Source organism: Microtus pennsylvanicus, chromosome 4 (genome assembly GCF_037038515.1).
Source record: "Microtus pennsylvanicus isolate mMicPen1 chromosome 4, mMicPen1.hap1, whole genome shotgun sequence".
Classification (NCBI taxonomy): domain Eukaryota; kingdom Metazoa; phylum Chordata; class Mammalia; order Rodentia; family Cricetidae; genus Microtus; species Microtus pennsylvanicus.
Genome location: NC_134582.1, coordinates 109,023,758 through 109,261,561, shown reverse-complemented (window position 1 = coordinate 109,261,561; position 237,804 = coordinate 109,023,758). Strand labels below are relative to the sequence as shown.

The window sequence follows — 237,804 nt, the reverse complement described above, 5'->3', positions numbered from 1 at the left end:
ATGTTGCGGAAATAAAATGTTTCCCAGTTCCAAATAGAATTCTTAATAACCTTAAGGAATGCTGGATAGGCACATATGTACAGGGAAGATGTTTTTATATGTCAAACACTGAGCCAGTTTACTGTGGTCTGCTATTAAGGCCTGGCCTGTTAACACTACATTTCATATGGTACTGAGTTTCACTTCCCATGCTTAGATTCTGCTAACGGCTGGTTTCTACAGTAAGAGAAAGGGTATTTTCCTTGTGTGGCACAGGGCTGAGTGTGATTAGGAACAAGAATGTGATACTAGGAAAAACAAGAGAGAGTGGACATCAGTCGGTATCATTTCTACTAGAATCAGCCACGTTTTCTATGCACCCAGCCCAGGGGTTCTGAGAGCAAACATCATGCCATTGTCTGTCCAGCCCTTGGGAATTCTTCTGCTCTGTGTAAATAATTGTAGGCTTTGGCTTGATCTTCATACCCATTGCAGGTAACTGTCACAACTTCTGTGTGGTGCCTCCATGAGTTTCCTCCTGTGACCTTGCCCTTGCACAGTTGCTGTCCTCTCCCACACAGTCTGCTCAGACAGTCCTCATTCGCACTGATGCTAGCACTGGCTAGAGTCATCTCCCTATGTCTGCCTCTGTCAGCTTCATCGTGGTCCATGGAGCACATGTAGTCTTGGCTCACAAAAGACTAAAGTATTTTCTTGTGGATAAATTCTGTTTAGAGTGATGTTCAGTATCTTGTGATGATAAATTTGAATAAATGAGGATTTTGATAGAGTCAGCAACTCACCTCCTAGGTTGCCTCTGTTTCTAGGTTTGTGATAGGGATGGTCTCATTGTTCCGGTTATCCACTAGAGGAAGCAGACAGTTCTGGGTAGCTCCTGTCTGTTGGCATTAACAAAGCACCATCATTCCCACCAGCCTTTCAGCACAGGCATTTGCTGCCAACAGCTTTCAGAAGTCTCCAGTCCCAACTGACTAGAGCCGTCATTCCTTGTGCTAACCCTAGTGCAATGGGAAATACAGACTGGGTAACCTGGTTGACTTTATCCATCACTATCTAAGAACCTGTGGAGATGGCTATTTGGACTAAAGGCTGCTGCTTCACAGAGGAAGCAGAAAGTGTGATGGCTTCTATTAGCTCCTCATCTGCCTGGTGTATCGATAACCTTCCTCCAAAGACAAGTAGGATCCAAGAACAAGAGGGTCAGGGCATCATCCACCCTTAATCCTGCAGCCTAGATTCTCCCACACTGCCCCAGTCCATTTGAGTTCTTGGATTGTTTGGGAAAGTGAAACTCGCTCTTATATTATTAGTTTTGTTTTGTTTTGTTTCCTTTTTTGCATCCATTCTTTATTCTATAATTTTCAGGGCTGTTGGTGCAACACAGTACTTATAGAATGAGACAGCAATGTGGGTAAATTTGAAACTTAATTCTACCTTCTCAGAAACTATGTCATACTTGAAAAAGCAACCCTGCTTCCCATTGCTGGTGTAGATCACAGGGCTAGAAGCTGAAGGAGGAAGGAAACTCAGGGAAACCTTCTGAGGTTGAGAGTGGTATTGTGGCTCCAGTACCCAGGAGGCTGAAACAGGAAGACTGTGACTTCCAGACAACAATGGCCAGAGGCTGCCTCTACAGCAGGTGCTGTCTCAAAACTAGCACCCTTTCAGATTCCTTCACTACTAAGCAGAGGAAATTGCGCCTTTGGGTAAGTGACCATTGCCCAGAGCTCTGTATAGGATGAAGAGTCCAGTGCTCTCCTCTGAAAGGTAAGAATGGAGAGATGAAGGTTTTTAGGGAAAGAACCAACCAATGTGGGTAATAAAAACATGTCTTTAAGAAAATATAAATATTCAGTTTTTGTACTTCCTTCTCTCCCAAATATTAAGTTAAGTTTATATAAAACAACAATGGTCTCTAAGTAAGTCTCTACATCCTGGGCCCTGAGAAATAAAAGGAAGGGACTAGCAGCAGAAGTCAGGATCTGGAATTGAGTGTGAACAGGTGCTCAGGCCCACAGTTACAACAAAAGATGCTAAAGTTGTTACATGGGGGGGGGGGTTGTTTGTCCCGGCCACCTGGCTACCTTACACCTGAAATAACCACACAGAAACTGTATTAATTAAAACACTGCTTAGCCATTAGCTCTAACTTCTTATTGACTAACTCTTACATATTAGTTTAGTCCATCTCCATTAATCTGTATATCGCCACATGACTGTGGCTTACCAGAGATTCTAACTGGCGTCCATCTCTGGCAGAGGATCCATGGCTTTTCTCTGATTCTGTTCTTCTTCCTCCCAGTATTCAGTTCTGTTTTCTCCACCTACCTAAGTTCTGCCCTATCAACTAAGCCAAAGCAGTTTCTTTATTCATTAACCAATGAAAGCAACACACAAACAGAAAAAACTCCTACACCATAAAGGTGCAGAGGTTTCAGCAATTCTGAGGTGGTGTCTGCAAAGAGCAACAGATTAAATACTTGAATCAGTTCTTTATAAGCATGGAAGATTTGGATGGCCATAGCTATGTCCAATTGCACTTTCATATCTGCATGGGCAGAGAACAAACTGAGTTTTCAGTTTTTAAACCAATCTTGTTTTAAAAACTACATAAATTTTGTCACAAAAATTTTTATTCTAATCTTAGTGTGTATTTTGTTTTAGACACATCTGTAAGTTTTGGGTTCTTAATTATTGGTGTAGACTATGTCTTGTCAACAAATAGATTTGCTGATGACATTAGGAATGGAAGGAGGTCACACACAATGAAGCAGAGTAACAGACACCTTATCATAATAACAATGTAACAGAAGTAAAGTGAAAAGTTCTGTAATTATGCTCAAAAAGTGGTTTGCAAAAGTAGATTGGGAAGGATGATTTGTCCAGATGTGGAAAGGGTAATAAAGCAGAAACATTTTCTTCTAGAGTCAAATTTTTCTCGGCTGGACACAGATCAGTGATTTCAGTAAGTTACTTAACATTTCTAAGCATCATTTGTCTTAAATGTACTTTACAGTATCAACTTGGGGAGACTTCAGCATCATTCAGTAAGATGATGGATAGAAATGGCTGGCTAGTACTATCAGCACAGACAGTGTTCAATTTCTGCATCTGAGGGCTGTGGATGTGGCTCAATGGCAGTGTTTTCTTAGCATGTGTGGCACTTAGGGTTTGATTCCCAATACTAAAATAAATAAAAATAAATTAATACCTCCACATCTGAAATGATGAAATGATCCCTGCCTCTACTAGAGCAAATCTATATGTTGACAAGACAGTCTACACTATTTCTACATATTTCTAGTGAAATATGGCAAAAGTGTATCTATATAACTCATAAAATTGGGTAATGAAGGAAACAAGATCATACAGAAAGAGGTTTAATTAATGTCTCCTGCCTTCAGCTTTGTGTGTGAGCTTAAAAGCCATTGTTTAGTTCCCATCAAATCTTTAGGCTCTAGAGTCCCAACTAACAGGCTAACTTACACATGACAATGAGAAACCAACCCAAATTACTCCTGGATCAGAAACCATGATAAGCGTTTAAGTTACTAAGTTTTGGAATCATGTGTTATACAATAGTAGGTTGCTGTCACCCGACCACAAATATGGACCATCTCTCTGCTAAGAAAGAGAGAGAGAGAGAGAGAGAGAGAGAGAGAGAGAGAGAGAGAGAGAAACTGTGATAATATTAATAGATTATTTGTCCTATTTACAGAGAGAAGCATTCCTGATTTAGCAGGTGAGAATACTTACTAGGTGTTTTTCAAAACAGATCTGACAGAATAGAAGTAGCCAGGAGGGGGCTAGAATGTGGAAAATCATGCCATTTAAGAAACAAGTAAAGAAACTGGGAAATAAAATATTTTAAATGATAAAATCTGAGAAGAACGCTAAATTTCAAAATTTAGAAATTTGTTATATAAAAGGGGGAAAAAGATGCTTCCGGGTGACTTCAGATCAACTACTGAGATAAACCAGTCAGAGTTACAGCGAAAGAGATTCTGGCTGACCTTAAGATGGCTTTTGCTGGCAGTGCCTATCTAAATATGAGGGTGCTTTGGGGCCTGGCGCCCCTGAAGAAGAAGAAGGGGTGGACCAAGCTATGCTTGGTAACCATCTGTCAGGCTGTTGAAACTGACACTGAGCTGCTCCCCAAAGTAGTTGGTCTCCCAGTCCCCATTTCATTTTAAGCAGTTCTAAATCCCTGGAGAAACAGCAAATTCAATCAGAAATGGCAAAATTAATCAGCTACTCTTATTCTTGTCCTCAGATCCTTGCCCATCTGGTGTGTGTCTGGATACTCACATCTTTGGCCAACTTATCCATTCACTATCTCTCCAGGCCCCTTCCTTTAATCCTTCTGATAGGGAGTTTCCATGTGCCCCTCCCATCTGACTTCCTTTTTTGTTTTTTTTCCATTGGTTTTAGTTGTATTAATGTACTTTTTTTAAACCCAGAATAATGCTAGTTCTTAGAAAGTGGTTGATAATTTGTATATATCTTCTGTTTCTGTAAAGAAAAACAAATGTGAATGTTTGCATGTGATACAGGTAGCATTGTGTCCCTTCATTGCTGCCAGGAGCTCTACTGCAGGGGTGAACAGTTTGTCAGTATTTGTGCTCTGAAAGGACTCACAAAGTGCTCCTTAACTATAAATGGTCTGAGCTGAGGAGCAGGGCTCTACCTCACTTCCTGATATGAGGGGAGGAGGGTGGTGAGAAGTGAAATAGGAGTGTTCTTTTGCCCTCCTGCACACGCTCCAGCATCTTTCCACATGTGCCCAGCTACCCTGTTAAGGATTTTCATTGCAACTTGGACTTTGATGATTTTAGAGCATTGGAATCATTTACTTAGTTTTAATTCCTATTGTAGGGGTTATTTTTAACCCTGTCTATTCCCAGTGCCTACAGAATATATATATATAAAGATACTCAGACTAGGATATGAATGTGGCTCTAACTGCTAAAGCCCCATTCTAGGGAGGCCCAAGTCTAGCAGCTAATAGCAGGTGGGAGAAGTCCTCAGGAGGCCTGACCTGACCCTAGGCCAGTCTGCATACCTTTTCCCTTCCTCTCTCTTCACTTGTCCAGATATATTTCTGCCATCCTTGTAGGATGTCCAAAGGAGATGCAGTGGTCAGAGTTGGGGATTGGCACAACTGAGAAAGTGCTTGCTGTAGCAGCATGAGGACCCAAGTGTAAAGCTGAGCACAGGAGCCTATATCTGCAACCCAAGCACAGGAGATGGCCAGCATCTCCCAGGCCAGACAATCTGATCAAAATGCTGAGCTCCAGGTTCAGTGAGAGACTATTGTAACCAACATAGCTGACACTTCTGTGTTCCGTTACCACGCATGTGTGGACAAGCCCTGAGGCAGAAGTGTCTAAAGGCCCCGGGAATCTTAAAGGACTCCGCATGACCCACATGCAGCATGGTTGCCACCATCACACCCCACCTATAGAGGGGAGATGTCCCCCTATAAGCCTTGTGTCGCCGTTTTTCATGGTTTCCGCTATGGGTAGCAAAGCATCCAAGACCATCAATCCAGCCTCCCCCTGAGATGCCTCTTAGAGGCCCTAAAATCCCAGGCCTTAATGCCTTACTTTACAGATTCCCACACTTCTCCATCTTTGTTCAAAAAATGGCCTCCTTACAATTTAGGTAACAATTTAAAGTGGCTGCCTAATGGCACCTTTGATCTCGATAGTCCATGGGAGCTTTCTAACTACTGTCAGCACACAGGCAAATGGAAGAAATTTCCTTATATCCAATCCTTTTACTATGTAAGCTCTAAGTCCCGGTCTTTTAATCTCACCTTTCATGATATCTGTATGATCCTATCTAATAACCTACTTCCTGAAGAGCACAGGTGAGTTTGGGATCAGGCCAGACTACGTGCAGATGAGGTTCACCAAACACATGCAACACCCCCACCAGGGACAGAAGCGGTCCCTGAGTGGGAACCACACTACCCCAGGAGGAATTTTAGCTTGGGACTGGTTTTTTACTTGCCTCCTGGCAGGTCCATAAAGCTGCCCTCAAGCCAGTAAACTATAATAAGCTCTCAGAGGTCATCAAGATATGATTGAAAATTCTTCAGCATTTTTGGAATACCTCACTAAAGCCCTGTTACAATATACTAACTTAGATCCAAAAATCACAGAAGGCAGACAATTACTCATGACTTATTTTTTTTTCTCTGTGCTACCCTGACATTGAGGCTAAACTTAGATGTCTGGAGAAAGGTCCCTTGACTCCACATGCAGAAGTCTTAGAGTTGGCTATTAAGGTGTACCATGTGAGGAATGGCAGAGCCCGCAATCATCACTGTCACTGCCCTCTGGCCGAGGTGACAGACCTGTTCAACCTGTGCTGTCCATGCTGCTCCCTTACCCCCCAGGGCTCAAGAGCTGCCAGGCCCATGGTTCTAATGTGGTAGAGCTGTCACTGGGCCTGAGCATGCCCTAATCCTCACCTTGGTCCCATGAGACCTTGTCCAAGATGCCATAGGAAAGGGCATTAGGCAGCCGATTGTCCTCATGCACATTGTGTCATGGAGATATCAAACCCAAAATATTCCCAGGTTGACCTTCTAGATCTGGTTATGGACGAGTGAGGCTGCCCAGGCTCCTTTGATATGACCACAGGCATCATCTGTAACAGGGAGCCACAGGTAAACATCACGGTATCAGAAAGGCCCATCTTCTTTCTCTTGGACATTGGAACCACATACTCAGTACTGAGGGAATTCTGGGGGCCTACCTCTCCTAGTTCCCCTATTGTCGGGGTAGGGGGACAGCCTTATCTACCTCAGCAGACCCAACCACTCAACTGTGATTTTAAAATGGTATTTATCTCACTCATTTATTTTTAGTCATGCTGACCTGCCCAGTACCTCTTATGTGACGAGATTCTTTTAGCAAAAGTAGGAGCTTCCATTTCGTTTGCTCCTTCCATTCACCTTACCTCAGACTTGTCAACAGCTCCTCTCCTTCTCCTTCTAGCCTCCCAACCTCCCAGCTCCAATGTGTCTTTTCCTCTACCCACCTCTCAGGTGGACCCCCAAGTCTGGAACATCCAAAAACCCTCTGTTGCTAAACACCATTCCCCCATCATTATCCAATTACAAGATCCCAAGACCAAATATCATAGCTTCCCTTTCCCACTCACCAGGCCAGGGGCTCCCTTCTAGGAACTGACTAGCAGCTTGATTTTACTCATATGTCCACAGCCAAAAGAGTTAAATATTTCCTGGTTTTGGTGGACACCATATTTGGGTGGATTGAAGCATTTCCCACCACTAACAAGAAGGCCCAGACAGTTTCCCATGTTCTTCTCTGAGAAATTATCCCCTGGTTTGGAATCCCAACCTTCAGTAGTATAATGGCCCAGAGTTTACTTTTCAGATCTTGCAAACTTTATCTAAGGCTCTTAACATTCCCTAGAATTTTCATTTCTCATACCATCTTCAGTCTTCAGGGAAGGTAGAACAAACTAACCGTTCCTTAAAAAATATTCTTGTTAAGATATCACAGAAGCTTCATCTTGACTAGGTAAAACTTTTACCTCTGACACTTCCTAGGTTTAGGACTCTCCTCCAAAGCCCCTTTTCATCTCACCTTTGAACTTATGTATGGGCAGCCAGTTTTTACCCCCAGCCTTTCACCCAAAACCTCTTCCCTTCCTGATCACCTGCTTACTCCACTGATATCCCATCTTCACTCCCTATTATGGGATTTTTACCAACTACTTATTACTTCAACCATGTGCCAATTCATGCCCACCACTGATTAAAATAGGAGATAAGGTACTATATTCTCCCCTAGACCAATGCCCCTCACCCCTTTCACCTAAATGGCAGGGTCCCTTTAAAGTAATTCTTGTAACTCCCACATCTGCCAAGCTTGAGAGACTCTCTTATTGGGTCCACCTGTCTCACCTTAAACCTTTTACTCTTCCAGCTCAAGATACCCCCTCGTATATGGTAACTCAAACAGGGAGGGCCCTGTTCTTTTAAGTTCCAGAGGACACAAAGATCAGTCACTTTTCCTCCAGTTTCAGAAAAAAAAGTTTCATCACCATATTGAACCCTCCTGTGCCAAAAATTCCACATACTCTCCCTCTTCCTGTCTCCTATCTGCTTTGCCAACTTCTCTATATCTCAAATGACATACTTAAATTTCCAGCTAACCACTCAGCTGTTATTACAGGGACCATCATTAAACATAGAGCCAGAGGTACAAGGACTGTCAAAAGCCCAGGTGGTAAGAAAAAATAATGAGCTTGGGAACATTCACAGCCCCAGACTCCTAAAACTCACAAAACAGACTTTAACATAACAGGTTTATCACTGACTGTAGCAGTCTCTCCTGGATGTTAAGGTAATACCATGATGCTAAAAAGAACAAGTACCTTAATAATTGCTTTAGGTAAAACATTGAGGGGTCTAATAATTCCCCTTCCTAATAATCCCCCCTTCTTTTCCTCCTTCCTCCTCACCATCTTCCATTCCAACACTATATCATCATAATCATAAGCTTTTAATATGTCTAAAATTTATTTATTTTCAAACTTTTTTTTTCATAAGCTCCAAGGAGCCAATTGGATCTATCTAAATGGACTAGACTTGCCCAGAATTAGTATCATTTAATTCTTCCCTTATTAGTCCTGGTCTCAGGAATCACTGAGAAGTTCCCTCCTCCACCTCCCCCTCAAAAAAAACCTCTATCTACCATCTTGGGACTCTCCTTTAATCATCAGAATCTAAATTTTTTTTCAGACATAATTTTTGCCTTTCCAGCATCTTTCGATGTCCAAGCTGCCAGCCAGCCAGTTCCACAGAGCTCCCCCCCCCCAAAAAAAAACACAAAAGTAATCAGCCACCCCAGGAGGTGGCCAAGCATCTTAACTCTCTGACAAAAAGCAATCTCGGGAGACCTGATGACTCCCACAAATCAGCAGGAAGAAGTCACGAGAGACCTTACGACGCCCCATTTCCACCCATTTAAAACCCCCAAATCACCAAATTTTTGCCCCGTTCCCACCCATTAAAGAACCCAAACTCCCCATTTTTTTTATTGAAAAAAAAGTTTCAGCCTCCTCCTAGCCTCCCATTTCCCTCCCCTCCTCCCACTCCTCTCCCCCTCCCTCTCCAGTCCGAAGAGCAGTCAGGGTTCCCTGCCCTGTGGAAAGTCCAAGGTCTTCCCCCCTCCATCCAGGTCTAGGAAGGTGAGCATCCAAACTGGCTAGGCTCCCACAAAGCCAGAACATGAAGTAGGATCAAAACCCAGTGCCATTGTCCTTGGCTTCTCATCAGCCCTCGTTGTGTGCCACGTTCAGAGAGTCCGGTTTGATCACATGTTCCATCAGTCCCAGTCCAGCTGGCCTTGATCTTCACCAACCCCGCAACAGACAAAGGTCTGATCTCCAAAATATATAAAGAACTCAAGAAACTAGACTGTAAAATGCTAATTAACCCAATTAAAAAATGGGGCACTTAACTGAAGAGAGAATTCTCAACAGAAGAAGTTCAAATGGCCAAAAGACACTTAAGGTCATGCTCAACCTCCTTAGCGATCAGGGAAATGCAAATCAAAACAACTTTGAGATATCATCTTACACCTATCAGAATGGCTAAAATCAAAACCACCAATGATAGCCTTTGCTGGAGAGGTTGTGGAGTAAGGGGTACACTCATCCATTGATGGTGGGATTGCAAACTTGTGCAACCACTTTGGAAATCAGTGTGGCAATTTCTCAGGAAATTCGGGATCAACCTACCCCAGGACCCAGCAATATCACTTTTAGGAATATACCCAAGAGATGCCCTATCATATGACAAAAGCATTTGTTCAACTATGTTCATAGCAGCATTATTTATAATAGCCAGAACCTGGAAACAACCTAGATGTCCTTCAATGGAAGAATGGATGAAAAAAGTGTGGAATATATATATACATATTAGAGTACTACTCAGTGGTAAAAAACAATGACATCTTGAATTTTGCATGCAAATGGACGGAAATAGAAAACACTATCCTGAGTGAGGTAAGCCAATTTTTATAATAAACAAAAGGGTGGGATATAATGATTCAGCCACACAACATGGCTGGCTGACTCTTCTGGGTTCCAGGGCCATACATGTGTGAACAAACCATCAGGCAGAAGTGCCTACTGGCCCTGGGAATCTTAAAGGACCCCACCTGACCAAGTGCAGCATGGTTGCATCATCCACATATGAAGAAGCTTCATGACCCCTTGGGCACATATGTGAGCTTTGTCATCTGCATACGATGTAACCACGCCACCCCCCTGTGTGTATGTGCTAGGCAGCCCTTAAAAGCTGGAGGTGCTATCTTCAGCTCTCTCTCTGCACACTGACTTCCCCAGGCCTGTACACGCCCCCTGAATAAACTCCTAAGCCGGTTCATTGCATGTTCCGTGCTTCCTTCTCACTCGCACCAGGTAATTTCAACAATGTTCTGGTGTTGATTTATGACTTTCTCGTGTGCCAAGTGTGGGTACACACTGAGAGAATGGTGGCAGGACATGGAGGGAAGGAAAAAAAATACTGATCTTTCAACCAGGAAGTAAGGAACTTTGTTTATAGATCCAAAGAACAATGCTTTTTGCACTATGAGCCTGGTAATGGAGAACTTAAGTCGAGGAACTCACCACACTTAAAATTTCCATTTTCAAGAACTCTGGGTTCTGGGTTTATAATGCATGGATTTTCCCCAACCTTTTCTGAGCCCTTCATTTCCTTTAGAAGAACTTTCACATTTCTATGGCACAGCATATCCTAGTTTACAAAGTATCTGCACATGCGGGCTGTGTGCGTGTCCATCTTTCTGTCCCTCAGGTTGTAAGTAAAGGGTTTGCCATGTTTTTTTTTTTAATATTTATGAGACACTACGATGACAAGAAACATGAAGGATAGACAAGAGATATTGTGAAGACAGTGGTAACTGTCAGATGGCTTTTGATTGACCACGTTCAAGGCTCATGTTCACAAAGCTGGGGTGCTCCGTTAGAGATATTTCCATCTTCTGTGCTGTCTCCTGTGACAGTTATCATGACCTTCAAAGATTAGTTCTAGTACTGTCATTTAGCAAAGACATAAGCTTCAAAGAAGTAAAATGGCTTGTCAGCAGTCAGGAGTCCTAAGCACTCACATTGTGGAGGCCCAAAAATGTGAGTCTGTTTCCACGTTGACCAAAAGTCAGAGAGTTGAAACTTTCTTCTAGTTTCTTCAAGGTTATTGTGCTTCTTCCTCACACAAAGGTCCCACCTACCTGCAGCTCAGAGAAAGCTCTGCTCTCTCACGGTTATTGTCAACAGGTGTGGCTAATAGCCAGCCCTTGTACTCTAGGAATAGAGAAGTAGGGTGTCCCTACCTCAAACAAAAGTCTAATGATCCAACTAAGTTCCAGTTCCCTTAAGGAGATAATGTTGGATTCCACCCAGGGAGTGGTTTGCCTACAAAATGTGAGCGTGATTTGTTGTCTTCTAGCAGCAGAATGTTTATAACTGTGTGTGAAGCCTGTGACCTTCAATTGGTCTGTTCATTTCCTTGTATCCTGTTATTGCAGTCTTTTGTCTTACTCCTACCTTTTGGGGTCAGGAGTATTTTAAGCAGTTGGAAATTAAATGGGGGCAAATTTTCAGTGCTCACTGGAACTCCCTCCTGATATTATCCTATATGTTTCTGCATTTTATTATTTTCATTCATGTTTTCATGGTCTTTACTATATTTCTAAATCCCCATGCCTCTACCCTGGTGAGAGGCATTTTTGGTGAGGCTGGTCCCTGACAAATGGCAGCCCAATGTGGTGTGGTCAGCTGACATCACATCAGTGTGGCTTTTACTCCTTCATGTCCTATATGTGCAGACTGCATTTTACTTCTGCTGCATTGAAATTCTGTCCCATCACAGGATGAAAATGATGAATAAAAGCTGAGGGTGGTTAGGGCAGCAGCCTCTGACCAAGTTCTTTGCACAGAGTGGGCTCCTGATATTTATTTATTTAAGGCACTGACCTAATTTTTCCAATGACTGGCCCTTTTCTAGCTCTCCAACTTTGCTAACCAAAATGAAAATGGAGCCAGAAAATAGAAGACTCAGTGCCGTATCCGTCCATAAAGTGCGCACAGCAGTGGCCATCTTTCAAAGGTTGTCATTTTGTTTGATGTACAGAATAGAATATCCACAAAGGTACTAAAGAATTGCTTGATTTTTTGGCTTCATTTCTTTCTTACCCCTCAGTAGTGCTTTGGTCCTATCTGAAATATCTTCGATTCTCTGCTATATAGCCTTTAGATGACCCTATATTCAAGGTTGCACCCTCAATACATAGTTAGGGTACTCCTTCAAGACCACTGAGGGCATATTAGATTTGTAGTTTTCATCCTGAAGTACCTACAATTTCTTATATTCATTTAATATAAAAAAATGACTTTAATAACCCCAGCAGCCTACTCACTGGCAGTATCCATGGCCAGGATTTTATGAATATAATTTGTCTTTGTGGTCACAAAAATAATGGAAACCTTTTCAGTAACAAATATTGGAGCTCTTGAATGAAAAGAAATATTGGTCCCAAGACACTTAAGCAAACACTTTTCCTAGAAACTCATTTACAGCCCATCTGAGGCAGAGTTCAGAGGGACAGAAGCCCCTTTCCTATAATGTCAGAAAATTTCTCACATCAACCATTGAGTGGCCCAGGTTGCTTCATATGTATATATGTAGAGTCTGTGGTTGAGAACTAGTCCCTTCCAAACCACAGAGACAGAGAGCGAGGGGGCTGGACTAGGGGAGGGAGTTAAGGTGAATGTATTTTTAGTGCTTTTAAATCCATTTAGACCTATTTGCTAAAACAAAACACCAAAAGCTTCCCAGGAAGTTTGTTCCATAACTCCTCATCCTCACATCTCCATCACTGCTGTGTTTCATGTACTACACTGTGCAGTCAGATTAAGAGAAGAAAAAAGGTTGTTAAGATCTCAAGGAAATGAAATATTTTCTCTCAGATGGGAACTGCCCCATGACATACTTCAAACAGAGGAAGCACTATACAGAAGTCACGTTAAAAGTTCTCTTGGGGCTAAAGGAGCAAAGGAAAGGTGAAGGAGATATCTCTGGTCCTTGTACCTTCCTTGTGTTATCAAAACAGAGATGCAAGGAGTGTGAGACCCAAGTGTGAGAAACAGCCAGTGCAGCTATGGTAGGGCCCTTGAGTTAGATAAAATACTGTAAGGTGCCAGAAGTCCTGATAGGCTGGTGCCCCTGGTTCTGCTACTTCAGCCTGATCTCCTGTAACCTCATAGGAAGCCTCCTCCCCCTTGCAAAGAACAGCAGCTGTCTACAATTTCCACAATGTTTAGAGAGGAACATTAAAAGATTTTTCTCCTCTGGATGTCTTCTGATCTCCCAAGAATATTTTCATTGGCAAGATGTAATAAGAACATGGCTGCCAAGGGATTCTGGAAAAAATATAGTTTGCAGACCCCTGGCTCCAATAGAATGAAGCCCAGGACAGCAGATGGGGAGCTGAGTTGTGATGTGTAAAAAATGAGCACCATGATGCAAACAGATCATTGTAAAACAGCATAATGGGAGAGGATCATAGAAGCAGCTCATCTGACCCAGATGTGACTGAGGAAAGAGTTCCTAAGTCATTTCAGAAGAGACACATGCCAATCAGTTATTCATTCCTTACTTGTGTTTAGCAAGTATTCCATCAGACAAAGGGAGACGGCTAGGTGAAAAGAAGGACAAGAGGCAACTTGAGTGAGAGATGGCGTTAATCACGTCATGGAAGTGCAAGATAAGATGTGGGGCAGGTAAGAAAGGTTAAGTCATGTGTAGCCAGGCACGGTGGCTCACAACCATAATCTTCAAGCTCAAGAGGCTGAAACAAGTGCAAAGAGCCACTTGTGCCGCCATGGGGAATGTATTTTAGAGTGACCAGCCCAAGCAGATCCTATCCATGAAGAGACTACTAACCGCATAGGTGTGATACAGACCTTTAAGACTTTGATTTTCCTGTATGAAGATACTGTTAGTTGGGGGATGACCATCATACCCATGAGTTGAACTTTACTTGGAGGGAGCTATTGATGTTGGGATTCCCTTCTGTGTGCTGTGAATATTATTGATGAATAAAGAACTGCCTTGGCCTGTTGATAGGGCAGAACTTAGGTAGGCAGGGAAAACTACACTGAATGCTAGGAGAAAGGAGGCAGAGTCAGAGAGAAGCCATGTAGCCCCACCAGAGACAGATGCTAGACGGAACTTTACCAGGTAAGCCACAGCCATGTGGTGATACACAGATTAATGGAGAGGGGTTAAATTAATATGTAAGAGCTAGCCAATAATAAGCTAGAGCTAATAGGCCAAGCAGTGATTTAATTAATACAGTTTCTGTGTGGTTATTTTGGGTCTGAGCTGCCAAGCAGCTGGAACAACCAAACGGTCTCCTTACAACAAGCTGTGGCTCTTAAAAATTAAGGATGGACATCTCTGAGGAAGAAGAAAAAGGCAAACAATATAGTACAGGGGGAAAGTGACTGCAACATGGAAAAGGCTAATGCAACAGATAGTGTATTACAGCAGTCTCCAAGTAACCAGGCAGTAAGAAAAAAGACCTTCAAAAATGCCTGGGTCCAACACTGCCAGATGAAACAATAGGTACTGTGCATCTACTTCATTATAATGACATCCCTACAGATTAACCATGCAGAATTGAACATCCCTACATGCTTTGATGCCATGACACATCAAAACCCCATGGAATGAACAGAAAGAGGGCAAATTCCCCACCTTAGCTCTATATCACTCTGAGAATGCTTGCACGTATTCACTCACCACTTGATGGGGTATTTTGCTTTGTACTAAAAGCTCTATCTATCTTTGGGGGTGGGGTGTCCATAATGGTGGGGACAGCATCTAAGAGTTGAGAGCTCACATCTTGAAGTACAAGCATGAAATGAAAAGAGCAAGCTGGGAATAGTGTGTGGCTTTAAAACCTCGAAACCTGTTTCCAGTGACTTGCTTACTCTGGCAAAGCCACACCACTTAAACCTTTCCAAACAGTACTAGCAACTGTGAAACCAAGTACTCAAATACCTGAACCTATGGGGGTGTATTTTCACCATATCCACCAGAAGTACCTTATAGAGAGATCTCCATCATCCCACGCCACCCACTTTTCCTATATTAGCTTTTGAAGGTAGAGCTTTATAGTGTTATATCCTTACTACACCTTCTCAGCTAAAATGATATGTCCATTTTAAGAGTTTTAAAATATGTTGCCAAATCTTACCCTAGAGAACCTCCCAACCTGTAACCTAAATGAACTTCTTCACAAAGTACACAGCACTAAAGAGAGAAGGGAATCTTTCAGAACTGTTTTTGAATGTACACATCCAGAAATGAAGAAAGGTATTAGTAAAGATAATGGACAGAGAATTTCTTCAGTGCAGCTGGAGTCTGGGGAGCAGTGGATTGTTCTCTGGAGTAGAATCTGGTCCTTGCTTCGATTCAGACACCAATGGTCTATTGAGTAAAGAGGCATTAACAGTAAAACAGGAACCATTGCAAGCACCAGTGTAGGACTATTGGACACCTCTGCTGCTGTAGGCTGTTGGAACACAACTATTTGGCCACTGATAATGAGAGCATTTATCCAAGAGCTTTCTTGATGGCATGCTCATCCCTGAACATAGTTTTAATATCAGGGAGGTTCTCCCTATTCTGATGAGAATTTCTAACTTAAAAAAAATAAATGTACCAGTTTCCTAATACCACAGTTTACAACTCTCCTTTCTTAGCTCTGTATTTTCACTTATTGCCCCTTCTTGGCAGAACATCAATTTTTCACCTCATCATGATGTTATGTCTACTCTATGTGTCTGTGTGTCAGTTTGCCATCTCACTTGTAGCTGAGACTTAACCAAATGTGGCCTTTAATTTTTGGAAATGTCACAGAAATGTTAACAGCGTATAGTCCAAAAGGACATGAACAAAGGTTAAGACATGGTACCTGCTTCCCGTAAGTCCAGACATTTCTCTAAATAAATAGAACATATAGACAACTAAGGTCGGTCTTAGAAAAAAGAAAAGGGGGTGGGGAAGTTTGACTTCCCAGATGACAAATGATGGAAAATAGAAAAAGGTAATACATATGGAAACAGAAACAAACAACAAACAGGGGGGAAAAGCCCTATCTCAATAATACTTAGGGAAAAGTGATAGATTTACAAAAGCTGTTGGCAGGAGACGGCAAAGTAGATCTATGTCTTTACTGCAGGTTGGAGGTATAAGTTAGCCCAATTTTGGGAAGATAATTTAGCAATATTCATTAAATTTTAAATGTATACATGACCGCATCCCAGTAGTCCTCCTTGTAGATGTCTAGAGATTGTCTTACACTATCTTGTGCATAAAGGTCTAACCAGAGGTGTTCATGATAGACACTAACTAACAAAATCCTTAAAAGTCAGAGTTCATGCCACATAATTCTAAACAACTCAAGTGCTGAAATTACACATTATACATTGTAAATAAAACAAGTTATAAACCAGTGCACAGAATTAACATACAATAAAACAAAGCAACACGTTCCTGAAACATACAAAAAGAGGAAAACTCACAGGTGTCTATGCAATTCTTGCAAACAAGATCCTTCATGGGAAGAGTCAACAGAAGGAGAACTGTACCCTGTCAAGATAATATTACTTTATAAGATCATATCCATAGGAGGACGATTTTAGAAAATACTATGACATTTTGAAAAACAGTATCAGCTGTAGAAACATTTCTTAAAATTATCAGTATTTTTCTTGAGATTTTGTATCTTCTAACAAATACTTATCTAATTCTTTCCTTAACTAAAAAATAAATCTGTCCGAAACTTCTTGCAACCACTCAGTTCCAAGTTCATCCTGTTCTGGACACTATGTTCAATGTCATTGGTCGGTGCTTTTCATAAAGACATCAAAGGCTCACATTCACACCAGCTCCGATGTTGATGTGTTTAGAGGCAACTTGACATTGTAGTCTTAAGACAGTCAAGAACACCTTCAGAATGAAACCTCTAGAAATTCCCTCAGAGGATGTCATGAGGACACATTTTCTAGAACCCTGGGCTTGTGTTTGATGCACTGCTTTGTTATTTTTTGTTTGTCATTGTTTTGATTTTGTTTGTTTCTTAAGAAAGCAGCAAAGCCTGGATTGCTTTCTTTTGAAAGGAGTGGTTGGATTTTCTTGTGCTTGCTTTGGCAGTACATATACTAAAGTTGGAAAGAGAGAGAGGACTAGCATGGCCCCAACACAAGGATGGCACACAAATTTTGGTCTTAGCATGTGGGAGGACTGGCGCAACTTGTGATTGCTCTCTACCTTCCAACACTTCATGGAAAGAACTTAAGGATGAGAGAGGAGGAATTCTCAGTCAGTTGCCATCATAACATGTCACATGCTTTTCTTACAGTAAAACTGCTTCAAAGCTGAAAGCACGAGGTGATTACCATGTTCTCCAGTCGTGTTCTAGCTCATTTTTAGAACCCACATACCGTGCTCTACTGAACGCCAGGCATGCTTCTGCAGAAGCTGAGTTGTCCAGACAACATCTTAAGTTCTAACAGCCAGCTGACATCAACTATCAAATACGTGAGTGACCTGGGGATGGGCATGTCTGGGGTTCAAATTCAGGAGTTGAGGTTGATGTTCTCCCCCTGGAAGGAAAAAAATGAGCTCTGGGTGGAGCTGAGATGCCTGGAAAGGAGCAGTGAAGCTGGGGTGGAAATGCTGATCACCTGGCCCAAACAAGGCAGACCTGGACATGATCATGGTTACTCCAGGACTTGAATTTCTCCCTACTGCTCCAAGGGAATGCTATGAGGGGGATAGAAGCAACATCACTAAACTTCTGTATATGACAGAGGCAAACACATGTCTTGATACAGGACTACTTTAATCATTTTTAGGTCTGACTGTCTCATGTTCAGTATATTTACACTGTTGTGCAACTGCCACCATCATCTAATTCCATATCCTGTGCTCACACCAAACTCTGTCAATCAGCACTCCGTGCTCCTCCTCAGCCACTGCTCCACCTCTGCTTTCTGTCTCTGTGAGTTTGACTCCTTAAGATACGTGTGGAAATGGAATCATACATGCTTTGTCCTTCAGTCTGTTGGACCTTCCTTATTTTAGCATATACATAATGGAAAGTTCCACCATGTTGTGTCATGTTTCACAATTTTCTTCTTTTTAAAGCAAACTAATACACATGCATGTGTTGTGCACACATACGCAATATATTTTGTTTAACCATTTATACCTTGATGGATATTAGTTCGCTTTTGTGTTTGGGCTATGATGAACAATACTGCTGAGAACACCAGTGCACAAATATTTACTCAAGACTCTGCTTTAATCTGTTTGGAGTGCATACCCAGAAGTGGAATAGTTAGATCAGGAATAATCCTATTTTTTTTTATCAAATGCCATATTAATAACATTATTTTATAGTTCCATGCCAATAAGTAAGCATTCCATTTTTTCACATCTTTATCAATACTTATTATTTTTGAGAGGTTTTACCTGTATATTTTGTTTTATAATAGATTTCTAATGGTTATAATGTATTATCTCTCTATGGCTTTGATTTTGATTTTAATAAGAAAGCATTCTAGGTTGGGATGATTAGTGGCACAGCAATAGATAACCTGAATACCAATTAATCATACTTCTCATGATTGCAGTCTGGAGTAGATAGCTATATCTGAATAGGCATGATTGTTTCTCATAACCTGAATACCAATTAATCATACTTCTCATGATTGCAGTCTGGAATAGATAGCTATATCTGAATAGGCATGATTGTTTCTCTGTGGCTATTCTGAAAGTCTATCTCTCTTAACTTTTCACATCACTAGAAGTTACTAGGTGCTCTTGACTCTGCTTCCAAAGGAATGCTCAAGTACATTTTCTGTCTAAACTGTCTTATTTCCATTTCATCATGGATTTTAAATTCTTATTTATGTATTATTCCCATGTAGTAATACTTTAAAGATTTGATTGCAAAATTATGCTTATGAACCATCCCCATAAAAATATCAAAAAATGGGGGGAAGTACCACTATATTGTGATGCTGGGTGGATATTTTAAAAAATATAGAGACATTACTTTATTGAGGAAATCCCTTGGCATAAAGAGCAGGAGACCCTGCTACTAGACTCACCAAATCTGATCTAGTTAACAAAGTCAATTGGGTTTTCACTCTTTTCTTTTAAAACTATCTATTTTATTTTACATACCAATTACAGTTCCTTCTCCCTCCCTTCCTCCCAGTCCCCCCACCTTCCCCCCACCCCACTCCTTGTCTATTCCAAAGAGATGAGGAGGCCACACATGGGAAGTCAACGGTTTCTGTTACATCATTTAAAGCAGTATCAAGGCCGAGCACAGTATTTCTCCATAGGGTAAGGACTCCAAAAAGCCAGTTTATATACTAGGGATAAATACTGGTTCCACAGTCAGTGGTCCCACAGACTGCCCAAGCCACACAGCTGTCACCCACTATGCAGGTTCCCCATCTGTCAGTCCAGAGTCAGTGAGTTCCCACTAGCTCAGGTCAGCTGTTTCTGTGGGTTTCCCCATCATGATCTCGACCCCTTTGCTCATATAATAGCTCCTCACTATCTGCACCTAGAATCCAAGAGCTCGGCCCAGTGTTTAGCTGTGGATCTCTGCATCTGCTTCCATCACTTATGGGATGAAGGTTCTATGGTGACAATTAAGGTAGTCATCAGTCTCCTACAAGGGAAGGACAGTTAAAGCACCCTCTCCACTATTGCTTAGATTCTTAGCAGGAGTCATCCTTGTGGATTCCTGGGAATTTCCCTAGTGGCAGGTTTCTCACTAATCCCATAATGGCTCCCTCTATCAAGGTATCTCTTTCTTGCCCTCCCTCTCCTTTCTTCCCCTAACTTGACCTTCACAATCCCTCCTCTTCTCCTGACTCCTTCCCTTCTCCCCTTCCTACTCTCCTTCCACCCTCCACCCTGGCCTCCACATTCTCACTGCACTCAGGAGATCTTGTCTTTTTCCCCTTCCCAGGGGGATCCATGTATGTCTCTCTTAGGATCCTCCTTGTTTCCAGGCTTCTCTGGAGTTGTGGACTCTAAGCTGGTTGTCCTTATGTCTGACATCCAATTATCAGTGAGTGCATACTGTATTTGTCTTTCTGGGTCTGGATTACCTCACTCAGGATTTTTTTTTAATTTCATTCATTTGCCTACAAATTTCAAGATGTCATTGCTTTTACCACTCAATAGAACTCCATTATGTAAACATATTACTTTTTCTTTATCCATTCTTCCATTGAGGGGCATCTAGTCTGTTTCCAGGTTCTGGTTATTATAAATAATGCTGCTATGAACATAGTGAAGCAAATGTCCTTGAGGTATGATTGTGCATCCTTTGGGTATATGCCTAGCCCTACTCTGCCCTATCACCAGCCAAGGCAGATTCTTTATTCATTGAACAATAAAAGCAACACATATACAAAAGGACTTCTCACATCAAAAAAGAATAAATAAAAAGAAGAGTCTATCATTTGAGAATTTCTTAAAACTTCCAGGGAATTGTACTATAGAAAATTCCCAATGATATTCTGCTGAAAACTTGAGAAACCCCTTGCCTTACAGAACCATTCCTGAAGGCAAAGCCTCCCCTCCATTGCATAGTCACTGCTGCATGGTAGGGCCCAGCCTTCATTGCAGAGTTCCCTTCTATTACAGGGCTCCTCCTGCAGTGCAGGGCCCCTTCTGCATTGCAGAATCTCCTGAAGACCTGCCTTCATTTTTTCTTTTTTGCCACATTTTTCCTTGATCCACTTTATGTTCGGAAAGATCAACCTGCAAAATAAATTTGGGCATTTTATTTTCTATGTTAAAACACATCAGTGGCTTTCTACAACATTTTAATTGCTATTTACATACAAATTTTATAATCTACCCATATATGTATTTTTATTTTACCTTGAATAAATGTACTATGAGAAAGAAACAATGTCTTATTCTTAAGGCTACAAATGTAAACATATTAAAGAATGAATTCTTAAAATATAGAAATTCTCCTTTCTTTGGTAAACAAGGCAATCACTCTGAGGTGGAATCCCATGGGAAGTCCTTAGGTATTTAGGCCATGCCCTCAAAGGAGATTATTGTGGTGGAGTATCCCCAAGCCTACAAACATTGTGACAATGCGAAGAGGGAGGGATGAGGCACCTCAGTCCCAGGCAATATTTTCACGGTGATCATCTTTTGTTTCTCAGTTTTTCTACGGTCCATTTCTTAGCTCTCTGCCTTAATCCCAGAAAGCTCTCCAGAATCACATTCAAATACCAACTAAATGCACCCGCTTTGACCTTCCCTGGTCTCTTCAAACTCACAGCACTGAAAACATTTAAAAAATAGGACAAGGACAGACCTTGGTAATAACTGCAAGAGGTGTGGACTCAGAGGTCTGCTTTAGATGGGAGAAGCTGGAGCAGCTTTGATGCCTGCTGAGAAGGGCCAGGGTAGGGTGGGTACACACACCAGTAGAGAAGGGGAGGAACTGGTGAGAGTGAGGGCAGAGCAGAGACTGGGCAGAGCTGTTACTGAGGAGCCCTTAACACTCTGGTCGCCATGGGGGAGAGAGATCATTGAAGATGCAGGAAGGTGAATGTGTTCTGCCTGGTGGCTGCTAGGAAGAATGAGCTGTTTGCTAAAATAAAAAAAAGGAAGGGACTGAATAAGCATGGGATGAAACCAGATTTTCTGAACATGGCGGACAACGAAGGCTGATGAGAAGCCAAGGACAATGGCACTAGGTTTCGATCCTAATACATGAATGGCTTTGTGGCAGCCTAGCCTGTTTGGATGCTCACCCTCCTGGTCCTGGATAGAAGTGGGAGGACCTTGGACTTCCCGCAGGTCAGGGAATCTGGACTGCTCTTCATTCTCGAGAGGGAGGGGGAATGGAGTGGGGGAGAGGGGAGAGGGGGGGCGATGTGTGCGAAGCGGGGAGGGAAATGGGAAATGTTTTTTTGCAACAACTAAAAAAAATAAAATAAAATAAAAAAAGGAAGGGAAACAAGAGATAATGATGCTTTTCAAGTTGGGAGGATTTCAAACGACTGCCTCTTTCATTCATATGTGAGGCAGGCGTGTGTCAGTCTCTACAGAGCTCATTGGCTGAAGCCTGGGAACCTTGCAGTGGAGAGGTGAGCTGTTATTAGATCCAGTGTTAAGTAAGTGGCTGTGACTGCAGCTCTGCTGACCAGCGAAAAGACCAAACATGTAGACACAATGGAGCCAGAGAAAAGGGGCAACGTGAAGGGGAGCACTCGAATGATGGGCTCTTTTCTAAGGTGCAAATTCCAGATAACCATGGCGTTTATAATGTAATTTTGGCTATGAACAGCTGAAGGGAGGGGTTTTAACAGGGCCATGTGAGAAACTGGGAATGTGTATGGCTTTGGCCATTTGTCCGGGCTTCAGAAGGGCATGGAGGAAGCCGGTGGTAGGACCAGGGTTTCACCACTATGGCTTGAAACATGGTGTTAAAAACTAGACATAGTAAAGTAGATTTGCACAGATTAGACAATGGATGGATTACCAGAAATTCATATGATAACATTCATTACATGTATTGTTGACGTGTAAAGTAAAAGCAGGCAAGGAAGGATTGTTCCAGCTCACATCCATCATAGGGGAGACCTCCCAGGAAGGAGCTGCAGGCAGCTAGCTGTTCATCCTGCTTCCACAGTCGGAGGCTGAGGAAGATGACGGCTGGTGCTCAGTTTGAGTTCTCCTTTTTAATTGGAGCACATAGGATGGTCCTGTCCACATTTAGGGTTGTCTTCTCATCCCAGCGAACCTCGTCTAGATAATTCACAGACAGGCCCAGAAGCAGCTCTTTTCTAGATCTTGTCAGATCTACTAAAGCAAAACAAAACAACAAAAACAAAACCTATCTTAGTGATAAAGCACTGTTTGTAATCAGCATGAGAATTTGATGCACAGCAAACCATTTTGAAAAATTAGTGTATTTCCTATCTCAGTCCTTAAACCCAACGAAAACTCAAAATAAAGTAAAAAGTTGAATTTTAGAAAATGAAATACATGAATTGTTCATAAACATTAGAGTGCACATTATGCATTATATATGTGTATGTGTTTACATGTACATTATTTTATCTTATCATGATTTTTTATTCTGTGCTGTCTTGTAGGTTTTTTTAAAAATTATTCATTTATGTATTTTATGAATGATTGTTCTATCTACATGAACACCTGCAGGCCAGAAGTTGGTATCAGATCTCATTATAGGTGGTTGTGAGCCACCCATATGGTTGCTGGGAATTGAACCTAGAACCTCTAAAAGAGCAGCCAGTGCTCTTAGCCACTGTACCATCTCTCTAGTGCTCTTGCGTTTTTTGTTTTGTTTTGTTTTTTACATTTAGATTTCTATCAAGGACTTAGTTTACTCCAGCTTTATTATAATTTATTACTATTATTATAGTTTTATAATACTGGGGGAAAGTTCACACACATTTTAAACACTGTTTTAATCTTACAGTTTATTCATTATTTTCTCTCACAAGTTTATTCTTACATATTAATTTTTCTTGCAAACTTTTTCTTTTATTGAAAACATTCTTAATTAATTTTTAGATTCACTTTAATTCATTTTCATCAGTAGTTCTTTGTGATTTCAAATGGAATTATAATATGTAGATCATGTATGAAGGATGTGTACCATTAATTCACCAGAAACCAGCAATGCTTTTCTGTTTCATCAATTATTCATGTATTTTTGTAAGCTTGGTTTTTTCATTCACATTTACCGTTTTTTAACTTTTTTTTTATTTCCAGATTTTATTTTATTTTTTTCTACTATAAATTCTTTTTTTATGGTTTCTTATCACTTTTTTTTAGTTGTTGAAAAAAAAAATTTCCGCCTCCTCCCCATTTCCCATTTCCCTCCCCCTCCTCCCACACATTGTCCCCTCCCCCCACTCCCCTCCCCCTCTTCATTTCTCCCCCACTCCATTCCCCCTCCCTCTCGAGAATGAAGAGCAGTCCAGATTCCCTGCCCTGCGGGAAGTCCAAGGTCCAGGAGGGGGAGCATCCAAACAGGCTAGGCTCCCACAAAGCCAGTTCATGTATTAGGATCGAAACCTAGTGCTATTGTCCTTGGCTTCTCATCAGCCTTCATTGTCCGCCACGTTCAGAAAGTTTGGTCTCATCCCATGCTTATTCAGTCCCAGTCCCGCTGGCCTTGGTGAGCTCCCAATAGATCAGTTCCACTGTCACAGTGGGTGGGTGCACCCCTCGTGGTCCTGACTTCCTTGCTCATGTTCTCCCTCCTTCTGCTCCTCATTTGGATCTTAAGAGCTCAGTCCGGTGCTCCTATTTGGGTCTCTGTCTCTATCTTGATCCACCGCCAGATGAAGGTTCTAAGGTGACATGCAAGATATTCATCAGCATGGTTATAGGATAGGGTCATTTCAGGTTCCCTCTCCTCAGTTGCCCAAGGTACTATCTGGGGACATCTCCCTGGACACCTGTGAGCCCCTTTTGAGTCAAGTCTCTTGCCAACCCTAAGGTGGCTCCCTTAATTAGGATATATATTTCTCTGCTCCCGTGTCCACCCTTCCTTTATCTCAACCATCCCATTCCCCCAAGCTCCCCCAATCCTCCCCTTCTCATGTTTCCCACCCCAATTCCCCTTAGCCCCATGCTACCTCACCCCCAAGTTCCCAGTTTTTGCCTGGCACTCTTGTCTACTTCCCATATCCAGGCGGATGACTATATGTTTTTCTTTGGGTTCACCTTCTTATTTAGCTTCTCTAGGATCACAAATTATAGGCTCAATGTCCTTTATTTATGGCTAGAAACCAATTATGAGTGAGTACATCCCATGTTCATCTTTTTGGGTCTGGGGTACCTCACTCAGGATAGTGTTTTCTATTTCCATCCATTTGCATGCAAAATTCGCGAAGTCTTTTTTTTTTTTGTGGCTAGGTAGTACTCTATTAGTCTTATAATTTAGATGTCTGAGTACTTCCTGTCTTCCTTGGAGCTTGGTTGTGGAGGTTCGTGTTAACCATGTCCCTCAACTATGTGGAGGTCTTTCTTCTTTCCTTTCTCTTCTTCAGGATCTTTTAAACAAAATCTCCATCTTCTTCTATAGCCTGTAATAGTCCAGTGAAACTGGTCCCTCGCCAGTCCTGACAGACTCTATAGTCTACACCAGCCCTAACTCCTTGCGCTGCTCTCTACTACCTCCAAACAGTTTTGTTGGTTGGTAGTGAGGTGTAGGGTGTTGTTGTTTTCCAGATTTAGTGATGAGTTAATCAGGTGTCAGTGCATTTGTCACAGCAAGCATCATATTTTGGATGGTTGTTATTTCATTCAACTATTTGTGTTTTTTGGGATATGAATAGATGATATAATAAAGACTATGAAAACACAAAAGTTGAATTAAATAATCACAATCATTCAAAATATGGAAATACATCTAAATAAAGAGATAGAATCTCTGAAGAAGAGAAAAATGAAATAAAACTTAAAATTAAAAAGTTGCAGAATTCAAACAAAAAATTTCAGAGGAAAGCCTTGCCAATAGATTAAATGAAGGAGAAGAGAGAATATAAGGTCTTGAAGATGAGGTGGAGGAATTGGATCACTCAGTCAAAGAAAATATAAAATCTAAAAAGCCCCCTGAATGGAATGTGCAGAAACTCTGGGACTCTATAAAGGCCAAAACCAATGAATATAGGTATACAAGAAGAGATCCAGATCAAAGGCACATAAAATATTTTCAACAACATTATAGAAAAAGAAAACTTCTCTACTCTTAGGAAAGGAGAGTCCTATCAAGGTCCAAGAAGAATATAGAACACCAAATAGACATGGCTAGAAAATTAACTCCCATGTCATATAATAGTAAAATATAACAGTAAATATATAGCACAAAGAAAGGATAAAATGAAAAAATGGTCAAGTCAGAGACAAAGGGACAGCCATCAGAATGCCATCATTATTCATTGGAGACCATGAACATATGAATAGATTCAACCAGTGTTCTATAAGCTGTGAAAAATCTCAACACAGACTACCATAGCCAGTAAAACTGCCAATCATAATGAAGGGGAAAAGAAAACTTTCCATGATTAAAACAAACTAATTAGTACCAAGTCCATTTTATAGAAGATACTGGAAGGAATGCTTAGATCTGAAGAGACAACTCAACATGCCCAAGAAATTATAGAGATGAATGAGGAATTCCAGAGCACTGAGTCAGAGGAGGCACTATTAGGATGCCACAACGTAACAATGGACAGGACCTGGCAATAAGAACTCTTAATAGTTTTTGTCTCAACTCCCTAATAAACAAAAATTAACAGATTAGATTGGAAAATAGGATCCATCTTGCTGCCTCCAAAAAACGAACCTATGACAGATGATGAACACCACGTTGGTGAAAGGATGAACAAATGAGACAAAGAATCAGGAGAGAGGACCTGACAAATCCACTTCAAACCAAACAGATCACACACATTAAAGGAAAGCACAACAGCAGGGTATTACAATCCAGGACACATGTGAACCAAACACAATTTTAGAAAAGAAAGGGAAAGAATACTATTTACAACCTCCTCAAAAAAAAAAATATCTTGGCTAAATCTAACCGAGAGAGTGAAGCTCATACAATGAAACCTTTAGGACAGTGAAAAAAGAAATGAAAGAAGAAGCTAGAAAATGGAATGACCTCTGAATTCCTGGATTGGTAAGACTAATATTGTAAAAATGTCTAGTCCACCTAAAGTAATCTATAGAGTTAATGCAATTACCATCAAAATTCTAATGCTATGCTAAGCAGATTTTTTTAAAAAAAACTTTAATTTAATATGGAATTACAGAAGACTCCTGATAGAATAAATAATCCTAAAGAACAAGAATCCTGCTGAAGTGTCATGTGCCCAGATCTCGTTTTATACTGCAACATAAAAGTATTATAATGTTGGGAACTCCAGCTAGGGCCCCATTCCAAACCCTGCCCAGATGTTCTTCTGGGAACTTGGTCCCATTTCTCCCACTCCAAACCCCTCCCTCAGAAAACCTGCTAGTCGTGACTCCCACAACTGCTCAAGAGTACTTAAGCTCTGGTCCTTAGTGCTGCCTTGTGATTTCTTCCCCTCCAGTTTCCTGAGATCATCCGGGAATACTTTACTCATTAAACCTGGACTTTTAATTTGGCCTGATCTGACTTATTGCATTGGCAGAGAAATTCACTACTGGGGATTCCAAAATACTTATCATATAGTATTTATACTATAGTAATAAAGCCAGCATGGTACTGGCATAAAAAGGGACTCACTGGTCAATGGAATAGAATTCAGGACCCAAATGTGAGCTGACACTCCAGCAGCCACCTGATCAACAAAGAAGCCAATTATGCACATGAAAGGAAATACAGCATCTTCCTCAAATTGTGCTAGTCAAATTGGATAGCTACCTGCTTTATTTACTAAAAGGCTAATGACAAAACTCTTTTTTTATTTTATTTTATTTTTTTTTATTGAGAAAAGGAAAAAAAAGTTTCCCCCTCCTCCCAGCCTCCCATTTCCCTCCCCCTCCTCCCACCCTTCTCCCCTCCCCCCACTCCTCTTCCCCACCCTCTCCAGTCCAAAGAGCAGTCAGGGTTCCCTGCCCTGTGGTAAGTCCAAGGTCCTCCCCCCTCCGTCCATGTCTAGGAAGGTGAACATCCAAACTGGCTAGGCTCCCACAAATCCAGAACATGAAGTAGGATCAAAACCCCGTGCCATTGTCCTTGGCTTCTCATCATCCCTCATTGTTCGTCATGTTCAGAGAGTCCGGTTTTATCCCATGCTTTTTCAGTCACAGTCCAGCTGGCCTTGGTGAGCTCCCAATAGATCAGCCCCACTGTCTCAGTGGGTGGGTGCACCCCTCGTGGTCCTGACTTCCTTGCTCATCTTCTCCCTCCTTCCGTTCCTCATTGGGACCTTTGGAGCTAAGTCCAGTGCTCCAGTGTGGGCCTCTGTCTCTATCTCCATCCATCACCAGATGAAGGTTCTATGGTGATATGCAAGATATTCGTCAGTATTGCTATAGGATAGGGTCATTTCAGGGAACCTGAAACCTGAAATGACAAAACTCTTGCTTTCTAATTCAGTTTCTGCGTTACTAAGAGCAGATCAATATTTATAAACCTGCATATTGACAGAAAATCAGGCATTGATTTTATTTTAGGGTATTGGATTTTGACCTTAGTAATTTTAATAATAACTAATTATAGTTAAACTTAGTTTAGATATCATGTGTTATCTTTCTTCACAATTTATTTGCCCAGAACCTTATTACAATACTTGAACCTTCTAGTTTTGTTTGACTTTTTCCATTTTGCAAGAATCATTTACTCTGGACCAATTCTTCATACAACACCATTCGTATTTCAAAGTATTTCTTTCTTAGCCAATTTTATTCAAAAAGCATTTTATATCTGCAACCTTTATTTCTCTGTTTTCCACTTTAATGCTGTCTCTTTGTTTTCTTATAAAAATTTGAACACTCTCTTTTTCAAGCAGCTATATTTTAAATGAAAACACATGAAAATGTATCAGAAATAGACACACACACTACATATCTTGAAGAGCTGACAATCATAAACTTCTGAAAATATACTCAATGATTTGATGTAAGCATGCCCCCCAAATGTATCATCTTTCCTTCTTGAACTTTATGCTATGTAGTGTACATTTTAAACTGAGCATGCTCACAAATATGCCCATCCCGAATGTGCAAATGAATTTGCATGGATTCTCTGAATCAAATAATATCCATGTATCCTTTATTTGAGGACACTGTTTATGGAATAACCCAGTGGGTATTTGATATTTACCTGTTGCAAGTAATAAATCCTTTTCCATTATATTACTTGCTTGCTGTTCTTACTGGCTTTGTACTGACCATGAAAAGAGAACACATTGTATTTTGTTATAACTGTTTTTCACTTTATTGCATGTTTCCCTTAAAGGTTCATTGTAGGGAGCGGGTAAAGCATGGAGCAAGGGAAGTTCAGAGTACATGTGTATTGTTTGACATGAGCCATTCATGTTGAAGAATTAGACACATAGAATATTGGCAATGTTTCCTCCTGAGTCAGACTCAGACAGATGGAAAACTCTTCCCCAGGGACATAGTGAGAATGTTGGCAGTGTATGCAAAAACTAGCAACTGCAGCTCCTTTCTCCCAGATTTTACAGTCTTAGACAGCTCGACTACAGAAACTTGCCAAGACTGGCTAGTGCTGTACATGCTAAACATGCAGAGAGGTTCCTGACTGTTGCATCAGTGATGCTGCTCTAGCAGAGTGCATACAACCCATTGGACCTTTGCTTTTCTTCATGTGTGTCTGTCCTTTTCTCTCCCTGCCCCGTAAACTTTCTAGGCCAAGCCATATGAGACATGGTAGCTCCTGGACCTTTATCTGCTGCTGTTAGGAGAGGCGCAAACAAAAGATGAACTTCAGAACTGAACTTCCTGTACTTCTAGAAATGAATCCTGAGCTGGAAGTTGTTGCTCTTTCTCAGGCCCCGACTCATCGCCTTACATGGTCTTGTGTTAACAGGGATTCACGGTGCTCATTTCAAGCCTTTGGTTTTAGCATTTCTTCAGACTGGTCAGTGATGCTGGTCCCTAGTGCTGGCTGAGAAAGTTCTGGTAACAGTGGAGAAGGACTAGGTGAGTTAGGACAGCATACAAGAGTCAGCCATAGGCTGGGCACTGGATCTCCATCCCCAAGGTCTTGGGATTTAAGAGATACCCTCTGTCCAGGCTGATATCAGAGTTCTAGGAGATGAAAGAGTCTACCTGGATGTAAAAAGTAATTCTCAAGTATTGAAAGAAATTGCTATCAAGTTACCCTGTGGAATGGTTCTTTCAGCTACTTCTTCCTAATGTTGGGCACTTCTGAGGTTGAGAACTAGACTTTAATCTATACGTAGGCCATAGAACCTCTGCCAAAGCTACTGCATAATAGCAAATGATGTGGGAGTCCCCTCCGTGTGCTGTGATTGCCATTAATGAATAAAGAAACTGCCCTGGCCTGTTGTAGGACAGAACTTAGGTAGGTGGGGAGGACTGGACTGAATGCTGGGAGAAAGAAGGGTGGAGTCGAAGAGACACCATAAAGCTGCCAGAGATAGCCACTGGGAACTTTAGCTGGTAAGCCACTGCCATGTGGTGATACACAGATTAATGGAGATGGGTTATATTAAGATGTAAGAGTTAGCAAATAAGAAGCTAGAGCTAATGGGCCAAGCAGTGATTCAATTAATATAGTTTCTGTGTAATTATTTCAGTTCTGGGTGGCCGGGATGAACAAGCGGTTCCTTGCAACAAGCCAACATCTCCAAATGAAGATCTGACAGAACATGCCATGCTCTCCACTTGCTGATTTTCTTCTTCCGATTTTTTTTTGCCCTAACTGTATGGGAAAATTAGTTCACATACAGGTTTTCAATGGCAAGAGTCTAGGAAATACAGGGTGATTTTGTTGTTGCTTTATTTGTTTGTTTGTCTTTTAGGTCTCACGTTTCCATAGAACAAAAAGGAAATAGAAACTGCTAGAATCTGTGTTGTGTGGGCCAATCTGCAGTGCTTGCTATAATCTACCAGCCTAAATAACACCTGTTGACAGGGTTCTAAACAGTAATTAAACACATGTACAAAAAAAAACCCTTAAAAATCCATATGGTATAAAAGATGTAAAAAATTAAAGCCTGCTAGACAACCCTCTTTCACTATCTCTTCTTGTATTAGTTACCTATTGCTGTGTAACAAATACCCCCACCCCCAAACAGGGATTTAACACGATAAGCATTTATGCTGTCACAGTTTCTGTGGAGCAGAAGTTCGGGCAACTGCTTGAGCTGATTGTCTCCGACTCTCTGTCTCCTTCAGACAAGCTGTTCTCTAACTTCAATCTCCTCTGAACACCCATCTGTGGGAGGATGTTCTCTCTTGTTAACACGATTTAGCTTCTCACAGACTCCCTGGATTCCTGGCCACATGGGCCTCTACAAAAGGCAACATACAATAAAGCAAATAACTTCCTTCTGTGTGAGCAGATGGAAGAGAAGGCGAGAGAAAACATCCAAGTAGGAAGCAATAGTCCTCCAGAACTGAGTCTTGGAGGGGGTACCCTTCACTTGTAGTGAGGCAGTCAGTGAGTCCAGCTGATGTAGCATGGGATTACATAAGGTGAGGATACCAGGATGTATGGTCACATCTTAGAGGCTGCAGGTCCCACCTCGTTGCCCTCCATACCCCTATCAATAGAAGCTACCATTGTTGTTACTTATTATTCTTTTCAAAGAGTAAAAAGAAAGAATTATATTTAAATCAATTTCCTAAGATGTGGAGGCATTCCAACAGTTACTGTCAAAATTTAAATGTCAACTATTCCTAAGTGGCAAAAATGTCCTCTTCTTAGCCAACTAGACCAGATGAGCATTGAAGCTCACAGCTTGTGTTCAAGTTAAAGAAAAAAAAAAGGTAAACTGTAGAGCAATGGTAACACAGTGGCAGACCCAAATGTGTGTTTACATTTCCACAAGTGAAAAAAAAATTATACCATAGAACACATGGGCAGTTTCTCAGAAGGAGTTTCTGAACAAAATTGCTCAGAAAGACAAGAGCTGAGAGAGAATTGTGGTTGCTGTTGCTTGATAGCAGTGTGATGTCAGCCTGATGTGTAGTTGAAGCAGGCTCTCATTGTCCTGGGATGCATTGATTAGGCAAGGCTGATTTGGCAGAATGCTCTGAATATGTTCATCTCCACTATTTCTTTCCAGGCCCAGAATTAGATTGTACAGCACCATTTCCATCTTTTTACATAGGTTCTGGGGATAAAATTTATGTCCTTATGATTCTCTGATAAGCATTTTACTGACTAAATAATCATCCAAGTCCCCTGTCTTTATCAGTAAAATGAGTTTCCTATAAGTAAAATATATGTGAACATGTTTTGTCTATCCAGTTAATTGTGTCATTTTTCCTTAATTCATTTGTTTGCTTTTTGACTAATAAATAAAAAGGCCAAGAAATAATTCGAAGTCTTACTTTTTAAAATGATTTACATTTTATATAGAAAACACAAACCATCAGAAGCACAAACTAAGACAATGAATTCAAGACATCAACATGACAGTCTCCTCAATGAACAAAACAGTAAAGTGGAAATGAAAGTCTAAAGTAGGAAATAGCAGGATAACTTATACATTGAAAAATAACCAAACAGAAATACCAGAAATGATCAATCAAATAAAACCTACATCAGAAAACTCCAGAAGAAAAGCAGAATATGCCTAAGACAATGCAGGAGAATAAATTTCAGGTATGGGTGGGATGAGACAAGTACATACTCAGGCATATATAATGAAAAAATAATGAACATGCGTAGTATTTCCAAGTTGTCCTTGTTGGCTTCTGTTATCAACTTGATAGAGCCCAGAGTTATCTGAAGGAGTCTCAAATGTGAGATGGGTCTAAGCCGTATAGAAAGCTATCTAAGCAGGGAGGTAGTGAGAACGCTAGTAAGCAATGTTCCTCCATGGGTTTTTGCTCATTGAGTTTCTGCTTCAATTTCCTTCAGATATGGTCTTTTACTCAGGAGTATAAGCCAATTAAACACTTTACTCCTCATGATGTTTGGGACATGGTATTTATTAGAGCAACAGAGAAGAAAAGTAGAACACAAGAAATCTAGGGTGTATTCAAGAGGTCAAACCTTAGAATTCATGCATTAGAATAAGCTAGGATAAAGTTGAAAGGAATGGACAGATAATGTATTTAAATAATACTAGAAAACTTCTAATACCTAGAGAAAGAAGCATGCATACAAGCACAAGAAGGACTTAGAATTTCAAACAGGCATGGCTGGAGAAGAACCTTTCAATGACACTTCATAGACTAGATATCAAACATATAAAGCAAAGAAACACACACAAAAAAACACAGACACACACGCTAAAAGTGTTATGAGAAAAAGGCCAACTCACAAAGGCATGAATAGACGAATAACCTCACAGCATTCACAAACAAGACTGAAAGCCAGCAAAGCATGGCAGGACATGTCAAGCTCTGAAAGTACGCAACCGTCAACCAAGAATACTATAGCCAGCAGTGTTACCTTTCAAATTTGATTGAGATATAAGGATATTGCAAGAGGGACACAAAGCAATTCATGGCAACCAAGTCGAAACTGCAGAAAAAATTAACGCAATATTGTGTCACAAATCTTGTCGACAAATGCAGAAAAGGCATTTGACAAAGTTCCACATGCCTTCATGTAACTGCTCGAGATGTGGTGGGACATGGGCGAATGGAGCCGATAAATGAAGTGGACTCAAGTCTCACACAATAGCCAACTTTATTCAGAGCCTCAGACAAGTTGTACTCTGAGGGTTAAGAAAAGTTACACGAGTCAAGATCTCATGAGTTCAAGCTGTATACAATCACAAGGACAAGCGGCACATGGAAAAATCATGTTTTTTGGAGACGCGTACAAAGGGTAGTTTAAACTTTTAATTTAATAACAGTGGCAAGCAATAATGAGTTACCTGAAGTAAAATCATTCCTATCTGCCACACTTGGGAAGAACGCAAAACATTCCAAGTACAACTCCGCGTTTTGACAAACCTGAGGTCACAAGACTAGTCTTTTCTTAGAGTGTTCTCATGAGCACTCAGAACTCTGTTCCTGGACTATGTTCTGATACCTATGCTTTCTCCAGGATGAAAGTCCTTGAGATATTTGTAGTATATGGAACATGTTTCAAAATAATAAAGACCACATACAACAAACCTATAGTAAATGCTAAGCTAAAGGAGGGACAGATAATCTTCCCAAAATTAGGAATAAGGTTAAGGTGCCCCCTCCCACCTTATGTTCAATGTAGTACTCAAAGTCTTAGAGCAAAAAGACAATGGAAAGACATAAAAGGTATAAAAATGTGAGTCACACTTCCTAGTTGTAGATGACATAATTTTATAGTTAAAAAATCATGTAGACTCCACCGGAATACTCTAATAAGCACTTAAAATACTGTTACATAATATGAAAGCAATATACAAAATAAGTAGCTTTCAAATATGAAAACAATAAACTCACAGAGGAAGAAGTTAAGAACAATATCCTATCCATAATGCATCCCAAATAATGATATCTATAGGAATAAACCTAAGAAGAAAGTGAGAGACCTCCACAATAAAAACTTCAAGGACATGAAAAGGGAAATCAAAGAAAAAAAATGGACTATAGGAAGATATTCTACTAGCAGAATTAATATGAAAAGTGCTCCATTATCAAAAGTAGTTTACAGATTCAATGCAGCTGCCATAAAAGTTAAAATGTTACTCTTTATAGAACTAAAAAAAACCCTCAAAAATTCATATGGAAGCATAAAAGACCATAAATAGCCAACGAAATCCTAAGGAGAAATAACACAGCTGGAGGTACCACAGTGTCTGACCTCAAAAGCCACTTGTCACTAGTACAGTGACAAAGACAGCCTGATACTATCATAAAAACAGACAGGGACACCAATGGAACAAAACAAAAGATCCAAAAGAAAGCCATAGCCATAGCTACCTGATTTTCAACAGAGGTGTCAGAAGCATGAAATGAAAGAAAACCTATTCAACTAATTGTACTGGCTAAACTATATATCAACTTGAAGAAGACTGAAACTAAACCGTATCTTTCACTCTTTTTCTTTTTTAAAGATTTATTTATTTATTATGTATACAGTGTTCTGTCTTCAAGTATCCCTAAGGGTCAGAAGAGGGCACCAGACCTCACTACTGGTGGTTGTGAGCCACCATGTGGTTGCTGGCAATTGAACCCAGGACCTCTGGAAGAGCAGCCCGTGCTTCTAATTATATCCTTCACTCTTACAAAAACAATGCAAAGTGGATTAATGATCTTAATTTAAAACCTGAAATAGGGGATTGAGAGATGTGTCAGCGGTTAATAGTGCTTGTTGGTTTTGGGGAGTTCCGCTGCCCAAATTCATGTTAGGCAGCACACAATCACTTAGAACTCCAGCTCTGGGGGTAGACACCCTCTTCTTTTGGCTTCCTCTAATAAACACCTGAATACATGTGGCACAGAAACACACAAATGTGCATAACTAAACTACCAGTTACCAAATGGGAGAATGGAATTAATAGACTTTCTCAAAATAAGAAGTCCAAATAGTTAATACATGTTTTAACAAGTTTTTAATATCCCTGTTCATTGGGAAAATGTAAATTAAAACTACTTTGGGATACCACCTCATCCCAGTCAAAATGGCTATCACTAAGAAATCTAAAAATAAATGCTGATAAAGATGTGTGAATTGATGTCAACTATTACAACTATTGTGGAAATCAGTATGGAGGTCTCTAATTAAAAATAAGTGTTACCACATGACCCAGCTCTGCAACTCCTGGGCATTTACCCCAAAACTCTATTTCCTTCCATAGAGATAGCTGTACATCCATCCTCATTGCTGCTCTGTTACGATTTCAAGGATTTGGAAATAGCTTATATAACCATTAATAGATAGATAGATAACGAAAATGTACATAGTCATAATTAAATTTTATTAAGTCATAAATAAAAAAATAAAATTAGCAGGAAAATGGATACATCTGGATGAGAAAATATCAAGTAAGGTATCCCAAACTCAAAAAAACAAAAACCATGTTTTCTTATGTTTCCCCTCATAAGTGTATCTTAGTTTGTAATGTATGCACATATTTGTATAATGCAATATAATGGAACCAATGACTAAGCACCTATAAGAGAGGCCAAGAGAGAACAAAAAGGGAGAAGTTGAGGCAGCGGAGACACCTTTGATATGAAAACAAAAAGAAGTGGAAACAATGACTGGGGAGGAATCAGCTAAAACAAACCTTGCTCAGTAATGCATGGTAATTATTCTCTTGTAGGATGACAGAAGCAAAAGTAAAAGGGCAAAGCAGCAAGAAAAAAGATGTCCGAGGAAAAGAAAACAACTTCATTCCCAAAAATTATAAAAATAAAGCATCTAGGAATAAATTTAAGGAAGCAATTGGGTGGATTTTACAATTGGTGCTATGAAAAATTGCTAAAGAAAGAGAGGGAGTCTGGAATGATAGCTACCCTGTGCTTATGAACTGAAAGAATTACTATTGATAATATGATCATGCTACTCAAAGAGACATATAGACTCAATATCAGTTCCCATCACAGTCACTGGCAAACAACTGTTTTCAAAGAAACAGAAAAATTCCCCAAATCCCTATGTATCAATATTTTCCAATCTGTCTTTCACCTATTTCTGGCTGGCTGGCTGGCTTGGCTTGGCACTCAGTAGTCACTCCTCTGAACCACACTGGATCATGTGCACAATCATCTCCCTGTTCTTACATATGCTTTATTTTACCACTCAAATCACCAGTGATATTGAACTCAGTGTGCGCTTCCAACTCCCTTCCCCTACTATGGTTGATGAATATATCTTAGACCTATTGTATTCAGTAGAGTTCACTTGAACAAAGCAATATCAAAACAAATTAACAAGTAAAGCTATCCCCCAAACTCCAGGCAGCACTATATTTAAGCAGTATTCATACATACGTATAAGTGAGACATAGACAACAATTTAATTGACTACTACTTAGTCAGCTGCTGCTTAGTTAACTGACTACATCTTAGTCACTTGTAACCTGTTAATTGGCTATATGTCCAGTCATTGGAATAGAACCGTATATAGGTTTCATCCACTGGGCTCACTGCAGGAGTCTAATCCAAATAAGCAGTCTCTCACAACTGTCTTAATGTTTGCACCTTCTGATCAGAGTGTCACCTGCATGTGTCTAGTAAACACTTGAGGGATCAGCACCACCTGTAGTTGCTATAATCCTCAGGTTTTGGTCCTAGCCTGCTAGCCATGAGGTAGAGTTCTCATGTTCTTGAACTTGGAGAACTATTTAACCTTCAGCAGATGGCTGCACACTGTAGACACTGCCTTATGACTACCGGAAGGATGACACCAAGTGTTTGGAGCAAACTCCTCAGCCAGGCTCCCCATAATCAAACCAATTAGGAGTGAAGAATGAGGATGGGCCAGATGAGAGTCTGTCAACTTCGGTCAAATAGCTTGTTTATTAAGTCTTTGCAGCTGAGTCTACAATAACCTATGTACTTGTCCTTATGCAAAAGAGAAGTGTGAGTGATCCTGTAGCCATCTTTTCCATCCCCTCACAAGCAATCTAGCATTCTGACGGAAGCAAATGAAATTAGGAGTGAGGACAAGTGGCTAAAAGATTTCAGGACTTCAACAGTTTGAACACACTGTTGTGCTAAGACTGCTACTTAGCACGCTGTGGACCGGTGATGCTTCCAGTTATATAGCAAGCTCAGCAGGAAGGACCTAACACCTCCAAATGTCACCTTTTAAAGTTTAAAACTTAATTTAAAATTTCTTTTTCTTTTTGAGATTATTCTATAATTACACAGGTACTCTTCCTAGTTCTATTTAAAATTCATGGCTTTTTTTCATTAATTGTTGTTACATGTGTGTGTATGTGTGTGTGGGAGGGGTTAAACAGATAAACTCAATGTGCTGTGCCTGTATAATCTTACTTACATGCATATATTCCAAGGGCAGACCGATAAGCATTGGATAACCAATAGATGTGCTTTTCTCTGGGGAAGAAGGCAGTTGAACCTGTGTTTTTGAGACTATCACTGCTTGCTTTCTTGCTGCTTCAGGTCCTGGTGACTATTTCACAACAGTTAAAAGAAAAATTCCTTATGCTAAATACAGTCAGCATATTTATTAGAACAAAGAAAGCTGATTTGAGAATAAGGCATTCCCAGGACCAAAGCAGGCTCTACAGACTGCTCAGAAAGCCATACAGAAGAAAGGCATGGAAAAGCCACTGAACTGGCCACAGCCCAGTGAACCAACAGTCAATGGGTTACAGCTTGGTTCACTAACTGGCTTCAGATCCTCCCTCCTGTTGAAACCAAAGCTCAGATACTGTGACTGAATTCCACATTTGATTGCTCACTGGTCCAAGTGCGGGAACCGAGTCGAAATTGTGGACTCTTCCAATTCTCAGCGCACACCATGCATTTGGCAATCCTTCTACCTCTCTGCTGCCCTTTCATAATTACTTTATGGATTTGGCTCTCACTAAGCTATTACACTCAGCTTGTCAAAGCCTGGATCTTTTTAGGCAACTGCATCCAAGATGGTTATTTTTAACTGCTAGCTAGAAGCTATATATGGCTACAGTTATAGCGTTGACTCAGACATTTCCTTTGACCCCCAGATGCAAATATCCACATACCACTTTGTCCCAGAGGCATGCCAGATAACTCATGCCCCAGACCAAGGCTCAACATCTTCTACAAAACCCTGCCTTCTGTGCCTAGATGCTTCATCCATCTTACTGACCTTTTCCTCCTCCACCATGGGGTTTTTCATGTTCTGACTTAGCTTCAGGGGGTGTTCTTTCATTACTTTCCTCAGATAAACTCCAGACATTTTTACACATTAAGTGTTGTTCTCAGAGAAAGCACCCATGGCCTACAAACCTAGGTCAGTGTTCTATGTTACATTACTTTACGTTGAAGCAGCCACCTAAGTATGAATGTTGCACTTATTAACTAGTGTAATTATTTAACAAACCTTGGGGGCTTTTATTGTCCAGTCTGTCTCAGGTGATGTTTTCCCCACACAAAAAAAAAAACCTCATCTGTTGCTGCTCTCATGGTTCTCCTGTGCTCAGATAGAACAGGCTATCACTTATACTTGTTAACTCATGAAACAGTCATAAACTAATTTAAGATTAGCATGTACTGCTAATCTTACTGCTTACTCTCTCTGCAAAATTTAAGTATTTCTAGGCCTTTTAGAACTATTTTGGATTTTGGATGCCAAAATCCATTGGTACTGACATCCCTTATATAAACTGATGCAGTATTTTACAGACTACCTGTGCATCCTACCCCTCTCTCATCTGTGATTTACTTTCTTATTTAGTTATTTATTTGTTTATTTATGTCAACTTGGCATAGGTTGAGGTCATTTGAGAAGAAATAACCTCAAATTAGAGAATTCCTCTATCAGGTATGTTTGTAAGCAAGTCTATGGGAGCATTTTCTTATTATTTAATGGGAGAACCCATTCAATGGAGGGGCAAGGCGACCACTGGGCACGTGGTCCTGAGTTATTTAATGAAGGCTGGATGAGCAAGTCATGGGGATCAAGTCAGGAAGCAATGTTCTTCTGTGAACTTTGCATCTAGGTCCCTGCCTTGGTTTCCTGGACTGAATTCTTCTGATGATGGACTGAAACGTGTAAGCTAAACAAACCCTTTCTTCTCCAAATTGCTTTTATGACAGCGACAGAAAGTGAAGTAGAACATTCCTTTATACTTCAAGCCATCTCTACATTATTTATAACACAGCAATCAATGTTAAGAGTTGTTAGAGAGTATTCTTTAGAGCATAAAATATGCATATGTTTAGTACAGGTCCATTCTGTGAGTATTTTCAATATTTTCTTGTTTGAATCTGTAGATTCTTTAGCTAGAGAGGGCAGATTGTAGGGCTAACTGTATTTTAGACATCTTTCTAATTGGAAGTGCAAATTGGTTTATCTTGATGTATGCAATGTGAGTCTTCAATTTCAGTGGCTTATAATACAGACAGCCCCACCTGGGATCATCATAGCAGTTGAAAACAGGCACTGAACGACAAATACTAGTAGATCACATTGAGAAGATTAAACAAATCCTTAACAGGAGCTCTAGAGACCACCGTTGCCTTCCATCCTTGTCGATGTCCAGAGAGCAGAAAGCTGAGACTGAATAATTCCAGAATATGAAGGCAGGGAGGTTATTTGTAAAGATGCCAGTCTGTGTGAACTTGAGACTGCAGTGTTCCTGCCAGATAACCTTCCCACACTGCAGTGCTGGCTTTTCTAACGAAGAAGGCCTCCTGGGGTCCAGTAGAATGTTCTGAGTTTCAAAAATTAAACTGATTTTTTTTTCCCAAAAAATTCCTAGAGAATTCAGAAAGACTACAAAACAAGGACCCTTGCAATGGAAACCAGGGTTAAGAGACTGACAAAGTGAAAATTCCACCCTGAAAAGAAAGAATAGCCAACCCGAATGACAAACAGGCCTGCAGTAAGTATTTCTGCAGTGCAGCACTAAGACCCAAGTTCTAACCTAAGCGAACGTCTACAAAGTCTTTTTGTTTTTAAAGATGAGGAAAGGAACAAAAAGGAGCTAAATAACAGCTCTGAGATCATCAGACATGTTGTGTACCTTGGACAGTTCCAACAGAGAAGTCAAATATGGAAAAAAGCATGCATTTCACAAGACAAATAAGTGATAGATTGTCAGAGGGTACCTGACAATAATGACAAAATTAAGGACGGGTCGTTGACTTAAAACTGGTGGATCCCCAGCTCAATGCTTACAAATCTGCCTTCTCTTAAGGTTTGCTTGCATCTTGTGTGCTTATTTTCCCCATTTATCCATCCATCCATCCACCCATCCATCCACTCATCCATCCACTCATCCATCCACTCATCATCCATCCATTCATCCATCCATTCATTATGTCTTACCATTGTGCAGAATCTTTCTAATAGATATCTGCCTGTTAAATGCATAAAGAAAATATTCAAAAATTAGATTGATTAGAAGGATTGTTGTGGAACTGAAAAATTTTAGTAACAACACTATTATTATTAGTGTGAGTAAGCTCACACTAATCTATTACCCCCTCTAATGTCCCCTATTTTCCTCTGTATGAGTTATTTTGTTGTTGAGCTGTAAGAATTTTCTTTGTATTATTATTTTATTAGATATACAATAAGCAAATACATCTCAGATTCACTACCTTTTAACTACACTGATCAAATTCTTTGCTGCACCAAGAATTTCAAATTTAATAAAACTAATTACTTTTCTTTGCTAAACCCAGCACCATGAAGCTCTCCACTTATATTTTCTTCCAAGTGCTTAACAGTTTTAGGTCTTATATCTTAAAATCTCTCATTCATTTTCATTTAACTTTTGTATGTCTTATAGAGTAAGAGTCCAACCTACTTTACTTCCATAGGAGTAGCTAGTTTTGCCAGCACTATTTTTCCTTTTCATGTTGAATGGCCCTTGGCTTTTTTTTTTTTTTGGTTAAAGATTAGTTGATCACACTGTCGAGTGTTTATTTTGGGGCTCTTATTCTGTTCCATTGCTTTATACATATGTCTTTATTCAAGAACTCTAAGTAAGGTTTGAAAGTAATCCTTTGATTTCAGAATAAAATAAAAGTGCAGCCAAATCAAGAGCTCTTCTTGGTAGTCTTTTGGGTTGTAGTCATATAAATATTCTGAAACTATTTTGTGGTTATTGTGGAACTGAGAAAATAAGCAAAGTTAGTGAGATTATTTCACTCATGGATAATAGCTGACAGGATATTTAAATATTGAATAGGAAGGGCAGCAAGAAAATTATGTGGATTAGACCTAGAAATCTCAGTACAAATTTATTATTGAACACACTGACGCATATATTTCATCGATTTGGCAACCTCTAGGCAATAGCATTCAATAACAATAAACAGACTTAGAGCCCAGGTCTTAGATAAAAACATTATTCTACATCAGAAGAAATCAGGAACCTGTGAAGAATTCCGGGGTATGGGTAGGGGAAATGTAAGATGAGACTGGAGTATCTTGTTTTTCTAGAAAAAAAGGAAAAACTAAAAAAAAAAAAGTGAGGATATGCATTTTTAAAATTTAAAAGTTATTTTCACTGTCAGATTTGGAATAATTTGAGCATCAAAGTAAACAAAAGTAATAGATTAAAAAATAAAAATCCCAAACTAAATGTGGATAATAAAGAAATACTATGTTAAATAAATGAGAAGGGGAAGCATTTTGTGGAGTAGGGCACTGCCTATCGATCTCACAGCATTAAAGAGCTTAGAAAATCACCCTAATGGTAAAAAGCGGGTATTGTGGGTACATTTTTCTTGCTTGAGTTGAGTAGGGAATTATAAGACAAGAAACAGGGTATTTTTATACTCTCAAAGAATATTTCTAAAGATTTCCTATAAGTGGGTAATCCTACATAGTAGAAAAGCTTTGGGGGTTTATTCTCTAATAACTCACATAGGGCAGGGACAAATAAACGGTCCATGTTCAAATGTGAAACACCTGTGCTTTCTGAGTCCACCCAAGTCAGGTGCCTTCGGACACACCTCCATGTGGGTAGAAAGCATCAGAACATGGCATGGGAAAGAGACCGCAGATAGTATTTAGGAGAGAACTGTAAAGCACAGGCCTCTTAGTTGCTATGAGCACTACATCTTAGCTACACAGAGAAGGGGGAGTCCATGACTGCACTAGCCAGCAGCAGCTGCCACTAGTCAGCACCTTCAGCGGGGTCTGCAGCATATAGTTACCTGAGGTGGACCTCAGAGCAACCATTACTACGTGACAAAGCTCCAGCATTTCGACTTTGTGGATCACAATTCTCTAGAACGTTTTTACTTGCATTTTTTAAAAATGATTCTCACTATTCTGCCTTTCCCTTTGGGAAATTTTGTGAGGGCTTTGAAGGATGAAAATGTATAAAATGACAGCCTCGTAACACAAAATAATTCTTTGGAAAAAATCCCCACCACCATGGAACCAAATAGCATGATAACTCTGCCTACTCCCACACAAGTTAACATCAAGCTGCTAGAGAATTTAGATAAGTAACATATGCTTGATAAATAAGGCCTATTTGATAATCTAAAGTCTACTTAGGTTCCCGGTAGTATTTGTCTAGCTTCGTCTTTGCTCATTTTTAAGATTTAGCTATTTGGATAAACTAAGCCATACAAGAAACCGCAATATTCTATAATGGAATGTCTGCTCCCCCACAAAATGTCCTTTTCCCAAAACCAGGCGTTTAGACGAAAGTCTCCATTCCCTCAGGAGCTTGAAGAAAGTTCCTGCTTGCTAAAAAGGGAGTCATTGTGGCCCTTTCATTAACACAGGTCTGGTGTCTAATAACTTGCTTCTGGATCCCATTGTTCCATTGTGGGCAGGGCTAGGGAAGGCTCCCTTTGGCACACCGCCCTATCCCTTCCCCTGCCTCTGCTCAGCACTCTCCTCCCCTCTCACTGGCTCACTGCTCTCTCATGGACCTATTCTGAAATTCTATCTCAGACTCTTCTCCGGAGAACCTACCTGGCAACCGTCTCTCTCCAGAGCTGCTGGGTTTTTCCATTTAATTAAGAAGGACACTAAGGTCAAATGACACACTTCAAAAAATATACTGTTTCAAAAGAAAGCAACAGAGGAACACGGATTCTCCCCACTACTGAAAACTTTACTCTAGAAATCTCATACCAGTTTTTTGAATTGTGGGTAAATTTTCAGATCTGCTGTTTTGAGGAAAATACTTGGATGCTGTATATGGTTTTTTGAGGCTGCCATATGAAAAGGCCGCATACTGGGTGGGTTTGAAAAGAAAAGTTGGTTTTCTTACAGTTCTGTAGGGCAGGCCCACAACACTGACTTGCCAACAAGGATGGTGACATGCAGCCTCTGTGGTGACTGACAAGCCATAGAGTTCTTCAGGGAGCAGCCCCACACAAGTGCTGACTTCTGTCATTATGCCTCCTTCTTCCCTTTGCCTATGTCCTCAGTGTGTGTCTGTCTACATGGCTTTTCTTATAGGAACATCAATCACACTGGTTGGAAGGCTATTTTCCTCTACTATGAACTCATTTAAATTTATATCTTATGTGTGAAAGGATGCTACTTGCAAATGATTTTGCCCTCCTAAGTAGTATGAGTAAAGACTTAATCATTCCTATTTAGGAAACATGAGTCTATCTAAGATAGTCCTCTAAAGGCATTGGAAGTCTGAACTTAAAGGCTGAACATCAACAAAAGTGAGGAGCATCAACAGGATGGATTCCTCCCTTGCCCACCCAATTCCACTGACTGCCTCGGTGCTAACACTAAGCGACAACAGGTCCTGGGTCTTCGAGAGAAGGGAGTGAAATAAGTGAACAATTGGGAGAAGCTGGTATGTAATATGGCCTGTGGAGCAGGAAGGGGTCTTCTAGAAGAAAAGAAAGCTTGTCTGTCTGATAGTAGTGATTAGATCTGGATCAGTAGAGACAAGGCCTCTTGATCTTTGCCTGAAGTGAGAGCTCAGAATGAGGGTCATTGTGTTGAGGGATCCCATGATGGAAGACAAGGCCTCTGCTATGCTACTGGCCACAGCTTCAAGAGCATCATGGGTGTCTTTGGAAGGGTCCTAGTGTTTGAAAAAAGGCATGGTTTGCCAAAGTCAGCAGGTTAGGGGGCAGCCATGAAGTCAAAGGTGGGTACATATCTGACTATATTTTTCCAAAAATACAGATATGGGTAAATTTAATCAAAAATAGTTTCCCAAATCAAAATCTTTGGCAACATGGATAGAGCTTGATTTACAAAGTTTTCACTTAATGAGTGAGTTTTGACTTAAAAATGGTGTGAAATATGCATTCGGTTCGGATTTAGAATTTGAATCTTTTCCCAGACTAATGATACATGGTATGCGTCTCTCTGGAGATATGGGTATTGGCAGTGTGCTGGTTCCCCTTCAGCCTTTCTGAGGGGAAAGGACCAACCTTCTACCGTTACTGTGGTACTAAGCTGTGGTGTTTGGTAGGTTAGCTGTAGGAAATGCATTCTGACTAATGATGTACTTAAGATGGGTTTAGTAGGGTCTAACTCCAGCCTAAGTGGAGGAGCATCAGTGTATGGAAAAGTAAGTATTTTAAAGATGTTTAAATGGATCACTGTTAAAAAGCCAAGACTTGCTCAAGCTGGAAAATGATTCCCTATAAAATAGTCAGCTATTAAAACAAGTAAGAAGGGGCTCTCTGTAGCACAAAAAAAGCTGATTCCCACATTGTACATGGGATTTTGATAGCTTTTTTGTGGATAGAAAGTAGCAGAAAGTACTCCTAAGAGCTCATCTTCCCTCAGAAAGAGTTGCGGGTAATTAGCATTTTGACTTCATTTTACTCCCTGACCTCTCATTTGGCTTATAAAATATTAAGTGATGTTCAAGCAATTTGTCTGAGGTAGAGGAGTTTTTTTTGCATCTGCTTTGCATAAATACATCAAACACAGTATTGAGGTACATTAAAGTTATTAGGCAGTTTAATAGAGTGTTTCCTTTTGTGGCTAATGTCTATCTGTAAAATGCAAAGCTTGGCTCTTGTTTCGAACTTGTTCATAAGTGGTGAATTATCAATGTAGTTAAGAAGTGATTTTTGAGAGTTAGTAAAATTAGAAAAGGAAAAGTGTAGTGATGCAGGCAAAATTTAGTTTGAGTACTAAGTGGGACTAAATTATAGGCAGTTGGCCTAATTTGAAGACTAATATGACTCTTTGCTTGATCATTTATACCTGGAATGTGCAGAATAATCAACAAAAATATTTCTTGAGGACAACTTAAATTTATGTCATTATCATTCAATATTTGTAACAGAGATTCAATTTTATTTAATCTTTAAAACAAGGAGATAGTACAAGAGATCAGCATAACTTGAATGAGATCAGAACTCCTGTTATGGTTGTCTGGAGGACTAGATAGAAAACCATTTTAACTACTTATGAAAGGACACCAGGAACTCAGTAAACAGAAGTCACTAATCAAGTCACAGTTATATACAGCATTATACACCCATGTGTATTGACAAACAGCCAGATATATGTAAAGCACATCTAGGTTTTCCCTTCCCTAAGGGCCTTGGTTATTGATGAAACACAAAAACAGGAGCAGAAAAATGTCCATGCTATTAAAACATACGTGAAATGAGTTGTGGTAACTGTAATTCTGGGCCTATTTCAGAGTTATCAAAACCTATTGTAATCTACATTTTGAGTCATCAACCAATTTAGAAGGGGGATACATAAATCAAAAATAAAGATTGGTTATGAAATTTGTCTTCTATGGAGTTGAAGTTCTTATGTCTTTTGAAAACTTTGTATAAACATTAAAATCAACTGTGTAAGAAAATATATCCTGGTGAACATCAGAGATAGAGTCACACATGTCACTCTGGGGTAGAGTGTGTCCTGGGCTGGGGGTGGTGGAGGGAGCTCAGGCCTTGTTGCCTCTCGAACCTAGCAGGAGAGATGGACTCATACATGCTGCCCAGAGTAGTTTGCCATGGGCAGGTAGGAAGAAGCCACAAGATAAGAAGAGTCAGGTGCCATTTTGCTGAACAAATTATGGAGGGAGTGTGAAAGAGAGGGAGGCAGGGAGGTTGGTATCCTGTGGAGAGAGGAGGATCTGAAGAGGCAAAGGTGGTGAGGAACAGGCTGGTATGTGAGGCTTGCTCGCTCTCTGGGGCCATAGTGACATTCAGTTCCGGGCTGCTGCCAAGGGCCATTATTGGGTCTGTGGCCCTGCTGCAGCCTTGATCTGTGTTGATTTATATCCATGGTTCCAGTTACCACTGAAGGCAGTGAGGATGCCTGGGATTTGGGCCACCATATGTGGCCACATTGGTGCTTAAGGGTTATGCCAGTGCAGGACAATCCCAATGTGAGTGTCTTGGGCTGTTACCCAGGGCTATGGTGATGTCTGGGCTTGAGCTGCAGCCAAAGCCATGTCTGGGTCTATGGCCCTACCTCATCCTGGGTCTTTATTGACATCCAAGGCACTTGTTGCCCTTGAGGATTGGGTGGGTACCCAGGGTCTAGGTCCCCACCTAGGACTGTGTTGCTGTCTGAGGGCCATCCTGTAGCCAGGGTGATGCCTAGCTGAGTGGCATGTGCTCCACCTGGGTCCATGGTGGCATCCAGACCCAGGTTGCTGCTGAGTGCCATGCCTAGGTCAGTGGTCCTACTGCAGCCAGGGTCTGTGTTGAGGCACATGGTCCATTGATGGGGAATCTTTGCCAACCAATTATCTTTAAGAGGCGGGACAAAGTTAGGGTGGATTTCTGGGACCCGGAGAAAATGGTGCATGGCCCAGGTGCTCTCTCTCTGTGTGTGTGTGTGGGGGTCCCTCATAGCACAGCTGAGCTTGGACTTCTCATTCCTATTTTGCGAGTTTTCCCCTTATAATAAATAATAATATAATTGTTTTATCTTTTAGCTAGCCTGGTTATTTCCTGAATTGAGCTAACTTCTACAGTTGGAGCCTGGAATCGTGGGGCTCCCGTCTCCAGCTGCTCTAGCCAGCCATCATCAGACACTGTTCATTTGGGTATAGAATTCCTGTGCAGTGGCCCTGAGTAGCTGCTAGCTGGGTTCTTCATATTTTCTCATTAAATGCCTCAGAGCCACTCCACGTCCTCAGGCACCTTGGCCACTTGTGACTTCATGGCTGGCTTCTGGGTCCAGTTTTTCCAGCGCTCACATATAAAGTTGGAGCAGGGTTCTGCTCTTGTCTTTACAGGAAAATACATATCTTCAAAAATTCAAGAGACCCTGGATGTTTGGATGCTGACAGAAGGAAAAGTAACTATCCAATAAGGATCAACAAGAGAAAGGAATGTGACTTATGAGGACAGGTGATTAAAACATATACATATATATGTACACACACATAACACACACATATAGATAGATACGTACATACATACATACATACAAAGATAGATACATAGATAGATACATAGATAGATGATAGATAGATAGACCACTGAGGAGCAAGTAATCTATCAAAGCTCTGGTCCCACCGACAGGTACCTCCTGAAACAAGGGATGTCCAGAACATTCCCGAATTGTCCTGCCACAGACAGGGACATTAAGTCATCAGGGAGTGACAGAGGGGCAGGATCAGAGGCAAAGGTTTTTAGAGAGAATCTGGGAACAATTCAGGAATCTCAGGCTCAGGCTTCTTAAAGAGTGTCTCTGATCCCTGCCACCATGCCTGGCATAATAGATACTTGTGATCCAGTCTAGTGGGATTTCCAACACACCTGTGAAGTGCTAGCTAACATGCTTGATGAACATTCCAGAGTGCCTAGCATGAGCCCTGTGGCAACTTGCAAATAGGAACCCATTTACCTCTTCACTGGTAAACTGTGATAACTTTGCCCCTAACAACTATTTAACACGCCCAGTTGGAATTTCAGATGGAATTACCGAGGAAAGGCATTGCTCCTGTTACAGAACTAAAATTGGACACCTGAATAATAAGAAATGATAATCACTTGCAATTTTGTTTCAGGAGATGTATGCTGACTTCCAATAATAGGGTAGGACATAACTGCAAGAGAGACAAGGTGATTCTGTTGCACATTGATAGCTTGAGGAAGAGTAATGATGTGGGAGTGATTTCTTATTAATAAAGAAACTGCCTAGACCCATTTGATAGGCCAACCCTTAGGTAGGCGGAGTAAACAGAACGGAATGCTGGGAGAAAGAAGTGAGTGAAGGAGTCGCCATGGTTCTCCCACTCCAGACAGACGCAGGTTAAGATCATTCCTGGTAAGCCAGCTTGTGGGCTACACAGATTAATAGAAATGGGTTAGATCAATATGTAAAAGCTAGCCAATAAGAAACTGAAACTAATGGGTCAGGCATTGTTTAAAAGAATACAGTTTCCGTGTAATTATTTCGTGTAAAGCTAGCCATTCAGGTGGCCGGGTGCGGGGACTCAGCCCGCCGCTCCTACTACTACAGAGTAAGTCTCCCAGTTAGAATGCTTCTTCCATGTTTATATGGAGAGAACGTTGGTCATCTACATGAGGGAGTTGAAATTTACTTATTGCCAGAGCAGAAGGGGCCAGCCAGGCACCCTAAGAGTGACCAGGAGGTGATAAACTTCAGTACATTCTGTTCTCCTCTGGCCTTTTTAAACTTGCATTCCTACAGTCAAAAGTTCAGGGCAGAGCTGAAGTTCTGAATCCCTCTCCCTCCACCAGAGAGAACTGACTGAAATTTCTAACTTCTGAGTTTTCTTCTTCACTGAGAGTTGACTACTGAGGGCCATGACTCAGCTTTCTTCTCATTCCTGTAAGGTAAACTTCAGTGCATATGGGATGCTTGGAACAGGTTGGCCAACTCATCTTGCTTTCCCCAACACCTCTCAGACTTAGCAATGAGAGTCTTGTGTCCTGGGAATTGATTTTTTTTTAACCAGGAAAAGTGGACAGACAATCCAAGGGAAGATCTGTGGGAACAGATTAGTGATCCAAAGTGCCTACTGTTTATGAAACAATGGTGTTTATTTACCATTCTGTATCCCGGACTAGGATCCACTGGGCAGATCTTCTGTAGAATTTGATAATGTGTCTGTGTGACCATATTCAGCCAAGAAGTTGATTGGATAATTGGGATATTTGTGGTTTCCTTTTCCAGTGCACTCAACCCCCTAGCCCTTCCCATGTGGTCCCTCCATAGTCATTGTTTGTTTTCATTTCATTTTAATAACGGGTTAGTTGAGTTCCCTCTTTGGCTGTAGTGAGTCCTGCAGTGTAGACCCTCTCTAGCTTTTCAAAACCGAGTCCTTCAACTGGCACACTGTCCTTATGCCACATCTTATGCATTAAAGTGACAAAAGCATTGTTTCAAAATCAAGGCACTGGAACTCTAGCTCCCAGAAGAGTAACATTAGGGATTGGTTTGGGGGAGGGGACACCCATAGCTCCAGAGGAGGAGCAGGATACTCACGTGTTTGGTGCCTGCTCAGTCTCTGACTTGCAATTGTTTGATGCCATCTGTCTTTCTCTACTCAAACTCTAAATGAAGCCTGAAAATGAACAGTTTGTCCTTTGTCAGAGTCCTCTGGAACTCCCTTTCTGCCCAGCTGTTGCTAAGCTCAATGAGGATCATATCTTCCTGTTAAGACTGTCAAAAACGATCATCTTATATCCCGCCACTCAGGAGAGAGAGGCAGGCAGATCTCTGTGAGTTCGAATCCAGACTGGTCTATATAGCAAGTTCCAGGACAGTCAGTGTAATAAGTATAGTAAAAAAAAATACCTTTTAGGCATGTAAAAACAACTTAGACAGGAACCCCACTACACCCAAGGCACCTGCTAGCCAGAACCTAGTGACATCACTCACTCAGACACAGGCTTAGAAACCCATAATGTCCACAACCCCATGATGCCCACTGAACAATGTGGACAAAGACCAAGAGTATTGCTCTGCTTCTCATGTCTGGAGAGACACTGCCTTAATTGCACTGCAGATTCTCCTCCAGGATCCTGACCCTCATATCAGAGACTTCTGTTATGACTGGACCTGACCTCCAGCAAAGATACCAAAGTCTATAGGTGAGCAGCCTTGGGGAGATAGGCTTAGGACCGCAGTTAGAAATTTGTAGAAGTGTGAACCTTGTGTGATGGCCATCAGCATAATAAAATATAACTTTTGTTATACCAACTACGCATATCTACATTCTTGATCGTGCACACAGTTGGCATAGTAGGTACGATCACTGAGAGACCTTGTCTCAATAACAACACAACTGTCAGAAGGTTTTGAAGGAGGCCTCGATTGACCAGGAGATCCGGGAGATCCAATAGTCCTGTCTGCTCTCCTCACGGCACTATTTCTCGCGGAAACTGCTGTGCCAGTGTGTCTGCAGTGCAGGAATTTGAGAACTGGCAAGGCGCAGCACCTGTGTGTAGGTGCTTCTCCCCTGGGCTTCCCCACTCCCATATTCAAATTTAAGGAAATGTCACAGTGATCCCTCTATCCCTTCTGTCTTGCAAACTGTTCTGCAGTGACCTTCCAGTTAGTACCTTTGCAGATCACCCTTCCTACTTCCTCCTGTTCTTTAATTGGGAGACAGAATCAAGGTCTTTTGACTATCCTTGATGCACACCTTTTATTAGTCGCCCCCCCCCCCCCCAGCTATCCCCAGGCCCTGGGCCTACGGGAAGTCTTTCATTTTTCATCGCCTGTAGACCTCCTCCTCCATCACGGTGTTCGCTTGGCATTTTGGCTTCTTCCCTCTCTTTAAATGCACTTCACTCCTGGCTGTACCACCCCTAGTGGCCGCGCCTTCTCTCTCTTTAAGCCCGTCCGCGCCGCCGCGCCCCTCCCTCACCCGTAGCCTCCGCTCTACACGCCTCTGCTGCTCCTCCTCCTGCTCCTCCTCCTTTTCCTGGGCTCCTCCGCGCCGCTGCCGGCCCGCTGCCGCTCTGCTCATCCAGCTTTGCGGACCGCAGCAGCCATGGCCGACATCAAGACCGGCATCTTCGCCAAGAACGTGCAGAAGCGACTCAACCGCGCGCAGGAAAAGGTCAGCAGAGGGTGGCGGGCGGTGGGGCAGGTGGCGCGAGGCGGTGCTGGCGCCGATGGCGGTGCTGGCTTCTGGCAGGCTGCGCGCTGCAGGGCCGCTGGTCCAGGTGCGGCGAGCTGCGGAGCCCGGGAGGGAGTAGATGGAGGAGTCCCCTGTCTCTGCGCCCAGTGATTGCAGCCAGGCAGGATCCATTCAGGCTGCGTGGGCACGACACGGCGGAGAGTACGCCAGGGACCCGCAGACTCCCGGTCTCCCGGTAACGGAGTGCGCCGGACCACCGGAGCTCACTTAGGGTGGCCGCTCTCCTAGTCACGCCTCCGGGGACCAGAGGTGGCAGGTGCAGCTGCTCTCTGGCTGCACCCTGAACTGCGTTCCCTGGCTCCTCATCTCTAGGCGCCTGGCGGCCGCACCTCCACAGCTCGGGCTCTCCCGCACGCAGCTCAGGCGTCCGTGGCCGCAGATCCAGGAGGGAGATTGTCGCATCCAGTTTTCCTGGGTGGGGGTGTTGTGCCTGTTTGAGTGGGGTCGAAACGAATGACTTAAGCAGAGAAGACACCCAGACGTGTATAGACCAATGGGACGGATAATAAACAATCAACACCTTCGTTCAGTGCTTAACTGGAGTTCGAGAGAATGCACACTTTCTCCCTCTGAATCCGTGTCCTTTTTGAATCCAGTGCCCTCTGGAAGGTCAAAAATAAATAACCCCAATCTCAGAGTTATTTTTTGCACATCTCTGCACAAAATGTTGGTTTCTCTGTTTAAGAAGAAGCAAAACAAACCCCACTCCTATCAGAGGGGCTAGGGTCGCAGTTGTTTCTCAAGCTCCGGAGTAAATTAGCCATTGTAAATTATGTCTCTTCCTTAGGGATGTGCACAAACTCAACCCAGATCCATAGTAAGTCCATCTCTGGGCGCGCGAGGGGGGTATTTTACAAGGCACTGGGCTCCCCAGCTTTCTGTCCCCTCTAATTAGAGGTCTTCATTTGTCCTGAGCGAAGGGCGTTTTATATGGGAGCTTGAACATTGTATTTGAGCATGAACCTGGGCTAGTGATCCTGGGGTAAACCGAACTGCACTTATTTCATATGAGATTAATTTCTGTCCCTGGAATGAGGGTCTCTGGTGTTTTCCTGTCTTTCTGGAAATCAGACTTTCCTTGATTCTCACTTGGTCAGCACTAACCCAAGTTCAAGCTGCCCCCACTTCGGGTAGATCCTAGAGCTGAGCCTGGGAGCATTGACTGATCTCTGTCCTTCCCAGGGCCAAGGCTCAGTGGCTGCTTGTAGCCCCTCCCTCCCTGCACACATCCTGCACACATGCATCCTCCCAGTGCTGTAAGAGGATTGCATTGCTTTTAATATCTACCCAAGCTCATCCTGAACTCCACGATCCTCTTGCCACTCCCCCAGAAGCTGAATTAGGCAGACTACTTTTCCCTTCCATCCCCTGGGTGCTTGGCCAGGAAATAGCCAGATACCAGATGTTTGCCCACCTTGAGACTCGGGCAGGACTTTGTCGTCATTTTTCCACATTTTATTTCGCCCACTTGTAGCTACCCCTCCCACTAAAATAATCACGTGAATCTTTCGTCTGAGGCTTTTCACTGAGTCGGCTTTCCATCTGTGAAGTAATTTTGTGATATGGTCTGCTTTTTTACATATTAATCTAGGTCACCAGCTGTTAATATGTTCCACATAAATGAAGGAGCCTGCAATCTTTTATGGCAGAGCATCCTAACCTGTATGAACTGTTGACAACTCTTTTCTTCATCTGCTTAAGGTTAAATGTCTGTTATTTTGGCAGTTGGTGGTGGTGCCCACTCTTTTATAACAGGGAGTTCAAGGGTCCTCCTACTTCACAGGGTTTCAGTTCTCTTGCTTTCTTCCCTGGGACTGTTGCTTATGTATTGTACTTGTGCTAGTGTAGGGAATTCGGACATCCGGAGGCTGAGAGAAGGGGTTCTGTCCTGACTTTGAAACTGGGCAGGATTGGAGTATGGTTGGTGCAAGGGACTACAGCTGCTCAGCAAAGCCCAACTGGCAGCTGTGCTCGCTGGAATTTCCCCATTGGTCCCCTCTTTCTGCTTCTTTGGTCTCTTCCTCCCCAGTGTCGACTCTCTATTTCACCAAACGAATGCCACACATGTCCGTCAGACCCTTTGCTCCTTGGTTGGTTAAAGAAGATTTTATTAATGAAGGTTGAATTTCTTTTCAGCTCCTCTTCTAGTGGCTTGAGCACAGTTTGACTGCAAATGTTCTACTGAAATGACCCTTAGAGATGACTTACAACTTTCTAAACTTTAAAAAAAATATGTTTCTTCCCTGAATGTCAGTTAAAGTCATTGAAAAAAAAAATTAAATATACGTGTAAGTAGGAACTAAACCCAACAGAATCTTATAGTTCTGCCTCCTAGAGATTTTACTGTCTTCACTTCTCAGCCTTTTGGCTAAGATGGTGTACAGAGATTGTACTATCACCTGATGTATAATCTACTAGACTTTCCACATACATCTACATACACTTATACAACTCAACAGGCCTTCACTGAACAATTGAGGAACCTATTTATCTCATTTAATAATGGTGAAATACCTCCTATTCATGTACATATTTTATATCAGCACATAAAATGACTAAATATAATATTGGGGCATACAGACTAATGAATTCTGCTTTTGGTTATTCATTTCTCAGTGTTTCTTTATATAAATACAAGCCAGTAATACTAGGAAGAATATTTACCCACAATCTTAATTATGACCTTAGGCCAATTTCTAAAAATAATTATGCATATTTTTATTATGGCTGAATTGCTTCCTGAGTATTTATATATACTTATTTTTCTTTCCAGCAGTCCATCAGACACTAGCCAACTCTGAGTAATAACATTTAGCTGTATCATGGGGAAAAGTAGTTTATTATTAATGTCATTTGTTCATTCTTTGAAAACAGAACTGTTACATTCTCATTTATTTTCAATTTGTGAAACTTCCTGTTTTAGCTACAGAGTCTCCATCTTGTTATATTTAAGGGCAACAATGCCACTAATTTTAAGGCTTTTTTATTTACTTTAAAAATACTGTTTTTATGGTAATGACAGTGTTTATGTTTATGAGAAGATGCATAAATCTATCAGTTGGGCGGGTAAGCTAGGATTCTGCTAACTATCAGAAAACTCAAACCAACTTAAAGAAAAGAGAAATTTAATAATGCATAATAAAACTAGATAATAACTTACCTTGCACATAGTGAAATGACTTTTACTATATTACATATATGTATTAAGTTACACACCTATGCATAATTGAATTGATATAAATGAATGCATATATATATATGTGTTTTATACATACTAAATCACTTAATCAATTCAGGGGCCTTTACTAGTCCAATTTTGTAGATGAGGAACAAGATGCTGACACAATTAATTCATAGAAAATCAGATTTGCACCTGAGCAGTCCAGTGCTTGCCCATTGTGCTCCATGGTATTGCCTGTTTAAATTAGGACAAGACACACTTGAGGCCTACATGGAATCAGAGCTCAGCTGTCTTTCTACTTACTTCTCTTGGGGGCTCCAGGAAAGCACATGCTTTTTCTATATAATTCCCATATATATATTTTATGGGAATTATATACATAAATATATAAATTTATTTAAATAAAAATTTATATATAAATGTATATATACATTTATGGGGATTATATACACAAATATTTATATATACATATATATTTATATACATATATTTATGTATATATTTTTTTTTATTGAGAAAAGGAAAAAAAACAAGTTTCCACCTCCTCCCAGCCTCCCATTTCCCTCCCCCTCCTCCCACCCTTCTCCCCCTCCCCCTACTCCTCTCTCCCTCCCTCTCCAGTCCAAAGAGCAGTCAGGGTTCCCTGCCCTGTGGTTATGTATATAATTTTATACATAAATAAATAACATATATATTTAGGGGCTGTAGTACTCACTGGCTTCAGTGGATCTTGTATCCATTTCTAAAAGTGAAAACTTCCTATTAACTTAAGGATCAAAATCATAGTTGTATTGGGCCTGAATCATAAACCATCGCTAAAATAACTGGGGATTGAGAGGACCCTTGAACAAGGTGGATTCACAGTGAAAGGAGAAGGAAGTTCAGAGCAGAAGAAAGTAGATACTGGTCTAGAAGAATAAAAGTTGGCACCAAGGGATCCCTAAGGGGCATTTTCCTTCCCAGGGTTATGTAAATAACCACAAATTTAATTATTCACCATTTAATATTTAAACATTCTTTTCTAATTAATGATTCTATTGCTTTAAAAAACAAATATTGCTGGGTTGTGGTTCATGCCTGTAATCCCAGCCCTGGGGAGGCATAAGCAGGCGGATTTCTGTGAGTTCGAGGCCTGCTTGGTCTACAGAGTGAGTTCCAGGAGAGGCTCTAAAGCTACAGAGAAATCCTGTCTTGAAAAACATAACGAAACAAAATGAAACAAACCAACAACAAAACCTCAAAAATATTAGTAAGAAGTACTTACCAGTGTCTGTCCTGTCTTCCTCAATCTCTAGCTTTGCTTCTTAGAGACAATTCATACTAACCACAAGATTTCTTAAAATTGTGTTTCCACAGCTCGGAAGGGGCTTAACCATCCATGCTTAGTGACAGATAAGGACTCAGGTCATTTGCACTCATCTCTTTATTTCCCCTTCCCCATCACATGCTATAACAAAAACGGTGACAAATTCAGCTAGTGAGTGTCTGTGTATGGATATCTGCATGGTGCCTCTAGATCAAGTGACTGGGTTGTTTATGTCATTCTAACACTGATCTGTCCTCTTCTTTTTCTAGTCCTTTGTCTTTTTGTGTTCAAGCTTTTTAATTCCCCCGGTGTTGATTCTGTTAAGAGAGTTTATTCCTCAGTTGCCAATTACTTATTGGGTAATTTTGTTTATTTCCTTTAGGGACTTGTTTCTTGAAGTCTATTGCATGTCTTTCCTTTGCATGGTTTGTATTTTTCTTATTTTATGGAAAATATTTGTATGTTGTCGTATTTTGTGATTATTTTTCCCCCATATATGCCACCATGCTAAGCAGTAAATACATCACTCTAAAGGAGACTCAGATATTAAGCTTGTTCTAATTTTTGTGAAATTATACTAAGGATTTTCCTGGTTGTTTTCTTTTCTCCCCGTGAAGCTATCATATAATCTATAATTTTTTGTGTCTCTTCCATGATTTAAATTTTATAATTACTAGGTTGAACTGTGTGGACTTTCCATGTTTATAAATTGATCAGATATTGCCAGACTTGTGTGGCTCTTCCCAATGCCAATTGAATGAAATGAGAAGAAAAGGAATGTTGTCTCCTAGCATATGCCTAGACATGGGGCATGGGAGTTTCCTGGGAATTCTTCCTTTGCTGGTTGTGACATTTAGGCTCATTATTAGACATAAGGATGGCTTTTACATGCATGTGTGCACATGCATGTGTGTATATGTTTGCCTAGAATATTCTTTCTGTGAGTCTTGCCTACAGAAGAACAGCTGGTATGGCTGGGACATATCATGGTTTCCCTTTAAAAATTTCCCCGAGGCTTTGTTGTTGCTTATTCCATGTGTTACAATTTTTTTGTACCTCCTTCTGAGAAGTGACTGCCCACCAAAAAGTATATATTGGAACTTAATCCTCAGATAACAGAATTGTAAAGAGGATCCTGGGGAGGGGCTTAGGTCATGAGAGAGACATGAGCCTTCGGGATGGATGAATGCTGACTCACTAGGGCTTGTGGCTGCTGTGTGATCGCTTGTTCTTTCTTGTACATCAGTCTCCTGCCATGGGATTATAGGGGATGAAGGCTCTGGTCATACGCTGGTTCCTCTGCCTTAGATATCCTAACATCTGGAACTGTGACAGATAAATCTCTGTTCATTATACATCATATATTTTCGGGTATTCTGTTATCAGACCAGGACATCTTCTCTTCAGACAACTTTCCCCACTCTGTTAGAATTAGGAATTGTGAAAATGAGAAATAATCGTTCATAGGATATTCTTGTTCGAGTGAGGTTTTCTTTGATTTTTTTTCCCCCACAAAGCCATATGCCCATGCATCTTCCTTTCTCCAGTATAAGAAGAGCTGAGAATTAGGATGACAGGAAGTTAGGTTTAAACAATAAGGAATGTGACTATTATGCTTGTAACATGACCTATTTGGGGAGCTGTGTATGTTTATATGCAAACAAGCATATATATGATTTTATATATCAATATATACATGCCATTACGTTTTACATAAAATAATATTTTAAGGTACCTTGAAAAGGAGGAATTAGGTATGGGAACATATATTTTTAAAATTTATGTATTTTTCTCACTTCTTAAAGTGGAAATTTCTATGCAATTATTCAGAAGCAATTTAAAAATTTCTAGGCACTTATAACAGGAATCATTTGAGTAGAACTCTGAAGAAAGTAAGTGGGCTGAAAGGTTTCTGTGCAGGGAATGAAGATATAAAACTTCCTATATCATAAGTACAGTTTTCTCAACATTCTTAATAATGTTTAACATCACAGGATGAAAATGCAGACATCACAGGGCTCAAGAAATCTACTTGTAAAAGATTATAATGGCTGTACATATAAAATATACCTATATGTGGTACCACGCAGAATTAGAGTGCTAATAATCACAACTTCTGGGAACACATTGGTGGGCTGCTTTTCAACAAGAAAATGCTTAACCTGCACTCTTATTGATTCACAGTCTAAATTTAAGTCTTCTCCTTAGCTGGAATTGTACTTCTTGAACACATTTGAGAAAAAGCTCTGATTTGGAAAGCCGTATGAAGCCATAGATAAGGTCTTAGTTTTGTGATAATTAAAATGTTACTCCATAAGCATCTACCAGTCTTGGTTATCTCCACGGTACTTAGAATAGATGTGCAAATATCAGAAACCCACAATTTCAGTTGTTTTCATCTTATTCTGGTACAGTTATTTAGTCGAAAGCCTTTTTAATCAGTGAAGAAGCTTGAATATAAGAAAATGAGACATGTTAATAAACATATATGTGTTTTTCCTATCTTAAAGTGTCTTTAATTTAATGAAATGCTCATAGCTTGTCTAAATGCACGTTGTGATGGCATCTAACCCCTGTCCTTACAGGATGCTAAGTTTATGCAATCAATAGTTATTCTATTGTCAAGTCAATCAGGCAAAATTCTTTACTCAAGTCGAAGACATTTCTTAACAATCTAATATGTGAAAGGCCCTTGCTGGAAGGAGACATATCTTATAATAATAACAATAATAATATTTATTAGTATTACATTAAATATTTGTGGTAACTAACAACTTCAAATTATTTTGTTGCCTTTTAATCAATAAATTTTGTTATGTATAGATATTAATTTTTATACATAATCATATACTGTGTGAACATAATTTTTGTATGCAGTAAGAAATGAAAATTTCATTATCACTTGCCTTATTGTGACAATCATTTTGTTGTATAGTCTGCATCTGGACCTGAACTTTCTCTGAGTTATGTCTGTATTTGAAACAAAGCAGTCAACCAAATTGTCCTCCTCATCCATACAGAAGAGCAGGAGTTGGAAGAAAGCTAAATCTTTGCACATATAAGAAACTCCATAATTATTTTTAAAAATCTTACTAAAATTTCTGCATGGAAAAATAGGCTTTTATTGCAGGGAAATAACTCCAGGAAAAGTGTTGCGAATCCTTGTATGAAGAAGGTTGATATTAAGCTAAGATCTTCTGAATGGTCTGAAGGCTTTGGTCATGTAGAGTGTGGGTAGGAATGAGCTAAACATAGGATTCAGGCAATACTCCATGCCTGTCTTAGGGTTTCTTTGCTATGAAGAGATACCATGACCATTGCAACTCCTATAAAGGAAAAATGTTTAGTTGAGCTGATGGCTTTCAGATGAGGGTTAGTCCATTACCATCATGCTGGGGAACATGACGGCATGCAGGCAGAAATGGTGTTGGAGAAGGAGCTGAGGGTCCTACATCTTACCTGGCAGGCAGCAGGGAGTGGGCTGAGACACTGGATTGTAGCTTGAGTATATATGAGACCTCAAAGTCTACCTCCACAGCAACACACTTCTCCCAACAAGGCCACACCTGTGACAACAGAGCCACACCTGTTAATAGTGCCATTTCCTTTGGGGATCATTTTCCAAACCACCACAATGCTTCTTGCTCTTTGCATATATTCATTGAGCATAAATAAAAATCATAATATAGAACATAGAATCAACTGTAAATATTGGCCTTGTAATGACATCTCCCACCATTTAGATATTTAACTATGCAGAGGAGTTCCCAATTAACATGTTCCAATCTTAGTGACAGTTCCTCTTTAGTGAAACCAGATTTCAGCTCATATATTGAAGGGCTCTTCAGGAGTATACTTGGCCTTTTGGCACAAGTCAAGATACTGGATCAGAGCTGACTCATCCTCTGAATTAGTAGCCGTATAAAACTCCTTTGTACCAAGCAGTACATTCCAACTCAGCTAGCTTTCATGGATGTTTTTAGACTATGGGTTCTTATCTTAAACTATCAGAAGTACAAAATAAAAGTGAATCATAAATTTTCAAATGTCACACATATAAAGGATTATTTTGTCTCTAAAAGGTTTAACCACATTTGAAATCCTCACATTTAATTAGTTGCTTAGGTATGTATATATATGCATTTTTTGGCACATTAATGTAAAAGAGAAAAAAAGAAGGAGGAGGGAGAGAGAAACATATCAAGGCTGGTGCCATCTTGTTTCTGGTGGGCATTTCCTTGCTTGTTTTGTAGGCAGTGGTCCTGGATCTATGAATAATGAGTATGAGATGATTTACTGGAGTGGGTTTTCTTGGACTGCCAGCCCCAGATAATGACATGGAGACTTATTAGTTTTGAATGCTTGGCCTTAGTTTAGGCTTGTTCCACTAGCTCTTATAATTTAATTTAACCTGTTTCTCTTCATCTACATTTTGCTGTGGGGATTTTTTTAAACCTTTCTTTCATTCTGTTAGCCTTCTTTCCTGCCTCTGTCTGGTGACTGCCTGGCTGGCTGGTCCCAGGACTCTCCCTCTCTTTTTCCCTTACCTTCTTCTCAGCTTAGATTCCTTCTCCTACTTATTCTTTCTGCCCACTAGGCACACCTATCCCTCTGCTGCCTAGCTGTTGGCCATTCAGTTTTTTTATTAGACCAGTCGGGTTCCTTAGGCAGGCAAAATGAAACAGAAGCACATCTTTACATGGTTAAACAAATGCAGTGTAAACAAACGCCATACATCTTTACACAGTTAAACTATTATTCTGCAAAACAAACAAACGCAACACAGCTTTACATAGTTAAGCAAAACTTCTATTTCACAACAATTTACAGCTAGAGAGGACAATCTCTAGATTCAGGTAGTCTTCTTTACTGAATCAAGGTTGCAAACTCTTAAGTACCACAGATAAACCAAGCCTTAAATGCTCTCCAAACTCATGGTAGCATGGCCTAGAAGGCTGCAGAGTATGGTTATGCCTTTACTCTAAAGCTCCTCAATATCTTAGTCATTTCTATAGACTGTGTTGGTTCTCTAACCTACAGATTTTATAGTACATGTTCTACTTCCTTCCTATTGTCTCTGTTCAATGAGCCCTTTTCTAAGTATCTCTAGGGAAAACTTTCTAGATTTACCCTTCATCCTTTACAAAATGTTTGTGTCCATTGAAATAGTGTTCTTGAACTGAGAGACGAAACCTATGACCTACATCTCAGGGCCTCTTGGGGATCCACATGGCCCATCATTACTCCTTAAAAATAAAAAAGAACCTGGAAATCAACTACTTCCAGGTGGTGTGGCCAGGTGTACTCACTGGGGAGTGTTAAAATGCAGCTTCCTAGACCCAGATACCAGTTTCCCGAATCAGAATCTCTTAAATAAGACTTGAGCATCTATATTTAAATAAGTTCCTTTGGTAGTTTTAGGGCATGATGAATATTGTAAAGTATAGTGCTTTTGGGTGGAGTTTTTTGTTTTGCTTTTGAGATAGGGTTTCTCTATAGCTTTGGAGCCTGTCCTGAAACTAGCTCTTGTAGACCAGGCTGGCCTTGAACTCACAGAGGTCTGTCTGCCTGCCTCTGCCTCCAAATTGCTGGGCTTAAAGGTGTGCACTACCACTACCTGGATGAGTTTTTGTTTTTGACTTCCTGTTTGTGAGCATGTAGTGTTCTAATAGGGATAGTAAAAAAGCTTGCCTCCAATGTAGTACAGAGAAGTGGGGTAAACAGTGCCCTATAGGATGCTTTAGAACAACCTTATCTTCAAAAAGCCTACCTAAATGTCAAAGACATCATTCAGTTTTTTGGAAGCCAAATTGGAAGTGTGTCAAAGACCAAATGACTTTCTTGTTGAGAATGGAGTACATGGCATGGCCGCTTGTATAGCATTATGTATTCTGTGTAATCTGATTCTACAAAGAACAGTCTTTATTTATAGCAGTGCTGGCTGATGCAGCAATCTCAGAAGACACAGGAAGAGGAAATATAAGCTAACAAACTGTTGCTTGTTTTTTTTTTTTTTGTAGGTAACAGATAATGAGTGGATTTGAGGAATATTTAGACTTACTCTGCCCATGTCTGTTTTATTATGGTCTCAGAAGTAACTAAATTGCTTAAAGTGATAGTAGGGAATGATCAAAACTCAGAGGAAGATTTGGGTCTACTAAAAAAGAGCTCCATTTTCCAGGAAACCTTTTTATTATTTTCTCGAAGGCATATGTTACACTACTCATAACAGATACTGCTTTGTAGTTTCTTATGATGTCTTTGTTTGACTTTGGATCTAGGTAGTAAAGGCTGGAGAGAGTAGGGATGCATTCTCTCATCTTTCACATTTTTACAAGTGTTCAAAGGATTCGTGTTGATTTTATTTTACATATATTGGAAGAATTCACTAGTGATGCAATGTAGACCTGATATTTTTATTTGTAGGAAACTTTGATTACTATTAAAATTGTTTTACATGGATAAAGTCTATTCAGAATGTGTGTGACCTTTACTTTTTGTCTTTGTGAATTTTGTTTATTCTAGTTATTTTAATATATGGAATCATACAGTACTATTTTTCTGACTAATAACTGACATCTCTCAGTGTAAGAATAATGCATAAGCCAGGCCTGGCAGTGTCTGCTGGTGATGCTAGAAGAGAAAGAAAGAGGCAAAAGGCCAAGAACTCAGACTCATTTTCATCTACAGAGCTTGTTAGATACTGGGCTCCTAGTATCAAAAAATATTTATAAATTTTTTCATACAATTCCTTTAAAAGGTACTTGACTTACAAATACTGTCTTTCCATTTTCTTAGTGTCATTTGAAGCACCAATTTTTATATGTTAATATAGTGATTTTCTTTCATTTGTAGCTTGTGCCATTAGTGTCTTGTCTGAAAAGTCTTTGCCTAGTCCAAATGTCACAAAGCTATTCTTCATTATGACTTCAGTTTTAGTCTTCATATTAGGTGTATGATAGACTATGGATTAAGTTTGGATCCTAGTATGAAGGGTCTGATTATTTTTTTTTGTGTGTTGTTTGTTGGTTAGATTTTGAGGCACATGTTTCCAATTTCCCAAGCATCATTTGTTTTAGAAATAATCAGTTCTCCCACATATTATATAAGCACCTTTATCAAAATTCAATGTATATATGTATATAGTCAGTTGAATTTTGCTAAAAGTGCTTGTACAGATACATACATACATATATATATAAAATATTCATATGGTATGACATATATCTAGTAGTATAAATGACTAAACATTAGTCCAGTTCTGGTGTACATCCTTTTCTTAAAGCAGTATCATGCTACCTAATGATGTAACAGTGAACTTTGAAACTACATAATTAGCTCCTTCAACCCTGTTGTTTTTCAACTGTATTGACTTTCTTAGGTGCTTTGCCTAGCTGACAGTGTTGGGAAAAAGTTGACAATTGCTTCAAAATATCAGATGAGATTTTAAAATAAAGACTACTTTGAATGAATATAAGAAACGACGATGAATTACTGCATTAACAGTATTTGGGCCTTCAATCTGTGAACAAACTCTTTCTTCATTTATTTACTTCTTTTATATTTCTCATGCCACTGCCATGACAACTGGAGCCATCTTCATATGTGTCAAGTTTCCCAGCCTGACTTCCAAGTGTTTCTGTCTTCCCCACATGTGTCTCATGAACAGCTTAGGGAAAATAAACTTCAGGTCTTCTTCGTCTGGTTACCTTAGGCAGCCACTGTTACATAGTTGTATCCTAGGTTGTTATTGGGACAATCCAAAAAGTTATCTTTCTGTAGGATTCAGTAGGACATAAGGGTGTAACTCCCATCTATTCCTAGTGTTGTCCTCACGTCAAAGGGAGGAGAGGGAATAATTAGGACTTTCCCTCTTCTCTGTTTTTGTTTTTTTGTGCTTGGAGAGAAAGGCTCTCTTCTTCACTCCCCTATACTCTCCTCTAGCAGAGCTTGTCAGACTGTCATGGATGGGAGGAAAACTGCAGAACACCCAAAGTGAAATAACTTTCTAGAAGGTAGGAGTTTAAGGTTTTATTTTTCTTTATGGTCTTTGGTATACTCAAAAGGATGTGAAGAATTACAGAAATTGGCCTGTGAAGTATCTAAAATTGTGTTCCCTGGTTTGTTTACAAAAAAATTGGATGTTACTATCTTTTAGGCAGTACAATGAGTGATTTACATAATTCTCATAGACACCCTCTTATAGATGAAGTGTTGGGCACACAGATAGGAAAAAGTTAGGCAATTAGCTTGAGATTGTTTCACTAGTTAACTATGTAGTTGGAATTTGATCTTGAGGTCTTATTTCAGAGAAGTCAGGTTTTCTGAAATACTGTAGATTGAAATACAGGGTTGGCCTCATCATTTCTCATGATATTTTACTGAAGCAATTAAAGGCATTATGCCTTGGATTCTTATGGTCTCAAATGATAATTTAGAGGCAACAAAGGAATGTCTGAGGTAATTTCTTTGAGTGTCTTAGTTAGGGTTTCTAGTGTGATAAAACACCACAAACAAAAGCAGCTTGTGGAGGAAAGGGTTTACTTTACCTTTCAACTCTCCAGTAGCAAGCACCCTCTCACTGAGGAAAGTCAGGACAGGAACTCAGCACAGTGACCCGGAAGCAGGAACTGAAGCAGAAGCCATGGAAGAAGAAAGGGCGCTTAGTGAACTGCTTTCCATGTCTTGCTCAGCCTGCTTTCTGACATAACTCAGGACCACCAAAACAAGAATGGTACCAACACCTGTGTGTTGATCTGTCCCCCAATAATCATTAATTAAAAGAATATACTTCAGACTTTCCTACAGAGCAATAGAAGCATTTTCTCAATATGGGTTCCTCTTCCCAGATAAATCTAACTTGTGTCAAGTTGAAAAACAAAATAATGAAAAACCAAACCAAACCAAACCAAGCCAAACACTGAAAAATTCCAAGTGCTGAAAATGTTTCAGTTATTTCAGAATATCCCTTGTGGTGATATATTTTTTTCTCGAATGCTGCGATTGCACGCAGGACCTTCTCCATACTAGACTGATGATAAACTACACTTCTAACCTTCTGGGATGGGAATTTTGTCACAAGATTGTTGTTATTTAGTTCTGGGGTGGGGCATGGCTAAAATCCTCTTGCGTCTACTCTGCATTTTGACAAAGTCACCCTCAGCTCAGCTTCTTTATATGGCAATCGTGGGTCTATGTGTACTCCCATATATAAAGTCACTCTCAGCTCAATTCCTTTATATGGTGATCACTGGTCAATGTGTACTCACAAATATAAAGTCACCCTCAGCTCAGCTTCTTTATATGGCGGTCGCTGGTCAATGTGTACTCACATATATAAATGCTTGGGGCCTCACAGCCACATTTCTTTCACTTCAAAGAAGTCTTTTTTTCCAATCCCCTGGATTTTTGTAAAGCAAGACAAACTGTTAGGACAATTTTGTTTGGTTTTGGTTGGATGAAAGGAGGTAGAGATGCTGTTCTACGCTGCATGATGGACACATACCATCTCATGCATTAATTATAACAAGACAGTGACATCACAGGAGTCTTGGACTCCTGGCAACCTGGGCTGCTCAGCTGGCATAGTGATGTGAGAGAGAAAGAGACCTCTCTATAGAAGCTACTGGGCTCTTTTTAGTTTTTCTTTCTGAAGCTAAACATTTATCCCAAAGATTTAGTTTAAAGTATTCAAAATTGATAGATTTTAGTGTCCACAACATTTAAAACATCATCAATTTCATATAGCTCAAAATAAGTATTCATATTTGTAATATTTGTATGCATAAATATTCTTATTTATTTATTTTTCATTGACTTTTACAACCTCCTATCCAGTACTGTACTGTGGAAGTGGAGCGAGTGTTTCAAGAATGGAGCAAAAATGAATCAGGCACAGTGGAGAAATCCGTATTTCTGAAGAGGAGACAGAGGGAGACGATTAACCACTTAGAGTGGCTCCGTTGCTACAGAAAGAGCAGCCTTGGGAACAGATAAGCTGAAGCTGTGGTGATGGCCTGAGAGAAAACTGCTACTGTCTGTAAGCAGTTTAGAGCCTTAGGAGAAGCTTCAGAACGCGAATCCCAACTTTCGCACTTTTCCTAGGGTGGTGATGGTCAAGGTTTTCTAAACTTACATGTCTCCTATAAAATACAAAACATGATGATAATGCTAATGGTTTGATCCTGCAATTGGAACTAGAGCTAATCTTCCAAAAATTGACACCATTAGTAGTACCTCTACAGGATTAAATGCTAGCTATTTTAATTTGTTTGGATGTCAGTGTCTTTATCAAGGTGATAACTTTATGCTATATTTATATACTTTCATCCTTTCTTTAGAAGAGATGGCAAGAGGAAGCTCTAAGTATATTCTGTACACATCTATTTGGGCCAAATGGGGAGGCACCTTGTTTGAACTGAGAATGCCTGGCACACAAGACATATTTTACTTCAGTCACACTCCGGTGTGCTAAGAGCTGCCCCAGACCTCCTGTGAAGGCAGCCACTTGACAGCATTTACAGCAGTGCTCTGCACCTTTGTAGACAGGCATGTGGGCCTCTGTCTCTGCCATTGGGAAGAAAGCCTCTAAAAACTATGTATTTTTTGTCCTGGAACAATCCAGCCATAGGGAAGGCTAAAGTAGAAAGCCACCACCCTGTCCCCTTTCCCTGGAAGTTCTGTATATACGAGCACTTATGAGAAAAAAACGTTGAGACTGCATGGAAGAACTTGGGCCTGTGGATACACTTATAACATGTCAGCCCTCCCTTGTATTCAAGCTCTGAAGCCTCCCAGCAACTCTAGTGGCCTATCTCACAGTGATGGTGTTAAATAAAACAAGAAGCAATCTTACTCGAGGATCATTGAGCTGCAGATATTTGTATTCTGCAACTCTATTGATTGGAAAGTCACTTAGATTCCTGGAATGAGTGCTCACTTATAAATTTTAGAAAACACAACTTCAGAGAATGTTGGAAATGTTAGCATACAATGTAAGTCAAATGTCTAGTACATGCCAATAAGTTATAATAAGTACTCAGTATATTGAATCACATAATTCTAGCATATTATAATTTTCATAGAATAGTATTTCAACTGAATTGTCCTGGTGTCTGTGTCTTTCTATGCCCTTGTCCTTCTGTGAGTCTCCGGATTTCTTTTCTATGATGTTCATTATTCTTTTCACTACAGTTGAATAGAGTAAGTTTTAGGAAATGCTTGTGGAATGGATGAATTGATGATTGTTGAGCTATTTTTGATGTGAACTAAAACTAAATTGTTATTTTTAGAAATGGATTTTTAAGAATATGAATGTAACCCACAATCATGATAAAAAGCGTCTGTGTTCTAACCCTGAAATGTGTGTGTATCCTAATTTTCTTAAAATAGATTTTTACATTTTTTTTTAAAGTTGAGATTAGCTTTAGACTCACAGCTTTTTTGGTTCCATGTGCCAAGAGAACATAGGTTTGAGGGATGTTTGAGGGTGGATCATTGTTGGAAGCAGATCCTTCATGCACTGTTCTCATAGAATTCTTGGGTTGCGTCAGGTACCTCAGAGTGCTGCATGGACAACTGTTCAGTTTCCTAAGCTAGTGGCCACTGTGGCTGTTAGACCGACGGCTTTCTAGGTCAAGTAGAACGTCAAAGGAGGCCCAACACATGGCCCTATTCCAAGGAGCCTCAAGGGGCTTTTCCGGAAGTCTAGTAACACAGAAATAAAGAATAGCACCATGGATGACAGAGGCCTTTTCCATGCCACATCAGCTGTGTGTGAATCCCTGTGTGTGCTTGTGTGCTGTATACATGTGTCTGCCTTTGATACTATTGCCTAGTATTCAGAACCTTGAGATCAGAGAGTTGAGCTGATTTTAGCAATCTGCCCTTCTCTCAGCTTAGCAATGTAATGATGTCTTCTCACCAACATCTTTCCTAGCCAACAGGAGAGGGTCCACGAGCTCATTTGTCTTAAGCCTTAAGTCCTTCCTTTGTCTTTAAGTAACATACTTTGCTGCTATTGCCCAAGTAAAGCAGTTAATATAGTAACGAAACAAAACAAAAAAGCCCATCGTTCATTGAAATTGCTGGTTTGATGTCCTTTGTCACCTCTGTAGGAATATATCATTTTAAGTGTCGATTTCACAGGGGGAGATGGACAAGTTGAAAGTTCCTCTTGTGGTGGTGGCCTGTATCCAATTGCTGATGCAGCCTGGTCATGTGGTTTAAAGGGATGAGCTGCCCAGTCATTTGTACTGTGTATGGGATGTTCCGTGTTACACGCAGGCAGTGACCAGACCCTTTTCCTCCTCACTCTTTTTTAATGGAGCCCTCACTTCTGTTTCTTCTGTGGGCTGTCAGGATTTCTAAGTGGTCTCAGTAGAGTGATATCAGTCTACTGGAGGATGGGAAGCACAGATGATGTCGTGGTTTGAATGAGAATGGTCCCTAAGGGCTCATATGGTTGAATACTTGATCAACAGCTGGTAGAATTGTTTGGGAATGATTGGGAGGCGTGGCCTTGTTGGAGGAGATGTGTCACTGGGGACAGGCTTTGAGATTTCAAAACACTTGTGTCATTTCCCATGTGCTCTAATCTCCCTACTTATGGATCAATATGTAATTTCTCAGCTCCTGCTCTGGTTTCCTGCTTCCGTGCCCTCACCCTCTACTATCAAAGATGCTAACCTAACCCTGGGACTGCAATGCCAATTAAACTCTTTCTTTTCTAAGTTTCCTTGGTTATGGTGTTCAACAATCACATCAGTAGAAAACTAATACATGCAGACAACCAAAATAATCATCCTGCCTTCTTTCAAAGTCTGGGAGATGAACAAGACAAGGGGGGAGACTTTGCCAGGCAGTTGATTATTTTCTCTTTATAACAGACAGGTGACATTGTTCTTGCTGCTGCTTATTTTAGAGGACAACAGGCACAGGTAAAAAGAATGATGGGTAGTGAGAACAGCTGGGGTGATGGTGAGGCCGTTGCTGGGACAGCTGTCCATGGAGTAGAACACCTAGACTCATACCATACGCGTGGGCACCCTCAGTAGCTCCCACAAAGCACTTCAGAAGAGCTGCAAAACAGTCCCATACAAACTTAGGTCACCTAAGTGGTCCCTGAGATCCACCAAGGAAGGAGAGAAAAATGTTCTATCTTATAACTACTTTTTTAAAAAAGCTTGATACATGGGAATTTGCAAATAGGTTTATAATACCAAAATTCACCTGGCAAAGCCTGGGTGTTAGAAATCTTAGAATCTATTTTTATTGCCTTCAGTGATTTATGCAATTCTAAGAAAATCAATTCCTAGGAAGGTTGTACAAAGTTCCTGGTGTTCATCTCAGCACTGTCTAGACTCTCTTTACTTTCATTTTATCATGTGCTCAGACAACAGAGTAGCTAGCAGATAGTAGGCTGCTCTCCAATAACAGAAACACTCTCTCTGGTTTCTCTCCATCACCCACACCATTCACTTTTTTGTGGCTCCCCCGTGTTTCTGGAGGACTGCTCATTCTCCTCTAGCCATGGTAGCCTCTGTCATGGGAGCTAGACACCTCACATTTAAAAATTTTGTGCTCAAAATTTAGAATGTATCATTAGCATTTGCATATTCTGTTTTGGAAATTTAGTTAACAGTGAAGAAATTGAGATACCCTTACCTGCTGGTGAAATGACTTAATATTGGGTACAGTATAAGTTTGGAGGATGGTATTGGCTACATTTCTGTTGCTGTGATAAAAAATACCTGACAAAAAGCTATGTAAAGAAAATAGGGCTTATTTGGCTTATGGTTTCAGAGGGCATAAAAGCCTTCATGATGTGGAAAGCTTGGCACAGGCAGGGAAGGTGTGGCAGCAGGAACAGAAAGCTGGCTGGTCACATTTTTATCTATACACAGAAAACAAGGAGAGAGAACAAAAATTAAAGCTAAGCTTCAAAGCGCAAGTTCAAATCCCTCCCTATCCCAACCCAGTGACAAAGCAAAGCTCCACATCCTAAAGGTTCCATAATCTTCCCTAACAGTGCCACCAACTAGAGACCAAATGATTAAATACATGAGCCTGTGGGGACATTTCTTATTTAAACAACCATAGGGATTGTCAGAAATTGATTATGAAGTTGAATAAGCATCATTTCTATAATTTTGACCACATCCCAATTACTATCTCCATAAACATATGCTTTCTGGGCCTTTTTGGAATCCGGGAAATTTGATGGTTGTCACGGAAATCAGTTCCTTTGAAGAATTGGGAGTGCTTTGATTACTAGTGTGAGTAATTTTGAAGAAATTGAAAATAGGTATGTAACAAAAATTGTGCCCTTTCTACAGGTTCCACATCTGTAGGTCCAGCTAAGACTTCCACAGGCATGTCATTGCTTTCTAGGCAGAAGCTTGCATATCAGTTACATTGCACAATTATAACTAATATAGACATGGCTTGAAGTACACAGGAGGGACATGTGTGTAGCTAGTATGTAGACACTGTGTTATTTTACAGAGGAGACTGTATTTCTACAGATTTTGATACTGATATTTTGGGATCCTGTTAGTATGCTCCATGTGTGTCAGGTTATAACTTTATTATAATGTTCACAAGAGTGTTGCTTATAATCCTTAAAAGTGGAAGTAGCCCAATGTCTAGACATTGGGAAAAGGGTAATTAGTGTGGTTATCATAAAATGAAATATGATAATTTGACCTTAAAAATAAATGATACTGTGACAGTAACATGGATACACTGAGAATATTAGTGCTTAATGAAACCAGGAAGATCACGGTAAGGAAAGGCTCCAACATCAAGGCCATGCACTGTGTCATTCTACTTCTGGGAAATACTATAAATGGAAACGTCACAGAGAGAGATGGCAGATTAAGGGTTATTAAGGACTTGTGGGAGGCAAGGATGGAGATTTGCTTTCTGATGAATACAAGGCTCTTCTTAGGTAAGAAATGCCCTGCGTAGAAAGTGATAACGGTCACACAAGGGGAATGCACTGAGTGTCATTAGGTTGTGCCTCAGAAGGGTAAATTTTATACTGAATTTCATTGCCATTCTAAGAAAAAGCAAAGTGAGACAATAAAACTAGAACCAAAACTTCTCCGAAGGCTGAGGCTGTAGCTTAGCTGATAAAGTGCTTGCCTTACATTTCTGAGGCCCTAGATTTCATAGAACTGCATAAGCTAGACCTGGTGGTGTGCCCCTGTAATGCCAGTAGTTGGAAATCAGAAACAGAAGAATCAGAAGTTCACAGTATACTTGGCCTTATAGAGAGTTCAAGGCTAGCTTAGACTACATAAAACCCTGCCTAAGAAACAAAAACAGAAAGAAAAACCTCACCCATAAAGAAACCAAAACAATTTCTTTCAGACTCAAGATACAGAGGATATACAAAAAGAATTGTTGTCACTTAAGGAATGCTGAGAAGGAAGAATAATCTTCCCCAGGGAAGAGAGAGAGCATGAAAGGGTATGGGAGGACCTAATGGGAGTAAAGAAAATGGGAAAATGGTGCAATTCTATTATAATCTCAAAAATAAAGGAAATAATTTAAAAAAAATAGAGGCTAGAGGAGAGTGACCCAGACTATAGTCTGCTTTCTCGTTTATTTGCTGTGCAAGCCTGCACAAGTTACTTGATCTCCCTGAATTTTTCTTTTGTTGTTGTTGTTTTGTGAGTGTGTGTATGAGGTTTGACACACTACCAACTTGTGAGGATTGAGATTGTGCCGTTACGGAATGGTGCTAGACTTGTTTGATGAGATTGGTTTTCTCTCAGTTTAGGCTGCAGGTACTTGGAATATTCTGAGCTTCTAAATGATCATCAGGGTAAGATTCCAAAAGGAGAAGAAATATTAAGCAGACTCTCTTTAAGTTCTCCTGGAGAGCCAAATATGATCCACTATCGTAAACTTACAAAGCGGAGATAAATGAGATCAAAGGGGAAGTACTTTTGGATGATACAAAGAAGAATGTGCTATAGATGCTGTTCTTTTTCTCATTCTTTATCCATTAGGCAGCTGGACCCCTCAGAAACCTTTCCTACCCAGACTTTACTCTGTGTTCCTCTTTGGTTTCTTCCACCAGCTTTTCTGCACTGAGCAGATCCCTGCTTTGCCCTGCACATCAGCTGGACCTTGGTTTAGAGTTCTATCTGAAGTAGTGCCCATTAGCCAGAGAGGTGTCCTCACCCCACCACACACCGGGAAGGACAAGCTATCAGCTTTTCTCTGCCCCAGCAAATTTGTGTGTATGTAGTAAATATCCTTTAACAGCTTCAGGTGAAGCTTGCTGCTCCTTTGTCAGTTTTCAGAAAGATGGGAGATGCATAGCCAAGCTGGTTTGACTAATGATCTTTCCGCTTCACAAAGAAAGAGAAAGAGAAGACAGAGGCAGTGCTATTCCTATGGGCAGTGTGAGAAGAAGATGGAGAGGGAAAACTTTGAAGGGATCTCAGTGTCTTGAGTTAATGGAGTCTTTCTCCAAGACGTGCTGAGGGCAGGGTGAGGAGCGGTATTCAAGGGTCACTCACCACGGGCAGGATTCCCAGGGTTGAAAAGTCACATTCTATAGGTAGGATTCTCAAGAGCAACCCTTAGAAGGGATGTCCTGAGGGAATTGGCTCTCCAGGAGGTGAGATTATTTGCTCAAGTTCCAATGAGCCAGATTTGGCTGAGCTGGGATTCTAGGAACGTCCACTGGCTCGGAGCACGTGCTCAGTAGCTCTGCTCCAGGCAAGGGAAAGGATAATCACTGTCTCTTCTGTCTCCTCCATACCTCCTTTCCCCACAAAGGAGATCACAAGCCCAACTCAGCCCACTGTCTCACTGAGGGTGTAGAATTTACACGAGGTTCATGGCTGTAGGACCAGAACTCACACTACCCTTTCCTTTATTCTTATTTTTGTCATAATATCTTTGTAAAAGATTGTACTTCTGTGTGTGAAGGAATGCTTGCTTACATATATATGTATGTATCACATGCGTGCCTGGTGCCTGTGGGGGACAGAAGAGGTAGCTGGAGACTCTGCAACTCAAATTACAGATGGTTGTGACCCTGCATGTGGATGCTACAACTGGAAGAGTATTCTACGAAAGAGTAGCAAGTGCTTTTACTCAACAAACCATATCTCAAACCATGTTATAATTTCTGACTCATCATCACTTGATAGCTAAAATTTGGCCACCTCCAAATCTGAGACTGTTCTTAGTTTTGTATATTTTCTTGTTATATACATTTTTTATTTACTTACTTAGTTTATTTTAGGAGTGTTTGGGGGGGCATGTAAAATATCTTCTGTTTTATTCATCAGGATTTTGTGCACAAGAGATGATTCCCAATTATCCTCCCTAGTAGTGCTCCCTGCATGTGGCCATGTTGGTCCATCTCTGAATGACAGTCACACTTATTTGACCACTTTTTGAAGCTTTCTGGTGACCTGAACCAGCAAGTCATTCTTCAGTGACAGGATCCTGAGAGAGAAGACCAGGAGATAAGAAAATAAAGAGGATAGAAGATAAGAAAATTTGAGGCTGGAAGGTCTTTCACAAGCTATATCTTATGCCAAGCAAGCTTATTAAAAAACACAACACTTTATACATAATTTCCATGGAAGAAATGGGACAAAGTCTGTAGAAACTATCATGCAATGGGATTAAGTTAGCAGAAACCTAATCAAACAATGTTGTACAAGGGGGAACATAGGGTATCTTAAAAGCATTACAGACCAAGTACACAGCAGCTTTGGGACTGATAACCACAACTTCTTGGGATGGGAATAGTTGGGTTTTCAGGATCTGAAGCCACAGCTGCCAAGGTCCTGGCCCCAGGCCATTACCAGCTGTGCCACGCATATTCCTGTTTTATTTTATTTTATTTTATTTTATTTTATTTTATTTTATTTTATTTATTTTTAACCAAGAATTCATGTTTCTCTTCCATACATCAGGTACTCAGGAAGAGCCCCAGTTGATCGTCCAGCCCTCATGATTTTAGAAATTCCTTCAACATCTTTGTCAATACAGAAATAATTCTCCCACTTTTTCCTGTCCCACTGAAGAAAGATGTTACTAGTTACACATGCCCGAATTTTGTTAGGTTGTCAAAACCTGTATTTCTCCAGGTGTCATGTAAGTGTAGGAGCATGGCTAGGGAGAGATGGTGCTATGTAATGCCTAGCATCAATGGTGGTTTGACAAACCTTGTGGCATTCTGACTTCAGAACCTTGGTGGAAGTCTTGGCTTTCTGGTGATTACAGGCCACCCATGAGCACTGTATAGGACAGTATTAAAGTGTGTATTGCCCTTATAAAGCTGTAGTTCATGTCTAGTTGACTATGTGTTCAGGCAGCAAGAATAAGCTATTCCAAATAAGGTTAGAAAAATAGAAAAGAATCTCAAAACTGCTTACAAGTACCTTTATTCTTTGCTTCAGAATTCTGTCTTTTAGTGTGATTTTTATGATGTATTTTCTGCTTTATGTTGTATGTACTTTTTGTTTTGTACTAATTTGGGGATTATTTAAAAAGTCAAAAACTTTACATGATGTCATTATTTGTCTGTACAGTCAATTTAGGAACCACTATATCCTGTTAGCTTCTTTTTTTAATCAGGCAACTTCAGCCTTTTGGCTTAGGGTAGCAACATTCTTGAAAGCCAGTGATTTTACTTAGCATCCCTCAGTTTGGCACACCTGTTTCCTCATGGTTCCATGGTTTAGAAGATGACTTGCTTTTCGGGCTGAGGAGCGGGGGAGACTTAACTGGGGAGAAGGGGAGGGAAATGGGAGGCGGTGGCGGGGAAGTGACAGAAATCTTTAATAAATAAATAAATTAGTCGGGCGGTGGTGGCGCACGCCTTTAATCCCAGCACTCAGGAGGCAGAGGCAGGCGGATCTCTGTGAGTTCGAGACCAGCCTGGTCTACAAGAGCTAGTTCCAGGACAGGCTCCAAAACCACAGAGAAACCCTGTCTTGAAAAACCAAAATAAATAAATAAATAAATAAAATAAAAAATAAATAAATTAATTAAAAAAAAAAAGAAGATGACTTGGGCAGGACCATGCCCTCAATGCATCCTGTCAAGGACTTGGAGACTGTGGGAAGCAGAAACTGTCTCCCCAGCACTGACATTATGGGTGCACACCATTGAGTTTAGCTTTATATGGGAACTGTGAATTGAACTAGGGTTCTCAGCTTCTGAGGCAGCCATTTTACTGGATGAGTTGTCTTCTCAGCAATCACAAAGTTACAGATTTTTATATCGCTAATATTAAGAAGATGATGAAAATATGGCACCTATAATAATAATAATGAACTATAGACTTTAGTCAATTATGGTTATCATAAAATATTACATACGAGGGAACCATCACTTTAAGCAAGCAATACAATAAGAATATTGAGAGATGTAGAGAGATGTACTGTCCTCTCAGAGAAAACTGCCTGAATATTTTAAAGCACTTCCTAGCTCAATCTCAATTTTAAAAACCCTAGCAGAAGACTGATAATAATAAAAGGACATGCATTTCAGATACTTTGTGCTATCGGATAGCTTTTGTCCTTTTGTTGAATGAAGTAGAGGCACATAATTAAAACAATGGTGGTCTAGGAATCCACTGTCAGTTTACATTTGAATATTAAATATGAGAAAAGAATAGATTCATTGCAAATTTATTTCTATGACAAAGGGAAACGTATAAAAAATTCTATCAACTGTCAGTCACAAGAAAAGCCTTTAGTTGGGAGAAATAAGGAATTGTTTTAAATTTATTTCATAAACAAGAATACCTTCCACATAGATTGAGCATTGAAGTGATATCAGGGGGACTTGAGGTCACAGTATTGGCTCCTCAGATAACCCATAGATAGCCCTGGATTCAGTCCCTAGTACTACATAGATGCACAAAGTCATTAGGTAAAACCCCCAAATGAAAAAAATCTATTATTATGTTTATAACAGTGACTTCAATTGGCATAAAGACAACAAAATAACAATCTAGTCTGTATCACCTAAAGCATTATATCAAGTTTGTAGAGAGCTATTAAAAAATTAGCACTGTACATGTTTTGCCAGTATAGATGGCCAATTTCCCCATTACATTAAAAGGTCCTTACCTGACAAAAAAGTCAATGAAGTCTTGGTGTTTTGGCAGGGAAGTGGATCAATGATAGTTCCTAAATGGCTTATATGTCTCTTAATAGAATACAAATTATTTATAAGGCATGAAAATATTCGGATTGATTTGTATTGGAAGAAGTCAATCTAAATTGGGAGATGTTTTTTGTTCATTAAAATATTGAAAAAAGGAGCACAAAGTAGCTTGTTACGTCTTGGGGAAGATATTGCCCTTCAAAATACTTGTAACTTTTAGCTCAATAATTTCATCCTTAATGAGATAATACAAGGAAATAAGGTCATTTTTAGATCACAAGGCTTTGGTTTCTCCATGGCCAGATGAAATTTGCATCAAGGCTCTTAGAATGCCAGACAAGCGCTCCACAACTGCACTCGGGGTTCAGCCTCCTGTTGCTTTTACTTTGAGACAGGATCTCACCAAGTCTGCAAGTCTGACCTTGAATCTGTAGGATAGGCATCCTCCAGAGTAGCTGGTTCAACTTCATGATGTTTTTTATTTTCATGAAAGAAATTTATATTAATAGAATGTTGGAATAAACACTGGTAAAATTAGGAATTCTTAATTTATTTATGTCAAATCTATTAATGATGCTACTATTAAGTATTAGTTACAAATTTAAAAGTTAAACCAATATTTAAAATATTTCAAATTCTTTTGATGCTAATACTAAATATTATACAAGTACTTACTCTATAATTTTACACACATAAACATGTTAATCATCAGATATAATACATAGATATATTCATATATTAACTAGATGATATGACTGGTTTATTTTGATATAAATTATAAGCCATGAGTGGATTTATTTTATTCTATAAACTCAGAATATGTGCCTTTCCCAGTGTTTCAAGAATATTCACATGGATAATACCACATTAAGCTACAGTATTATATCACTACATCTGTAAAAGCAGAAAGCACACAGGTTGTATTCTCTCTACAGTTCACAGAATTAGAAACAACTTACAAAGTGTACTACAACTCAACTCCTTAAAAACTTAGAAGGAATGCTATTAACGACTTTATTTAAAAAAAAATAAATTCCAAGTGCATGTAGCCATGGCATGGGAATGAACTCCAGCCACATCAAACAATGAACACTATGGAATCTGAATATACTATGTACAGAGGGGCAGCTGTCACTGTAAATGATTTTGTGCTTCTGGTGGATGGGCGAGGAAGCTAGGAAAGTATAACAGAATGACAAAGGAGAAAGGAATAATCAAGTTTAAAAGCACAAATCAAGGGATAAGACCAAATAGTACAATGAAGTTGAAGGAGTTCTTTGGAAAGACTCATTGAATAAATGTCATTGTGGGATGACAAGCAGAGATCCATCCCTGGACCCCTCACCAAGGAAATAAGCAATGCGATGAGGATGATCAAAATATAAATTAAAACACAGGCTTAATTTAACTGGATCATTTTGGTTAAAGAAAGTAAAGGCTGCCTTACCGTATGTCAAAACACTCCCAGCACCAAATCACAGCACACAAAATCTCAGGATAGGGTTGGTGCTCTCATCTTGTCAGGTGTCAAAACATTACACACTTAGAGACTCAGATCAGTGGAAAATTGTGGAAGAGGGAAGCGTAAAGTCAAAAGTGTGTTTGTTTAACAACCTATCATTTTGGAAAAATGGCAGCTTTGTGTTATGTACCATCGGCATCTAGAATGAAGTTTAACATGTGGACAGCTGTGGGAACTGAGGGTCTGGGGATCTTTTGGAGCTACCTGCTAACGATGGAGCTCAAAAGATGGACAGTCGTCACTCCATAAATCCTAAAGGAGAATACATTTGCTGTAGACAAGGCTAAGGACAAGGATGCTTCCACATTGTGAGATGACTCAATCTCTGGCAGCCCTGGGTTCTATAGGGACTTGCTGGAGCAGCAGTCTGCCTCTGCCACCGAGGCAGTGAAGTTATCACCTGTCTGTCACCAGGTGCCGTTCCCACATCAGCTATGGGACGTATGTACCCCTTGAAAGTGCCTGCTAGGCACAGCTTGCTCTTTTGCTTCCCTTGTCTCTGTCTCTCTTGTTTCTTGCCTTTCTTGTCTCTGTTCTTTTCTGTCTCTCTGTTCTCTCTGTCTGTCTGCCTGCTTCTCTCAAGTCCCCACTCGACACAGCCTTTCACTCCTTCACTCTCCCCACCTCCCCTTCCCCAATAAACCTCTTGCATTAACTTTTGTGCACCCTTGTTTGTTCAGTAGCATACCTTGGCAGGGCCTGCCAAATGTATCCACTTCGCCTTTTTTTGTTTTTGTTTTTAATCCCTTCAGGGTGGGCATTTTGTTTTGTTTTGTTTTGGTTTTGGTCTTTTTGAGACAGGGTTTTGCTGTAGCTATCAAGTCTGTCCTGGACCTAGCTCTTGTAGATCAGGCTGGCCTCGAACTCAAAGCGTGTGTCACCACTACCCGGCTAGGGTGGGCTTTTTAAGGCTGCTTCATCTCATTGGAAATAATGTTCCTTTCTGTGCATATTCTTAGTATTTGGTAGGAGCAGTTTCTACCTCTTCTCATGGTATGATAGAAATTGACTTTCATTGTGGAAAACAATTAAGAGAATTCACCTAAACATGACAAATATATCTAGTTCTCTTTAAGAAATCACAGCTAATGGGTTACAACAAAACATCTTTGGAATCAAAATATTCGTAGCTGCTTGCATAAAAGCACTTGTGCTTTACCTTGCTTGTCTCATGTTGAGCTGAGTCAGAGCCTCCTGGAGTGCACAACCTCCTGAAGCTAGGGATTTGGAAGAGCTTCGTTCCTTTTGTCTTCTGGGAGAAATATTTGATAGATGTTAATTATTTATGCTGAAACACTATTAAACGGAAATGTGATGACATAGCTACATGGATTTCTGTGGTGTGTGTGTGTGTGTGTGTTTGTGTCTCTGTGTGTGTGTGCCATGATTATTTGTAATTCCACAAGGAAGCACTAAGATGACAGAAATGGAGGTTCTTTATTTTGGTGGTGGTGGTGGTGTGATGTGTGTGAGTGTGTGTGTGTTCACCTATGTGTGGGGGCTAGAGGTCACCCTTGGGGTGTTTTCTCAGGAGCTTTCCACTTTGTTTTTTGAGACAGGGTCACTCACTATGACCTGAGGCTCACTGCTTAGTCTATATACTGCCTGGCAAGGGCAGCCCCATTGTCTGTCTCTCAGAACTGGGATTAAAACTACATATTACCTCCTAGGTTTTTAAAAAATAAGCGCTAAGGATCAGATTCAAGTCTTCATGTTAATGTGTAGATATTTTACTGACTAAGCTATTTGCCTGGTCCGCATATTGTACTAAACTGGAGAGTAACGTCTTTCCCTTTGGAGCACCTTATTCCTATTGGCTACCATTCCACCTGGTGTTGCTGATATTATAAGGACAAGCCAAAGTCTCAGCGTCTGCCAAGATGTCCCTGATACCAAGCTCCATGTCTTTGACTAGGAAGAGAAGGCAAGTTGATGGCCTGTCAGACAAACATGAGGGATTCCCTTCTTAAACCCCAGCTTCTACCTGTATTCATGCTAGCAACTATATGGTAAAGACTTGTGGTAGAAATGGCTTTCATAGTCAAGTGAAGTCCAGGTCATGCTAATCCACAAGCTGTTGTCCTGTGCTAGCTTCAGAAAAGGTACTGCCAGGTACTTTCGGGAATCCCCAGGGCACAGTAACTAGAGTTCACATGACCAAGTCATCATGCCCATCCACACCAAGCTGCATAATAAGGAATGTAAGACTGAAGACCTATAAAGAGCCAAGTTTATGTTGCCTGACTGTTAGCAGAGTCACATCTCAAAGAAATGAAGCATCAAGTTTAGTGTTCATGAATCTGCAGAGATGGTTTCTGTGAAGGAGTGGTAAGCGTCCCTGATGGCTGTGGAGTCAAATATACCCTTAATCATGGCCCCACGGATAAGTGCTTCCTATGCTGAGTTCTACACCCCTCCAAACCATGCTGAGAAATCATCCTTATATCCAGTCTGCTTAAAATAACAGCAGATGGCAAGGTGAACTGAATGCATCTTTGCCCTCTTTTTCCATGGTTGGCAAGCATTCTGCTTGGGCTCAGCTCAGACTTGATACTTTAAAAATCAAAGTAGAGTAAAATGAATAGAAATGAGCTAAATGATCTCTTGCGATTTTTGTTGTTGTTGTTGTTGCTGTTGTGGGCTGGGAAGCACAGGGCTTTGGCCTGCAGTCAATGGAAACTGCTGAAGCCACACATTTGTGAGAAGCCCTGGGTGTCTGGGAACTGCTTTGCCTCTGGCCTAGGGAGTAAACTGGAGGCAGGAGCGGGACTCAGTCAGAGACGAATGTGAATGTGTGCCTGGGTTGATTGGAGGGAGGTGGTATAGGGAGGAGGTGAGAATGCTGCTGGGGGTAATGTTGAGTTTCAGGTTTGAAAACCGAATAAAAGAGGAGGCTGGGATCCAGGCTGCTTTTGGCCTCAGCAAGCAGTTTCAGGTGTCTTTGTTCGTGCTCGATTGCATCACACGAATATGGCGTTTGAAGGCTGTAGTAGGAATATACAATTCCAAGCCAGTGTGTGATGTTGGGTTCAAATGTAAGATGTGACGCTTCTTATGGTTTGGATATAAAGGTCTCCTAAGAAGCCTCAGGTATTGAAGGATTGGTCCTTGCTTAGAGTCGCTGCTGAGAGGTGACTGGATCATGAGGGGCTACTTTCAACAGTGGATAAACCCCACTGATGAGTCTGTAGTTGAATAGGCTGTTAGCAAGTGGGGAATAGTATCTGGAAATGCCACTGGGGAGGTCAACTTGCTAGTTTGTGACCATCCTGGGATACATAGTAGGGTTTCATCTCAAAACCAGACCAATAGAGAAAGGGTGTTAAGGAGCTGGACCTACGGGGAAGCAGTGCCTCTGAAGACACACCTTAGGGTGTGTCTCTGAAGGATATACTCAGCGCCAGATGCTTCTGGGTCAGTCCTTCCCTGCTTCCGGGTCACCAAGTGCTTAGGATTTGCCAACACCATGATGTTTCTGTGTTGTCCATAATCTAAAAGGAATGGAGCTCCCAGCATATAAATCTGTTAACAAGTTTCCTTCCCCTCTTTAAATGATTTCTCAGTTATTTTGTAACATCAATAAAAGGCACTGCACTCTCCCGGGCAATACCCTTTTCCCTCCTGTCGTGCCCTACCATCTCCAGGTAAGAGGGAGAATTCTTACCTCCTCCTGCCAGGCATTTCAACTGTGGCCCCTTTTCCTAAATGGTTTCGAGGCTTCTCTGAGTTCTTCAGTCCTAGTTAAAGGCTAGGTACCACGTGACCCACTTGGACTTGGAACCTACCTATGGGAAGGCTGAAGGGTTCCCCCGGACGCCTCCTGGAACCTGATTGTGACCAAGTTCTGTCCGTCTGTGGACTCATCTTTTCTTTCCCAATAGGCGGTAAATCCCTCCTCCTCTCTAGCTGTTTTCAAGTCTTACACTGATTGATGTAGCTGCACTCACTCATGTACAAGCTAAAGTTGGTTTTCCTGGACACCCTGGTTATATCTGACCTAAATTCCTATATGGGAATTCTTGTTCTTATTTATTTTCTTAAGGTTTCCATTTTGTGTTTGAACTTCACTGGTCCTCTTAAATTCCCTTCTGACCACAGGGAACTTTGTGTCTACAAGGACCAGGCTTGCCCGGGACTGTTGTATTGGCTGGAGTATCCTCCAGTGCAGGGAGACAAACAAGTGGTCTCTCTACTACCATCACCTAAGGTGATCATTTGAAAAAAAATTGCTCATAATAAAAAACGATTAGAAAGAATCAAGAGTATCTGCCTTGCTACGATGGACTGCCCTTAAGGAACGTGTGAATGCAGTTGTGTTTGTTTGGCTCATACTCTATTTGCTTTTTCCCCCCTAATTATATGTTTAAATACTAGGAAGTTCATAGTCAGGATTTCTGATTTCTCTAGATCAATGTGTTGTGTGACTATAGTGGCCTGGCTTTCTCTCGGTGTATTATCAACCTCTACTGAGTCCCAAGCCACTTCTCTATAAAAAAACAGGATAATATTCAGTATTCCAAACGCTTCTAATGTGAGTGATGAGCCTTCAAAGTATCAAATACACTGATATGAGATGGACAGACAGTAATGGCCGGATGCTGTGCCCAAATGGCTGGTGTATAGAAAGAGAAGAGCTGGTGTGCTTGGGGAAAGTGATTTGGGGCTCTCAGATGGTGTTTGTCAGAACATTGGGATACACTGGGATCATGTACATTTTATTTCATCCTGGCAGAAACCTAGATATCTTAGATCCATCTTTTTCTTACCCTGTATTTAGTCATCAATAAACCATCGAAGTTCTGCCTTCCACAGGCTGTCTGGAATTTACCGATCCTCACATGGCTATGTCAACACCATTACTACCTCTCTCTCTTGCTTATAGAAATAGTCCCCCAGTGTGCCCTCCTGCTTCTGCCTTTGACCTCCTCCACACAACTACCACCATGAAAGATCCCAGCATGCGAGGCGTCCTCTCAGATCACTCCAGTGGCTCTTCATATTTCTGGTGTAAGGCCACTGTTCTCACTATGTCTCATGCCCTTATCATCTTGACCCTCCTGCCCTCTCTGGCCTCATTTCTCACTACGATCTCATGTTCTTGGTGCTCTACTTGTGCTATCTCAGGTTCTCCTGTTCTACTTCTATCCTGTCTGGCTTCCCTGTGATGTTTCCAGGTTTACTACCAAACATTACACATTTACTTACTTGTCTTATTATTATATTCCTCCATAGCTGAATAATGCTCTTGGAAAGGATTCTTTTTATAACATAGTACTTTTAATTCTTTGAAAATTTAACACATAAATGTAATGTATTTTGGTTATGTTCACCTTCATTTAGCTACTCCCAGTTCTAAGCCCTCCCATCCTCTTCCAACTTCGTGTCCTTTTTTTTTTCATAACCCGCTGAGTCAATTTGTACTGCTTAAATAAACACGAGAATGAGACTAGCCACTGGTAGCATGATTGACCTTGTATGGAGCACATCTCTAAAGGAAGCCGAATAGCTGTTCTAGCAACACGTCAGTAGCACCCGAGGTTGGGGATGGGATTTGGTTCTCTCCTTTATCTATGTTAAAAGGTTACTTGGTTTAGACTCATGCGAGTTGTATGGAAGCTGCTTTGAGTTCCTCAGAGACTTTGTCCTGTCATATGCAGAGGACACTACTTTGTCCCAGTCCTCCTTGACATCTGGCTTTCACTGTCTTTCTGTCTCCTCCTCTGGGATGTTCCCTGAGCCTTTAGGGAAGAGGTGTAGTATAGATGACTCGCATGTGGGTGAGCATCCCACAGACACGTTTTCTCTGCATTTGACCAGTTCTGAGTATTCACAGTAGCCACCACCCATAACACAGAGAAATTTCTTTGAGAAGGACTAAGAACTGCACTCATGTAGTAACGTAGAGACATCAGAGGTCAGTTTGAGGCTGTGTCCATTGAGTAAAATAGAGTAGTATGTTCACCCCAGGACCCAGGAGCTTCCCAACCATGAGTTCTTTGTCAGATTTACAATACGAGGCATGCATTTCCTCTGTGGAGCAAGGCTTAAATCTAATTGAAAGAAATTGGTTAGCCTAAAACATTCATACTATAATTGCACCCATGGGTGTATCTTGCCAGGCTGATCATTCTTATTAGAGGGTTTACAGCCAGATGAGACTATTGGTGACCTTTCTTCCCCAGCAGCCTGCATAGTAGTACCTCTCAGCACTACAAAACAGTCAGGACTAGCTTGGATTTTCCATGTCCTGTGACAAAATGTGTCTGTCTGTCAGTCTGTCTGTCTCTGTATGTGTCTGCGTGTCAGCATTATCCTCAAAGGACTTCTCCTCCCAGAAGCCATAAGCTACCAAATAAATTCAGTGCCAGGTGTCAAATACCTAGCTCAGAATGTGGGTCAAGGGTGTCCTGAAGACCCTGAAGAAAATACAGGAATTGCCATGGTTCAGAAGCAGAGAACAAGATCCTGTTGCTTCCATCACTGGACAAGGACTTTTGACTCTGTGTTCCATACTGCATCCTCAGAGCTCAGAGCAGCTTGCAGTTCTTCTGTGGGTGACCAGCCAGTGTTTGTAGATGCAGGAGTGGAAGCTAATTAAAGCATGCCACCAAGCAGGACTTCAGGTAGCCTTTTCGCCAAGTCAGAGCTGCGGAGTAAGGCAGCAAATTAACAGTTGCTATTTTTATAAGAGGCAGTTAGCTCCCGTGCTGGAACTGAGAGCAGTCATGGGGAGTTACAGACTCTTTCATATTTTTATTTGATTAAATGTAAGAGCCATTCAGGACATGGCTTGTTATCCCTTGTTTCTCCAGGTGAAACTGTTCATTTAAATAGTGTTTATTTCCTTAAAACACATATTTGTTAGGGTGCACTGGGAGATCCTCCATATTTTGCTTCTCCTCCCTACCTCCTCTTTCCTTTGCTCCTTCTTTCTTTCTTTGGAAGAATGTAAAAACAAGAAGTGGAAATGTTCTTTTATTGAAATAATAATTTCCATTTTCTAGAATGAAGAAGATTTGCTCGTATGTTTGCTTGTTTTGCTTTTGGAGAGTAGATCCCCAATGCAATCTTGCTGGTCTCAACTTTCATCCAGTTCCCTCAAATTCCCTCACTGTGGGATTATAGGGTACCACCACACCTGGTTAGACTTTTTTTTTTTGAATAGGCACACGATTATTAATATTTTTTTTTGCAGAGAATTGACGATTTCATGGCTTGAGATGCTCTTCATTCGTGTCATTTACCCAATATATTTGTTCTGTCCCCACTATCTGACAAATAATTTTAAAGACCCACATTGAAGCACTAAAATGAATTCCATGATTGGTCAAGCTCATAAGACCTGCAAGAGAAGATTTTTTTCAGCACAATTATAAACAAATTAACAACAACAACTAAACAAAGCACAAGCCTCAACTGCCACTAGTGTCTTAGGATGTGCCCGACGCTGTCCCCAGCTTGTTAGAGCTCTTGCCGTCACTTAGTGAGCTGTGAGTGAGGGAACACTGTCACTTCTTTATTGACCAGGGAATTGAAGTGTGGAGTCTTGGGTCAAGATCACGTAGGTGGGATGATACAGCCAAAATTAGATTTTTAATTGCAGTTATTGGGCTCCCAAGGTCATTATGTTCCAGATCATTTGATTCTACAGTCATTTCAAAGTCATTTCTCTTGCTACTCCAATGTGGGCACAGAAGTGCCGTGGTAGCCACACGGAGGGCAAGATTCTACCTGTAGTGAGAGACTTCAGAGAAGGTCAATGGAAGTACAGGCTTGTCACTAGTTTGTGAATTTGGCTTTGCTATTAGGGCATGGTGAGATTTTGGGGGAACATTCCAAGATCTCCCCACTTTGAGGTAGTTTTTCAACTTAGGTGAGCCAGCATTATAGAGTGGTGGTGGCGTGGATTGCTGAGCGTGTTTATAGAAAGGACACACTGGCTCCTGAGCAGGTTTGCAAAAGAAGGCGCCAGATTTGTCAACTTTGGGAATTACTCTCTCTTAGTTCAGATAATTTTTACTTGAAAAATGCCTTAACTTTAGGAACTGACAAGCTTGGGGTGGGAATCAGAAGAAGTATAATGACATAGCCCAAGGCTAAGAAGTCCTGGGCTTAGACCTCTATGAAATATGAATTACTATTGAAAGTGTCTTGGCATTTTTAAAGTGTTGAAATAGCTGGATGTAAACTTGCAATTTTAATGTATTAATTTATTAACATATATGTTAAATTTTCTCTATAGATCATATAGTACTTATCCTTCTACTTTATGAAACTAATAAAAAAAACCTTTTCGCATTGATCTTTGATCTTGATGTCATTCATTTTAGTAGAGTTCCCTTTGAAGTTATCTAGCCTGTTTCCCAGGGCATGTTAATGCTCTCACCATTCCCAAAGTCCCTTCAGGCCTTGGATTCAGATCCCCAGCAACAAGAAGCTTCTAGTACAATTTGCAATTTCCTCTCTTGTTGATTGTGTGGGTTTATGATTTCCCCAGCAGAGCGGTTTGATGTGTTCTCCAAAATCTCTGCTGAGGAAATGTCCCACCTTTGTGATCATGTGTTCTAGTGCCTCTCTCAACACCAACACTGACTTTAGCTAAGATTATGTGTGGTTTTGTGTCTACCAGAAAGTGACTTCTCCATTTTTAATTAATAATTGTCATATACTATATAGTATGAAGTATTATGAAAACAATCAAGTGCAGATCTGTGGTCTCCCACCCCACTTTTTTTTTTTTAACTGAGACAGGGTTTCTGTGTTAGCCCCAGTTGTCCTGAAGCTCACTCTGTAGACCAGGCTGGTCTTGACCTCAGAGATCCACCTGCGTCTGCCTCCTGAGTGCTGGCATTATAAAGGTGTGCGTCACCACTGCCCGGCCAGATCTGTAGTCTTAAAGGAATGTTTTTATTTAAGCAAAATTTATCTTCAAGATGGTTCCAAGTAAGATCTTCAGTGATGAGGAGAATACATGACATTTGTCAGGGCCATGCTGATTTGGAGAGAGCAGTGATTATGGTGTAAGATGTCGACTTAGGCGTAATCTGAAGACAAGCCACTGACATTCTGTTATTGAAAAATTTACTAAGTCCTGTGCGTAGCTGTGCAGCAGTCATTTCCAGTCACGATATTTTAGGAACTTGGATGGACCTCGGTGTCTAGATAGGTAGCAGGTGTGGTCCTGTGTTTATGGCTCACATGTAAAATAAGTACAGGCTCCGGGCGGTGGTGGCGCTCACCTTTAATCCCAGCACTTGAGACAGCAGTGATTACACGTGAATCTTGTATGACTTGAATCTCATTTACCTTTAATGTTTTGTGGGAAAACTGTGCTGCTAATTAATATATTTATTCATTGAAATTAGAATTTTAATAATAGCAAATATTAAAATGCTTTCTATTCTAAAAAATGAGTATACTTATGGTCATTCTTATAATTGGTTATTAGGTTATTTCTTATTAATCTTATTTAATTGACTATTAAGCAGTAGGAGGGGTTGCAGAAAGGGATGTTTGAACTCCCAGTGCTCAAAACGAACAATTTGATTTTAACTATTTACTGCCACAGTCTTTGCAAAGTATCTGTTAGTGTTAGTGTGCTAAAACACTTAATGAAAACACCACTTGCCTTCAAAGACCATGAACTTTTCCAGGTACTGCTACGAAACTGACAATATGCCTTGAGATAATGTAAGACTGTGTACTCTACCTGCTGCCCTACTGTGCACTTAATTTAAGGTTAGTTTGCCTTTAAGAGAACAATGTAACCAACCTTACTGGCCCTGGATTTTTTCATGTACTCAGCATTTACAATCTAAACTAATGTGTGACTGTAATCCAAAATTAGGTACTCTTCTATGTCCCCTGAGACAGAGTTATGTTCGTATATATGTATGTATATTGTAAGAATCATATGTTGAACCTCCCAACAGACTGACAGCAACCTGAAGTAAGACAGATATCTGTCATCAGCGTTGGGAGCAACATGTGGATATAGACTGGTAACATCTGTTTGAAGTTCTGAGTGCTACTTGGGGTCAATAAAGTAACTTCATCCCTGTAAAATTCCACTAAAGATCTTGACAAAGGATTCTCCATTTCTTTACCATCCTGTTTTCTGTATTGTTCAATAAATACAGAGCAAAGCCCTTTTTAGGGACTCGCACAGATACAGGGTGGACACGGGCAAGAAGGACAGATAGATCAGAAGCACACAATAGACAGACAACCAATAGGCCAGTAGTCATAGACTACTGGTGGATGGAAGACATAGGGAGAGAAGTGGAAAATTCAAGGCTGACCTTGTTCTTGCTTAAACTAATCCAAGAGGAAGTTTCTGTCCTCATTGCTTAATGAAGTATTGACACATCTTGTTGCCCCATCGAGGTTTATCCCTAATGTGTTAACTGGTGTATGTTAGTATCACTGGAATCTTACAGTTATGGTGGGAAGCAGGTTTTCTGAAGATCTCTTTTTTCCCATAATTATTTGGGGGCTCTCCTTGAAGCTATGTGAAAAAAAAAATTACTCAGTCATCCTCCCTGTACACGAGGTCTGGGACACAGAACACAATCAAGGATCTGAGTGGGACACACTGTAAGGACAAAGTTTGCATCTTGACAAGTTGGCTTTGATGCATTGCTGCTAACATGTCTCTCAGAGTTGGCACTAAGAAAAATCATGGTCCCTTTTATTGACTTAGATCAGTTCATTCAGAGAGAAAACACTGAGAAATGAAAATGGGGTACATACATCTAGACCTCTTCAACTTTTTTATATATTAAATACATGTTTAAAAGATTCAAAATGATGAGCAAGCTCATAATTAAAGTTAGGGGTAGGAGAGGACTGTTTATTTTGTGGTTCATAGATTTAAATATGAGACTCTTAGATCATTATCTACCTATGGAGACCTAATTATTAAATGAGAGTTGTCGGACTGGGAGGAGGAGCCCCGGTGGCTGTCACAGTGACTGCAAAGGTTTTCCTTAAAAAGCTGTTCACACACATGGCAGATGCTTGGTTCACCAAAGCTGGATCATCCGTAGAAGACTGTTTTGCACTATTTGAAGGTCTGTTTCATCATTTCAGGCATCTGCTAATTAAATATTTTCTTCTAAGAATCAAGTTCAGAGGACCTCGTTTTGCACTTCTCAGCCTACAGCAGATATTTAAGGTTATAATGTAGGGCTTTCTCAGCTGCACGCTTTCATTAGTTAACTGTCAAAATCTCTCCAAATCCCCTGTCAGCTGATTTTAGCACAGTGTTATTTAAATATTAGAAGGTCTTTTCTTACCCAGACTTAAACACCACTGAAAATTCAGGAAATTTAGGCTGACAGTCTCTGAAGTACTTCTAGTTAGATGTCAAAAATTGTCGTTCTTGGTACTAGATGTGTCAGTGACTGAAGCTTCTGTCTCACCTGCCTTGGGAAACAGTGGAGTTCAAGGTTGGCTGGACCTGAAGTACAGGGTGTGGAGCTGGACAAACAGACTGGCATGACTTTAGCTATTTGCTCTGCCTGGAAAACCAGGGTTTAGCCAGATAGCACACATCCATTTCATTACGTAAGAGAGTCAGTAGATTGTGTGTGTGTGTGTGTGTGTGTGTGTGTGTGTGTGTGTGTGTATGTATGTATGTGTGTGTGCTCTTTAGTTTGCATTACTTGGGGACCAAAGCTTGTCAAGGCGAGAATTTGGATTTTTCAGGCTGAGGACTTGGCTTCTCCCGTAGGTTCTTAGAAAGCCGCTTAATCTTTCCAAGTCCCCCTTCTTCAGTTGACCTGAGAAGAACAAAAGGATTTGTCTTATTGACAATTAAAGAGAAGATGTACAAATGCTAAGCACAGAATCTGACAGTGGGTCAGTGGAAAATAGGAAAAAAATCCCAAACCAGGGCCCGTTACCTCTAGTCTTTGGTGTAGAAGGATTGGACTGTGTGCATCTATTTCTGTTCCTGGCTGGAGCCTCCTGCTTCCCTTTTGTTCACTGCCTTAGCTTCAGATGCACTTTGTATTATCACAAAAACGTGGTTTCCGTAAGAGCGATGATTAGCGCTTGGTGCTTAGAGCCGCTTCCCTAGCAATTAGCATGTCCACATCCCAGTTTGTGGCGAGCACAAGCACTGTCTAGAGTAGCTTTGAAATGAAGCAGATGCTCGTGACTTGAGATTCTCTATGATGCAAGCATCCGAAAAATCATTGCCATTTCATATTCTGCTCTTAAAATACGAAATTTCAGACACCACTGAAATTCTAATGTGACTCAGCTCAGAAAACGTCCTTCAAAGAGGCCAAGTCTGTGCTCTATTCCTGGCCTCCTGGAAGATGAGATATGTAATTTGCATGTTCAGGGTCAGCCTAGCCTACTTTGTCTAAAGAAATGAATATAAGTAGAAAAGTAATGATGTGATGAGAATAAAATGAATGTGTGGCAGGAACGGTGAAAGGTTGGGAATCTGGGAGTCAGGAGTGAGTGTGTGTGGATGCACCACTGCTGTTTCTATTTATGTGAGCGCTGGAAAATTCCACATTTAAACAATTTGAACACGCTAGCCACCTTTTAAAATATTTAGAAATACCGAGCATGTTTTAGCTCCAGCATAATTTCATGCAGCTATTGTTTGTGTGCCATTTAATACATCATGTCATTATAGGTGATGTAATATTTTATGTAATCTATAATTTATATTATATATTATATGAAATAGTAAAAGAGATGAAACATGCATTCATGAGTCATGCAAGGAAACCGTCTCGTTGCAAGGACAAGATATGTGGGGAAAAATTCTCAGTAGAGCTGTAACTCACTGTCCTCTGGTTTAAGGATTATGTAAGTTGAATCATCTTGTCACCAAAGCTATGTGTACATTTATATTTAATGTTCCCACCAGGAGAAGTAATCAGGGCTGAAACATTACTGAGGGTTAGAAACCCCACAATATACCACACTTGAATGATGAAAGATGTTTCAAAAATAGACCTTGCTGCATTTAAATAGCCTATTAGGCAAGAAGATTCCACGGGCACAGCAGACTGTGGGGCTATCTAATAAACCCGTGCATTAAAAGCTTAGGCTAACTTTGGATCTGTGATGCGTAAAATAATTGCAGAACCCAGCATTAAAGAACTTTTGCTGCATTGTTTCCCCAAAGATCCATGTGTATGATATACTGAAGCTAGGAGCATGTCACCAGTGTCCTCTATACAGGTGACCTTGACATCACTGCACCTGAATCCTCCCACTTTGCAATTGTCCGTCCATAGGAGGGTCTGGCTAGAGTTAACAAAACTGATGCATAAGCCCTCCTACCGACACTGAGAGCTAGTGGCCAGGTTAGATGCCCTTCCCTGTCTTATTCCACCTGCACAAAGGATTTGTGCTTGATGTTTCCTTGAAGTGAATGTTTTCTACCTGGGAGTCAGGTGGGCCTATGCATGGATTGTCTATTAATGTGATATGGAGCGCAGCTTCACGAACTCTCAGAATCCTCAGCATAAGAATAAGATTGTTGTCTTCCCATAGAGTAGCTGTAAGAGAGAGGAAGCATGATTATCCATTGAACTGACACAGATAGATTAATAATTACTGTGGATTTTTATTCTTGTGGTTGCATATCATTGACCTTGAAGCCTGGGAAGTTGGATGCTATCCCTTCAAGTTGGAAACTACTGTTTTTCTTGGTTGTTGTGGAGAATTCAGAAAAGGGCATTTTGTAATTCTCACTTTCAAGGGACCAGAAAACTCAGTCTAAAACCTGAAGGGCTTCGAGAAAACATATCCGGTGGCTATTTGGCCACAACGTACAGATGCCCTTGCACGTTGGAATCACACCCGCATCTTTACATAATGGCCGCTTTATTTAGGTAGAAGTCGTGAGAAAGCAGCTCCATCTGCTCAGGCTTCTACTGAAGCAGTGATGGAATTGGGACGTATGCCCAAGAGAGTAGCACACAGGGAGAGTGTCCAGAAAGACTGAGTGTTGATTTCTCAGTTCCCTCCCCAGAAACCAGCCTTCCAGACTAAAAGAGAACCTTTTCCTTTGTGGCCACATTCCCTGACTCAGGGTTACCTGCAAGAATTATCCGCCAGAGAAGGAGCAGTAGATCAGGATGGGAGCTGAAGCTTCCCTGAGTAACTGACTCTGGAGACATTCTCATAGGGACGGTGTTGTTAAATGGAAGATTCCAGGAAATATGCTAAGTAGAAACGAATCACTAAGGGGTGGACAGAGAAACCCCATGACTATGGCCACATATAGAATGACTCCAGTCTATTAGAGACTCCAGAAGCAGTGATAACTGTACAGCAGTTCATTCCCTTCGAAAAGGAACCATTTCCTGCTAAAAATGTTTTAATATCTGAACTCCTCAGAGAAATAGCTTACCTCATGTGTAGGAGGAAAAGTGTAAGATAAGATTGACTGTCATGTTTTCCTTAAACAGGAAAGCTATCAAGACTACCTGGGGTCATCTAAAAAAGACACAGTTGTCAACTTAAAGGGACTACAGTCCTCTGAGATGCCACAATCCTAGCATCAGGAAGACAGTGACTTCAATGGATTCAAACCTACCAAATATGTAAAAACTAATGCTCTCTCAGTGACCTTATATTTTTAAAATGCAATACACTTATGAATAAACTTGTTGCAGTGTAGTGTTTTCCATGAGTTGAGGCAGATGGGGATGAAATTCTACATACCCCAACACATCATCTGTCTCCCCTCTTCTTGTTGTTACAGAGCAGGACTCAGCCTGAGAACACAAGAGCAAGGATGGTGGGCTGGAGGTCTTTAAGGGCAGCTCTCCTAGGTTGTTTCTCAGAAGACAACCAGACTTAATGAATGTTCCCATCTCTTCTACCTCCATGATGCCCAGGAAGGACCCTTTAATTTCTCTGCACTGCAGCTTGATTTAGGGTGCTTGGCACTGCAGGGCAGAAGGGGACTCTCTTTTGTTCTTTCAGTATTCCTCTTGTCTGCTAATGCACCCAGCACATTGTAGCAATCAATAAAGGAGAACTGGATACGTGTCCAACCGTGTAGGAAAGGTTCCTGCGAAGTGAAAGCATGAAGTCAATATGTGCATAGGGCCCCATAATTCCTTCATTGTGTCTCCTGCTTAATACGGTGACTTTGTTGTTGTCTTTAGTCAGTTTGTTTTATAAGTCGGGCAACCCTAGTCCAAACTGACATTGAACTTGTAGCAATCCTCCAGCTCTAGTCTGATGTCCAGATGTCAGAACCACAGGTTTTTTTTGGGGGGGGGGTAACTCTGTACAACTATGAATGTCTTAATATCAGAGTTTATAACCCTAACTTTTTAAATTTGTAAAATACTGATAAAGTTAAAGTCTACCCTTTATGTAATATCTACCATTTTTCCTAAGCTTTATGTTTGTTTTTTGGAGGGTATAACTTATTTTATTTCACGTGCATATCTTTGAAATCCTCATTTAAGAAACTAGAAAATTAATTCTCTAAAGTTTATTCAGCTAGAAAATGGTCAGGCCTAGGTCTTGCAAATTCCAAGGCTGTTGTTCTCTTCACTTTATTGGGATATAGAAATGCAATCTGGGGTTTACTAAATGTTTTGGGTAGAAGAACATTTGATGGATTATCATTCTTGACAATGAATAAATAAGACAATGTGATTCTTTTAGTTGGGACTTTTTTTTAATTATAAAAATTCTCTATTCCCACCAGCAATAAACCATGTAATTTTCAATCCATTGTTTGCCTCTGTGTTTAGAGAATCCTTCTAGGCTAAATTTCCCTTTAGACAAAATTCTAGTGAAAAATAATAAGAATTTGAATCTGTCGATCTAATCGTGCTTGAGCATTGGGTATTAAGGTACATCTTAAAACCCAGCCCTGTGTCCATGGGAGCACAGCCTTTCAAACTCACAAGGTCCCTGCAGGGAGCCTGATTTTGCCTCAGCCCTTGTGTAATATCTATATATCCCTTCAAGAACATGCTAACTCTTGGGTATACTGTGTCGTCTAAGTTCATAGTTGATATTGCTGTGATAAAACACCATGGCCAAAAGCAACTTGGAGAGGAAAGAGTTTATTTGACCTACAAAATATAGTCCATCATCAGGAAATTAGGGCAAAAATACATTGCAGGAACCGATGCAGAGACCATGAAGGAAGTCTGCTTATTGGCTTTCTTGTATGGCTTGCTTAGCATGCTTTCTTACATGACCCAGGACCACCTGCTCAGAGCTGACACTGCCCATTGTGAGCTGCACACTCCCAACATAAATAATTAACCGAGAGAGAGAAAAATATGAATTAGGAAGGTGGGATGATCTGGGAGGAGTTGGAGTAGGGGCAAGCATGCTTTAAAAAACCATTGTATGCAAAGTTTAAACAAAAGAAATTAAGAAACAAATCAAGGAAAGAGGAAGAAAATGCTCCCATAGACTTGCTGACAGGCAATCTGACAGAGATGTCTTCTCACTAGAAGGTCCTCCTTTCAAATAGATGACCCTAACATATGTCAATTAGACAAAAACTAAATAGCACAAGGTTTTTAAATATTTATCATTTGGTATACCATTATATTTTTAAAAACAATGAATGTCTTAAAGAATTTTGGTCAATATTCATTATCTTCCAAGTTAGCTATCAAAACAGAAACATTTCACATATAAGAACCTGCAGACAAATGGTATTTATCTAAAAAGACCAGGCGAACAATCTAAACAGACCAGTCAGTCGCGAAGAATTAGAAGCTGTTATCAAAAACCTCCCTACCAAAAAAAGCCCAGGGCCAGATGGTTTCAATGTGGAATTCTACCAGAACTTCCAAGAAGACCTAATACCTATACTCCTCAATGTATTCCACAATATAGAAACAGAAGGGTCATTACCAAATTCCTTTTATGAAGCTACAGTTACTCTGATACCAAAACCACACAAAGACTCAACCAAGAAAGAGAATTACAGGCCAATCTCACTCATGAATATTGACGCAAAATCCTCAACAAAATACTGGCAAACCGAATCCAAGAACACATCTGAAAAATTATCCATTATGATCAAGTAGGCTTCATTCCTGAGATGCAGGGCTGGTTCAACATATGAAAATCTATCAATGTAATCCAACATATAAATAAACTGAAAGAAAAAACCATATGATCATTTCATTAGATGCTGAAAAAGCATTTGACAAAATTCAACATCCATTTATGTTAAAAGTCTTGGAGAGATTAGGGATACAAGGGTCATACGTAAATATAATAAAAGCTATATACAGCAAGCCGACAGCTAACATCAAATTAAACGGAGAGAAACTCAAAGCCATCCCGCTTAACTCAGGAACACGACAAGGCTGTCCACTTTCGCCATACCTCTTCAATATAATGCTTGAAGTTCTAGCAATAGCAATAAGACAACATAACGGGATCAAGGGGATTCGAATTGGAAAGGAAGAAGTTAAACTTTCGTTATTTGCAGATGATATGATAGTGTACATAAGCGACCCCCAAAACTCCACCAAAGAACTTTTACAGCTGATAAACAGCTTTAGTAATGTGGCAGGATACAAGATCAACTCCAAAAAATCAGTCGCCCTCTTATACACAAAGGATATGGAAGCAGAGAGGGAAATCAGAGAAGCTTCTCCATTCACGATAGCCACAAACAGCATAAAATATCTTGGGGTAAATCTAACCAAGGAAGTGAAAGATCTATTTGACAAGAACTTTAAGGCATTGAAGAAAGAAATTGAAGAGGATACCAAAAAATGGATGGACATCCCTTGCTCTTGGATTGGGAGGATCAACATAGTAAAAATGGCAATTCTATCAAAGGCAATTTATAGATTCAATGCAATCCCCATCAAGATCCCATCAAAATTCTTCACAGATCTGGAGAAGACAATAATCAACTTTATATGGAAAAACAAAAAACCCAGGATAGCCAAAACAATCCTATACAATAAAGGATCTTCTGGAGGCATTACCATCCCTGACTTCAAACTCTATTACAGAGCTACAGTAATGAAAACAGGGTGGTACTGGCATAAAAACAGAGAAGTCGACCAATGGAATCGTATAGAAGACCCAGATTTTATCCCACAAACCTATGAACACCTCATTTTCGATAAAGGAGCAAAAAGTATACAATGGAAGAAAGAAAGCATCTTCAACAAATGGTGCTGGCACAACTGGATGTCAACCTGTAGAAGAATGAAAATAGACCCATATCTATCACCGTGCACAAAACTTAAGTCCAAATGGATTAAAGACCTCAATATCAGTCCGAACACACTGAACCTGATAGAAGAGAAAGTGGGAAATACCCTACAACAGATGGGCACAGGTGATCACTTCTTAGGTATAACCCCAGAAGCACAGACATTAAGGGCAACATTGAATAAATGGGACCTACTTAAACTGAGAAGCTTCTGTAAAGCAAAGGACACTGTCACTAAGACACAGAGGCAACCTACTGACTGGGAGAAGATCTTCACCAACCCCGCAAAAGACAAAGGTCTGATCTCCAAAATATATAGAGAACTCAAGAAACTAGACTTTAAAATGCTAATTAACCCAATTAAAAAATGGGGCACTGAACTGAACAGAGAATTCTCAACAGAAGAAGTTCAAATGGCCAAAAGACACTTAAGGTCATGCTCAATTTCCTTAGCAATCAGGGAAATACAAATCAAAACAACTTTAAGATATCATCTTACACCTGTCAGAATGGCTAAAATCAAAAACACCAAGGATAGCCTTTGCTGGAGAGGCTGTGGAGGAAGGGGTACCCTCATCCATTGCTGGTGGGAATGCAATCTTGTGCAACCACTTTGGAAGTCAGTGTTTCGGTTTCTCAGGAAATTCGGGATCAACCTACCCCTGGACCCAGCAATACCACTCTTGGGAATATACCCAAGAGATGCTCTATCATATGACAAAAGCATTTGTTCAACTATGTTCATAGCAGTATTATTTGTAATAGCCAGAACCTGGAAACAACCTAGATGCCCTTCAATGAAAGAATGGATGAAGAAAGTATGGAATATATACACACTAGAGTACTACGTTGCGGTAAAAAACAATGACTTCTCGAATTTTGCATGCAAATGGATGGGAATAGAAAACACTATCCTGAGTGAGGTATCCCAGACCCAAAAAGATGAACATGGGATGTACTCACTTATAATTGGTTTCTAGCCATAAATAGGGGTCACGGAGTCTACAATAGGTGAACCTAAAGAAGCTAAGTAAGAAGGTTAATCCAAGGAAAATCATATAGTTATCCTCTTGGCTAAGGGAAGTCGACAAAATTTCCGGGGAGAAAATTGGGATTTTGGGGGTGGGGTGGGATGGGGGTAGGGGGGAGATGGGGAGAGAAAAGGTAGAAGGGAAGGAGGGGGGGACTTGGGGAAACAGGAGGATCAGAATAAAGGAAGGTTGGATAGGGGAGCACGGAACCACAATTCTTAGTTAAGGGAGCCACTTTAGGGTGGGCAAGAGACTTGACCCTAGAGGGGCTCCCAGGTGCCCAAGCTGAGGTCCCCAGTTAGTTCCATGGGCAGCTGAGGATAGGGAACCTGAAATGACCCTATCCTAGAGCAATACTGACGAATATCTTGCATATCATCATGGAACCTTCATCTGGTGATGGATGGAGATAGAGACAGAGACCCACACTGGAACACTGGATAGAGCTCCCAAGGTCCCAAGGAGGAGCAGAAGGAAGGAGAACATGAGCAAAGAAGTCGGGACCACGAGGGGTGCACCCACCCACTGAGACAGTGGAGCTGATCTACTGGGAGCTCACCAAGGCCAGCTGGACTGTTACCGAAAAAGCATGGGATAAAACTGGACTCTCTGAACATGGCGAACAATGAGGGCTGATGAGACGCCAAGGACAATGGCACTGGGTTTTGATCCTACGCAATGTGCTGGCTTTGTGGGAGCCTAGCCAGTTTGGATGTTCACCTTCCTAGATATGGACGGAGGGGGGAGGACCTAGGACTTACCACAGGGCAGGGAACCCTGACTGCTCTTTGGACTGGAGAGGGAGGGGGAGAGGAGTGGGGGGAAGGAGAGAGGGGTGGGAGGAGGGGGAGAAGAGTCGGAGGAGTTGGAGAAGAGTGGGAGTGGGAGGAGCGGGAGGGAAATGGGAGGCTGGGAGGAGGTGGAAATTTGTTTTTTTTTTAATCTCCTTTTATCAATAAAAGAAAAAAAAGACCCTGCAGACACATGTGCCTGTGGATGTAAGTACGGGTACCATCACATACCGTGGAATCCTTGGAAAAGTGTACTGTACGCACCCCCAAGAAGAGGGTCGATAGCTTTGAAACTCTGAAATTATGCAAAGATGTTGTCTGTTCTCCAAGGGAACCTGAACCACACTTTGATAATTACACATGCTTATCTGTTCACACACATATGCATGTGCATACAAATACACACATTTTTAGTTTCCCTTATTGTCTATTGATTTTGCCCTCTTAGTTTTCTACCTGGCCATGTAGAATTACGTGAATGGCAGAATTTCACAGTATTAGTAGATGTCAGGGAAACATAAATGAAGTTAAAGAGAAAAATTACTCAGGAAGTTACCCAGTTTCTTCTTTCCCATGGTCTTTTGGTCTTTTGTTGTTCTTGTACGTTGGAATCTTCTAAGAAGGAGAGACAGAATATAGGATTTTATAGATTTACAGAAATACAGAAGATTTTAGTCTTGTAGTATCTCACTATGGTAATTTGAGAATAGGAACCTTTACTATTTATATGTGCCAAATGTAATCTTTTTTCCTGGCCTTCTACTCTAGAAAGGAGAGAGAGAGCGAGAGAGAGAGAGAGAGAGAGAGAGAGAGAGAGAGAGAAAAGGAGAGAGAGAGAGAAAAGGAGAGAGAGAGAGAGAAAAGGAGAGAGAGAGAGAGAGAGAGAGAGAGAGAGAGAGAGAGAGAGAGAGAGAGAGAGAGGAGAGGAGTAGTAAAGTAGAACACCTTATATTACTAATCACTTTTTCTAAACATGGAAGAATGGGTCTTTCTGTGCTTGGAGTTGGAGCAATGCTGCCACGAGGCTCTAAAGGCACCAGAGCAACAGGAGTCAACCTGGCACTGTGGAGATTTTTACATAATTGTTTCTTCATAAGTGAGGGACTGATCTCACATTGCATCTGTTCTCTCCAAAAAAAGATTTGATGAGAGAGGAGCTCAGCTAGCAGGTCTAGAGCATGAGCCACTGCTTTGTTGGCCTCAGGTGAAAAGACTTCTTGTCCATTTTGATTATCCCTTTTTCACCTGGAGAACTGTGATGACTTACAATTAGTATTGTTTTTGTTAGCACCGTTCTTAACCACGCACTTCTCTTTAAGACATTTATACTTTAGTCTCTTACATCTCAAGACAATCATCCTTTAAAAATTACTAATACCAACAAATTATTACCCGGAAGCCAGCATCGTACAGCCTGGTAATTTCAGTAGGAGACAATCTGCACGTCACGGAGCTCAAATTAGGATGCAACATAGGAACTGTGGAGTTAGTTGTATTTAAATTGAGAGACAAGCCATGTTTGTTGGGTCAGTCTCCACCTCCTTTTTTTTTTGTTTAAAGGTTTTTCAAGACATAGTTTCTCTGTGTAGCTTTGGGCCTAAATCGCACTCTGTAGGCCAGGCTAGCCTTGAACTCAGAGATCTGCCTGCCACTGCCTCCCTAGTGCTAGGATTAAATCTGTGTATCACCCAGGATCCATCTTCTAAGAGAAAGATATCGTGATGCAGACCTGAGCTGTATCTAAGTGTGGGTGCGTCTGTATTCCCACTGCTGTGTGTATTGCACCCTGTGATACATCACTACGATGGGTGATGCTGGATTGAAATGGTGGAAACTGATAATAGGAATATATCTTTCCCATTGGTTAGGATGGGTGATGCTGGATTGAAATGGTGGAAACTGATAATAAGAATATATCTTTCCCATTGGTTAGGAGTTTTCTGATCATTTTCCTTGTCCGTAGATGTAGACTTACTGTTCTCCAATATGCTCCAGGAACTCATATTCTCCTTCACAGGCTTTGAGAGGGCAGTAAATGACAGTGGAATGTTAGTGAGCCCAAGACCCTTTCATAGGCTTTGAGAAGGCAACATACTGACGGTAGGATGGTAATCACTTTATCACACTCATCCTCCTTCTACAAGTGTACAGTGTGACTTTCCGTGGTCTACACACAGATGTCTCAGCAGCCTGAACACAGAAAGTAGACATCGCATCTGTCTTCTAAGAATCTAGGCAGCAAGGAGATTTTAAATGTAAAAGCTCAAAGCCACAAGCTATCATAAATTTGTATTATTTGTGTTGACATGTAGATGTTTTAATTTTAAAATTCTTTAATAAATATTTAAATGCATTCTCACCTAGAATCTAATAAATCTAGTAAATATTGAACTTACATGAACTAAAATTCTTTGGGAGTTTTTTTCACATAAGTGCCCTACATATTGCATGAATTAATACTTGGGAAGCCTGACGGTCCTATCTGCTTATCCTCACATATACTTGATGCCTCTTTTAGGGAGAGGGTGGAGACATAAGCTCTCCTTGCTTTTTTGGCAGCCAGCTCAGCGTGCTTTAATGACTAAGGGCAGCTTGGGTTATTCCTGCTCTTCTTCTGTCTTTGTGCCTGTTCTGTATGTTTCTCTTCTTGAAGGACTTAAGAACTACTTGAAATGCATCACCCGAGAGGGTGCAGGGCCTCTATACTTCAATGCAGCAGTGTCTGCAACTGGTCTTCATCCATCTATGCCATTAATTACCAAACACAGTGTAGTTGTGTCTGCTGTTACTCATAGCATAGTTGTGTTTCTCTTAAACGTTATGAACTTGGCGTTTGTCAAGCAAAGATTAGAGGGCTGGTTCTCAAGAGGGTGCACTGTCATTATCTTTCATCCACCCACCCACCCATCCATCCATTCACCCATCCATCCATCCATCCATCCATCCATCCATCCATCCATCCATCCTCCCTTCCCTCAGTTTCCCTTCCTTTCTTCTCTTGCTTTCCTTTCATTACCCCACCTTTTCCATCCTCTTGCCCCCTTCCCTCATTTGTCCCACAATATTCATTGTGCTGCATAATATGTGAGCAATTGTGTTAAGCACGGGCTCTCAAATTTAGAAAGTGATGTTCTTGCCACAGGGAGCTTAATATCCCAGAATTCTTTGTGGTTGAGTTATTCTAATTAAGTTTACAGTAGAATGAAGCATAAAATTGGGAGGTAAATGTGTTACTTTGCACATAGGGAATTATTATTTCCTGTGTATTCAATTTCTCAGTATCTCACATGGAGAAGAGTAGAGTGGTATGAAATCCTGGACCTGGCAAAACAAAACCTGGCCAGGAGAGGGAAGCCTCAGAAAGAGATGATGTACTTACTATGTATATAGTTTGCAAGCCTATAGACCAAGAGTTATGACATGCATGGCTTATTCTCTTTAGTTCTTTTGAGTTTGCAAAATTAGTTTTGGATGTTAATTCATTACCAACATTTTATAAAATTTAATGTTGAAAGTAGAAACTTCCACCTATTTATTATACTACATTTGTTATAAGTTTTCTTCCATTCTGTAGAATTGATCTGGGGTATACAGAAGAAGAGCTGTTCTGAGTTATATGAAATAAGGATGATGTAGGTGAACATGCTAAAGTAGTCCCACACTAGCTCAGAATTGCGTATAATATAGGGTTCTTCATTTAGAGGTAGATTCACAGATCAACAGTCCTCTACATGAACAGAGAACAGAAACCAGATCCAGCATCTGAGAGAGAGAGAGCAAGTGACTGTACAGCTTTATGTCTACATTTGTAGTACAAGAGACCATGTCAAAATGGGCTGGTATCTTAAAGGCTATTGGCTAAAGTAGGTCTCATAGCAGGATGAGATGTAAGACTGGATTCCACATAAGTGCTCTTTTTTATTTTTAATTTTGGGGTATGTTCAGGAATTTCCTGGGAAAGGTTAGAAGCAACATTCCTGGGAGAAGGCATAAATTATTCATAAGAAATTTTCCATCAAACAAATATCCCTAAATTGTACAAATATTAAAAGTCACCGAAATATGCAACAGGTAGTGATGAAAAGTAAAGGTGGTATGGTGGCTATCATGTGACTCAGCTTCACTGGATCTTTGTCAAGAAGCTGTACTGGCTTTATGACTTTTGCTGTTCTCATCAGATATGGATGTGGCACAAAGGCATACAACAATTTCAGGGCAGAATCTAGATTTGTAACCCTATGTTGAGAACATATTCTTGTGTTAGATAAGGTAAAGAATAATGGGCCTGAGGGTCCTCTTTTCTTAGGCTTTGTTTTAAAGAATTACAATAGAAAAGAACAATTCACAACCCTCCACATTCTCTTCTTTTGTCTTTATTACCCTGATTTCATCAACTTGATAAATTTGACAGATACAGTGGCTGTCTGTCTGGGCATCTGATTTGCACTTCAGATGATTTCCTGGAAGGCCTCAGATGGTTTGTTCTAGCTATTCTCACGTGGATAAGTATGAAAACCGGAAAAAGTTACAAAGGCAGAAGAACAAAACATTATAAGGAAAATTGCCATAATTCAATATCTGAGGATATTAAATCGAACATTTGAAGGGCTGTCATGTGAAGAAGGAATTAGTTCTTCTCTGGGGAGATGAATTAAAGGATCCAATAAAGAGAAATTACAGATATGAGTTACAGAGCTCAATATTAGGGAGTTTTATTGTTTGATGGTTTCTTGTTAATGATTTTAGTTAGGTTTTTCCTTCAGAATATTGGGTTTCTCTGGCACCAGATGGCCAATTGAAAGACTTGTTGTGAAGGTAGGTTTATAACTCTTAATTTGGTTCCCTAACATTGCCATTCTTATACAACACCACCACTCTACAGTCCAGAAACTTGGGTAACAGTCTAGCTTAGACACTACATTACACGTTAAAAGGGAAAGTTAATTAGGAGGGGTAACCAAAGCCACAGCATTGGGTTGGAAGGGACCAAGGGATGTTGTTGACATGTAATTTGTGGAAACTGGCAGATCAACAACCTCCTCTGGTTATATTTCATGCAATGTGATTGCCTTTTGAGAACAGGAGAAGTGGTGCAGATAGAGAACAGGCAAGATGAGCAGCGCTTGGTTGGCCTTAGGAAGACTGCCCTTCAAATCCTAACATTGGCATTGTATGTCCAGTCTCCATTTTGAACAATTGTATTCGTATTAAAACTCAATGTTTGGGCTACACAATTACCCAAGGCTATTTCTTTTCCATTTAAATAAAAAGTCAGACTTTACAGCTGAGACTAAACACCTCTCACTCCTTCAGTCTCAGTGGCCAATGGAGATTCTACCAGGAATGGAACTGAATGTGTTCACAGATAAAGGATGTGAGCAGGAAACTGGAATTTAAGATTTTAATCATGATTCTTACTTGTGTAACAACAAGTATCACATTTAGAAAGCACAGAAAAAGTAGAATAAAGAAGTTCACCCTGAGTCCTACAACATGAAAGCAGTCTTGGCACCCACTTGTATTAATTTCTTTTATCCTATGCATGCTTCTCAGTGGGGTTAGGTCATTGCTGTCGGTCTAGCTGATTTCGAATCCTAAGTGGCAAAGAATAAGTGAGCATCAGCTGCCATTGTGAATCACAGTTCATCTTCCTCAAGCTTGTAATGTGAGAAATCTTAATGAGAGCAGTTACATCGTGCTCTTGTGAGTGTTCCTTTGTGTTTGAGGGTCCTGTGCTTTAGCGGGGCCCAGGAGAGCCTAATTCTTGGGCTTCCATTCAGATGGCTCAGGCCCAAAGCCTCCTGATTCTGATTCACCATCTTGAGTTTTGTGGTTGCTGTATCTGCAGTGTGTGATGGAGATATCACAACTTTGCTTCATCTCTGTCATCTCACACCCATGAGACACCAGCGAAAATAAGATGTGTAAGCAATAAAGGCCAAATCATTGACTCTAAGAAATAAAGCTGGTTCAGTAAGGTTGCTAAAATGTTTGTTCACGATTCATGAAAGAACACTGGCCTTTTGCGTTAATTTACCATCAAAATTCAATCAAGTAAGGTTTGGGGCTGTTTGAACACAAAGAATCTAAACACCAGATCAAAATGTCTGTTCTTGCACTTGCTGGTCCTGGGGTTTTGGTTGAGTTTATCAATCTTTGTCAGCTTTATTTTCTTTTGTATAAAATGGAGATGACTTTAGTGGCTGCTACCTTAGGATCCTTGTGACAGGTGAATGAGTTATTGTATTAGTCAACAGTAATTTAAGAGAGTACTGGTACAAAGCCAGTTCCTTATGGCTATTTGCTGTTAGTATTGTTCTTCCCTGAAGTATTTATTATTTTAATTTATCAAAGCTATAACATATTATGAATAAATATAAATTATTATTTATTTGATCTTCACAGTGGCAAACTTACCCTGTGTATATAATCAGTGCAAGAATTCATAAAGGACTTACCAATTTGATTACGTAAACATTCAAAGTCTATTTCATGTAAGTTCAAAAAGCAAAGTATAAATATAATATTACAAACTAAATTAAAAACAATAAATAGCTGCACCCTATCTGACACGTGTAGAGTTATTAGCCATTGAAGTAACTTTATATGATAGTAAAGCTCATGCATTGGATTTATGTTATTTTAGAGATGTTATTAGCTTCTGCTCCAAACGACACGTGTACACTACTACTTGTAGTGAATAAGTGTGTGTATCTATGTGTGAATTTCTTCTCTACATATTCCATCAACTAGTTAAGTCAGTTTGTGGTGGTGCCAAGTACATACCAGCAAATATGAAAAGCAAAACAAAAGGAGGACATAGCTGAGATGTAGTCCAGCTGCGTCTGAGCATGGAATGTGGCAAGCCAGAGTGACTGCAGAATCCACTGACCAAAGCACCAATATTCCTCTATAGAAGGGATGGCAAGTAGTTTCAGTGCTTGGAACAGAAGAAACTTTCTCTTCCAAGTCTCCAAAGAAACATATAATCTGGTAAACCTAATAGTATATTCTGTAAATCTAGCTGATCGGGAGACCAAAGCAGGAGGGTTGTAAAATCAAGACTAGCTGGAGCTACAGAGCAAGTTCACGGCCGGCTAAGGTGATGCAGTGAGACCTTGTCTGAAAATAAAAAGTGAAAAGGAGGAGATCTGAAAATATGCGGCTTCATGGTAGAGCAGTTTCCTAGTATGTTCAAGACCCTGGGTTCAGTGCCCACCACCATTCCCCACCAATGAGAGAGGAGTCCTTCTAATGAGGGACGTTTTGATGCCACTTTGTATATGAAGCTAAGCATGATGCATTGCATTCTCTTGGTCTGGGTTGTTAGCATCCCACCAAAGCAGGTTACCAGGCAGTGAGTGAGTCCTAGAATAATGACAGGTGTTTGGTATTCACCCAGTGCCTACTTATCCCTAGCCACTGTCTTTTTCCTTCTCTGTGCTATATGTTGGATTGGGACCTAGGCTTTGCAGCTTCATATATATCCCAGACTATTTCATTTGTCTTCAGCTGAGATTGGCTAACACGAGTGGACCAATGGGAGCCTGAGGGTTGGGTGGAAGGGAGAAGAAACCAAGGTGCTTCTCCTTGGGTGGTTGCTTGCAGAGCTGTTTCCGATGTATCTCTTTCTTTTGGGTACCAACTTTTGTCAAGTGACCAGGGATCCTGACTTCCACTCCATTTAGTTATAGAGCAGCTTCCCCCTGCCCCATTTGTGAATCTTTGATACACCTCACTATTTTTTGTAGCTTCTATATCTCTCCAATACCGATGCCATGCACATTCAAAATGGTTCTGTTCCCCTCCCCTGATCCATCTGGATTTTGGTTGGCAATGTATCATCTTATAACTTAACAAAATGAGATGAAGCTGCCACTTGAAGGCTGGCATGCCTTCAGATAGTAATGCAGGAGCCAGTACTTCAAAGTTGCAGTTTCTGTTGTATTCTTCACCAGAATATTGCTTTGCAACTAAAAATGCGCCTGGCTAAGGGCTTGGAGTCTCTGGCCTCCTATTTCTAGCATTCGCGATGAAAATTTCCAGGCTGTTTGCTTGAATGTCCCCTTGGGTTGAGCAGCAGATATAAATCTGTGCTGTCATGGAGAATTACCATTTAGATTGAAGAAACCTAATTCATTTGTTTCAGTAATTTATTTCCAAGAAACTTAGGACCTGACAAATTTGACATAATTGGAACATTTTGGGTTTCTTGTTCATGAAAATTGCTTCCCTCTCTGAATTAATAAACAGACAACATATAAATAATACGTTAAGAGGTCTAGCCATGCCGCTTCCCTGTTCGCACCGATGCCTGATCAGCCTCCCTCAGAGTACTGCCCATAATCTCTCACCATGATTCCTCTGTCCTTCCCTATGTGACTGAGCCTTGAACTCAGGCTTTTGTTTTGTTTTGTTTATTGTTTGTATGTTTTTTTGTCTTTTCTTCTGATTTTAAACCTTTCACAAATACAGATTCTCAAGTTTTCCATGTTTTTATAAGCTGCACCGCTTTGTTGACAAATGGAAGCAGCCACATTTGTCTGTATGCTACTGATTATTTTTTCCCGGACTGATGGCGAGAGATCTAGTATTAAGTGGTTTCATGCTTTATATAATGTGAAATGGCTTTTGATTTTCTTTAGTTATAAATGTATGATTGCATGGATATAGTGTGTATGGTACAGATAGATACAAGTACATAGCACTTTCAGGAACATTAGCCACCACTGCTAGTTCCTGAAGAGTATGCAACTTAAATAGCTACATTATCTGTGTATGAATGAGGAGATATTCTTTATGCTTTAATTACCAGTTCATCCACTGTTACTTTGTTTTTTAGATTATTATCTTAGGTAGTATAATTATTTTCTAACGTTAATATTATGCAGGTTAAGTTGAAGGCAAAATAGATAAACCTTCAGTTTTTAAGTGATGTTGAATGTTAAAAGTTGTATCTCTAAGTAGACTGGAGAGATGGCCCAGTGGTGAGGAGCACTTGCTGCTCTTACAGAGTAAGTTCTGTTCCCAGCATCCACATGATGGTCCACAAATATCTGTTACAGGGACTCTGATGCCATCTTCTGGCCTCTTTCGCATAAGTGGTTCACACAAATTTGTGCAAGCTCGTATATACAATACAATTAACTAATTTATCAAAAAGAATGCTTAAACTTTGTATATCTGAACTTGAGGTTCATTATCTCTCTGCAGTGTAACCTTGGGACCTCCTAAGTAGGCATTTTGCATCACTCCGTGAGAGCATCTTCAGCACCTACTGTCTAGAGCTGCGTTTTCAGAATGGCAGCCACTAGCGCAATGTGTCTGTTGAACACATGGAGTCTGGTTAGTTGAATCACGATGTGCTGTAAATGCTAATAGACACTGGGCTTGGAAAACCGAGCATCTGAAAGTACGTTAATGTTTGATCAATCATAATTGTTCCTGTATTGAATATACATTAAATGATAGTATTTTAGAAATACAGCATTACTAATTTTAACTCAATGTAATATACCTACCAGAACACTTAAAAATACATATTTTAATCACATTCTTATTTAACAGTTAGTTTAGACAGTAAGATGAGATAACACCGTGAAGCACAGAGTGCACTGCCAAGCAAACACAAAAGCTTCATTTCCCCTACGGTTTGCAGCATGAATATTGACAGAAGGTAAGAAGGGTAGTGGTGGCAGGAACCTCAGAAGTCTGATAAAGAAGGGAAGTAGGGGAGAAAGAACAGACTCCAGAGAGAAGAAGGGTGAATTAAAGACTTGCTTACAGAAGAAAGTAGATCCCAGCCTTGGTGCCCTGAAATCTGGGCTGAAGGGACAGTGTGAACTCAAGACTGTATTTCTTTCTTTATAAAGCACTCCAATTATTGCTAATTTGAGATATCAGTATAGTACAATGCACACAGTATGTACAGATTTCCGGCAGTTGGCGTCTCTGTTAAGGTCACTTGTCTGAGAACCACTGTTTCTGTGGGAGAAGGTGCCCTTGGTGAACTTGAAGGCTTATGAATAACAATGCATTGCTATGATAATGCTATTTTTATATATTTTTAAAAAGTAATGAGCTTCAAGAAGGTTTGAGCCCCTTTCTAGCTGGAAAGCGTTTTTGTTTGTCTGTGCTTTTCACAACAGCATCAGAGTTTTTGTTTTGTTTGGATTAAATTTTTAAATGTAGTAAATGTAAAATTTTATTTTAGAACAAGAACATTCTACAAAAATCAGCAAGATCCAGGAGTCCTCAGAGCCTAGTCAAGTAGTGACAACAGCAATATTCACAACGCAAACAAGCTGACAGAAATGGGGAAAGTGGGAAGAGAGCTTAGAGAAATACGTTTTCTATGAAAGGAGAGGGATCTCTGCTTATACTGATGTGCTCATTCGAAGCCTGGTACTCAAATGCCTCCATATAAGACTTTAAAATAGAAAGTGGTAGTTTCATGAATGTTGCTTTGACCTTTAGTTTCAGTGTTTTGGGCCTATTAGCATTTTGTTTTGTAAATAAAACCTTTAAAAAAAAACCCGGTAGAGATAGGTAAAGGAACACAGATAGTGGATTATTAGAAAGAAGAGATGTATTGTAGGAAAGAAGGACCCCAAACTCTCGACTCTCAGCTTCCTTATTTACACTACAGGCTAAATTGTGTCTCTAAAATTCATATACTGAATCCCTAGTCCCCAGTGCCTCAGAATGTAGCAGGATTTGTTACAAAAGTGGGGGAGTTAAAATACGGCTACTAGGATGAGTGTGGGTATAGATGCTGAAACTGGAAAGGAGGCTGTTTTAGGGGAAAATATGTGAAGAGGACAAAGAGAGAGGAAGTTATAGGAAGAAAGTGGGAGGGGACAGAGTGGGTAGGGATCTGGGGAATAAGGGAGAAGGTGAGGAAGATCATCAACACAACCACATTTTATCTGAAAACAGTGCAGTTTGAAGGGGGTGACTTGGCATGCAGGCAACATGTAGTATTGGAAAGGAGACAATTTCCATGGAGAGGGAGGCTCAGGGTCAGCTTCTGTTAGGAAACCCAGTGAGTGGAGTATCCAAATTCCCATTCTCACAGGGTCTATAAGGAGCTGCCAGCTTCGTGCTGTTCTCACTTCTTAGTGCGGGCACTGAGGTATGGCCAACCCCTCATCATTTTCAGCTCGGAAGCTCTGCAGTCGGTTTACCTACCCTTCTCACCTGGGGTCTCTTCCCATCAGCCCTCTGAGTTCATGTGACTTTACTTTTAGACACTCCAGGGCTTTATAGTTGCTGTTCTGTTGTAGCTTTGCCTTTCCTATTCTACAGATTGGAGCTCCCATACTCCAAAACTCTTAAATATTAAATATTACATTCAAACATTTTTGAACTAATATGATACCAGAAGTGGAAAATTCTACAATATGTTTTGTTTTATGCACAGAATTATTAAAAATATTATACAAATCACCTTTGTAGTGTGTACATCTATTACACATATAACATAAGTAAGTTTTATTGTCAGATTTGGGTATTGGCCTTAAGACACCAGATTATGCATATGCAAATACTTCATAATGGAAAAAGCAATTGAAATCAATTGCTGCCAAGAGTACTGGATGGGTAGATACAGCAGCTCTTCTCCCAAGTGTTAGTCCACAGTCTGCATGGTTCCCCCAGGGATTATAGTGGTTCTATATCTTAATCCCCAGTGACCTCCCAGTGATGTAGATGGTAGAGTAGGCCAAAGTCATGGTCTAGAAAACTTTTGAGCTCTGCTCAATGCTCCTGATTTCACACTTAATACTTGGGGAGATATTTTGCCTTCATTGTACACTGACTTTTAAATGCTGGGAATTTATTACAATACACAAAAGCTACAACAAATTGCTATAAGGAATATTCCTGGAGCATTCTTTTATCATTGTTAAAGTATTGGCAGCCACACCTAAGAGTTTGTCAGCAGGGGAGTAGTAACATCACCTAGTTCTGGTGGGCAAGCAAGAACAATGGTAATAGTCTGTGTTGTTTTGGGATCTCTGGGGGCATCTGAGACAATATATAGAGGTATTAAATATTTTTCAAATAGTGAGCCAATTTAAAATATGTATGTCATTCAAATACTACATGAGAAAAAATGATTGAAATAAATGAATGAAAGTATTGATTTAGAAAGATAATATCCCTAAGCAGAGATTGGTTGGTTCATTTAGAGTATTGATGTGTGTTCCTGGTGAACCATGTCATTGTTTCATCATCCATCTATCCATCCATCCATCCATCCATCCATCCATCCATCCATTCATACATTCATCATTTTATTTTCAATGAGCACTTGTATATTGCTAGGTGTGCAAAACACCTTTTTAAAATTTCCTTCCTCAGAAAACATATTTAAATTTAGATGAGTAAACACAATGAATTTAACAGTTGTGTTCCCCATGGGTGTAAATGTAGTTTAATGTACACCTACTAAAATCAGGCTCATAGTTGTGCTTAGTTAAGGAAGTTCTGTTAAGGTGGAACTGAGACTAACGCGCCTAAATTCTGTTTCAGTCTAAGCTGTCTTTTTTAGAAGTTACGCAGACATGCTCCATTGCATTGATGGCTTCTTAGTTTATCCTTTAGCTGTAGCATCCTTGTAATTGGGCTTCATTACCACTGTCTGGGGGACCAGCCTCCTGCAGCACATGGCTTTGACAGGAAGCTGTGAGTCAGTGAAGCTAGACTTTTCTATCTGAGGGGGGTTAGGAAAAAAGGCACTCACAAACTCTCTTGATGGTTTTCTTCTTTATTTTTATCCTTCTTTTTCCTCTCTTTATTCTTTGTCCTCTATCTCATGTTGTTTTACAGCTTTTATACCCCAACAGAATCTTTCAGGCAGTACAAGAGTCGAAAGAGTTGCATTCCATTTTTCAAGTGAATGATTACAGGTAAAACATGTTTCTCATTTCCCTCACATGATCAAACATTTTATGCATCACAGGTGAAAAATAAATTATCCCAAGCACCCACATACATTCAAACCTAAGCAACTTGTTATAGATTTACCATGTGGCAAGCAAGCAAGCAAGGAGTTCTTGTCAAGTCTTTTACTGGCAGGCTTCATTTTGCAGTTACAAAGAAAGGGTCTATTTCTTTATTACTTATCTTGAAAGGTAATTTTATAAGGAATCTTAAAGAAATCACAAACATGAACTTTTATATATGCAAAAGAATCACTCAACTCTACTTTAAATCTTTAGGATACATATACATTCATTAATAAATTTTTATATCAGGAGATTGAGAACATAAATGGGTATAAAGAATTAATCATCACCTTTGGTCATCAACCAAATCTAGCAAGGAGAGTCCATCGGCCAGTAATAATTGGGCTGCTTTGTTCTTGTTGCCTGACCACAAAGAGTTCCACATTCAACTATGTCCCTTTCTAAAACTTTAGATTGTCTTCTTGGATTTTTCACCTCAGTTATTTAACAAAAACATCTTAGTCTAACTTGGTCTTTTTTATTTTCAAAGCTTTGTTTCAGCTGTGATGCACTCTGACACCTGTATACATCTCCTAACATTAAGGTTAAAAGAATTTAAACTAGCTTGGCTATTGGGACACAATTGTTAGTCATTGACTTGAGCTACAATCCATGTAGCTCCTTATATGAGACTCACAGACCCTGGCTGTGAAACATATCCTTGTATTTATTTTTATTCATCAAAACTCTGTATAAGCTATCATTATTATTATCAAATTAGACAGTACAGCTTAGGAATAATTCACAGGTAAAAATGCCCAGTAGAATGGGATGTTTTCAAGAGATAAACACATATTACAGGCAGTGAAGCTCCCACCACATCCACTCATACCAGAGAAAGAGAGCCGCAGCAAACACGTAAAAGCACAGTAGAAGCAAAAAACATTCTGAGGTCTGTAGTTCCGTGGCCTCGCCTAAATGAGATTGACCCATTAGAGATTTCCCTTCTGGTGGGTTGACACTGGGAACTTCAATTGCAACTCGCTGCTCCTCTGGCATGGTCTATGGCACATTGTAGATGAGAGATGCTACTCCCTTTTCCCCCATCCACTTTCCTCTTCTTCTTCCTCTCTTCTAGTTACTCCAACATTGTCTCTGCAGTTCAGACTGAGTCTTAATCTCACCTCACTGTTTAGGAGTGCTTGCCTGTTGCCTTGCATCTGCTAGTTTCATGGTGTTCGAGAAGAGTAAGTCCTTCTCCCTGTCTATGCCAGTAGATGATAAAGTTTATGGATGAACTCAGGGTTCCATCTTGCTGCTATTATATTATTATAAATGATGTCACCCCACTTTAAGGTCTGCTTTAAAATTAATTGCTTTAATTAGGAAGAGAAAGGAAACCACAGAGCAATTAGCACAACCTCACTCATCAAGCAGTTGACTACATAGCCTGACAATCCGTAATGACTTTCTCTTTGAACACCAGGGCTTCTTGGAAAGGATTGAAAATATCCCCCACATTCTCCTGTTTAAGAGGATTAAACAGGAGAACTGTTCTCTCTTTCTCAGAGAGATTGCTCCATACTTGTCTTTATGATTTCTTTCACTTTCCTTCTCTACATCCACCTTTCTAGCCATGAGATGACCCTCCCTCCTTTCTTTTCCCACCCCAGCATCCACCTACCTCACTCACCTCTCTTATTTTCTACTGGCTTCTCAGCACAAGGCCTACCTCTTTGGGGAAACCTTCTGTCTTAGCTTGAACAGCTAGAAGGTGTGGATTGGACAGCAAGTATATATATCTCATGTATACAGGATAAGGCCAGAGTCTAGATCTGGTGTGGAGGTTTTTCCGGGTTTGCATTCAGCTGCCTCCTTGCTCCATCCTTACATGGCATAGGGTAAAAGCTCTACTGTTCTCCTATAGGGAGACAATTCTGTGGTAGAGTCTCCACCAGCAGGACTTCATCTAAACCTAGCTTCCTCTCCCTATCTCCTAACGCCATGGAACTGAGGATTTGGGTTCACCTTGGAATTTTGTTTTTTGTTTTTTTTTTTGTTTGTTTTTTTTTGGGGGCCGGGTTTCTCTGTGGTTTTGGAGCCTGTCCTGGAACTAGCTCTTGTAGACCAGGCTGGCCTCGAACTCACAGAGATCCGCCTGCCTCTGCCTCCCAAGTGCTGGGATTAAAGGCGTGCGCCACCACCGCCCGGCTTCACCTTGGAATTTTGGAGGGACATAAACACCCAACGCTTAGTGCCTCCCTTCATCTGAGTCAGAAGGAAACATAGACTTCCTTTTTGTGACCCACATGGCAGTCACACAACTCTGTGGATTTGTCTTTCTCTTTCTCTAAGCATGATGGAGTTTAAAAATCATAATCTCTCTCTTTCTAACTGCCCTGCCGCCGCCACCCATTTCTGATACTGGGGATTGACCATACAGCATGATGTGTGCTATGCAGGTGTTCAACCTCTGAGATACATCTCTATTTCTCTTTGCTTTTTATAGAAAGCAGGAGCTCACTAAGTTGTCCAGGTTAGCCTTGAACTCACTGTGTAGCCCATGAATGCCTTGAATCTGCGATCCTCTTTTCCTAGGCACAAGAAGAGCTGTAATTTTGGGCTTCTGCCTCCAGGCATGGCAGAGTCTCATAAAGAGGACATACTAAGGAGGTGTGTGACTTGGGTTGAGGTGGACACATAGTCACGTCACACTAATGATAGCATTCAAGGGTGTCAGATAATACACTCCTAAGTTCTGTGCCTAAATTAACATGTGGCAGTGGAGTGACATTGCTTCAAATGTCACATCACCCAGCAGACCCAGTGCAGGGGGTGGGGTTGGATTCTCAAGTTAAAAAAACAACAACATATTTTTAAGTAAGGGCTTCTCAAATCTCTTTTTTCATGTCACTTCTTACGTGTTTCAAATGCAGCAAACCACAGGGTAAAAATTCAAACAAAAAGGATGTGGAAATAGTCTTCACTTCTTCTAGGGAGGAACTGCACAGGCTCATGGTCATAGAGAAAAGCAGTGTGTAGAATACTTAACTCAGGATATAGTTACTGGATGTTTCAAGTAGTGAAGAAGTAATTGCTCTGTTTTTTTTTTTGTATCATGATAAAGTAGTCTTTTGTCTTTTCTTTTTTTGGATTTGGGTATATAAAGCTTATGGAAAATAAACATGGGTGAATTCAGTATTTACTGGGTTGCCCTCCTAAGAGAAAGAAAGAATGAAAGAAAGAAGAAAGAAAGGAAGAGAAGAAAGAAAGAAACAAAGAAAGAGAACGGTGTGTATACCCGACAAGAAAGATTTTTGTAGTCGTTTTTATTTTGTATTCACAAGATTCTAGCTAATGGAATTCTAGATGAATCAAAGCTGTCTTTGGTTGCACCCTTTGTCTTATTGTCCTTGTGTATCAAACAGACTCACAGTCACTTAGGCAGGACTATTACCTTCCTCTAGCCAACATTCTGTGTTGCAGGTGCCTTGGGTGTACCAGTAGTGACCTGGGTAATCTCAGCACCACAAAGAAGGAAGCTGCCAAGAGCATGGACATGGGTTTCTAGATATAGCTCTAATTTCTATTTACCAGCACCCATAAGCCTTTGCCTTCCTCATCTGTGAACTGGGTGTGGTGGTACCCGGCTTCCTAGTTGTCCACGTGACTTAAACAAATAATATTTTAAATTTCAAACTGGAGACCTTCCTTTGTTAGCAAAACATAGTGGGCTCCATGAGTTTTTATATGACACAATCCAGAACCTAGCTGGGCGTGTGAGCCTTTTGTCAGTGAGAGCCGACTGAGATCATTGCCTAGATCCCAGGCTCAACATTCTATTGGGGCAGAGTGTATCTGAAAGCCAAAGGCTGACTTTCTTTCAGAACATTCTGTAGAAGCCAGTATCTTGTTCTCTAACCTTAACATTAGATTTATTAGACTTACATCCTGGTTCTTTATCAATATTCACCTCATGTAAGTGGGTGGCAAGCCAGGCAGGAGCTGTTGTGTGCTCATCCCAATCAAGACATGAGCTGGAGAACTGTGATGGTATACCTCACTGTGATTTCATTAGGATGGATGTTTACTGAATCTGCCCACGGGGTGAATGGCAAAATGCTGACAGCTGGCCAAGTTCAACTATTGTGCCTGCAGAAATTCAAGAAGGAAAACACATGCATTTAAAAACTTGGACCCAGAAAGGACATGCCCTCTGTGACTTTAGTTCTTCACTAGATAGCTTTTCTTAAATTTAGAATTCTTCTGTCTCTGCTCCTTCTCAGGATAGAGGAAGGGAAAACAGGGCAGCAAGTGAGTGCAGGGCTGAGTCCAGAAACAGTGAGCACTGGCTTGCTTTCTTCATTCCAGCTGGCCCTTGGCTAGTGGTGACCTCCCTCAATCACCAAGATCTCTTGACCTGTGGAATGTCACAAGACTGACTTTAGAAAACACTGTTTCATGATGTGAAAATCGTTACATATCTGATGATTGTATGACTCCCAGCCTACAGAGCCTCACTTAAGAAAATCTCCATGTGTTCCTCAGTCAGGCGCCTGGTAATCACTCTCCTTTCCCCCCCTGCTCTTCTCTGTCGGTTGCTCAGTAGATTGAAAGCAGCATTAACCTGAGAACTTTCACTGGTCCTTCATAGTCAGCATGAGGAGAGTTTGGCTTTAGAGGAAACCCATTTGGTACAGAGAAGTTCCAGTCTGCTGCACAAGCCAAGTCACAAACATAAAACCAGGCCCCTCGATGCAGAACTAAGTTGTTAAAGGCCAGCCTCTCTCCTCAGAGTACCAGTCAACCCTTCCTGCCAGGTGTACCCCACCAGCATCTCTCATGTCTGGATCAGGCACAAGCAGGCATCGTATGGCATCCCCACACCCTCACCTGTCATCACTCCCTGCCTGAGCTGTGCACTATGGAAGCCTCTCCAGGCCAGCACCATCTGTTGTGGGCCCTTGCTACATATGATTTTTCTGTGCATGCCACAGATGCACTCTTTTTCCCATCAGTGAGGTTAACTGTGAGGGTGCTGGAAATTACCAAGGAACTCTGTGGTCTCCTGCAGTTTCCCCTCCTAAACAGTATGTACATGTTTCTATTTTCTCCTCTTATTTATTCATCTTCCTAGCGCTTAACAGTACTTGAAATTACTTTCACTGTATCTCACAACACACCACTTCCACAAGGAAAAAGCCTTGGGAATATTCACAGATATGTTCCAGGATCTTAAAGCAGAGCTGAGTATACAAGTACAGCTACAGTAATGCCTACTACAGCTGTATTTCTTTGCAGTATTGCAGGTGAGTTAAGCAGCTGTGGCATAAATGGATGCGCCTGTTTGTGCGTCTCCATTCAGCCCATCTTTCTCTCCCTCGCCTGCTGTGACCACAGCTATCTCAGCTTCCCCATCCTTCCTGTATCTCACTCCTCGTAGGCTGCTTTTCTATGCTGTCCCCTCTCCTCAAGCGGTGTTCATTGTTTGAGTATTCTATTCTTAATCTATATCTTCTTGCCATCTCATCTGGTGACCTGCGGTGACGTGCACTCTGAAAATAGAAGTCTTCTGAGCTAATGCTTTTATCTCTTGTCTCTTTGTCTTTCATCCCTTTACACAGTGAATATGTGAGCACTGATGGTTCCATAAGACAAGCTTGTCTAGTTCACTAAACTTCTAACGGAGTGAAGACAGTACTGGAGGAAACCACTGCTTCCATAGTATTGTATCGACACAGAAGGGAATAGAGAATGAATATGGAGGTGGGGACAAGGTGCTTCTCCTTTACATAAAGCACTCATTTTCATCCCCTCTTCCTCTGAGTCACTCCTGTGCTGCCACCTAAAGTCTCTGACTCCTTCCTCAACTCCTAGCCAAAGCTGGGTGAGGTACTGCCCTATGCCTGGTGTGAGTCCATCAGTCAGAGGTGGGCTTTACACTCGCTGTGTTTGAAGATCCTTGTCCAAGCTGTGCATTCCTGAGACCAGGACTGGTTTGTATTCATCTGTAATTCTACCTTGGGGATTCTGGTGTCCAGCAGGTGTCTAACAACACTAGAAGTAAAAGCTATGCAAAGCTCACATCTGTGCTTCTGTTAGTGTTTACTTTAGGGGAGCCAAACCATGCCAGGAATTACAGAATTACAGCAAATGTTTCCTTATAGTTCAGTATATTTTTTAAAGGTTAAGTTTTGTCTAATAACTTTTTTGCATAATTTCTAAAACATACGCACATTTTAGAGCATTTGGAAAACACTAAAATTATGAGAACAATGGGAAATCCTGTAATTCAATCCTGCTGCATAAAGTTTCTAGTAATATATTTCCTTTACAGCCTTCAGATCCAAAGATCAATTTATCAATCTGTCCGTCTATCTATCTATCTATCTATCTATCTATCTATCTATCTATCTATCTATCTATCTATCTATCTATCCATCTATCCTATCTATCTCATCATCTATATATACCTATCATCTATCCCAACCTTTTCTATAACTTTCTTACAATCATAACTTTTTCCTACGGTGAAATACAAATGAATGTCTCCCCGTTTTAGATTACTGATATGTGTTTGCTAAGTCCAGGACCTGAGGCACCATCACTCAGCATTGCGTAAAATGAAGTGCTTGGCTTGAGTCCTGCCTGTTAACCACACAGATGGTAGGACTGTGCAATCACTTTACACACAGGGAAGTCAGGCTGTGTTTTCTACTTCTAGGAATGGGTTTCATTCTGTTTCCCCAGGAGCAAGGTCAAAAGAGACAATTATTTTTGTGCATGTCTCCTACAAACAGGTACTTCTTAATTCATCACGACTCTGCAAATGTAATCTTCTAGAGTGCCAGCCTTAGGTTAAGGTGGAGAAAAGAGGGTACAGGTGTACTGGAATGATCCCCAGCCTGGGTTAGCCTTATCTATGGTCAGCTCTTTCTTTTTTTTTTTTAAATCTTTTTTTTATTGAGAAAATGAGAAAAAAAAAGTTTCCACCTCCTCCCAGCCTCCCATTTCCCTCCCCCTCCTCCCACCCTTCTCCCCCTCCTCCCACCCTTCTCCCCCTCCCCCCACTCCTTTCCCCCTCCCTCTCCAGTCCAAAGAGCAGTCAGGGTTCCCTGCCCTGTGGTAAGTCCTAGGTCCTCCCCCTCCGTCCATATCTAGGAAGGTGAACATCCAAACTGGGTAGGCTCCCACAAAGCCAGCACATTACGTAGGATCTAAACCCCGTGCCATTGTCCTTGGCGTCTCATCAGCTCTCATTGTTCGCCATGTTCAGAGAGTCCAGTTTTTAGGGAACCTGAAATGACCCTATCCCATAGCAATACTGACGAATATCTTGCATATCATCATAGAACCTTTATCTGGTGATGGATGGAGATAGAGACAGAAACCCACACTGGAGCACTGGACTGAGCTCCCAAGGTCCCAATGAGGAGCAGAAGGAGGGAGAACAAGAGCAAAGAAGTCGGGACCACGAGGGGTGCACCCACCCACTGAGACAGTGGAGCTGATCTATTGGGAGCTCACCAAGGCCAGCTGGAGTGTGACTGGTCAGCTCTTTCAAAACAGATTTCCAAACAGAGAAAGCTGTTCTCTGCTTAGAGATTCCCATACCATTCTCCTTGGCCTGTAACTCACAACTTTCTTGCCAGCTCACTATAGATTGAAAGTAATGCTAAGTATATTTCTTTGAAGATGTTGGGTAGAGGTGGTTTCTGATTTCTCCCTTACCATAAGTTAAATAGAAATATTAGCAATCCTTATTTGAGAATATTTAGTCTCTAGGGTTTTGTTACCATAGATAAATTTTGAAAAGCATTCTTGTAAAGATGTCTTTGTTTAATTTCTGAGTGTGTTCAAAGGAATAAAACTGATGGGACAAAGAATGTAGACATTTTAAAGCATTTTGAGAGCTGTTTCCAAATGTTAACCCCGACAGAATGACTCAAATTATGCACTCACATTAATGTCCACTTAATTTTTAATTTTCTATACACAGTGACTGTGAATTCTCCTGACCCTTGTACACAGAGACACAGGAAAGCCTAGGATGCCCTTGGAGCTACTGGAGTCTCAGGTTTATTCTGATATTTACGAACATTGGAGGACAACAGAAGCCATTGTTGACACAAGTCCGAGGCTAAATGTGGTGGGTGAAAATGCTTGGCATGTAGTTTGTGCATCTCCTTTTCTTAGGAAGCCATTCCTATCCAGGTGTGTGAATTAAAGAGATAGATAACAGATTGTGAGGCATCAAACAAAGGGCTGAGGTTATATCTGAAGATTACTGAAGCCTCCAGCATGTTATAGAAACAGTTCTTTTGGAGGCCGAGGTCAGTGGTGCTTGATGAACAAAAGTGATCTGATTATAATCTTGTTGTAAGGCTCAATACTCTGAACAACTATGGTGCAGCTTCTAGATGCTGTTCAGTGTGTGGTGCTGGAAGAAAAGTCTCCTGAGCATGTAGCTCACATTCCTCCCAGAGTGTCTTTCTGTAAACAGTCTCATATTTAAATCAGCTCAGGTTTGGGAATCCTATAGAAATCAAAGCCTGGAAGCACCAAAGACCTTCTGTAAGACCAAGAGGACAGTTTGAGGAGCTTTAGTCTGAGTTGATATTTGTTGCCTTCCTGTGGCAAGCTTGCATTTCAACTGGAACTTCAGAATTTGAAGTTATTAAAATATACACTCATAATGCACATTATTCAGTTTGTGTTTGAGTGGCACGCTAGAACCCCTTTAACCTTCTCTGAAAAACCATATTCTTCAAATATATACAGATGTATTTTTTATACATTTTGAAATTGATAACGTGTGTTCTACACTATAGTGTAGAACACATATTTGGGCTCACGATGGGGCACAGAAATGGGGACTGGGATAGTACAGTACTTTATCAGAGTAAAGGAGGATTCTCTAGACCGTTGTGAAGGGTTGAAGATGGCTGGATCATTCAGTTTTCTCCTGGCTCCACTGGCTTACCAGAAGCTAAAGCTAGGTCTCAGAAGGAAACACTGTATTGAATTGGACTCCAAGACACCCTGACAGGACAGAGGGGATTGGAGTCTGATAGAAGGGTAGGTTTTTAACTTCCAAGCTCTCAGTGCACCCATTCTACTTATTGAATTGTTTGGTTATCACCTTCATGGTAAAAAGATCAATGGAAGAGGTGAGGCAGAACTGGGCTCTGAAGCTTCTCTAAAGTTCTCACCCCCTTATCTGAATCTGGTTTAGCTGAATTATTCACATACAGAAGTTAGCGATGTGGATGTATACATACTAGTTGTTTGACCTTCACCTGGAAGGGATTATAATTTAGGGAATAAAACATAGGGCTTGGGAGCAGCTGAATATCAAGACCCTGTGTGAGCTATGGATTGGTAAACAGATAAGGATAGCTTACTCACTGGACCTTCATGACTTACCCTGAGAGAGAAATATAGTACCTGACCAAAGCAAGACATTCAGTTATTAGCTCACCTTTCTGGATATTGTTCAAACTTTTCATTTTAATTGAGACAGTGACTACTCAGGAATATATTCATGCCCATGTCCAACAAATGGGAACAATCTTTGGCTTCATTGAGATGATCTGTAAGTATCTACGTACATCAAGGCTGCCTGCTGATTTTGGTAGGAGCCTGTCTGAAAGTTAGGCTTCAGAATTAAAAGATTCTCTGGGCCCAGGACTGAGTCTGTGGTACAGCAAGCCCTTCAAATGCATTTACTAGTCATCAGTCTTCCAAGATGCTCTACAATAAGCCAAAACAACACATTCTGCATCTCATTGTTGAAGCTTCAAACCATGTTTACATATTAGGACTGTGTGAAGTCACCCAGTGACATAATTTAGATTCATGCTGAACTTTGTATTTTGTCTTTCCAACTAGTGATGTAGTTCTGTAGTTTGGTTCATAATACTAAGAAGAAGCTCATCCAGTCAATATTCACATACAAAACATATTTGCAGGCATGCACACACACAGCTACATACATAGTATGAAGCCATTTTACTCTTTTTCTTTCACATATTTGTTTCTCTGGTGGCTGATCTTGATTTCCAAACTGACACGATTTAGGATCACCATGGGAACAAACCTCTGGGCATTCCTGTGTTGGATCTCTAGATGATGTTTACTGAGGTAGGAGGACACAGTCTGGATGGGGATAGCATCCATGACGTGGGGATCCCCCACTACAGAAAAAGGAGAAAAGTAGCTGAGCAGCAGCATCCATCTCTCTTTGCTGCCTTACTGCAAATGCAATACAATCAGCTACTTTCCTACCATGATGCAATGTACCCTTGAACCATGAGCCAAAGTCAACCATTTCTTTTCTATGTTGACTTCATCAGGCATTTTCTCTTCATAATGAAAAGACTAATAGATACGTAACATTCTATTAGGTGCCTATTTCTCATATGCAGTCCTTTCTCTCTTTCATTTCATACCCACCAACTTCCCTAACCCCCATTCCCTCAGGACCATTTGGAGTTTTGTTTTTATGGGCAGAATGTAGAGATATTCCAGATTCTAGGCATTTCTAGAGGATGCTTCTGCCCTTTGTTTCTCCAAAGAGAGATTTCTATGAAATGAAACTGTTCCCTGCTCATTCTGGATATCTCTTAGTGCATAATACAACATCATTATTGTCTGTTTTAATGAAACTACATCTTATATGAAAATCCTAATAAAAAGTAAAGAAGGGAGGGAAAAAGAAGTCAGATGTGATGAAAATGCTACATTTCTTACAATTGTAGGTCAGAAGGAGCAATGATCACTCAATTTCAGTCTCTCTGAACAGAGCAAACACAGCACCTTCTTCACGACTAAGATTTGTGTAGGTATTTGGCTGTTGACTGTTCCTTGATTTTCCAGTGTAGAAGAAAGGGTTGGTATCATGCTATTGGAAGAAAGCCCTAAGTTTTATTTTTGTGTAAAAATGCCTTCATTTAACATGCAGATTCTCCCTAATTTACAGCCGTGATTACCCAGTGCTGCAGTTGTCTTGTTTGTGCTCTGAGTTGCTTGAAACATTTGTTCTGACATCTAAGGCCAGGTGCAGCTCATCTGGTTTCCGTTGTTATTTCCACATGAAGGAGCCGAGTCCGTCAGCAAGGGATTTGAGCAAGCCAGAGATTATTTATCATTTTGGCTCCTGGCTAGGAACAACTTCATGGATGTTGCTGTTTCATTTATATGAATGCCACTAAACCTGAAATTTGAGGTTAGTTCATATATTCTGGATCAAAATGTAACTAACAGAATGATTCTCTTCCTTTTGAGAGGTTTGCAGAAACAGCTTTCTCTAGAAAGCTAAATTTAATGGTTTCATTAAAATGCAAATTAAACTACAAAAAAAAAACAAAAGTAGAGCTGAGTCAACCATGCAGAACACTTAGCCATTTGGGAGCTGTCGGCCTTCTGCTTTAAGGGAACGAGGGAACAGAGAGCATGTGCTAATTTACGTATCCAACGCTCAGGGTACATTCTATGCCACTACAGCTTTGAGACCATCAGCTCATGATCCAGTTTTGCTTCTGCACTAAATGTCCAGAGTAATGACTTCAATTCTTTGATTTATTTAACGCTCCATATCACATTGAGTTTGTAATCAAGAGCAGACATCCCTAACTTCTGTGCCCATGCAATTTGCCTATGGATTTTCAGTTAAACTAAAATCCACTTGGGATGTAGGGTACTAGATTATTTATTTACAGTAAGCTGTCAAGAGAGGTAGATGCTGTGTGTTTGTGTGAGTGACTTTAGAGGAGTAAAGATAAAAAAGGATGAAGGGATTTGTCAAATAAAGAATGCAGTAACACATTCAGAAAGAAGACTAATTCATTCATGGAGAAACTGTATGTTGACAGAGGTTTCTGTCCCACCAGGTTCCACAGCTGTTTAGTCCCAAATAAACACACATGTATGTGATTTTCTTTGGGGCTTGCTGGCTGTGGGGACCTGGGCAGGACATAAACCCCAACAAGCTGGCCCTCATGTTACACAGAAGTCTACATTAATTATAAATTGGTTGGCCTATTAGCTCAGGCTTCTTATTAATTAATTTTTACATCTTAGCCCATAATTCTTGTCTGTGTTAGCCACATAGCTTGGTACCTTTCATTAGCGAGGTATTCTCATCTGCGTCCTCTGCATCGGGGTGATGACTGCAGACTGAGCTTTTCTCTTCCCACAATTCTCTTGTTCTCATCGCCCTGCTTCTACTTCCTGTATGTCTACTGGCCAATCAGCATTTTATTTAAAATAATACAAGTGACAGGATAAAAGACCATTGCCCCACAGCAACTGTGTGTTAGTTTCTTTTCCTACCTCATGATAAAATGCATGCCAAAAGCAAGCTAAGGGGGAAAAGTTTGTGCTGGTTCACAGTTCAAGGGTACTCTCAGTCAAAGTGGAGAAGTCAAGGTTGCAGGAACTTGAAGCATTTGAGCACATATGCCATGCACAATCAGAAGCAGAATGAATGCATGCCACACTGCTGTTTACCCCCTTCCCTCACTCAGTCTGGGATCCAGGCCAGACAAAGGTTCCACTTCAGTTAAGATGGATCTTCCCACGTCAATGAACTTAATTGAGAGCTTCCCCCACAGGCAAATCCAGAGCTATTTCCAAAGTGATTATGGATTTTGTCAGATTGACAGTAAAGCATCCTGTTAGGTGATAAATAAGATTTGAAAAGTTTGCTTCTTTGACTTTTCCTGGATGTTACATGAATTTCTGAAACTTCATTATTCTCAGTTTTCTGACTAATCATATGTTAGTTATTGTAAATTATGTTTTTTAACAGAAATACATGAATTGGGAGTAAAAGAACCAATACTTTATTTAACTAACAAGTTTACCTAAAGAAGTATTACTTTGCTATTTCATACCATGAGGTGCAGAGTCAGTGTATTTGGTAACTCTGAGTCACCATCTCTAGAGAATACAGTCTGGAGAGGGGCTTTGTTCCAGAAATATGATCAAACCCTTAAGTTTTCTCTTTTGATTTCTATCATCTATCCTCTGTTCATAGCAATGATTCATATGTGCACTTTGATTTCCCCATGGGCATAGAATAAGAGCAACAGAAATTTGTTCTTTGTTGTGATTTACTGTGCTTGGAACTTACAATGTGTTAAAAGTCAAAGGTTCTGAATAATGTCACTTTTCTGATAGGAGTAAGTCATCAGTCACCTTTTATGATTTTTATTCTGTAAGCTTGACTTCAAGTGGCTTGAAAATAGGATGTAGCCAAAAAAAAATAGCTTTGGGTAGTCTGTATTTTTTAACCTTTCAACATCTATTTTTGAGTGTACTAACTTATTAGTTTTTTTACAAGAATGAGGTAGGATTATTGTTTTGATTGCCCTGAATTCTCAAGGAAGGGAAATGAACATCTGAACAATGTTGAGACTGTTGTGTAAACTGTGATGTAAGTTTTGAAAGCATCACAAGGGGGAAGCATCATCTGCCCTGAATTGGAGACCGAGAACATCACATCAAATTCTCTTTAATGAGAAGCATCTATTATCAACTTCAGAGTTTATAGTTCTGAAAAGTGTCTCAGCTGGCAGGGCTCACCGTGGGATTAGACTGCTCAGACTTGCTTACTATGCACAATGTTTTCTGGCTTGATGGATTGTGCTGCCCTATTTTTAGATCTCATTTCTATGCTGTGACATAACAATGGTGTTTTTATTCTTAACTGAAGTATAATGTTTCTATATATTAGTGGAGTAATTCCATATGTGCTTATATTATATAATGATTAAATTTAGGGTCATTAATGTTTCCATCTCCTTAAGCCTTTTTCATGTATATGTGTTGGGAATGTTCGGACATTTCTAATTATTTAGAAATATGTAATTACTTGTTCATATATTCACAGTGCTGCAGAACACTATAACTACTTCTTCCTAGCTAATGTATTTGGGGCACCTTATCCGGCCGCTCCTTGACCCCTCTGCTCCTTTCTAGCCAGTGTGATTACTGTCCTAGTCTCTAACATTTAGAAGTGTACTGAGCTCTTTGACTCCTTTTCCTCAGAGTTGTCAGGTATAGTGTATACTCCTAGCTAGGACCATGAAGCTCAATTTCTATTCCAGAGTTTGCTGTGGATTCAGTGATTAAGGAAAATTAGTGAAGCATGCTGAAATGATCAACAATGCTGTATTCTTGGTCATGTATGTGGGGCAGAAATGTTCACAAAATAGGGAGGAAAAGAGATAGTTGGGGATGCTTGAAAGAAAAAAACCTTGAGTCTTCAGGTGTAGTGTGAATTCTACTTGGTCTTAATAATAATAATAAAAAAAACCCCAAGTTCGATATAGCAGTAAATGCTGAAAGATCAGAGAAGCAGAGCAGCCAGCCACTAGTGCTCTTACCTCTACCAAATCCTCAGACCAAAAGGGCAATCCTGACTCTGCAAATCCTGGGTTTCAGGGCTGGATATGTTCTCACTACCAGCAGCTTTGTCACAGAGAACATTGCTACAAGTTCAGCGGACATGAGCCATCTCTGGGAATCAGCTAATGGTCCGTGGGAGAATTCTTCCCTTAACTCCATAGCATGAAGACTAATTTAGGACCGCTGTGCTATGCTGTATAGGCTTGGCACATGGCAGTGCTGTGACTTTCAAGAGGCCTGCTAATCACGGAAGATGTGTCTCAGCCTCAGGAGGTGATTAGCAAACTTTCTCTGTAGACTGGTATACATTCCACACTGCCATTGATACCTGGACGTATCAATAGTTTCATAGACAAATGGTTCTAAAGAAAAAAAAATTAAGCTGCAGTAGTTGGAATGGGATATGCCTCCATGGGCTTAGGTGTCTGAATTCCTGGTCCTGTCCATGGTTATTTTGGGGGGGTTAGGGGGTGAAAGGCTCTGGTGTCACTCTCGAAGCTCAAAGACTCATTCCACTTCTAGTTTGTTTTCTGTGCTTCAAGCTTGTGGTTGAGGGTGTGACCTCTCAGCTTCCTGCTCCAGCCCCTGCTCCTGCCTGTGCCAAGCCTCCCCACCAGGATGAACTCTTATCTGCCTGGCCCTGGAAGCTAAAACAAGTTCTTCCTTCTGAGTCAGTTTTGGTCATGGTGTTTTATTACAGCGACAGAAAAGGAGCTGAGACACAGGGAGAGGATAGGCTTAAAATTTTCAAGATCGATATCAAGCTATCCTTTTCCACTAACGTATTTTCCTTTCCTCTGTTATGTCAGGGGACTAAGTGTTCCAACTGTAAAGGACTCAAGATAAAAGAGAGCAGAATTCTGAACTTGATACCTGTTTAGAAAGTCACAGTTAAGCCACACTGGCCGGTGCTTCCTCTGGCTGTATCTGATGTCTATGACTCCCAGTCATTTTCCTCTGTTTCCCTTTTAGGCCTCTGAGTTTCTCTCTTTTATATCTTCAATTTTCTTTTCCTTTGCCCTGTGAGTATTAGCCTACTCACATTAGACTTGTAGGTTCTATTACATTTTTTTTTCTCAGACATCCAAATCTGAGAGCTGCTAAAGTGAGACAGGAGGCTGAGAACATTCGTTGTCTTAACTGTCCCCAAAAGTGTCTCCTAGAATTCTCAGGAAGGGTCATACCAGGTGGAGGAGTTTTGATGATGTGATGGCTAACACAGCATTGAACTCCACCAGAGAAAAGAAGGGATGCTGTAACTGTACAAAAATATTTTAGGACATATGGGGACATTCAAGGGCACATGAACCTACTAAAGATGTGTTTTAATGATCTTTTTTTTTAAAATCTTCTCTGGGTAAAGATCACAAGCATTGATTAAAATAATTGAAAGAAGTTGGAGGAATCATTGTTCTAAGGCTCCTGTCTAGATCCTAAAACACATCTAGACAGTGGTAAAAGGAACAGCACCCTCAACTTGGAAAACCATCACAGTATGTGCCTAGTAGAAAGAGGTGGGAGAAGCAGTGAGGGTGCGCTTACCTTATTGACACTGTAGTATCTGAGTGAACACTTCCATGTTTTATAAGAGAGAGCAGAGTAATTCGTGAATCGTCTTCCTGTAGGGCAATGCAGGAAGACCAGTACTCCATGGCCTGTACTGAACAGTCTTTGGTCTTCTCATTAGTAGATAATGTTCACATAATACTGTGCTTTTTCTTTTGGCTAAGTTATAAAGTGCAAAGAGAAGGTACCTCATTACTCACAGAAGACTAATTTAACTGTGCAGGTCTCCCATTGCCATGCAGAGTCTGATGAAAAGGAAGCGTGAGTCACCATGTCTAGTCTTCATCTTCATCCACTGTGCCCATTTCTCTAAGATGCTCCAGGGGTCAATTCTTCCAGGTTCTTTGTAAGAACACATAGTTCTGGTCATCACATTAAGCCAGGCACAAACACATGTACTTGACATCCCCACGTGGCCTTCCTTTTGAACTTCTTTGCAATCCGCATCATTTGCCCTTATCAGCTTCTCTACTTGTGACTCACAAGACTGGTGTTGCTGCTTGGGGGTCAGACATCAGCATAGCTGAACCTTGCTTTGATCTTTTCCCTTAATTAACAGAAGCCATTTCCGTGGTATAAGGATTTTTTTTCTCTCTGGCTTCAAATGTCAAGTTTTTTTTCCCTCTGAATGCTGCCAACTTACTGCCCTATTTCTAATTTAAAATATTAAACAGAGCTGCTATTCCCCAACCACAGCTGCAGTCAGTAGTGAATTTGTATTCCTCTTTGGGAACATAAAACTTGATTAGAATTTTGCTTTCACACCATGGAGAAAGTAATCTAACCAGAGCTCCAAATCCTTGGGTAATGTGCTTGGCCACTTTAGTCAGAAATAATTTTTCTAGGAAAGAATACAGGAACCCTGCCATTGGACTAGAGCTTGCAACTCAGTCCCTGGAGATCACTGCCAGAGAGCTCATGGAATGCAAGTTCACCACAAAAGACTCTAACTTGTCCTGTTCTTGCTCTCTCTCTCCATTTGACTTTTTATTTAGTCTTTTAAAATTGGAACTTCTGGGTTCAGGGAACATGGGAGAATGAGTGCAGATCTGGGAGAATGATGCAGAATCTCACTGAAAGAAAGTACATGCTGAACTTTGCATCTACAATTTGCCAAATTAAAAAAAAGCAAATTTAACAATTAAAACTCTATGTTCTCAAATAGTAAAGTGTCAATCTGGATGAAATTAAAGTCTAAATCCAAATGTTCTTATATAACAGGGACCAGCAGCTCAAGGAAGTATCAACCACAATGTGCTGGGCCCTTCTACATAAATCACTCATTAAGAAAATCCCTATAACAGACTTACTATAGACCAATGTTATGGGTACGTTTTCTCAATTAAAATTCTCTCTTCCCAAATATGTCTGGGTTTGTGTGAAGTTGACAAAAAAACAATCAGAACAGACATAGGACTAACTGTAACTCAAACAGTATAATGAAAATTGTTTATTAATCCCTGTATTTTTTTTGATTGTCTTAGTGACTCACTATCACTGAGTTGGTTGTGGAGAAGGTGGGCTATTAAGAAGGCCTGATCTTTGGAAGATAAGCCAGGCACACTATGAGAGTAAAATCCAATGGACAGACACATGCAGAGCAAGGGTCAATAGGATGGGAGTTCTCTCTTAAATAAGAACGTACTCCTGCAATGACTGACTTTGTGTTTTCCCATTCATTAGTTCTCCTCACCTATAAATGTGGCAACACATGCTATAAAGTCATTATGAATAAATGAATTAACCTATTTAAATCTTTGGAAAGGAACCTGAAACACAGTAAAACTCAAGCAAATAACTAGTTATTATGGAAATAACCAAAAGCCCATAAGTGCACTTTTGTTCCTATAGTAAATGGGAAGAAGTTAATGGTGGTAATCCCACTTGAACTGTGGAAGCTTCATGGAGGATTTAGGAAGCTTCATGATTATAAGGTAGAAGAGAGAATTTTATAGGTTTAAGGAGGCAGAAAGTGTCAATGTGGGAATGGAGTGTTGATTAAAGAAACTTTGGAGATATAAAATTACAGCTAGATCTTAAATTATAGATGGCACATGTTCTATCCCTAACCCAGACATTATCTTCAGTTGATAACTTACCTGCAGATGAAACTTTTGTTTCCTCCAATGGAGTCTCATGGAGGACAAAAACACATACTTGTAAGGGTGGATGGTGTGCCCAGCAGTAGATGGCCAACAGAAGATGAACTTAACATCTTTGAAGGCTCCTTGTCTCACAATGTTGTACCAGGTCTTTTAAATATATATTTACATGCAATTTGTTTAGATATTAGGGCTTCCAGCTTTGTGTTTTCATGAGATTCCTGAGTGTGCAAATGAGTGGGGTCTCTGCACCTGTATCTGTTTCTTGTGCCTTTTCTGGGACTCTTACATTTCTGTATGTTTGTACTTTCCTATTCTGATGTATTAGTTATTTTATTTTATTAATTAGAAGACTGTTTTTTATTGACAGACAGAAAGGGGTTAGATCTGGATGGGAGGAGTAGACCCAGAAGAAACCTTCCTCTAGATATTTGAGAAAAAAATCATTTTCAGTAAATGGAAAAAATATAGATGGCCAATGTGTTTCGTTCATGCCTAAATAATAAATTTACTAACTGTTCTAAGGTTACAGGTAGATTGATCAGGTTTCAATGTTGTTAAAAGTCAGGATTTCTGAGGCACTACCATATGGCAGCTTGTAGAACAAACATTTCTTCTTCTGTACATAATGTCAGGGGCATTGCAACTTTGTCACCAATCACAAGAAACTCAGACTTGGTTCATGATGAATTAGGGAACCCATAGTGGGGTTCTACTGAGGGACTTTGAAAGAAAGGCAAACTATTTAAGACCTGTCATGGAGACCACTTCTTTGGAGCACGTTAAGTCTGAAATCTAAACAAGTTTGGCACTGATATTCCAGGATTGGTATTCTAAGTCTCCATTTTACAGTGTCAGTGCCTTGGGGTGATACTATCTTTATGGTAAAGGCGTCTTAGGGAATGGGATATGGTACTTACAAAGGAAGTGATTTTGCACAGGTGTTCTTTTCTGTAAGTCTCAGCTTATTCATCAGCTCAAGGATGCGTAGGCTGTTTTCAGGGTCAGTTGAAATAGAGCGCACAGGGTCCCAGTGTGGCCACTAGAGTGAAAATGTTCCTGGAAAAGGTTAGTTTCCCTGTCCCTCCTCCCTTTTTGGCTCTCTTCTGTGGATACAGCTACCTCATGTGGCCAGAACCAAGATCCGGAACCACTGCAACTGAGAGTTCTGTGTGTGTTGTCATTTGCAATGACGCTGTTAAGCTGAAAATGCTTTTTACATGGAGGAGCTGTTTCATGGTTGTTTTCTAGTCTTGTCTCATTTATATCACATTATTCTTAAAACATGAGATATGAGGAACCACGATTTGAAATATCAGTGAAGAGCTTCAAGCAGGAGTCTGTCCATGATCTTCCCACTATTACAGTCAGGTAGCTGGTAAGACACATGCTTCTCTACTCTTCCCTCTGGAGAACAAAAATTATCAACAAAATACTTTATTTTTTTATTTTATTACTTTAAAAATATAAATCGAAATTATCACTTCCTCCCCTCCTCTCACTCCCTCCACACACCCTCTCCCCCCTCCAATCTTAAGAGAGGGCAAGGCACCCTGCCCTGTGGAAAGTCCAAGGCCCTCCTCACTATATCCAGGTTGAGCAAGGTATACATCCAAAGAGAATAGGATCCCCAAAAGCCAGTACATGCAGTAGAGACAAATCCCAGTGCCATTGTCATTGGCCCCTCAGTCTGCCCCAACTGTCAAACACATTCAGAGGGACTGGTTTAATCCCATGCTCATTTATTCCCAGTCCAGTTGGAGTTGTTGAGCTCCCATTAGCTCAGGCACATTGTCTCAGTGGGTGAACTGCTCATGGTTTTGACTTCTAAGACCTTAAGCAATAGAGAGGGTGACTGAACTGGTTTTGCCCTGTAGTCAGAGTGATTTTTCTTAAATATTATAGAACCTTCATCCAACAACAGATGGAAACAGAGACAGAGACCCACCTTGGAGCTCCCAAGGTCCAGTTGAAGAGTGGAAGGAGGGAGAGTATGAGCAAGACACGTGCTTCTTAAAGCCCAGTGGCCTTAATATATTTCATCCACAAACGTAGGAATATTAGATTTGATATGTAGGTCTTACCTGCTTTCCTTGAGAAGGAAAAGACCATACTGATGATGACAGAGACATTGCCCTGTAGAAAGGTGAGTTTCCTGAAAGTTTCCAAGAGGTAACTCACTTATCTATGTGGTCCTAATCTTTCAGATGTCAAATGGGTAAAATAGGTGCCACACAAAATTGTCTTGAGGATGAGCGTAATGGTCAATTACCTCCGCAATTTCAGGTTCGTAGAGGGTGTGCAATACATATTTAAGTGAGTGCCTGTTCACTGCTCTAGCAGGTTGTAGAGCTGATCATTTGGCAGCTCCTCTTGCTCAGAAGAGACCGGTAGCATCCCTTGCCTGCATGCTGCTGTCAACAGATGAGGGGTTGACTTAACCTAGCCAGTCCTGTGATACAGAGTGTCTGAAGAGGGTTGGGTTTGTGGACTTTGAGAACTAGGGGAACACTAGGTGGTACCTGCCAGCTGCCTTCCCTCATCACCTTTATGCTCGTGTGTGCCTGTACACATGTCTATGTGTGTGTGTCTATATTTGAGTAGCCATAGGTAATTTGGTAGATTTCTTTCTAAAACATTTTTTTTTAAATGACGAGACAAAAGTTCAAACAACTGTAAAGTCAAAAATCATCTTAAAACCTTGAGGTTTAGAAAACACAGAAGATGAGAACCCGAGACTCCCTTGGTTGTTCAAGTTTGCTTCTGTTGCAAGTGTGACTTCCATTGCTTTTCTTGATCTCTGAATCAATAATAATAACAAAAATATAAGACTCTAAATTCAAGCTAAGCTCCCTCCAGTCACCAATCCCACGTGTTTTGATGAATGTGGATCTTTGTATAGAGGTTTTAGTGAAGTTTGATGATACCATAGGATGTCATGAGGTAAATTTCTAGAAGACAGTGCTTATAGAGTTTCCATATTCTTGAAGAAGTCAGTGTTTAAAAGTGAGATATAAGGACAATGATGACAAATAGTGAAGGCTACTGTGGCACTCATGCTCTCTGCTTCATCCTCATGCGACTTCCTGTGTCTTCAAGAAATCTTACCCTTGGCATCTTGTCCTTGTGTTCTAGACACAATCATTCTTCCTGTGAATTTGCTTAGACCCCCTTCATTGCCTGGCATGAATTCTGCCACATTCCTGTCAGTTGGAATTCCTCACAACAGATTAAAAACAGTCTTCACAGAGTATTTTCTGAAGCCTTTGGCTCTACAGATATTGTTACAACACTCTATAACATCCTTGTATTGCTTATAGTACATTAACTCTGCTTTGATTTTGTGAACATACCTTATATTCTACTAGACTGTCAGATGTTCCTGGGATAAATGCTGCAACCTGATTTATTTGTTTTATATTTTTGTGTATCCAATGATTAGCGTGGGGTTATAAAATAATTGTATACCCATGGCCACTTTGACGTTCATTGAATTAAGACTATATCAGAACAGGGGCAGGAAAATTGAATGCCATCACTAGAAGGCACACTTCAGTATATAGCTTTGCTTCACTAACACATAGCTGGGCACCCATTGTACATCATGCATTTTGCTAGCTTCTGGAAACAAAATGACACATCAAGCTTAGCTTCAGTCTTAAAGTTATGCATAGACTCCTAGAGGAATTCATATGTAAGCAAACAACTGCAATGCCACCTTGGTGCTTGCTTAAAATCACACAGTTCAAGTCTATTCAGCTCCAAAGCCACCAAGTACAACACCTCCACAGAAGAACAACTAGAGTGTTGAGGGTGGCTTCTGCTCAGACCCCTTAGAGAACAGCAGAAGTCTCTACTAAACAAGCTGCTTTAGAAACACTGTTAAGTCAAATTATTTTGTTTGGGTCCCAAACTAGGTCCTCCAGAAGCTGGGAAAAGCGGATGAAACGAAAGACGAACAGTTCGAAGAATATGTTCAGAACTTCAAACGGCAAGAGGTGAGTCCAGCTCCTAAGTTTCTGCAGGAGGAAGAATCGTTTGTGTTTTCATGTTTGGTGTTGCTTTGGATCACTCCCAAAGCTCCTGTGTTGGAAGTTAATCCCCACTGTGAAGTCTTAAGGTCTCAATTTAATCTACTATGGTGTTTAGAGGCAAGGCCTTTCAGAAGTGGTTAGGATTAGGAAAAGTCATTCCGGTGGATTTATAAGAAGATGGATAGAGACCAGAGATACATGCTTTCTGACTCTTGTCATGTGACTCTGAGCTGCCTCAGGTCTCTGCCAGTAAGCTTGTCATTACCCCATGTACCCAAGAAGTACAAGCTAAAGTAAATCTCAGGTCTTTATACTGTACTTAGTCTGTGATCCTGTGTTGCTGGCAATAGAAAGTGGACTAACATACCGTGAAGGTGTACTCGATAGTTCTGTATTCTGTGGAAGACAAGAGGGGAGGCAGCAGTTATCGACAGCAAGTTTGGAGTATAGTTTCAGGATATTATATTTCGCTACTCTCAACCTTTTCAATAAGATGGCTAAGATAATGGAAAGATCGTGTTTTGGGCACTCCATTTTCCTCAGAATCCTAGAAAGGCATTACACAGTCTATCAAACGATTTCAGTTAGTGTGTTCTTAAGACTATGCATTTTGGGGTTGGGGAAATGACTCCATCAGCAAAGTGCTTACCTAACAAGCAAGAGGAGGTGAGTCTAACTTTTATCACACATATGAAAATGCAGGACATGATGGTGCACACATATAATCCCAGGGTGAGGGAGACAGAGACATGGGAATCCCTGGGGTTTTTTTGTCTGCCAAGTCTACCCTAACAGGTGAGATTCAGGCCAAAGAGAGACCTGTCTCAGAGAGAGGACTTGATAGTATTTCTGAGGATGGTACCTTAGGTTGTCCTTCTGCCTACACAATACACATATGCAACCCCCCATGTGTATGTACATGTAGATATGGTAGATATGGGCCCATGGCATAAATTGTACCTATTGTCCCCCAGGACAGTAGATTCTATGTGTCAACATCTGTTTTTCCTCTGCACCATTCTCCCACATTTCCTGACCTTGAATAGCACTCCACAAGGAAACTTGTAGATCACTGTCCTCTTCCTTTTCTAGACAACTCTCAATGTCTGCTTTTGGAAACTAGATTTAAATTGAGGAAGTGACTCAGTCTTAGAGCTGTTTTCCCTTCTTGAGGATTTATGATCTAGTCTTCAAAACTCAATCTACTTGTCTAGTCAATCATTGTGGTTCCAATTAGCTTTTTCATTGGATTTTCAGCCTATCACTTTTCTGGCATTTTTAAGTTTCCTAGAATTTTAGCTGAAAAACTGTCCTGGTCTATAATGTATTTATTTCTAGGTGGCATTGTGCATTTTCCAACTATAATTATAATTGTCCATTTCATGGACTTTTTAAAAAAAATTCTAAACCAAGTCAGAATTTTTTTTTGTTTAAGATACTAGAGAAAAGTATAGTCTATTATATCATCAATTACATTAGATAAATGGTTTGTGCCTCTTGGAGAAAAATCTGGGGTAGCTTCACTTTGCTGTTCCACCTCCATTTTTTTCAAGGCAGGGTTTCTCTGTGTAGCCCTGGCTGCCCTGGAACTCACACTGTAAGCCAGGCTAGCCTTGAACTCAGAGATCTGCCTGCCGCTGCCTCCTGAGTGCTGGATTGAAGTCGTGTATCACCACCGCCCTGTTCCCCCTCAATTCTTGTTACTGCATAGACTTCTCAAATGTGATGAGGCAATGGGCTGATAATCATTCTTGAAAGCTTGTACATTGGCTCACTTGAGAATAATAACTGATTGAAGATCTGGGTAAAACTCAGAAAGTTGGTAAAATGTAAAGAACAATTTTACTTTATAATAATGATATAGACTGGACAGGGGGCACAGAGTTACTTGAGTCTTTGAGAATCACATTGGTTTCGTTTTGAAAATATTTTTATGTTAAAGCGTCACATTTCTACGTGTTTTTCTTGATGTTTCCTATTGGATTCAGAAAGAGTTGGTTTACAGTCTTTTCATGGAGTGGAGACAGATGATGCCTTGTTCTTCTCTGTGTATTAGAGGCAGAGAAGGAAGGAGAAGGAGAAGAGAGGGGAGTAAGGAGAGGGATTATTTTTTTTTAATTTATTTTTATTTTATGTGCATCGGTGTTTTGCCTGCATGCTTGTCTGTCTGAGGGTGTCAGATCTTGGAGTTACATACAGTTGTGAGCTGACATGTGGGTGCTGGAATTGAACCCAGGTCCTTTGGAAGAGCAGCCAGTGCTCTCAACTGCTGAGCCATCTCTTCAGCCCGATAGTTATTTTCAATGGAAAAAAAAAAAACCCTCCACTTTGAGAACCATAGTTAGGCCCAAGGAATTTTTAATTTAATGAGAACAAGATTTTACAGAGAACATGATCTTTTTTACTTTTAAAATATGTTGGTAATTGCAATGGTCATTCTTACTTGTCTACTTGATTGGATTGTTAAACACCCTGGTTAGTAGAACAAACCTCTGTTTATGAAGCTATTTCTTAAGAGGAAGGAAGCCTTCTGAATGGAGTGAGATCAGCAAATAGGAGGCCTTTATTTAATGTTTAGGCATTCTTCACTTTCTGGTTTCCATGAAGTGAGCAACTTTGTTTCTCTGCCTGCTTCTGCATTACCGTTCTGCCTCACCATAACCTAGAAACATTAGAACCAGCTACCATGTTCTGAAACAGTTGGAACAATTAGCCTAAATCCTTACTTAATTTCTTTTCCCTCTCAAGTATTTGATCAGGGTGATTAAAGCCTGGTCTACAAGAGCTAGTTCCAGGACAGGAACCAAAAGCTACGGAGAAACCCTGTCTCGAAAAATACAAAAAAAAAAAAAAAAAAAAAGAAAGAAAGAAAAAAAAGAAAAAAGAAAAGAAAATCTGGCCAGGCCAAGGTGGGGCACGTTTTTCATTCCCCAAGGCACAAGGGAAGCAGAGACAGGCAAATCTCAGTGAGTTCAAGGCCAGCCTGATCTACGAGAGATAATGTCAGGACAGGCACCAAAGCTGCACAGGGAAATCTAGTCTTAAACATACAAACAGAAGGAAAATATGACTAACAGAATTTCTAATTCACATCTGTTGTGTGTGCTGGAAAAGGGTTGTTTGGTGTTCAGGAGCGAATGACCTACCAAGACTGCAGTCATCTCTACAAAGCCTAGTATTCTTAATGTTGTATCCTGGTGACTTAGTACCCAAAGACAGACTCCCAGAGGCATTGTCTAACCTAGACAGCCTAGAGTTCACGTTCTTCCAACAAATATGTAGTTTTCAATCACCAATGGTGGATTGACAGTAGATTATGAATTGAATTTTTATTTATACACTTTGGTCATGTGACAATAAATGTTTTAAAATTCTCTTTTGTAACATAGACATCCTCACAATTGCTGGTATGTCTCTACTAGTCTGTGTTGGAATAAACATAGTTGCTGGTGTGTCTCTATTGGTCTGTGTTGAAATAAAGGTTGCATGAGTTCTGTCCTGGGTCTCTGGTTTGGAGCTTAGATTTAATTTATTTCAGACCCACATTTTTTTTTAAATCTTGTCTCTTTTTCTAAAATATGGTTTGTTTGAGATGGACTGTATTGTATGAAAGGTGTGGTCCTACTGATCTGTTGGACTCCACTTGCAGTTTTTGTGGCCCAGATTTCAAACTGCTTAATTAGGATTAAGAGGAAGGAGAAAGGAGGGTAGAACAGCAAACATAATCAGTGAACTTTCCTATGAAGTTTGGAATTTTCCATGATGAGAGCTAATCCAACAGGAAGCAACACAATCTGATGTTAATCCTCCCTCTCCAGAGGTCATTTTCTTTTTCCTGACATTTCCCTTTTTTTCAGAGTTTCTAACAAGTAAAATTAATTGGTGTGGGCACCAATTATTTTCAGTGCACCTGGCTGCCTGCTGATAGACCCTTTACTAAGTGGAGGAGGGACCGTGACATTTCTTTTTTCCTGCCTAATAAACTCACCCTTCCTGCTAATAAGCTCACCTCTGGCTAATCTGCTAGGATAACAAAAGAGCCAGTGGGTTGGTGGGACCCACGTTGGCAGCTGTCAGATCACATCATCTAGGTGATAGCGGTGTGAGCACAGTCATCCAGGTCAGATTCCACAGCAGGGTTCCAATGCTGGAAGAGAGAACCGGGTTTCATGTGTCTCCATTTTCTCTGTGAAGGGCCACGGTGGCGCAGGTGGTTCCTGCTTCCTTCGCAGCCACGCTCCAGGGTGTCTGCTTTTGGTGCAATGCTTAGGACCAGGTGTGTTTCAGATCTTGGGGACTCAAAAATTCAAAAATATTTGTATAGATTTTACTTTACATCATTTATCTGAAAATCCAAAATCTTTTAAATATTTTTGAATTCATAACTTTAAAAAAGTTTCCACTTCATAGTCTTTCAGATTTTAGATGTTCTGAGTAAAGATGCTCAACCTGTACAATAAGAAGAATAAAAAATCCTGGGACCTTGACATCATTTCAGCTGCAATTGCAGACTCTAGCTACTAGGCTCCCCTGGTAACTGCTGGCTTCCCTGAGTCACAGATCATGTTTTACCTTTTTAACTTCCACAGGGCTCTGAAGTTGAACACATTTGCTGACTCTTGACTATATTCCTTAGAGCTTATTTCCAGTTCTGAGATGAAAAAGATGTTTATTATGTGTATCTATGAAGATACACTTATGACATATTCAAAGAAAAAATGTCATCATATATAGTCAGGCAGTGGAGGTGAACATCTTTAATTGCAGCACTTGGGAGGCAGAGGCAGCCAGATCTCTATGAGTTTGAGGCCAGCCTTGTCTACAGTTTTGGAACAGCCTGAGCTGTTTCACAGAGAAACCCTGTGTCAACCCCCTCCCCCTCCCCAAAAATAATTAGAAAATACATTTTTTAAAATTTATTTATTTATTAAAGATTTCTGTCTCTTCCCCGCCACCGCCTCCCATTTCCCTCCTCCTCCCCCAAACAAGTCCCCCTCCCTCGTCAGCCCAAAGAGCAATCAGGGTTCCCTGCCCTGTGGGAAATCCAAGGACCACACACCTTTATCCAGGTCTAGTAAGGTGAGCATCCAAACTGCCTAGGCTCCCCCAAAGCCAGTACGTGCAGTAGGATCAAAAACCCGTTGCCATTGTTCTTGAGTTCTCAGTAGTCTTCATTGTCCGCTATGTTCAGCGAGTCCGGTTTTATCCCAGGCTTTTTCAGACCCAGGCCAGCTGGCCTTGGTGAGTTCCCAATAGAACATCCCCATTGTCTCAGTGTGTGGGTGTACCCCTTGCGGTCCTGAGTTCCTTGCTCGTGCTCTCTCTCCTTCTGCTCCTGATTTGGACCTTGAGATTTCTGTCCGGTGCTCCAATGTGGGTCTCTGCCTCTGTCTCCTTTCACCACCTGATGAAGGTTAATATTCAGGAGGATGCCTATATGTTTTTCTTTGGGTTCTCCTTCTTATTTAGCTTCTCTAGGATCACGAATTATAGGCTTGATGTCCTTTATTTATGGCTAGAACCAAATATGAGTGAGTACATCCCATGTTCCTCTTTTTTGGTTTGGCTTACCTCACTCAGGATAGTGTTTTCTATTTCCATCCATTTGCATGCAAAATTCAAGAAGTCCTTGTTTTTTACTGCTGAGTAGTACTCTAATCTGTATATATTCCATACTTTCTTCATCCATTCTTCCATTGAAGGGCATCTAGGTTGTTTCCAGGTTCTGGCTATTACAAACAATGCTGCTATGAACATAGTAGAGCATATACTTTTGTTGTATGATAGGGCCTCTCTTGGGTATATTCCCAAGAGTGGTATTGCTGGGGTCCAGGGGTAGGTTGATCCCGAATTTCCTGAGAAACCACCACACTGCTTTCCAAAGTAGTTGCACAAGTTTGCATTCCCACCAGCAATGGATGAGTGTACCCCTTTCTCCACAACCTCTCCAGCAAAGGCTATCATTGGTGTTTTTTATTTTAGCCATTCTGACAGGTGTAAGATGGTATCTTAAAGTTGTCTTGATTTGCATTTCCCTGATCGCTAAGGAAGTTGAGCATGACCTTAAGTGTCTTTTGGCCATTTGGACTTCTTCTGTTGAGAGTTCTCTGTTCAGCTCAGTGCCCCATTTTATAATTGGGTTGATTAGCCTTTTACGGTCTAGTTTCTTGAGTTCTTTATATATTTTGGAGATCAGACCTTTGTCAGTTGTGGGGTTGGTGAAGATCTTCTCCCAGTCAGTGGGTTGCTTTTCTGTCTTAGTGACAGTGTCCTTTGCTTTACAGAAGCTTCTCAGTCTCAGGAGGTACCATTTATTCAATGAGGCCCTTAATGTCTGTGCTGCTGGGGTTATACATAGGAAGCAATCTCCTGTGCCCATCTGTTGTAGGGTACTTCCCACTTTCTCTTCTATCAGTTTCAGTGTGTTGAAAATACGTTTTTTAAAGGCACATAAATAGAAAGTATATTTCCCTGTGTGCTGACATACAAATTAAAACTTACCATTTTATTATGGTAAATTACATTTCTGTTCTGAAATGCTGGCAGTTTGGTTAAATAGCTAGGCCTAGCGTATGTATTTGGAGCATTTTTTCTAACAATAAGCCTTAATGTATACATGTTTCTGCATTCATTCACCTTTCATTAAATATGAACAATGACTTTTTTTCCTGAGCTAGTCTCTCCCATGATTAAACATGAGCCCATCTGGTCTATATGGCATAACGACCTGGTTCTAAATCACAGCCTAGTGAATCTCATCAGACAACAAATCTTCCTTTCTGGTCATGAAACCTTCTAGAGTTGGATTAAGAACCTCATTTGTTGAGTTGAGAGCAATGTTGGTCAGAACTTGGCTCTTTCAGAATCCCCCGAAAGTCCTTAGCACAGCATAGTTCCCTGGGCTGAATCCCAGAGTCTGGATTTTCATAGGTCTGGGGACAGCCTTAAGAATGCATTTCTGACACACCTCTAAGTAATGTCAATGATCCTGGTCCAGGACGGTACATGGAGGCCCTGTACATTGGCACAATCAATACATCGCTCATACAGAGTTTTCTGCTGCTTTCTCTGGTTAGTTCTCCGGCCTTCTAATACTATTGGCAGTCACTAGTTTTAGCACCTTGACATATGGAATAGTTTTGTTGGTCATACTGTGGCTTATCTGGCACATACATGGGATCTAGCCAGTGGAAAGGACTTGTCTGTGATGCACATGGCACCAAGTGCTGAAATAGAGTGCCCAAGGCCTTCAGGTTGCCATGACAACAGAAGCTGCACATCCTGCTAAAGTAGGTTGCACATGTGCTTGCATTTTAGGAAGAATAAATTGAATGAAGGTCTTTCTAGGTCCTATGGTTTACACAGGAAATTTTTAGTCAGCATTAGCACTCCAGAGTGAGGCTGTTGGAGTAGAATGAAGACGGTTTGTTCGGGAAATCTGATCCACTATAAGCCTTAAAGATGAAAGCATTTTCTCTGCAAGGAGACTTAGAAGATTAAATGCCTACTTTGGGAGCAAGAAACAATCTCAAATCATTAATCTCGTTCTTACCTCCAGAAATTAGAAGTACAAAATAAACCTGAACAAGCAAGACTAAGAACATAAATCGATGATCCTGAAAATAAGAAAGCGGTGAAAGATATATGAAACAAAAAGCTGGATCTTTGGAACAATCAATAGAATCGATAAATCTTTAGGCAAGAGGAACAACAACAACGAAAACAAATCACCAATCTGAGAAACGAAAGATTCTCATTTTAGACTCTGTAGTCAGTTAAAATATAGTAAGAGGATACTGCAGTCAACTCTGTATTTCAACATTTAACAACCAAAACGGGCCCATTCCTCCATAGCCACAAACCACTAAGATGGGATAAGCAATCGATAAAAAGCATTAGAAAAAGTAAATTTGCGATTTAAAGTTTGATTTAAAAAAATGTTCTAAGCCCATGTTGTCTGCTGGAGACCCAAGATCCTTAAAGTAGAATTAATATCAATTTCATAAACTCCTGTAGAAAACATGAGGAAGCGCTGCAATTCAATCTGCAACTGTTAAACAAGCCAATACCTCTTGATAAATTTGAATCTTCTTCCCTCCCGTATTTGTACCTCCTTTGAGAGTGAGACACTTGTTACTCAGTAATCTCTATTCAAATATTTATTTATACAACTTTCTTTTTATATCAGATCGTCTAACACGAGTTGCATCCCTCTTTCCCCTGTGTGCCACTGGTGGAGAGTGGTACACCATGACCTAACTGTAGCTGAATTATACCACTGTCCCCTCTCCTTCCTTCCACTCTGGAGGATTGCTGATTATGAACCCCTACCTACTCAGCTCACCAGGTGAGAGTCCCTCTTGCCCGGTACGGTGTCTTCAGAGAGCTGGTTCTTTTCACTTCTGCTAATGTTGTCTTTTCAACAGGAAAATACCTTGGTTATTAATATCAACTAATTACATTTTATAATGAAGATTGTTTAAAAGTGCCTATGGTACAGAGTTGACACATGGCTGCACTATATTAAACTTAAAAGCCCCTATATATACATATATACACTGAATTGTAATTATTATTAATGTCTTAGAAAGTTAGTTAATCTAGTATGAACTGAGCATGAAGTCACTTCTTCACACATGTGTGGTATACTCTTAGGTGAACATCATGGATTTGGTAACATGACCTTTAACCACTGTGATTGGAGTAGTCTGCTTTTGTATTTTAAGAGTTAGACAATTAGCGAAAATGCATGGCTTGTTCGTATTGATCCTGCAGTAGTTCTCACTCTTTCTAATGCTGTGACCCTTTAATATAGTTCCTCATGTTGTGGTGAGCCCCAACCATAACACTATTTTCATTGCTACTTCATAACTGTAGTTTTGCTATTATTATGAATTGTATTATAATCATTTTCTGGAGATAGTGGTTTTGCCAGAGAGGATCATGACCCACATGTTGAGAAGCACTGTCTAGCAAGATGAAATTTCTTAGTTTTTTAGGAGTGAGATCCCTGCTTAAGATATTTTTTGTGCAACTTCATACTCTGACTCTAAAGATCCCAGACCATTTTATTTGTAATGAGTCATATTCTTTTATTTTGCATTGTTTTAGAAAATTCTCAAGAGAAGTGAAGCAGTAAATCCTACCGCATGCTGGAGTTGACTCTAATTACCCTGTTCCATCTTGGCCAGTAGGAGAAGTCAGGGTAGCATCCTCAGTGCTGGGATGAGGGCCCACTCAAGTCAGGCAAGCTCTGGCACAAATTACAGGTTTTTTTATTTATAGAACATGCTTTTTTTTTCCTGTTGTCTACTTGGAGTACATTACCTCAGTAAGTATTATTCCAGGTCATGTTGAGAAAAAGGAATCGTTTGCTTACGGCCATGGAATGTAGAAAATAAATTAGCCAAGTTGTATCATCACTGTATAGCAGAACTTTGTCCAGTCAGAGCAGTCAACGTATTTGAAAGGTCATGCCAACAAATCCATGGTGTTTACTTAGCAGGAGGCTACGGGCATATGACAAAGGGACTGATGTCCAGGTTTCAACCTGTAAATAAACAACCTTTAGGTTTACACTGGATTGGGCTGTGCCTATGATGCACCCTGGAAGGCTGTTTTAAGCAGAGGGAAAGGATGGCTGATTGCAAGATGAAGATCTACCGTGGTTTCCAACGGTACCACTCACTGTGGTGACATTTCAGCAAGAAGCTTTTTCAGAAACGTATGGCCATGGGGCATCTCCCACAGAGAACAAGTGGTCCATGATTCCAGAAAACAACGTGAAACTGTGTGGGGTGCGTGGCATTTCCTCTCACCTCAGGGCTAGTAGTAAAGGGTGACATGGAGTGTGGAGGGATGCGTTCTACTCTGCACTTTTCCAGAAACCTCTCCACCATAAATTTCTCTGTGTTCGGAAGTGTACCTCACTACATGTATGTATTTTTAAAATAGAAAATATAGACCTTCTTGCATGTGCTGCTCCCCTGAGTTCTCCCCTGGCTGTCTAGCTATGTAACTTAGAAGTTTTGAGGGAAAAGTGTTGAAGGTCATGGGGGAAGTTAGAAAGAAGGAATAAATGGCAGGTAGATATAATCATATTTCATTATATATTCATATATATATAAAATCCTCAAGATAAAATTATTAATGAAAGTATACTTGGTGTTTCAGAGAAAGTTCATTTGTTTCTGAAAGAAAAACACATTCTTACAAAGCATTTGTATGCTATTAATTCTTCTGAGAAAACTGTGAGAATCCTGTTGCCTGAATTTATACTTGATATCTATTAATATAAAAACTCAATTGTCGTGAGTTATTCCATAGCAGATCAGCATTTCTGAAAGGTTCCTGCAGGATACTTCACTCTAGTTTTATCAGGAGCACTATAATATTGAGCATCACCTTAGTCCACAAAAGGTTACAACATGCAAGCTGTTGCCAACTGCCAAGGTCATTTGTCGGGTTTTGATGGGTGGTATTATGTGGAAGCATATTTAGAACAGAAATGAGCAAACACTGAAGCCTTTCTATGCCAGGAGCTTAGCTAGGCCATTAGGAAACTTCAAGAAAAGAACAGATAAAGTCACTGCTATTAAAGATCCTTACATTCCACACCAAATCAGAATGCAATCCATAGGTAAATTATACTGTCTTCTCAAAAAATTCAAGAGTGATGGAAATGCAGGTAACTGAGGAGCAAATCCATCAGTGTGTATGTACACGAGGACACTTGAAGAGCTTAGTTCTCAAGTTCTGCTCCTTAGCAGAGCTATAATCTGTAAGATAAGACTACAGTAGAGAAAGAAAGTAGAGCAAAGGAAACATTGTTTAAGACAACAAACATAGATGATAATGGGATCCTTTTATTTCCAAAGGAAAATGTGTTGATCTATCATAAGGCTCATCATCAGGTCTACATCCAGATAGGAGAAAGAGGGCTGGCATACCCAAGTTGAACGATTAACTTGAGGAGGAGCTGGACAGCTCGTCTCAGGTAGTAGGTAGAGATTAAGTTCCCTATACGTAAATGCCCATCAAAGGAATTCATATCTGAGAGCACATAAGCATTAAATCTTTAGGGACTGGAGAAAAGGGGATGGGCCATCTGATATTACTCTTGTTTTGGGTAAGCTTTACTTTAGTTTACAGAAGTATTTCTTTTGACAGTTCAATCAATAATCAGAAGAAACAGTCTTTAAACAATGCTACTGCTTTCCAGCCTCATGATACAATTTTCTCTTATAATTTCTTCAGTTTGGTGTATGAGTATACACTAACCACAATTAATATATTTAGAAAAGTAAGTGATTTCTGTGCCTCCTCTTGACAGCAGTAATTTCCAACTGGTCTCTCCAAGCTCAGTGAGAATATAGGAGATATTACTGAAAAGGACAAATAATATACTAAGTGCCATGAAATGCGCTGTAATTTTCTCTGAGTCTTTAATTGCTTGAGATATATTCATTTCACAATAGTCATAGCAAAATAAGTTGCTCACTAAGTTCTGAGTGAAGACTGTTCTCTGCAGGAGTGGATGGGTTTATTGGCTTGAGTTGGGCTCCTGGTCTGGAGGATATGTGTTGGAAAGAGCCTGGAGAGGCAGGTGGGGTGTGAGATTCCTAGGTAGGTCACAGTGGTTTGTTTTATAATGTGTATGTATGTATGTGTGTGTTATGTAATCTTGACAGAGTTCTTAAAAGTTATAACCCATTAAGGTTGTCAACAACATTGGCTCCTATGAGAGGGAGCATAGAATGAATGTGTATGGGTATGGGTGTGTCCTTGCTGTCTATGGTGCCAGATCCAAAGAAGCTTGTCATATTTGTTAGATAACCTGACCATCTTACCTCCTTACTCATATGTGTCTCTGACCTGCCCCCACCATTTTATCCTTTATAAATCAAAAGCTTGAAAATGAACTGAAATTTCAGTCAGTGAGACTAAAGACATTTCTAGCACCATTGCTGGTGCTGTTTCCTGTGGTGCCTGTTCCCAGGTGAAGAGACTGTCCCTGGAGGAGGACCTTCATGTTATTCTCTAAAGACTTCTTGTGATATATCATTGTCTGTTAGTTGTCTTTGATTATCTGTTACCCAATCATGACAACTGAAGAGGGTTTGGTTTTTCGTTCTTCAAAATCTACTGAGAGACTGACTATAAATATCTCCACTTCCACCTGTTGTGGAAAGTTATTTTAAAATGTGTTACTTTTGTTTATGCTGCATTTGTTTAACTTTGTGAATCTGTGATTGCTTGCCTGTCTAAAACACCTGACGGTCTAATAAAGAGCTGATTGGCCAATAGTGAGGTAGGAGAAAGGATAGATTGGGCTGGAAGGCAGAGAGAACAAATAGAAGAAATCTGGAAAGAAGAAGGAGCAAGCAAAGGAGGAGAGGAGGACAATAGGGGCCCAGTCACCCAGCCACCCACCCAGCCAGAAGTAAGAGTGAAAGTAAGAAGAGGGAAAGGTCCAGAAGCAAAGCAGGTGGGATAATTTAAGATAAGAAAAACTGGCTAGAAACAAGCCAAGTTAAGGTCTGGCATAAGTAAGTAAGACTAAGCCTTCATATGTAACTTATTTGGGAGCTGAGTGGTGGGTTCCTAAAGAGCAAAAGAGTTTAGAGTACAATAAACAAACACCACCACCCACCTGTGAGAAAAGTTAGGCAGCTTCTCTCTAAATGCCCCCGAGCATAGGACTGTGTCATGTTGGTACCACAGGCTGAGAATTAGGCTTCTGCGGGATGACCATCAGAGATGGTTGTATATCTGAGGAAATAAGCTGCCTATTCTATTGTTTCATCTGGATGGGAGTCACCCTGCAATCCCATTGTTGACCCTACCATTGGAGTGACAATCTAAACAAAAGATGCCTTATCAGAAATCTCTATGGCAATTGTCTGAAACCTGGAGCCAGGATGCTAGTCAATGGATGTTCCCATAGCATAATGGATGCAATGGAGAGAGGACAAAGTTTCTGACAAGCATCGGGTGGGGATCTTTTAAAACTGCTGATCCCCTGCATTCTACTTTGGCTTCTGAACTGAGTCACACATTTGACTTGTGCCCCTGAAGAGTCATCCTGTGATGGAATCCTGGTCTGATTTTCCACAGAGACAGGAGATATGATAACTCCTTAATTGACTATGAATTTGACCATGAACACATAGCTGATTACAAGTCTTTTAAGGCAGCTTGTGATTTTTAAGTTTCCAAGCCCTACTGGACTACCACAGACAAAAGATGAAGGTGTTTGTTTTTGAAATGGTCTTCAAGAAGAGCTTTGCCAATTATAGACAGTAAGTACAGTATCAACTTGATTTACATAGTGACCTATAATTATCATTTTGCTGTATATATGAGAAAATGAAAGATATGCTATGAAACTTTCATTTTGGGAATTAGGATAATTACTTTTCTGATGTTAATATTCATACTTTCTAGTTCCCTCAGCCAGTAAATTTTCAGATCAGTTTAATGTCTCCCTTATCTATTGTTATATGTTTCCTGTACACCTGCATCAATTGCCCCTATGTGCCCCTGGACTCTTTATTACTGCAATATTTAAAACCATAAAAAACTTTCTGAATAGCTTGTCTGTGCATTTGGTACTTAGAAGTACAAATGAAAAACAAGGATGCATTATAAATGCCAACGGAGGTCATTTGGGAACTTTGGTATGTTCCTTATGAAAAGATTCTGCATTATGGCATGGACCAGAATTTAGTTCATTTACTTATTAATTACGAAAGAGAGGTCCATGACTATAACATGGGTATGGCAGTCAGAGGACAACTTTTAAAATTTGGTTCTTGCCTTCCCCTTGTTGAGGCTGGGTCTCTTGCTAAGCTTTGAACGCAAGTTGCTCAGTTTTGGCCAGCAAGCTTCCAGGTGATTCTCTCGTCCCTCCCTCCATCTCAGCATAAGAGTGCTGGGATTATAGATGTGTGCCACTCTGTTTTCTTAGATTCCAGGGGTCAAACTTAGCTTGGCAGGCTTGCTGGATTGGTACTTCTACCCACTGAGCCATCTTAATTCCATTAAGCATTGAGGAGACATTCGCTCTTGGCGTAGTTGAACCTTTGAGAGGTGCTGAGTAGGGTAGTGATAGTGACATAGAGCACATACTGAACTCATGAAACATGCCAGGCACACTCTGCTAGGACTTCCATGAACCTCACTGCTTAGCCTTTGTTATTGCTCAAGGAAGTCCTGCGATCACCTTCATTTTGCAGAACAGAATGAAACAGGTTAAGTGAAATGCTCAAGGTTGTATGGCTAGAAGAAATTATATTTTATTTATTCATTTTACTTTAAAATGTTTGAGATTATAATATAATTACAGTATTTCTCCCTTCCCTTTCCTCCCTCGAAGCCCTCCAGTATACCCCTTTAATCTTTTTCAAGTTTGTGACCTTTTTTCAATTGTTATTGCATACATATATGTATATACACATGTATACCTAGATATAGCCTGCTCAGTCTATATAATGTTACTTGTATGTTTGCTTTCAGGCCTGACCATTTGCTATTGGATAACCTATGGGAGTTCTCTTCCCTGGAGAAGATTATTTCTCCCACTGTCAGTGTTCCTTGGTTGCTATAATTCTTTGTGTAAAGTCGAGGCTTCATGAGCCTTTTCCCATCGACTTTGCATTTCCATTGTTATTGTGCTTGTTCAGCTCACATTTGGGCAGTCATATTGGTGAGACTATATGAAGCTTCTGACATTACTAGAAGGCACAATCTTACAGCAAACTGCCCCAATCTTTTGGCTCTTATAATCTCACCTATCCCCCCACCTCCACACACAAATTATGTTCCCTTAGGTGTGCGATTGTTTTGTAGATATATCTATTGGGACAGAGCTCCACAATTTTGTGTTTTGATTAGTTGTGCCTTACTGTAGTTGTCTCCGTCTGTTGAGAAGTCTTGTTTTTGAGGGGTGTGGCCAGAGGAACAAATGTATAGATTGTTGTTGATCAGGATGCTGAGTTACCACTGAACTGAAACTGACCTCAATGTCTCCTCTATGAGGACTAGCATTCCCAAAGACCCCATACAAACTTCCAAAGTAGGAGGCAGCCAACAGTCCCACCCAGCTAAGAAGCTATGAACCAGAGCTCACATGTCAAAGCCATGCAATGTGATCAAAGCACCTTGCCATGATGCTATACAAATTACATCATTTAAACTCCATGGAATCGTAAGCTTCTGAGCAAAGCAAATAATCAAGTGATAAACAAGTAAGTTGGCATCTTCAGTTATAATTGAGGGCTGTATGAGAACACAAGGACTGCTGCCCTCAGCTCTGTTTTCCCCTTCATCAACAACTGACTCTGCAGACATCCTTCATTGCCCTCTCCCCTTTCTTCATAGCCTGTAGCACAGAACTGAAGCAGAGCTTCACATGGGCACACATAGGGCTTAAATAGCCCAGACCCCCTAAAGTCAAACAATAAATTTCTGTCTACTAGATAGATGTTATTTGGGACAAGTGTTCTGCTTCTATGCCCAGTTTCTCCTTTCTAAAAGGGAAAAACTGCACTTCTAAGACTCTAAAATGCCATGGAGTTGTTGAGAAATAGCAGAGCCATGCCATTGGGTGAAGTTCCTGTCATAAAGGAATGATCCAGTAGTGTCAGACTTTGTAATTATATTCCCATATTAACGGCCTCTATTGAGGACACTGTTCAATCATGAACTTTGTTTTTGCCAAATCTATATGTGGGGTGCTAATCTTCAGGACCTAGGAATGTGCCTGTGTTTTGGGATAATATCGTTATAGTTGTAGATTAGATTAAATGATGTCATGTGGGTGAGTCCTAACCCAATATGGCCAATGCAATTATGAGAGGAGGCCAGGAATGAAGGAATACATGTACACTGTGAGGATGCACTGAGCATGGCTCCTTCCTTCTAAGCCTAAGAGAAACAAAACTTGTAAAAGCTTGGGCTCCCTGCATCCAGATCTGGAGACCTGTTTGATTGCGACTCCATGCTATTTTTTTTTTATAGGAACCCTGGGAAGATAGCTTACAGTTCGACTGTAACTGGCAGCTTTAGGAGCATTTTAGATGCTATGTTGTGACCGGAGGAATGACAGACAAGGCACATTCTTTTTCCTCGTTAATGCATTTCCTTACCTTGACACAACAGTTGTTTTTATAGAGCTTTCAAGACTATTCAGTTTAGGCATGAAAGAATGAGCTGTCATCCACATGAGCAGTAAAGGACACGGAACAAGAAGATTTGAGGAGAGCTATTTCTGGGGGGAGGCTCCTGTTGAGTTTCCTTATCTACTCAGTGTGCTCTAAGTATTAAAGAAGTGTTGAAAAGATATCTAAATCATGTCCTTACATCTTACAACTCAAGTCTCTCTTTTCTCCCCCCCTCAAATGTGTGTGCATACTAAATAAAGGGTCAAAAACTTATGAGATCATATCTTCCAGCTGTTTCTCACTGGCAACTGTGATGACTTCATTGGTTAGCTTTTATGCAAGCTTTTAATGCACATGTTTATGAACTCAAGGTAATTTATCTAAGGGAAATTAATAGAGAAATCATACAAATGACTCTAAATTAGCTTTTTATGTTTTGCAATAGGTACAAAATATGTTTAATTTCATTTCTGATTTTATGTATTCTTTAAGTTAATGATGAAAATTGGGCCACAGATATTAGAGACAGTTGCAAAAACAAGTTATTTATTTATTTATTTTTTTGGTCTCTCTCTGTTCCACGTTCATCCTGGCATCTCCGTAAATACGGAACTATGATTTCAAATATTACTCACTCCTGATTCTTGGCTGTCTTAGATCTTCTGCATTAGTATTAGTGTTTGCCAAAAAATAATCAAACAGTTAGAGAAACTAAGTTATGAAAATTGGGTTCATATTTTCAATATCTTATGTGAACTTTACACATGAGCATGGCATGTACACCACTCCTGCCCCTCTCCTCACTCCTTGTGTGTCCTGGACCTTCCTCACAAATTCATATCTCTTCCCTAATCATTGTTGTTTTCTGTAGAAGCATATGAGAATATATACCCAACACTGAGTCATTTTAACATTGCTCATGTGTATGTTGTATACAGGGATGACCACTGGAATTCAACAACATATCTGGGAGCATTTCCCTGAAGGACATTTATTCTCCCTCTGCAACAGTCATGACCACATGTAGGGTATAATTGTCACTATTTTTTATTTAGCTTTGCCTTATGTGCATGAATGTTTTGCTTGTGTGAATGTCTGGGTATCACTTGTATGCCTGATGTCTGCAGTGTCCAGAAGAGGGTGCCAGATCTCAGAGATTTGTGAACTGCAATTTAGGTGCTGACAATTGAACCTGGCTCCTCTGAAAGAGTCACAGTACTGATTAAGCCCTCATTAAGTCTCAATTCTTTGATAATTTCATTTAAATCTCAAAAGGGATAAGCACGTTTTATTAACATTGCTTTTATGATTGAGTTAACTTTCATGAACTCTTATAAATCATAGCCAATTCTAATTTTGATGTATGACTTTAACCATTTTCAAGTGAGAAATGTCAGTAAAGGGCAAAAATAATAAGGTTAATGATGGGAGTTCATGTAGGCCTTTCCTCATGGATGGGCTGTATAATCTGAAATCACACTGAGAAGTTCTGTCTTCTGAGGTTCAGGTTTCATGTACCCGTTATTAGTGTAGGGTTCACACAAAAGCCCTTTTCGAGATGCCAGGTCACAACTTCTTAATTAGAGAGGTGGTTTAATGTAAACTATTTTCAATGGGTGCAATATATACATATATATGTATACAGTACTATGGAGGACGCTTTATTTGTCTTTTCTTTACAACTGAAACTGAGAATTTGAAATGAACACACCTGCAATGAGCTTCTTGAACATGCCACAGGCCATTTTGACTTTGTGCTCCACCGTGTTCTGAGCCCTCTGTCTAAATGAAACTTTAGGGCTGGCTGCCTTCCAATTTCATACAAATACTCTTATCCATAATTTTGCTTACAATGACCAAGTCCTCAAGGATGGCATCGAGCATTGTAATCAAGGAGCTGCTTCAGGATGCTTTTGTTTTGATGTTTTCGTGGCTTTCTTGACTTGGTTTATGTCGCGGCCAGCCTTGACCCGCAAGGATGACGTGCGACATACCGGAGCTCTTCTCACTGCAGTTTATTCCAGGACCTTTTACAATTCTCTCTCTTGCCCTCTTTCCTTCCTCTCTCTCTCTCTCCTTCTCTCTTTCCCTCTCTCTCTGGGCAAACCTCTACCAGCCCTTAAGTAAGCTTGGGCTGCCAATCCCGGATTGCCAGGTGGGCACTGCCCAGAGGCCCACGCATAAGCAAGCAGCTGATGATCATTGTGTGATCATAGCATAAGTCAGGTCTTAGCCATAGGAGTTGATTATACATCTCCATCAGGTGTGGCTCTATGCTGCTCACTACAGGTTTAAGCAGAAACCTCCTCTGAGTGATAAAGACTCCATGCTTCCCAATTCACACACTAGCTGACCTTGAACTTTCTCAAGTGATTTCTGCTGAAGGACTGGTACAAAAATTATGATAACTTTCCAACCACCACCAACTTCAGTTTCCTCAGTGAAGATGAGATTGAGTTCCTACAGCTGCACCTTGAGATCTGAGTCCATCTCTACCCTGAGCAGAGCCTGAGGGAGCCCCAACTCACACTTACTTATGCAGCTTCCTGAACTTCACAATCCTTATGCTTCAGCTGAACACGCCCTTGTTCTTATGTAGTATCTGCTTAGAAAGAGGTTTTTTTTTTTGTAGCAAAAGTTACCTGAAAAGATAAATCAGTTATTATATTGGTCATATTTACTAAGATAATTCAATAATTACTGTTTTTAAATAGATATTAAGCTCCCGTCACCTTAAGGTAATTTTCAGACCTGCATAACCTTATTAATAACATCTTTTGGATCTTATTTTCTAAGGTCAGTGAGGGATAAGTGATTCATATCTCCAGACCTGGGTGTCATGCATAAGGTAGTCTATAAAAACATTTCCCAAATGATCTAGGACTAGCGGGTGCCCTATGGAGTCATTAAGTCTGCATATTTTTGTTCATAGCCATGTCAACTTAATACCTAAACTATGGCTTCTTTTTTTCTGAAAAGAAATAACTGAGATAAAACCAAGCTAATAAAGTCATTCTTTATTGATTCTTACAGCCTGGGGTATAGGTATTTACTATGCTTAATTCCACATATATTTTAAATTTTTCAATGTTACTTTTCAAATGATTTTTATTATATTTTAGTGGATACCTGGTTCTGAAGTCAAAGACCTAGAAGTCTGCCAAAGGGCGTGGCAGCTCCTACCGTCCTCTCACTTCATAGAAAGCCCACCTGTCACTACCAGAGTATATAATGATATTTAATTAGTGGCATTTTTTCTTAGATATTTTTCTTAGGTATTTCCTGGACAGTGGCAGCTGTCCAAGGTCCTGAAAACGCTTGTGAATGGAATTGTTTTGAAGCCTTGTTTGTCTGGGTACCAGTCACTCCACACAATGCTGCACTCCCTGACAGATATGCAAATGATTAATTAGCTTTTGTTACTCTGGGCCAACATGGTGAAAATCAACTTGAAACACATTGGTTTAAGCATGAAAGGTGTCTTCCTTATACTAACGAAGATATTTGAAATAACCACTGCTGACCTGCTTACTGCGGTGTTTCTCTCTTAGTTTGATTTTTAACTTCAGTCTGACCCTTAGGGGGTGTATTGATGAAATCTGCACACAGGAGAAAGAATCAGGATGCCACAGGACTCATCAAGACTTATTGAGTGAGGCATAGATTCTCAGACCTGTGCATAGGTCTTTTAATCCATATGTACCTTATGTGTTTGCTAATTTTTGAAACCCCTGTGATGAAAACTTTGCATGTTGTCGATGATATTTTCTGTCTTGTGAGAAGCAGGTTACTTGAGAGGGTGCCTTCTTCTTCCCCATGGGAATAAGGAATGAAAGAACTTAATTTGGAAGAAAAAGTGGTAAAACTCCTTTAGGCTGTGTGTGGGAAAGTGCAACCTGGTAGGCCAGCTGGGCTTGAGAAATATTAGGCAGCTCCTGCCAAACTGAAAATGATTCAATTGAAAAACAAAACTTCACATTGGAGCTATGTGGAATACTACCATGTTTGGCAGGACAGGGGACTTTGTAGGTGGCAGATCCTTCCTGGGTCTTGTCCAAAGAAGAACATTGCTAAGAAATTCAGATGCCTTCACTGTAATAGATTCCTTTTCTCTACTGTTTATATGAGGTCTGAAAGACTGTGATCGAGGTGAAAAAATAATCTTAATACAATTTGTTAGAGAATTACATAAAAAATAGTCAAGAAAAGTAAAGTCATATAGTACCAAAGATGTGGGGATTTAAATGTAGTTTCTATACACAGAATAAATTCAAAATTCATGGTTGAGTTATTAAAGTAACAGTTCTCAGGAATTTTGAATAGCTTCAGATTCAATGAAATCTGAGCAGTGGGGTGAGAGTTTTTTTCAACTTAAATCAAAGAGAGCATGTGTTTGAGGTTTGGGATCTGAGAGGATGCAGAGGGAGCATGGGAGAAAGTGAAGGGATCATTAGAAATGAATGGAGAAAGCAAAGACATGAAAAACACAGTACATTGGAAGCAAACCAAAGGAAAGAATTTTCCAGAAGAGCAGCATGCCACCGCTGCAAGGGTGTCCTTGTGTTACAGGGAAACCAATATGCAGGAAAGGAGAATGGTGAAGGACAGCCACTGGCTGGACTATTATAGAACGGGACTGAATCACAGGAGAGGGATATGGCTCTATGCTTTTCCACGTAAAAGCTGCCAAAAGCCAAGTCTTAGAAACATTAAACAATTCTGCTAGACCACACACCCTCAGAGATCCTGGCATATGTTATAGATAAATACAAAATGAGGGTGGATATATCTAGATGAAGAATCTAACAATTATAGTTATCTACTATTCACCCACAGTAATGAGGTAGAGAAATTTTAGCATGTACAAGAACCTACCCTATGAGATGCTGTAGGTGAAGAATCTTTCTACAAAGCCTTTTTCATTTTGGGATCTGGCAGAATTTTAGATGGAGCTCCATGTGGTTGTTACCGAAAGATTTACATGACCTTATAGGGAAAATTAAAGCTGTTAATAACTAAGAAAGAAGAAAGTCATTTAAATTAGCTCTGGGATTCTGCTTAAATTGAACTCATCTATTTAAGCTAGTATTGTACAGCCTGAACTTTTCCTCACTGTTACATTAAAAAATAATCTCTTCTGAGAATCTCACTTCATTAAAAAAAAACATTATTGTTTCCTGTTGGCAAGATCAATGCAGTGTATGGAGAGGAGCATGAATAATTTAAATTTCTTTCTTGTTTTGAAAGAAAAGGCAGTGGCTTAATTGTGGTCCTCATCTGACATACTCTGTTCCATGAGTGTTTGGAAGATGAATGCTCTTTCCTGCTACTCATTTGCTATTTCCAGATACTCTGAACAATCCTGGTGACTCATAGCCACCATTTTCACAGGGGGTTCTGCATGCTGTTTGCATGAGAGGCTGAGAGTAAAGCATCTTTCATGGTTAGAAGGCTTCCTTCATCTCTGTGGCCCTGGAGAACCACAAACAGTAGAGACAGCATCTGAGATCCAGAGACGTCTGTGAAGTTCTGGCCTAATGACTGTGTGTGTCATTCTTCTCTATGAGTCCTGGAGAAGCCGCTGATGCAGCCCATATTTTCCACTCACCTGGTTTGAGAAGCATGACACTGAGGAACTGAAATTCTCCTAACTGTATCTTTTAGAACTTTCAGCTTCACATTGCTTTGGATTCAAATCAGTTCAAGAAAATCGAATGTCTCAGTTCAGACTTGATTCCCTCTAACCTCCTAACCTCTGATGTGAAACCTGGCTTCTCTCAACCCTGTCCCATCTCTTTCCATTGTTCAAGCTTCCGTTATCTTTTAACTATTTGCTTTGTCCTTAACATTTCCAGTTTGTTTTCTTTTCTGAATGTTTCTGCAAATTCCAGTAATGCTCAGTAGCTCCATTGGATCTTTTGTTGCTGTATTTCTGCCTTCGCTGCAGGTCAGCATTCTCAGTGCTCACTGACTCGTTTAATTGGGCAGTTTGGTGTACATTCCAGCGAGGTCATGCCATCTCCACGGCTCTCTGCCGAAATGGTTCTCACTTTTGGAAATGTAAAAATGAGCTGTATTGTGAGTTTCTGTCACCCTGGGACCCAGGTCAAACAAACAGCCCCAGCTGGAACACTGTGGGACACAAGGTGAAAGAAAGACGTGTCAAGGCTGTAGGATGAGTTCCAGCTTAGCAGTGCATGGCGCTTCTACTCACATTCCGTGGCCCAAGAGAAGTCCCATCACCAATTCTGATGTTATTAAAGCTGAAATTACTACTTTTATTAAAAGAATTATGATATATCAGAAATAATAAAATCTCTCAAGTCTATATTTTGAATCTTTCAGTACTTTCTCCTCTTTTGAGAGGAATGTAGACTAAATTTTCTGAAGCCATGAATTATATCAAACCTGTATATATCATCTTTTCTCATTTATACACATTTGTAGTCTATATGCCTATAGATGAGGCTCAGAAGAAAATGAACAATGACTTATTATATCTCCTAAGATCATGTAACTTCAGCAAGCTATTTTTCTTCTTTCTTGTCTTTAGAACCTCCATTTTCTTCGGCATATCTAATTCACCACAGTGAGTGCTCCCACACTTTGGAATTATTATAAGATAAAGTTTATTGGAACACAAGGGTGGTGATAAAATGGTGTGAAGCGTACACAGCATGGGTACCTTCATTTATATTTTTGTGAGGGAGAGATCCGGCCACAAATTAAAATGTGGGATTGTTTACGGAATTTTCCATTATGTGCTTTTGGACCAGGGTTGGCCATGGGTTATGGATTCTTTAAAAGTGAAGTTGTAATGGTCTCCTGTATGTAGATTTAGATTTTAGGGAGGAAAGTCCCTTTCTCAAGGTTTTGTCTTGGCATTCCTTCTGTTTCTCTGTCCTGTGGCTTCTTTGGGAGCTCATTACTCTCCACCTCATCTCCCATGTTTATCCTTATAGCTTCTCTGTGGAATGCTACTGCACTGTCTTGTTTTAGAATTTCACCCATTTTCCTCCCAGGTTTCTGCAGTTTGCCTTCACACTCTGGTTCTATTAGACTCATCCAGTCAAGGAACCCTAAGGATGTTTATTTGAACCATGTCAATACACTGAAACAGAGGTCCCTTATGTAGAACCTGACTAATTCCTTCTTCCATTCTGAATGGAACCACTCTGATTAAAATTCATTCACTCCAAGAAATGAGTAACTTTTTTCTCTGATATTGATAGTATGCAGAGTTGCAAAAACTAGCCCGAGATTAACTCAAATACACACTTTCCCTGCACCTTACATAGATCAGCAAGAAACAACGTCACTCTTTACGTATTCCGTTGTTAGGCAGTAGGGTGCACCTTGAATCAAACATGGTCTTCAGGGAAATCTTTTTTTTTTCAGAGTGTGTTTGAATTAATTGCTGTCTATATTTAAAGATGATGGACATTTCATATCTCCAAGTACTTTGAATGCGTATTTAGTGCTAAATGCCATTTATGTGTGATATACATATTTTGCTTAGATATGTTAGGTTTGTATTAGATGATAATTTATAATCATATGCCTAATCATTTGATTGATTTGTTGAGAGAATATGACTGCCGTAATTATTCCCATAAAACTTAAAGTGGAAAGGTTCTTTTTGCAAGTTTGTGACATGATCCTGACAAAAATGTGTATAGTGTGTACGTTCTCAGAAATTTTTGGTTGCTCAGTCACATGCCTCAGCATTCACCTTTTCACAGGATACTGGACTGACTTAACAACAGCCAGCTACCATTCTGAACAGAGGTGATAAAAATGGTTTTGCTATTTCCAGGTGTGAAAATTAAAAAAAGCGGATGTATATAGGAGTCTTTCTACTGGTCGTTCTTAAGAATGAAGGGTCTGTCTGCTATACCCCACTTTCTACTTAGCAAAATCTTCTTTGTCTTTTTTTTTCTCTGAATAACACCTGTATAAATACTGAGACTAATGGGCATATTATCTTGTTCAGTCTGTGCTTACAAACATACTTTTTTTTTCAGTAACAAGGTTCTAGCAATGATAACCAAATCTTAACACTTATTCATATTTGCATGAAAAATAGAGACAAGACGTTTAGCATCTCTGCACTTGTGTGTTTTTCAGGCAGAGGGTACCAGACTTCAGCGAGAACTCCGAGGATATTTAGCAGCAATCAAAGGTAATGTGTATGTGTGTTGTTTACCGCCTGTTTCCAAGCACAAGTTGTTCTTGGAATTTGTAAGAGACAGGAGTGAGTGTTAATGAGTTGAGAGCTTCACTTGGCTTCCTGGCAAGTAAAATATTAGAACACAGGTGTTTCATTCCACCCCCTTCCAGTTTCCATTGAAATGATAATCAGAATAGTCAAGGACAAATCTACTTCTGCCCTTCTGCCACAAACTAAAAATAAATGCCACCCACATGCCAGGGGTTTCTAGGAAGGCTTGTTAGACAGAGTGAACGGAAGACTTTACTAAAGCAAATCTGCAGCTGGCATCCCTTCTGAGAGAGCTAGGTCCCAAGCTACAATACTCACAGACTCAAGTAAGAGCTCTCTTACTATGAGGAACAAAAAGTTGCAGGAGAAGCAGGTGGTGGCTGGGTACCCGGGAACACAAGTCTGTGACTTGCAAAAAGAAAAAGGAAAACAAAGCCCAACTGTTTATAAAGTTGTGCCAGTGTGCAGTCTAGGGAACAGAGTGGTGTCTGACCTTTGCTGTGCAATCCAGGGGGCTAGTAGAAGGGGTAAGAGGAGTGAATGGGGGCTGCCAGGCTATTCTCCACTCATCACCAGGTGTCCCTCTCTGGGTCCAAGCCAAGAGCACCAACAGGCTTGATGCTCCATAGAGCAGACCTCACGATGAGTGGAGAGACGATGAAGCATCTTACATAGAGTTATGGGAAAGCTCTCCAAACACTGAGAAAAACATGGAATGCCCAATTCACACTTCATTACTTCCCAATTTAGATGAAGATTTAACATGCACATACAAAAAGTTTCAGTATGAGACTAAAACACAAAGTATTTAGTCTCCATTTTTGGGTGAATGGGGTCTTTTCAAGATACCCCAAAAGACATAAACTAAGAACCAGAGATTTTCCCATGTAAACCTGTGTTTAAAATTACCAGAAATGATGACATTTTATTCAGTGCAGTTGAACTAAGATAAAAAGAACTAAGTAAGTAAACTAAATGGTGAATGGTTTATTGTTAGAAATGAACAAAATGTTTGGAGAGAAATTTAGCTAGAGAAGGATTAAACGGGGGAGGTGAGGCAGGAACATCAAAAGATCATAAGGAAGATCAAACCTACCCTAATGAACACTGAGCAACTTAGTGAAACTGTCTCAAAATAAAAATGTAAAAGGGGTTAAGGACAGATGACATAGTTTGGTGGTGGAATACTTACTTGCTTAGTTAAGGTGAAACCTTAGGTTCAGGCTCCAGCACTGCAAAACTAAAACAAACAAACAAATCAAAAACCAAAACAAAAGAGAAAAGAACTTCTGATGGACATGACATGAAAAATCTTCATCTTCAGGACTCACCAAAGAATGATTAAGAAAATGACACAGGAGATGCCATCCCTGCAATTCTGGTTATTCAAGGACACAAGAAAATTTTTTTCTGTTAAGATTGCTTTCTTGGAAAGCAATTTGGCAGAGGCTTTTAAATGAGTGTTCCTTCAGTTTTTACACGTACCTTTTGACACAGTCCATCACTTCTAAGAAGGTATTCTTGTAGTTCATAGTGAGTGTGTAAAACTGATTATAAAGATCTTTATAAATGATAAAGTACTGAGAATGTTATTAATAAAAAACTAGCCATAATGATAATGATCAATAAAATTTATTTTTAAGTAGAAAGATATATAAGCTTTTTACTTGCCAGGAATGCACTTTCAATCTTCATGACATCACTGTGTGGCAGATACCTCTATTGTCTGTATCTTAAAAATACTTTCTTCATCTTTTAATTATGTGTTTGCCTACATATCTATATGGGAGTATATGCATGAGTGTGGGTGCTTGAGGTCCACCCAACCTCAATGGTGAGGGCCATTATTTACATTCAATTGTCAGGGAGATGGGGAACACATAGGCTTATATGTCAAATTGTATCTGTGTGGATTTCACGCATTCTTCTGCAATACAGACTATCAACTCAGACCTCTTTAATTTTGTCCTTTTGTACTTCTTGGCGAACCCCGGACTGATTACTATCTGTCCAGATATCCTGTGGCTTTTATCAATTTACACGTGGTTCCAATCCTTGCTTCACAGCATTAAGTTTTCTCTGCTTCCCTTTTTAACTCCTGACTGATAATAGCTTAGACACCAACTTGGCCATGCAGGGTCTTCCAGCAACTGCTTGCCTAATGTTCTGGTGTCATTCATGGGTCGCCTTCATGTGAACCCAGCCTTTGCACTTTATCCTCTGTGCTTTGCTGGTTCCGGGAATGTCAGGGGGACATAAAGGGGTGTTGACTGCAAAGCCCTGGAGCTGCTTCATACCCCTGCTGTCATACTCACTTCCTATTGTTACTATTATTAATAAGTGAGTGTTTGCAGCCCCCTGATGTGTAAAGAAAGCTTAGACCTCATTAAGTCAAAGCTTTCTGAAAGGTTTTATTCAAAACTATATTCATAGTTTTGAGAGATATTGAGAAAATACATTTTTGCTTGTCTTTTGAAAACCTAAGCTCCACTGAATCATAGCCACTTTCAATAGTTTTACTGTTTACATCAAGTAACCACTTTCAACTTATACATACTGAAGTCCTATTTATACTGTTTCTACTTGCTTTGAATGTACTTTGTTTTTTTTTAATAGAGTGATTCAGGATTAATTTTGTTCTTAGAATTTTGCAGCATTGTTTATTATCTCGGTGTTCTAGATATTTGTTGTTAGATTCCCTTTATTAAGTGACTGGGGCATGTTGTTGTTGTAGTTCGTGTAGTAATATGAGCAGCGGCAGGGCTGTGTCCCCAAAACCCCAGCCACCTGCCCGGCTAGCTTTACCCGAAATAATTACACAGACACTGTATTCATTTAATCACTGCTTTGGCCCATTTCTATCTAGCCTCTTCTAGGCTAACTCTCCCACCTGGACTAGCCCATTTCTTATCATCTGTATAGCACCGGTCTTACCGGGAAGATTCTAGCCTAAGTCCATCCTGGGTCGGAGCTTCATAGCGTGCGTCTTCCCTGGAGCAGGTAGCATGGCGTCTCTCCTACGTCTGCTCCGGAGAGGAGAGCTGCGGAGTCTGACCTCACTTCCTCTTCCTCCCGGCATTCTGTTCTGTTTACTCCTCCCACCTATCTCCTAACCAATGAGAGCCAAGCAGCTTCTTTTATTTTAACCAATGACCTTCCCCCATCATTTCCCCTTTTTCGGTTTAAACAAAAAAAGGCTTTAACTTTAACATAGCAAAATTACATATAACAAAACAGTTATCAAGTAAAAGTTACATCAGAAACATTTATACATATAGCAAAATTGACCGTAAATCTCTATCAATAAAGCAAAATCTATACTAATGCAAATTATTCATGTCTATATCATATCCCCCTTTAAATGTAAAAGAACATTTATAAACTATATTTGGGAACATGGGCGCAGTTTTTTCTCTCCAAACTGCTTCCTGCTGAATGGGGGCGTCGTTAATTAGGTCTTTCATGGTATAACCTGTGTGCCAGGGTCATCTCAGTTGGCAGTTGAGCGAAGCAATTTTCTGAAGATGTTCACAGGAACCCTTCAGGAGGACGTGGTCCATCATACCAAATCGGAATTGAAGAAATGAACAGGGTCTCATCCTCTGTGAAAACAAAAGAAGACTCTCTCCAAAGCATCATATCCTTAGACCCAAATTCTGAAATCATAATACCCTTATATCCATTCTGGTTTAGCTTGGCAGCCCATGTAATGAAATGTCTCTCTGTACTTAGCTCCTTCACAGTCAAAAAATTTAAAGAAAACACAATAATACATAGAATCCAGACTCTCTGTGAATTTTCCATTTTTACGCGGCTTATTTTTATTTATATCTATAACTATCTGTACTCTGTCTCTTTAAAGACTTTACTTTTACTTTTTTCTTTTTACACCATTAACTTTATTCTCTATATTCTTTTTCTTCTCTCTCCCAAGCCTACGTACATTCATCCAACAGTGTGACTCATTTAGTGGTCTGTATCTGTCCTATTGTGAATCTGTAACATTTTTTTACTATCCAGGAGCACTTTTGATTTGCGCCTTTAAATCACCAGGCGCTTAAGAATCTAAGCTGTGACATTCCTAAGTTAACTTTTTGAGCGTATATCTGTAGACCAGGCTGTCTTTGAACTCTCAGAGATCCGCCTGTCTCTGCCTCCCAGGCATTGGAATTAAAGGTGTTTGCTACTACACCTTGAACTCACAGAGATCTGTTTGTCTCTGCCTTCTAGGCACTGGGATTAAAGGCGTGTGCTACCACACCTTGAAGTCACAGAGGTTTACTTTAAGAATTTTAACTTTTAGTCTGCATATATTTTTAACACAGTTTAAACCATTTAGAAATTTTCTTTGTCTTTGAATCTCTCTTTACTGTATATCTCTCTGTTTTTTGACCACAAAAGCCTTTAATTTACCAAGCAATATCAGTAGGACTAAAGGCATGGCTTTGCCAGCTAGATCCAGTCCATTCCTTGGCTTTCCAGCCTCATGGCTGAGGTACTGGCTGTAAGGTCCCTGACAGCCAGCAAGCTACAACAGACAACACTCAAGTCCTCTCTCGGTAGCCGGCCCTCCTGCCTCAAACAGTCAGAGTTTGCCCTGGCAGGATGGCCCAGAAAGCCGGCATTTTTAAACAGCGCAGCTTTTTTTCCTGCTACGGCTGAAAACCGAAAAGCATGCGTTCAGCTTTTCGTCAACACCATTTAAGTGTTTCGTGGCAGGACCTCTTAATGAGCTGCAGGATTTGCAGCTGAAGCTGAGTCAGGAAGCCTCTCTTAGATGAGGCGCTTGCTTGCCTCTAGCAAGCAGAGTAGACCCGAGAAATTGCCACAAGAAACATGCTTTACTCTATTCTTTTCCAAGCTTTCTCAGGATTTCTGTGGACTCAGTTAGCCACACGTCTGGGCGTCATTTGTAGTAATATGAGCAGCGGCAGGGCTGTGTCCCCAAAACCCCAGCCACCTGCCCGGCTAGCTTTACCCGAAATAATTACACAGACACTGTATTCATTTAATCACTGCTTTGGCCCATTTCTATCTAGCCTCTTCTAGGCTAACTCTCCCACCTGGACTAGCCCATTTCTTATCATCTGTATAGCACCGGTCTTACCGGGAAGATTCTAGCCTAAGTCCATCCTGGGTCGGAGCTTCATAGCGTGCGTCTTCCCTGGAGCAGGTAGCATGGCGTCTCTCCTACGTCTGCTCCGGAGAGGAGAGCTGCGGAGTCTGACCTCACTTCCTCTTCCTCCCGGCATTCTGTTCTGTTTACTCCTCCCACCTATCTCCTAACCAATGAGAGCCAAGCAGCTTCTTTTATTTTAACCAATGACCTTCCCCCATCATTAGACTATGATAGTGTTGACTTCTAAGATCCAGGGTTTTGCTACCTCTGTGTAAGTAACTGAAAAATGTGTACTGTAAGAAAGGACAAAGACTCAGAGCCTCTCAAAGAAGGATGTAGGTGTGCTCTCACAGTTGGTTCTGTCAGTTATCAAAGCAAGGGAGAAGAGAGCCACTCCATGTAACAAGAACTGTTTTTCTCCGATGCTAGGCATGCAGGAGGCTTCAATGAAGCTCACCGAGTCACTTCATGAAGTCTACGAGCCCGATTGGTACGGAAGGGAAGATGTGAAGATGGTTGGTGAGGTGAGAGCCAGGTTGTGACTCATAGAATGGCTTCCAGAAGACTTCCACTGATCAGCCTACTTACCCCCTTCCCAATTCAGGGCAAAGTAAGACTAGATACTCAGAAGGCAGCCTGAGGTCTACTGCCTAAGTCATCCCGCACTTGTAGTGTGAGGGCAACTCGATTCCAAAAGCAGTTCCAGAACATTTGAGAAGGGTTGGGTTAAAGGTTGCTTTTCTTCAAAATAACAATAGCTCTTTTCTGCTAGATGACATAGGTGGTGACAGATATTTTTGGCGTAGCCTTTTTTGGTGTTGTTTTTATGCAGGAGTTCTCCCTTTTATTCTCAACTCCCTTTTAGTCAACCCTCTTGGAATACAGAAGCAAAGGCTCAGAAGACCTCCCATCCTCTGTAGCCCAGTTAGTCCATTCACTAAAATCAACTGAACTCCATGGCATCTTGGGACTTAGAAATACCCTCACACCTGAGCTGAAGACTGGAGCTGGGGGTCAGCTGACCTGCAGGAAGTAAGACAATGGCTGTCACTGCTTTGTGGAAAGTAGCGTGGAACAGACAGCAAGAATGACTGTGTGACCTCAGGCAGTTCCTTTATTTTCTGGGGACTCATTCCCATGTACAAGATGTGAATAACTATTGTACTAACTGGAAACACATTTGAAGCCTTTGTGTTCAGGTCCCCTAGTCAGTTTTTAGAGCATGTTGTGGTCAACGAGGGGAGCTTCTAGGAGAGCAACTGTTTGTCATGTTATTCCTTCAGGTGAGTCAATGCAGCACATCTAGGAAGAGAAGGTCTGAGTTAGATGACACAGCTGAAGCCCAGGGGAAGGCTAATTCAATAAGCTGCACTTGTCTACAGCCTTGGAAAGTGTCTGACTGCTGCCTGACAGTGCCGACACCCTGATGCTGATCTTTGTGATCCCATTAGAACTGAAACAAGAATAAATTTATGTATGAGAAACGTTCTTGTTGGATATAATCCATTTCTAAAATCTTTTAGGATGTGGATTTGGCTAAAATGTTCCACACACCATTTTCTAATGCACTAATTGAGTGTTTTTATCATCTTACTTTTTTCAGTATAAAAACACCATATTTCAGTTGCATGTTGTTAAATGCTTATCTCATTTTGTACATTCCTGACCAATAATGCATTCTCAAAACCCATGACTGTAGTAATAATAGGAGCGGCGAGGCTGCGTCCCCAACACCCCAGCCGCCTGCTTGGCTAGCTTATGTCCGAAATAACAACACGCAAACTGTATTCATTTAAAAACTGCTTGGCCCATTAGCTCTAGCCCTTAATTGCTAATTCTGATATCCCGATCAACCCATCTCTAATAAACTGTGTAGCTCCAGTCTTACCGGGAAAGATTTGGCATGTCTGACCTGGCAGCTTGCTTCATCGTGCGCGTCTGCCCTGGAGAGCTGAGCATGGCGTCTCTCTGAGGCGTCTGCTCCCGAGAGGAGAGCTGTGGAGTCTGAGCTCACTTCCTCTTCCTCCCTGCATTCTGTTCTGTTTACTCCACCTACCTATGTTCTAACCAATAAAATGGGCCAAGGCAGTTCCTTTATTAGCCAATGACCTTCCTCCATCACATGACAAACAACGAAAATTTAAAGAATAATGGAAAGGTGTATTATTATCCTTAGAACATTTCATGATTCCATTTTTTCCTCGGCAATATCACTATTGACACTGTTTCTTTAATGAAATGGCTGTTGTACTACAGTGGTCCCCGTGGATTCCTGAACATTTGGACCCTGAGTTTCAGGTGCAAACATCATCCTTCAGATAACAGAACTACAGATCATTACATGTTCAGAGTCTACTCACCATGAGTGATGAACTATTTTCATTAAGTAGGCTTAAGATACTTTATTTGCATAATATTCCTAAATTGGGCATTATAATAACTAGGATTAGTTTTTGAAGTACTAAAAAGGAAAAAAATACAAATCAAACATCTTTGATTTGTTTTGGAAATGATCTTGTGTTGCCTAAACTGGACTCAACCTTGTGTAGCTAAGGCTGGCCTTGATCTTCTCACCTTTTTTTTCCTCGTTTGGAGATTTTAAGTGTGGGACATTATATCCAGTTTTAAACTTGTTTTTTTGTTTGTTTGTTTGTTTTTGTTTTTTAAACAAGATTAAGAATTACCACTCACTGAGAGCAAGAGAAAGATGCCCTCCTCCTCTCCGCTTGCCCCTGAGACTGTGGTGGGTGAGGGAGCTGACCCTTCCCCTTACCAGCTGCAGCACTCAGGAAAGTGGGTACTGCACCTTGCCTGGGCAGCACAGCAGAGCTGACCCTGTTGACAGGGATATGGGTGAACTGCCCTGAAAACATGACCATGGGAGATCTGGCCCTGGCCCTCATCTGCCATGATGTTATAAAAGTTGGAGAGATTTTCCTGCCCTTCACACGCTCTAGCACTTGGCCCCTGCACCTCACCTGGGCAGTACAGTTGAGCTGGTCCTGATGGTCCAGGTGTGGGAGAGCTTACCCTGAAGGTGAGAAAGCAGGGGAACTGTCCTTGTCCCTTGCTCGTAGCTATAAGGGGTGAACTAGCCATAGCAATGCTAGAGAGAGCACCCTGGTGGTGAGGACAGGGGAGAGCTGTTGGGCTGACTTACCCTGCAACTGCCTAGTCCCAGAACCAGGGTTATGAGTTGGCCCACCCCAACATCCATCCCATTTATGATCTACAGAAGCATATGAAGGGGCCGGTCTGGTCCTGTAGAAGCTTCAGGATCTCCATGACACAGGGCAACAATAGGATACCTAAGAAGAGGAGTCCCAGCGAGGGCCCAGCATTGTTAGTGTAGCAGACACTGGAAGCCAGGAACCAGTGACTCTTTGCAATGAACGCTTTCAAGTAAAGATATATGGATTAAAGGCTTTACTGCATGACTCACTGTGTCACACCCCAGCTTCCATGATGAGATTTCTTTTTTAAATTTTATTTTATTTGGGGAGGTTGCAAGGGCAGAGTGCAGATGTGAAGGGACAAAGAAATGAACGGGATTGAGGTGGATGATGTGAAAGACACAAAGAATAAATAAAGTTTTTTTAAAAGAACAATGAGGGCTGATGAGAAGCCAAGGACAATGGCACGGGGTTTTGATCCTACTTAATGTGCTGGCTTTGTGGGAGCCTAGCCAGTTTGGATGTTCACCTTCCTAGATATGGACGGAGGGGGGAGGACCTTGGACTTTCCACAGGGCAGGGAACCCTGACTGCTCTATGGACTGGAGAGGGAGGGGGAGAGGAGTAGGGGGAGGGGGAGAAGGGTAGGAGGAGGGGAAGAAGGGTGGAAGGAGGGGGAGAAGGGTGGGAGGAGGGGGAGGGAAATGGGAGGCTGGGAGGAGGCGGAAACTTGTTTTTTTTCCTTTTCTCAATAAAAAAAAAGAAAGAAAGATTTACTACTCACATAAATTTGGAAGTGACAGCCCAGACATGGCATGGTAGACGGACAATACCAGATACCTTTCCCCCCCAATCCTCTGGATACCTCATAACTGGTAATATGACAGACTTTCATTCTACAAATGAGGTTTCAGCCACATTTTGTTTCTGTTTCTGTCTGGCTTGGCTCAGTTCCTTCAATTGCGGCAGAGAAATTAGCTGTCTCGCGGGAGTTCTTTTCAATCTTTTAGCTCCAGTGTCTGTCTACTGGGTCTTGGGAACCTGTTAAGACATCCACATTCCTTAGTAATTCAGAATCAGAGATGAACTTTAAGCAAGCCACCCTCTTAGCTTGGTTGTTAGCTACAACAGACTGCCTTACTGTTTGCTTTCTAATTAGTCATTATTCTATCTTCTCATATCTTGGGGAGTATTGCTTGCCAAGTTGTATTGTTTTGTATATGTTACAAATTTAGTGAGATGTGTCTGAGATTATGGAGTCATTGTCTCTTATTTTCCCCCTAGAAATGTGATGTTCTATGGGAAGACTTCCATCAAAAACTAGTGGACGGGTCCTTGCTGACACTGGACACCTACTTGGGCCAATTTCCTGACATAAAGGTATTTCACTCTCTGTGTGTGAGGGAAATAATTGAATGGTCCCATGTGGTTACTGAAACCAGGGTAACAGAGGAGAATTGAAAGTTCTCAAGCTTAAATGAAAGACATTTGCAACTTTTCATTTGTTAAGCATGGGCTTCATTCTATTCCTATTGTCGTGAAATAAAATCCAGCTACAGAAATCAAAGCGTCTCTCTTAGTGAATACTTCAATGTTTCTTTCTTTGCCAGAGTCTTTTCAAGCCTATAGATACAAAATCAGAAATCATTGTATTTAAACCTCGTGGGGGTGATTTTCATTAGAATAAATGGTCACAGAGAATGGAGGAAGCTAACTGTAAACGAGAGGAGAAGTCTGATATGTTTGCTATTTTCTGTTATTTTTACATGTGGTCACAGCATATCTGGGCATCTTTTCTGTCCTTGAAATTTTCAGATTAAAATCGAAATATAAGCCCTTAAGGTGTATTTGTATTAGGATATAACTGCATTGTGTTTAAAACAGTTGATTTAGTTCTTAATTCCTCTGTTAGGGTAAACAAAGAAGTGAATGGTTGAATGTTGTAGATTTGGAACTGACTTTGGGGGTAATGATGGGTTGAAACAAACATCTGTATGCAACAGATAGGTAGCATTAGACCGTGTGCTCCTGTGTTCAAGATGGACTCAGGGCACGTTGACCCTCTAGCAGGGTAAGGAGGCTATGAATCAGCACCTGTGGGCATCTGAAGCATTTCTTTGTAAAATCCACTGTGACCTGGATTTCTCGGAAGTTGTGACAAATACCAGGAAATTTCCTGCAGGAAATGCTCTGGCAGTGGCTGCACAGTGACATGAAGCATCTTCACTAAAACAGCGCACAGGGCGAGGACTAGCTTTTCTGCTCCCACGGGGTATGAATAAGGAGCACTGGCCAATATGGAAGGAACAGTTGTGGCTTCCTGGAGTACTGGGCAGCATATTCCTCTTGGTGGCTACATGTCAAGGAAATAAACCTGAATGATGGATTCCCAATGTTAACACATCCAGCAGCTATTTCTTCCCTGAGCTTTCATTTGCTTTGAGTGTCTGTGCTGGAGTCTGCGCACTAGACAAAATAGTCACCTGTCAGCAGATACTGGAATCTAGAAGGCAGCGACTAGAGTTTACTAGGTTCTTAGGTTTTAGAACAAGGAATTTGATGAGGGACACATGGATAGTGATAGAAACAGAATGCTTATTGTTAAACAGGTTCTCCAGGTTCAAAAGTGGCCAGAGATCTGGGAAAGATTAGAAGCTCAGTGGTGTTGCTCTCGGGCATGCTGAGAATGGTACTGTGCACACTAGTGTGGTTCCGGAAGGTCTCTTATCTCCACTCCATCTTTGGTTTCCGATGTGTTCATCTAGTTGTCTCCTCGTGGCCAGACCCACAGAGGCATCCTGATCAGATATTGAGAAACCTGTCTGTCTTTCTGTAGTACAGCCCACTTCCTGCTCTTTTTAAAATAAACATTACAAATAAATAAAAATACTAGATACCAAAACTAGCCAGAGTCAGAGTCTATACAACTTAATAAACTTACGTGCATTTAAAGCTGGCATTTGAAATGGAAGCTGTGAAGCTTCAATTTAGATTTCACAATTTCAATATTGAATATATTTTATGAACTTATACACCACCAAATCCATCTGCTCTTCAAAATCTCCAATTATCTAAAGAGAGTTGGGCCCATCAGTGCTGAGATCAAAGCCAGTTCCATAGGTCGTCTCTCTAAAAGTGGGACCATTACACACTTGTCAAGCTTTTTCTTTCTGAAGGAGTCTGAACCTTTAAAAAGCTTTGTTTGCTCAACTCAGAAAAACAGCAATGATGACTAATTCTGTAGTAGATTCAAGTGTCATCCAAGATTGAACTGACTCGGACCAGTCTAGCAATACCATGCAAAGGCTCATGTTGTCGCATAAAGGGTCTGAGAGTCTCTACTCAGGTAAGAGATGGGAGTCAAGCATAGCAGCCACATATCCTGGACTGTGTCAAGGAATGGAACTCTTGCAAGTGGCCACACACTTGTTGAGTGTCTTTCAATCAAAGCTTTTCTTTGCACTAGCTACGCAGCTAGTAGCCTTTCAACTAATTTCTGTTTTCCACGTGAGAATTGATTTGTTGTTTGAATCAGTGTCTCTAGGGGAGAAACAGAAACCAGGTTTTATTCCTCTATATTCTGATATTACCTCTATGGCCTGATAAAATCAGGATCTGAAAGTTAGAAGAGGACAAAGAAAACAGTATTCGCCTTCCTTAAAACTTAAATCAGCTTGCAGCTTGTCTGATTCTGTTGTGTTTTCATAGTGTGACTTAACTAAGTAAGTTAGGGTTTACCAGATAAGTAGACAACCTAAAGGCGCCTGAATTTCAGAAGGAAAACGTTACTGCCTCAGTATTACCCAGAGGCAGTTATTTTATTGCCCGTGTTTCCTAAAAGTATATAATCACAAAGCAAACATGCACAGAATCACAGGGTTGAAACAGAATCATAATCGATCATACTGGTTGCTCATTTTAGTTTATTTGAAATCCACACGATATAACACTCACTGGAACTTTTACCTAAGCAGCTTCTTTCTTGAGGCACATCAGTGAATTCACACACCCAAGTGTGATCGAGGGACATCAGTGAATTCACACACCCAAGTGTGATCGAGGGACATCAGTGAATTCACACACCCAAGTGTGATCGAGGCGCATCAGTGAATTCACACACCCAAGTGTGATCGAGGCGCATCAGTGAATTCACACACTCAAGTGTGATCGAGGCGCATCAGTGAATTCACACACCCAAGTGTGATCGAGGCGCATCAGTGAATTCGCACACCCAAGTGTGATCGAGGCACATCAGTGAATTCACACACTCAAGTGTGATCCATCAGTGGTAGCACATCTAGGGATGAGGGAATGACACAATCAAGGGCTTTGTCGTGCTACTCCGAAGGCAAACGCATGACTTTACGCATGTCATGTCAAGAGGCCAGATCAGACTCTTCTCCTCCGTTAACTTTAACCTTCATGCTCCATTGGCAAAATCATCAGCCAAGAGAGAGGATTGGAACACTGTGTAGCATGGCACATAATTAAGGGATTTTGTGGATATCTCAAGAAAGAGACAATTTGGAGAGTGGACAATAGCTGTATTTAATTATTGTGTGTGTGTGTGTATGTGTGTGTGTGTGTGTAAACAGATTTAAATTTTACATGTGCTCCACGCGTGCACTTTAGAAAGAGGAGTGGTCTTCCTAAGGTCGTAAAATGACGGTTGGTGAGCGTGTACTGAAGGGGTTGTTGATGGAAAGGAGCTCTGTGAATAAGGTAACTAAATGGAAAGTTTCCAAAGCATAGAACAAAAGTGACTTCCCCGACTCCCATTAACATCACAGGCCACATGCATTTCAAACTACATGCAAATTCTCAAGCATTCACTGTAGCCTATCACAGAGTGCTGTGAAGTACCATTCATGAGGATGATGTTTGGCTGGCAGGGCACCCTGTGTTATGGTTCTCAGTGTGTACCCCTAACATCTAAAACTCAATATTATAATAAAAACCCACATGTCACCAACCCAGGCAGCCTTGCAGCTGCGAGCAGTTATTATTAAATGCAGTTTAGATTCTAAGTTGGCAGCCCGTGTATGAGCAACTAAGCATGTATTTACTTCAGTGTGCTAAAATGAATTCCAAATTGGGGCTGTTAGAGAATTTTTAAAAGTGTAACAATTGTTTTCTAGACCACAGAAATCTAGGGCAGTGAGGGAGTTCAAGAAATTTTAATTAAATTTATTATTGCTTAACATTTATTACTATTACTTAAATTGACTTATTTAATTAAGTTTACTATTGGGTACTTAATTAAGTTGTGTTATAAGGAAAAGTTAATCTGAGTTAATTCTGTTCTTATGAAGCTTCTATCTATCTATCTATCTATCTATCTATCTATCTATCTATCTATCTATCTATCATCTATTCAAACTCCCGAAAGTGTCACACAGGAAAAAAAAATAAGGTTGATTTTTTTGTTCCAGCACACAACTATATGTACCTAGTGAATGACATGTCTTCAAATATTCACCTCTGCCCTTGTGAGAACCCTGTCAGTTACACAGGGAAATGTCTCACTTGATTCTCTTCGCTTATCTTTTGAACAAAACGAAATTACCAGTTTCGTTTCACCTCATTCTGAAGCATGGGAGTAACTGAATTTCAGCTCTTTTCAAAGACCAATTCAATCTTCAATAGCTCAAAATTTGCTATTTGGAAAATATTAAAGATGTCCCTAGGCAGAGGCACATCTGTATAGAACTCTGGGTACACTGAACAATTTTAAAGCTTCTGCCCCATAGAAGTACACAGTCAGGTGCTTGTTAAAAACAATGAGCTTTATCACCTTGTTGGCACAAGAGGTTCACCAGCCTTGTTGAAGGGATTCACTCTCCCCGCACCCAGACTAACTCGGTGACTACCGTAAAGCCACTCTGGGTATGTCTTGAAGCATTTCATTGCTATTTAGAAGTAGTAGAAACAGAAAAATATCGTTGGAATGAAAATTAAGATCTGACGCTGCTTAGTTGGAAGAACGTTCTGAACCTACCTTTCACCAGTGTCAGTGGGCTGTGGAGAAGTTGTGCTGAGTGGCAGGAATAATTAGGGGAGTCTGTGGAGGCACTGGGAGGGGCATTAGCAGAGCCCCAGGAATGGGGTAGGGCTGACAGAAGGCAGGCAGGAGAGAGCTCAGAAGGTGCGAATTGGAAGAAGGTGTGGTCTCTGGCCCTGCTCACCTTGCAGTCACACACCCATGAGTCAGCTGCCCTCTTGAGTGCTGTTTCTCTGGCCTCATCTACTCCTGGTGTCGATCGGTGGAGCGGATTTCTGAATTAATTCCTGCCAAGATCAGGCATGGTGGATAGTTCTAGGCAAATTACAGGTTAATCTCATGCAACTCAATTCCCCGTGAGTTAAATAGGAGTAATCATTACCGTATCCATACGGTATGCTGCTGTGCAGACTCTTCGGTGGTTACTGTGTTATGGAAAACCATAAATATATTATTAATATTGTTTTTCCTTGTGTTAGTATTTCTAATTGAAAAGGTTTGCAAATGTCATCTCATAAAATGGTGTCTATTTTTAGACCAGCTGGGCACAACTAGACAGCTGTCAAATATTCTCTCAAGCTATTTGAGTAATCTAAGCCTGGATCTCAGAATTTAGTGTGTCTTGCTCTATTTGTTTATTGGTTCCACTTCTCTAAACATTTTAGTGATCACTATGCATTTATAAATATGTATTTCAACTGTCATATTTAACTTCACACAGTTATAGCATTTGATACATCATCTGCGAAGCCATGTACTCTAGCCCTCCTCCCATTTGTGCTATGATTTATTCATATTTCCCTCTACATGTGTTATGAGCTCCATGATACATTCCTTCTGTTTTGCTGTTGTTGTTTCAGCTAGGTAATAATGTTTACATGGAATTAAAAATGAAGGCAGTTGTTTTTGTTTGCCTTGGTTTTTGTCATTTATATTACTGCATCATGGAGTTCCATTTATGATATTAAAAGCAATATGCTCAGAATGAATTCCCTATTTTGTTTGTCTGAAATTAATTTTCTTTCACCTTCATTTCTGGAAGTTATTTTTACTGGCTATAGTCTGTCTTGAGAGATTTTTTTTAAATCTTATTTTTTAAATATTTTACAGCAAGTCCATTGCTTTATGACTTGTATGTTATCTAAAGCTTAGTTTGCTGTAGTTCTTACGGTTGTACTATACTTTCAGTTTTAAATTACGTTTTATCTTAGCTTACAGAATGATGAGTTCTATTCTCATTGTCATCCATACGTATTATTGTGTCTTGTTCAGTCACTTTCCTTCTCCTATGTCTTTCATTGTCATTGGTTTTGAAGAGTGACTAGGACAGGCCTGGGTGTCCACAGGTCAGCATTTGTCCCTTCTAGTTTTCTCGGCTCTGTACTTCTGTTACTGAGCACTTAGGTTCACAAACCGGATGCCCCATTTCCCCGGATTTTAAAACAAACAATGGAGCCAGAACTGAGAAAATAAAATGGATTCACGTACAGTTTGGCCATCACTGTAAATCAAAGGCAATTTTGGTCTTTCCTGAGACGATGGTAAAAAAAAAACAAAAACAAACAAACAAACAAACAAACAAACTTGTGATGTGAAAAACCAGAAAGTATTGCATAAGTTAATTTAACTGTGGGGTAAGATGCTGGAACTGTGAAATCTCCTCCCATAAAGCCAGATCCTCTTCTGGCTGGTGTTATAGGTGTGCCTCCCCATGCATGGAATTTGGGAGGAATATAATTAATATTAATTATATTCTTTGGAGTTCATTATCTCAATAGTTTGACTACTGAAAGGGAGGGGCACAGATTCTGTTTTAGGATATCACTTTCCCTGCCAGAGCTTCAGCATAGAATCATAGTTACAGTCCCCCCCCCCCTGTCTCTGCCTTCCTCTCTCTTTCTCTCTGTCTGTCTTTGTCTCCCCCTTCTCTCTCTGTCACTCTCTCATTCTGCCCCACATTCATTCTGGAAAGAAAGACATAGGTGGAATGAATACAAATTAAGAGCTAAAGTTAGGGCCAGGTGCAGGTGGCATACACCTCTAATCTCAGCTTTCGGGAGGCAGAGGCAAAGGCAGAAAGATCTCTGAGGCCAACCTAGTCTACAAAGAGAGTTGTCGGACAGCCGAGGCTACACAGAGAAACCATGTCTTGAAAAACCAAAACAAAGAAACAAACAAAAAAGGAGCCAAAGTTAGAGGACATTCAGTTAATGTAATATTAATGTAAATTTAATTCATAGGAGCCATTAATTTTCCATAACCAGATTCACTAACTTTTAGAAGGGCTGGAAAGACTCCGTTCTATTACTGGGTTTCAGACAGGACATCCCTAGCGGGCTAGACCTCCCTCACACCCGTGAGCCTCCTGCTCCACCTTCTAACAGCTTGAATGCAGTCATGCACCACTGTGCCCAGTGTGACCATGTAAACTGTGACAAGTTCCTCCTGTGTCTCTAAATGACATTCTCTGCAGGTGTCCCTGACAAGCCATCTTGAAGCTCAGTTTTTAATTGCCTCTATTGCTGGAATGTAGCTTTTTCTTCACGATCTGATCTCATGATGGAGAAGTAGCAGGCAGGACATAGCACCAAATTTAAGTAATAAGAGGTCTAGGAAGAAAATTCTCAGGCTAGATCTACTGTTGCATCTCAGGAGGACAGAGTGCCTATTGGTTTTGCTCTTGATGGGAGCTTGTTTTTCCAGGACATCTTGGCTACTATACAGCTCTGAGAGTTTAATGTGGGTAACTGTGCATATAATTTATAACTATATGATTCCTAAGCAAGGAGGAGTCATATAGATGACAAATGAAGATGGTCCTGGTGGAACAATGTTCATGGTCATGGGACTGGAGTTGTGTTGTCTAGGTACAGCACTCCATAGCTAGTGGTTCAGGATTTCTGGATTAAAGTTGTGAAAATTTCTTAATGGGGTGGCTACAGGAATGAGCTAGCACATGAGTAGTGTTCCTGTGTACTGGACACCAGCATTTCCAAAGCAATATATTAGCTCTAGTTTCTAAAACTTCAAGGACAATGACATACTGAAAAAAAGATTTCTTAGAGAGTAAAGCTGTCTTAGGGAACTGCAGTTAGTATGCTATTATAATCATCAAACAAAACCGTATGTAGCTTTCTCCTATCTTCAGACTGGAAACATATTAAGAGTGAGCATAGACGCTAATAGAGAGTCCAGGTTTGTCTGATACTCCAAACACTCTGGGATTTCCTGCTCTTTGATGTCAACGTGTAACTTTAACTGCTCATGATCAGCCTCATTATCTTCAGAAGGGACATTGTTTACAGCACAAAGATCTAGAAGCTTTGTTCTGATTTCTAGCTGTCTTTTTTCCTATTCATATTGCTGCTCACCTCTATCTTCTGTTAAAATCCTCACCTTCCATGCCAGTGAGATGGCTCAGCAGGTGGGGGTGCTTGCCACCATGCCTGATGACCCACCTGAGTTCAATCCCAGGAAGTCACATGGTAGAAGGAGAGCCCAGACTCCTGTAGATTGTTCTTTAACTATACTCACACAGGCAGAAACATATGTAAATGCAATGACTCTTGTAAAGTCTTCAGCTGCTTTTGACCCAGAAAGCATTTGACCTTTGACTTTTGGCAGTCAGAGACTCTGTGACCACCTCCCCTTCAGGTCATGTGTTGTCTATGTTTGCAGAATCGCATCGCTAAGCGTAGCAGGAAGCTCGTGGACTATGACAGCGCTCGCCATCACTTGGAGGCTCTGCAGAGTTCCAAAAGGAAGGATGAGAGTCGGATCTCCAAGGTAGGGGTGCATCCAGTGAGTGACTTCACTCTCCAAATCTTGAGACTTGTAGCAGCCTTGTTTTTAAAAATTGGACATTTCCCCTTTTTAACAGAAGACTGCAATCAGGATAGAATTCAAACTAAATCACAGTTTTCTAAGCCACTTTAATTAAAATAAGGTTTTTTTCATGTTATTATAAGTGAGATCCATGACTGACACATTTTGATCAGAAAAAATTTGAGCCCTTTGCAGTGCTTCAAGCTCTAAGAAACCCAGGAGAGTTTCTGTACTTCTTTATGGTCCATGAACATTGCCAAAATATAGATTCAGGTGGGAGGCCAACATTGGCATTCTTAGACAAAACTCCCAACTGAAAATAAGGCAGAAGCTACATTTGCATAACATCAGTTTCTTAGAGAAGATTCATTTCTGCAGCTCTTATCGTTGTAATAGTTACTTTTTTAATGCTGTGATAAAACACCATGCCTAGGCAACTTGTAGAAGAAAGGCTTATTTGGGGCTTTGGGTATTGGACAGCTACGTATCCATCACCACCACAGTGGGGAAGTATGGCAACAGGCAGGCATAGCAATTGGAGCAGAAATCAGGGAGGCCACACTTTATATCACAAGCATGAAACAGAGAGATCAAAGTCAAACTCTGCAAGTCTTTAAATTTCCAAACCCCACCCCCCCCCACCAGTGGCATATTTCCTCCATCAAGGTTATACCTCCCAAGCCTCTTAAACTTCATTACTAATTGAGGACCAGTTTTTTCAAATGCTGGAAGCTATGGGGATCATCTCATTCACGACATCACGATCTTGTCGACATTGTAGGTGCCGGCTAAATGATCAGCTCTTCACTTGGATTCCAGTCTTGGTTTGTCTTCTCTACCACACACTATTGCCAAATCATCTTCCAACATGGCATCTCTAGATCAGGTTCCCGACTGCCTACCTCTCTTAGTGCTCTCTATTAGGAAAAAAAAATCTCAATCCCTTAGTATGACAAGTAAGATCTTCAGTTTGGATAGAAATTATGTGTCCACCTTTAACTTCCAAGTTTTTCCTTCTCTCCTTTCCTTCTTCTGTACACCCACCCTGAGCAGATCCTGCACGAATTACCCATCGCTTCCCAAGCACATGCGATAGCAACTGCCCTTCATGCAAAGCCTCACAGAGGCCAGGCTCTGTAGAGCACTTCATCTATGTTGCCTTTCTTTCCCCTGTATCCAAGTCAAGGCAGTACAAAAGGTAAATCGGTCGAGGTTTTACCATGGAATTCCAGCCTGCGGGCCATTGCTTTTTTACATGGTGAAGGGATGTTTTTCTCTGTAGTGTGTTCTACAGAAAATTATAAGTCTATCTTGAAAATATATCTGGTAATGATTTAGACATTCCATTTTGACTTTTCTGCAAGAGCATTTATGAGTAGTATCCACAGCAAAGATTGGTAGAAGCAGTATAGCATTTTGTAGAGTTAACAAATCAGAACAAGCCTGGAAGAAGAGTCACTGGCTTTCCTGTGAATCTTACCATTTCATATTTAATAGCAAGAGGGAATGGTTTTCAACAAATATTTCTTCTCAAAGCCTTCTCAGAGTACCACAAGACAATTCTTGTTTAATACAAAGTGATCTTTTCTGCATAGGAATGACCCCTCTGTGTGCCAACGTGCTGTGTGTCTTTTCTAGGCAGAAGAGGAGTTCCAGAAAGCTCAGAAAGTGTTTGAAGAGTTCAACGTTGACTTACAAGAAGAATTACCATCCTTATGGTCAAGGTAAATATGCTTCTGCTCCAATTTTCACATCCCACCTTTAGCAATCCAAGAGAAGTGACTTCCCCCGTTGTCACCTTCCTTGTCTATAATCCCTCTGCTGGCTGGGAGAAGTTCTGCACCTATGATTTCCAATATGGAAACCACTAGTCACGTATACCTAATGAATACTCAGGATGTGGTTGGGGAGACTGAGGAATAAAATTTTATATTTATTTTGTTGTATCTCATTTTAATTAAATAGCCATATGTGCTGGGTGAATATTTAGACCCTGATAGATTTCTCAGTGAATACTCAAATTCTAACTAGGAAAATTTTACCTAATCTTAGACTTATAGTAAGATCACTCCAGCTCTTGGTTGGATTTCCCTTATCCTTAGACCTTATCTAGTCTCTGACCTTGTTCTTTGGACTATTAACCTGGACTCTAATCCTGTACCAAATGCTGTTCTTATTCACAGGCATTCCACAATTCTCATGGTATCAAGAGAGATTTATGTGACTTAATCCATTTTAATCACTCAGTGGTAAGACCAGGAAGTTGCTGGAAGTAGTGATGCCTTATGTTCCTTAGTTCTCATCAACAGTTCCATGCCACCAGCCCTTCAAACAACTCTGCCCACCATTCTGTATTACTGTCAATCTCTTCCCCTACCTTCTAAATTGCTGGTGGCCCTGAAGAAAGTAACCACATATGCGAGCTTAATTTTCCACTGCTTTTATCTGCAGCGCTCTTTAACTGAAATTGCACACAGTCCTGATTTTTCACAAGCACATAGTTCTTTTGCTATTGACATTGCTCAAGCCTGAAAATGAAGTCAGCAGTTTTAATCTTCAATGTCTCCTATGAGGAAATGCACAGGATAGGCTATATAGCAGTGAACATGTACTTAGTGATAAATGCTTGAATTCCTGCATCAAACGCATGTTTGACATTCAGAAATTATTCACTGTGTCCCGTTGTGCTGTGGTGTTCATTGGGTCCTCAATTCTCTGTTTTCTGCCTAATTATTCTATTTATTACTGAAGCTGAGTTATTGACATTAACTATTTTCAGGCCCAGTTTTTCTCTTCTGTTCTGTCAGCTTTTACTTTACTCCTTTTTCAGATAGCATATTACTAAGGATATTATCCTTATAAAATGTCTTATGTTTTTGTTTGCTTGCTTTGAGACCAGGTCTCATGTAGCCCAGGCTGGCTTTTAACTTGATTTATAGCAAAGGTTACCTTAAATTCCTGATCCTCTTGTATTATTTGGCCCTCACCCAAATAATCACACAGAAACTATATTAATTACAACATTTTTGACCAATGGTTCAGGCATATTCCTAACTAGCTCTTACATCTTTAATTAACACTTGTCTATTAATCTGTGTATCGCCTCGAGGCTGTGACTTACCAGTAAGGTACTGGCGTCTTTCTCCTTTCACAGCTAAATGACTTCTCCCTGACTCCACCTTCTTTCCTCTCCTATCTCTGCTTGGATTTCCTGCCTTTCTATATTCTGCCCTGCCATAGGCCAAAGTAGCTTCTTAACGGTGATAAAAAATATTCACAAGATACAGTAAGGAATCCTACGTCACTCTTGGCTTTACCTCCAAATGTTGGGATTACAGGTGTACACCACCGCATGGAACTATATAGTATCATCTTTTATCTTTCTTAATAAATGTTTGTCTGATACCTATTCCAAGTCTCTGTTGCTCACTCCTTACATGGTACCTTTCTCATCTCCCTTTTCTATTCTTTTTCTTTCACTCTGTTTGCATCTTTGAATCTAAAAGGTGGATGGTATTAAGCTTGATGCTTGTCTTTAGTTTGCTCTTTGTTTCTTTTGTTCTTTTAATTTCCATTGCTTCACTGCAAAGAAAATTGTTTCAAAAGTTTGGATGTATAAAGAAGAGAAGTAAGGTCCAGGAAGATGGCTCAGTCTATGAAGTACTCCCCATGCAAGCATGAGAACCTGATGTCAGATTCCTATTGCCAAATAGAACTGGGTGTAGTGGCATGCATTTGTACCAGCCTGAGGGCCAGAGGTATGGCTTGCTGGAGTTTATCAACCATCAATCAGTCAATTGGTGAGCTACCGTTTCAGTGAGAGACCTTAGTATTGTTTCAAAATATGAGGTGAGCGGTCTACTTCCAGTCACCATATGCACACGCACAAATGTACACACACATATACGTTGAAAGAAATAATCTACTATGTAGAGGAAGATATAGATTGCAAAAAATTGTATTATTTATTTTAAATAAAAGTTTCTGTCACACCTGGTCCTGAAACTGTTCAGTCCCAAATACATACACAGAGGCTTATATTAATTACAAACTATTTGGCTTGTTAGCTCAGCCTTATTATTAGCTAGCTCTTATAAATTAAATTAACCCACAATTCTTATCTATGTTTAGCCACATTGCTTGATACCTTTTCTCATTCAAGGCATTCTCATCTTGCTCCCTCTGCATCTGGCTGGTGACTGTCTCTGCCTTTCCTTTTCCCAGAATTCTCTGAGTCTGGTTATTCCACCTAGACTTCCTTCCTAGCTACTGACCAATCAGTGTCTTATTAAACTAATACGAGTGACAAATCTTTTAATGGGGGAATTGTTGGAGGTTGAGCTTAGAGTCTCACTCACACTACACAACTATTCCACCTCCTACCTATATTTATATTTTCACAAACTTGTGGTTCAAAGGACATGGCTATAAAGCATTGCTATAAGGAAGGAGGATGCTGTGGGGGATGCTTTATCTGAAGTTTTTGAAGTCAGTATTTGGTGAACAAATATTCCAAGCTGAAGAGGGCACACTTAAAGGCATAGATTTTAGATTCTTGGAACTGCTTTTAATTTTAAGGGCTTTTTATGTGTATGGATACACATGTATTTCTAAGTACCATATGTACTTAGACAAAGGTGTCAGATCCCCTAGAATTGGGAAGTTAAGGATGGTTGTGAGCTACCATGCAAGTGCTGGGAACTAAACTCAGGTCCTCCGGAAGAGCAGTCAGTGCTCTTAACTGCTAAGGCATCTCTCCAGCTCCAGTTTTTTGAAGTTTAACGTAAAGTATCATGAGGTTGATTGCAAAGCAAATGCTAAGGAGGGAATTATGGAGAGAGAGCAGAACTAAGGATAAGGTGAGATTCACTTATTTATCAAGTTATTAACCACCACTGTGTATCTCTCTTCTTTAAGGTGTTATAGATCTTACACTGAACGTTTTTTTTTTCTTACAGCCTACTGTGAAGGGTAAATAGAAACAAAAAGTAAAATGTCAGACAAACTAGCATAATGGTGACTGACATTGTGATTGGCCAGTGTAACTTCAGAGATGAGGAAAGCTTCCCTCAAAGATTTAGGACATGCTGACAATGATGGTTTAGGGATGCACCGAGTCCCATCTTATGTGTGCTGTGTTTGAAGAATCATTAGGAAGTCTGTTAAGGAAACAGCAGCTGGGTCTCAGAAAGGAAGCTAGGAAACACTAAGTATGAGTGAAGTAGATGCCCGGATGCCTGAGTGGCTGTGTGAAACTGTGTGCAGTATCAGGAAGCCCTGAAGGAAACCATAAGAGGAAATAATCAGAGTTCTAGCAGGGCCCTGAAGGGAAGTAGGACCTCAAGAAGCTGTGAACGGAGAACAGGCTAGTGATGAACATGTTCCATGAGTGCCAGTTACAATAGGAAGATCAAGTTCAGGAGAAGTAATGACATTTCACCTTTGCTAAACTTCCAAAGAAGGTTCAGTGACTGGAGGGATCAGAGGCTCCATGGCAAGCACTGATAACTCCGTCAGACGTGAGGAAACAGCACAGTGGATATCTGGTTTGAAAGTCTTGATTTTAGGATGGGCATGAGGAATCATGCAGCAAATATAGACTTGATAGAACAAGTTAATCTTTGAAGATCAACTTTTGTCACTTTGAGAAGATGGCAGTGCCAGTGGCATTAGAGGGATATTGTCCTGAGAACGTGTGGGATGAGTAGTGGATTGGAACTCTATGAGGGTGTTGATAGACTAGTCAGACAGGGCTGGGGGCTATTTCACATGATTCTGGCTTGAAAAGGACCGGACCCCCATGGACTCTGTTGCCTGAAATAAATAGTGGCCTCATTCTCAGGGTGAGAGACTCTGGTGCATCTAGTCATAAACAAGATGTCTTCATCAAGGTCTTCCTCCCCTTAAGGCTCATGGATATATGTAGAAGTGGCATACAGACTGTAAAAGTCAGAGGTGATGGATGGTTCCTAGAAAGCAGCATCTTCTAGACACAATAGGATTGATGCACATATGAACTCACACAGACTGTGGCAGCGTGCACAGGGCCTACACAGGCTCAAGTCAGACCCAAGTCCCAGCACTGAGAAGGGGAAGTGATCACAGGCTCCCACCCCTAACCAAGAAGCTATCTGCAACTGGTACCTGCTGACAAAAAATAAAAAGCTAGTTTTCTCCAATGGAGTTTTATTGGGTACACATTACACTTAAAGGTTGGCCTTGGGCCCAGAAGCAGTTGGGAAACAAAACAAACCCGATGGTATTTTTGTAGACTTTTATTTGTCTTGTTTGGACCTTTTTTTTTGTCTTACTGGGTTTTTGCTTGTTTCATTTTTTTTCTGTTTTCATGGTTTTGTGGAGTTTTTAAATTTGTGTGTTTTGCTTTTATTTGTTTTAGGGAGAGTGAGAAATAACATAAGGGAGAAAACATGATCAAAATATGTTGTTTGAAAAAATTTTGAATAAAAAGGTTTACAAAAAGCCAGAAAGAGGTAGTAATTATACACAAGTTTTAAAAATAGAGTCACAGATACTTGCAAATGCAATAAAGGATTTTTGCCTGGGAATGATTAGATGTGAGACCCTGGGTTGCCCCAGTTCACAGATGGAGCAATGAGAATGAGGCATAGATGTGGCATAGATGTGGAAGAACAAGCATAATTAAGATGTCTGGGCCATTCTATGTGTACCTGCTTTTATGGTAGATAGTAGCCTGGGTGTAGAGTTCTGTTGGGTTAGTGTCATGAATGAGTGAAAAAGAGTGAACCCATGAGACTTGGCCTATGCAGAGTGGTTGGGATGGGTTTGCAGCTTAGATGTGAAAAGGTTAAATATTTAGCAGCCTAAGTGTGATTGGGTTCAGCATCTGGAGAAAAGTTGTGAGAAGACTCCCCTTTCTGTACCCATTTCCATAGCAGGAAATGTGGTAGAAACATAGGGGAAGCCATGTCCTCCTCCACCTGATGTGCAGAATTCTCTTGGTACATCCTGGAGGGAACGGTGTATAGGTTTGCATGTGCCATCTGCTCTGTTTCCAAATATTTCCTTCATTTATGAGAGCAAAATACTTCTGTGATGCCAACAGGGTGATGGTGATTTAAAAACAATATTTTGACAACTAATCAGAAACATCATGGTGATGCCATAAACCAGGCATTTTGGGAGAACTGGTAAAGACTCAAGATCCATTATTATGAAGAACTTGTGAAATGAGCCTTCCAAGAAAATATAGGCACTCAGAGCATGACATCCTGTAAATGTGTACTTCACTGCTGTTCTTGCTAGCATTTCATAAGTCAAGGCAGTCAGAATGCACCCCTCCAATGGCTTTTTCATTTGTCTGTTCATTCGTTCATTTATTTGTTCATTCATTCATTGCTCACTCACCCAAAATATTTACTACTTGCATTCTGGGCCCTAGGTGCCATGTTAGGGGTCAAGACTGCAATTGTGAACAAGTCCATGGCCCCTGTTGAAAATAGTCTCTGTTTTTATATATTGGAGAAAGCTTATATATGTTAAGTTGTATCATCACCACTATGACCATATTTTCTAAATTAACACATGCTACTTAATTTCTAAATTCTAAAATCAAACACAATATTATAAAAGTTTACATGCTTGTTTAATTATTTAAAATACAGTATTTCTTTCTGGTACTATACCAATTGTTTCTCTCAGAGAAATAAAAATTCAACATGAAAATGTAGTGTCTTAGTTCCTGTTACTGTAATAAAATACTGGGACAGCAGCAACTTAAGGGTAAATGGTTTGTCTCCAGACCCAAGTTATGGTCCATTCTGGCAGTGCTGGAGGGAGGAGGTCACATTATATCCACAGCCTAGAGAAGACGACAATAACTGAATACATGTCAGTAGTCAGCTAATTCTGGCCACTCTTACACAGTTCATGATTCCCTGCGTAGGGAATGGCGCCACTCACAATGGGCAGATCTTCTCACCTCATTTAACAGAATCAAGATAATACCCACAGTAATATCCAGAGGCTTGTCTCCCAACTGCTTCTAAAGTCTGTCAAGTTGAAAATTTCAGACCAAGTATCACAAGTACATATTAGTTTTTCTTTTTTGATAACTTTATTAGTGATTTAATACAGTAAATGTAACAGCCTTTATCAATGGATAGTAAAAGTACACTAAGAAATATGTCCAAAATATGCATAGGTGATAACAACGAGGGAGAAAATACTTAACTAAGACAACATTTCAAACTTGAAATATGCAAGTTTTCAGTAGCAAACTTATGGACATTACATCAAACAATATTCAAAGGTAAGAAGGAAAATGGCTCAGCCGATAGAAACTGTTTGGCAAGGACATCAAAGCTTCCTTATCCAAACTTCTCACTAGAATTTGCATATGTGAAACATATTATAAGGAAATATTGAGCCAGGCATAAAATTTCATTCATTGCTCTTCTCTGTAATTTTATCATAAAAGAAACTCTATACAATATTCACCATCATGGTTTGAATGAAAATTATCCCCTGTAGTGTTCAGCATTTGAGCACTTGGTCCCTGCTGGTGGCGCTGTTTGTGGAGGTTTAAGTGGTGAGGCCTTGCTAGAGGAAGTGTGTCACCAGGGATGGTCTATGTGAGGTTAAGTCCTCACCTTATGGCCAGTGTGTCTGCTTCATGATAGCAGTTAAAGATGTGGACTCAGATCCCTGCTACTGCTGTCATGCTCTCCCCACCCTATGGATTCTCACTGCTCTGGAACTGTAAGCCCAAATGAACTGATATTGACCTGGTCATGGTGTTTTATCAAAGCAGAAGACAAACATCTACCTATCTTCTTGGCCAGCCTATGTGTGTCCTCTCAAGCAGATGTTTGAGGCTGATCTTTAGCTGTTTGTGCCCACATCCATCATTATTTTATGTTTATTCACATATAAACTACTGTGGCATCTTGCCATTCCCATGTGGTTTTATATTTTGTTTTTATAATTTAAATATAATTGGTATAAATGCTCAATAGTTAAGCTGCTTGGTACCACTTGAGCCCGCCATGATGGGTGTACCCAGAGGTAGGTTGGATTTATTGAGTAATTAGACAAAGAAAAGATTGATTAGAGTCTAAGAAAGGGATTATACATTCCAGTTTGCTCCTCCAGAAACATTTCTCTAAAAACACCACAGCAAGTGGTTTCCTCTGTATGGCATTATCAGAGAGTCCACACTGTCTCTCCTTTCCCATATAGCTATGTCTGACCTTGTCTCTTCGAATTCAAGCTCAAAATATGTCCTCTCTCCTATCTCAAAGCATGGCTACATACTTCCTCTGATCTGTAAATAAATGTGACTTACAGCCCACCATTGAGAACCATCTGCTTCCCAGCTCTTGGTCTCTGATCTGAGTCCTAACTGTTTCCCAAACAACACTATGCCAGGGTTTTCATTACTATAGTCTATATGCCTAAGTATGTGTATGTGTGCAAATATATATATTTGTCTCCTGTATCTGTGGAGAATTGGTTCCCAGAACCCCCAGGGGAAGCAAAACTCCATGGCTGCTGAAGCCTGTTACATAAAAAACGATGTGGTATTGGTGCGTGACCTTCTCTCACATCCTTCTGTGCACTTGCAATCAGCTCTAGATTGCTTAGAAGACTTAATACCATGACAACATGGTGCAAAGAGCTGTTGTGAATGGTTCAGAAAATAAGATGGAGAAAATAGTCTCTGTTCAGTGCAGATGCCATCTGTTTTCTGATGGTTTTGATCCATGCATGGTTGAACCATAATAGAAAGAATACAGATATGGATATATATCCGTGTGTGTGTGTGTGTGTGTGTGTGAGAGAGAGAGAGAGAGAGAGAGAGAGAGAGAGAGAGAGATTTAGAGGTCCATCAGCATGTGTGTATATGTGAAATGTGGGATTTAAAGTCAGTTACAATAAAAATATGTGAAATCAGGGTCACGTGGTGACTGTGGGTATAGGAAATGAAGGTAGTGTGGCAGGGATTTAAGGTACAAGATAAAGCACAGGAAAAGAATGCCTTATTGATGGGGCAGACTTACCACTTAATTACCGCTTCATTTCAGAGTTTTTAATTTTTAAATCTGGCTCCAAGTTTTTGTTTTAGTTAAAATTCAAAAGCACCTAATTTAAGCAGAATTTGCTGATATTGAAATAACAAAAGTCAATTTCTTGTAAAGTATTCTATGATTTTCTATTACCTTTTCCTCTTTGGGGGGTTTTGATACTGGTTTTCTCTTCCCATGAATTGCCTGACACTGGACAGTTAATCCCCATTTACTTTTTCTAGTAAATGAGGATAGCAGTCCCAGGAGATTGACATGAGAAGCAAGGGAAGGAACAAATAAAAGCACCTTGATCAACCCTTATGGTTTCTCCATTTCTTCTCCCTGGAATCCTATGCACTGAAGGGCTCAGCTTAAGCAAGAGAAGATCACTGAGTGTCCTTTTGTCTGAGTCTACTTAGTTTGTTTTTTTTTTAATTGAGAGTTCAGATCTAATTTAAAAATCAGGACACTAGTTATTTTTGAGAATGTCATTGAAACAATAAAATGAATTAAAGTTGTCATTCAGATAAGTTAAAAAAAAGAATTAAGTAAAATAGAGTCTAGATACTTTTTATTTGGAATTTATCCTGGGGTGACAAGCTAAGTCTCCATTTGCCTTAGGAACCACAGATGAAGACATGGAATTTGCCTCATGTCCCAGCACCATTCCCACAACTTTCCCTTTACAAATGTGTCTGAGATGTTGCCAATCGGAAGCTTGTGTGCTCGACAGCTAAGAAAAGTTAGGCTTGCTCTAAGATGTTATTAAATCCAATGTTGTTCAAAATCACATATAGAAAACAGTCTTAATATGTTTAATTGCCATTAAAATCCATTTTTTTGCTAACTAATCTCTCTTATATTTGTGTTTCCCCATGGTAGACGAGTTGGCTTTTATGTCAATACTTTCAAAAATGTCTCCAGCCTTGAGGCCAAATTTCACAAGGAAATTGCGGTGGTGAGTGATGGTAGCTGTTTACCTTACCGAGGGCAGGGCAAAGGGAGCAGAGGGCGTGGCCTAGCATCCCTGACTAATGCAGCCTCTTACAAGGCTCCTGGAGCCACAGTTTGTTAATACTCTCTGCACATGCTTTCTGTTAGTGGTCAACACACAGCTCCCTACACCCTCCGAGAGTCTTGTCAAAGCCTCACTTTCTTGTTTTTCTCTTCTGTTGGTTAAAGTCAGAATGTCAAGTGATGTTCTAAACTAATGAAAAATTGATCTCAAGATATTCAGAAAAGCATCAGCCATGTTGCTAACTACTGCTTTTGTCGTTCCTCAGGGCAGCCTGAGGACTACTTCTAATAGAGTTAAAATGAACAATCTGTTTTTCTCTTCTGCTTGATATTAGAGTGAATACATAATTGATTGACTCAGCATTTGGTTTATTTCAGCTTGGCTGTAGACTTTAAATTTGGTATATGGGATTTCAAGTGCCCTGAGACCAATCTACTTCTTAGAACAATTATAGCTTCTCATTAAACAGTTTCTTTCTAAGGGAGAATGGCATGGGTGGGCACTAGGATGTCCTGTGGCTAATAGGCCTCTGTCCCCTTAGCTTTGCCACAAGCTCTATGAAGTGATGACAAAACTGGGCGATCAGCATGCTGACAAGGCCTTCAGTATCCAAGGAGCTCCCAGGTAGGCCACTGCTCCTCAGAGCTCGCTCTGTTCCGTGTGCCAGTGATGTGCTGTGTGCTGAGTTATCTGGAGTCTGGAGACCACATCTTTCTGTTTTATTCACCTTATAAAGGTCCAAAAGGAGCCTTCCTACCTGGGGAGTCATCCTAACCATAGATTTAGGGCTTTTACGTTTCCTTTTGGCCTTCAGTTGCCTCAGTATGCTACTGGTCACAGTAGACCTAAGTAACTGCCTCTGATTTACATGGGGCCCCAGAGCCATAGTATGGAATAGGGATCATTTCTACCTCTTACTTTATCTGAATAGGAAAAAGAATCAAAACTCCAAAGTTTTGTGCTGATTATTATCTGCTGAAGGAAGGAAAGAAGTAGAAGAGAGCTCTCCACCCTCTGCCTCTGCTTTGGCATTTACTGCACAACATAGCTCTGTTATGACTCTACTGTAGGATGCTGTTAATGTGCCAATCACAGGCAAAGGGCCCAGTGGCACATCTTAGCTGTTTTTCTTGGTTTGATTGCCCACTTTCTCTTATGATTTTGAAGTCTCTTTTACCCACCCATGCTTAGCAAACCTTGAACTAGCAGTCAGAAGCCCTTTAGGTTCTAGTCATGTGCCTCTGTGGTTAATTTGTTTTGTTTTTCTTGTTGAAGTCCAACAACCTCTACAGTTAAAAAAGCATATTTAAAAAAATATCTATAGAAAAAGTGGGCTGCTGTGGAATGAAATGGTTTCTAAGGTGATGTTCAGTTCTAAGATTCTACACTTGTGGTTTTTTTTTAATTGAATTTATTGAGCTCTACGTTTTTCACTTATATTTTTTATGCCAGTCATTGTAAACACTCATAGGAATATATTTATAGAATCATTCATAGCCACATGCAATCCCAACCTCTGCATATGTCAGTGTACGATGGCTGCTGTTTTGATCACTTATTACTTCTTAGGGTGGCCATAAATGTACCCCTGCTATGGCTGCCAAAGGAGCAATTGTGTCTTCTCTCTCCAAAGGAAGGACATGATCTAAAAGAAGCCAGGAAGGGGACAGAATTATGGCTCTAACATTTTTTTTTCATTATTAAGCTAGAAACAAGAGAAGAGTAAGAATATCAAAATGACTTTTTGGATCTTATAAAAGTAAAGTATGTTAAGAAACTGAGTGGCTTCCTCACATGGAAATAAAAGCCAGCGATGCTTTTGAAAATACCAATTTCAAAATCGTCTAAAGCAAGAAGTAGGGTCATGGCCACTTAACAAGTGTCTCTTCTTCTTTTTGTCCTTCTTTTTTCTTATTCTTACTCTTTCTTTTTATTTATTTATTTTTTTTATTCCTCTGCAGAGGAAGGTGGTGAGTGAGCTCTGTGGGCAATTTCTAGACTAGAGCCTAGACTGGGGCTGTTCCAGTTATGTAGAGCAGCGGTTCTCAACCTGTGAGTTGTGATCTCTTTGGGCGGTCACATAACAGATATCTTGCATCTGAGCTATTTACATTATGATTCACGACAGCAGCAAAATGACAGTTTATAAAGTAGCAATGAAACAAAATTTATGTGGGGCCACCACAACATGAGTATTGACGGGTGGCAGCCTTGGGAAGGTTGAGAACCACTGATATAGTGTTTCCTCTCTGAAGAACCCGCTCCCTTAGCTCTTGAATGTGTAGACCGTGCCGCTCTGTTTGTACTCTTATGTAGGTCACAGACTCTGTTCCCTCTGGCTGCTGTCGTTAGATGTTCTTAGAGAGTAGGCTGTGTCCCGGTTGCCATCTGAGTCATCGTGTAAAGTCGTTCCCAAGCACCTGGCAAGGTGCCTAGAACATGGTGGCTTCTCGGCAAGTTGTGGAATCTCACCTGTCATGTGGTCTACTGGCACATTGCAAGGTGTCTGAGTTAGTCATTGTTTCATAAAGCATCAAAACAAGTAATTGGTGCCTCCTCAAATGGAATCAGAAAGTACTCCCATGCAGGATTTATTAACACTCTCCTCCAATGCCTGGGAAATTGAAAGTGACAGTTTGCTGCGTAATTGTCTATAGATTGCAGCATGATTTGATTCTCCTCTGTATCAAAGGCGAAGCTGGTTTTACTACTACTGCCTAGGTCAGGAAATCTTTGAAGCTTGTTTGGCATGTGGAGAGAACAAGACATTTGTACTACGCTCTAAATGCAAATATAGTAAAACTCTAAGTGTCTTTCTTTCTTTCTTTTTTATTTTTTCGAGACAGGGTTTCTCTGTAGCTTTGGAGCCTGTCCTGGAACTAGCTCTTGTAGACCAGGCTGGTCTCGAACTCACAGAGATCCTCCTGCCTCTGCCTCCCAAGTGCTGGGATTAAAGGCGTGCGCCACCACCGCCCGGCTTTCTTTCTTTTTTTTTAACACTCTACCTTTTGCATATCTAAAGTGGGATCAATATTGCAAGGCTGCTCTGAAGAAAGAGACAATGCCTGGCTGGGTTCTGGTTCATAGGGAACAACAAGTGGGGCCAGTTATCAGTATCCATTACTATTGCTAATAATTAGAATTAGTCTGGAAGTGGGGAATATGAAAACTGATATTAAGCTTCAGGGTTTCTCTGGGATAAAGCATCTTGGGTTGCAGAAGTCCTGCTTCTCAGAAGGCCTCTTGCTCAATTCTCTGTGTTCATCAAGTGATTCAGGTCCTCTTCGCATTGCAAAGACACCATCACCCCCAGAGGAGCCTTCACCTCTGCCCAGCCCAACAGCCAGTCCCAACCACACATTAGCGCCTGCCTCTCCTGCCCCAGTGCGACCCAGGTCACCTTCACAGGTAGGACATGTGTACCAGTGTCATGGTAGAACTCATGGGGAAGTGATTTTCTCTGGGATCATCCTGTGGTGACCAGGCATTAGGAAATGCTTCTGTGGGAAGACTAAAGTGTGAAACAGTAGACATTATTACTACCACTATGGAATGAGTCTGGTTTTCTATTTGATTTTTACCTTTTCTTCTATACTCAGTGTTTGAGTCCTTTGGACTTTCTTGCCCATCCCCAGCTTCTTGGACCAGAATGTATTCATCTCTACGTTCTCTTAGAATCCCACCTTTCAGAGACTGGGGATCTGTTCAGTGATGGAGAACTCGCCTGGCTTGCCCCATGCGCTGAGTTCAATTACCAGGCTTAAAAACAAACATCATCCTGGGGTCAAGGCCTGCCCAGGACTGCAGTAAGGTTTAGTATTCCATCACCCATATTGTGTTACATGTGAGTTGTGGTCCCTCGGCAAAAACCTGGCACAAGTTAAAAGAATCTGTGAGGACCAGGCAAAGGGAACTGGAGAGAGGAAAAAAAAATACTTTTAATTTCCCTACATTGAGCAAAAATAATATTTCTGTAGGGACATTTAACATTCAAGGTCCAGTATAAGCTTTCATAAACATCATTGGAGCTAGAAAGTTGTAAGAAGGTATGTGTAATAGAGTCTAAAGTTCTCATTTCAAAATCCTGGAGTACAAAGTGAAGAGGAAGCTGCTTCTGGTTTGTCTCATTGATTCAACTGGAGAAAACAAACAAACAAAAAACCAACTGGCTTAATTTTTGTTTTAAAATTCCTGTTTTCTGCTAACAAGAGAAATCATTTGTAGTTGAAGTGAGAATGTATGGCTTCCATGTGGGATCATCGTTCCTGCAGCCCTGGGCAGTGCTCAAACTGAGGTGTATGGACTCTTCTCTCATGACCTGACTTCTCCTGATTAGACCATTGCTTGTCAGTGTTCAGAAGCCACCCACATGAATCAAATAGGCTTACACCTATGTACACCTCAGTTCATTCGGAAGTCGGTCTTCTCACTTTGCTGTGCTCATGTGACCCTTTCTCAAAGACGTTACAAACAACGCCTTTGGCTACCATGTTTATATTTGATGCTTCCTAGACAAGGAAAGGGCCTCCTGTCCCACCTCTGCCTAAAGTGACCCCAACGAAAGAACTGAAGCAAGAGAACATCATCAACTTCTTTGAGGACAACTTTGTTCCAGAAATCAATGTGACAACACCTTCGCAGGTGAGTGCCCAGGGAAGCTGGGACGTCTATGAAAGGACCGTGGTGGGAGGGATTTTTAAGTCAGCTTCAGTGAAAGTAGCAACTATTTGTGCTGCTAGTAAAAATTTGTCACTTGGGATTGCTTTATTACTTTGTGTAAACAAAGGATTATTATATATACAATGTATAGAATTTGAATATTCTAACATTTATTGAGTAGAATATTATTTATTACAGTATATATTGAAAAGTATAAAATGAAGAAGAGTTGCTGTCATCTTACCGTTGCAACATAACCACGCTTACACTCTGGCATGTTTTCTTTCTATCTGACTTCCCTCCCTTGAGGATTTATCAATTTCACATTTGAAAAATTAGGCTGTGTTGTTAGGAAGTCCTGACATTGCAACTTCAGTTTACTGGGCATTTTATGTCATACCGTATTGTCTTTACAGAAGCATTGAACCTTACTATCCTATCAGCTGGAAGTACCAACTTCTGACTCTTAGTTACACGTTAATTTCCAGGTTACATCAGCCCACCCATTTGCAACTAGGTAGAGACACGTTCTTTCTTTTTTTTTTCTACACTAACAATTGCACTGAGCATATTTTAGGGTGGTTTGTCCTTGCTCAATTGAGTTTACCACCCATAGCATCCTCTCAATTCCATCACAAGTAGGGACTTTAGTTCACTAGATGCCTGTGTACTTAGCCAAGGACATCCTGTCTAGGAGATGAGGCTACTTAAATAGCAAGAAGGTGATGCACAGAGTAGGTCGGAAGTAAAGACGAGGCTCAGAAGTGTTCTTTCCTTTTAAGTGTTTTTATTTGAAGTTTTTTCTGGCTCCCTTACAAGGACCCTCATGGCGGGGAGAGGAGGAATCAAGGTACTTTTGAAAATTGCAGATGCCAGGAGAGTCCTTAAGTACTTCTGGAAGCATCAACTCTTGCTAGTATTGTTGAGTGAAGGAGATGGGAAATAGGGTTAGTTAGGGGATGGAAGCGTTAGATGATTTTGAAATTACTACCCAACAGAGACATATAGAAGTTTGTTGGGGGTGAGGGACATCATTTAACCTGTTTTCTTTTAATTTAAGAAAAAGAGAGAAAAGGGATTCTGGTTTTTGCTTTTGTTTTGTTTGATCTGAGAAGCACCCTAGCTCCAGTTGCTGGATCATAGAGTGTGATATCCAATGTTTCCATCCACCAAATGACCCCTGGTTCCACATTAAGATGTGCACAGTTGGGAAATGGGATTTATATTTTGGTTTGCAATCATGGGTTATTAAGTGAAAAAAAAATCTAGCTTTATTTCAAATGGAAACCGCCTTTTCTGCAGTGTTTTAACAGTTTCCTCGGTTGCTTGTCCTTCTGTGCCTGAAAGCAGTACTGTATCATTTTATCACATCCAGCAGCCACTAGTCTTGAGACCTCGCTCTGAGAGATGCTGTTTTGATCAGTTGTAAGTCTATATGGTCTAAATCAGCCATGCTGAGCCGATGGTCCAAGCTGGTGTTGCTGAGCTGACTATTACATTCAATTAACAGATTCTGTTCATGGAGCTGTTCAGCCAAGGCAAGACATGATAACTGCCCCCACTTAAAGCCATCTGACTGTTTTAATGTTTCTTGTAGGATTTTTGAACACATACATGTTATGTGCTTGTAATATTAGATGCATTGAAAGGTCTGTATATCAGGGAATATATTATAAACTAATATTGTATAATCTGGGTAATAATGTTTTGGGCAGTGCACAGACAAATGAACAATAGAGGAAAGATATCAATTCTTGTTGAAAAATGAAGTACTGAAAACTAGAAAGCTGAAAGTTATCTGAGATTATTTCCCCCTATATTAATGTAAAATGAGTCTTCTCTGTGTTGTCTGTATTTTTTTTTCCCTAAATGAGTCATCCTACATTTAGAAGATCATTTATGGCTGCAGATGGCTATTTTTATCATGCACTTAATGGGAAAGAAAAACACTTGTGTTCATCCTGGCCAGATGCTGCGAATGTAAGAAGCAAATCTATCCTGTCTGATAGAAAAAAAAAATTCGACTCAGCAGCAACACTTTCCCAACTGTGTCCTTGGGACTGAGAATAGAAATCCACCGAGCCTGCAGAGCCCTCTAATGGCCCAAACCTTAAGTATAACTCAGAATTTCCCATGGGAAGTGCTTTCTTCCTACTCAGAGGACACTATGGAGTCTTAGACCAAATTGCTTTTCTGATTTTCTAATTTTTTGTCCTCAAAAATAAACTGTTGTAGGACAGCTTGTCCTTTCCTCATCTTCCCTCCCAAGAACTTAAACAGTAAAAAGCAATCCTGTACATGAATCCTTACTATGTTTTAGATTTTATTAATTATTTGAGAATTTAATATTGTATATTTTGGTAATAATTCACCCCTTCTCTAATTCCTCCAGAAGATCCACAGGAGAGGTGAGTGTCTTCCTGACCAGCTGGCAGACACCCCGGAAAGGGAGCACATTCCCACAGAGTTCTGGGTTTAATAGAGAGTGGCAGGCATTTCCCTGCTTTACTGATCCATCATAACAATCCAGAGCTCCTTTCCACATGCTGTCTAGCTCTCCCATTATCTTGGTTTCAAGATTTGATAAAGAAATTGTTTTTAGTGGAAGCACAGAGCTTGTTTTTGTGTTACCTCTTTCTTCTAGTAATCTGTTTGCTATGTGGGAAACATGATACTTTTGTAGGCAAATACTTGGCAAAATTCTGTATTGGACATTATTAGATATAAAAAATATTATTTATTGCTCTTCACATATTTATATAATCTATTTTGATGACAGCCGTCTCCAACAGTCCTTCTTCCACTCCTTCCAGACCCCTCCTACCATTTCTCCCTTCCAACTACATGTTCCATCTTTCCGAAGAACATGGGAATCACTTTTAATATTTAAATTACTGACAAATAAAATGTTTTTGAAAGAACAATGTCTATGAAATTTTAAAAGTATATGAGGAATAATCATGCTGGAAAAATGGAAAGCTAAAAACTAATATTGGAGCGTATATATGATATATATGAGAGAGTTTTGGGTATAAATATTTATATAATATGAAAAGAAGCAATAGGGGCATATATAATATATTATGTAAATATATATTATATGACATAAAAGAAGAAGCAAAATTGTCTAGGAAAATAAAGAGACATGTAGCACAAATAATAAAAACACAGAGACAGATATTGGGGTTCAACCTGAAGATCAGAAAAACAAAGCAGTCAGCCACTGACTCTGACCTCTACCTCAAACTGAAATGGTGATCCTGCCTCCGCAAATCCTTAGTATGACACTGAGCTTGAGAGCTGTCTCTTCCCATTATATTCCTCTCTAGTGCTGGGATTAAAGGCATGCACCACCAGCGCCCAGCTGGATAACTAGTGTGGCTGCTGCGATTAAAGGTGTGTGCAACCACTGCGGGGCCTGTATGGCTGATGAGTGTGGCTGTTTTTCATTGACATTCAGGCAAGCTTGATTTATTAAAACACTGATAATATACTATTTGGAGACTAGGAGGGGTGGGAGAAAGAGTAAGGCATATGGGGTGAAAATGATCAAACTACACTTAATTCAAAAGATGTTTATGAAAGCCTTCACTCCATACAATGAATAGACATCACTAGAAACATAACAAAAGGGACACATAACTGAAGTAAAAAAAAATGTTTTGAGTTTGATTAAACTGAAAATTCTTACATTTTAAAATAATGTACAAGAATGATAAAAATCTATCCCTAAGTACTAAAAATAACTTAGTAAATGTAGTTTTAACCTAGATAATAAGAATGCATTATTAATTTAAAAGGGAGCCCACACAGTAACACACAAGCAGCTTTCCTACACAACAAATGTAGGATGTTAAAGTATTACCGTTACACCCTCCCAGCTGTTCATGCATTTCTGTATTCGGAAGTTTGTTTCTTTGATCAGTAATGAAAACAATTCCCATCTTCAAAACCTTTCTGCAGCCACTTCAACTTTATGTTGCATGTTCCTCCACTGATGTGACCTTTCAATTTCTATACAACAAAATGTTCAAAAATGAAACATACCAAATATCAAAAACATGTTACTTGACTCTGTGAAACTGCCCCCAATTCCTGCCACTGTGGTATAGTATATGGAGACCTTGTCTCAGTTTTGCCCTTTACTGTGTAGCTTGAGCCCAGGTTTACCTAACTTCAAGTCCATGCTGTTTCCCTGTGTACCATTGCCACAGGTGAACAGATACTAATGCTTAATATAGTCTTACAATTCTTACCACACACACACACACACACACACACACACACACACACACACACACACACACAAACATATACAATGATAGGATAGATCATATGATAACTAAATCAGGAAATGGAGTATTAATTCCTGATGAGAAGCAACTCAAGTCAAGGGTACATTTCAACTCACTGTTTGAGAGACAATGTATCATGATATAGAGGGGATAGCAGCAGGAACACAAGATGGATGGTCACATTGAGTCCACAGTTATGAAGGAAAGGGAGGATAGGAAGGGGGCAGGCTATAAAACCTAGAACCTCCTTCTAACACTTCCACATAAAGTTTCCATATTCCCAAAAATGTGCCATCAGGTGGAGACCAAGGGTTCATACACTGAACATCTAGGGCACATTTCATATTTAGCACACAAATGAGAACCACCAGGAGGATGGGAAAGGTGAATTCAGTAGAATTCATTGGTTCCTTCCTATCTGTGTTTTAGAATCATAGAGGTATACCACAGCAGTGGGTTGTGCTAATGGGCTCAATGCTCACTACATCTTATTATTTTTATATTCATCTGTGTTTTTTATCTGTGCATTTTCTGATATCCATTGTTTGAGATAACCAAAAAAGATATTTCTTTTACCTGTGTGGCATTCCAATTCCTCCTCTTGATGGGAAATCTGACCTGGAATGTGATCTGGGGAGTGGGTTATGTGTGGTTTAGACTTTATCACTGCATTGGATGAAGCCCTGACGTGACTAGGGGCATATCGGTGAGACATCCTGCCTAGCTCATTCCATTAGTCCCTATCCATCTGTCTTAACAGAATGAAGTTCTAGAGGTGAAGAAGGAGGAGACTTTGCTGGATCTGGACTTTGACCCTTTCAAGCCTGATGTGACTCCTGCAGGTTCTGCTACAGCAGCCCACTCCCCCATGTCTCAGGTATAAAGTGAGTGTGGGAAGTTTAGGGATGAGAAACCATTATGCCTAGTTAACTGGCCCTCACTGTGCCTTCCAATTGAGGGTTATCTATTTTTTCGTTTTGGTTGAAAATTATTTCCTACTCATAAGGTATAGAAATAACACTTTATTAGTACCAAATATTTTCTATTTCTCCATGCCATTAGCCTTCTCCTGCCACCCCAGATGTTTGCCTCAGAATTGGGTCTCACAGGGTAGTTCTCAATGTCTCACTTCTCTCAAAGGCGTGTAGGCTCTAATAATATGCCTCGTGCCTTCCCTAAACGAAGCTCTTTTGGTGTCCTTTTTGCACTACTTCCTTTCTCATACTTTGCAAGGCAAGGTTTATTTGAATAACCATCAGACCCTCCTCCATCGAAATGTGTTTGCAGCCTAGATAGTTGCGAACTTGAAGTTGCCCTTGTGTTCGTTGTGAAGAACCCTGCTCTGGTTCCTGACCATGGATGTGGAGCACCTTGGCTCTTGTGCTTGCTCTTGCTCGTCACTTCCTTACTCTTCAACTACTTCCTGTAGCCTTTATAATAAGATTCTCTCTCAGAGGGATCCTTGCATTGGGTGCTTTATAATGAAACCATCAATAGTGAGTGCACATCAGGCATGCATTAATATGTTTTAATGGGTACCTACTACAATAAGCGTGACTGCCAATTAATCTGTATGTTCTGTATCCCAGTTATACTGGAGCATATTTAGCATCAAACTGGTCATAAGATATATTCTTGAGACAGTAGGAAGAGGCAAGCACATCTGTTAAGGATTAAAGTCTCGAAATCTGCATTTCCTCAATGATATGATAACCCCTAGTGTTGGAAAGCATTTTTGTTTTAATGATGTGTGTATAGTGAAGTACCATACTTACTGTAAATCACTGTCAGTACCAAGCAAGCTAGTCTAAAGAGCAAAGGCAGACGGCTTAGATCCCTGCTGTTCTCATGGTATCTACATGTGGCTAAACTCAAACTAAGTGAAGTTATATAAAATTTAAAGTTTGCTTCATTTAGATTAGCACATTTCAAGTTCTCAATAGCCGCATGTGAAGTGTGTCCACCAAAATAGGTAATGGAATTAGAGTGTTTCTATTATCAAAAATGGGCCTAGGAAAGAGTGCTGCTCTAAATGTCACATGTGTGTGACATTGCGACTCTCCCTGGCATCTTTATTTTATTACTAACTATGGATTTTTACTCATAATGTTTTTCTTTGTTTTCTTTTAGACGTTGCCCTGGGACTTATGGACGGTAAGGCATTGAGAAGTAATTTCACATATTCTGATCAAAAAAAAATTGGAAACCTCAATATATTTTTTATTTATAAGAAGAAGAAAGCCCATACATTTAATGATAATGTATTACCATAGAAAAATACCTGAAAGTTGTGAGCTTTTCCCAAATCCAAAACAGCCTAGTAGAGAAATGTGTGTCAGTGGTCTACATTGCTGAACTGGTAGGGATCAAGACAATGGCATTGTGCTCTTTGTGTCTTCCTGTGGGAGATGATGACCAAAAGTGCTGTTGTAATGGAAGGCTCTTAGGTGTGTGGTACTCTTAGATAGAATCATAACACAGTGTGGATGAGAAAATCAGAGGTGATAACAATTTTTTCATCATTATATTCAATTAAGTTTGGTTGAAACATTTGGAAAATTTGAGCTAGACAGCTGTGGATTTGTGTTCAGACACTAATTCTTATAATCTTGTAAGTGTGATAAATTTCTATAATTCTATAAGTATCATCTTTTCTCATCTATAAAATAAAGATAATGATCCCTACCTCAGAGTGCTGTGAGAGGCTTACGAAGACATGTGTATAGTATTTAGCTCAGTATGTGATATGGATCAACAACAGGTAGCTATAATTATAGTGTTGTTTTATAAAGCTAACCTGATGTGCAAGGTTGAATATTTTTAGAATTTAGACTAGGGAGAAAGAGGGGGTGGGGAGGGAAAAATGTGACCAGAACTTTGTGGTGTTCATTGGCATTGCAAATTTAGGAGACTGGTGACCCCATGTGAAGCCTGACATTCCTTAAGGCATAGTCTTAGCCTTTAAAAAACTCTGATTGTGAATTCTTCAGAATTATACCGGAGTTTAGTAAACTGCAGCAGACACATTCAATAGATATAACTATTATTTGTGGACACAGTCTTCAGAAGTGGTATTTCTTCTTGCTTCCTAAAAATAAAAAGGATGTTCATCCTCCTCCCTAGAGTTTATATTCTATTTTTTAGGATCCTTGAAAGAGATCAAGATCACAGCTAACGGTGTTGGTCTAAGGCATGCATGACCAAGTCAATACTTTTAACATGGATTTAGTGTTACTTGTATTCTTTCTAAAGGGGGGGATAGGGTGATATTCAAGGCACTAGAGTTCTAACTTCAACTGTGTGTTACTTTTATTGTTAATTATGGGAATAATACTAATCTTGGTAACCCCAAAATTTCATAATTTTAATTAGAATTATGACACATTTCTTCCCTCTCTAAAAGGAATGCAGAGGGAGCAGAGGTACCTCTGTAAGAAGCTTTTCACTGCTTCAGAGGACAGACCTGCTAGGAATAGTAGTCATAATAAAAACGGAAGAAATCGTGGCTTTCTGACATGCTGCGGTCATTCATAGTTCTGTCTACTCTAAAGGGTATTTTTTATGTGGGTTGAAAATGGCTTCTAGGTTGAAGGAAGACTGTCAAGAGAATCCTCAAGGTAGTCATGTGGTTAGTAAGAATTTATTCTCCATTCAACACAAGCCTCAAAGATAGACCCTAGTGAAGAATGAGTTTGACATTTTGTTCCTATAGAGCCTATAATATGGAATAATTTCTTGATATCTGTGCATTCTGGTGGTCTCAGACTTGCATGTTCACTTGGATAATCATTTTCATTTCATGGTCTCCTAAGGTTGAAATTGTGAACTAGCCACAAAACATCCTCCCTGATGCTAGAGAACAGCACAGGCTCTTTGTGTTTCATTTGTGCCTCTTCCACAATGGTCTTGAAGAAATTTTAGGACAAAAATCATTTTTATAACAAGTGGTAAAATTTAATTCCCGTACAGTAAAAGCTACAGCATTCATAAGAATGTTGTGCCTGGACAGAATGAGGCGTCGACCAGTGAAATGTTTCTCCTTTTTAACTTTTTTCTCCCCCCTCTTTCAGACAACCACTGATTTGGTACAACCGGTAAGTTGATTTTTATAAGATTCTAGATTTTAAAGATACCTAACATTTATACATATGGCATTTTTTTTTGGTAGACTGACTTCTCTCCATGGCATTGCTAGTTCTAGATTGACCTTAAGTCAATTAACTCTAGTATTTTTTTATTTTTATATTTATTTGTTTATATTTGTTTTTGAGACAGGGTTTCTCTGCCAAGTATTTTTTTAATTTTATTTTTTGTTTTATTTAACTGGTACTACACTACTGAAGAGCTGTAGGTTTTTCATCAAATATTTCATGGTCTGTTTCATCTTTTTCTCCCCCCTTTGCTTTTCTACATACTTTAAAGACTGACTCTTCCAAAAGTCTTTCTATGTGTAACCTCATCATAGATGAAACTCCTGACAGTGGTTTGGCTGAAGAGCTTCAAAGACCTGAAACTATAGGTGCATTTACTTGGGGCCCTCATGCTAGAACAGACAGTGTCAGCCAGGAGATGACCCCAAGTGGGTCTCAAGAAGACATAGTCTGTCCCTCTGGAGTAAAGCAGGCCATTGGATTATCCACCGAAATGCTTTCTTCTACCGATCATTCTAATGTAGCTGAACAGGGTGAGGATGCCCTAGGACCAGCCCCTCCAACTAGAAATGAACAGCTGTCCTCAGAGCCTGTGCCTGGGGCTGGAGTTTCTATTACTGCGTACATGGAGATGAACCAGCCATATGCAGCATGTGACTCAGAGAAGCCGGTTGTGGGAACAATTGACCTGCTCAAAAAAGGTGACGAAGAAGCTAAAGTATCAGATGAAGAAATAAAGCAGAAACAGAAGGTAGAAGATCCTATGTGGAAATATGTGGACACAAATCAAAAGGTAGACACTGAAGCTATTGATACCAAGGCACTAGAAGATACTGAGGGATATGAGGAGAAAATTTGTAATGGTCTAGGAAATAGAACACATCATCTCGAAACACCAGCAGAACAAGGTCAGGAGACCTTCAAAAGGCATGAAGTGGGAAGTAGGAAAGATCTAAGGGTGGAAAGTGAGGAAAGACTAAAAATCTATGAAAATTATTTTGAGGAAGCTGATGTATTAGAAAGAGACAAGGAAAGAGTATATGTGGCAGATAAATTTAGTGACAGAATCCAGGGATTGTCCGATGAGATTCAAGTAAAAAACAGTCATCACAAAAATGTAGAAGGCTCTGAATCTACACCTGCCCGTCATACAGAGACCTGTAATCTGCCTCTCCAGACAGACCCCGTGTCTATTATTAAAGATTTGAGCATTGAAGAATGGGATTTAACTAGAAAAGAGATAGAGAAACATTCATCAGGCCCACACACCCATGCCACAAAGCATTATCCAGCACAGGGAAGTGCAGGTGTAGAAGAAATTCAGTGTGGCGTTGTAGTCAGTGCTCAAGGAGCTGAGGGGCTTAAGAATCAGGATGTTGTTTTATCATCCAAATATGCAATGGTAGATGAGTCTGGAACTGACCCTTACTCTTCTCTGGGAACTCTTGCAAGTGGAAAAGGGCAGTGCTCATATAAGAGGAAAGATTCATCAGCAGGGGGCTTTGCAAGTACAGGGCCTGGAAACCCTCATCATGCCATTCAATTGCCAAGAACTACAAAGACAGACTCTTGGGGAACAGATGCAGGTCAAATCTGGCAGCCAGACTTGAATTCAGGAGCAAATATTGTGAATCTAGTGGGAGTCTCTGGTATTCCAGATGGCCAAGCAAGTAGGCTTGCCAGTTGGCAGGAATCTAATAGCCACTGGTCCATCAGAGATATAGAAGGTCTACATAATTGCTGGGGACACTTAACAGAAAGTCAGAAAGGACTGGAGGTGGACTTACCAGCAGATGTATGCAGGAAACATGTCAGGGCTAGTGACTTGGATCAAAGCCAGGAGACTACTAGACCAATGGTTCAGGGAACCTCCTGGAACACTAGCATGGAGAGCCCTGGTAGTCCCCAAGACAATGACATCAACAACTCAGATTTATCTGAAGATGAAATTGCTAACCAGAGATATGGATTGTTGTACCAAGAAATAGAGGCTGATAAAGATGAGGTACTTACTCTAAAATGTAGCGTAGAGTAACCAGACTTCCTTAGGTTCTGTTTTCCTTATGTCTCTCACCAACTTCATTCTCCATCATTGATCTCCTTGACACATGTACCTCTTGAAACCTATGTAAACCAAACACAAACAGGTTGACAAAAAAACCCAGCAAAAACAGACAAACAACAAAAATACTACATAATGATTATGCTAGGAATTAATGGAGTCTTTCTTACTATTCCACTTTCTGAGTTATTTTTGCTACTTTCTTTTCCTTTATTTCCCCCCCCCTTCTTTCTTTCTTTCTTTTTTATTGTTTGAACACTAAAATGTGCTAATCCATAAGCAACACAGATTTATTTACTGGTGCTAATCTGACTCCACTAATAAAACATGAACTGTTTCTACCCAAGCTCATTAAAACTGTAGAATCTTAGTTGATGTTCATTAAGTTGATGGATACGAATGACTTAAAGGAGATACTAACACCCATGGTTCTGGCCTAGAGTCATTTTCCCATTATTGAGAAAGTCAGTGTTGGCAAACATTGACCCATATGCAAGCAACAATTGTAAAGCGGATCTTCCACTTTTTTTGTCAGCCTATTTATAATAATACAGCATGGCTTTTTGTAGTTCCTAAGTGTTTTCAAGCAAAGCAAGCTGTTGTATTATTTTTAAATTTGTGTGTTGTAGTCGTTAGTCTCCAACTTGCTTAGTAGATATTCATTCATCCTATGGAAATGTTGGTAAAAAAAAATCACACCCGTTTTCCCGTTTTCCATTTCCTTTAGGCTTCTGGAGGTTCATTTAATGGCTTTACCCAGGTAAGGTGAATCTGGTTCCTTACAAGAGCCACCTGCTAAGAATGTTTAATTCTTTCCTGTGGGAGTTTTGTGTCATCACTGCAGCAAAATGATTAAGAATGTCCGTACAAAATTTGATCTCACTACTTACAACTACCTTGAGGAATGGAGATAGCATTGTGGCATTGTTGTGATGAAATGAGCTGTTCTTGCTATGAGCTGAACCCAGTGACCCAGCACTTGCTAAAGTGCTTTATAATGCTATGCCAATTTTTCTGCTAGTCATTAGAAGTAATTCCAGTATGAAAGATTTTCTTGACTTGGCTACTGGAAGAGGAGAAAAGATTATTTTTACTAAGATGATGGATATTAGAGATGATGGTTTTTAGAGATCCTTCTAAAATGTCATAGTGAGCCACACCATGTACAGCCATACCTTTAGTAATTTCCCAGATAAGAGCCATCTGAAGATAAGGAACCACACTCCAGCTCTTTCCAAGACATCAGTGGTTCCTGGACATGTTCTGCTAGCACAGATTAATGTTTAGAATAACTCATGTTAACACTATTTTGGTATTTTTTAAACAATTTAAAGGGAGACTTTCAAAAACACCAACTGATACAACTGATGGCTTCTAGTATAAATAGTATAAACAGAGACTGCACTTTCATTTCCCGGCTGCCCAGACCCAATTAATCACACAGAAACTATATTAATTACAACACTGTTTGGCCTATTATATCAAGCTACTTATTAAATAACTCTTACATCTTAAATTAACCCATTTTATTATTTTTTATTTTACTGTGAGGGTTGTGGTTTGTTACCTCTTGCTTCTTGGGCAGCTACATGGTGTCTACCTGACTCTGCCTTCTTTCTCCCTGCATTCAGTTTAGTTTTCCCACCTATCGCTCTTCTGCCCTGCCATAGGCCAAAGCAACTTCTTTATTAAGCAATGGTAGTAAAAAAATTTCATAACATACAGAAGAGAATCCCACATCATCTCCCCTTTTCCGTCTAAATAGAAAAGAAAGTTTTAACTTTAGCATAGTAAAATTACATATAACAAAACAGATATCAAACAAGAATTACAGTTACAATATTTCTTTATATGTCTAAAGTTTTATATCTAATTTATCTTTTATCATAACTAAGGAAAACTATAACTATCTGACTTCAGCTCCATCAAATACCCCAGAAGGATATATTACCTAAGTAAACAGGAAATTCATTGTAAGCAACTTCCAAAACTCTAGAATTGACAGAGACATCTCACTGCCTGGATAGTCATCCAAAGTCCTTCTTGCCCATAGTATCTGGTAGCCTTTTTTATGAAGCAGGAAATTTGAATGACTGTTTTGCCTATGATGACAGTTTGTCAGTTGCTTTCTTCTGTGCCCTGCAGAATGTCTGGTTAATGAAGTAAGTCACAAAACAATCCCACACCAGTTTGGAATTATGATTAATATAAGGGTTATTTATTTAAAGGGAAAAAATGTACAGATTATGATCCTAGACAACAGCCTCCTGCATGACCAGGAATAGTGTCTGATAGCCAGAAGTGGAATCCGAAGCAAGAGAGTGAGTGGAAGGCTACTGCTGCTTTTTTTTTTAAAGCAAAAGATACCACACCCCAGTGGGCTGGTATCTCAAAGGCTATTGGCTGAAGGAGCAAAAGTAGCTCCTGCAGCACCTGGCAGTTTCTTCTGTGAAGCAGGAACCTGAAAGACCATCCCATCTTTTAGAAAGTTCATCAGCCATTTTTCTGTGGGTCCTGCATGACCAGTTCATACAGTACAACATCAAGCAGTCAAGCAATGGCAATTTCCTGCCCAAATGACTAGCCTTGTCACACTGAAGGCAAATTCCATAACAAGTTCCTTCAATGTCCATCAACCTCTCTGAAGTAACTGGTGCTGCTAGAAGCAGACATGCCTCACTGTCAAGAAAAGTCTAAGTTCGTAAAATCTTTTAAATGCCATATTCTGTAGGTTTTTGAAGTATTGAGATTATCTAGCTAACTGAAATATATCTCTGTATATCTAGAAAATCTAACATAATTAAAGTTTGATTATTATAGATACTATCTATTAATCTATATTTCATAACTATATATTACATTTTTAAATGAGCTGCACAAACACAATACTTTAAACAAGAGCAGAAATACATATATACAGTGTAACAAAACTGATTTTAAATTTGTATCAATAGACCAATATTTATACCAATGCAAAGTATTCATCGCTATATAATTTCCCCCTTAATTTTTTTAGAAATTGAACTGCGACCATTAACTACTAATAACCACCCCTTTAAAATGAAAATAAACATTTATAAACAATCATTTTGGGAATTTGGGTGCAGTTTTCTCCAAACTGCTTCCTGCTGTTTGTTGGGCAAAGTATTTTAGGATTCACTGAAAACATTTTTTGGGGGGTGAGGGAATTCTATCACATTAGCCTGGAAAGAATCCACAGGTTCTCATCTTCTGTGGAAACAAAAACAGAACCTCTTTTTTGCAAAGTAACATATCTTTAGACTAAAGTTTTGAAGTCAAGATACCTTTAAAATATATATGTTGGTTTAGCTTACCAATTCTAAGAATCAAATGTTAACTCATTAATAGTCAAAAATTCAAAGAAAACACAATAATATACATAATCCAGACTCTCTGTGTATATTCCCTCTTTGCATGGCTTATTTGTTTATTCTATTACTTTTTAATATTTATTTTATTAACTTTATTCCTTTAATCTATGGCTGTCTATACTCTTTCTTCCTCTCTCCTAAGATGTACATTTATCCAACACTGTGACCCATTTAGAGGTCCTTTTTGTCTGAATTTGTCTTTACTGTGTATCTGTAATGCTTTTTTGACCAAGAGTTCTTTTTAAAATGTGACGAGAATGGCTAGAACTAACACTTTGGCTATTCTTTTTGGCTTCACCACATCCCACATGGCAGAGTTGTTTACCTCCAGCTCTGTGAGCCATGCTCATTGTACCAGCTCCAGGGATGCAGCAGGTCTATGTCACCACTAAACAATTTGTAGCACTCTGCTCACAAATTCCACTTAATTCTCTGTAGCAGGACCTCCCAAAAGAGCCAGAACTGTTTATGCCACCAGTATGAACCAGGAAGCCATATCTTAAAGAAGCCGCACCTCTACTTGAGCCAGCAAACAGAGCCTATCTGAAAAAAATGTGGTTACCAAGAAGCTCCAATTGATTCCCACTTTTGTGGGTCTAGAAACCTTTCTTAAGCTTTTTTAGGCTTTATGTGAATGTATGTTGCCAAACACTGGGTGCCATTAGTGAGCATAGACTGTGCTTTCATTTCCCAGCTGCCCAGGCCCAAACAATCACACAGAAACTATATTAATTACAACACTGTTTAGCCTATTTGGTCAGGCTTCTTATTAACTAACTCTTTTATCTGAAATTAACCCAGTCTATTATTTTATATTTTACTGTGGGGCTCATGGTTTGTTACCTCTTGCTTCTTGGGCAGTTACCTGGTGTATGACTGACTCTGCCTTCTTTCTCCCTGCATTCAGTTAGTTTTCCCACCTATCTCTCTTCTGCCCTGCCATAGGTCAAAGAATCTTCTTTATTAACCAATAGTAATAAAACATATTTATAGCATACAGACAGGTATCCCACATTGAGATAGCTTTTTAAAGCTTTCTCCCTCTTTTCAGCCCCAGGAAACTTCATTATTCACCATGCAGGCAGATCAGACTATGGTAGGTGGCTTGGTAAGTTGATATGAATGTATTTGGGGACAGTTGATAGTTATCATGGGATATTTGAAAGTTAGTTGGTCATACTAGCTCCTTTGGAGTGTTAATTTTACAGAAAATGATTTCTACAGCTCCCTCTTTGCAGAAAGCAAAAAGAAAACCACCTGTAAAATCAGACTTTAACCTTGTTTACCACTGACACAGTGTCACAAGCAGAAACCAGCTTCCTGTGATACTTATGGTCCTCAGTGGAACACAATGAATCCATCAAAGTCACAGGTCACTATGTGACTATAACTTAAGGTATAGGATTGAAAATGAGTTTGTATTAAGAATTTATGGATCAACTAATAGATCGCGGCCTTTTCCTTTCTTGATTTGCATACTGGAATGATCCCTTCATTTTAGTGTACTTATACACTGAAAGATCACAGAACTGTGTGTCCTATGGGTTATTCTTGACTCCTACCTGGCAAAGTTGGACCTTCAAAAGATATTCTCTGTGTCACTGTGTCTCTGTTTCTGTGTCTTTTTTCATGTCTCTCTTTCTGTCTGTCTGTCTCTATCTCTGTCTTTGTGTCTTTCTTTCTTTCTCTTCCTCTCCCTCTCCACACAACAGAAGAATCATTACAGGTTCTCTTACATTTACCATAGAGACACGAAGGTAAACTTTTACAGATAAATGCAGTGGTAGGTGTTTGCCCGACTTTAAAGGAAACCATTCTGGAGGCTGTTCCAAAGAAGCTGAACACAATTCCACTCTGTGATTCCTTAGTTCTGCAAGGGCCTATGACACCAGATGAGAGAATTTATTTCTCTAGAATGGATTTAATAAAGCTGGCCACCTGCTCTGAATGACGATGAGATTCTGGATTCTTCAGTATGCTGCAGTGTTGCCTGCTCACATGTCGAATCTCTTTTTTTCCTTCTTACCCACAAATAACTTAAGGCTGAAACTGAACAGGCGCTATCCATGGAGCCCCAAGCTGAGGAGCCTCCTTCCACTGCTGCTGCACCTGCTGCCGGGCTGGACCTTGGACTGGAGATGGAGGAGCCAAAGGAGGAGGCAGTGGTGAGCCCATGCCCTGCCCCCTCCATCCACTATGCTGCTTCTTTCCACCTTCTCCCATGATCCTTTGTTCCACTTCCTGTCCTGGCTTCAGCTAGGATAAAGGACTCCCTTGTCTGCCATGGTTCCCAGGATAAAAGAGCCTTCTCTTTTTTTTTTACTTTCATAGTAAAAACTCAATTCCCTGACATCATCATCATAAATATATAATATGATAATAATAATTATTATTATTGAGATTATACCAAAGAACTGATCTTATGGATTAGGGAAACTTCCATGTAGCCATAGATGTGGCTGTCCAAAACCTGCCTCTATGTTTATGCGTGTGAGTGTGTGTGTGGTTGCATGTGTCCATGTATGTGTGGAGAATTCAGACATCAGGTATTTTCTATAGCTCTCCATTTTGGCTTTTGATACATGAGCACTTACTGACCATTGTGCTCACTGACTGGCTAGACTCTCCATCCATCCATCCATCCATCCATCCATCCATCCATCCATCCATCCATCCCTGGAACCTGCCTGGGAAAAATACAACTGAATTCTTGACCACTGCATGTATCCACGCACACACTCGCACACTTCAACATAGAGGGGAAAATGCAACTCAATTCTTGACCACTGCATGCATCCACACATACATTTGCTCACATAAACACAGGACAAGGAAAAGTACAACTGAATTCTGGATCACTGTTAAAGAAATCATTGATTTTGAGATGAATGTGACCAATACCAGGAAGGTAGAACGATGACGATTTAGATTTTGAAGAAATCATTTGATTCTGAAAAGCGCTCATCAAATTCCCACTTTGAATGTCAGATGGCTTCTTCTCCATCTGTGCCTGTGTACTGCATTGGTCCCAGGTTCCAGAACAAAGCTTAATTACACAAAGCCCATGACATTGAACTATGGGGTGGAAACATGAAGGAGAGAAGCCAACACCCTAAGCCCAAGCACTGATGCAGGTTCTCTGTAATCCCCTCTCAGGTTATCGAGATCACTCACTCTCTTACTCATCCAAATTTTATACTTCTGCAAGCAGGTTTTTATTTTTTATTTTTTTTTAATTTATTTATTTATTAAGGATTTCTGCCTCCTCCCCGCAACCGCCTCCCATTTCCCTCCCCCTCCCCCGATCAAGTTACCATCCCTCATCTGCTCGAAGAGCAATCAGGGTTCCCTGACCTGTGGGAAGCCCAAGGACCGTGCAAGCAGGTTTTTAATACATTTTGATTAAAATATAATTACATCACTTAGCCTTTTCCCTTTCCTTCCTTCAGTCCTTCCCATGTCCCCTTCCTCCAGACTTTCCCATGTCGCCCCTCAAATGGGTAGCCTCTTTTCTTTAATTATAATTTACATAAACATATACACAATTACATAAATACAACATGCTGAGTCCATTTTTGCTTGTGTGTATATGATTTCAAGTCTGACCACTTTATATCAGGAAACCAAAGGAATCATCCCAGTGAGAGCTATTTTCTCTTTCTCTCAGCTGTCACCAGTTACCTATAGTTCTTTGTCTATGAATGAGACTCCTTGGTATTTTTTTTCCTTCTACTTGTGTTTTTATATGATAGCCTCCGTCCTTTTTTAATGAATAGCTTCAGTGAAGAACATTAGGGTTCCAGGTAGGCTTAAATCTCTGATAATATCAGGACTTTCCACAATTAGTTCTTAGACTTAAGAGATGTCCCTGGGTACTGAGAACTCAAGAACAATGGCAATGGGTTTCTGATCCTACTGCACGTACTGGCTTTGTGGGAGCCTAGGCAGTTTGGATGCTCAACTTACTAGACCTGGATGGAGGTGGGGGTTCCTTGGACTTCCCACAGGGCAGGGAACCCTGATTGCTCTTCGGGCTGATGAGGGGGGGGACCTAATTGGGGGAGGGGGAGGGAAATGGGAGGCGGTGGGGGGAAGAGACAGAAATCTTTAATAAATAAATAAATTTAAAAAAAAGAAAAAAAATGATCATGAAAATGTTTTAAAGATGGTTGTGGCAATCTAAAAAAAAAAAAAGAGAGAGAGAGAGAGATGTCCCTGGGGAGTAGCTGAAAAATCAGAACGAAACAGCAGCTCTTGTTCAGCCTCAATCTTGAGCTTCCCAAAAGCAGTGTCTTCATCCATTCCTCTGGCTGTAAAGCAGTTGTCCAAGGGGGATGTGGCAGCAATGCCCTAAGATGGGAATGTATGGAATGAGCTCTTTAGCTATAAAAAGCTGGTGATGAGGAAATCACTTTACCCTCTGCGTCTGTTTCTCATTTCTCCCTGATAAACTTAAAATTCTTCTGCTTTTAAAAATCTACAACCAAAAGCTTTAAAATGTAGAGACTTTCAAATCCCTGCAGAGTGGTGAAACAGTCTTGTTTACGGCTGTTTTCCACCTGCGTTTAGTAGGCAAGTGAGGTGAGATATGGGCATGGGGTAGTTCACTCCGTGATGCCACTGCTGTTCCAAAGCCATGAGGTCAGCGGGCTGCCAGTGGGTCTTCTCAATGTGATGCTCAGCTGCTTTCTCCTCCAGTTTCAGGTCACACACTGCCATCTGTCAAGCCTCAGGCTACTCTAAGACATGTACATGGTCAGGGCTGGGATATTTGCCCATAGAACATGAAAATATTCAAGTGATTTCCAGCCCAGTCTTCATTTAGTCTCAGGCAGTGCCTGGCACCTTTCCTTCAATTCTGTCATACAAGAGGCATGCTGCTGCTCTTCTTTTGTTGACAATGTTTAGAGTCAGAATCTTAGTGTGTACGTTGGCTTGTCACTTACTTATGTACCAAGCTGTCCTCCTGCCTCAGCCCTCTAAATGTTGGGATTGCAGGCACTTGCCTGACTTGCAAAGACATCTTTTTAAAAACCTTCTCCGGGCTGGAGTTATGATTCACTCTCATGGTGCTTTTTCCCTCTCCCATGACTGAAGTTCAGGATTCAAAACCAAACACTGATAAATAAAATTAGGTAAAAGTCTCTTACAGACTTTGCAAGCCCCATGGAAGAAGCCTGTTATGATTGCTTTCCAACCACTGCTTGCTCATGCTCACATTTCTGAGCAAGCATAGTGTACAATATTTACCTTGGCTTTAAAAGCTACACCTTTTTCTAGTCATTTTGCAAATAGATCACTAATTAAAACTTTTAATGCTGAAGGGTATCATCATGAGATACTGTGTCCTGTGCTTAAAGCCAAATTAACAGCAACAAAAATTCATTAACTTTGGCATCTCTGCTGAAGATGATTTTCAAAGAAGATGTGAAGCTAATTTTAATAACTGTTTCCCATGGCAACAGTGATGCATTTGGTTGAGTTGGACTATAAGCCAGCTGCTTAGGGCTTCCGATGGGACTGCAGGAAAGATTAGGGTAGCAGCCTGAAAGCTGAGTGAGATGGAAATGGGGGAGGAAGAATCTTATAACTTTTTTTGGAAGAAAATACATGAGGAATATGTGAGCCAAATTTGCAGTACCAGGCACCACTTGGAAAGAAATGGCCATAGGGTGTGGGCTTCCAAGCACAGCACTCTCCTGTAGTCTTGTTGGAGGGGAGCTGCAGTGAGCAGTGTTTTAAACACCTTTTGTGTGAAGAAGCGTACCAACTGCCACCCTATTTCAAAGTACTAGAACCTTCTCTGTGGGCTATAATGATCTCTTGTAGATCTGCCTCTTGACTTTCTCTTAAAATAGAACCTGAAGAAAATATTTAGTACTTAATTTTAACCTTTTAAATTTAGATAAGTTTAGAAATTTATAAAGATGAAAGCATTTCCAGCATTATCAAGAGCTCTGGTTGGAGCCTCATTTAGGGACACTTAAGAAAAGGCAGTGATGGTCTGTGGTTGGGACTTCCACTGCTTCTGCCCCTTTACTACTTCCCTCTGTGATATTGCACAGCCAGCTTCAAGAGGGAAGTAATGGTTCCTATCACTCCATCTCATTTTTTCATTCAGACAATGAGAACACAGCTTCAGGGACCTTCCACCTTTTGGATGACATTAATTCTTAGCTGGTGAACATATCTGTGACTAGGGCCCTATTCCTAAATGCTGTTTTTACTGCAATGGAGAAATCCAGGCAAAGATCAATAGGCCTTTTGCACTTTCTCATTCTGTACATAATTTTCTAAACAGTGAAATCTAGAAGATAATTGTCAAAAACAATGTAGAAAAGTTCTACACAGCTGTTTTAGTTTTATTTTATTGCTGTGATAAATACCATAAAGCAAACAACTTAAGGAAGAAAAGGATTTATTTGACTCAGATTTCCATGTCACAGTTTATCATTGAGGGAAGTAAGAATAGGAACTAAAGGCAGAAACTATGAAGGAACACTACTTGCTAGCCTGCTTGTTCAGCCTTATGCTTAGCTACCTTTGTTTTACAGTCTATGAGCCCCTGTTTAGAGAATGGCGCTGCCCACAGTAGGCTCATCCCTCGGACAATCAAGACAGTGTCTCTACAGCCATGTCAACAGACCAATCTCATCTAGGCTATTCCTCAATTATGGTTGCCATCTAAATGGTGTCAAGTTGACAAATTAAAACTAACTCTGACGCCAACTAGCCTCCTCTTGATTTCTGTTTGTTACAAAATTTGCTGTTGATTAGGAGACACTTTGTGCCACGTCTTTGCTTGTTCCCCAATAGCACAGGCAGCAGGAAAAGGTCATTTAAAGAATGGCATTCCAAGAGCATAAGGATACACATCAATTGCTGAAGGGAGCATACTTAGAGTCCTCTTCCAGGATGGCTGCTTTGAGAGCTATCACCACAGTTTCTGTAGTTGGTGCTCCAGTTCTCAGGACTGCGACAAAACTGCCTACTTTAGATGTTTATATTCTCGGGTACAGATTAGTATGACACAAACACAGAATTTCGTCAGATCGTTCCAAACTTTGTTTACTGGTTGAGCAGGTTACTTTTGCTCTTTAGATCTTAGTTAACTTCTAGGAATAATGGGGGAAAGCTATAATAGAGATGTTAAGAGAATAATATGCAATAATCATAAACTTCTGAGATGGTACGCAGAGACTTTTGGATTCACAGTAATGCAAGTTTGTTACCCAAGATGGACATATAAAAATAAATTGACAGGAGAAGCCCATCTGTGCATCAGAATTATTATTCTATAGAATCAGGATAAACTGGAAAGCCTAGAGCTCAATGATCTTCTAGCCAATTGTCTTTATAAAGCAATATGCAAACATATTGTCATATTCTGACTCCAGTAAAAAAATGCCCTGCAATTATCAAAATGTGTCATTTATCCAAAATATGTAATTTATACTTCTTATAGTCTTTACTTATCATTTATGCCAGAAATAATATAAATAAAATAACTGCATAAGTTAAGAAGGAATGAGAAAACTGAAAACACTAAAAAGTTACAAAAAATAAAATTAACTTTTTATCAGTTCTTCTCTTGTAGTCTTCCACATTAATGATAAAAGAGAATTTTAACAAAAAGTATCAAAGTTTCTATAGTGCTATATTCTAGAAATTTCAGCTCTAGATAAGAGGCTTTTCTTTAAGAGAAAGTATAGAGGTAATAGAAGTCATAGCCAAGCCTACAAGGCAGTTGATGAATGTGTATGGTAGTGCCTTTCAACCTTAGCAGTGTGCCATTGGATCATGCTTGCACACCTTTGACACACATTTGAGCGATTCAAAGTAGGTGATTGTACACTACAGCTTGATAAATCTCTAATTTGATAATTCACTACTGCTGTGATATACACCACAACAAAAAACAACCTGGAAAGGAAAGGGTTCTTCGTTTGGATTAAGCATCCCAATCACAGTTGATCATTGAGGGAAGCCAAGGCAGAAACTCAATGAGGACAGGAACATGGAGGCAGGAACTAAAACAGAGAGCATAGAGAAATGCTGTTACTGACTTGCTTCTTCCCATTCCTTGCTCAGCCTGATTTCTTATATAACCTAGAACCACCACGTAGAGTGGGCTAGGCACTCTTACATCTGTCATTAATCAAGAAAATGCCTCACAGGCTTGCCTGTGGACCTATCTGATGGAAACATTTTCACAATTGAAGTGGCTTCTTTCTAGATAAGCCTGGATTGTGTCAAGGTGACAAAATAAAAATCTGAACAAGATAATCTCTCCTCGCTCTTCACCTCAAAGGGGCATCTGAATGTCCCTAGATGGGATGAAAAGTGGAACAAAGTAAATGTTTCTAACATACAGGAACTGCTGAGACATCACGTAATTTGAAGTTATTAAACACGATAGAAATAGTTTGAAAGCAGCAGAGGGCACATAAACCATGCAAAAGAATGAATGGATTGCTTATTAGATAAAACCTCATTTTATCTGGCTGCAAAAATATTATTCAAAATATGGAGAGAAAATTTTTAACTGTCCTCTCTAAGTGAAATCCAAGATGACGTTGATGAGAGAAAAAAAGAGCCAATGCAAGCCAAAGGAAAAGGGAGTAAGAATGGACTTTGGGAAAAGAAATGCCATATTAGAGCTAAGATTTGAGTAATAACTGAGAAAGACTAGGGACAGCTGTGTAGGCAAATGGGTAATGGGACCAAGGATCTCCCAGCACAGAGGAAAAACACAGCAAAGGTGAGAAGATTGGATTGGAAAATCAAAAGGAAAAGTCCCAGCTCCTGGACCGTTGCTGATACTCAATGCTGGACAGAGATTTACAAACTTAGGGAGAAGCTTGTTATGTTGGATTGAAATTTTCTAATTGAAAGAATCCTTGGGGGTAGATCACAATAAATCACAACCAGGAAGAGAGAGACTACATTTTCTCATGTGTGTGTGTGTGTGTGTGTGTAATAATTTGTGCTATAGATATAGTCATTTGTATATGTGTTCATTTGTGCAACGAATACAGTCATTTAAATAATAAGTCAATAAAAAATGAGGCTACTTGGGAAAAGAAAGTGGGATAAAGGAGACGGGGTGACTAGGAAGCAAATATGCAAATATTGTCCAAGTAATATTATACCTGAATGGAAATGTCTATGAAACCCATCACTATGCACAATAAATGTATACTAATAAAACATCACACGTGGACAAGCTAATGACAAGACCATCTAAATTTGTTAAATCTTTAATTCAAAGCTTAAAAAACTCTGCAAGCAAATACCAGCGAGACCTGCTTTAGACTTACCCTTCGCAAAACAAGGTCAGAAGTTATAGAACAGCACAGAGCTTCCACAGACGTTGTAGCATCTGCTCCAAGCCAGAAACTGACCATTATGAAGAGGCCAAAAGACATTGTCAAAAACATAGCAATATCAAATCTCCACAAGTACTCTGAAAGAAATTATGAAGATATGTTGCAATTGACTCTCAACATGGATTATACAAGCGTGAATAAATGGGTCATTCTGAATGTCTTTATCCTCAGGAGTGAAATTGCTAGTTCCCTTAGCACCTTTACTCAGCATGGTTCATCCCAGTGCTTGAGTGACATTATTTGCCACCTTTTTATCAGCCCTTTCCTACTTGTTAAGTTCCCTTCATGTGGCAGAGATGAAATGAATCTCTGAGTTCCTGAAGCTGGGGTCCTTACTTTTGAGGATCAGGCAACACACAACAGTCCCTGGTCTCCCCCTGCTGGTAGCTGTTGTCACAGCAGTTTTTGCAGTCAGAACAAGTAGATTCTGTCAACAATGCCTGCTCAAATTACTTAGCCAAAAAACGCTGTGATATGTTTATCTTGTGGCAGTAAAATAGGATACAGCCACAGACAGACACACAGAAAACAATCACTTTTATAAGCTTATGATTCTGTTTGCATCGAGTGAGTTTTAAAATCACCTTTGGTGTTGCTGGAGAGATGGCTAAGTGGTTAAGAGTGCTTGCTGTTTCTCCAGGGGACTCATTTCAGTTTCTGTCACCTTCTTGGGTTCCTCATGTTCACCTGTAATTCCAGCTCTGGGAAACCTGATGCCTTTTTCTGGCCTCCACAGAAGCCTGAATGTATGTGCACATAAAGACACAGTCACACATACACATAAGTAAATAAAATAAAATAAACCTTAAAAAAACCCACAAGTTTACCCTTGGTAATATCATCAATATGCCATAGAAAGTAACATATTTTCTTCTAAGGAAGAAACATTAATTAATTCACTTAAGACAGTACCAATTACAAATCATATGTGCTGCTCAGAACATACATACATAGAAAAATTTACATAAGAGGAGGTACTTGTTATAAAATAGCAAAGTATTCACCTATAGTGTGTGTGTGTGCGTGTGCGTGTGTTTGTGTGTGTAGGCTGGTTTGCCATTCTGCCTGAATGTAGAAAGAGTCCATCTTGTTCAAAGCTATTGAAATTGTTTTGTTGTTCATAGGTGTGACTTTTGTCCAGATACATGGAAAGCAAAAATAATGAAAAAATAACTAAATAGTTTGTCTTCTGCACTTGAGCATCTGCGCCACGGTATTCATGTTCTTTGTATCCATAGTTCTCAGTATGGAAGAAAACTTGTTGGGCCTTTAGTACCCCCAGTGAAAATCTATCCCTTCCCTCCCTGTCTCCCTTTCTATCTTTCCCCCTTCCTCCATCCCATCCTTCTTTTTCTTTTCTTTTTCTTACAATACCTGGCGTTGCAACGAAAGCCTCAGCTGGAAGCACTGTACCACCGAGCTCTATCCCAACCTAAAACTGTTTGTTTCATGAACAAAAAAATCATTGAACAATTGCTTGTTATTCTTCTTGGAATTAAGACACCTTCATAAGTTGTTGCTAATTATACTTCTTTTGACAACAGTGACAATAACATTTATAAAAAGATCATTGTTTGCTTAAAATGAGAGATGCAATTCTCTCACATTTTAATTTATTTTTGTTGGAATTTTCAGTCCTTCACCAAAACACAAATCTTCATATAACTTTGAACTCATTTCAATATTTACCAGCTTTTAAAATTCATTTCAATTAAGTATCAGCTACGGTTCACACAATAAGGCCAATTTTTTGAATCCATGTACTTTAATGACGGAGTAAAAAATAAAAGAATTAAGGACAAGTGTTTGCACCATTATCCATTTTCTGTGAAGAACCAAATTCTCATAATAGGAGATTCTCATATGAGACATAAATTTCTATGAATGTGTGTCAAATGATAAGCTGTCTTTTATGCCCAAAGCAAAATTATGATATTTAGAAAAAGTCCTTCATAGAAGATTATTTTAAGTACTATGGTAGGTATGACTTTGGGGCTGAAGTGAGTTCTTGGAGAATGTCATGTTGAGTGCCTGTGTGAGGTCACATTCCCATACCCCATTTGTGATGCCCGCTGAGAGCTGTTCTCCATCACCCACTTCAGAAGTCATGTTGGAGAGCTAATGCCTGCAAGAATATGGCTTCGCTAACAATACTGAGAACAACGCAGAACTAACCCAGCAAGGGAGAGCACTAGCGGACGCTGACCCATCAGAGAGCAACATTAGTGTTTGGAAAATGTGTCCTGGGTATACCGTATAGAATCAGTCAGAAAGTTCTTTCTTGATAGTCTTTTTTATTCTACCTTGTCAAATCAGTCTGCCATACTGATTATTAGAACCCTCTTAAAGGGTTAGATACTAAACCTATTTGTCCAAATTTAAAACCTGTGGTGGTACTTCTTTTATTTCATCATCTCATATTTTACATACTACTGAAAACTTTTTTCGATTTAGTAAAGACCCCAAATCTGATTGTTACATTTTTTTAGTCAGCAGATGGTTCCATGGATATTTGTACAATGCTGATGCATATTGGATTTCAAAACTTTCCCATTATCCTCTTAATATTCTTTTGGAGGAAACCCCACTGCCACTCCTTTTCCCTGAACATGATTAAGCCTTGAAGCCTTCTCCACACATATGTAGAGGGCAGCCATTCTGATTCTCAGTGTGTGATGGGACATCATCCTGCTGTGGTCCTCCTCCGTGTGCCAGGTCTCAGAGAAACCCAGGTCCCTTCCGTGTTATAACACAGGGGTTCCCTAAAGCTTAATCCACTGATGTCTGCTTTTATTCAAACAAAAAAGAATAGCCTGTAGAGCGAAATCCATCCCGTTTGCTACCAGTCTCTAAAGAATGGCATCTGTCACCTCTTCCAATGCCATCCATTATACCTGATTGAGGGTGAAGCCAAGGGATGCAGAATCCGTATCATTGGATGCTCTGCGAAAAGTGAGCTCTGATCACATAAGCTTCTGCTGCCCCTGACTCCTGGGATCCTGTCCATGCAAGCAGCTCAGTGCTGATGGCGTTAATAGGGGAAGCACACTGGAGTGGTGCTGAAGCCTTGTGGAGACTCTGGAGACACAGGCATAGTAACTTCTCTCTACTTTATAGATTCCTCCGGGAACTGATGCCGACGAGACTGTGGGAACTACAGTGCCCACTGATGGGGTTCCAGTGGAGGAAGCCGAGGCAGAGAAGGCAGCACTCCCTGCTGCAGAAGGAGAAAGTCTTGATGGAACCAAAGTCGATGCTGAGATCACTGAGGTTACAAGCAGCGAGAGCCCTCCACCAGCAGAGACTGAGGTGGCTGCTCCCCAGGTAAGGGTTTCCTGAAGGACTTCTGAGGAGAGGGATGTTTAGTGGGCTCTTATCTGTTGGCCTGGGTGATAGCTCTCTCTGTGCGGAATGGACTTCTGCTCCTGATGACTGAAGCCCAGACGTGGGGAAGGGAAGCTGCAGTCACAATAGAGGGGAGAAATGAGGTGCAGCTGATGAGGAAACTCAGCGGAGAGAGGAAGGAAGAGGGTGATGAAATGGCGAAGCTGTGAGAGTAAGGAAGACCCCTGAAGGCTTAGCTCTGTGCCAGCCTTGGTAGGGACTCAGTATGACTTACGATTATCAATGCTTCGTGTTTACTATTAGTAGAGTATCTCAGAATCCCCACCAGTCTTCTTCCACCAAAGCCAACCCACTTTTTAAGGACATAGTCAGTTGAGCACACACATCAGATTAAAGTTGTCCCTAGCTCTTCCTGTCCCCCTGCAGCTATCAAAGACAACAAATCCCCAGTCCCATGACTTGGAATTACGGACAGCCATGGCAAAGTGTGAGAGTTGCATGGAGTGCTCCCTCGTATTTTCCTCAGGGCAGACCCTCTCCCCTTTTGGCCTCCTGCCACTCTGGATCGCTCATAGAACCTCCCTTCCCCCCATTTTCCAGGCTCAAGGATCTATATAGGCTTCCCATTAAAGCTTTAGTACTCAGGAAAGACCGTGAGAAAGTCAGGACAAATGAATGCAAACTTAATGCTTGGAACTGTGGGTTAGTAGGATAGAGAAAGAGTAGGTGGTTGGGGAAAGATACTAAGCAAACACACCTGCTCTTTCCCAGGCTGTGACAATATCCACATTCTCTGTCCTTCAGGAGAAGGTCATCCCTTCTGTTGTCATCGAGCCAGCCTCCAACCATGAAGGGGAAGGAGAACACCATGAAACCACCGTGGGTGCCACCGAGGATGTGGCTCCTCAGGGCCAGGCTGGTGAGGCGCAGGAACTGGTTACAGAGGCCACACCTCTGGATTCTCAGGCAGCTACGGCTGCACCAGGAGGTGCTGGGGATTCCTCCATGTCTGCAGAGGATGCTGCTCAGGACATGCCTCCTGGCTTTCTCTACAAGGTCTTTATATTGTCACGTCAGGGTCATTGTTGTTGTTTCATTGAGTTCCCTTTGCACCACTTTGTAGTTTCTCAGTATGCTATTTGCATTGTGTATTCTTTCTCAAATCTGCTTTCCTTTCACCCTGACATCCCCTGGGAAAATGGCAGCATGTCCATGCTTTGGGCAAGCATGTGCTATGACCTCCCCTGGGAAAGGAAAATGCAGCATGTCCTTGTTTTGGGCAAGCATGCAATACATTAATACCCTTCGTATTTCAAAATAGAATAGTTAAAAGGTGCATGACCTACCCCAAGGTTGTGGGTGGACTAATGCCTTCGAGGCTTCCTTTGGAGCTGAGTATGTCCAACTGGCTCAGACCAGGCCTTTGAAGTCAACTGTGCTCCAGTATGTTCCTGAAGAATTGCAGGCAGGAAATAGTCATCCAATCCAAATGCAGATCAAGGGGTGGTAATCAGAGGCTGCTTTTTTGTTTCCTGGCCACCCAGACCTGAATAATCACACAAAACTTTTTTAATTACAACACTGTTTGGCCAATGGCTCGGGCATATTTGTAGCTAGATATTACATCTTAAATTAACCCATTTCTATTCATCTGTGTATTGCCACAAGGCTGTGGCTTACCGCTAAGGTTCTGGCATCTTTCTCCTTTGGCACCTACATGGTATCTGCCTGACTCTGCCTTCTTTCTCCCTGCATTCAGTTTAGTTTTCTTACCTACCTATATTCTTCCCTGCCACAAGCCAAAGTGGCTTCTTTATTAACCAATGGTAATAAAACATATTTATAGCGTACAGAAGGGAATCCCACATCAAGGGGCCAACCAATAGTCCAAAAACAAGTACCTAAAGACACTAAGGGTTTTATGTAAAAAGGACAAAACAAACAAGCCTTCTTTCCTGGGAAGAAAGCTTTTAAAGTCAGAGGCCATCATAAACTACCTCCTTACTAGTCAAGCAAAACAACACAACCATGATTGCCTAGAAACCCCACTTACAACTTACAGTATTGGTGGTAGATAATTACCCAAGAAAAATTTGATTAGAAATTGTATAATTTAATACTGTATTTCAAAATGCAGCCTTTGTTTTTGCTTGTTTTTTTGTTTGGCTTGGTTTTGATTTTGGTACTGAGAGGAAACTCAGAACTTAGGGCATGCTAAGCAAGCACTCAGCTACTTGCTATATACCTTTGTACTTTTTCATTTTGATATGAGGTCTTGCTAAATTGTATAGGTAGGCCTTAACTTTGTGATCATCTGCTTTAGACTCCCAGATATATGGGTGATAGGTACAGACCACCATGCCTGGATACCTATTTTTCACACACACACACACACACACACACACACACACACACACACACACATATATATTCCATTCTTATGAACACAACTATATATATGGGATTGAATATCTCTATCTATTCTCTCTCTCTTTCTTTTAGAAGGAAACTACCACCTTGCCAATGTAAGTGGGTGCAGGTATAATAGATTTATGAATAGATTAATTTAGAGTAAAATATTTGAGCATATGTGTTAAAGTTAGGGCTAGAAGCATGTTTATTTGTTTAAGCCATACATGTGAAGGAAGGAAATTTGTGCCAGGTAAGGCTGGAGCATCGGGGACCCATCTTTAGCGTGACCCATCACTACAGCGTGACCCAAGGTGCACATCACAGTCCTGCTCTACAGCAGTTCTCACTGCAGATATTAACTTTGGATGACTCAGTTCTAGCTCTAATAATTTGTATTCTACACATGAAATACATATTTTAAGAGCAAGCTGTTTCGTCTTGAGTGTGCAGGTGTTTGCAAGGAACCAATATGGAAGACAAAACTGGCCAGGACTGTATAATCCTTCAAGTGAGGGAGGAATGTGTATTCAATGTGTTAGTCTTTTTGTTTTTTTCCATAATGTAAATTTTAAAAAGGTTTTCAAAGGTGCAAAGGAAAAACAAACTGCTGTGGCATAAAGTGTTAGGACAGAAAAGAGTGAAACTTTATTTTTAAAAAGCCATTTGTTTAATTAAAGAGTAATTCTTAGATAACATTCAAGTGGTAGTTTGCCTGTCTTTTTGTCTTTTTGTTACTTTAAAAGACAATTCTTTAGCTTGACATATTCAGCTCAATTTAAACAACCCTCAGTTATAATATATCTAACTGATGATTAAATATCTTACAAAATATAATAAATCTAGCATAATTAAATAAATATCTAACAAAAATTAACTAATTAAAACTTAATATAGTACTTTCAGTTATTACATAGTGCACTGAATTAATAAGTAGACATGAATGGCCTCGTGTGAGTCATTAAGAAGCAAGGGTACTGAGGAAATAGACACAGGAAACTGGAGCAGGAAAAATCTCACACTCTCATAATCTTGCAGAATAACCAGGATCTTTTGAGAGATCTACTATTTCCCTTGAGAACATTGCCCTAGTGATGTTCTACTATATTCCTTATCTTATTGTTTCCCATGCCGCTCACCACCCCTCTGGCAACCAAGCCTCACACACACACACACACACACACACACACATAGCTCTGCTGCAGACCATATCCCATCTATAGCAGAATTGCAATACGTATCTTCATCCTTTATGTACTTAGAGAACGCTTCTAGCCGTGTCTGTGTAATATATTGGAAAATATGACATTACCCTTCCCTTACTTCCTTTTCTTTTACTCTTTCTCTTTATTTTGAGGCATGGTCTCACTGTGTACACCATGCTCTTCCTGGTCCAGAGCTCACTAGTTAGCCCCAGGTGGCTTTGAAGTCATGGCTACAGTCCTGCCTCAGACTCCTGGGTGCTGGGGTTATAGGTAGAGCAACCACACGCAGCTTCTTTCCAAAATTAACCAATCCTTTAAATGTTTTGCAGGTGGAAACCCTGCATGATTTTGAGGCAGCTAATTCTGATGAACTTAACCTGCAGAGGGGTGATGTGGTGCTCGTGGTCCCCTCAGACTCAGAAGCTGACCAGGTAATGTGTAAGACTGGAAGGTGTGTCAGGCCATATTGGTCTTTTGAGGGCCAGTTGGACAAGTGACTTCTTGCAGCATCCCTGTTTCTAAGATGCTGCGAACCCACTCTGAAAAGTTTCTAAGAATTTGCTCACTCGGCATTCCATAAGCTGGTTTTCAGGATCCCCCCACCCTTTTTTTTTTAATGAAGCCATTGACTGTTCCTTTCTGTACAAATAGATGAGATGGGCTTTTCTTGTCTCAAGATTTCTTGCTAGGGATGCTGTACTTGTAGCATCAGGTTTCAGGAAATGCTGAACATCCCTCTCAGAAATGGCTGCCTTGTATGGTGTGGTAATCCATGGAAAGAGCCTGGGGAAACATTATAGAGAATCCGAACTGTTTCGGATCTCGATGAGGTGATGCCTATATAGGCTTTTTATACCTTATTGAACTTACAACTCTGCCACTGTACAGCACAACATTTAAATTATACCTCAATTGGTAAACATATCTCTGACCCAAATGATTGGGTCATAAGATACAGGAACTCCAAGGTTGTTCATAGTCACAATTTGGGGACTCCTGAAATGGTATACAAAGCATGTATAAACAAGCCTGGGAGCATTATTTTTACAGAGAAGACCTATGACTCCCATGCTAATTTAAAAAATTCTTTAAAGAAAGGTATGTGTGAGTCTTCTCCCTAAAATAAAGTTCAAAAATCAAAGCTTTTTAAGTTAACATTTATATGGCAACCTTTTGTTCTTTCTTTTGATAATAGATTTAGTAATATAAATCAGTGGGTATCTAAACACCTAGATTCTCTGCCTCTGTAAGAGTTAGAAATTAAAAAAAAATAAACCTCCAAATATTAGAAAAATTAAAAACTGATTTTTTTTTTTTTGGTTTTTCGAGACAGGGTTTCTCTGTAGTTTTGGAGCCTGTCTTGGAACTAGCTCTTCTAGACCAGGCTGGCCTGGAACTCACAGCGATCCACCTGTCTCTGCCTCCTGAGTACTAGGATTAAAGGCATGCGCCAGCACCACCCAGCTGGAAAACTGATTTCCAAAAATTAAATTTATCAAATAATATTTTAAGTGGGAAATATTTTATTCTGGGGCTGGAGAGATGGCTGAATAGTTAAGAGCATTGGTGTTTCTTCCAGAGAACTCAAACTTGATTCCTAGAACACATGGTGGCTCACAACTGTCTGTATCTCCAGTCTCTGGGAATCTAGCACCCTCTTCCGGGCTGTGCAGGCATTGTACACATATGGCACATAGGCATGCAGGCAGGCAAAACACCCATAAACTAACAATAAATTATATATATAATATATATATAATATAACCCAGAAAACAGAAAAGTACAAAACAAAGAAAACCTTACAATTAACAATCACTAATCTTAAATTATTTCCTTGAAAGGATTAATAAAATTGTTATCTAATTTTTATTAGGCTGTTCATCAGAAAAACTGGTAAACAGTGGAGGCAGAAGCAGCAACTTGAGGAGAAGAAACTCAAACAAGAGGGCCTTACTTGGGCTCATTGCTTGAGGGAATATAGTCCGTCACTGGGAGCTGCAGTTCATCCTCGAGGGCAGGAAAACACTGACAGCAGGTGGCCGCATGGTTAGGAAGGTGCATGTGGACCTCCTCACATATGGGCAGATGAAGAGCAAAGGAAGGGGCACAGCACTACGTAGCTGCATTCCTCAGTTTTCATTTTTACTGATTTCAATCACAACCCATGGGGCAGTGCTTTGCACGTCTGGGACAGGTTTTCTCCCATCAGTTAGCCCTCCTTCGGAGAGCACTCACAGAAAAGTCCTGAGGCATGTCTTATGAAGTGCACTAGGCATTTGTTCATTTAATCAAGCTGATAATGGAAAATAACCATAGCAAGTGTATCTGTTGTCAACTTGGTAACAAATACTTTATTCCAAAAGATAACATTGCACTCGTGACACCTTTACCTCATTATACAAAAATGCCTTTAGTTTGTCTCCAACATTCCCAAAGTCTTAACATTCTAACATTGCTCAAAAGTCTAAGTTCAGTGTTTCAACTGAGACTTTGACAGTTTCTTGACAGTGAGGCCTGTAAAATCAAAAACAAAGAAAGGAAGGAAGACCACCATATTGCATACTTCCAGTATGTAACAGCACTTCCAGTATATAACATCCCCAGAAGGAAGGAATAGAAGATCAAAGAAATACTGGGCCACAGTCAGGCAGAATTCCAGCCGACTCAACACCAAATGCCCGGATGTGGCACCTGGGCCTGTGATATTCTCTTCTGTGTTCCACTAGCCTTGGCTGTTCCCACAAGCACTTTCTTCAATGCCGCGTCCTCTCTCTTGACTATGTTTTACTAAGTGAATGAAACTTTTGTTGGCAGACAACACTGGCCTTTCCAATCTCTCAGGGGGTATTGCAACTTGGTCTTCACCTTCCAAGCTTTGTGCATTGCCCCTCTTAGAGATCCATGTAGAAAATCTGACTCCACCACACACTGCTAGACTCAGCAGCTTCTTGGGATGTTGGCATGAACCTCCAGGACCCTGTAGTGTCTGTACAATGTATGTTTGAAGATAATGAATACCCTGCAGGAAAAGCAAGACTCTGCTGCCAGTTCAAGGTGTAGCCTGACTTCCTTAGGCCCCAGTCACAGTAGCTTCTCTTTCCCTTGAAGGCTGAACCTGGGGAACGACCGCAGTGTGTGGTACTACTCAACCAGGATGCCCTGGATGCGGTCTTCACCCAATTATTCTAGTTCAAATGAAAAAATTCAAATATGTTTGCATTTTTTGCAATTTGGAGTCTTTGGTGGCTGGAGTTGCATGGCTTTCCTACTTTCCCAGTACAAAGTTCTGATTTTTACATTAATCATGCAAATATTTTTTAACAACTATAGTTCTTTGGCTCTTATCAGTTATTTTTATAACCATAACTGATTTAAGCTCTTTGCCTTAAACTACACATTTTCTCTATCTCTCTGTTCTGTTAAACTGTAAATCTAAGTCAATGCATTAACCTTGGGTTTTACCAGACCGCAGCCTGGATGTTATGCTGTCCTGAAATGTCCTCTGCCAAACAGCTTAGCCCATTAATTTTCAATGTTTAGTTCAATGTCACTCATACTGCAGGACACAGGCAAAACACAGCCTTGTTCTTTGGCAGAATCAAACATGAGTGGCCTCTGGTAAGCGGAGTCCTTCCTCACTGCAACCTTGTGGGCACAGTCTCTTTCCACCTTCTGCATTCTGTCAGCACCCTAATTTCCCACAGTCCCATCAGAATAGTCCATTAGGCTGTTCATACAGCATTTGAGCTCTCTTCTTGCCCATGGGTCCCAAGCTATTCCACAAAACAGTTCCAAATGTCTATAAACCACATAACCAGGTAGCCACAGCCACAAGCCCACCCCACAGCACTGATCTCCTATATTATTTTCCTCATCTCTGTGACCAAGTATCAGACAACAAGCAACTTAAGGGAGGAATTGACTTATCTGGGGTCATGGCTTGAGGAGGTAATATTCGCTGTGGCAGAGAAGGCACAGCAACAGGCATCTCCATTTTGGTGGGAATATGGAGCTGGGCTTTCTCAACCTCCTTGTATCCCATCAGAACAAGAAGCAGAATGAAATGAAGAGAATCCCATTGGTGATCCAGTTCTCTCTCTCTCTCTCTCTCTCTCTCTCTCTCTCTCTCTCTCTCTCTCTCTCTCTCTCTCTCTTCTCTCTCTCTCTCTCCCTCTCTCTCTCTCTCTCTCTCTCTTTCTCTCTCTTCTCTCTCTTCTCTCTCTTCTCTCTCTTCTCTCTCTCTCTCTCTCTCTCTCTCTCTCTCTCTCTCTCTCTCTCTCTTTTACTCTGGGAGTCCAGTCCGTGGGATTGCTCCCCTCACAACGTGGTTACTCTCCATTAAGTCTTTTCTCTTTAGGAAAAACAGTTCTCATGAGTACAACAACTAATGTGTCATATTAATAACTTGAGCACTAATCCCATCAAGTTGACAATTGAAACTATCCATCACACAATAATATATATATATACATATATAATTATATAAATTTAGTTATTTTTGCACTAACCGTAATTTATCTTCTTAAAGAAGCAAGAGTCTCAGTATATTTTCTATTTCTATAAGTGTGAGTATCCTCATTTCTTCCTGGCTAGTTTCCTTTTCGTTAGCAGTTCTTGTAACGCTGACCTGATGACAGCAAATCCTTTGCACGTGTCTTCATTTCTATTCAGTTTAAAAGCTTTCTCACTAGGGAGAGAACTTGGAGCTGACCTTTTTTCCTTTTTTTTTGTCTCAGCTCTCCAACATGTTGCTTTGTGGTCTTCATTGTTAATAATTAGAACTCGGCTGTTGTTTGGTTAGTATGACTTATCTATAAACAGTGTAACAGAAAATTTTTTGGTATTCGTGGTCAAACTGATGAGTTTGACTATCATATGCTGGAGTGGTGTGTGTGTGTATGCATACTTGTGTGTTTTCATACTTGGAATTCAGTTTGCTTTTTTGACTCATGGCAATTTATTTTCTATTATATGGGAAACTATCAGGTACTATTTCTTTAATTTTCCCTACCCCCTTCTTTTTCTTCTCTGTTTCTGAATTCCTAATTACAGTGTGTTCAAGGCTGATACCTAAGAGTCTGTTCTCTTTTAACCAATCTACATTCCACTATGGAAATCAGATTGGGGGCTCTATAAGAATATCTTTTGCTGCTCTGTGTTTGTGAAGTTTATGCAGTGGCTATCCCAATTCCAGCATCACATTACACAGTTCTGTGATTTCTTCCTGGTCCTTTAATTTAGTTTCCATTTCCTTGTTAAGATTTCCCACATTTTGTCTCAAAATCACTGTCTTCCAACTTAGATACTTAAACAAATTTATAATTTATTTGCATTTCTAACTGATAATTCAAAAATTGTATGCCACCAGAACATATATCTACCCATTGCCTTTATCTGTGGAGCATGTTTTCCTGATTTTGACCTTGCATCTGGTAACATTTTTATTGACATTAGACACATTAAGAGTATAGTGCATTGTAGAGAGCTGGATTTTGTTTTCTAGACCTGCAGGCTATTTTTTTTTGTTTCAGTAGTCACTTTAATTACTAACTTATTAACCTAAATTGTTGAAGACGGTTTCGTATTTTCTTAGAGTGTGTAACGATAGGCTTTTTATAAATTCTTAGCCCTAAGACAATATTCCTACCTCTCAACCATAAGGTATTTTTAGGGTAGCTATCTATAGGAAGCTCTAGTGTAGTCTTTTATCCATTCTCATGACTTGGTAAGCATTATTTCTTGACTTATATTTGATGTAAACTTTATGTGCGCACATGTGACTGTGTGCGGATCTGTGCACATGAGGAAGGTGCTTAGGTAGGCTGGGTGTTAGATGCCCTACACTGGAGTTATAGGTGATTCTCAGCTTTCCAGTGTGGGTGCTAATAACCAATTCAGGTGCTTGGAACTGAACTCTGGTGTGTGCAAGTGTTCACACTCTTAACCACTGAGCCAACTCTCCAGCCTTACTCAGGATATTAACACCAAATTCCCCCTTTCTTGATAGTGTGAAAACTCTCTTTGCAGTGCTCAACCATTTTGCTATTGTTTGTCCCCTAGTTCTTGACATCTCATTTATAGATGTAGCCCAGGATTTAAGGAAAATGTCTCTGAGTACTTGGGGACTTCCTTCCTCCAAGAGTTTCCCTTCCCATTAGTATAAAACTGCTCTTGTGACCTTAAATTCTATAACCCTGCAGTATGCAGAAAGAGGCCAGTCCTTGGGGAGAGCTGTATTAGCCTGTCTTCACCCACAATGATTCCCTACGTCCAGGGGTTAAATGATTTCCATTCTCTGCTTGCTATTTGTCACTCTTGGTGCTGCCTGCTAGTTCTGCATGATTTATACCCAATTCTCTCTATATAAGCCTCTTGTATTTCATAATTATATTTTACAGTAAACATTTGGCTATGTATAGATTCATATAGGCACACACCATATGCATATGCACCTGAATGCTTACTCTATGCAAAAGCATTTATCCAATACAAGCTGTTCCACCATAGCCAAAACTGGAAAATCTTCTTTACCATATATTTTCTGTAGTTAAAATTTAATTTTCCTCAGCAAAAGATTTATACTGCCTAATACCCTTTATGTTTACAGTTGTAGTTGTATTTCTGAGTGATGTGTTAGAATACATCTTCATTACAGGTTTGTGGGTGTCGCTTATCTTTTTGTTCTCTAGTGAAACAATTTAAAAATGCCCAGCTGTATTTGGCCTCATTAGGTTACAACTCACTATAAATAAAATTCAATATAGATGTGTGGGAGGGGACCTGACCTTTCATATGCATACTGAGGTTTGGGAAATGCTTAGTTATCATCTCTTACATTAGATATAACTTTGTCCTTCACATATGTGACATCATAATTTTGAAGAGGGCACCGTTCCTCATCAATGAGAGTATTATCAGTCAGTTTATTGGGACATTTTTTTTCCTCTGTTATTTTTGTGGGTTTATTTTCTCTCTTCAAAAATTGGTCTGTCTAAGTGCTTATATTTCTCGTCTATCTGGAAGCATCATTTTATCGTCTCAGATGATATCAAAGGGAATATATCCAGTGGTCTATTTAATTTTTGAGACCTCTTTTTATCAGATGTTCTTGCACTTCGTGGAGGATGACTTTGGATTAAATCTGGCCATCCCTCGTTGTAAGTGGGCTCTCTTTCCTGCCTTGGTTAACATACTAAAAATAGCCGCTTCCCACTCCTGTCCACATAGTACGTATCCTTCCCTGTCCCTTTTTCTCTGGAGGCCAAGGGCAGAGAGCAGCTTGCAATTCCCAGTTAGTGCAATTGTCTCTCATTCTGTCACTGGACGTCTAAGCATGAATTCTGCAACTTTCCTATGGCCAGTTGTCTTTATTTGCATGATGGCACCAATCAGAGAAACAGAGTTCATTTAGAAAGAACGCGTATCTCCAGCAAGAATACCACAACATCAAATTTCCCTGTAACTCATGTGGATGTGAAACAACATCAGGCAGCAGCAGCAGCAGCAGCAGCAGCACTGGCACAGCATCCAATAGCTATGAGTCCTGTATATGGGGCTTTGTTGGGGCTACGTGGTATGAGCCATGGGACAATTCTTTCCTGTAAGAAAGTGGCTCAGGATGCAACACCAGACATTTGGTGGCCGCGTCAGCATTATATTCTAACCTAACAACTTTAAAATGTTTGACCCTGCTTGGCACCAAGGGTTGCTTCCTCAATCCTCGTCCACTGTGAAGCACAAGACAATTGGTTGTGTTCCTTGAATACCATGTTTTCATGTGAAATCCCTTTTCCTTAACAGCTTCTAACTCAGTGAATGTTAGCCAAGTATCCCCTATAAGAAATTAGAATGTTAAAATTAACCTTAATTTAACTATGCACAATAATATATAACAAATTATTTTTTCATTATTTTTATCGACTTCTAGATTCTACAGTGTTTTATGGAAGTGTTGCGTCCTGAGGTGGCAGTACTAGCTGAATGGGTTATTGTGAAAGTTCTTGGCACTGTGACTGTGCCCCGGAATTTTCTGTGCTCTGAAACCCTGTTCTTGTCTTGCAGGATGCAGGCTGGTTGGTGGGAGTGAAGGAGTCAGACTGGCTTCAATACAGAGACCTGGCCACTTACAAAGGCCTCTTTCCAGAGAACTTCACCCGGCGTCTGGAGTAGGGCTGCAGATGTTTCAAGAGTCACATGACTAGGTTGTTAAACCTTCATGAAATGCGGAGGAGTTCGCTCTTGCTACTACCCTCGTAGAGATTGAGAGTCTGGTGCCAGATGAGGCTTGGGAAGACAGATCCATAGAGCATGTATGCAAAAACCTTACGAAGAGGGGAAAATAGCAAACTAAGGAACAAGTTCTTACTTTGTTCCCTGTGTTCAATAGAGGTCTGAGTGTGCTTCGTCTAACTGTGGACATTGGTAACTTGATTCCCTTCCTTTAAGTCTAAAGTAGCTTTTTCCAGACCGGACTCCGACTTCTTTGCATCAAGTGTGTGATGTCGAGTGGCTGCCCTGCAGATGTAATGAGTTATCCTGTAGTGAGACACCATCGTACTCCCTTGCCCAGTGTGAGCACAGGCTCTCTTTCCCTTTCAAGTTTACTGCGTTTAAAACTCAACAGGCTGCAAACGTTCTCCACAGTCTTTTCCGATCACCTCTATATACATACGTATGGACAGACAGTCCCACAAGCTAATTCCCATGCCTGCTGGACCTATGTGTATGCAGATGGCTACATATGCATAGCTGATCCCTTCCCCTCCCACCGTAGCTCTTCGCCTGTGTCATTGATACGCGCATTGCTCTTATTCCGTCTGGCATTACAGCTGCAGTTTTGCCTCAGGGCAAAACCACTCATCCCATTGCCAAAACAGTTGACAGTGTCTGTGTGTGTTGTGTGCCGTTTTCAGGGTGATATGTCAGATAGCACGCCTATGCTGCTGCCCCCTTTGGAGAGAGCAGGGTGTGGTGGTGTAGCTGCTCAGCTGCTGGGGCCCGATAAAAATCAGATCTGGGCCAGCAGCGACGCAGTCTTCACTTCTGCCTTTATGCAATTGGATGGATGAGGGGGCAAAAGAACCTATTTACAAAAGCTCCTATTTAACTTCCATGTTATCTTTATGCAACTCATCTTCGCAGAGCATTCTCAAGTGAAAGAGGTGATATGTGCTGTATCACAAACCATCTGTAACCATTTTGTTTCTCAGTGCTGTGTTGTTCCAAATAAACCTTTGGCAATCTCCAAGTTACATTGATTCTTTTTCATGAGTGTTTTTTCCCCCTTTTTGAAATCTTGTTCCAGTTGGACATGCTACTTGAAACAGTTTAGACTGGAGTTGTTATTTGTGCAGACGTGCGCTTGTTCCACCTCTGGGTTGTGCTCCATGGCCGTGCCTTACTTCACCATCTCTCCATCGCAGTCATTGCTGGTCACTCGGTGCATCCTGGGAACCGGCAATTACTAGAGCGCAAATAACAGCTGTGGGGAGGCCGCCCTTGTGTTGCTGGCTGTGGACACTCGGTCTGTGACTCACTGACAACCGTATGGCTCATAATCAGCCTCACGACAGCTTCATTTTTGCTCACTTTTCTTTCTGGCATTTTTATGTGTGTAAGTACATAAAAAAGTAGATCGAATGGAATAGAAAAGTCAATTCATGGAGCCATTGTAGCTGGAAGAGAATTCATCATACAAGCATGTTCCATTTTAAGAAATTTCTACTAATAGAGCTCTGTATACAGCGCACACTGATCAAGAATATGCATGAATGTATTTCTTTTTTTATGCTTCCAATTCTCCTGATAGATCACTGGGTTTTATGTTCTTTTAAGTGTTAACAGGGAAATTTCTATTGACCCATTATTTTCCCAAGAGTTGACTTACAGGGAGACTTAGTCATTTTGAATGCTAGACTAGTACAAGAAAATAAAATGTAAAATGCCATTGTCCAGCAGCTTGCCAGGGAATTGGTCAAGCAAAGTGCAGCAAGGTGAGCCCTATAAAGGAAATCACCCCGACATGAGAGAATCTGGGATGCTGAAAAGTGACTGAGCAAACAGGGGCTTGATTTCTTTGCTTTAGTTTTGTTATTGTTTGTTGTGCTTGGTATTAAACTCTGACCCTTGCAAATGCTAGGCAATTTATCTGCATCTCCAGTCCTCCAAATGGTTTTAATAAATAATAAGCAAAGCTAGTTGTCACATCCCTTGGAGGAGCAGTTACTCTGAGATTCCACTGTGGTCCTCCCTTAGTGGCTGACATGGAGCAAAACATGCCAGGACGTGGCTGAGATAAATTTTGCCCTAAACTTCCTGGATGAATGTACCTAGGTGAGCCTACTAAGTTTATCCAAAACAATGTGCTTTAAATTGTTTAATCCATATTTAAATAATATTTTGGTTTTGAAATATTAAATGCAAGTAATCAGATCGTTCCAGAAACTGCAAGATCCAAGATTTCCTAACATCCTGAGAAGGGATGAGAGGGAAGTAGCGCACTAGTCCCGTGCTACAGAACCCACTCTTACATACAGTGGACATTGTTTCTAGTGGGCTTGCTAATGGGGTGGGAGTGGCTTCAGAAGCTTCCATGCCTACCACTGTGATGAACCCGTCCCATGTATGTCATTTGGTTGCATATCGGTGAATTTGTATGTATATCTTATCCCACATGGCCTGGATCCAAGAAGCTGTGTCTGAGCCACTTAATTTTTTACCCCCTTGTTCAAAACCAATGGCATACAGATTTTCAAATCTTTAAGAATCGAAGAAAGCCTGTGGTTATCAAGAAGTGGACACTGGCCTGGCCCCATGCTAGAACTTCATTCCATTACCTCACGTGGTATGGATAGCTACAGCATCCTTTGCTGTGTTAAACATTCAATGACATCTCAGGGTGGACTGTCTCCCTGAACAGGAAAAGCTCCCTGCTCTATGCTGCTGTAGCACCATCAAGACTCTTTTTGTCAATGCTAGGGAAGCTTTCGAGTCAACAAGAAAACCATGATGATGACCTCTATTGGGTAGACTGTGAAGACTCATTGCTCTGAATGCTCTTTGAAAACACATAGAAGCCGTGGATTGGGTCATTAGTAAAATCTCATAATTCCACATCCGATTCTGATGACTCCTTAAAGAAAACACCTTGGGTAAACTCCAAACCTATAAGAAATGAATTTGATAACGACTAAGACTCAGCCTTCTATTCTACACAGACTACATGACTGAGCATCTTGAAGCTTTAGAGAAACACCAATCATCAGAGTGAACATCCCTAGGAATTTACTAGTGTTTTTTTGAGAAGATCAACTAAATTCTGCCTTCTAATTTACTTAGAGCTGAGAAAAAATCTTTATAAACACCGTGGGCCAGACCTTGATGGAAGGCGCATCAGGTTGGGTCTCCTGTGGTAGTCTGTCTAGTGTAGCTTCCCAAAATGTTACCTCTTATTGGTCCTCAAGTATATAGACAATTCATAGCTTCATGAAAAAGACAATGACAGTCTCTTGACAAAGACAGCTGAGAGCCATGAAGTTCCATTCTTTTTTCCAGACTCAGCATTGATTTGAGATTTTCTTAACCTTCAACATTAGGCTGAGATTGATCAGGCTGAGAGCAACTCTCTGTATCCTAGCACACAGCACGGGACTGAGCAAGCTCAAAAGCCCCAAACATTCAAATGCATGAGAAGATGAGTAGTCTACCCAAACATTTACAGCCATTGGTTATACTTTTACAAGATCACTTAATGACTTTTACGGTTTAAAAAATAATTGTGACACAACTCTTAAATCTATGCAAACAGAGAGAAGGACCCTAAAGCTTTTTTCAAAGGAAATGTAAACTTTGTATTGGTTTCCTAAAATCTGAATTGCCCCCAGACCCATACAATCTCAGGTCAAACACTCAGGTGTCGATGCTTGAAGATCAAGTGGAGCTGTAAGCTTATATTTGCCTCCCTGCAGCACCTATGGGTGTGTCTGTATTTAGCTCTTGAGAAAGCCATCCTTGTCCGTCATGAAGTTATAGAAGTTCAGTTGAGTGTGGGAGCACCTTGTTTGTACTTTGCCATAAGGATGGCACCTGTGTACCCTCTCCTCATCAATAAACACTATAGACCCTCACGTTGCCGTATCTTCCCCATTTCTGACCACCATGTGGTTTCTGTGGCATCTGATACCATCAAACATTTCTACACTCTCCCTAAGATTCCGGTGTACAAATTCCACTTGTCCTACCTCTCTGATTTCTCCTTCTGGTTTTCTGTGCTTGTTTCCCTTCTTTCTGAGGGGGTTGGGAGTGGGGCCCTAAGTAGGGAGATGACAATAACCTTCAGTTTGTATCCCTGCTGTCTCAGGACTGATCCTCGAGAAGGCCTTCTTCTTGCTTCTAACTCCACATATTTTCATGATCATTAAGCAGTTGTCAAGCTCCTTCCTAGCCTGAGTTGTTAGCTATAACCCTCCATGACGTCATGCCATCCTGTACTTTACTGTCTATTACCTGGTCCTGGAGGCATGCATGTCCCCACAGCCAGAGGTGATTTTGCACCCCCTGCCTTCCCAGTTTTTTCCCTCTCCTCAATACATTTTATAAGCACAACTCTAATCCCAGCGTATTAACAGTTCCCTCCTTAACATTGTTTCTCCTACCCATATGACAGCGAGGAGTATCTTATGGATACTGTGTGTCATTGGTATCCAAGTGGGCCTTCAAAAAATGCCCCATCTTCACCAGTATTTCCCCTCTGCTTCCCTCCTATGAGTTTTCTCACTGCCCTACCCTGTACCCCTAAACCAGCACATGCTATTCCTCTGCAAGCTCTTCTGGAATGTCCCCTTCTCTACTTGCCCAAACTTCTCCCTGCCTCCCCAGAACACAGCCTATGTCTCACTCTCCTCCTGCTCAATCCTGTGCTTTCTCCCACTCAGATTTCTCCGTGTGTGCTGAGTGTGCGTGAGTGCCTTCAGCCCTTGGTTTCCTACGCCGCCGATACACTGTTTACCTCAGCTTCAAATTCTCCGTTCACCCAGGCGTTCATATGTAAGTGTGCTGTGTGGGTAAACAAGAGGCTTAGCACCAATCAATTTGTTCAGAAAACTACAGAAACCTCCCAAGAGCAGCATTACAGGATGTCTGAAATTAAATATAAAAGAAATAGAAAAAGTGATCCTGTCACACTGGAGGGCAATATTAAATAAAACTCCAAAGCCTACCAAGTGCATGGCCAAAAATAAATGAAAAGGTTTGACTAGAAAGCTTCGTTTAATGAATAGATACAGATGGCAAGCAGTTTAATATACTTGTTACATCTGACACTCACAAAGGCTTAACAGGTAACACACAAAACTACTCATCTGAGAAGGGGTTTCAAAAATTACCCTTACAATAATTTATATCTAATTTCTATCTATATCCACTGGCTTCTTGATTCTTTTTGTTTGTGTGTGTGTATTTTTGATCCACTGACGTGAGTAGTGACTTGCGTGTAGTTTTGCCAGGCTCTCTTAAGTGTTCTGTTTGAAATCACTTGATCTTCACAAAACTATGATGTAATCACTAATATTCTATTACAAAGAAAAAGAGCAAGGTCACATAGTGATTTGCAGTACCAGGCTATGTGAAACCTCAGAACCCTGCCTCCATCTCTAACCCTCTGCTAGGGCACTTCCTCTTTGCTAAGTGTAAAGGACATGAATAGCCAGGATTTTGAAGGAGGCTGGACAGTATACATGCTGGTTTCCTAATGATCGGTTTAGCATCTGGTAACTGATGAGATCTTGCTCAGTATGTACTGGAAAAAATTAAAAATTTCTACCACCACCCACTGGCAGTACTCTTTAAAAGTGTGTGTGTGTGTGTGTGCGCGCGCACATGTGTGTGTCCCCTGACCAACCGCCCTAGGACTGATTTTGGAGAAAGGAGGCCCACGAAGGTTACGGCACAGCATGGGCAGTGACAGCAAAGCCCCTAACCCTGGGAAGCCACGTGAATGCCAACTGTGGAGCAAGGGAATCAGACGGGAGCTCCAAACCAGGAGTGCGACTCAGGAGGGAAGAGCATTTGGCTCAAGCAGGTAAAACACATTATTCACAAAGCGCTACTGGGCCATTCGCACGGATAACAGAGGCTCCAAGGACATGCAGCAAATGTATTGGATTGAGAGCACAGGGAGAGATAGGGATGGAGAGAAAACAAGCGGACCAGTTGCCATGATGCTGGCATGGATTAGGAATGAGAGCGTGACACCATATGTAAGAATATAAGAAAAACAGGACATTAAATTCTAAAACAGCACCAGCAACTCCACAAGATATGTCACTAATTCCTGGATAACACATCCAAAAACTCATATGTGAACATTTTCATTATTTTTCAGTAATGGGAATTGAACTCAGTACTGCTAGGCAAGTACCCTACCACTGAGATACATCCCAGTCACATTTTAAATTACCTTTATTTTGAGAGAATCTTGAGTTGCCCCTGATAGGCTTAAACTTGGTGTAGAGGCCAGGCAGGCCTAGGACTTCACTCTCATGCCTCAGCCTCCCAAATAGCTGGGCCTACAGGTTTGCCCCACCATGCCTGGTCATCAGCCTTGAGACTTAGATAACCCATAATCCTCAGCCACAGAGAGTGGTTTCAGCGCATAAATTAAAACCAGGGTAAAGTGAATTGTTTATTGTCTTCTGTGGTTGTAGAAAATGTGAGTTTCCCCCCTTTTCTCTGGGAAAATCTGCCGTCTATTAGCTGCCAGGGTCATTTAAGTGCCTCTGGCCACTGTCACTCACCATGGAGGTCTGTCACACCTCCTTTTTTCTGAGATGATTGAAGCAACCTAGGGTGAGGACAGTGAAGGACTGGATTTGGGCACTGATCAGTCTTTAGTAGCTCATTCAGATGAACATGAACGAGAAGATCGGAGCTTGTTTTTAGCATCCAAATCCTAGCCGGCCATCACGCCCTCCAGTTACAGGTTGCAGCGCGTCACAGTTGACAGGCTTGCTGGTTCTTAGAATTCAATCATTAAAATATTTAAAGATATTTTAAAAAGGTTGAATCCTACTGAGATGATGCCAACAGATGGCCCCGTCTGAATATTCCAAGCCACAGATTCACTGAGGGCTCTTCCTTTTCAGTTTCTCCACAGGCTAGAACCAAATGCTAGCAAGATTCAGCACAACTCAGCTTCTCCTGTGTGCTCTCTGTTGTCTACATGTGTAGTGTGTGGGTGCGAGTGTGTGTACAAGCCTGTGAATTACCTCTTCCTGTGGGTTTCAGTTGTCTATGTGTGCAGTATGTGGTTCCAAGTGTGTGTACACAAGCCTGTGAGTTACCTCTTCCTGTGTGTGTCAGTTGTTTACGTGTGTGGTGTGTGGCTCCAAGTGTTTGTGCACAAGCCTGTGAGCTACCTCTGCAAAGCTCTGGTTTCCCATGCTTCCCCAAGGAGAATCTGAGCATTGACAACCTGTCAGCCTAAAACAAGTCTGCTGGGGTTGTGACCTGGCGAGGTGGCTAAACCACCAGACACTCAGACATTATGTACCCTATGTGGTTTTCTTGCTTTAATTTTGTAATTGTATTACATACATTTATATGTCCTGCCCAAAGCCAAAGTTCTTAGACTTTTCTCAAGCCAAGGACTCATCACCTTTTTGTCCTCATGTTTTTTCATGACGGCGGGGCCGGGGCCACATTTGTCACCTTGGCCTTCTTCCCTTTGGATATTGTGCTCAGCTGGAGGAAAGAGAAAGCCCAAGAGGTTTTCTCCGACTCAGTGTCTAGTAAAGAGGATAAAAGCAACATACGTGATTGTTGAATCAAAATTGAAATGATAAGCTCTTTCCTGTTGCGTCTTAATCATAACTGCTATTTCAGTGAACGGACCATCTATTCAAGCCAGAGTCACAATACATTACGGTGGAAGAAAAACCCATAAGTCACTTCTCCCAGTTTTGAAGTTCAGAAAGCAGAGACCACGCAAAGGAGGTTGTCTTAACTAAGCCCCAGGTGTGCCCTAGCAGAGATGAGAATGCTGTTAGCTTGCCCTTTACTGAAACCTCAACAGGGAAACTCAGTGTGATGCTATTCCTACTATGACCGGGAGAGGGCGCCAGAAATTAGTGTAAATAAATCCATCAAACCCTTTTAAGCAGCAGGAAGCACACACATTTGACAACTTAAAAGTAGATCACCATCTTGCTTTCTCATTTTGAACTGCAGCAAAGATAATTCTGAGTCATAAACATCCAACTAGTTTCCTGAGAAAGCAGGCACAGTAGATAGAGTGGCTCCTTCAAATTCTTACTCATTTTTAACTTTTTGTTTTGTTTTGGGGTGTATGTTATATGTATGTGTGTGGGGGTGTGCATGTGAATGTATGTGTGAATGTGTGTGTGATGTGTTATGTGTGTGTGTGTATTTGTGCACACTTATGTGTGGGGGGTACGTATGTGAAATGTTTATGTGTATGTGTGTTTGTGTGTGTGCATGTAGACACATATTTGCCACAGTGTGTAGAGAGTCAGTGGGCAATCTTGGGTGTTGATCTTTCCACTTTGCTAGAAACAAAATTCCTTTG

General features: G+C 40.4%; 1 protein-coding gene and 1 pseudogene across 4 annotated transcripts; both read left to right on the top strand.

The window, feature by feature from the left end:
* Window positions 1-17,274: 17,274 nt before the first annotated feature.
* Window positions 17,275-17,373, top strand: LOC142849097 (U6 spliceosomal RNA; annotated as a pseudogene).
* Window positions 17,374-51,195: 33,822 nt separating this feature from the next.
* Window positions 51,196-230,479, top strand: Amph (amphiphysin). 4 transcript variants are annotated; one of them, XM_075970143.1, is made up of 22 exons: window positions 51,253-51,417; window positions 132,633-132,713; window positions 157,040-157,094; window positions 162,682-162,776; window positions 166,710-166,805; window positions 175,105-175,212; window positions 176,890-176,975; window positions 186,180-186,255; window positions 186,857-186,939; window positions 189,585-189,723; window positions 190,828-190,956; window positions 196,030-196,146; window positions 197,400-197,423; window positions 199,340-199,363; window positions 199,692-200,195; window positions 202,210-202,242; window positions 205,926-205,982; window positions 206,917-207,039; window positions 217,381-217,587; window positions 218,413-218,664; window positions 221,552-221,653; window positions 229,284-230,479. In XM_075970143.1, the coding sequence occupies exons 1-22, from the start codon at window positions 51,349-51,351 to the stop codon at window positions 229,389-229,391; spliced, it is 2,568 nt and encodes an 855-aa protein (XP_075826258.1). In that variant the 5' UTR covers window positions 51,253-51,348; the 3' UTR covers window positions 229,392-230,479. The 4 variants fall into 4 exon arrangements, with proteins under 4 accessions (XP_075826257.1, XP_075826256.1, XP_075826258.1 ...); XM_075970141.1 differs by lacking the exon at window positions 199,692-200,195 and having other exon boundaries at window positions 51,215-51,417; window positions 205,926-205,970; XM_075970140.1 differs by lacking the exon at window positions 199,692-200,195 and having other exon boundaries at window positions 51,259-51,417.
* Window positions 230,480-237,804: the final 7,325 nt, after the last annotated feature.

Coding starts and splice junctions, on each gene's coding strand:
- Amph (XM_075970143.1), top strand. CDS start 51,349: ATGGCCGACATCAAGACCGGCATCTTCGCCAAGAACGTGCAGAAGCGA. Junction 162,777..166,709: donor ATGTGAAGATGGTTGGTGAG/GTGAGAGCCAGG, acceptor TTTTCCCCCTAG/AAATGTGATGTTCTATGGGA. Junction 218,665..221,551: donor CTCCTGGCTTTCTCTACAAG/GTCTTTATATTG, acceptor AATGTTTTGCAG/GTGGAAACCCTGCATGATTT.